Source organism: Sturnus vulgaris, chromosome 4 (genome assembly GCF_052056855.1).
Source record: "Sturnus vulgaris isolate bStuVul1 chromosome 4, bStuVul1.hap1, whole genome shotgun sequence".
In the NCBI taxonomy this organism is placed as follows: Eukaryota; Metazoa; Chordata; class Aves; order Passeriformes; family Sturnidae; genus Sturnus; species Sturnus vulgaris.
The window spans coordinates 15714492-16002849 of record NC_142246.1 but is presented as its reverse complement, the minus strand read 5'-3'; the positions used below and the strand labels follow the sequence as shown (position 1 = coordinate 16002849).

General features: G+C 35.6%; 1 long non-coding RNA gene across 12 annotated transcripts; it reads right to left on the bottom strand.

Annotated features, from left to right (window-relative positions):
• Positions 1–139847: 139847 nt before the first annotated feature.
• On the bottom strand, positions 139848–263662 carry LOC148223892 (uncharacterized). Of its 12 annotated transcripts, XR_015803045.1 has the most exons (11): positions 233997–234047; positions 221840–221904; positions 213148–215296; positions 212258–212407; positions 192332–192447; positions 192161–192254; positions 189972–190150; positions 184932–187895; positions 148562–148672; positions 148150–148246; positions 139848–141406 (listed from the first exon to the last, which is right to left on the bottom strand). It is a non-coding gene; the product is annotated as an uncharacterized LOC148223892 (long non-coding RNA). The 12 variants fall into 12 exon arrangements; XR_015803043.1 differs by lacking the exons at positions 212258–212407; positions 213148–215296 and having other exon boundaries at positions 139853–141406; positions 184932–184999; positions 187576–187895; XR_015803046.1 differs by lacking the exons at positions 139848–141406; positions 148150–148246; positions 148562–148672; positions 212258–212407; positions 213148–215296 and adding exons at positions 160877–162876; positions 165093–165197; positions 182117–182187 and having other exon boundaries at positions 184932–184999; positions 187576–187895.
• Between the last annotated feature and the right edge of the window lie 24696 nt (positions 263663–288358).

Sequence of the window (288358 nt, the reverse complement as noted above, 5' to 3'; positions counted from 1 at the left end):
CATTACTGAAGACTGCCTTTAACATTACACTGTTTGGGCATTCTTCCTTTGCTTTCTGTATCCTAGCCTTAATATAACTACTGAAATTTTTCATTCCTAATTTTTCCTTTCTTCATCTTAATTACACACTCCACCTGGCAATCTGCTCTGCCCCTGAAATCAGAACTCTTCTTGCCTCAGTGTGCACTTGGCTTAATCCTTTCCTATAACTAAAAGCACCTGCCATTCCTTTCCTGTGTTCTGGATATTGTTTTTTTAAGGTCTAAATACACTCTGCTTTGTCCCAAAGTGTTGCTTGCTATTCACATGATACCATTTCCTTCAAGACAAGTTGTAAGAGGACCCTGTTTAATAAAAGTCATTATCAAAAATGCTGTTTTAGAAGAACACCTAAGTTATTCTTCACATATCAGAAGAAGAAAAGGAATGAAAAGCCCCTTTTTTTCTCAAAATATTCAACCCCAGGCCACGTAACATTGAGCAGTGATCTGAATAGCCAGACTCAAGAGTATTTGATGTGTTCTTGTCATTGAGCTGATCAGTGCTGCAGCAGCTTCATGACTGTGTGCACTGGGGCAAGGTGTGCTGCTTTTGGCACAGGCAGGTGAGATGACAACCCAGAGGAGGGAACAGCGTGCACGACAGCACCAACAAATCTGTGAAAACTGTTGATGAAAGGCAAGTTTTCAACCCACTTGCCAGAGTATGGGTTTTAGTGAGTAGCTGAATAGTTAAACCTGCAGCACTGAGGGGGAGGTTACTTCTGGTTTAACCCAGAGCTGCTGTTGCCAGAATAATTTTCTCTGGCTATGCCCTAACTGAACACACAGGGAATAATATCTATGAGTCTCTAAACACTGAAACACAAAAATGCTCCCAGCATTTTGGAATTTCAGCCCTAATTTTTTTCTATCAATGTGAAAACCACATGCATCTATAAGTTGTAATTTTAGCATCCGAGTCTCTCTTCCCATGGTACTTCTGTGTTATAAAGTCTGAAGCTGTGTATGCTCTGTGTTGGAATAGTTTCATATGCTTAGATAAGTCATTTAAATGATAAAGATGAAGAAAAATGCCTATGGCAAGTAACAAAGGAACTCTCATGGTCAAAATTCATCTTCACTTAGGTAAAACTGCAATCACTCTTGACTGGAATTTAAACAGACAAGAAGACTGAAGTAGGCAAAAATTTATTAAATATATCCAAATGTGGTGTCATACACTCAAGTCTACTAAAAAATATTTACATTCTCCATCAGATAATAGGAATTTCAAATACGAATATATTAATGATAATATATTTTACTGTATTTTCCAGAAAGAGGCATAAAGATATGAAGGGAGTCTGGACCTCTATGTCACTATTATACATAGAAAATCCTACTTAGTTGAATAGTCTTGTAGGGTTAGATGCTAGTACATAGAATTGCCAGAAATATTGTTTATTTAAAGAGGTTTTTACTTCCTTTAATAACAGTCATGGGATATTGCTGTACCAAACATAATAATTTAATGTTCTATATTTCAAAAATATCTTCAAGTTATCTTCAGCTAATTTCTCCTCTGAGTGTATTGATTATATTTATTTATATGGCACAGATCCATTTGGATTCAACTATCTCTTTTCTGTGTTCGTAAAAGAGTTGAAGGGAGAACAAAAAAATTATTTAAAATACTTGAAAGTGTGATGCATTACAGATCATAAGTAATTTAACAGAAGTAGTGGGGTTTTTTTATAATCTGGGCTACAGGTATTTATTTTCCTACATAATAGACTTAAATCTTACAAATCAGAAATATTGGAAGGGCAATTATAAACATTTAATAAAATTATTTTGTTCTTAGACTCTCACATATAACAGCACTGTCTGGCCTACGTGTAGATCTGAACACAGAAAACACTTCTGCACACCTAGGTACAGTATTTTGTTTGGGACAATGTCTTCTTTTGTCATACTCATCACAAGATTATGAAAATACTAAGATAAGTCATCAGTCTGACAGACATAAAAGAACCACTTGTTTTTGTTAGTCTTTCCCTACATCAGTTCTAAGTGATATAAATACTAAATAAATGAGGAGATTGTCTGAAGAACTCTAGGGAAGCAACAAAGGAAAGAAAACTAAAACTGGTTTACAAAGAAACACAAAATGGGAAATATACATCCCAGTTTCTAACTATTCTAGAATAAAGACTTAACAGTGGAAGGGTCTACTAGGAAATTGCTGTTTACTCCTGTTTGTGTATTTTTTCCTCTTAATGATTATTTGCAAAAATTATTTAATGCTTCTTTTTGTCACTATTTATTCTTCTTGGGAGTCTTGATTCCTCCACCTGATTTAAATCTTGTTCTTTGGGTCTTTGAGTTTTCTGAAATTTTCCTTTTTTTTTTTTTTTGTTTTGTCTTCATTTTGGACTTTTTTTTTTTCTTTAAGAATTAGAAAGCAGCTGAGACCAGAGGAAAAGCTCTTTCTAAAAATTATGAAGACTTGGTAAAAGGGTAAATGGTTTTTCCAATAAGGTGCAGTTTGTGCTAAATCCAAATGGGTAGATATTATGAATCCTAAGAAGACATACATCACGTTGTTGAGTTCTCCTCTTCGAAGAAGTTTACATGTATTAATTTTAACACAAACCAAACTTCAAAAACTAACAAAAGTATGTTCCTAATCTTTCCTTCTCTAATGGTATGGTTAATTAAACATAAACTGGAATTAATATTCTAAAGCAAACAGTCAAAATATTCAATATCCTTTTTTTCCCCTCATAGTTATGTAGCTAGAAGACTTTAATATAGTTGATATTAGTCAGGTATTTTATTTTATCACTTCTGAAAGTTTTTCATAAACTTTGTATCTCAAACTGATCTTTCAAGTATAACCAAATCAATGTAGAATTTAATTTTAATCCAAGAAATAAGAAAAATAAATGTATTGACCAAGGATTTTTGCTGTTAATCACAAATATTGCAATTAATCACAAATCATAATTGAACTTGTGACTATTTTTGCAATTATTTGAAATTACAGGCACTTTATTAGGTCTTTGTATAGTTGGCATCTCTGGGTAGTTTCTTACAGATCCCATTATTGTATTGGAAATTTTATGAAGAGTTTCTGGTATATTAATGTACTCATATACATGTAAAAACATCAGCTTGATTCTCCAGTCCAGTGCAACAATGAAAGATCAATTTTCATACTGCCATCACTACTGGACTTGCTAAGCTAATGCCTAGGTTTGTTATAATAGAATTATTTGGTGGGTGGGTATGTACATATCCACTAATTATATGAGCTAGTTTATATTATATATGTACTAAAGAAACAACCATATCATAAAAATCACCTAGATGGTTAAAAGCATGAAGTGAAGAAAACTGGAAAAAAAATTATTTATAATAAGGGAAAGAAAATTGCCAGTGACCTTATACACAGTTATCTTTTTTCATTATCTCAATTTAGTAAGTTGGTAATATTAGAGATCATGAGCATAAGTGGAATATGTGTTGCTTACTTAACGTTTTGTTAATTTTCTACAGCTGATTTATAAGTAGAGAATTAAACAAATCAGACTGGATAGTGTTAGTTATCCCATGGACTGATTAAGGAACATTAGCTGCCTAAGGCATCAGGCACAGAGGAATTCTTCTAATACATTTACATATATTTTATGTATGTACCTACCAATTGATTAGATAAAATATCCCAAGGTACCTGTCTCCAAGCACAACCATCAAGACTATTTGGGTACAAGACAGACAAGCTGATTTGTGGTTACTGCATTGTTAGGTAGGAGGGAACCAGGATAATCCAGTGAACTGAGAGGATCAGGAGTGAGGCATCCAATGACAAGATGCCTTGTACTTCCTGAATATGTCACTAGCTCTTGAATTCAACATGTACTAAACAAAATTAGTGAAGTCCAGAACAGAAGAAGGTATTAGAAAAAGGGAATGCTGATTCAATTAGTGTGTCCCTAAGCATCTCAGGATCAGTCCCAGGAACTATCAGCAGACTCTTTTATGTTGTTTACTTTATGATTGCAGCTGTAGACCTCCTCTCCTCTTCCTTGAACAGGAGCTCATCACACCCTGGTGGGAGCCAGTTACACTGCCCAGGGAAAGTTTTTTCAATATATCTTCTGCTACTTTATTTTTCCCCCATCTGTACACCATACTTTCCAGATTCTCTTGTTATGTCCTGCTGAATAAACGTCTCTCATGTTTATGCTCCAGTCACCCTGGTGGAGACCTTCACAGTGATTTCAACATGCAATTCCTTTTTTCTGACAATTCTTCAACATACACTAAAAGAGAACGCATTCCATAAATCTAATAAAGCTGCATGGCTAAGAGCAGCCAGGCTTGCTGTGACTATGAAGTTGAACACAGTACACCGTAATTCCTTGATTGTGCCTGTACAGTTACTGACAGAGCAACAAAAATGTGAATGAGACAAAAGATGATTGTGTTTCTGAGCAAAATTGAGGTTTACAGGTCATTTGGGATTACAGCAACCAACCTCAGTGCAGGACAGCTTGCTGGAAGACAACAGACACTGCTAAACTGACACTAGTCAGTGAATACTGAAAAAAGTATTTCACTGATGTTTCCTCTACTTGGATTTTTAACACAATTTCTGTGATATGCTCAAACTTATTTATTTTGAAAGATGTTTATGTTTTTGATTTTTTTTTAAATTTACACAGAAAAGAGTGTGCCCAGGAAGCCTCATGACTAATTTGCACAAAGTTTCAGGCTAGTAAGTCCATGCTTGTCAATTTAGAGATACTCTTACTCTACATAAGAAGGAAAGGTTATAACACATGAATTTAAAAAAAAACCAAACAACAACAAAAAACCACAAGCCGGATTATAAAACCACATCAAACACACAAATTAAGAAAGCACTTTTTGACCAACAATGAAATGTCTACTGAACTGGTAAAAAGATAGGGATTGGTGGGAGAGAGGAGTACAGGAATGCAGACATTAAATATCAATCATGTAGGTTACTGTGGTGGGGAAGAGTCTTCATGTCAATCCAGTTGTCATATCTGACAAGCCAGAATCTTGCTTTTTTAACAAATACATTGAAGTTCAACTCCAATCAGATAATTTCTGGAGAAGAAAAGTCGTCTTATGGAGTTGAAGGTGTCCAGCCCCTAAGGGACATAATATTTAGTAGTTGGAATTAGGAAATGAAGTTTCACTACCATGTTCAGACTCATCAAGAGCCTCAAAACACTTCTTAAAATGGTGTCTATATTTCAAGAGCCTGAATTCCTCTGCTAAAATGGCTTCATGCCAGTGACCTTGAATCTTTCCATCAGCTAATATTTCTTACGTGGCTAACTCTTGTCCTACAATGTGTATAGAGCAGGAATTCCACACCCAGCTGTTTCTGCTGGGAAAAAAAAATGAAGGTAGGTGATTGATAAACCAAATCACAATCTTGATTTGCTGTCTAAATAAAGATTTAAGGTTAATGTTTTTCAGTTCTTAGGTCTGGAGATTTTACTAAAGGAGTTTTGAGTTTGGTTAATAATAATTGGGGTATTTATTCTAATAATATGTGAGCTTACAGCTTTTATGAAGAATTCTTATCTCTGCAAACTTCAGGGCAACATTTATTTGCCTGTCTGCACTTTTCAAAGTTGTTTAATTCTCCAAAGACAGTCATAGATTTAATTTTCTATCTGTTTGAAAGCTTTATTTATTTGTTTGGGGTTTTTTTTTCACAGATGGTCCATTTTTAAGCAGCACATCTCAGCTTGATAAGAGTGCAGAAAGCAAACTTACATGAATTAACCTACAGGGCATTAGTTAGGCTCAGATTATTTTAGTAAACATAAAAATTCCCTTCAATTTAGTTTGCCCTAAGCAAAACAGTTCAACATAGACCCACCTATCCAGGAGCATGTGAGAGAAGCATTCAGGACTGTTGAGCTGCTCTTTCCATTTCCTCTGCCTTTCTGCCTTAGTTGATAGCACTTGCAGGATATGCTAATGTCATCATTACACAGTCCCTGACTTTGCCTTCAGGGAAGAAAAAACGCAAGCCAGAGTGAAAGATTTGTCTCTGAAAGCCCATTTGAAAGGTCACCTGAGAGTAACAAACAGAACTTCACTGTATTTTCTGGCTTGGAGAATTTGCAAACTTATGAAAGGACCACGGACATGTACAGCAGGGTATTGCCAAGCCATAGCATTTCCATTAGAAAACATAGAGGGGTCTTGGGAGTTAAAATTCAAGGGCTGAGTAGACGTCGGTCAAAGCTGTGAGAAAAGAGCAAGGAAAGCAAAAGGCAGCTGGAGCTGGGCTGGCTTCCAGGGGCAAAGCAGTAGTGATTGATAATTATAAAGAAGACCTTACTGTATCCTTGTATTTGTCCGAGAATTTTTAATAGGATATTAATTAATTCTTTATTGGATATGGAGCCTACATGTTAAAAAAAAACTGGGAAGCATTGGGTTATTCACTGTGATTATTCATTACCCATCAGGCAACTTCCCAGATTATGATGACTCTTCAGCATTCTCCCAAACACCAGATGTACTCCTAAAAGGCAAGATGTCAGTAGCATTGACAAAATGCCCTGCACAGAAGTTGTCAGCACTGGGCAGTGGGGATCCCTCCTGCAGCACAACGTGCTGATGCCTGGGAGCCAGCTACCTGCCCTCTCGTTAGCACAAGGGCACTGGCCCGTGCTGTCAGCAGCCATGAACATGACAGGGACTGCCTGCAGGACACGGCCATGGCCAAGGTGCCCTTCCCTGCCAAACCGCCTGTGACCACGGGCTGATCGAATCCATGCGGTGGGGACAGCCACTGACTTCAGGCTGCCTGGAGCTGCTCCTCTTGTTTCTGTCTTGGAACACCCTGGGTGTGGGGTCTCAAGACATTGCCTTGCATATGCTGTGTCTTCTTACAAATGCAGCACTGTAGCTAAAACATTAATTAACTATCTCTCAGCAGTGATTAATGAAAGGCTCTGTCACAGCAACTCAATGTGTTCTATTCATTTTGTAGGCACATCATCTCCTTATATCTTCATTTGACATTTATGAAAGTGTATTTACTACAAGGCTTGTATTGCAAGCAACAGCACTTTTTCATTTAAATGCACATTTTGAGGCCCAAATGGAACTAATACAAAAGTATTCATAACATAATGTCATTGCAATGGATTTGTAAACACTCTCCAGCATTACAATGATGCCAGCTCAATAGATTTGTAAGGTATTGAAAAGTGAAATACCAGCTCAAAGGTTTAGGACATGCAGATAGGGTTCAAACAATTCAAATTTGAGACTCTGTCAGATTCTTTTCCACATTACCTGTACTCTCCTATTTTGGATTCAGCTACAAAAAGAGCCTCTGTATATTCTTGACATCCTCCTCTGCTTCAAAACAGGCATAGGCTAAAACATTTGTTGAATTTCTTCCAGTGTTTTGTGAAAGTTCTGTCACATGGTTACTCATCCCATCCAAAGCAGAGTTTTCAGTTTTTAGGCTTTCTTTTAAGTTTTATTCTGGGAGAATGAAAACAAACACAGAACGATATCCCATGTTTGTAATCTTGGCTTCGTCACCAACTCAATGTGTGGCCTTTTGCATATCACTTTGCAAAGAGCTACTGTGGTTTTCCTAAGCTCAGGGTGAGGGGCTGGCCCTGCAGGAATCTTGTTTTGGAAGACAGCTCTCTGCAAAGCACCTTTCCCAGGAAAATAAACCTTTAAGCAAATCACTCTATTTTACAGGATGAACTTTATATCCAAGTCTCAAGTGGATTTGGAATTTGCTTGAAGCAAACAGTTCAAAACATCAGGGTATAATTAAATGTCTTTGTTCAGGATGAATGTGGTCCCATGAAAATTCTCCTATTAATGAATTTTGCTAGCCCCTGAAGATCTTCACAGAGCTAGATGAGCTTATCTTGATGTGATGATTTCTTTTTACTTTTTTTCATATTTCTTCTGTCAGGTGTAAGACACTGTAGAGAAAACATATTATGCCTATTATTTTATAGAAATTGTTAAAATTCTGAACACTTTCAAAATTTAATCAATCTCTCAACAGATTTGTATTCATTCATAATGTCTTTTAAGGGTACTGTGTTCATAGCAGCACAAAATTGAAAACAACTCTTGTTGGTGTGGAATCATATCACACGATACACATCCAGAAAATACTCATTAGGAAAGGAAACAGCATGCTATGCTTTATGCATATGCTGTATGCTATGCTGTATCTTGCTTTCATGCTTGTTTATAGTCTTTTACTAAAAATCGTCTTTTCAATTAGGGGAAAACAAAGGAAAATGTTAGAAAGCCACTTTCATCTACAGATTCGCACTATGAAGCTGATCAAACACTAATAGACCACTGAGAGATGTGGTGCCAAAATGGTATGATGAAGTGAAGCATCTGGACTGAGGATGCATAGTAGGTCAATTGTAGATGTAAAAAGAGGACCCAATACAAACTGCAGTACCTGGCAGTTTCACAGTTGCCTTCTCTTTTCTATAATTTCACTTTAGCAATCTAAAATTAAAGTTTGACTTGGATGATTTAATTCCCTGCTAGTTTTCAGCAAGAGATAGTCAGAAAACCTAAAATTTCTGCCTTTGAGCACCAGCTGTCTTTTAGAGAATTGATTATAGAGGATAACCTGGAATGAGAATTTAATCCATAATCACACCTCCTGAGCCCTGTTATGTTCAGGGAGTTTTACACTGCTTCTGTGTGAACAGTGGCAACCCTCACGTAGAAAGCCTCCCACGTTCTTTGCATCTCAGGGAAGCCAAGTTCTACTTTGAGTCAGTTTATTTCTATTACCTCTCTTCTGCCAGGATGAGAACTTCCTGAACCTCTTAAACAGGGAAAATATAGTAATATAACTAGAAAGTTTTGGTAATATGTTTTTGTAATTTGTATATTTGTTTATTAGAACAACCGCATCTGGTTCTGTTCTTGGGTTGCTAAAAGGACAACGTGAATTAGTTTCATAAAATGATAACATATTTTTTTATATGCACAGATTTACACTTCAATTCTGTTTACTCATTGAAACTCATTTCCATGTTTTTGAGATACCCAAATTGGAAGTTTAGCTTCAGTCTTGGAGTGAACTTTCCAGCCTCCCTTGGAAATTTCTGGACAGTTTGACAAATATTTGTTTCCAAATTCTCCCCTTATGGCCAAGATTGGAGATTGCAGATCTTACCCAGTGTGCAGGACATTTGTAGTTGCCTGTCTAGTCTGGTTACATTCAGGTTTCTAGGATAAAAATTACATTCTTAACTGAAAGTAATTGATTTATGGAAACTGGAGAAGCCTTAAGAATGTATGCAATTTAGACCACTTCCTAAACTATCAAAAATGATCACATATTACTTTATGTAATGACTTGAAAAACTTTAATAATGATGCTTTCCCAAACGGCAGTGAGTATGTGTGTTGTATGAGCACCTGTGTGAGTACACATTGCACACTGACTGCATCGAATTCTTCTCGGAGATAAAGCAGGTGCAGCTTCACTAATTCATGTGATGCCATGCTTTTCCCATGCACATGGCAGCTCTACTGCTTCTTAGCTGCTGTAAGACTCAAGAGAAACTTTTTGTAGCAGAAGGAGGGGGAGGGTGTGTGTGTGTGTATGTTTGTATTTGTGTGTCAGCTTGTGTGGGTTTCTAACACAACGGAGGTTTAAGACAGTAGTGTAAAAATCAAGGACAGTGTACGTTATTAATTAGCAACATTTTTTTTTTTTAATTGACCACAAAGCATTTTGTTGTACACTGGAGGAGAAACTGGCCAATAATAGAGGACTGCTTTTTGTAGTGCCACAGAACAGGGCAGTTTGGGGACATCCAGGGAAATCCCTTGTGTGCTAACATGCAGGCACAAAGTACTGCCCATTCAGGGCTGAGCTGTGTTGTGGATGCACCCTTTGTTAGTATTGATATGAATGGTACTACAATTGAAAAATATAGAAAAATATCGTAAATAATAATTATTGTGTAATGTGTCATGACAGACTTAGAATTAAATAAAAACTGTACTTCTCCAAGTAAAAGTAAACTGATTATACCTTGTTTGACCATTGAGATTTTTTTCCCCCTTTTCTGAAATATTTGGGATTCTGAAAACAGTATTTTGTGAGAAAGGGCTCTAGTCTTACAGTAAGCTCTTTGATTTCATAGTTATTTAGTGAGATACCAAGCACAGTGAGATACTATTTCAAGCAGTATATCAGGTCCATTCAGAAATAAAGGCCTGTTGCTTTAGAAGACTCAGTTTAAGTTGTTGCTGTGTGACCTTAGATAAGTCACCAGTCCTCTGAGTCCTGTTTTCTCATCTCATAAAATAGCAATAAGTGGGTTTATTTTATTATTTACCCTGTCTCACAGGGTAATTGGGCAGCTAAATATATAGGAAATGGTTGAGAGGGATATAATAATAGAGGACAAGTAAGTCCATAATGCTTCAGTAAGGAAATAGAAATGCTAGCACTGAGAAGTACTTTGCTAAAGTAATGATTGTTTGGAGTTAATGTACCTACTTCATAGCTTTTTCGGTGAAGAAAGAACTGAATGTGTAATGTTATAGTGATGGAGTTCTGTTGTAAATTCCATATGCCCAAAGCTTAAACTGTGAAATTACTGTAGCCACATCTGTAGTGAATTTAATCTAAAAAAGTCACTGCATATCTGCTGATCTAATAGAACGTTTTAAGAATTTACATGGGTGTAAAAGGCCATTGATGTCCAATTTTTAATATCTAATTTTCATTTCACAAGCATTCATATACTCCTACTTTTGGTTTATTTAGACTAGATTAGATAGGACTGAAAAGTACTTGGTTGTGTGTATGTTAGTTTCAGGTGGTGTTTCTGGGCTTTGCTATTTGCTTCACCCTTTTTTAACCTTTCCCCAACTTTCAAAATTTTTAATATTTTTCTGAAGAACCCATTTTGTCAATTTTTATCATGTGAGAATCTGACCATTTTCTCATTGCCTCAGCTCTCTAAATCTTCCTACATCTTTCCAGATATTTTTCATCTTTTCCTACATCATCTCTGTTGATGTCAACCCTGAGTCCAGACGCATGTCTTATACTGGTTCCTGTTTTGCAAAGCTTTTAAATAAAGCTATGCTATCTAAAAGAAGCAGCCAGATTGAACATTAAAAATACTACATTAATCAAAATGAACAAAACAAGGTCATGTTTTTATGGACAAAACAAGCCATGGATTGTTCTTTTCTGTCACTCTTTAAGTACTATGAAAGCTGCATTTAAAAACCATTTTACTCTGGTACTACAGGTATATTTGAGGAAATGCAAATTTTATGGACAGAAAGTATTACAGACCTTGGATGGTCTAAAAATATATATCTGGAGAGCAATGTGTTAACAGGAACTATTCCTTTGCAACCTTTCTCTTAATATGTGACATAACACAGCTATTGCATGGAAAGTGACAAAATTTTTTATTTTCCCTATTTCTTTAGTTATGGAAGGTACCAAAAGTGCAATGAAGGTAAATAATTAGAAAATGCAGGATACTGACATGTTCTAATGCAAGTTATTTGGCAAATAAATGCCTTTCAATTCTTAATGGCATCTGTTGATTTTCCAAACAAAAGTTATTAAGAAGGTGAATCCTTAAAGAGAACTATTTTTATGAAGAAATATATTTTATTCTAAAAACAAAAAAGCTTAAAATGGATAAAAGCTTTTGTTTTTCTTTAAGAGTTTTAGTTCTCCTTTTGCCAAAAAGATGGAGAAAATATTTTCTGAAGTAAGAATTTAATTTTTTACTGCATTTTAACTTAGTTTTCATTGTCGATAAAAGAGAATATTAATATGGGAAGAGAGGCTTTCCACACTGTCCTGAAGTTGGGAGTAACCAATGTGGGGGCACAGAAAATTCTGTATTTGTACATAACCAGCAACACAAGAGATTGAAAACTAATTTTTATATGCAAAAACCTTTTAACAAGGCTATAGATTTGCCTTGCAAAGAAGTGGACCCATTATTCTGAAATATTGCAAGAAGATGAGAAAGGAAACAAATTATGTACAGATCAGTGCCTTCCTTTCCTCTGTGACAAGATGACCTAATATGCATCTCTAAATTTAATTACACTGACATAAACTGTCCTCCTAGAGTAGGTGACTGTCTCCCCATAGCAATTTTATATTTTCCAAATACATTCTCTGATACACCCTGGAAAGTTCTGAAAGCTTCTGAATCAAAGACATCAGGACTGCAAAGCCAACAAACTTTTGTTTTCTGGGTAGCAGCCAGATTTGATTCCTGGTAATTTTTCAGCCACTCTGGCTCTTGAGAATTGTTTTTTACCAAATCAACTTGTGTTGCTAACAGTTTCTGTTCTGTACCACAGTCAGCATGTTGTCTAAACAGAGCATTACCCCTAGCCCTTGCACACAGAAGGCTGCTGCCATGGAGCTGACAAGAGGCCAAATGGTAGGCTGGACATCTGCCAAAGTTCTCCTTCCCAGCAAAGCCTGGAGGAACCTTTGACATTTTTACACTAACAAGATAGTAAGACATCATTCAGGTCTAATCTCAACACGAAAATGATCAGGGCAGGGCTGGAGCACCTCTGAAGATGGGCTGAGACAATTAGGGTTGTTCAGGCTGGAGAAGAGGAGGTTCCAGAAGACTTTACAGCACCTTCCAGTACCTGAAGGTGTCCTGCAAGAGACCCATAGAGGAGCTTTTTACAAGGAATGTAATGATAGAACAAGGGGAGGTGGCTTTAAGCAGAAAGAGATTAGGTTTATATCACATATCAGGAAGAAATTATTCATTATGAGAGTGGCAAGACTCCAAAACAGGTTGCCCAGAGAAGTTGTGGAAGCTCCAGCCATGAAAGTATTCAAAGTCAGGTTGTATGGTGCTATGAGCAACCTGGTCTAAAGGATGGTGTCCTTGCCCATAGCTGAAGCTAGATGAAATTTAAGGTCTCTTTCAACATATGCAATTTTATGATTCTAGGAATCCAAAATTAGAAGGGCCATCTCACATTTAGACTACCTGCAAATTTCAAAAGTTAACAAAAGAAATTTCCTATGGTAACCAGAAAGCCCAGTGCTACATTGGCCAAAACATCAGATTTGTGAGCCTCTGATTTTGTCACAGAGGAGAATACTTGTCCTAGTGGCAAGAGACAGTGACCACCCTCTTAGGTAAAATCTTGTGCTATTCACTTCAATGAAAAATCTGCCTGTAGGCTTTTCACCTTACTGAAGCTGAAAGGATGAAAAGTAAAGGAGAAATTTAGGAAACCAATTTTCTATCCCATTTAAAAAAAAGTGTTTTACAGAAAAGTGTCCAAAATAAGGGTAAAATATTTATATGCAATATTTTGCAAGTGGTTATATTAAAAAAACACATTTGTTTGGGATAAGTTTGACTGTTTCATGTAAGCCTTGAGTGTGCTTGCTTTCTGTTATAAAAGTAGGTAGTCATATAATTTTTTTCGGTCAGGAAATTTGAAGGCAGTTCCAAAAAACAGTCTGAAATTTGTTTGATAGAAAGTATTAATCAGGAATCCTTTTCAAGGAGACATGGACTTTATAAAGGGTTTCTGTTAAATTTTGCTGTGAAGTGATTTGATAGATCCCATATTAGACTTAGTTATATCTGTAAGAGCTGAGCACATTTTCCATTTACATAGAATACTAAGCATTTTCATAAATTTTTGAATTTATAATTTATTAAGCTTGCTGGCTCTAGGGGTGTCACCATTCTCACTTCAAAATTTTTGCCCACCTTACATAAGGTGAGGTTCATGACACGGGGAAAATCCATCATTCTTTATTTCTGTTTTCCAGAGGGTCTGAACTGAGCTATCAATCTTGCATTAGGGTTATCTGAGAAAAACAATATTTTGCAGCTTGGTGTTACTATCTGTTGTTTTCCTTACTTCCCACACTTCAAATACAGACATACTTTCATATGTGTTATCCGTCCAGCTTTTAATTCCATGTGCCAGATGATACAGAAAATCATTTCCTCTCTCCTGTTCACTGAAATAACAGTGCAGGACTGCCATTTGCAGCAGCAATCTTTTGAACCTATTTCTCCCTTTTGCACAAAGTGGTTCTGATATAGTTTGAGCAATAATCAACAGCAAAAAATTTGATCATCTAATTGGAGTGCACAGCAAACACAAGTGCCTTACCATGCTAAGTATTTATATGTGTAGTTTATCTGTGTCTGAAATTGTACATCCAAACTTTTGCAAATTAGACTGAAGACATCCTGAAATGCATATGAATCTGACTAGACATAGTGTTTAATAACCGAAGATGATTTTTACTCCTGCTTTCAAATCCTGTTGTTGTTTCCTCTGATCACAGTGCGTTTGATGACTCCTCTGTTTTCTTTAACATCAGTCTGGAAATAAACATAATCTTTGCTTGATTTGTAGAATGGTTCGTGTTTTTTATCTGTCCAGTACATCTGCTTTCTCAGATATTTTTTTTTTCAGCTCTGGGAAAAAAAAAGATCATATTGTAATTTCTCCATTACTCCCTTCTCTAATGCATTGCTTGAACCACCATTTTTTATCACAGTTTCTATTCAATAAATCTACTGCATTAGCCATTCTCAAATCTGGATATTTTGGACATGGCTTGCATTCTTGTATATTTCCCGACAAAGAAAAATATGATAAGTTTACCTAATAGAATTGATTAGTCAGATGTCTGCTTTCTTAAACACAGCTGCAGTTATCAGTCCTGTCTGAAATGTAGTCCAACAATGGCAGAGCAAACCCTGAACTCAGTACGTGGTTACCACATGTGCAGAGATTCTGATCTCCATTGAGGAATTTCTGTTGATAAAATGGAGGATATTTTCATGTCCTTTGCACGATTTTACATTGTATTGACAGGACCAGCATTGTCTAGTTTGCAAAGGAAGTATATATTCATAAAGATTGAATAACACAAGGCTTAGATTATACCTTAAAAGCTGAGGTGTAAAATACTTGATCCCCCTGCAGATTCATGACTGGCAAATCAGTACACTTTGTGACAGCCAAACTTTATGAATAGAGTTAAAAAGGAACCACAAAGTGAGTCTGAAATTATGAATCCAACTCTAGAATTCACTTCAGGTTCTTTAAAAGTATTTGTCCTGTACTCTTTTTATTACACTAACACTACAATAATAATTTCCAGAAAAAATCCCACCTTGTTTTTACTAAAAGCAATGCGTTGGAAGGAGCAAGAAATGTTTTGTAGATATGATCAGAGAAGGGACTTCTGCATCCACCATAGTGTGGGAGCTATCAGAGGATGCTGAGTGTGGGGCTAAGCAGGCAGGAGAACCACTCTGATGTTTCTGTAGCACAGATCAGCTTAGGAGGAGAAGCTTGGGAATGAAAACAGAGGTGAGGGTAATAGGGAAGGAGAGAAGGTATTAAGGAGAAATGAAAATGTGGGGAAGGAAGTTCTGTTAATTTTTTATTCTCGTTATACTGATGCAAGGGCTCTTGAATATCTTGCAAAAAATAGATGGATATAGCAGCTGCCCTGAGGAGCTTAAACATATGGGAATAAAATATGTGAGACTGAAGACAGTGGTTTGAGACACAATAGCCTAAATGTGTGGGAATAGTAAAAGCTGTTTCATTGAGTTCAATAGCAGAGGAAGGCTGAGGTGTGTCATATATCAAATTCACATGTATCTGAAGTTCTGTGAACCACGATCTCTGCAAAGGTTTTCCTCACCTCAAAACTCCAGAAAGACCAAAGAGCACAGAGGGCAAAGAAAGGAATAATACTGAACTCTCCAATAAAAAAACCCTAGAAAACTGTGTCTATTTTAATTTCTCTTTTAGACTGCAAAGAACTCAGTCTCATAGTTAAGCTGGTGGTGTGAAACATGCCCTGCTTTATTGATTTAAAAATAGAAAACTGATTTACTTTCCATTCCAAAATTAATTTTCATTCCAAGTGAATGAGCAGTCTTGTCTCAACACAAATCTAACATAATATGTTCTCAGAAAGCATAATTTGGCAAATTAAACTAACTTGCTTGGGTTTTTTTCAGTGGTATTTGCACTACAACTACATTTTACGAGCACAGCTAGGGTACATATCAATTTCCTGATCAGTAACTAGTGAAGAAATTATTTGGGAGTGGGTTTTTTGGTTGTTTGTTGTTTTTTGGGGGTTTTTCTTTTTTTTCTCCTACAAAATCAATGGCAATTATCACTACAAAACTTTCACAGTAAAGCATTGTTTTTCTGAAAAACTTAGGACTTTCTAGTATTTAGCATTGTGTGGATATAGAGCATGAAAGAAGACTAATGTAGCAAAACATCAGGACTCTCAGATGTTTTATTAAAAAATGAAACTGTCTACACAAAGTGGTTTCATAACACATCTGCAAGTGTTTATGAAATTTCTTCGTCTTTTCAGATGCAATTGAGAATTTTTTTTTTATTCGTCCACATGCCTTTTCCTTTCCTGCAATCTGTTACGTTGCTATGTTTGATAGCATCTTGTGGTAAGGTGAATTATACATAAAGTTCTCTTTGATCAGTTTTATGTTTGCTCTCTTGCAGTTAGTTTTGTGTTCATTGTCTTTCAGTTCTATTCAGTGTACCCATTCCATAAAGCAAAATGAGGGAAATGTTAGAAACAAAATAGGTACTAGGAAGATTCTTTGTCAAAACCAGGTTAAATATATTGACATATATTGACATGAATATATATTTAATTGAATTTCCTAGTAGAATATAGCATGGAATCAATGAATGCAGAGTGTAGGAGTTTGTTCACTAAACTATAATTTATGAGACACAATGAATGAAATAAGTAAATTCTTCGTTAATAGCAAATAAGATATTTACTCTAAAAAGTACTAAAACATAGGTGGTTTATCACTCTGTTTAATTTCTAATTATTCTTCAAGACAAAAAGCATTCTAAGCAGAAACCTTAAGAATTAAAAGAGGGCCTAGTGTTGACTGCCTCTGTCCGGATATAGAAAATAATTGTATTTCACATGGCCACACTGTGTAGATTTCCTGTATTCTGTGACCCTGTAGCAATTTCATTTTTCCTATATGGATTAAGTTGAAAATATTTTTGCTCTACCTTAATAAGTAAATAAATACAATTTTTAAATATTTTCCTTCAGAAAAGTGCAAGTATGACTCAAATTATTTTTAATATAACAGCCTCTAAATGTGCTACATATATTTTTCTTTTAATCTGGAAAGGGAAAATGTTTCGCTGATGTACACAACAACTTGCAATTTGTTATTAATCTTATTTATCTATTTTATTTTTCCAGTTCATGTGGCATCCTGCAGAAGAATTCTCTGTGATTGTAATCTGATTACGATGCTTTTATCACAGCAGAAATGAATGGGCAAATGGTGAAGTTTAAAGAAAGGATTATGTCAAACCTGGATGAAGGCAAGGTCTTAGAATTATGAATCATAAAATCATAGAATAGCTTGGTTTGGAATGGACCTCAAGAATAATTTAGTTCCAACCTCTTTGCCATCATCAGGGACACCTTCCATTGGACCACGTTGCTCAAACTCCTTTCAACCTGGCATTAAACACTGACCAGGATATCCAGTGCTTAACCACCTCCACAGTAAAGAATTTCTTCCTAATATCTAATTTAAACCTTCTCTCTTTCAGCTTAAAGCCATTGCTCCTTGTCCTATCACCACATTGCCTTGTAAACAGTCTCTATGTTTCTTATAGGCAGCCTTCAGGTATTGGAAGACCAAAATTAAGTCATCCAAAACCATTTTTTCTCCGGGCTTAGCCATTGGATTAGGACACCTCTGGAGACCTGACATCTCCTCAGGTCACTCCTGGTCTCATGGTGAGAGACCAGAGCTCTATATCTGCCATGGAAGAGAGGTTTTGTCCTTAGAAAAAGGACATTCCAGGGCACAAGCTCTTTTTAGGGGTTCCTGGAGCATGTACTCTTTATGTTTCCAGCTCTGTGACAGATCTAGGAAATTAAAAGGTGGGATTTAGCTAATTGTTACAAAGATACAAACATAAAGAACAGATGCTTGGCCAGAGATCAGCCAGAAGAGGAGACTGAGGGGAGACCTCATCACAGTCTACAACTTCCTTGTGAAGGGAAGAGAAGGGGCAGACACTGATCTCTTCTCTGTAGGTACCGGGGACTGGACCTCAGGGAACGGTCTGAAGCTGAGGTTTATGTTGGATATTAGGAATTGTTTCTTCACACAGAGGGTGGCTGGGCACAGGAACAGGCTCCTGGTGGTCACAGCACCAGCCTGACAGAGTTCCAGAAGCATGGAAAATGCACTCCAGCCCATGGTGTGACTCCTGGGGCTGTCCTGTCTTGTGGGTCCCTTCCAACACAGCATATTCTGTAATTCTGTAATTCTGACATGGATTGAATAAAAAATTATATTTATATATGATTTAACAACAGTAAAAGTATTATGTTAAAGAAGACTGACAGATCCATGACCTTGCAGTTAAGTGACCTTTTCAAAACCATGGATCATTTCAATGTCATTCTCTAATGAAATCTGCAGAGACCATAAAGCCTGGATAGAAAGAGATGGTTCTGCCTCTTGATATGACAGTATTCACAAGTTATGTTGCCCTGCCCAGGAGAAGTTTTCAGAGGGCACACATTCACTTTTTTGATGATGTGTGTTTAGAAATATTCCTAATCGATTTCTGATGTCAACAGAATAACATTATATTCTATAGTGTAAAACAGTTCATAAGTAACATGAGCAATACAAAATGCTGCAGATAATATTCATATAGGAAGAGAAAGTGGCTGCAAATTTTTTCCAGTCATTGCTTTAAGAAGAAATTATTTAAATTATATATTTTAATGTCAAAAGAAATAATATGTTGAGTAGAGTTGGGATGTGTCAGTGTACAAAACCACTCCACAAAGGCAAATTTAAAATTTAACATATAGAACACTCCCTCTTAAGACTTTATTATATATCTGTGTGAACTTGGGTACCAGCACACAAGAAGAGGGATTGTCTTGCACCATTATTTTATTTTTCTATGGCTAATAAAACAAGGTGATAATACATATAAATATTTATTTCCATTAAATGTGTAAGAATTGCTTTTTCACAGAGTCTAGTATCTAGTATCAATTAATAGCCATGGACTAATAAAATTCCATTTCTGTTCTTCCAACCTGCCTGTTGTTTAGGGTTTTAGACAAATATAAAAGAAAATCTGTAGAGACAGCAGACAATCATATAGAAGCATGGCCTACAATGATGCTTCCATCTTTGAATGAGATTTACAGCATAGCCATAGTAATGCATGGTGTGACCAGCAGTGCAAAGCAAACATGTTGCTTTTGATTAGCCATTTTATTTTCTTTAATTATGGGCCATTGTGGTAATTTAAGATGAGGTCGTATGTCAGCAGTGAGTGAAAAGATATGTAACAACCATTACTATATCATATTTGGCAAATTCCCATTTTGTTCCTGTACCAATTTATACCACTCTAAGGGCTTCTCTGGAGTGCACTGGTGAATCTCTGCAGGAAGAGATCTCAAGTATGTACTAACCTTTTCACCCTTCAATCCCATTTCCAAGGTAACAGCCAGTACATGACAGAACAGTCTTTCTGGGTGCCAATTTCAGGCAATGAGGGTAGGGTAGAGAACAGTGTCACTCAACTAAAGAGTTTGAAAAGTCACATGGCAATATAAATTGATAATGAATGTGGGATTTAATTTGCCCTTTCTTGCAGTCATTGCTTTAAGAAATACCTTAAATCATATACTTTAATATAAAAAAAATAATGTGATGAGTAGAGTTGGGATGTGTCAGCATATAAAACCACTCCACAAACTCTTCTCAGCAAATTTTCATCGTTCGCAGTCCAAATCTGTCAGTATAGTCACATTTTCTTCCACCAGTAGCTTGTATCCCACAGAAAATAGGACTGCTTATGCATTTGAAATTAAGCACATAGGTATGATCATTATTTTTTCTTCATAATATGTGAAATAACTGGATATTATTTGCTCAGTTATTAAAGACCTCAGGATTACATAGCTGGAAACAAGTGTCCCTGCACTTGTTCCTGATGATAGGCTGATATCGACTTCATGGATGTGACCCCAAGTTCCAAGAGACACATAATGCCAGTGTCACAGCAGATCATAAATTCTTTCTAAATAGAAGAAACATTTGTTTGAAATAGAGTGTATGTAAACATGAGAGGTACAATTTTTCACATGGAAATGTATTCTGAGGGCTCATGTGCAGTGATGTATTTATTGTCAAAGGTGTTATCTGGATTCCAGAATTATTTCTACTTCTCTTTTTATAATAAATAGGTCCCCTGTGCTACTTAAAAAGGCGATGGCATTCATTTCATTTCATGGAGAATGAGCAGCTTGTTACTTGGATGGAGTAGAATTTATTCCCCAGTGCCAATTTTGAAATATTTTAAGATGCTTGAGAAAATATCTTTTATGCAAAATTTTAGATGAGTTTTAAATGGGCTGGACAAACATTTTCTAAAGCAAAAAAGAATTGTTAATAATTAACTCATTATTTCCAGATTTCTTTTTACTGTTATAAAAGACATGCTTTTTTTTTTTTTTTTCCCCTTGAGAAATGTTCTCCTCTGAGATCCTGATCTTTTGAAAGTATTTGGATGTATTTATTCAAACCTTGGAATGGGTCACACTCTAGTGCTGTAGAGAGGCATGGAAGACTGAATCTAGATGTCTCTTCTTTATCACTGGCAGCATATCCTTCAATCACTGGCACACCGTGAGCAAAAGATTGAATGTTTGTTCCAACATTTTCCTGTTTTTACCTTTCAATAATTTGCATAATTTCCCATATTTTGAATAGAAATTTAACAGGTTTCTCTAAGCCTGTCACTTGCAAAAGAAAAAATCTAGGCAAGTCATTATGTAGCTGAAGGTACTTGTCTGAGGCAGCCTAGAGCAGATACCTGCTTTCAGACCTGTGAAAGAAGCTGCAGACATGACAGGTTGAAGTAATCATGATAACAGGGAGATGAAGCTAAATCAAAACCAAAACTGCTTGACAAAGTACATCCACTTCTGCTAGTATTCTTACCACTTTTAATAATCTTAAAGGTAAAAAACAAAATACTTAGCAAAAATTGTTTTGAGCAATCAAATAAATCTACTATTGATAAGAGGTCATAGTTTGAAAAATTGCTGAATTCAGTACTGAAATACACCTCAGTAAATAAAGTCAGATGCTATTTGTTAGCAGTCATTTCTACAGGAGATAACATGTTTCTGGAAGTAAAGACATTTTTTAAAGAGTTTTTTGACTTCCTCATAACTGCATACAGGCAAACCAAAAATAAAGTGCTAAATGGCAAGCAATGATGCTTCTGAACTCATATAATAAGCTTGCAACTTCAGATTCTTAAGTACTCGACAGCCTTTCTTCAGGAAATATCTGTAAAATATGTACCAAAAAAGGCTATATTCTTCCATAATTTAACTAGGAATGTTTTATATTGTTGCCACTTAAAATCTTCAGACTCTGCTTGAACTAACAGGTGAAGAATAAAAGATATTTGTTATTTTACAAACACATGTTCGAGCCAAGATTGATCTTGACCTTTCATATAAATATGGATTTCGAACTTAATGTTCAAAACCAATGGATTTCCAACCCTCCAAAAAATGTGAGGCACATCATGGGTGCATATTTTCCTGAGGTAGCACAGCATGATACTGGCAGAGCAGAATCCCAGGTTGGTGGCTCTTCTTCAGCTGACTGAGCCTATCATGGCAGTAGATAATGCAAATCTTATCTTAATTTTAACTTCTTTGCATTATATATTTATGTATTTATTTATATAAATAAAACTTCTCAGGATCTTTTACTTATTAAATGTACTTAGCTTGACAGTCAGTGCAATCACACAGTTCTGAAGCTAAGAAATTAACAGGAAGCCTACAATAACCTAGGTTATTACAATATCCTTGAATAGTATGGAGTTTTCCCACTTCTGTAATTAGCAGGATGCTCAAGATTCAACACGTATTTTTGTGCATAGATTTAGGGTTGATGTGAGATGTTGATAAACCTACCACTACAAGAGTGAGAGAGAACACTGATGTTTGATAATTTACAGATGATATCTGTGAAACAGGAAGAAATCACTATTAAAGCTTTGCCTGTGTGCATGATGATAAAACACATCAGAAAAAAAAAATCCCTTTTCCACACCCAGCATTTTATAGATAGCTATAGCTAGGAAGTTTTGAAACAGATAAAGTGATATTTATTTTTCTCTTGGCTAATTGGTGGAAATATATCTGCAGTTTGTGGGGTTTTTTTTTCAAATCTCTGCTTTATACAAAGTAACTGTATGAGGTCCTACTAAATATTCATCTCTCCTATGGTAAGCAGTGAGAGATGCCTGGGGAAGAGCAATCAAAAGAGGATGAGCAGTCTGCAAGGCTTCACTGAGGTGATTCTAGAGCCTTCTTCCCCTGATGGTGATGCTACAGTGGCTGCACCATCAAGAGGCTGACCCTGAAGAATTAATATGTTCATTTGGTTTTATGAGCAATTCTAGAGTGAAATTTTAAGGGTACTATTTCTGAAAGTGCAAGAATTCAGTAGAAAATGCACACCTCTTTGGCCATGTGTTTGTCTTAAGAAAGAACTAGACTCTGTGGATGACCCCATGGAAGAAGAGGCTAAAGAATTGGATGGCAAGGACTAATCTAAATAATAGGTGTCAATTGAAACTCCATAACTTCATTTGCACCCTGTGTTCCACAGTGAGGACAAGTGACAGCAGCACAATAAGATGAAGCTGGCCAATGACATGGTGCAGTAGGGTGGTGCAGCTGAAAACCCACTTCCACACCCCAGCAGAGTGTGGAGGTCAGAGGTATTTCACATGGAAAATGGGAACTTGACAATGGCTTATCTTCACACCTGCAATGCCAATACTGTGGTGGCTTCACTTGCATGGAAAACTGAAGGTGGCATCTTTCCCAAATGCTTTTTCTATAGGAATGTGAATGGAATAGACCACAGCAAAAGAAAGCAGCCAATCTACAGCTGTTGGTGAGGTTTTAATGGGGAGACTGGGAAAAAGTTGGGTGGTTTGAAGGAATAGAATAAAACAGCAGTCTGAGATCCTCCTTGGGAGGACTTCAGTCAGTTGAGCACTGTGATTAGAAATGAAAGGAACATGTGGAAAAGAGTGTGAATGAGTCTCTTTCCCCATGTGAGTATTGTTTGAAGGGGAAAAGAAAAACGAAAGACTGGAGAGGTTAAACTGGCTGTTAAATAGAAGCACATTTCTTGCACATAAAGTTTTATTGTGAGGGTTGTGTTTATGGGCTTAGTGAGAAGGGCTGATTAAATGGCAGGTTAATAAAGGGACAGCATGTGGTTTCTGAACTAGGTGGAGAAAAGTTATAAGGTGGAAGAGAAAAAAGGCTGACTGAGAGCCAATATGGAAAGAGGAAATCTTACATTGACACAGCTCATAATCAGTACACCTTATTCAGTACAGAGGAAGCTGTTGAGGAGAGGAAAAATAAATGTGGCATGTTCCATTGCTTTACCACCAAGGCTGGTAAATTCATAGCTGGGATCTGTTACCCCTGGTGACTGCAACTTGTGTGACCCTAAGCTTCTAAATTTCTAGCCCAGCACAAAGTAAATGTGGTATGAGAGCATCAAAGTCAAATATAATAAAGGTATAAAGAACTGAAAGTTTTGTACATAACCTTGTATGTTACAACGGGTTCTTTTACATAGGTAAGAGACCAAAAATTGAAGAAAAAAAGAGTAAAAAATTTTGCTGTGATGCTTTTTGTATAAATCTACGCAATTATATAATTATAATGTTACTGATTAATAGAACAATAGATCATATGATCTGGATGTGATAGCCACTGTAGAATTTGGTCAAAAGACAGTTGCATCTTCAAGCATCTGAGCGTTGGCAGTTTATGTGTAATTGTCATACATCTAGACTTCCCAAAGCACAGGATAATTGATGTAATTGAAGTTATTTCTTATATTGCATTATCTCATCCTGCTGTCTTTTCTAGTTTGAAGCCCTTGCTATCAATCTCACTAAAGGTAAAATATACACGATTTATCAATAAAAAGAGGTAAAACCATTTCTTGTCTGTGCATGTAAGCATGGGTCCAGCTGTCTAACTTTTGTAACTGAATTTTGTCAAAGCTTCTACACATCTGTAAAGTCACATTGGTGCTTGCCAAGCAAATTCTATCTACTTGCATCTATGGTACTTATCCTTCTTTGTTGATTTAGCATTTCCTGAAACACACCCCACTTTAATCTATGGAAATGCCTATTTAGTGTGGCAAATTATAATTTCAAATGCTTGATCAGCACTTTTGTAAAATACCACTGTTTTGACAGAAATCCATTATTTTTATGAAAATTTAGATGTGAGTCTTTATAATGGAACATTATGACAGGATGCCCTCAAGTGGCAAAATATAGACTCCACCCAGTAAAAATTAAAGTGGTTAATATATAGACATTTCCTGCTAGAAGACACGCTGTTGGTTCAGATATTGACACTCTAGGTGAACCTAAATACCTCCTGGTTCTAAAAGAGTATCAGGAAATTAATTAAAATCAGATAATATAGGTTTTGTAAGATAAAAACTGGGAGAGAAAAGAAGTTGTCAAAGATAAAATATTGTCTAGCCTTTAGCCTATATGGATTGAATAATTTGTAGCCTACAATATTAGCTTCTACTTCTTACACTAGACGAGCAAAATGTTCATATAATTCCTGGTGTTGCTAGAGAGGAACTATCAACAGTCACTATAATTGCAAGAATTCTCATTTATTTGCATTAATTCAGGCGTGAGCCTTCTATTTCAAAGCCATACTGTACCCATAAAAATGAAGTACGTTCCTGCATTCATAAATAATCACAGATGATGTTTTATAGGTTCACTGTTCTTTGGCAATACAGCACACTTTGACACAAATAATTTTCAGAATTCATATGAAGTTGGCTTGCACTGAGTGACAAAACTGGCAAAAACAACAAAAAGAAATATTCAGCAGTTGGTATGAATTTATTTTTTAAAAATGCTTCAGCTCTTAGCAAGAATTTTCATTCTCTTTCCCTTAAAAATACCCAGAAAATTTGACTAACCCAATTTCTTTTTTTCCAGTATCTCAACAGACTTTTTGCAAGGAATACCATAACTACTTTGCTAATATAGTTAGTTTGTCTTATATGAGATATTAAAAAAGAAAAGTTTGAAATATGCATTAATAATTCAAATGCCACCATGATTACTCTGCTAAATAGAACAGAGCAGAACTTTAGTGTTTTTTGTTTCTTCCCCTTTAAAACTCTGCTTTTTAACTATACAGATCTCATCTAAAAAAATATTTGAAAATAAGTGGTAAGTGGTTAAGCTAATCCTAATGTCTTTCTCTTTAAAGTCACTGTTTTATCTAACATCTGAAGTTTCTCTTCATTAGGTCTGTAATCTTCTTAAAACCTCCCTTTTCCATGAGAGCCACAAGTATTTCCACATAAGTTTTTTTAAGTAGGTAATTCTACATACATTCATGAGCCCGATGTGACATCATCTGCACTGCTCAAGGACAAAGGACTTGCCTTTATTAAAACATCATGCTTTTCAGTCGTCTTTTACTAGGCTAAGACCTATATTATTTCTAAAAGTACTACATTGAAGATTTTGCATGAAGCCTGAGAGGATTTAAAACAATGCAGATAACCTTATTTTGATCTTAGGAAAAAAAACCAACAACCCAACCCCAAAACAAAACAATAAAACAAACAAACAAACAGAAAATCTGTGAAAAATCATTAATGTTACCACAGGTGTGGGAAATGATGCTAGAATAATTCCCTTTTTGCACAACACTCTTTCCCTGACTCTCCACTCAGGCAGCTACGTGCCCACATAATGTGGTCCTTGCCCTCTTACTCTCCCCTTCTGACTGCCTGGGTCAGTCTTTACATAAAAGAACCCAAGTTCCACCTACAAAGCCGTCTCTCTGTCTTTATTTTCATGGCAGACACTTTTATATCAGAGTACTTTCATCACAGTGGCACCCATACCAGAGCTACAATACTGTAGTTAAGGGTCTGTTCTTTGGCATTTCTATTCTAAAGCACTATTGTATGAGGTTGCTCAGCAGCTAAAATTCCTTCCATGCTGAGACTTGGCATACAAGTGCTTAGCTCAAAAGCAATTTAATTTTTTTAAAATTTTGTTTTTAACCCTCTAGTGTCCCTTTGCAAAATGTAAAGGTGGAAAACAATAAATGCTGACTATCTTTGAGTGGTTGCTGAGTTTGTGATGGTGTGAGTGTATTTTATAATGAAATGTTGCATGCTGTTAGAAATGTAGTTTTCAGGAACTATCTGAAATCCTTGAGTTCCCCTCTATGAAATAAGTAAAACAAGATCCAGTAGTAATTCTATCTCAATGGTGCTGCTTTTGCTAGAGTGTGAAGATGCTCTCCTATAATGATAATTTTAAAATATTATATTGATGTTTATTTTATAGGTATAGATAAAGATAAATATATTAAAATCAGGAGACTTAAAGTCAGTTTATCTTTAACTGGGAGATTTAGGAGATAAAACAGTTGCCACATGGACTGAAACAGAATTTCTGTCTTCTCATCCCCTTCATGAAACAGTCTATGGAGCAAGGTTCACTCTGAGGATTTCACACCATCCTTTGAAGCCATTGTTAGGGGTTGCTCATGGTGGCAAGGTGCCAGACTGATGGACTTTTGGTCTGTTCTCCTGTAGTTAAGAATGGAAAGGGTGCCGAGCAGCTTAATGTGGATTAATGGTGACACTTTAAATTATATCACTCTTACTTCAGAAAAAGCAAGAAAACACTGAACCGTGCTACATCAGCATATTGGTTTACAGGTCTTATACACCCACAGACATTACTAGTAATTGAAAGAAAATAATAATAATTTTAAAAAAAGATTAAATGCACAAAGGGTTTTGAGGTTGGTTTTTTAATCCTTTAAGTGACCAAAACCTGAGGTTTTTTTTCTTAAGAATTGCTGGCAGATTATATAGGTTTCCAGGAAGAGACACAGGCATTAGCTGACAATAATAACTTTCTATTTAAATAAATGATGAAACTTGAGCATTTATGTCCACATTAGAGGCAAGGTGAAGGTATAACATCCCAGCTGTAACACCCTTGTGTACAAAACAGTACTGAGGGCACAAATCACCCTCTGCAGGAAGGGGTAACGTGTTGAGCCAAATAATTTTGTTTGGACATTAGAGTGATGCTTGAAATCTGACAGTAGGGCATAATTTGCTACTAATAATAATTGGCCAGAGTCCTTTACTTATTCTAAAGTGTAAATGACAAAGGTAAATGATGTACATCTTTTCCACAAGTTACCTCACTAGTGTATCTGAACTATCTAAACTGGCTTTTAAGATGTCTGTTGGCCTGTTTGGATGAATGATATACAAGTGTATATGGCCCTCAATTCCTTAACCCTGCCTTGTAGGTTTCCCAGTAAACTAAGCAGTCCTCAAAAACCTAGTCATGCTCTGGAACTATTTTTCACACATTTTCTTCTGAATAATAATTTACTTTTCCTCACAGCTTCACTTATATATTTCAGCATACTTCTAAAGACAGAAAAATTACGTATCAAATGTTGTCTAGTCTGAAAAAATATTTGTATTTATGACATTTTTCTTTCCCATTTTTTCAGTAAAAACCCAAGAAATGTTTATATCTTTAAAGGCATCTACATCTCTTGCTGGAAATGGAAAACCAGACAAATTCAAATACCGTGTCCTCCTTGATGCTGCACAAGATGAAAATTGAAGAGTGGATTATTCCCAGAATCAGGTTGTTATTACTAACAAGCTAGTTCTTCTAACCTTCCCCTTTTGGTAATATCTAACATCAATAACACCCCCAAAAATGTGCAGACAAGGTACTGGTGGTCCAAGAAAAAACCCCAAATATATGACAGATAAAGTCCAAAACATATATCTCTATATTGGTGAAATAATACTCAGTTCTGTTACCTTCCATTTTACCGGAAAATCAAACAAAGAAATGTAACTAGAATAGCAGCAAAACTCTCATTGCAAATCAATTTTCTGCTGGAATAGTAAAATAAACCTTTTTTAAGTATTATCCAACTATGCTTTTCTTTCTGTCTAAATATCCTCTTTTTCAAGCTTAGTCAAGTGTAATAATCATCTCTCCCTTTTTTTTTTTTAACAAAACGTACAAAATATCTGAAGCAATTAGACTGCATTACTGTCTAATTACGACAAATGGTAATTTTCAAATCAGAGCTACTGTCTTTTCTGTAGCTATACAATCACAAATTAGTAAGCTCTTAGGTCAGTGGGCTTCTGCTGGCATCACTGGCAAGGACTTTCAGTACAGTACAGCAGTGTGAACACACTTCTTTAATACACCCAATTAGTAAATAATTCTGTTACTCATTACCCAATTAAAGATTGCTTTTCTTTTTTTACATGTTTTTACACGTGTGTGAATTTGGGTGTTTATGAATATGTATAGCTTACATAATTAAAACAAGATTAATAGAGTATTATTTATGAATTATCAAACTAAAAAGCTCTTCCTCATGGAGTGGCTATTTGGGAGGTTCTTAACTGATTTGCAAATGTAGATGATGGATGTGTTGAAATTAAAACCAGAAATCAGTCTGTTGATCTTTAAATTGTCAGTTAGTTGTACTTTTTTTTTTAACTAAGTCAGTTTACTAATTTCTTCTTTCAAAAGTATGTTCTGTGGTTTGCTTTAATAATGGACATTATTTCTTGCCTTGCAAGATGTGGAGATTGATGAGAAATTTTAAGAAATTAGAAAATAGATAAGGAATATTTTGATTAAACATCCTAATTTTTCAAAGAAAAGTGAATAAATTAATCACAAAATGACAGGATAGGGCCACTGTGTAAACAGCTGAAAAAACCCCCTCAGATTTTTGTAAAGAACTAATTACACTAACTGAATCACTAAATTATTTGAATTGTAGAGAAAAATAAAGAAGGGAATTCTTATGGCAAATTTGGTAAAATGCATGTTTTTAATCTCTGTATATGTTTCATGTGAATAAAACTGATTTCAATTTCAGCTTCAGTAACATTTCTATAAAGTCATAGCAAATCTATAGAATTCGCAGAACTAGATCTTGATTTATTTTCTTTACAAATAAAGAAATTATACTCTTTTGCATCAATTATATAATAATTATATACTAATTATTACTATTATTATCTTCCCATTCTAAAAATCGAACTTTTCTCTTTGAAATGTGTAAGCTGGTTTCTTCATGTTCTAGACATTTGAAACACATGCAAAAATGTGAAAGATATTATCAGATGACAACAGGGAGGAGTATTTGGGAATATGAATTCATTGTAAGACTATTTGTAACAGTAACTGGATCTTTCTGAAAAAAAAAAAAAATATATCTTAATCTTTGCAAGGATGCCTTCTGAAATACCATACAATAGTGGTGATTCCTCAGCTGGTTTTCTGTGGGCAGAGGCAGTAGATGTTACTTAACAGATGTAAATTCAAACCTGAGTGTATTCAGAAAACTGTAATTAGGATAACCATGTGAATAAACAATTTACTTTATGATAAGAGAAAAACTCTTAACCTAGCACCAGCTGCTTTGAGACCTCCTTTTTTTTTTCCCCAAAGAGTACGCCCATGAAGATGCTTCAGTTCTGCGTCCTCTATGGATAACTACTGTCTCAATTTCAAATAAAAGATCACCAAAATAGAGTATGTGTTCTCAAAAATTTTTGGTGTATAAATATGGACTGAAAAAATAATGAAAATATAGAATCTCTTTATTGGGCACATTCTCTTATTTTCTGCTTCTCCAGTCAGGTGCAGCCTCACTCCTACAGCACCAGGACTCCAAGGCTGATCTACTCACAGCCAAAGTGAGTATATAAAGAGCCAAACTAAGGTAGTGCAGGAGCTGAAACTGCTGGAGCTTTGCACATTCATCATACAGTGATCAGCAGAAGGTTTCTTTTGTGTTTGCATCCCAAGTTCAACTGTCATATACATATATGTATATGTATATGCACTATTCTTTTCCTTCTCTGAAATAAAGGGAAGACTATTTAATGATAATAACCAGGTTATTACCATTTACCTCTAGCATGGATGTATTCCTAATTCTTTTATCTCTGGTTCCTATACAAAGAAAAAAAATACCCTTTGCTGATGGATTTGAAATCTAAGGAGTCCCTTAAATGTGAGAAATCTAGATGAGAGTCATTACTTGAATTGTTCACAGCCCATGTACAATTTAACAGGCAACAGTAGGGATATAAGCGTGCCTGAATCTCCAGAGCATGACAAAGGAGTGGATGGATATCACCACATTCCTGAAATCTCACTCCAGATCAAAAAGTGAGTCTCTTGGCTAATGGTGTGTGTTGGGTTCATAAAAGATAATAAAGTGTTTGCACTTCTCTAAGTACATGTATGAGAAACAACTGCACACCTGAAGGTTGGGAGTGCTAGGTTTCAGACACGCAATTCTTTTTAGCATTTACAGCTAGGGCTCTTACCTGTTACAAGTTGCCTTGCAGCAGCTAACAAGCAGAAAGTTTTGTGTCACTTTTACAGTCAAGTCACCCACCTAATGTTTGGCAAGAAACCTCAGTAGGAAAGGACAATATTGAAAATATATATATGGAGATCACCTAATTGTTTATGCATCAAGATCACACTAGAAAATAAATAAGGATGTTTTGGGGGTTTTTTTATATGTCACCACAGCTTTTATGGGGTAAGTATTTAGTAGTTGAACTTTGGAACATTGGCAGAACAACAAGGGAAACCATGAGAAAAGGTTAGCCAAAAATATCAGCTTTAACTTTAGAGGAATAACTTGTTCACTCGTAACAGAAAATTCATAAAACAGATATAGGACTAAAATGAAACCAGCAGGACAGCAAGAAAACCTACACTGCGTATAGAGTGCATAAAATTGTTAATCATTCTGTATCCAAATTTTCCTGTTTCATGGTCACTTATTAACTAGAAATTGAAGGAAATTGATTTGCTTTCTGCAGATGCTGGATGGTGCTGAGAAATCAGGTCACCTCTTTAGCGGCCTGACCGTGAATAGGAGAGTTTTACTTTACATGCTTCTGTTATGCACATTTTGCCTGACTTAAGAAGTCACAAAACAATGGATGTAAAGGAACTGAGATGTTTTGTATCTGCTTATTCAAAGATGGGGTCAGAACAATAGGAAATATTAAGTATTTGGCAATTCAAATCAGGGACTGGGGCTGCAAATCTTGATGTATTCTGTCAGATGGACTTGCAAACTACTGAGCTGTGCAGACCCTGTGTTCTTCAAAGATGCTCCCCTTAAGGAAAACAACTGATTTTTTTTTAATATTAACACAATGAATCATGTTCAAGCATGTCAATTATATAAAACATATTTATTTTCCTCTCTTCTGTTATTTATATTGCTTTTCATAAGGTGAAGATTTGGATTCTTCTCAAGGAAGAATAAAAATTCTTTTTAAAATTTGCTTCTTATTCATACCCACTAATTTATATTAGAGAAGGATTCCTTCCTTTATAGTAAATTGCAACTATTCGTGTCATAGTCAGAGTACGAGGTATGATTAGACAAGTAATTTCAATAAAATAATACAATTATTGTATTATTTGATGCAATGTACAACTTTACTGTGACGTTACAATTCTCTAAGTTTGTGACTATGCTCTCTAACTATGTTGCTTTTGAGTTGGACACCAGAAATCTACTTTGTGTCAGTCTTTAATATCACAAGGGCTAAAGAGATGAGCAAAATCAATTTCATGTGTTTTCTTACAGCCTTGAAAGTGGCAGCAAGTCTAGGACAAAGAGTATGAGCTGACTTATCCAGTTCTGACACTAATAGAGCTTTCCTGTCTAGGTACAATGGGGTTTTCCTTTTCATTCAAGCTCTTCAAGGGTTCCTGCAGTGGCTGGAGATGGCAGAACCCAGGATTTCTGAACAGCTCTGTGATGCCCCACAAACTCAGTTCAGGTGGAACGTAAGTCTGGGATATTTGTAAGTATCACTCAGGAAAATAATAAAATGTTTGCTACCTCTCCTTTCCTGCCTCATCCAGGCAGGACTAGCGTGGTGCCCTGTCCCCCTGTCCTTGCTACAGCCCCGCCTGGAAATGTTCCAGATCAGGTTGGATGGGACTCTGAGCAGCCTGATCTAGTTGAAGATGTCCCTGCTCACTGCAGGGGGTTGAACTACATGACATTTAAAGGTCCCATCTAAACCAAGCTATTCTGTGACTCTATAAAGTATAAGATGAATTTTTCTTCAGTTTATAAGTGAAGTCTTACTAAATGGTACAGCAAACGCACAGTGAATGTCATTTCGGTATTTAAAAAAATTAGCATGTATCTATTGAGTAGAAACATTTTGATTTCCTGTTACTTTAGATCTTATTTTTAACGTAATTTTTGAAGTGTTTAAATAAGAAATAGTTATAACTCCAAACTTTTTCTAACAAGACTAGCATCAGTGCTATAGATTTCACCAAAAAATATCATAGATAACTAGTATGAAGTCTAAAATTGCAAGAGATTTCGTTTACAATAAATCTCAGCTCAAAATTAGTCACTGAAAAATAGTCAAAGAGTAGTCATTTCTGACATATAACTTTTTATTGAATTACTTTACTATTGCATGATGGTTTTGCAGCCATACATATTTTTTACATTTATTTTTAGTTCATTGTGAAAATTACTCAAAAATTGTAATATAAGATAGACTGCCGAGAAAGACAGGAAAGTGTACTAGCAAATAAATGAAAAGATGTAAAGTAAATAATAGGTTTTATTTCCTTCCACTGCACTCCTGGGGTTTACTTATTACTTATTTTTTGTCTGTAATCTCTATAAAGGTTGTTCTATCCTTTATGCAACCTCATCTGAAGTAAAATTGACAACAATATTAATCTCTGGCACTTCAATTACTTTCATGTTGGAGCTTTCAAGGTGGTGCCACGAAATAATTAGAACTTACTTCAGGTAGTCATCTTTCTTATTAGTGATTTTGGATTTTAAAATATTGTCAAATAATAATAGGGTAGAGGGGCATTCATTCAGAGAAGTGAAGATTGTGACATATGGAAATAGAAGATGACATTGCAATTTGGTGCTAAACTGAGTGATGCTTTATGGAGCAGACTTTGTTCTGCACTAACTAAAAAATTATGGACTCCTTTAACTTTTTGGAATATTTTTCCTGGTTTTTGATTTTTTTTTCATTTTATCTATAAGAATTATTCTAGAATTATCTTTATCTTTTGCAATTTCAGTAAGAAATTCATGAAGGGAGAAATGCTGGCTTTTAAGCTGATAGAGCCCAACAGTGATTGTATCCAACCATTTCAAGGATTGTTTGTTGAGCAAAGATTGCCTGTGTCCCCAAGGCTTCCCATGCTCCCAGGAGCTCTGAGGGATGTGGCAGAGGAGCAGGTGAATCTTTGCATTTTGGCCACTGTGAATATAAACAACTGTGGTGCAACAGCTTAACAATTATCATTCCAATTGCTTGTATGTAAATGTATCATTTTATAATAAAAATTATTATGGCCTGACTTAAACATGCTTGGGGAGAAGTGAAAGGGTATGGTCAGACCCAGCCATTCAAGCCAACATGAGACTTTCCAGTGCTACAAATCTGACAAATGTAATCTTTCTGAAAGATTCAGTTAAAACAATTATCGTTGAAGTGACAAATATAAGAAAACCCTTTCTTCTTAGTTTTTATTCATCTTGTTCTATTTACAGTCTCTGAGCACTTCAGATAATATTAAGACAGTGGATCAACTAATATTGCCATCACTGAGCAGCAGCAAGGATGGTACTTTATTAGCTAACTCTTAGCCATTTTCAATGGAAAGCATTGTCAAACATAAAGTTGGTTTTTTTGTTAAAGGTGAGACTTATGTGATTGCATCCCGACTGTTCAACAGAGGAAAGGCCTACTGGCATGATGTTAACTTTGAAGGTAAAGACAATTAGATGAAAGCCATCAGCCTTTGGTTTTCACAATGTAGGTTTCAAGCATTAGATGAAAGGTCTCCATGACAGCTGTGGGAATACTTCTGTTGTGTCAGAATTATTTTGCAGCAGTGCCTAAGGATACCAGAGCCATAAGCCAGGTGTAAGACTGCTATTGTGTTGGAACTACAGCCACAGCATCACAGTTTTGTTTGAGGAAAATAAATTAATTTTTGTGAAGCTCTTTCATTGGCTGGACTATGCCCAATTTCCACAGTAACTATACTACTATGTTGATTGTTCTCACAGACAACTTGCAGATAAAGGACAACAGACTGCAGTTTACCATGACTGGTAATCACCCTAGAAAACTTATATGAATCTCTCTGTCTTGAGTCCATTAACAGTTATCTTTAAGAAGGTCCTTGTGGAGACAGAAACTTGTAATGGCAAGAAAGATTATTGATTAGCTTAAGTTTAATTCCTGAAACAAATATTTAATCAAAATCCTTGTTTTGATAACCTAGAAGATAACATGGAAATAAGAACAGCTGGGAATTTGTTATAATCAGATGGCATCTATTCGTCTTTTGAGATATATAATGACCTTCTGTATAGTGTCATCTATATTGACTTCACTAAAATTTCTAACATCTTGCATGACTAGGTGAAACTGCCACAACATGAGCATACGGAAGAAGTTCACTGTCAACTTAAAAGAATGGTCTAAATAGGATTCCACAAAGATCTGGATGGAAGCTATTCAAGAACATTACTACTGGCAGTTTCATGGAACACAGACCCTGCTTACACAGTGGGAGTGACTGCAGACATACTTTGTAGTGCTGGGATTCAGTGTGATCCTAACATTGCAGAAACAGCCCTTGAAAAGACAGAATGCTGTCCAGCAAGTCTGACATGTAATTTTTTGCAGATCAAAGGCTGAGTGTGAACCTTAGTTGCACCACTGTTAAGGAAAGGCAGATAACACCAGTGGGCATAAATAGTGTAATAGCAATGCAAATTAAGTGGCTTTAAAAACTAGTGAGCAGTATTTTTCCTATTTTGGACATAAAGATTTGAAAAAGATTTTCACTAGCAGGGGAAAATCTAAAGGACAGCAAGAAAGGATTCAAAGTTCGCAGTGATGGCATTGTTTGAATCTTCGTATTGTCAGATAAGCTGCAAAGAGGAAAAAAATGAATCATTGTCAAGTCCACTACGGATGAAGTTAGACAGTATCACAGAACTGAAAGAAACTTTGACATGTTTTTGCAGGCAACATCACTCCTTCTAAATATATTCTTTGTTAACCTTGAGTCATTAGCCCAGGTAGAGAACTATTGTTAACAGCCACTACTCTGATATTTAGAAATCTCCTTCTCAATGAATCAAATTGCAGAAAACTCAAATGAAAAAAAATAAATTCATATTCAAAATGAGTATAACCTAAAGCCTGCTGTGTGAGAATAATTACCATTTCTTGTTTTGAAGACCTATTGTGTGTAATGTTTGGTACTTGGATATTGACAGGCTAAGAGCATAGGTCAATAAAATTTTCAAGAAAATTTCGAGAAATTAAATTTTTTCTTTCATTATTTCTCATAAAAAGACATGCATATAAGCACTGTCTCTATTATAAAAAGTATTTCACATTTTCTAGAATATTAATTTTCTTTCAATTTTAATTTTTTTTTAATCTTGACATTTATTAGAATTTACAACCTCCTAGGATTTTCCCCGTCCTCCTGAAACTTAGCTAGTTTAGCATCTTCTCAGAGGATAAATGCAGCAATATTTTAAGATTCAGTAATAAGTTTCATTTAAAAAGCAATGTGAGAAAACAAAAAAGAGCAAAAAGTAACATGCCTGGCAACCTAAACATATATTGTTAAATGTACTCTGTGCTCTTTTGAACTTTTATAAGAAGCGATCTTGAACTGAGAGCTACACTAAAGTTTTTCTTAAAGATCTGAACTGCAGAGAAGCAGTCCCTTTAGGAAAAAAAAATCTTTTGAACTTTATATATTTGAATCAGCTGTTTTAGATGGAAAACTTGTAAGAATGCTTTTGCTACATGAATTTAGAATAAAAATAGCATATTTAATTTAGTGCATATATATTGTTGGAGAAGGATTTCTGAAACTACTTTTCTTAAGCTCTCTCTAATCTTTCAAAGCTTATAGGACTTTAAAAGATGTTTCATGTTCCCACAATTTTAATTGAGCTGCATGTACAGTTTTATGGAAAAGGAGAATTTTGAGAAGATGTTCAACAGTTCAACATATCAAAGGTAGTTTGATAAAATTTAGCTTAAGGTTAACAAGCAATACCTCACGTTATCTGAACTAGAGAGAAGCCAGCAGATGACATTTCTGCTATTGAGAAAACGTTTCTCATCATGTTCAAATTTAAATGCCATTGGGACATTTCTTTGCATCTGTGCTATATCCAATGATTTTTAACAGACTGATTTTCAAATGATACACTGGGTCAAATTATTCAGCCAGAAAACACTCAGAGCATGTAGTTCACCTTCCTTCCTGTCTCTCCCTGAATTAATTATCATTTTAACAAGTGAATGACTTCTAGACTTAAAACATTCTAAGGGATGGACAACTCACAATTCTCCTGGTAGTCTGTTTCAATGACGACTAACTTTTATTACTTAAAATTCTTCATGTATTTGTGGTTTAAATTTTTCTAGCTGCAACTTCTATCATTTGCCTTTTGTCACATTTTTGTGTGAAATACTGAAGAGTTCTTTGTTGAGAAATTTTTCAGTCCCTTAAGATTCAATGTGATCAGATCTCTCCAGAAGCTTTTCTTCTCTAAAGTTATAGATTTTGAGTCTTTGACTAGAAGCCATGCTTTCTGATACTTTGATTATCCTCCTGGTTCCATTTTTAATAATTTTCCTTTGGTGTACTTAAATTTACTTTAGAGAACTGTATCTACTCTAAAACAAGTCTGATGCTTGTACTTGGACTAGAAATTGTGCCTATGATGACAATAGAGTGCTCTTCATCCTGGCTGCACTGCTGAATGTCATTTGTCAGTTTGATGGTAGTGCTAGTCTTGGGTTTAATGGAAAAAAGAATCTCCTGGTAATCTCTTTTCAGAGAATTTGTTCCAATATCCACTTTTCACTGTTTTTCTGTTCAGTCTTTCCCAATTAATTTCATCATTTCCCTTCCTTGACTAAAGTATATTCCAATGCTTCTGGTACATTCTTCAAAAGTATCACACCTTGATGTGTTGCTCATCTCCCATGCAAAGCAACGGTAAACTCCTATTGAATTCCAGGAGCAGAAAAGAGGAAGATTAATTTCTTACTTCTCAATATTTCATAATATATTTGTTGAAATCTTACTTTAAAACATGATGGCACCAAAGTATTGATATATTTTAGTCTGCAAAGCAGTTAAGCAGTTAAGACTAAGTTAATAGATCAGAAAGTAACAATAATATAGATATAGATTTTGATACAGATACAGATATAGATCTTTCTAGGGACAAATGAAGTCTCCAATTTGCCTCAGAAGCTTTTCAAGTTGTATCTATGGGAGATGGGATAATGTTAAGGATTTTACAATAGTGTTCAGATTTGCTATTAATTCAAAGCAGTTTTTCATAAGTTATATCAGTTATACCAAGTTCGTGGTTCTGCCTTTACATTTCCTCTTGCCTACTCATTAAATAGAGATATAATTATTCACCATGTAGAATGGAGAGAAGATATTTTCGTTTAATATTCTAAGCTCACATTAGGCATCAGGTCATTGTAAATCCACCTTTCTCATGGAAACAAGTAAAAGATTAAAATTTCTACAGAGGTTACCATGACTTCAATTTCAGTTTCTCTGGATGATGATTTACCAGGTTAGGGAACAGGAAATAAACATGTTATCTGAAAAGCCTAAAAGATTTTCCTGATCATATTATGAATTATAACTCTTCTGTATTTTGCAGGAAAAATATTCAGAGGATGTAATGATAATGAGGAACAATTTGTCATTTTGTTAATTGCCTTTCAAACAGATGTAGGCTGCTATTAGGCTGCCCTTAGCCTCCTCTTAATCCAGCTAAACAACCCCAGCTCTCCTATGATCTCTTCATCTGTCCTGGGCTGCAGGCTCCTGACCAGCTAGTAACATGCTGCTGGATGCTCTCGAGTTCCTTAACATCCTTCTTGATCTAGGGGCCCAAACAAAGGTGCAGTAATTTATTCCAGTGAGGACTGATTCAGTGTCTTATTCACAATGGAAACATAGCTGGTGTCCATCATAACCTCCAGGGACTCTCAGAAGGGCACATAGCAGCCAGGCTCTTGACTATTTCTTTCTATAAGTTTGAGATATTGATTTGACTTGCATGAATTGCAAATGTTTCTTTTTGATGCTCTCTTTTTCTAGTCATACATTCCAGCACTGAAATAATTAAAATAGAAATCCTAAACAACTCACTACCAGCAAGCAAATAAATAAATAAATGAATACATTAGTATTCCTTTGCCATTCATTGTTGAAAAAACTGCATTGACTGCAACGCTGCTAAGGGAGGGGGTGCCTGTGCGTAGCACAGGAAATAGCATTTCATGGAATTCTTCATCCTTTAATTTGGCATTGTATAGCAAGAAAAGAACTGAAGAGGGGAAAGGAATGATTGCAGGAGCTTCTAGGAAGTCAAAGACATAAGCAGGGATTGTTTTCTTGCAATATAAAGTCTCCATACTATGTGCAGGCACGGACATGCCTTACTAAGAGTATTGACTATAATGTTTTTTACCTAAGTAGCAAGTTTTAAGTGAGATTCCAGATTTCATAGCCGAACATGTTTAGTGTCTCTTGCAACACAGTTTAATATAATATACTATGTTTTTGGGACACCAGGGTAGATTTCCATTGCTAGTTTGGAGCTATCCTTATCCAGCCCTGTGATGAGGTCTAGACAAGTAGGGGAGCTGTGCCATTTAGTGAGTGAAGAAGCTTCTAAGAAGTCCAAGTGGACTCTGACATGAAGACTAGGGACAGGATAAAATAACTGTCTCTGGATTTGTATGTAATCCTTAGGAAAGTGACACCAGTAAGCCAGGTGAGGTCTCCAATATGCAACATGTACCTTTTACAGGCTGCAGCAGTGGAATCCCTTGGAATCCTTTTCTATCACCTATAAATGTACCCTAGCCAAAGATTCACAAAGTATGTGTTATGAATTTGAGGAGTATTGATTATATGAGGATTTTGATATGCAACTCACTAGATCAAAAACTATACTTTAGCATATATAATTTTCAGAGGAGGGAAAACCATTGGAACAGACATCAACAGGAAAGAGGATTTTGTCTTGTGGCAAATGGCCCCAATTTTATAGAGGTGATCTGAGAAAATGGTGGTCTTCTCTTGGTGTTTTGTGACCAATATTTTTTCTAGCAGACTCCTTTCCTTTTAATTTCTAAGACTCCTTGTTGTCAATTATGCAGGTTCCTATTTCTCTGCATCAGCAATGGTATCTGTCTGTTTTCTTCTGTATTTCAAGGCTTTCTGTTCTGACGTGTTACTTCTTCTTCTGTTACTGCAGCTAACTTCAGCACCGTAATTTAATTGATTATCCACAGGTGACTGTCTACATTTCACATTACACTTCTTTGGATTCTTGACCCAAACATTTTCAAGATATGTTTAACATTATATATTATAATAATTTTAACATCTACTTTTATTATTTCTGTGCGCTTGTTCTTTCTCTTTAAGTTGCAACATGTTATTAACAAAGAGTCAGGACACATACCAATTTGAATACATTTGAAATAGTCTCAGTTGAGAGCCAGTGTATCATAATTTATTATTATTCAGCTATCTCACATTCTCTCATGTAGCACTGCTCAGAACATTCATTCCAGCATTCTTCTTAGTTTATAGATTATGAAATTACTAAAAAATTTACAGACATCCAGAGCCAAAAACGACTGAAGCAGTCACATTCAAACCACAGGATTTAAACCTCCAGAGTTCCACCACTTTTATGTTGGCGTCACTTCATTTGAATCAATGGTGTGATATCCTGAAGAATCAGAACACAAAGGGTTAGTGCAGAATCCAGCTTTATTTAATCTTCATTAGTGATCTGGAGGTGGAAGCAAACAGCTCATTAACAGAATTTGCAGATGCTAATAAATTGAGAGAAGTTATGTACCCGAGGGAAGATTGCAAAATAATAAAAGGGCATCCAACAGGGGTTTAAAATGTGGACAGAAAAAAACACAATTTAACTCAGGAGAGCTTGTATTAATACAACTCAGAAAATAATTAAAAGCACAAATAAGAATGCAAATTAATTCCATACCTCACAGTAGAGAACGAGACATTGCATCAACAGAATATCTATTCTCTTAGGTATTTGGAAAGGAAAAGACAAAACTTGATTTAGAAATAGAGCCCATCAATGATGATAGGCAAAATAGGCAGGCAAAATGGATACTTAGTGGCATAATGCAAGATCCTTCTGCTTTAGAAGGCATCTTGCAGTGAACTGATGAAATTTTTAATTCACTATACATGATCAGTGAATTCCTGTGGGGGATTTTTCATACCTTTGGTTGTCCAAATATTCTCATTTTTTAATCAGTGTCTCAGGAATTTGACTAGATTTAAACACAATGAAAATTTATATGATAATATGAAGTTTGGAATTGAAAATATAAAGATTCTTTATGCCTTTTCACCTCTATTAACTTTTATGAATTAGTAAAGATTAAGAACTCTGTTAAAACAAGTAAATTAAGGAATTGCTGTTATTAAATAAAGAGTAAGTGTTACAAACCTTTGACCCGGCAAGAAATATTCACAAAGCTATATCAGTCATTTATTGTGTTCATTTACAGAGTTAAATAACAATGCTGTTATTGTTTAAACTATACATTATTGGATTTAACCATTAATTTAAATTTCTATCTTTGGACCTTTATAGCTGAAGACAGTGTCATGTTAAAAAAAAATCAGTAAAAGCAATAATTATAAGAAAATCATAGTGGTTTTACCTCTCTTTTATTCTTACATTAAATTCTGTGTTTCTTCACTGGGAAATAACATTTTAGATATACGGAGAAATAAAAATTCTGCTGCTTGCTTTGGCTAGCTTTAAAATTAGTCATGAGCTCATGAGAACATAATGCCATTCAGATGTGAGCCTGTGATTTTGCTAAACACTTCCAAGGATTTTGACAGCTAATCCCTATTTCTTTTTTATTTAGAAAGTTAAAAGTATAATTAGAAAATCCCACCCATAACACTTTTTTCTTTACCTTTTATCCTTATTTATTTGTTTAATGTTCATATCAAACCAGAAAATGTTCCTTTTCTATTCCCAATACAACCATTCTTCTTGCTCTTGTTCCTTCCTTTTATTAGAGTGATATTTACTGCAGTAGCACTTCCTCTGCTTTTCCTTTCCTCCTCTAATTGCCTTGCGGACCACTTGGTATGATTCTCTCTGTCTCTAAAGACTCTTTAAGATCAGATTAGTTGATCATCTCATCATTTTTGCAGTCTTTTAGTTGGTGGTGGCCTAGAGCTTCTCATTTTGAGCTTCACTTAATATGATGTTCTCTTGTCATTGCCACTCAAGCATATGTATCACAGCTGTGAAGCTGCAGAACATGCAAGCTTTGGCACTTATCACGCTTGCTTTGTGTTTGAAGCAGATGAGATAAAAAAGAGCTGTAGCATCCTGAGACACAAATGATCACATATGGGGAAGAAGGAAAGAAAATAAAGATTGTGTAGGCTTTGACCTCAAGTGCACATTTTTGTGTGACTAGTTGCCTAATGATACACATCTGTGAATCAGCATCGAATACTCTTTAAAAAAGGTCAGGTCGATTTGTTGATGTTATTGTGGACTGACAGAGCATTATCTGATCAGCATTTGTAATGTACAATTGAACTCAAGAAAAATGAGGAATACTGGAAATGCGTAGGCTTTGCAGATAGGCAGAGGAGGATGAGCAATAGAATGGAATTTCAGCTAATATGTGTGGTATGTCAGGAATTCCTATCTGAGATATAGTGTTAAAATTGAATTTCCCAGAAGAAATATAGGACTGTCAAACACCACTGGCAGCATTAAAAAAAAATAGTCATTGCTTTCATTCTGTTATTTATCTGCTTTACAAGCGTAAATCAGTCCTTATGCTTTAACACAAAATAGTTAACATGTCACTTTCCCCTGTGTAATTCCTCAGGTATCCAGTGAGACAATCTTCTTGGCTGTCAAACACACGTGCCTTGGAATTGCACACCCATACATTTAGGGCCAGGTTCGCTGTCTTTCACCAACTGGAGCCCTCTCATTCATCACACTAGGTCAGGTCACCAGGCTAGTGCTGGTGGGCTTGCTTGGCCAGCTTCCCTGCGTGGCAGCTGCAGAGTGCTGACTGTGATTAATCATGTTGCAGTTGCAGTGCTATATTAATTGTTTTGCTTCGCAGACAAAAAAAACTTTCAATTGTTAGGTCTGTAAACTTGCCACTTTAGCTTCTTCAAATCAGAGTTAAAACACTGATAAACAGTATTAATCTCTTATTTTCTCTTATGATTATGATTCAGACTGCTGAGCATCATGAAGTGCTTTCCAGTCAAATAAGCTAGCATTGTTTTGAATATTGTAAAATAAATTAATGATTAGGAAATAGTAAGATTTATTTTTCATTTAAGTTTTCATATTTTCTCTAAAAATGTTTCTCTTTTGAGCTCTTTTGATCAGTAGCTTTTGTTTGTACAAAACTTGAAGCCCAATTTTCTGAAAATGCTTTTCCCCCCACTCATTTGCATTTAATTGAAAAGAAAATCCATGATTTTTACATTTTTAAATAAAAATATAGTTTGGGGTTTAATTAGGAATCTACAGGTTTTATTTCCTTTTTGTCCGGGAGTGAAGTCCGATACTTATCAGCTAAACTCAGGGTTATATCTTTGGCAAGTTTATGGCCAGGGTACTTAGTACTATTCTGTTTTACCACATTCTATCTTGTTCATTCTTTTCAAAATCCATCCAAAAGCTTTAATTTGTGTTTTGAAATAAGAGTTTAGTAAGTCTAATCCATTTTCCCTACCAAAAATGTCAACAGTTTCTTGAATTCCCATCCTCAACCGCAGAGTAGTCATGTCTTCTGCACTGTTGTTCATCTGATACGTGGTAGGTGAGCTGGTGATCAGAAATTATCCACTTGGGTGCTGCAAGGAGGGAATGGTGTTTCTTTACTGATATCTTAATTAGTCCACTGCAGAGGAAAAGAAATGCCCCCATTGACAAAAAGCCAACAGACATGTATGGTGAAAAGGAGTTGTATAGGGGAGGACAGAAATCTGTTCTGACAGCATAAAGCATGAAACTCACCTTTCTGGACCACAGTTTGCTGTGTAAATAAAGTTGTTTCCGTTGGCTTGGAATCCCAGTAAATTCTGAATAATTTCTTGATTTCTGTATCCTCATAGTTTTTGTGTCCTCATAGTTTTACTTATAATACTCATAGCTGAGTGCTCAACATAGTTGTGAAAATCCAACAATACACTTTATTTTACTGCTTATTCTATTTTTAGTTCAGCATTGTCCAGGGAAATCATCACTGAATTCTTCTCTCATTCTTGCCTGTAAAATCATAAGTATGTCTGTTGAAGACAAGGAAATTATGGTGCTACAGAAGTGGACAAAGGAAAATATCAGAGTGATGGTTCTTGGCTGGATAATATCCCCCTTGGATCTAGCTGAGGATGGGGTGACATGGCAATGAAGACTATCCAGCTCCTTTTTCCTTACTGTTTGGAAGCTTCTAGACCAAACAAGTTTCCTGTAATCCAGAAAAGTTATTATCTACATAATGTCTCTATTCAAAACAAAAAGCCAAATAAACAAACCAAAAGAAAAAAATTCAATGCATATGCTGTCCTTTCTATCCACTGTAAAAGGCTATCTGTTCTTTGAGGAGCAAATTGCAGGGAAGCTAAAGGTTCCAGTAGATTTATCTGCACTGGTTTATGACATTGGTACCTTTGGCTGTGTGCCTTGCCTCTCTGCTCATACTGAATATATTATAATAGATGCATTTCCTTCATCAAAATTCCTTCAAAGTTATAGTTTTTATTATTATTCTGCTGCTTTTCATTACTTGAATTAACATGTTGATCCATGGACTTGAATGACTCAGGTAACAAAGCATGTTTCCTCCTATCCTTCCTGCTATAATCAAGTAAATTCTGATAAAACAGATAAAAAGTGGATATCATGTTTTATCCTGTAGACATTAAATCCATTGGTGAACATCTGAGTGTTAAGAAAAAGGACAAGAAGTCTCAGTATGATTTGGAGGAAAGAAGGAATTCTGAGACCAAATCTTAGTCTTAGAATGGTGAAAAAAGAAGCTATTTCAGATATTTTCTTACATCTCACTCTCCTCAAGGTTCTCCCAAACAATTTTTTTAAATTAAAAAAGCTACATATTGAAAATAAATCAGTCTGTTATCAACCTGTCTACATAAGGTCATGAACTTTAGCTTTTAGGTCAAAGACAGGAATCAAAACTTTGATCCCACAAAAGTCACCGTGACACGACCAGCCACACTGACAAAGGATTTATTTTTTATTCAGTACCAGCTCATTGTATGTGATGATACATATTTCAATGCATCATACAAAACCAAGCAGAATGAAAGTCTTATAGTGAGGAAATCATAATATAATGCAGTATCTTTTGTCATGCAAAATTCACTTTTTTTGTGCAGAAGGATCAGTACATGTGAAGAGTTGGAATGTTTTAACATGCCCTTTTAGAAACTGGGATAGATACAAAAGCTCCTCAGACAGATAAAAGTGATAAATAGAACACACTCAATTTTTCAATATTTTGGCCCTGAACTAGTACCTATCTGGTTTAAAGGATAAATAATTCAGGAGAAGTATCTAAGAGTGACCTAAGAGTAAGAGAGATTTCATGGTAGAAGTACATTTGTACAGTACTGCTGACAGGGGAAAATAAGGTGAAGATAAAAACGGGGTGTATGGCTGAAAAAGCAGCACTTTGATCTTAGACTGTGCTTTTAAACAGCTCTGCATCCTTCAGAGCTTGGCATATGTTAAATAAGCTCTTATGTTTCTCCTTCTACATGTGGGGAAAATGTTGGTACAGAGGAGAACAGGGCTAAAAAAACTCAACACTGAATCCCAAAATTTACATACAGAGCACCCTTTAACCCAGTCACGATACTTATCAAATATCTGCCTCTATATATCTTTACTGTTCTTAATGGGCAAGAGTTTCAACAATTACTGAGCTGTAAGTGCATTTTAAAGCCTCCCAACCCCCATCTATATATCTAAGATTAGTCAGAGAATTATACTAAAAGTTTCTGGTGTTTAAAATAATTTATTTAATTTTACAAATAATAGTTTGTGGGGTTTCTAAAACAACAATTTATAGATTTATAGTTTTCTTTTTTTTTTTTTTATGAGAGTTATATTTAACAGACACAGGAATAGGGTGCATCTCACAGGAAAAAACAGAAAATTTGTGAAAATATCTGTCATCTTGTCTTCGTTGAAACTTGCATTGGCAACATAACCCAGTGGTGGAAACATGTGAAATGGGGGTAACAATTGGTGATAAAGGCAATGAAGGACAAACTTTCCTACTTTTTTTGTTTGCTATGCTTGAAGACATTACAGTTACAAAGCTTTCTGCCAAGGCCCTCACCAGCTAAAATGTTAGAGCTGTCTTGATCCTTCAGTTTAATTTTCTAAATCCTTGTGTGGATGTGCCAGCTACTCTGCTTCACCTAGATCACAAGAGGTTTGTGGGTGACTATAACCAAAACAGTTCTCTAATTCTGGAGCCAATGTTATTTCAGCTTAGAGAAGCTGAGCTACATTCTCCAACTGAACTCATTCCTGACCTCTTGCACTGCAGCTAAGTTTTAGCATGGAGAAGCACTTTTCCCTTTGGCTTTTCCATATTTGACTACACTTAGAGTGTTCCAAGGAGATGGCATGGAAGAGGAAGCAGAAGCAGTTATTCCATCTCTGCCTGCTGGCTGCTCCTCTGCAGCTCCCAGCCTGACCCACGTTCCTCCCTGCCTCCTGTTTTCAGGAGGAAGGCAAAAACGCTCTCCCTGTAAACAATTGTTGAAGAACTGACATAGATTTCCCCCTTTGACACACTATGCATGCTTTCCTATGTATTTCCATTCTTATGTATTTTTTTAACTAAGAGATTGCCTGCATAAGGTGCGAGGCAATCACACTTTCTGTTAGGAAGGTCTGAAGTTTAATTCAAATGGCTGTTCTGGTTTTGCTATGTGTGTCTATTTTGGGAGAGCTAGGTGGCAGTCATGAAAGGAAACTAATCCACAACTGCCTGTCTTCCCCACTGAATGGTTTAATTTCACTGGTATCTCAATGCCTGTTCTCAATACTTCTGAAAAACACCACTATACAGCTTCAGGTATTCCATAAACCAGTATTATTTTAGGTTATCTTAGCTACAAAAGATTGATTTCAAAATACAACACTCCTTAACATCTTGTAACTTCTCCCTCTTCACTTACATATTATTTAGGTCAGCAGCTTTAGAATAACTACAGACTTGTTCGTAAATGTGTCTGTTGTCATTTTGACTACACTAAACTTGGCATTGAATTGCTCATAACATCTGAAAAGTTTGCTCTGGTGGTAGGAGAATAATCAAATTGCCAACAAAGATCAGTAAATTAATGTAAACATTTTGTGTTCAAATTCTCTAGTTCCTCAAACACTGTCATAGAACAAGGAGAAGGACTTAATGGCAAATGCATAAGATCCTGATTAGAAGTTATACATTGTAGCAGGCTTAGAAAAGTTGTTGCAAAACGGAATCCCTGAATGTGTTTTCATATTCATCTACCTACTAACTAACATGTTACCCAAGATTCAGCGACTCCCAAAAAAGTTTTCTGTCTCTCTGACATGTCTTATTTTTCTTGCCTTTCTTTGCCTTTTCTTGTTTTCTGAATAATTTTATGATTTTTATTTTAATATTTTTGTATACTTAGATACATTATTAATACACCTTTTCAGTGCTTTCTGTGCTTTGGTATCATGTCTCCAGATTAGTTATTCTTTTTTCCACTGTTGTATATTTTTGTGGGCATAGCAAAAAATAGAGGCAGTCCTTCTTGTGAAAATATTGAGGATAGGAGTTGTATAAAAAATATATTTCCTCCTATTTCTGATATGCCAAAGATTTTGATTTTTTTTATTCCCTCAGTATGCCCACTTTATGCCAGAATCTTTAAGTATATTTGGGCTGTATGTACCGCTTTTAAAACAGAGTACAAGACCAAAGGTCAGCTCAGCAGTCAAGGCAAAGATGCAGCTGTAATACAAGGTAACTATTTTACACAGGACTAATGTCTCAATCACATATATGGAAAATATTAACATCCACCCATAGTTTCTTTGTCTTCCATTTATCTCTATTGAAAAACTGCTACTCTTCTAAGTATGCATGCCCATGCCAGGAAGTATCATATGGAAGAGGTAAGGACAGTAAGTAGGAGCAAGACAGTTATTCATGACCCTCTTGAAAACAAGATTTTTTTAAAAAATTACTCAGATACAATTACACAGATCCCTATCAACTCTCCAGTCAGATGAGTGTTGTCATTACAAAAGTTCAAGAAACATCTAAAACATATCATCACATGGAAAGAAATGTCATAATTTTTTCAAAATACAGAAATAAATTCAGTTGTGGAGATGATTTCCATGACGAAGGTTAATTATTTTCCTTAATGTTGTTTTTTGTTTGGTGGCTTTTTGTTTGGGTTTTTGATTTGTTTGGGTTTTTTAAATTTTCTTTTTTTTTTTTTTTTTTTTAATAGTTGTTGTTGTTGTTGGTTGGGTTTTGGTTTTGTTTGTATGTTTTTGTTTTTGTTTTTTTGGAGGAGTTTGGATTTTTCTAGTGCTCTGCTTTCTGCGGGGGAGGAGATAGGGTCAGACAGTTGTTAACTACTCAGAGCAGAAGGAAATGTCATGCTGGTGTCCAAGAGCAGTCTGCAGGCTGCTGTAGGACCCCTGCAGGAGTTCAGCCTTGCTGGATGAGAGGAGCTGGTAAAGCAGAGATGGAGGCACCACTGCATTCGTGTTTGCAACCAATCCGAATCTGCTAGGGCTGAAGAACCTGTCATGCTGCATGCACAAGGTCTCTGGAGGTGTCTTCCCAGCATGAAACATGCTGGATGTACAATTGCCATCTCTGGAGATATGCTGTCAGAAGAAGGGTGGGGTGGATGGGAAGGCTGGCAGTGTGTCTTCTTACCAGGTATTTTTCTACCTGGTGAGGTATGGTTCTGATTATGCTTTACGACTGTCTTTACTTTAAAAGGAAATTCTGTCAGCTACATTTGGACTTTCAAGATTTCATGACTGTTTTTACTATTCTATGGATGGTATTTTCCCAAAGCTACCTCCATATGTGGAATGGAGGTATAGCGATTTTTGCATGCCAAGAAATTGTGTGGTTTGGGTTCATTTGTGCTGAATGGAAACCCACAAAACTCAATACTGTGACTATAACAGTTGCATTTTTTGCTTATTTAATTCAGGAAGAAGTCTGAACATCCTCTGAAAAAAAGAATATTCTAGAATTAGGGGTGAGCCTGCAAGGAAGGAAGAAGGAAGTAACAGGCATCTAAAGGTAGTATGGAAATAAATATCTGTTAGAGCTCAGTCTCAAGCAGAATTGTCTACAGAAAACCTGATGTTAGCAGAATCTCAACAGTTAATATTTAAGATACTTATTCATTAGAACTTCTGGAAGAATATAGTAAATGACCCATTTATAAAGCAGGGAGATATATTTTAAATTTTGCCCAGGGTTCTCTGTCAGACAATTCTGTCTAGACTGAAGTGCTGTGACCTTGAATTCTCATTCAAACATTGGGTGCATAATGCTTTTCTCAGATAGTAAGATGCTTAATGCCCAACTTGTTCAGTAAGATGATCAATTCTACTTCAGGTATATATTTTCTTTTTGTCAAACAGTATCCAGTGTATAATATTTTTTACAGAATTGGACAGAAAAGGTAGTTGGTGATCATCAAATTTCTGAATATCAGAGGTTTGGGAAAAACACTTGCATAAAAGTAGAGCATTAAATGTGGTACATCCCATATAAAACAAACAGTATTTTTATTATATTTGAAAAGTGGCTATAAGCTATAATAAACATACAAAAGCCTAATTGGAAAAGCAAAAAAAAAAAGGAATAGAGGAGTACCTGGTTTTCCACAGGTTTATTCCAGATTCATATCAACATAATTCATACCTAAACCTGATATAAAGTTAAAGGGAATTTGCCTGTTAAAAGCACATCAAGAAAAGTGAGAGGGGAAAGTGCTCTTTTGATAATATCCACACATTTTCAAATTTAGCTTTTTGAATGTGTGTTGACAATAGCAAATCATTATTTTAATCAAGTATTAATAAAAAAAATACGTGATGTTACTGGTAAGCATAGTAATATTTGGTATATTTAAATTCAGTAGATGTTGAGCTCAATTTTCAATCTATAAAGGACATGATGTATATTGCAAAGGGTATGAGTTTGTTTCTTTCACACTGTCCAGCATTCAGCAGAAATTCAGCAGGCCAATGTGAAGCATGTGATTCATAGATCCATGGGTCATAGCAGAATGTTTTCTTTCAGGTTAATGGCTTTTTTTAGTTGATACATTAATTGTTTTCTGTGTGATAGAAGATGTGTGCATATAGTACACAAAAACAGGTGAATAAGTAATTTGCTTACTTTCTAACCTGACAATGCATGTAAATTTCTAATTTAGAGAAATTCTGTAGGCAATATGGTAAACTGGTAAGAACCAGTTCTAGTTCCTCATTTGAGTAATTCAAAGTGTAAATGTAGAAGTATTGTTCTTAGCATACACACCTTTGAGTCAACAGCTAAGCAATGTTATACATGATTAAATACATTTATTGAAGGAAATATGAATTCTTGGATGAATACTATTCAAATTTCAAATTCCAACAGTCAGAGGGAAGGATGTGCTGTGATTTTAAGAAGATGTTGAGTTCACTCTGGCTAACTGCAAGGTTCAGTCTGACATTTCAATCAGTTTCTAATCTACTCCTGTTATCAAATGAAGGGTGAAAATATAGCTTTATTCAAACAACAGTTATTTCAATAGACTTAAATTAAAGACTTTGATGAATGTTATATAATTTACAGTCTTATTGTACATATACCTCCAATTTCTCTTTATTTCAAAAACAAAAAAATGAGGGGGTAGTTTTCAATCTATACAGAAAGACTGCGATGAGTCTTTAAAACCAGCAAGTTTTAAAGTATGTTTGTTTTACTTACTGTCAAAAAATGTAGTGATGTTAAGCGCAAGTGCTGTCTCCCAAGATGCCTGGGGTGAAATCTTGAACAGGAGACAAGATGAACAGGAATTTTGTCCTTCAGTGATTTAAGTTTATATATGTTTGTGTGTCAGAACAGTGACTAAAAGAAAAAAATATCAGTCCCACTTGGGAGCTATCTCTGATAGTACAAATCTAAGAAATTAGCTGAGAAAACAGAGGCAAGAAGTTCTTTACCACAAGTTTTGTAGCCACAAGACATAGAAATCTAAACACTAATAATTTTGCTTAGATATTTCCCATCCCTTCATCATATTCAAGTAGCAGAGATAGAATAAATTTATTTCTAAATATATCCAGTGAGAATATTAGTCACTTATAAGTGTGATTCCAGTATATTTTGATTGTCTGCATTGATACCATGCTAATATTTTCCTTGCAACCTTCAAAATATATTACAGTAATGTTAACCAAGGTCTCAACTTTTCATCACAGCCATTGTAAGAAACAGTAGATGAGTCCATGAAGACACAGGTTTCATTTACATAGGCATTGAAAGTTATGACTTGAACTTAGAATATCTAAACACCCCCAGTAGCAATGACTCCTAAATTCTGTGAGAATAAATATTTAATTAGGACTGTAAAGGTTTTTAAATTGAACATCTAGGTTATATTTTTTTCTGTTTAATGATTAATCTTCAAGTTCCATAAATGGAAAATAATGTTTAAAATTGGGGGAAAAAACCTGAGCTCCATGTGAAACACATTTTTCTGCAGCAATAGACATACCATAAGTAATGGATTTATGTCCGACGCCTTGCACTATGAAGCAATTCTTGACAGAGATAAATCAGCCTTGAGAAAACTGAAAAAAACATGAATCAAAAGAAAAAGGGGAAAAGAGAAGGTATTAAGACCAGACAAGTACAAAAATAACTAAGTTAACTGAATAAACATTATGAAAACAAAATATAGCCAAGGGAATAGTACGGAAGTAGCATAAATACTTCAAAGCAAGACTTATTTTCATAAAAAACAATATTATGATTAGTCTCAGTTTTCTAGCCTAAAGGTATTTTTCTAAAATTCTTTTGTACATTATTCATATTCTTAGTATAAAGAGCCATGTTGGCTCTGTGATGATTGGTAGCAGGATAACAACAGAAAGAGCTGCTTTGCTTTCTGCTTTGCTTTCTTATTTGGGCTCAAATGGTAAAGTGGCAATGGAATTTGGCACTCAAGTGTCTACCTTCAGTCTCACAGCTAGAATTTGATTCCCAGCATTCACAGCATCTTTTGAAAATGATGAGTCAGACAGATGCTGGCAGACTTCCAGATCTTGGTTGCATGTGTGAAAGGACACTGCTTTTCTTTTAAAGAAGGAAAAGAAGGGGCAAAAAAATCTAACATGAGAAGTCAAAGTTTTGTACCCAGAGAGAAGAAGGATGGACTGAATTTGCATTAGAAACCCCTGCACCCAATTAGGGAGTAGAGGAATGTACAGTATCCATAAGAATACATCTCCTACATTTCAAATTCTCAAGACAGGGAAGGAAACAAATGTTATGAATTTTTTGGTTTAAAGACATGTTCTGTATCATTCCTTTAAAGAAATGAATATAAAATAATAAATCTATATCACTTTTCACCTTTCACCAAGTATCAATTAACATAACAAAATTGATCTCAGATACATTTTTCTTCATTGAAACCGGCATGAGCTGGAGATGTTATGTGAATCTCGTCACAGGAAGGAAGAAGTGAAGTCCTTCAGTCAATGGTGGAGGTTGAAAATTACCTGTACCACCAGCAGAACCACCCTGCTCAGAAAACCAAAGATTGAGGAGTGGAACCTGGGTCCAATCTGGATTCCAAAACTTCCCCAAATTCGAGAAAAGCTGGATATGATATCTTTCATTTAAACGAAAGCCCTTAATTTCTAATGACCTAGAGAAAGGAGTGAAGAGGGCTCCGAGTCATTTATGCCGCACACAAGGGTGACCTCTTCTGGTCAAGGACAAAACTGTCGACCGTTCTCCACTGAATTTTCAACCTTTTTTTGGCCTAAGTGAAATTACTTCCCTCTGAAAGGAAGTACCCGAAACTTCTCTAACGCTGGGACTTTATTAATTAGAAAAAGGAAAATTTCAAATGTGCCTACTGTATCAATCTGAAGTTTGTGATGGTTTATAGGTATTTACGGTACATTCTAAGTTACCCCAACAATAGACTACCTGATTCTATGATTGCCTCTTTTAACTCTGCAAAGGTTCAGAGTGCAAATCTGCAAGAAAAAAAAATAAAAGATTAGTGCTGATTTGTCAACTGTATTTAAATATGGAATGGATGCGATTGCATACACAGATATAAATTCTCTGCTGTATTTCCAAAAGAGGTGGCTTTGTCAGTAACTGCTGCTGAATGTGGCTGGAAGGAACTTTAGGATCATCCTCAAAGGGCGCCATAGACCAAAATGTGTTAGATGAGAGCCCAGAAGACTAAAGTGAAATCCTGACCAGCAGATGTATTAATGAATGTTTTGTGATCAGGCTCAGCAAGACCACAGTGCATCCTTCAGTCTTAAAAAAATTATTCCAAATTTAAACTTTTATAAATGCATAATACTATATGCATTTATGAAGGCGTATGGAAAATTATTTAATTTAAACATTAAAATAATATTACGTATTATTTCAATAATAATAATTTACTGGGATTTTCTCCACAGAACTGTTTAAAATTTTCTGCAAAACAGTGACATGAATAAACTTGTAAATGATCAATTTCAAATCATGTTGAAAACCGACTGTCTTCTTTTGCCATTTGGCTGAAAATACAGACATTAAGTCTTTGTTATGGTTGGTGTTTACCATAAGACATACATAAAATATATGAAAGGCTGCTTAAATATTTTCAGTGCAATGACTGAGTCTTCTTAAATATTGTAGCTGTTACAACAGATGAAGTTCCATCTGTGGTTGGTAGGAATGCAAGTTTAATTCAATATTGTGTTAAAGTCATTCTCTTGTTGATGGAATTTCAATTTACCAGGCACTAAAAGAGCCCTTTTCCAAGAGAAGGTTAAAAATTTTTTTCTTGGGAGTGACGAAATCTGCGAATACTATTTCTGCCCTTTCAATAATGGATATTTTATGACATCAGTTCTCAAATTCTGAATTCTTGAGACACAAAAGCAGTAAAAAGCTAAATTGATTCTTTACTCTCAATTGCTTTTTGAAATATTCTTTGGAAAAGATATCTGTCCTTATCTCTGAAGAGCATCCAATCCAGCATCCATGAACTTTGTGTATAAACATCCTGATTATTTATAAAATTGTATTTAACCCCTCATTGATTTAGGCTTAAAAAATAATAGGAAATATGAATGCTGTGATGTTAATCGGGAGCCTAAAATTGTACTTGAAGAAAAATACTTGATCTTCCCCTCAGCTTAAAACTGCTTTTAGAAGTCACCAACAGATGAACATATCTGCATTTCCAAGAAGTACAAAGAGGACAGGTTTCAGTGTAGATCCCATCCAGGAAAAGGTTTGATCTTAACAAACATAGATTTTTCAGTCCTGTGAACTTCAGCCCAGCTTGGACCCAGATAACAGAATTGTATAACAGTAATTTTATTGATTTAATTCATCTAGGATTTTTCTTTGTGGTTGAAAAGGAGCTTTAAATGTATAAGGGAAGATTTGGTCACTGGAAGTTAAAATGCTTTACTTTATTGAGGAAACATCTGGAAAACTTAGATACTTTCATATACGATGTTGGCAACATCAAAGCAGAACTCCAAACATATTCAGATATAATTGGGAAGTCATTGAAAATCTTTCCATTATAACTTCTAAACTGCCCCAGCTGCAAAGAAAAACACTGTCACACTGCCACTGGCAGTCACACACAACCTGTTTGAGGGCTCTGACTCATACAATTCAAGTGGCTGGGAATCTCACTGCTGCCACAGGAAACAGGCAATTTCCAGGATACCTCTATTCAGGGCAAAAGCCTTTGTTAAACACTTGGCTTTTTGATTGAAAATATGGAGCATGATGGGATTAAAGAAAATCAATTCAGTCACCCAAATGAACTCTTGTAAATTTGTAGCTCATTGCCCAGTTCCTCCTATTTCTCCAGGGGGAAGAGAGACAGGGGAGCACTTCCATTGTTGTCAGCTTTTGGTTTAATTTTCTCACGTGAAATAATTCATCACATTTAACACTGAGAATTAACTAATGAGTGTATATGTGTGCGGCTGTGAAAAGAAAATAGTTTGAAATATTGCCTTGAAATACTGCTTTCTTTTTTGATACTCAACTGCAGAAATCTAAGGAGCAGTCTGAGAAATGCCTCTTCACACTGAAGGGCTAAATTTTTGTTATGTGCTATCAAAAACATGTATAAGTGCTATTGTAATGTCTCCTGTCTGGTTTTGATGTGTAGGTGCAGATCCACTTCTTATGAGGATTTCCACTTATTTTTGAAATTTCAATTGACCACTTGGCAATAGAAAATAGAAAAGCATGGACAAATTCTATGGAGTAAATATAATAATAAGTCTGAGATCCTGCGGAATTCATTAATACACTAGTAATCTTACTTTACTTCAAATCTTATTATCCTGCATCTGATTTTGTGTTAAGTAATGCAAGCAAAAGTTCCCAAAGAATATTTTTTGGCTAAAAACAAATACACACATAAAATGGGGCTGCATGAAAAAGTATTTTCAAAGATCAGTGTTTCTGTCAGAGTTGGATACCTTAACAATGATTAGTCTAAAAAAATTCACTGAGAGTTTTACAGGTTATCTTATACAAAAAAAAGGAGTCAGTCATTTTTCATCATATCAGACAATCATATTACTGGGGCCAGGGTTTCTGTTTCAGGCAAGGTGGGGCTGAAGAGCTTTGGAGCTCCTCCACTAACACACTGTTATATCATAACCTCAGTCTATCACATGGGTCAGTCAATGCTGTGCCTACCTACAGCAGCTTCCCGAAAACTGCGAGCTCTGCCTGAACCTTTCGAATTACTTATGTACTAGAATGAAGAGAACTGTGGGTTTAGTTCATCACCTGACATTTTGGGAAACAGATTTCAGGTCAGAAGCCAGGTCAGCATCCACTCCTCAGATTTACATTTCCACAGATAGATAGATATCACATGCCATAAATGAGATTAAAAAATGAAATTCTAATACAACAGGAAACCAAGAGTTATACTTAAAATCTTATGCCAACCTGACCAGGATTTCCCATACCAAAAGAAAGACTTAGCTTCTGACATCAAATCTGGAACCTACATCATCAGTTTAATATCTACAACTTCAGTGATCTGTTCATGCCTCAAAGTTACTTGCCACAGCCATTTTCAAGATATGTGGATGTACACATAGTCATCATCTGTCGAGATTATCCTCAAATATTCTTTTAGAAGTAAATCTTCTAGTCTGATACTCTTCCTTTGATTCTTACAAAGAATTTTGATCTTGCTTCTTTTTCTGCCTTTTGTTAACAAGGCCAGCCACAGACAGAATTTGCTGATACAGGTAGAAAACGGACCTCTTGAATGCCAAACTTCAGATATGGCAATAATCTAATTATAAAAGATCCATAATAACTGGTAGCTACTTCCCAAAGTTCAGATAGTGCTACTGTGTCATGGGAAGGGAGCCTCTCTCATCTACTGCCATCCCCAATCCTTGCCTTTATCAGTACTAAGCTGCTCCAATCCTCTCCCTCCCAGAGGAAAGGAAAAAACTTAAAGCCTTTCACAGTCACAAACATATACAGAAGTTTCTATGACTTTTGGGGCTGGAAACCTATCAGCCCTGGATGATTCCCAGCACCTGTGCATGATTTCTTTACAAAATGGGACCAGCTGCCTTTTTAAGGGCCCCAGAACTCCCATGCTCTGTAAGACTGGATTGGGGGAGAAAGAAATTTCTTATATTTTACTTAAGCGAGCACTGGAGTGGAAGATAAATTAGGGCTTATGGACTCATGACCAGGAGGTTAAGCTGAAGGCAGAAATAGAGTAAGGGCAAAGTTGGGAGGGAGTAAGGGTATCTGCTGTAAATCAGGAAAGAACAGTGAAAAAGAAAGAACAACAAGGCTGAAGAAAAACAAGTATTCTGGAGAAGATGTAATGCATAGGCAAGGAAGGAAAAAAAGACAAACTGCACTTGCATAAGGGAAGAGGCATGAGGTAGAGCAGAAAAATGAAGACTAGAATTAATATGAACATGGGCAAGGATATTAAGGTGAAAAAATAATTTCTGCTTATAAACAAGGAAAATAAAACCCCACCTGTTGAATTGCTATTTTATATTTATTGGTGTATAGTGAAAAATGGAAGATCTTACTTATAAGGAGGAGCCAACTTTAGAAATTATTTCAAAAGTAGGGTTTGGACATGGTAGACCAGAACAGCTGTTCTGAAACCATTATGTTTCATTGTGCAAATTTTTCTTAGTTCAGTGCTTATTGGCTTAATAGAGTGCTCAGCAGGAATCCTTATGGTCCTCTCTATTAATCTTGCTGTCAACTCTGCACAAATTCCATACTTAAAAAAATATCCCCACCCCTTAACCCCCCTATACTTACAGCATGACAAGAATGCAGAGGGAGTCAAACCCACTCTTCTAAAAACAGGAGGCTGCAAAATGAAGATACTGTGCATTACAGGGGTAACAGGGGAGAAAGAGACACATTGCTGTGCTTGGCTTCCTCTCGTTCCATTTCCCTTTGTCTAAACATCTTATTTTTTCTGACTCTGTTGTTTTTCACAGAACCAGAGTTTTTATCTCATCTATAGTATAAGACATCTGTCCCTCATCACATTCCAAAACACAAGGGACACAGTTCTCCTCTTCACTCATCCCTATCTGCATCTTCCACTCAAAATGATCACATAAGTAGAGCTTCTAGCCCAAGGACTGACAGATATCTTCTTGATGTTTGTTTGTATGAAAGGCATTTTTAAAAGGATTACTGCAGGAGGGGATATAATTTTTCCCTCTGCAGTCAAAGAAGAGTGTATTTACTTGTTTTTAAGCTTTTGGAATGATACTTCCTAGGCAATGTCCATCTACAAGGCAGTAAGTACAGTTGCCTCAAATAGCTAAAGGAAAGTTTGCATGGCAATTGCATAGGATTTTTTTATAAATATATCGTTTTTATATAGTATATGTAAAATAGGTCCTGAAACCTCATTAATTTTATGTTTTTCCCTTCATTCCTGTGCATGATAAATTGTCAGAGAGTTTTTCTCTTAAAAATTAAGTAAGCTTTGATTTATCTTTGAACTAGACACCAGGCTGGGGTCAATTTTTCCTAATTGAATTGTAGTCTCTAGAAAAACTGCAGAGAGGTGTTGACATAACCTTAATCACTGTGGTTCTGACAGTTTGTTTAGCAAAGTTGTTAGTTTTGGAATAGTGAATTCAGAGAAAAAAATCTGGGCATATGGCACTCCACAAAGCACCTGAAGGTCTGAAGGCTACATGCAGTAGTTATTGCAAAATACTTAAATTTCATCTGGACTCAATCAGTCCTCTGTATGTAATACATATTGAAGACTGCAATACAGCTCTTCCTTTTGTACAAGCAGAATTTTGGTACAACTGCAGAGCTTTCTCATGGATCCTGCCCTGAAGTTCATCCTGTTTTGAGATTACTCTGTGAAGAATGGTTGCAATTACATTAATTTTCTCTCTCTCTCTTTTGAAAATGTTTGTACTAACCAGAATCTTTCATAGTGCATCTAAGTTTTGCATCTAAAGATGAGTCTGAATTTTCCATGTTGTAAGCAGAGTGAATAAAGCAACAGACTACAGAAAGCTATGTAAATTATTCAAGGATTTAAGATGTTTGGTTCTGTCTTGAATTAATCGGTATGGTTTTAATTACACTTGTTACAAATGGAACGCATCTTTTACAAGAGGATCAAGGAGCCAAATTTGAAGATAACAGACTTTTCACATGTTTTGTACCTTCTGTCATGACAGATCAATCTATCATTCACTGCATGATGTGTATTACTCTTTTAACAGTAATGTTAGTTTTCTTCAGGGCAATGTCATAACAAATAAATATAAAGCATAAATGTGATGTCTTTATATCCTTAGCATCTGAGGTGTGAGATCGCCTACATTAGCAACTGCCCTTAAGCTAAACAAGATAGCCTGAAAAATCAGATTTCTAGAGGATTTTACTGTTGTTCTTATGGTTAAGAATTTATAGATAAACTGGTGCCAACTTTTACTATATACATAGCTTGAAATTTTTTTGGATTTTTTTCAGCTTCTAAAAGCCTGTTTTGACAGCACAGATTTGTCTATGGGTAAAATAGCTTAAAAACAGGCAGAATGCAGCTTCCCTTGTAGCTGAAAATAACCCAACAATTTGAAAGGAACTCTGAAAGAATTATGTAAGAAAGCATTAAGGGACAGACATGGAGTTACTTGGAGTAAATCAGTATAGCTCTTTGAAATTCAAAGAAGCCATACTGATTTATACCAGATGAGGATCTGCCCATAATAAAATAAGCTTAAAATTTAAATATTTACATGACTGAGGTATTACAGAAATTTAAAAAGTAAAATACTTTTCTTAATCTTTCCAGTCAAAGTTTCTTGACTTTTTGTGGTTACTGGGATGTTTCCACCATATTATATTTTTAACCAAATTACTGGCTCTTAATTTACTGCAGACCATCATATATCCATATCTGCAAGCAAATCTGATCTGAGAAAATTAAGTTGAATAAAAATAAAGCTATTTCTTTTTCTAAAAGAGCTTTACAATTAACAAAAGATAATTGCCCTTGAATTACAAATACAAGGTGATAATTAAAAAAGTGAGGTTTGCTAACATGCAACATCTGAGCAGTTGTCCTGGTTTCAGCTAGGGTAGAGTGAAAGAATTCTCCACAAAAAAAAAAAAACCTAAGGAAATTTCAATGCACTTATGTTCAGCTGAAGGCTCTCCATAAATCTGATCTTCTAGCCCTTGGAGTTCTCCCTCTGGATAGTGCTCAGATCTCAAGTCCTGTGGATTTCTTTTCCCAGACATGTTCTTGTATTTATCAGCAGCTCCCATGAAGGCAATGGCTTATTCTGGGTTGGAATCATTGCATGTAAACTGAAGATATTTTAATAAAAACCTCTGGATTAAAGGTGTTTTGTTGAGGATTTCTAAGTACAGTCTTGTGCTCTGGTCCAAGTATACCTCAAGGAACATGTGATCCAATAGTGTTAATGTTTTGTATAGTTCTTTGTGCTGATCCATAGTCCAGATGTTCCAGCAGAAGTTATCTGGAAGACACTACTCTGCTTGCGACTGTTTGTTTTTTGTTTTGTTTTTTTTTTAATACAAAAAAAGTGAGTCAAGTTATCCACCTGGAATAATGAAAAGAATTCCCTCTCCTCCAGGAAAACATCTCATATTAGTTCACCTATCTTGCAGAAAAAAATTTCAATCTTCTGAACTTTCATTATGCCTTTTGATTTTGGAAGCACGTAGTACATACTACCTGTTCAGTCAGTTGTCCAAGTGTTATTAGAAGTGTCTGGTGTTTCTTTATACAGGTAAGTACATTAGGGCTGAGTTTCAGAAAGTTAGAAGGTGGCTTACTATTGCTGGAATGTCAGCTGTTTAGTCTTTGCTTTTGCTTACCAGAAGCATCCATAAGGAATTCTCCATTGCAGACTCATTTCCAGCGCTCAGTTTTTCATACAAATATGCCTTTACATTAGCTGCACATCTGGAGCTGTTGATCTTTGATTTTTATATGAGTTGCATGAATAACTTAAATGAGCATGCACTTTTCAGTGGTCTTTTGGGTCAATATGTAAGCTAACCACCTTAGTTGCACAATAATTGAACCCTTCTACATTTTAGTTAAAATTTCCCTTTGTAATTCAAACTATGATTATTGCTGTTCTAAGTTTCCAGATGTTTTACTTGGCATACGTTTATTTTAAAACGTTTTTCAATACAAATATCACTAATTATCCAAATATGCTAAAGCAGAAATATATATATATGAAAAATTAAGGGTCGATCTATAAATATTAAAATTGAAATAGCTGTAGAAGCTCCCTACCCCCTAAAAATATAAGTATTTCTGTCCTCCTTAAATAGTAGCTTCAGAGTTATTATTCGGGGAAAGACACATGAGGAAATAAACTATGTCACTATGTTGACACTTTTATTATGTAAAACATTCCTTGAATACTCTAAAATGCAATAGAGTTCAAAATTGCTGTTACACATAGAATGAAAATGTTTGAAGTGTTGAGTACAGCAGCAGTTTTGGTGGAAATAGTTTGATCATATCCAAAGATTATGGACTGAAGTTTAAGACTTCGAGCATACAAGGCAAAAGTCTATTTTACATTAAATACATAGTTTGCCTCTCACACTTTTTGATATATTTGTTCTCACTTGCTATCAGGCATTACATTATCACTCTATTAATTTCTTTTACCTTATTAAGGAAAGAATAAGCAATGTGCTAATGGAATTCACAGATTATACCAAGTTGGGAGAAAATTATTTTAGATTACTCTGACAGTAGTATATTTTTTTTATGATTGCTTCTGTTTTACTCACCTGTGCCCAGAAAAGCCTAATCATATATACATATATGTACATATATATATATAAGTATTACTAATCTTATTATAGTGTTATTTAATTATTATTTTATTATATTATCATAAGACATTTTTGAACCACTACTCTGTAAGGGTTAACATCCCCCCTGTTGGAAAATAATGTAACATTGCTGCAATAAGGATGGATGGTAACTGCTAAGTTACCTTTATTGGTGCTGAGAGCCCCTAACACCTGAAGAAGAGACAAGAGAATAAATTAAAAAAGTTGAATGTGCCTCAACCAAATGACTTGGTAGCAGCTAATAGTGCCACATGCAGCCAGAACATACACAGTTAGGCAAACAACAAAAATTATGAATGAGAGACCAGGGCTTTCTCCTGAGAGATCCTGCAGCTAAACTTTGACAGCAAATATTTAGGAAAGAATATCGATGATGCTCAGCCCAAGATGAAAAGGCCTCACCAGCCAACCCCTCAGGGTTGTATTCCAGGGTACTCAATAACCCATTTTATTTACTCCAGCTGTCGTGATCAGAGACCAAGCAACAGGTGTCCCTCCCTGGAAGAAAGGGTCAGGGCTCATGGGAAAAGGGGAACAAGGAGATTTTATAAAGCACACACATGGAGTCCAGCTAACAGCTGATGAAGAGACATTGCAGGTAGGAAGAGCTCACGAGGAAGTGAATGGAAGACATAAGAATGTTTTCAAAAGAGTGATGTTAAATCTATAAGTGGTTAGAAAAGTATATCATTTTAAATATATCTCAATAGAATTATTTATGTGTCCTGCATATGAATAAGAGACTGTCATACAATGGGAAGGGAACCTGAGGGAAAAAAAGAAAATTATCCACTAGAATTTTTCTATCATAGAATGTTTCTATCTCAAACATTCAAGTTTAATCCAGGATTGTGGTGAGGCTATAATTAGAGAAAAAAGTCAAATTTTGCTAAAATTTACTACAAAATCTATGAACATTTGCAGCTCAAAATGTCTTTCCTAACAATTGCAGAACCATTATATCCTGGGAATTTTTATTCAGTTTTTTTTTTCTCTTTTTGAGATGAACTTTCGTGGTTTTAGTTTGGGTTGTTTTTTGTTGTTTTTTTTTTTATCATTATTTCCTTATCATCCATACTACTTGCCAACATTTATGACCTTAAATGTAGAATAGCTTCGGGCAGAATTAATTCAGTCATGATACTTCTATGCTGAAGCAAATCACCAGGAAAATTAACACTCATTAAAACCAAAAGTGTTTAAAATCTAATATCTCATTGCAAAACTGTCCATTTACTAAAACCCAATTAAAATGCAATTAGCTTTGTAAGTGATGTATATAATATCTAAGAAGGTCAATTGCTCTGCACTTTATAACTCCAATTCGTTTGCAGATTATCTAGTGCAAGAAAATTTAGAATGGCTTTTAAACTTTTCACTCTTAAGATATGTTACTAAACATTGCCTTTACATAAACATTTTTATTAAAAAGAAAAATATTAATAACTCGTTGTGAATAATTCTCCATTTATTTCTCTATTCTTTATGATAACCACTAGTGGTAGAATTTCTAGCAAGAAGCAACCCTCTTTCATGAAATCCCTTACTTTCAAAAATGCAAAAGAAGTTATTTTAATCTAAATAGGTCAGCATGTTCTAACTTTTAAAGACATGTAGTCAAACTGTAAATAGCTATCAATGGGAGGGTAGACACCTGTTTGATGGTATGATGAGTTACTTCTCTCTAGGTACCCTTTTCTCTTTATTGACCTGTGAAAGAGCTGGACACTTAGCTGAGATGGATGCCTACATTCCACATCTCTTACATGATCGGATCACATGAAGCACGACTAATTTTATAGAGTAGTTTGATTTGGAGAAAATTTGCTATATTATAAATCTTTAGTACTATATCCTGATAGCAAAAAGATTAATTTCAAACACTTGTTATGTTGTTAAAAATATGTAAGAAATCTGTATCTAAAGCCAGTGTAACCAATTTGCTTCACATATATATTATTTTAAAAATTATAAACCACCTTGAGGAGGAAACTAAATTCTCAGCTACCTCTTCAATGAGATTCCAGTGTAAAGTATTTAGCATCCTGCCCATGTTACCAGGGTTTGCTTTTTCCTCATGACTGGTGGGCTGAAAAGATATTCTCCCTGTATTTGTTATGCATATTTGGACTTGCTAGTTCTAAAGTATGCAAGAAAAAAAAGTTTCTATTCTTCTGCTTTTCTATGTCTGATAAAATGTCCACTTTTCCATCCACAAATAGTTCTATTGATTTAGAATTTGTCTTGCTCCTATTGTGTTTAAGCTACCTTAGCTGATTACCTATAAATCAATATCTCATCCATTCCATTCTCTTCTTTTCATTTGTGTGTAAACATTTCTATTGCTCTTCCCCCCCCATCAATTGCTTTTTTTTTTCCTTATCAATTTTCTTATCAAGTGAGCAAAGTTTTAGCAAAAGTAGTCTCTGTTTTTGAATTAAGCTAGGTTTTGGGTTGGGGGGTTTTAAAGTGGGTTTTGGCTATTCTAGTGATTTAAAAAATGAATCAAAAATAATTCTTTTTCGTACTAAGTTTTCTTGTTTCTTAGGCAATGATTGTAGATATGATATTTTATTTACACTCAGAAATTCCATTAAGGTTATGGTTCCTAGCAGGTAACTATGTTTTTCAGTTTTTTAATAAAGTGAAAATTGGCATATTTTCTGATTTCACTGCTCATTTTTGTCAGGGAAACATCAGGGAAAAATTACCCTCTGGCCTTTTTTCTGCTAAATTATAGCTACAGAGCAAGCTGTAGTTGTCAGGCTTGGAAGGATTTAAATTCATCTCTTTTTCAAGAGAGCTTTTTTTTCTCTAAAAATATTGGACGAGTTACTTGGTAGTTTCAGAGATAAGTATGACTTTTAATGTGAATGCATTTTGTTATGGAATGATCAAACCAGTGTAAAACCATTTTAGATGCTTGGGTTTTTGATGTTTGAATACCCTTATGATGATCAAGATAAAAGCGTGCTAGGAAGTGGGATTATGTAGTTATATATATATATATATATATATATATATATATCTAATTTTTACCTAAGTCATACACTTGAGACTAGACTTGTCCTATATCCAACACACCTGGATGTGCCACGGGTTCTGGATGAGCAGGATGGAGGAGGCAGCGTGGACCCTCCTGCCCTGGGCAGCAGGAACATGTGCAAGAAGGGAGCAGCAGCTGCTCGGGGAATGTTCTCCATCACCTCTCAGAGCAGTCACTCATCTGCCACCCCACTGCTCAGTGCACAGGCAGCCTCTGCCTCCAGGACGTGTAACCTGAGCACAGGGCAAGCCAGATTTGTGTCATTCCAGGGTAGGTTTGGGGCGCTGTTCCTTCTTCTTACTCTTCCTCAGACACAACATATTCGTATTCTATCTACATTCCATGAAATGGAAAACATTGCTGAAAAACAGAACTTGTTTCTCTTTAATAACTTCGATTTTCTAATGAAATAGTTGATTTTTTTTTCTTTTTTCTTTTTTCTTTTTTTTTATTTCCTCCCACCCCAATTTCTCATGGAAAAGTTTAGGGGAAAAAAAAAAGAGAGAGACAAAATCAGAGCTTCATTTAAAAGTGGATATATTAAAATTAATTAATACCTTTGTTCTTAGTCTTTTAACCAGAAAAAGTTTCACAAGTATTGGTTGTGAAAAATACCCAGCATTACCCAATCAGCAAATTACGAAATAAGCAAGCAAAAAAATCCTATAAGTGATTATTACCTTCTAATCTGCATAGATAGCTGTAAGTACTCTCATGGAGAGTCTCAAATAATTAATAACTTCAAGATTATTTTTCTAGTCTTTTATTTATTTTGTTGTTAATATTTTTAATGGTCTGGACAAATAGAAGTAGATATCAAATACATTTTTGTAGTCTTTAATTAGTATCAAAGCAAGCCCAGGGTATAAAGAGTTTTTAAGGGAAAAACCCATTATAAGTAAGTCTAGATCTATTTGTGCACTTGTGACTGGAGTCAAAGTTGACAGTTTATTGCAGTGGTGGTATGTACATAAAATTTAAATTCACAACACCAGAAGAAGAGTTTGGCTTAAACAGATCAGAAGTTCATTTTTTTATTTCAGTTGACTAATACCCTTGGAAGATAGCTTCATGGTTGTTTCATTTGATGATAAATTTGTAAGAGTCATTGCCTGTAGGAATGTGGTAGATGAGAGGAATATGGACAGAAATAAAATCCAAGCAGAACAAAAGGTCCACAGAGGGACCTCTCTGACAGTTAAACTCCCTTATTGATTGATGTAGCTTTCAGTATCTTCTGTTAGGAGACTTGTACTTGGACACTGTTTTTACTGTTATCTTGTTACACCAACCTCTTAAAGTAGTGAAAAAGAAATAATCTCCTTACTTGGTAACTTCAGCAAGAGAAAGGAAATGGTTAAAGACATGTGCTCACAATATCTGCATGAAAATTCCAGTGATTTTCAGGAAGAGTGAATCTTACATCTTCACAGTACTTTTCTAAGAATAAGGTACATTATATGGTAGATAAATATGAGAAGATCTCACATGTTTTTCTATTATTATTATTATTATTATTATTATTATTATTATTATTATTATTATTATTATTATTATTATTATTATTACTATTGTGATTGATGATTATCACACATTAATATAGAAATGGGGTTTGGATGTCATTGCAGACAGAATGTCTTTTCAGAAAGAAAAAGCTTTTCAAACAATAAGCTGTATGACCTTTGGATTTTACATAAGTGGGAATAGAGAACTTATCATATTTCTTCTGTAATTGTATATTTGATAGAAAATATGCATGGAATTAAAAAGCACATCAGCTAAAAATGTATTCACATGCTCATGAAGGGTAATTAAAACTGATAATATGACCTGACTGGAAAAGGGAGGACAGGGTACATGCATGAAAATTTAATGGAATATTTAAGTAGGGATTTTTAAAGTGCTGAAATAGATTTTATTTTTTAATAATTTTAAATCTATTCCATAAAATTCTCTACTGGTACTAAACTCATTCTATGATTTTTTTTTATTTTTTTTTTAAGCTGGGTTGGTCCTGAGTAGCAGGAGTATGATTTCAAAACTATTTTTATTTTTCTATTATTTTAATTTAGTATTTAAGGGCCACAGAATATTTGAATAAAGGAAAACGGGCATTCAGTCTGAGGCATGAATGCTGAGGGGACAGAGGGCATCTGAACCTTTAAACATCAGAAATGTTGGAGAAGTTGGAAGAAACTATGTAAAGTGTCTTCATTATTTCCATTTTTTTCATTTAGGGAGTATTTTGTAGAATCAAAGACTGTCAAGAAATGATGTGTGTGTACTGTGCTGAAGGACACCACAAATGAGAAAGGGCAGTGAGAGTCAATGTGCTAAATCAAAACAGACATTTGGAATAAAACAAGTTTGCTCAAACATAAAACATTGTCATGTCTTTGGATACAAACAGGTAATTCTAAGAACTCTTACTAATACTCTAATAGTAACTAACTCTTACTAATACTCTTTATACCCTTGCAAGGTAAACCTAGAAAAAAGTTAAAAGGAGATTCCATGATCTCCCAGAGCTCATGGCAATTTCCAACTCAGGTGAAGACACAAGAAACATAAAGGAAGAAAGGCACCTTACAATTTTAAAAAAGCATTTAAGCCTTTAACAGGTTTTTTTATTATTGTTCTTTTTTTTATACAAGGGAAAGGATAGCAAGATATGGGTACCCTAAAGATATGTATAAATACACAATGAATATCCATTTTATTACTTTTGAAACATTTTGACCTAGGAAATCAAGATAGTAGTTGAATCAAAGAGAAATATACACAATCTAAAATGAAATTTTGAATTCACTAATAATGTTCCTCCTAATTATAGAGTCTAAAATCCCTGAGAATAAAAGAAAAAACCTGATCAAAAATAAAATTTAATTTACTCACAATCTTCTTTGTTTCATGAGAGTGACTGCAAGGCAGACAATGCCCTTTCAAAGAATAATGCCCCTTTGAGGCTTATTTTGTGCCAAAATTTTAAAAGCTTCCTTTATTCCTTTTTGTGCTTTACTGTTGGATTTCTTCCATTCTGTCAAAGCTCTTTCCTTACAGTTTCAGGGCTTTAGAGCCTCATAATGACCTTTCCAGTTGACCCTGACCTATTATTTATGTTACCATGATGTAGAGTCATAATGCTTCCATGAAGTACAGTCCCTGAAGGGGTTAATGCTCCCCTGCCATTCAGCTGTTAGTTTCTCTTGAATTTCTCCCTGGACTGTCAGAAAGGATAACAGAGATGTAATAAAAAGGTCACGCAGGTGCTCCCACAGAATCTGTTATCAAGTCCTAGCAGTGAAGGAATGTGAGCAGGCCTATTTGAATGAACAATGAACACACAATAAAGGGAAGCCGAATTACAGGCAGCAGGCAGGTTTGCACTAAAAGAGTAAACAGGATTTACTGTATTCAAGGATCCTGAAAAATTACACTCATTAGCCATGTGTCAAGTAAATCGATAATACCATTATGTGTTACAATGAGAATTAGCTTTAACAGCTATTTCATAAAACTCAGCAGGGTCTCATGGCTAATTCAATTTTTACCGCATTGTATTCACACAAATATTCCTTCAAAACGGTATTATTTTTGGATTGTCATTCATCTATCTCCTCACCTTACACAATACATCCAAGAAAATAAAATACAGCCCTCAAGAGGTGTAGTTGCAACACAAGGTCCATTGCTCCTGCACCTTGTGTCAAAACACTGAAGACCAAACCCTTGTCTTGCATGTACTGCCACGAATGCCTTCATTAGCCAGTGAGCTTCCTATTCCACAACAGATCAATGCCAGCTCCCAGTGATTCCTTAAAACAGGTCATCCATGAGGACTGCTGCAGTAAGGATCCTTCTGTCTACCTCTCTCCTTGATTTTCCTTTACCAGAGGTTTCCTGGATGGCTATTATTGTCAAGTGCAGCAGCTGCATGCTTAATTGGGAGCCAGCAAATGAAAACAATTTGCTTTTCACACCTTTACTGTGCTGTATGGCTTAATTTATTAAATAAAGGCACGAAGGGGAGAGATACAAATGAGTGCTTTATTAAAAGGTATCCAATAAATACAGCTGATGTGGACAGAAGATTCACATCCTACAGACAAAGCAGAATAAAATGTAAATAGTGAATTGTGGCAAGGTAATACAAATATGACATTTAAGAATTTCAGTGTGCAAAGGCTTGTGGCAGAAGTCTTAACCTTTATGTGAGAGAAATCAGGACAAGTATTCAATAGAACATAATCAAAGGAGTCTGTAATAACATGCCAACAGTCTTCCACAGGGTCATTTTCCTTGGTAAAAGTATCATAATTGATTTAATTTATGATCTAATTCTGCTTCTTTTACTCCGTGAAGATCTTTTTAATAGAAAGTGATAGACACACCAAGGTTTTTTCTGTTGAAAAAACCTCAAATGATTTCCAGAGAGAAAATGAGGAAACTAGAGAGATTAAGGGAAGAGAATCATATATAATTTGTTGCATCACAACTGTTGCTCTTCCAAACTTTTCCCTATATCTGACCATCTATTCCTGTAGACAAGGTACTAAATCCTGAGATATATGAGATTACTAAGTCTTATACAATAGTCATTGAAATTCACATCCTCATGTCATTTCCAGCATCCTAATATATGCTGCAAATGAGACACACATGCCAAACTTGCAGCCTAGATTGAAAACCTTGCTTCATAATGTATTTAACCTGTGACAATGCTGATGAACCCTAGTGAGTTACTTCTTTTTCTAAAATTTGAGGTTCCCTTCATTCCTTGTGGGATTTTTATCTAAAATGCACTTTTATACCAATCTAACTAAATTGAAAAACCTGATATTTCCTATTTGACCCCAAGTGGAAGTCTGTAATGGATCAAAATGATCAATGTTTTAAATTTACCATTAGAGTTTATTTATTGAACTTTTTATTTCTGTCAAATAACAAGCTGATTGAGGAAACTATTCCCATTCGAGAACAGAAACAGGATAATAACTGCTGGTGATTATTTGGTCATTACTGTGCATTGCAAAATAATCCTTTTTTTCATCCTTAAAAAAATAGTCAAATAATTACTTGTCATGTGCCATACAGAGCACATAGGTTTTATTTGGAACTCAGTTGTCCTCTGTTTTTCACCTATACAGTTATGCTTGGGGATCCAGGCAAACACCTGGATTCTAAAGTTGCCTCTTGCAGATTCTTTGCACATGATTGTGTGTTTAAAGTTTGACTGAATAATAATAAAGTAGTTATTAGGTAGTATTGGGTAGTTAAAATATAGGAACACATGTGCAGTTTTTAATGGTTTTTTTTGTTGTGGGTTTGGGTGTTTTTTTCCCCTGAGGGAATGCCTAACTTGATGGGGAGGCACTTGATTGCATGCTTGAACTGGTGATTGTTTCAATTGAAAACAAAGTTGCAGAAGGTCAGAATGGGTCACTTGTACGATATTGAGTGTTTCTAAACAGGCTGTTTTCTTGGTGGTTTATTAAGAGCTTGGTTTAATGTTTGCCAGTCTTCTCCATGTAGCATGTTGCTGTAAGGGACACAATATCAAAATGTGCAAGAAACTGTTCTACCTAGGCAAGGCCCAGAGTTGTTGTTTATATTTTGTTTTCAACTTTTACTGAAAAATATTGCTTGTTATCAGAAGACTGGGTAGATCATCAAATACAATTTATTTCATTTTTGAGAACTGATGACATCTGTACAAGTTACAGGTCACTTCAACTGGCAGTGCTAATAAAATTAAATAAAGTTTTTTAAAGTAGACAGAAATTGTAAGAAAGTTATTTTGACTGGAGTCATGAAGCAAAAGCCTAGAAGCAGATGAACAGAAAGAAGGAGGAAGAAAGAAAACAACAAAATCAGAGTTTTCAATATGTATTGTGAACGAGCTCTTCTGTAACCTTGCTTTTTAACATCCAAAGCTGCCTTTTGGGACCTCATCCTCCCACGTACAGAGGGAAGAGTGTTATTTGACCAAGACACAAAAACAGAAACCCACAAGATGGTAACATGCAGATTCCACTTGTGTCTGCATCACTCTCTAGTTTCATGCCTTCATTCATCTGCAGCTGCCTTCTCTCATCTCTGAGGCTACATCAAGGCATCCTGCTGCCAGGCTGTGGCCAGACGTCTGGGCTCAGACGTCCTGGAGGCAGAATGAAGGCACCCATGAGTGATTGAAGGTAACAGATAGATGGACTAAGTGCTCATTAACAATATGTGTGCCTATGAAAAAGCTGGTGCCCCAGGCCAACTGTCCATTTGGCCCAACCCCAGCATTTAACAGTTGCTCAAAAATACATGTATTTCATTATAGTTAATTTTACCCACATATTTACTGCAAAGGATTGCCGTAATGAGTTCCAGCTTTTGAACTAGACTGACCTATCTTGTCAAAATCAGAGCCATGTTAGTAGAAGCTGGAGACTTGTGAAAACTACATGTGAAGGCTGCTGCACAAGATGTATTTCAATGCAACATGTTTCTCTCTCCATGTAGCCAAACCCATGCCTGGTGAACTCAGGATATTCTGAGGAATGTGTGTGCAGTGAACAGCAACAGAACATGAGGATGGCATGCTGAGATACAAACCATTGATTTTCTATTAAAATATGCCTTTTCCTACCTTTACCAGGTACACATACAGTGCTATAGAGAAGAGTATCTAAATTCTTGACCTATTCATCTTTCTTACACCTTGTTTGTGGGAGAAATAGTGAGTCATGCTATTGTCCTATTTCTTTAAGATGTTATTTGCTAGAGAATAACTAGCAAATAACAAAAGACCAGGGGCTGGCTTGCCAGCTAGCAAAGTTAATTACATGAAATGATATGACTAAGATCCTAAGACTATTATAGCTTCAGAAAATACAAGCAATGAGCAATTATATGTAAATTTTCAAGCATTTTTGATAGATCTGCACAGAATACATGAGTATAATTCTGTCAGACTTCCATCTCTCAAACCACATTTTTTTTCTCTCAGGCTCTGGGAATAGATTTTGTCATGTGGAAACTTAAGAAATTCATTGTAAAGGCATGTCCTTCAGACAGCATTTGTTTCATCCTACCTATTCTGGGCACTGGTGAAAAGCAGTGGCCTTGTTGTCAGTTGCTCAGAGGGCTGTTCCCCTCCAGGTCATGGATGTATGGTCCCTATACTCCCCGTCCATGCATGTTGATCTCTGTCATCCTCCCTGCAGGAGGAGACAAGGTAAACCTTCCAGTTTTATTTTCTGTGATTATGCTGGGAAAAGCAAGCTGAACAAGGGAGGGTTGTGATGTTTGAGGTACTTCTTATTTTGTGTAGGTGCTCAGAGTCTCCAACAGCAGTTTCTGGTGATCCTCACAGCCCTGTTTCACACTTAGTCTGGCTTCCTGCTGATGGAGAAACCGGGAAGTGACTCCTCAACCAAAATATTCCTCCGGAAGCTTTGGGCAATTTTCTTATTTGCTTGCACTCGGTATTAACAGACTGTAAGTAAATATTTAGCAGAAAACAGTGCAAGGAGCAGAGTTTGATGTTCTTTTAATATTTCATAATATTCTAATTAGCATAAAGAAGATGATAAAGCTCACAGATGAAATTTGACTTCAGACACAGGTTTTTAATCTCTAACAAATTCTGCTTGGGTCCATTTTATGGTACCAGATGTCAATACAAGGGAAAATATTAGACTTCTATTGAAGATACATTGATAGCTTTAGTAACTTCCTCAAGTTGTGGCCCCTTGCTCCTTAGGTGAGGGAACTGAGTTGCTCCAGCACCTGCTTTCCAGGGTGAGTCACTCTAAAGCCAGCAGGTTATTTCCATGTGTCATAGCAGTCCAGGTCTCATGTGAGCTGTTTTTGATGCCCTTGCAGCCTTAAAGCCTAGGGTCTTTTTGTTTGAGAAGCCATTCCTTAGATAGCTTGAAGACTGTTACATTATAGTGTCACCCTGAGGTTGCAGGCTATGTCCAGCAGGGCCACTAAAGGAATTTTGGGTATCTGCAACAGAAGGGCTGCTGAGATGGCATCTTAATGCTGGAAAGGTGGAAATAGCCCAGCCAGGTGTAGCTTCATTCTTTTACCCATGGCACCTGCAGCGAGGGGACTCTGAACCAATTTAGCCCCAGAACCACACATAGGTTTCATCTCAGAGGGGAATGTGGAGAGCATGGAAAGCCAGAACATGAGTTATCTACAGTTATCTTACAGGCTAAGCTTGTCCCAGGTCATCTGCATGCTACCCAAGAGCCAAAAAAATCACAGAAATTTGGATTTAAAGAAGAGAGGCAAATTAAAAGTTCAAATTTAGAGCATTGATATTATTTTCAGGTATAGTGCTATATTTCTACATTTTCTCATCTATTCACAAGCCTTCATGTACAATATTAGTTGTGTTGGGTTTTATGATGGTACCAGCTTACTATAAATATTGTGTATAAGCAAGTGTTAATGTCATTTTATAATTCCTTTATTTTGAACAATTTTTTCTGATTTGACCCAAAATGATTTATAATGTATTTTATAACAAACTTTAATTAAAGCTCCACAAAAAAGATACTTTGATTCCAGGTTGACACTTTCAAGGCCCTATAATATTATAGGAAATAGTAAATATTAAAATACTGTCTAGTATGAAGGGTTTTCTCCAGAAACTTTATTTTTTGTGCATGATCAACGACTCTGAAGCTGATTTCTACCACTTTTTCAAAACAATTGCATTCTTTTCCTGCTTATCTTTCCTTTTATTCCAGTCCCATTTTTCCTATATGTACAATAAATGCTAACATCTGATATGAAATAAAACATATGACAATTGCTTAAACTAAAAATCTGTCCATAGCAGTCAACCAACAAATTATAAAGCAGACAAAAACATAATTTTGTATTTATCTTATTGCTGTAAAATAAAAAAAGAATCCAGAATCACCTCTATCATCCCACCTGCACACATCCTGGAGGACACCACCCCTGTCAGCCACCTCCTTCCTTGCCATGTCTCATGAGTGTGCCACCGTGCAGCCAAGCCTAATCCCTGCTGCTTAATGTTAGGTCAGCCTTTGGCTCTTCAGTGACAGCTGAGGTCAAGGGGGCAGCTAGAATGGGCACTCTGAAATTTCCACTTCAGAGGCAAAATGTGGGTAGGCTTTTTTTTTGAGTGGGGCAGTTTAGGTACGTTAATTTTAAATACATAAATATGTAATTATGTAGCTCTCCTTACTTTTGCAAATTGTCAGCTACTATGGGAACTCAGCATGCAAGGTTTTGCATCTTACTTCAGAACTCTCTCCATATATCCTGCTATCACAGGCCTTAGGCAACTAGAAGAAACAGAACAGAAATTAAAGTAAATAATCAGAAGACTGTATGACACTAATGACATTAATTTTTATTTAAAATACACTTTGTAGATATATCTTAGAGAGCTCTCCAGAGTGTCTTGTCATATTGTGAGAGTTTCTAATCACTGATAGATATCTAATGACTGATAGAGAGTAGTATTACTTTCCAAGTGATCAGTATGGTTTCCTTTCATCTTTGAGTTTCTAGGAAAGAAGCCCCTAATTTGAAGTCTAATATCTTTCTTCTGTTCCCATACGCAGCAGATGGCACATGGAACTACATCCTACTTTCTAATTCCTATGTGACATTTATTATTCATCAGAAAGGAAGCTAAAAAATATTATCTTTGCAGCTTCTGGTTTGGTCATATAAATTAGACAAATTATTGCTTAAAAGAAATTATACTTGAAAGCATAAAAAACTATTAAAAGCATAAAGTATTAATAGTATGGAGGCCACCACTCAGTGGGGCAGCAGCTGCCAAAATGTAGTTCAAGGAAGAAAGCACAGTTGTTGGCACCTCTTGACAACATTGCCCACCATGTATTTTTACGTTCATCAATGTAATTTCTTCATCTAGTAATAAGGAAATTGGAGAAATCTCAAGTACCAATGATCATATATTCAAATATACCAAACTTTTCTTTTATTTGAGGCTTCAGGATCATTTTATGGGGCTTTTGAGTAGTGCTTATTAGTGCCTCTTTCCAAACTTCAGGCGAGGTTTTAATTTACATGTACAGGTATCATAATTTAAAGGAAAATATTATTCAATTAAGTGAAAATCATTGCATGACTTAACAGATTCAACATTCTTGAATTCAAGGCATATATGTACCAGTTAATCTTGAAATTACTCTTCACTGTACACCAATCCTTTGTGCAATCATAGATCCAAATTTCTTAATTATTACTTTGATGTTGATAATTAAATTCCATTGGCTATAAAGTTAGATGTGTTTAGCAGAGATTACTCCAATGTGGCATTTTAATCTGAATTACCTTGTAGAAAGTCATCCTGATAATAGCAAAAGAATAGAAGAGAATCTAAAAATTTGCATTACTTCCTAATCAAATAACATCTACTTTTATACATTTTCCCCTCTTTTTAACTTTGAAAAGATGCAGTTCCTGATTATTTAATATCTTTTGTGATACTTTTCAACTTTTAAAGTGATCTGGATGCAGATGAATCCAGGATCTTCAGGTCCTGGAGTCTTACTATTCTCCAAGAGGCTATTGACTTTGTTAAGCCTTGAAAATTTGCTGCCAGAATATAATTCTTCAAAAATAATCTGAGTTAGGGATAAAGTTTAAATATGACACCTTATAACCTTGAAAGTTTTTATACAAATGTGTGGAATTTTGGGACAGCTTTCCAAAAGACGTGTCTCTGCACAAGTAAACTTGAAACAGTCAGAGTTATCCTTATGAGTTTGTTTCTTTTTTTGAAAGAAAAGACAATCAGGATGATCACATTGACCTAAGTAATTCTGATGCTACCCAGTTCTTCACTCACCCTATCTTCACAGAAAATGAAAAGGACCACTTATTTTATTTAAGCTTACAAGACTTTCATCCCTTGATTGATGAAATTTGAATTAATTTTCATGAGGATTGTGAAAGCTATTATTAGAATTTTTTTGAATATTTTTGAAATTGAGAACTATCTTAATAGTATAGTGTTTGGGTGTTTTTTTGATTTTCAAAGTAATGTTAACCAGTAAGAATGCAGAGTTTCAAACTTTAAAAATATACACCTTGCATGTAGTCCTTTCAAAGTTTATGTAGTAATAACCCATTATTAATACATTTTTATAAAAGATAGTATGTGTTTTCAATTTGAATAACTTGTTTTTTCTACCTCTGTTTCCTTCCAGTTCCTAACTAGTTATTGAAGTAACTGAAATTTATTTTCTTCAATATTAAAAACCTACTGACAGATGGATTAATAGGATCATACTCTTCAAAGCTCCTGAAAGCAATTTGCCTTGGAGAGATGGAAAATAAAACAGCAATTATTAGTCCAAGGATTTTGTATGTTAATCTAATTAAGAATCCAGACTTGTTTTGTCTTGGTTGGAGTCCTACCCCAGTACCAAAGGAATTTATAGTTCATTTCAGTAGATTTTTTTTTTGCCATCTGCCTATAGAAAAAAAAAGTAATAAGATTTCTACAGCACCTACAGCTTGCATCACACTTCCACTATGCATCGTATTTTTGCTACTACATCCAGATGGGCTGCTCATTTGGTATGTAGTTAGTAATATTCTTCAGGCTTGATCACAATGAGGGGAAAATATTTGCAGTATATCTTGCAATTTTTAATTAAATTGTTTTGATTTATACAGAGTGAGCTTCTTCCTTTCCCTCTTGAACTTTTCCTAACTTTCCCTAAATCACTCTCTAATACTGTACCTCAGGTACTACAGTCATTCATTATCTGATAGAAGTCATGATAGATATTAATGGGATAATGCAATCTTTCTTGTCTTCATTTCCAAAATATTAAAATTCTTAGTTCTATTGGTGTGTATGTAGATAATTTCCTTACTAAATTTGATTGTTATATAATTTCAAGATTATTTAGGTTACTTCTGGTCAACCGTAGTACTTCCAAAAAATTTTCACCTGTTTGATGACAATTGACATCATATTTATTATTTCCAAATACTTGGTTATGAAAATTTAAGATAAAAATAGATTTATTCATTTTCTGTACAGCCTACACTATGAATATTATTCAGAGATAGGGGTCAAATAACCCATTTTTAATTTGGTTCCATTTGTTTTAGATCATAGCTTTCATTAAAAAATATTCAGTAAATCTTTTGGTAAAAGAAATATTTCCCATGCATATATGTTTGGATTTTTTTGTCTCTTAGCTTTTCTATGCTTTTTCTACTCATCAGATTTCATTCTACTGAATGGAGGAGTCTAAATATTGTTCTTTCTTCTACTGATGATAGGCTGAGAATTAAACATGCTAATAAAAATTTCCTCATCCATTTCTGAAGCCTTAAAAAGCTCTAATTAACCAGGCTAAACAGAACATAGGCAAAATATCTGCATTTGATTATATGAAATCTGTCTTTTCATCTCCTTCAGTATGATCCCATAGTCCTTTTAGTCCTATCAAAAGGAAAGGAAAAGCCTTGTCTAACTCTCCCAAAGTAACTATTACCACCAAGTAACAAATGAAGATTTAAAGCTTGAAAGATAGACAAAATCTAAATTCTTGGTATTTCGCAGCTCCTGCAGAACAGTTCTTTGTTTAAACAAAGCTTAGTCAGATCAACGGACCCACTTTTTCTACAAATACTGGAATTTAGTCATGGGTAGCAGTGACCTACCAGAGGTTTATGGTCCTTTTCATTTTACCCTTCGTTCTTCCCATCTAAATTTTATACTAAATATTTGAGCCATAGAGACCCTTCAAGAGCTCCTTAGCCCCTAAATTCATTGGCATGTAGGCACAACAAAATCAAGGCAAAATTGATATTATCATTCAAACACAGATGATCTTCAATTTACAATTATTGTAAATTCCATTTCCCAGAAAGTATTCACTTTAAAAAACATGTGTTCAAAATTGGATTGGATTGCTTTATATGTTCTGTATTTCTAGAAATACAGCTCTTTGAAAAATGTTAATTAAATTGGAAAAGGCTTTCTGAAGCACATGTACACTAGGTACCTTTTAATCCTAATCAGAGTGCAATTGCTCAAAGCAATATCCTTCCTATGTTGGTGCAAGTGCTCGGCATCCATGGGTCCAGATCTGTGCTCAGGCAGATGGAGCTCTGAAGACAAACTGGTTTTTGTCTCCTTAATAAATATTCGCGGAGAGGAAAAATCTCTTGAAATAAAATTAAATTGTTTCACAGGATTTTGTGTTTTTATCCCAGTACTAATTTGGCTTTTTTGCTGAGACTTTATTACTCTCAAACATAATTCTATATGATTCTCATGCAGATGAAACACTAACACAGATGATAATTTAAAACTCTCCTTATTATTCCTCATAAGAACTTCAATAAATCATTATAGTGTTATCATTATTCCGACTTGTTTTGACAAGGCTACAACCTTCATGTTTCGAAATGAATTAGGTTTGAATTTATCTAAGCCCAGGGTACTTTATGTGTTCTGAAAATGTCATGAAATTTTCACTGCCATATATCTTCATAGTGCTAATTTACCGCCAGAACCATATGTTTCTAATCTTAGATTACAGCTGTATAAAACACTCAAAATTGTATTCATTAAAAGTATGCCTGTGGTTAGGTCAGCCTATCTATATTTATTTTAGGTATGAGGTAGAGTTTTTTATTCTATTGCTAGTCATTTGGTAGGGACTGTGGGGACACATAGGAATGGCACAGAGGAACTGAGAAGAAAAGGAAGTGTGAGTACAAGATATTGTTTTTTCCATTAAAGGAAAGTTCATATTTTTATTCAGAAGGTTGTGTATATATTAAACATTTACTTAATCCCAAAATATAAGTTCAATATTGGCATGGAAAGAAAATGCCAAAAATGATGCTTCGAAGTGTACATTGCTATTCATAAATATTCAGGGTTAAAGTATTGGTTCTTTTCAGGAAGTTGGAGAAAATACTGTCAAGTACACTATAGCAAAGGAGTATAAAAAAGAAAAACATCTGGGAAAAATGGGCATTTTGAACCTGTGAGCTTTTTGTTGTCAGTCCTACTCCTACTCTCGAAATGGTGTGTGAAGTAGAAAGATGCTGGCATATATATTGTTATATGCAAGAACCTTATTTGGAGGGCATTCCAGTGCATTGTGTGTTACGAGAAATGCCATGCAGTAATGTTAATTTATTTTTGGTGTTGTTGTTTAAGTTAAATAAAACTTACATGAGTTGTTGGCACGCAAGTTATTGCTTCCTGGGGACTGCAGCAAGTTACTGAAACCTTTTTGAAATGATGTCATGATTTTTTGTAATTGAATATGCATATTTTACATGTTGGAGGCTGAAACACACTTTTTTTGGCAGGCTCTTTCAACAGATGCACATGCTGGGGCCCTATTCTAGGAGGTCTTACAGCATACGTAAGTCAATATTTGTGTATAATTTATAAAACTGAGCAGTGGAACATGGCTTTTCCATCAAATTTACACAATCATATTTGCCTCACTTTGTTTTTTGCTTAACAGGATGTTGAAGCCTCAAAGACATAGAGAAAAAAAATTATAATGTAGGATGAGAAACTACACATTATTAGTTAATTCTAGTAGAAATTGACTTTTTTTCTGAAGGAAAAGTACAAATGAAAAACAGAAACAAAGGGGACTATTGAAAAACTTGTAATTAGTCTTTCAATCTATACTCTCAAGTCTCTGAATGTTTCTCTTTAATTAGCCTGTCTTTCAATTTCTTTCAGGTTTTGATGAAAGAGATAAGCATAGGCAAGGCTGTACTGAACAGAAACCATTTTCAAAACATGTCTGAAGTGTTCATAATATTAGTTAGAATTGTCTGTGTATCTTGTAGTTTTTTTTATTGCCTTTGTTAATTTCAGCTAAAAGAAAGGGAAGACAATAAACATGCTTGTGCAGAAAGTGAATTGCTGTGTCTCAAACATGATGATATGGTCACTGAATTCAACCCACTAATTTCTGCTACTGCTGTATTGATTAGAAATCCATTGAAAAAAAATCATGTGCTTAATATATCATCAACAATTTTCTATATAGAGCAAAACTTAAATAGATATTAAGGTAAACATTGATTGAATCTTTTGACTTATTGCCAAATTATCAATAATGAAAATATACGGTACAAAGTAAATAAAAGAGAATAAAGATCTCAGAGGATAGTGGTGTTTTGTTTTATTTCCTATGTTTTTTAAGACAAGAATAAGAGCCATATGCTGCTGGTCAATATATATTATAGTGAATATCATCTCTATCCAGTATTTCATGTATATCCAATAAACACCTGGTACAGAATAGTTTACATATTCCTGATTTCCAGGTTAAGAGGTAAGCAATTATTATTGTAAAAGATAAACCTGAACAGTAATTGCTGTAATTAGAATATATTTTATTAATGACTTAATGACAAATTATACCAAGTGTCTCATCAGAACCATTTTGAAATATTAAAATAGTAAAAAAAAACCTCTTATAAGAATCCCTCATTTTAATGTTTTTTTAAAGCATGTATTCTTCCATTAGGTCAAATTTAAAAGACAGGTATCAGATCAGAAGAATTTCTGGCATGACTCTGTGAATGTACACACTCATGGATTTTAATGTGTTGTCTTCTGCCTATGCTTTATCTTTTTATCTTGCTTCTTTTTTTTCCTTTTTAAATTTTCTTTTTGGCAAGTCTTTTCATTATAGACAAATATGATGTCCCATCACTGATTTTTTGCTGCTTCCTTACCATTGGATCTGAGTATATATTTCATCTTGCACAACTTCAAGGTATATGACAAAATTTTAACGAATCTTCTAGAATGTACTGGTTTGTTTTCAATGATGATGACAGTATGTAATTGATTATTTACTAGTTAGAAAAGTACATTGAGGGGGAAAAATTAAAATCCAATCCTAATCTGCCATTAGATACTCTCAGATGGCTTGAATTTATTTCCCATCAAGAAACAATGACAGAATGACGACCAAGTTCTGGAATTTCTCATTCCAGGAAAAATATTAGTCAATATATTAGCTACAGCTTTTTTGTTACAGAAATCTGAGAATTGGATTATTCATTTATTTCTAGAACAATAAAAATCTTGCACTAAGTGTCCTATATTTTATATTTTATTACTTTTGCTTTTGGAACCATAAAACACTAAATTTTTTTTTTTTTAAATATGAAAAAAAAAATCAATTTTTAGAGATTCAGAAAATGTCTTTCTTAGATACTGTTATATTACCAAAAATTTTGGAATTAGGAAGTAGCTTTTCTTTGCAGTGAAAGTAAAATAGATCTATTACTGCTACTATTGAGTCCTACTCTAAATATCAAGCCATTTAGAAGTCAATGAAAACCATAAAACTGAAGTGAACCTAAGAGTCTTTCATGCAAAATTGAATGGATATCCAGATCTTGTATTATGCAACCTAAGTTAATTGTTTAACTGAAAACTGAGAGAAAAAATTATTTGATTTCGAATTAGATATACTTTTACTGTGCAGATTCATTTATGTAGTTCTAGTTTTAGTTTAGCCTTCACTTTATACAGTGTGCAGGAAAAAACAGTAGGAAAAAAGATTTATTATTCCACAGTTAACAAATTAACAAATTAATAACTATGACACTATCCCAAGAAGTTCTTGCTACTGCATGCTGATGAAAAGCTGCCAATTAGAGTAACTGTTTTCAGTGACAGTTTAAATTAAGGCATGAATTTTCTAAAGAATATGAAATAATAAGTCTTTAAGATTTGTCTCCTCTTACAGAAACCAAATTGTCTTAACATAAGGAAGTAGAGGGTTTTTCTAAAATACACAGGTATTGTGCTACTGTGTACATTTTACCTATAGGTAAGCTGCTGTAAATAATGACCCCACATCACACTGCAAAAATCTGTGAGTGTCAAGAATATAAACTAGCTGTTGTCACTAATTATAGCCACCAGACCTCATTCCTATTAGTCAGAAGATTTCATTTCAGGAAAGATGTCTTCAGGTTGACACTAACAAATTGTTGTTTTCAAATAATCCTGTCTTGAAATAGCTGAAAGAATAACTGGGAAAATAGGCCAAGAATTAAGTACAGCTTTCACATTCCTGGCAACTTTTACTGGCATTCTACTTCAGACATCACTTTTAACATCTTGCTTTCATAAATTTCAAATAAAAAGATAATGATGTCAAAAATATGGTGTTAGATCTGGCATCAAGAATATAGTTTACATATACAGTGATAAAATCCTTTATATAATAGAAAGAAAGAGCTAAGAATAAGAGTTTTATCAAGCATATCAGAGTACAACTAGAGTAATGAGTCTAAGGACAATTTCTCAATATGCAGATGTGATTAAATTGGGTGGAACATCAAGTAATGAGGAGTAATAAACTAGGACTTGAATCACCGAAGAAATATGCCTGAGCTCATTTATAGTAAATAGGTTTTGACAAAGATGGATGTGTTGTAAGGTGCTAAAAGGAAAGAACCTCATCTGTGGGAATGAAATTGTGCAGAAGTCTTCTGATTTCAGACAGATAATCCACACCTCTGCCAATACAGTATACTTTACACATAAACAGCACTTTATGTTTAAATATTGTTCCACAGCAACAGTAACATGACATGAAAAGACTGTGAAGCATCAAAACTAATCCAATGGAAAGGGAAGAAGAAAGAAAAAAAATTGGAAAGAGTGGGGGGAAAATAGAAGTACAAAGTATTTCAAATTCTGTTGAAACCTTCAAAGCCAGATTCAAAGACAGATTGAAGAGAAGAATCCTGCTTTAATAGGAAGAGTCAATAGGTGGAATACTCCATTCTTTTCTGTATTTAAATCCTTTTTAGTCTTTGTAAGATTACTGAGTTCTGGTTTCTTTTTCAAGTTGAAACATTTGCTAAATATTACCTTTGAAAATGCAGAAGATTTTCCCCTCATTTTCTCTTTTTTTCTTCACTTCCTTTATTGAAAATTTAAGTCTCAACAGATAGATTTTGTAAGTTTAGTAAAGATAGGTGTTTCAAACTTTAGCTGCTTGCCCAAAACTTAAACCAAAGTAGCCTAGAAAACTCATTGAAATAAACATCCCATACACACACACACACCACAATATACTGGATTATTGATTCTGTGTGCAATTGGTGACTGCTAGCCTATATGCCCTTTTTATTCACTCCAGGCTCTTCAGTCACTCTAGAAGGCCTTTTTGTCCCTTTTTAATTACCCAGACTGTTTCTAACTGCAGTCTAATTCTCTCTCTTTATTTACCACACTCACTACCCTTGACCTGAATCCAACCCCAGTTTAACAATTAGTTTTATCTTCAGAGTAAGCTATTTTAATCAGTTTCTCTCTCTCTCATCTCTTCAGCCTGATGTCTGAGCAATAACCACAAATGAAATCTAATGTTAAATCTGTGCCAATGCATCCTTTTCCTATACAGTACACAGAAAGGCAACCAGATTCAGAAAAGGAGAGCTCTCATTTTGTCACATTCAGTGTTTTCTTCAAGGTTCTGAAACAGACATTCACATATCTAGAAATGAAGTAACCAAGGGCTAGCTGCAATCTTAATCTGGTCAATGTGCATAATCCCCAAAATTATTGAAACATTACGTGAAGCAGAAAAGTTAAATTTGTTTTCACACTCTGCTTTTAATTTCTTGATACTTGAATGCATCTGCTGCTTGTTTCAGCTATCAATATATCTGTGCACTGAGAAAGTGAGCATTAGAGCCTCGCTTTTCTTGACTATTGCAGCTGGTCATTGATGGAGTCAACTACAAACCGGATGTTTTTGGAATTTTCTATTTACATCCATTCCTAGAATAAGTCTGATGATACATTAAGATGAAATACAACCAGCAGAAAAGAGCTGATCTTTGTATCACATATTGACCATAAAATGAATTAAATGTCTGACATAATAGAACTTATGCTATCTTATTTCTTGTTCTTTCTATGCTGAATTTAAATGACAGTCCTTTATATTTCAGGTTTCCATTGTTAGAAAGTGGCTGCTCTGTATGAAGTAATAGAGGGCACACAAAGCCTGCCTGTCTCATTTTCTCTGTGTCTTTCAAAATAACCTAATCTAGAAGGAGACTAATTTCTGTTTTGTCTCTGTCTCTGAAGTATATCAGTTCCCAAGGGAGGGAGAAGAATCAGTATAATTTTCAAGATAAAAAAAATACTGAAAAATAGTTTATGATCTTATAAGTTAATATTTATATAATCATTGAAATTAAAGTTTACTTGAATGAAGAATAGCTTATACAAAGTATAGAAACGTTGTCTATTGGTTTTTACCTTATTTTCTTTTATATATATTCTCTGTATTATTTGCACATATATTTGGATCTCTGCAGCTTATTATTGCATTTGTAGCTAGTTTTCCCAGTAGTTTACCATGGCCTTTCCTAGGCAGGACGATAAAATAAATTCCAGAGCTCCAAGCCCTGAGGGATACAAGGCCCCAGTGGTTCTGGTTCTTGGTCCTTCCTGGGAGCCAAGGCCAAGAACAACTCTTGGAGATACATTTCATGGACAAAGTACAACTGGTGCTGAAGGGGAGGCTCCAGAGAAGAGCTTGACTTGAGGGGGAATTGTATCACCACTTGTTCTCCTAATCAGTGCTTTTTATCAATTATGTTAATTTCCTAAAACTTATAAAAAAGTACTCATGCCTGTGGGGGTGGGCTTTTGTGGACATTCTTCCATAACGGCCCCAGGAGCTCCAATAAAGATCCACTTTTATATTACCTCCTATACAAAAATTATCTCAAGTTTCATTCTAGTTTGAAAAAGTCATCATAATCACCAGATTTCATAGTAGTACAATACTCCTAAAACTATAATAAATTAAATTAAATGTAATTTAATAAAGACAAGACAACTTTTATTTTCAGGAGTAAAACCTCATTTGAAGTGAATATTATAAAATATGCATGTATCTCACCACTATCTTCATAGTAATAAAATATTTCTTTCAGCTTTCTGGCATGTTGTCTCCGGAAGATAAATACACTTCTAGAAAGGCAGTGTGAAGCAAATATGACCAATCACATTCTACTGTGATTGTATATGCCCTTTCCTTCAGGAAATATTATACTTATTGGGTTTCAGCAGGGATATTTTGCTATCTGACAAAAATAAAATCTCCATTTTAGAATTAATATAAAGTTGAACAAATAGTTCTTGAAAGACACATGACCCCCCCAAAAAAGCTGTTGCTATTTTAAGGCTGTGCTAATGCCTTTGCCAAGTCTTTGTTTCCCTTTTTTTCTTTACCCACCATCTTTGTATCTCTTGGCTAACCTGATAACACTTAGACTATTGAGATTGTCTTTTTGCTGTTTTACATAGGTCTTGTCTCCTTTGATGTATAGACACATATTTCTAACAGTAATTATCATTAGAAGCATTGGTGATTAACCACATGTTGTGGTATTTTCAAATATCTCAGTCTTTTCTAATAAGCAAATGTTTACAGTCAGAAGGACCAGAAGACTACAATAATTCAAAATCATATTATTTGAGTCAGAAATAGTGCCAGTGACTCACTCTGTGTTGCCCTTACTTGTTTATGTTTGGGGCTCAGGTAAATTAGTGATGGCGGTGTGAGCCAAAAGAAGCTATAAGATCTCTTCATTAAGAATCCCTTCCTCTCCTCCAAATAAACAAAATTTCATCATTCTGTAAGATCAAAGAAATTAGTTCCAAAGAGTTCTATTTTGAGCCATTGAACAACTGAAAGTCATAGAGACACTGATTTCTGCCAGCCAAAGAGACACAACCAAGGAAGGTTCATCAGCTGCAGAAAAGAAAGGAAGTGATACAAGTGGCCACACTTTGGTTTCTTGAGTGCAGCCCTCTGGCCATCCTGTACCCATGGTCACTGAAGATAATAATTCAGAAATTATTTATAAACCTGAAGATACCCATAGTGTTCAGTTAGAAAATTAAATTGATCTTCCCCTGCCATACCTTCATTTTCTGCCTTTAAGGCATCAATTTTAAACCCTCTGACAGAAATACAGATGTGCCTTCGAGCACCAAGAGCAGAATTTGCTGTGATCCTTGTTTGAACTTCATGGTTAACCACTCACTTAACACATCACTACTACTAGCTCTAAACCTTCCCTGTGTAACTAATGAAACCATTATCGATGTCAGTACCACAGGCAGATAATCCTTTCCTTAAAGTAGTATATGTGGGGGAAAGAGGGTTGACAAACATAAGAATGGTGAGGAGAGAAAAAATGAGTTAGTTTGAGAGTTGTTTTCACTCAAAGATCAACCTTGCACCTGGGAGAAGTTAGAAAATACTCATTGTGAGACAATTCACATATTTGTGTTTCTTTTGGGTTGTTTTCATCTGCTGAAAAAGAAATTGAATTTTTTCAGAGTAGATAACAGGATGTTGTTAAAGACTTGAGAGGCTTTTCCAGAGACTGGGGCCTCCTTATAAAAGGGAGAAGGGAGGTAACAGAGTTTGGAGATGGTAAAACACCAGCTGGTGAAAGATTGCATATGCTTCAGGCCCTTTGATATGTCATGCAGGGATAAGGCCCCACTGGTTTTGCCCCTGCTAAAATAAGCTTTGCAGTGTGTGGGTCTTGGTCAGTGTTTTGGAATCCTCCAGTCAGAGACATAATGGAATAAATGTACTCTTTGCACTTCAGGCATGGGTTGTTGTCGTCTTGGTGGGACTTGCATATATTTGGTTCACACAATATAAGAATATAATGTACAGCACAGATGTTCAAAGGGATTTGCCAACTGAGATATCTCAACCTGTTGGTGTTTTTTACTTGTTATTGTTAATAGTAATTATCATCATTGTCATCATGATCAACATCATCATCATTTCTATGCTAGTGCTATTAAATAAATTCAAATAAATTCTCTTTTCAGATGCACATCTCCCTGAACATTTGAAGTAAATACTTAAGCAATTCTGCTTCGCTGTCTATACAGAAAAGAGTGCAGTCCAAAGTGTATCCAAGGCTGTCCATGTTCTAATCTCAGTATTCGTCCATTTTAAAGCACTTCAAAAGGTGTTTGAGCTCAGATAGGAGTGAGTAAAGAGGTTACTTCCTTTTGGAAAGTGCATCACATTTATTTTCCTCTTCAGACACTTGGCACAATACCAAGTTTTGTGAGTGGGTTTTTAGGTTGGGAGGGTTTTTTTGTTGTTTTTTTTGGTCGAGTTTCAGGGTTTTTTGCATAATAAATGTTGTTTTATTTTTATAATAGCTGGAGGGTATTTGTCAGTTTGTAGCATGATCCTGGAAAGACCACATCTACTATCTTGCAAAACTGAAAATAAATCTCTGCTAAATTTATGAAGCTCTCCAAGGTGCTGGCATTGAATATTCAAGTAAATTTAGAAAGTCCTGAACTAAAAGAGCTTTAAATGTACCTTCAAAAGGTACAGTCCTTGCTCCTAAATGCTATTTGCTGACTGTAGCAAAAATATTTCTCATGTTGCTCCCATGAGACTCCAGGAAAATGAAAAAATTGAAACCCCAAAATTAAAAAACAAAGCACATAAAAACTCATTATAGCATTCTTGTCCATGAAGATGTGAGAGGCTGGAAAGATTGATGTCTTGAGATATTTGTGGTCTGTGTGGGGAGAGGAAGGGGAAGGTCAGGCCTTGCTCTGGTGAAATGATGCCCAGCCCTGCACTCCCCTTCCCTAGGGGCTGTATCCCAGCCTGGCAGTTGCCAATCCCAAGAATACAGGAGCCCTAATCCAGCCCCAGAGAGACCAAAAGACCAGAATCCCACCTGGGGGAAGGGCCCAGGGAGTTCAAGGGGTATTTGAGGCCAAACAGGAGGTGACCACATGTCTTGAACCTTCCTCCTCTTGGAATTTCTATCAGCTGAGCACTGCTGGAACCCATGAGTTGGTATCTACATGTATTTTTTCTATATTTTTGCTGTCTTTCTCTCTTTCTTCTTCCTCTAATTCCCTCTTTTCAGAATTTTTGAGTCATTTAAAATCTAGGGGTCTTAGAGTTTGCTAAGCTGAATGGGCTAAGTTAATGCTTTGAGAAGTGTTTTATGCTGATGGAGTCTTGCCAAAATATTTTCTGATTGTCTAAAGTTGCCAGTAAAGTCTATTTTTGTTACTTTGACCTTTTGAGAATATCTTCTCAGTATTTCTCCATGTCTAACTTAGAGTACATGAACAACTGTAAGCTCTTTTAAAAGCTTTGTCAAGAAAGTTTTTTGGCACCTTACAGAAGATAAAAGCAATTTTACTACTTGATGATGGCAAGATGAGTAATAAGGATGTTGCAAAATTGAAAATAATGAAAGTTGCTAATTAGTATACTTCCAGTGTATTTAATGTTGGTAATCAGAAGTATGTTGTGCTGGGATCCTCCATAAGCATTGACATGTTTATAAATTTTGATTGACATAGATAAGAACAATGGAATCACATTTATTATTGTCTTCTTTTTAATGACAATTTTTCACTGATCAGAGATTTCCAGTAACATGGAAAATATTTTTCAGTACTGTTGACTTTGGGGAATTTCAAGAAATAGAGGCTTATACGTTTTATTTTCTGATTCTTCTTTAACTGCCTGCTTGATGCCAAAGTTTTTTGCAATCTCTAGCACAAAAATCTGGAGTATTAATAGCCTAAAACTACTTTGGGTCTTAGTCAGTCCTTATGGAGATAAAGTTCAGGCAAATTTTCTCCTCCCACCTACGCCTTAGTTTTATAATCAGCCAGTAGGGTAATAAGGAATTTGACCAAAACACTGACTCAGTTAGGATCTTCATGTATGAAAACTCTAATATTAATAATTTTGTAAAATATGAATATAAAGGACTTGTAGCTGAAAAATCAATCATTAATCAGGAAGTAATTAAAGATTTACTGAGGCCTGAGTACAATGGGAGGAAAAGTGAAACATCTAAATCTTCAATGAAATAATGAATTTTTCCATAATTTGCAACCTAATGTTTCCACATATTAAGACCCACAGCTCTCTAGGCAACACTTAGAGAATCATACTTTATCTCATTACAGTTGAAGTTTACCTTCATAAGACACGAGAAAGTATGCCCCTGGCTCCCAAAACAAACTGGAAAACCTGAAGTTATACAATAATTCAGAAGATTATTGATGCTAATGTGCCATTTCTGCAGTAACAGTTTCTTTTTTTGTGTGCATGTGTAGAGTTCTCAGCAATTGCAATATAGTGTGGCGCCATTCACTAAAATAGAGTTTTCCTACTGAAAATGCAACACCTGTTTTGACTACAATTACAATTTTTTGGGTCTAACACTGATCTGTTCCAACATGTCTGGAGTTATCTCTTGTGAGACATGAACTTATTCTAGATACATCATACTATCAGGACTCACTGGAGGATGACTTAAGAGCACCTAGCCTACTGAGGTCACTGCTGTAGAAAGTGTTATTTATTGCTCTTCTTGCCATTCTCCACAGTGGCAGAGTCACTCTCCCGAGAAACACCGGAGGTAGATACTCAAGAGACTCAAGCAGCCACACCTAGAAAGAGCTGCAATTGAGTATAGCTGTGGTAAGAAGCAGGTCAAGGTTGCCACTGCTATGACCACTGTGCTATGTACAGTGATCTGTACACTTTAATATCATGCCCACTGCAGTGCAAAGACTAAGGGATGCAGATATGGAAACCCTGTGTGTCTTATCATTCGAACTGCATTCTTTTGTCTTTCCAGACTACCAAGACACTCTGGCCAGAGGCAGTGGAGGTGCCACCTGCCAACCCAGATGTGGAAGACAGCTAGTGCTGTTAGTAGACTGCATCCTTGGATCCTTCTGGCTCTGTCATAATACCCCTCTCTGGAGTTTCTATGCCTTCCTCTAAAAGCTCTCTGAAACCACCTCCTCGTCCTCCTCCCCTCTCTGCCACACTAAGGTGGCTGGGGATACACTGCCATCACACCACCTGCAGCTCATGCTAAGCTGTGTGCTACATAGCCACATGTGTGTGGTGCACGCAGGCCAGGTCACAGCATCAGAATCAGGTCAGGCATCCCAAAAATTTGGTAAATGAGAATATTTCTTGATAATGCTGTCTGTGATATACTTCACATGCGCAAATCAGGCACTTGAACCTAAAGTTCCTTCCCCGGAGTAACTTCCAAAAGTGAACAAGCCAATGAAAAATTGGTCTCCCTATTTAAAAAACCACATACACTAGACAGCCACAGACACAATACAGAACACATGAATTCCACAAATTACCTATCTATGTTGTTGTGAATAATTTGTATCTACTGCATTTAAAGGCTATTTTCTGGACTTATGTCTGCTAAGTGTCTTTAGGACTAGTAAAAACCCAGACAGACTGGAAAGATGATATGGGATTTTAGTCTAAGGATGGAGCTGAATGCTCCGTGTACAGTATGAGTCCTTAAACAGCAGCAGGTGACCAGTATTTTGAGCTGAATACTATTTATTTATCTTTTAAATATTGTGTAAGTTAAATTGGAATGACTGAACTGCTGCAAAGATTATATGGTTACTCTTTTTATTATCAATTTTATACTTTTTTAATGTTTAATTTCTTAATTGAATACTATATATAGGAAAAATTTATCCTGTATGTGCTATTTACTGATCTGTCTTCACTGAATGAACTATGTATATGACTTCTATAATGTTAATTGTTCACTTCTCTTTTGTTTCAGGGACTCAAAATTATTTTCTGTACTTCTCTTCATTGTTTCCAGATATTTTACTGTATGCTTACACTATTTTATGTAGGTTTTGTGCAGTGAAGTATGAATGCTTATTTATCTGCAAGAGACACATGGAGGGAGAAGTCTCATCAGGCACTCAGGGAAGAAAGCACACTTTTCACAAAGGAGCTGTTAATTTCTTTCCCATTTCGGCACCCATGTACTCAGGGATATTGGAGCAGCTGCAGTGAGGATGATGGATGTTCCAAACTGGTTGCCATTGAACTCCTGCAATTTTAAAAGGTCACAGAGTGAAGAAAATGAAAAACCTCTGTTTTGGCAGAGACAAAGTTACCTTGGTATAGCAATCAAATCAACAAATAGTTTTGTGCTCATATCTCACACAAAATCCTAAAACACTTTTTCGTCATCTTTATAAGTCTGTTTTCTCTTTAACTCTTTGTTTGATTTCTTATAATTGTGCTTTCATTAATCTCGAAATTTGATCTCAATATATTTGTGTATATCTATCTATCTATCTATCTATCTATCTATCTATATCTATATCTATATCTATATCTATATCTATATCTTATTTATACATATTATGCATCCCTCAACTATCCAGGTAGCACAAGTATTCCCACACAGTCAAAAGATTCATTCTGTTTTTACCACTCTTTTTTCTGCATCAGTTCTGTACCTATGATCATAGGAAACATAATTAGATTAAGATTTTGGGTTTTTTTCTGTTGTAGTTACCTGTAAATTCTTGTTTCTTTTCAGCACTAATCTTTATTTTCTCCTAATTGTCAATCATATTTCTGAGCACATGTTTAAAGAAAATAATACATTCAGCTAGTATGAAGATTTTCTTCTCTTTATCTTTTATTTTGATTATGCAGTCACAGAGCCACGAAGGTAATTATTTCCCTAACTCATGTTTAAGTCTGATTTGCTGATTAAAAATTATCAGAACACAGACCCCTGATGAATAAGATTCAGGTACACAAATATCCTTATGAATTTTCAACAGTGAAACAGAAATATCTTCACTGCGCAAATTCTCCGGTTCATGTGGGATTCTAAGAACTTTCCAGTGAGAATATAAGTTATCTAGTAAGTGGTGATAGAGGATCAAGGTTAGAGACCTAAAATTACAAAGAATTAATTTTTCTCTTAGACCCCAGTTACATCTTTGTTATTTTTAATCCTTAATGAGTTGCAGCTGTTTCAAGGCTCTTTGTTCCCCATATTTACACTTGCAGAACTCCTAAAGAATCCTAGATACCCCCCACCTTTGATACAGGCAACATTACTTAGCACATACTTAATTCTTCCCCTTGCACACAGGACAGCTTTTCTCCTCTTGAACATTATAGGTTTGGTTTTTTCTAAGGTCCTTAGAGTTAACTTTTACTGAATAAGGTGATGAGAACTTTACAAAGTATTAAATGAAGATTCACTAATATTCATCTCACAGGTTGAGTTCTCATATTTACTGGAAATCTTCTTAGAGATGCATGATGAAATTGAATTTTCTATGGATGTAAAACCAAATATTTTCTTGTCATTATGTAGCCAACTAATATATCTTGATTTTTGAATTAAATGTAAATATCCAATATTTGTAATGAGTCTCGTATCAGTTCAATTCATCGGAAGAGCATGTTGTGGAAAAATATTGCAATGTTCTAAATTAGGAGATGGTGACCTACCAACCTCAGTATTCTCCACACAGATTGTAAGACATGATATGGGCATGGCAATAAGTGAATAGATACCAAAAAACCCTGAAACTAGCTGTTCTTATCATAAGAACTCTTGTGAGATGCTAAATGAGACACAAATGCTAACAGCATTGTCTCCCACACTTGCTAACTTGGTTGCACTAAACCAAAGGGAATGTAAGGAAGAAACATTCTTCAGTGACCACTGCTATTCAGAATTAAGCACTCATAAGGTGCAAAAAAAAAAAAAAAAAAAAAAAGAGGAAGGAATTCCTTGAAGGTTTATGATTGAATTTCATCAAAAAAGAGACAAGACCTCTTCCCACTGTCTGAGACAAAAATAAGATAAGAATATTTCTCTTGTTTATTTTCACTAAACATCTGCTGTGGGTAACTGTCAGAGCCTTGGGATAGATGAAAACTTCATGTGACCTCATGTAGCTGCTGTGCACATGCTCTGTGTAAATCAGGGAGGCTGACCTCATGGCCCAGCAAGATACTTCATCAGTTCATTTCCTTCAGGTCCACTGAGCAGACTTAGAAAGTACTCAGTTTCCATGGCACCTCATTTCAACAGTACCAAAATTAATCATTATGATTCAGTGGAAAATACTCAGCTCATAGAAGTCCTTTCCTTCACATGTCGGTATGCAAAAAATCAGTTAAGAAATTTGTCGTTTAGTTTAAATGCTTTCAGATATACAAGAAAATGGTTTAGTACATGATAAATTATCATGTTTCGGTAAACTGTGATCATCAAATCACCATCAAGTGCTTCTGATTTAGGTTTTTCCCTACAGCTTTGCTAATCTTAAGGTTTCTGCAATAAATGCTCAAGAGGTTTTACAGGAAGCTGTATTTGCTTCCCTGCTCCCTGTCTTGTGCATTCCTTTTGGGACTGAGAGGAAATAGGATAATCTCAGAAACAGTTTCATGTAGATGAGGAATTTACCTCTGATTTTTTGAGACTCAGAGATGAGTAGATTTTATTACCAAGTTTTTTGTATTTGTTGAAAGGTTTTGCTAGTAGCTCATTTTACCAGTACAAAATTAGGTATGCTTAGACTTCAGAAATTAATTTAATATGAAACTTTTCAAAAGAAACAATGTCTTCCTATTTCCAACCTTTTTTGCAACTAGATCTCTACAAACCTGTATTGACTTTCTGAAATAGAGTTTGTACCTGAAAGAGCCCAATTTTCCCAAGGTCAGATTGCTCTGCGAACTCAGATATGATTTATGCATGGTAACATAGATCAAAAGTGTGTCTGAAGAAGGACATAATTATATGAGACAAAATATGAAAAAATAATGAGGTCGTTTTCTATTCAGGTATCTATATACAGGTCTTAATAATTTCCAGGGAAAGGAAGATCAAAACCACTAGTGTCACAGAGTATTTCAGATCCAATTTTGTGTCTTGTCCCCTTGATTCTGAAACAAGGCTTCAAAAATAAATAATTTAATTAATTAATTTTGGACTACACTGACCTTTTCTGTCTAAGAAATAATAGGATATAAATTAAGCCATATATACACACTTAAATATAAAAGTATAGTTCTATTTCAGATGTAAATACAGGCTGAAGACGATATAGCATCTGGATGAGCACAATCTTAAATGCAGTAATAATTGGTGAAATTTATGAAAATCTCAATCCTGTGTAACTATATGAGATTAAATAAGTACATAGGATTTTGCTACTACATCTGAAAAACATACACTTTTTCATTCGTGATTCAGACAATTCTTAAAATCTTATAAAGTACATCGTAACTTTTAAATTAAACATTAAGACCACACTAAACATTTAAAGAGGGCAAATCAAAGTCAGATGCAATTTATAGTAAGGCAAACATAACTTTCTAGTAAGAAAATTTGAATGATTCTCAAATTCGAGAAAAAGAAGGTGAGATTAAGTTATCCCATATTGGATTTGGATAACAGAATTTAAAAACCTGAAATATTCCTACATCTGACTCAGTTACTTGCATACCTGCTCACTGTCTCTCCCCACCACATCATGTTCCCTGCATCTGCAGTTCCCAGATAGGAGGTGATGCTCACCCAGGAAAGCTGAGCAGAATGTTGCACTGGTACACACCATACTAGGGAATCACCAGCATGAGTCCATGCATCTCTGGGACCTTTCCCTACTTTCCAGCTTTATTCTCCAGCTTTAATCTTCACCTTCTACTTCCTGTAATTCCTTCCCTCCCTGCCCTCCCTTCTTCCTCCCTCCTTCCCCCCTAGTATTTTCCCCAAGACCACCTCTTCCTTTTGGGAATCTCTCTTCCATGAAGCACCTCTCCTTTCCAGGATGTTACACCCCTGTCTAGACAGTCTAGGTAAGGAAATATAACACATGACTTACCATCTCTCTTAAATATTTATTTTTTTCAATTCATAGGCTGAGAATGTGACACTTTTGTTTAGTCCAGGTGTTATAAAAATGTACAGCCAACCCATACCAGCTGCAGCTGCACTCTTCCCAAACACATACAGCCAATTATCTTCTGCCTGGTATTATTCACAATTTGAGTCACAGGTTTACCTACTTTCCTGCTGAACTTGAACAGCTAGTGCTATTCAAATTAGAAGAAAGAGCTGGCAGGGACAATAATATTTTATATTGCAAGTGTCTACTATCATAACTGAATATATGGCACAGCTAAGATTTTGACAGAGAATAAATTAATCACATAAGATAATATAAAATATATAGTCACAGAACATTAAACTCAAAAAGATGGCTCATTTCCTTACTTCATCCTCATGGAAAGAAGAACTAAACCATATATTCTCTTGAACTTTATCCAGACATGTTTTCAAATCATATGTCTGCAATTATGAGATTTCCCTTACTCTTCCTGAAAGATCTTTGTAATCTAGTGTCTTGGAATACAACTCTGACACTGATGAATTTTTTTTCACATAAATGCAGTTGGAGCTATTGATAGTTGATGTCACACAGTAATCCACTTCTTCAAGCTTGGTTGGTTTTGGCTGGTAAAATTTATGATATTGAAAACATAAAGGTCTTTTTTAAGCAGATGCTCATTTCGCAGTCAGGCACAGCACAGATGATTAGAATTGTCCTTTACGGGCTAAAGACTACAGCAATCTGTGAAAAAAATGTAGCAGTGATCCAGTACACTGAAGAGATAAGAAACAATAGTGAATATTTTGTGCATAAATCACTCTTCAGTGGACTGAAATCAAACACAAAAGTCTGACACCATAATTCTATCCCATCTGGTTAGTACTGTTAATTTTAAATACTAAAAATCTCATAAAATATTAATCAATATAAACTAATCAATGCAAATACTTCCCAGTAAACCTTTCTTCTCAAGACCTTGAAATCCATTGAATTTTTCATTTTATCTCTTACTGGTATAGATTCAACATTTTAACATCTAAAAATTAGTTATCCAGGAGACTCAGCATGCAAGCTAACTACTGCACAATAAAAAGGTAACTATCTACACACAGGGGGAAAAAGGTAATTGCAGAGGAATTCGTCTGAAATTTTAACCCAAACTTCAGCCCTTTGGAAATTCAAAGCAGCATCCACTTCCAGGAGTCTATATGTAGCAAAAGAGGAAATTGCTTTTTTCACAATATATACATATGTAGTTAAAGAAAGGAAGAACTTTCTTCCAGGCTGCCTTTTCCTTCTAGAGATGTGGACCTGTAATTTATACTCTTCCAAAGTATTTCTTACTGATTAGACTATGAAAACTAGCTTGAACCAAGACTGAGATCCTGTCCATCCAATGAAAAATGTACAACTATAAAAATTTAAAAAAAAACCACAAGGGAGAATGGCTCTGTATCCTTCTCTAAAACACAGAGCTGTGAGTTAAAGTGAGGGTATTGTGCAGTTAGTGCATGATAGTGGCACTCTGCAGTGGTATAGAATAGGACAAGAGATCGTGGCTTTTAACTGGAAGATCAGGTATTAGGAAGAAATTCTTCCCTGTGAGGGTGGTGAGGCACTGGCACAGGCTACCCAGAGAAACTGTGGCTGCCCCATCCCTGGAAGTGTTCAAGGCCAGGTTGGATGGATGATGGGGCCCAGAGCAATCTGGTCTAGTGGAAGGAGAGAGGTTGTACCATAAAATCTGTAGGGGTTTTGGTAATTTTCTTTCTAACAGAATGTAACAGTATGTCATGTTGTCAGTATGTCATAGATGAGACATCTTTTGACATGTTATCTAAAATGTGTGCTATCTTTTAATTCCTTCTCCAATGACTTAGGCTATCTGCCTGGAGCTGTGATCATCACTTGGGATGGAAAACTAAGGAAAAACTATAAAATCCAAGTATCAAAATATCAAGATCATAATATCAATACTGATAAATATAGGACATTTCACAAGACATCAACATAATTTATTCAGAATAGAGATATCCAGGTGACACTCAGTAAACTAATTTAAGGAAATATAAGGCTCAGTATAGGAAAAAGAAATACTGAAAAATCTAATAGAAGAATGAATTAAAAAGCCAAATATGTATTCATTTAGTAGGGGCATTAAAATGGGTATATTATGGAAAAGAGGTATAGCAACTAATTTATTATGTATTGAAGACAATTTAAGAAAAAAAATACTAGAAGGGATTTACAGATTAAAAAAAAAATAGGGTCAACTTGTTTTAAAAATATTTTAGCTCTTAAATCCAGGAAATCCACTTTAGAGAAATGTTCCCTGATCAATTTGAAACTTTTTGAAGAATCATCATAATTACTAAACAAAGTTGACAGCCTGCATCTTAAACCCTTCTGGAACTTCAAAATACCTAGTATGTTTGTAAAACAAGAACATATTGGCAAGGATCTTTTTTAAAATCAAACATATCTATGCAATTTCTCTGCCACAGCAAATCACAGCTGATTATATCATATTACAGTAAGTGTTGATGTAACCGTAGCAATAATTAAATTCCTGGAAATTGTAGGACATATGGATTCTTCAGAAGGTTCAAATATTTCCTTTTTAAAACTTAACTATTTTTAAAGACAATTCAGAGCTTTTATATAATGTTCAGACACAAAAGGAGTTGTTGTTCATATAGAGTCTGGTTTAATGCTCTTTCATGCTCACATTTCTCATTTGCCCTTAATCAATTGAATTAAGCACCAACTATTGTGCCCGCTATGCTTGATGCCTGGCATTTATCAATTCACTACACACTTACATACAGCCTGAAAACTTGATCTGGAAGACATGAGCAGTGACTCCCCATGGAGTGAAGAGTCAAGGACCCTCAGAAATATAACAGTAAGTGACAGATTAGATTGTTTAATTATAAACATGAGCGTAGGTTATTTGTAACTTCAATAACTCTTGAAATAGTGTCTACATCAGGTAGAATTCTAATTCACCCTTTCAAGGAAGAGCCCTGACCTATAATTTGCCATTACTGGACACATAAAGAAAAGATCAGATGATAAGGCTGAAGAGAGAACACTCAGATGTTAAGTCTTTTATTTCACTTTTCTATGAGAATTTTTGATGACAATATTTATTATAAGCTGAACTTTTATACTAGTACATAGCATTATCATTGCTGAAAGGAATATAAAAATAAGTATATAGGTACTTGTTAAATAATTCTCAGAACCCTGAAGAGTGGAAGGCAAGATAACCGTGAGATCTTTGGAAATGGAAATGGCTTAGCTTCTTAGAACAAGCTTTAATTTGGTGTGATGAACAAAAGAGAAGTCACAAGGATTTTGGAGCCAATTCTCATTTAATTTTGTGATCACTGCAAGTATCTGGAGCCCAAATACTGCATCTAATGATAAAAGTTTTTATAAGCTTCCATATGATAAATAGCTGAATAAAAATACTCATTTTACAAGGAATAATGCAAAAAAAAATAAAAAAGGGGGGGTATTATGTATTCTATATATAAGTTTACATATACATTTATATATAAGTTTACATGTGATTTATTACTTTCAAACACAGCATAAGGTAGGGAACAATTCAGAGTGAGAGTGTACACAAGTTCTTTTCATCTTTTTGGTTTGTTGACTAGACTGTCCATCAATTTTAAAAAACACTCTGGCCAGAATTTTCATATTTGTTTTCTCAAGATGGACTACTAAAAGAATGGCTTAATTTTGACTTTTCATAAATGTTCTAAAATTTGCAACATTTCTCCCTGAAGTTTAAATGCTATTGATTCGTTTTAACTACATTTTAAACTGAAAAAACTCTGGAAACTGAGCCTGCATTGTATAGTAGTGCTAGTAAGGACAGTCTCACTCTCCAAAGAAGCAGTTTAAAATTCACAAGAGTTACATTCTTACACTAAATATTGGAGACCGGGCCTCCATGTTATTAATTGTTTAAATGGTTAAAAAGTAGTTATTTGGGAGGGTGTAAAAAATAAATGAATCAGTATTCTATAGTTAGTGCATCTTACAAGGCTAAGTAAAGGAGTGGTCTGTATCCATCACAAATGACATTATAAATCTTTGTACCTAGCAAGGCAATGACGTGAAAAATTATACTGAGCAAGGCAGAGATGCACTATTTGTAAGCCTCAAAGGAAAGGTTAATGCAAGTTAAATATTGACATGTCAGCAATAAGGATTATAGCAATTATAAATTTGCACTAATGCCAGCTGCTGTTTAATTATTATGTGACACTGACAGGTCAGTTTGGAAGATTGACAGCTGAAGGCATTTGCCTTATAGGAATTATTCAAGATCTCTGGAACAGGCTCTGATCTCAGTTACACCAGTTCAATTCTACAAACAAATCTCCTAGAGTCAGGAGAGTTAATTTATATTTCGAGTGGCAAGAGCAGAACCTGCTGTGTCACATATTATATTCCTTTTATCTAGAGTCAGGAAAGTGAATAATTAGTTATGCTGTAAACACACTTCTGTCTTCTTTCCTTCAAGTCACTTTTTTAAGAATTACGCTAGAACATAAGTAAATACTGTTAGCTTCTGCCTGATAAAAGGGTGGGGAAGAAGTAAAGAATGTGCATTTCTACTCTAAATGGGAATGCTTTCATTTATCTTGGTAATCATAGATTACCAGTCATAGATCTTGAACTTTTGGGGCCTGCCCAGAAATAATTAATACGTAGATTGAAGGAGAATTTAACTCTTTTATAACTAACAAAAAAAAACAAAACAAAACAAACAAACAAACAAACAAAACAAAAAAACCCACAGATATTAAAACAGAGTGGTTTTACAGGGAAAATACTAGATTGAATTTCTCTGTTGAAATATAATTGGTCTGATTAAATTATTTATCTGCTAAAATTAATTTAATGGCTGCTATTTTGCTGCACTTACATTCTTCACTAAGCAATCTTGATATCGAAAAGCACACTGAAATTGTGGCAGTAGATGTCTGCAAATGATCAACACAAAGCCTATGAATCAATTAAATTCTAATTAAATGTTACCAGACTGAATGAATGAACAGCATTTAACTTGTGGAGAGGTTTTATCTTAGTCCCTCCACACACTGGTGCATTTCTAAAAGACTCTTTCAAATCGAAAGTTGTGACAATCATATCTTTTCTCCCTGAAATTGCACGAAAAATAAACAAAAAAAACCAACTTAGTGATTTAAATGGGAGAAGACTAAAACAAGTCTTGTCACTTTTGAACTTTCTAGATAATTCCTTTTCTATTTTCAGTATCTAAATAAATCAGAAAACCCATCCCAAATCCCCATGGGATTCCTGATAAAGCTGCCAATTTTTGCCAGACCTTTCTGTGGTTTTGGGCAGTTATTAATCTGTTTACCTATAGTAAGATATGTTTAATTTTAGATACAGGAAATATGTTGAAGTTCAACATCCTCATAAATACTTTACTTCAGCTGTCTCAGACTATTGGAAGGAGCTGCTAGCTGAGTCTCAGCTGGTAAGTGGAATGACATTTCAGTTCTCAACAATTTTAGTTCCAATCCCACAGTTAAAGTTATATAGAAAATTACAAGGGACTCCATTTTTTGCTGTTTGTTTTTTTTTTTTTTAAACTGAACATTATAAATTTTATGGAAAATTATTGCTAGAGGCTTCTATATGCTTCTATTTCCATGTTTCCTATTTTCTTACTCCCAGTCTTATGCATTCACTAGTGTCATGGAATCAATCATGGTTTTAACCTTCTATACCTTTCACTACATCTCTACTTGAATTCTAATTGTCAAGTTTAATTCAAATGTTAAGTTTAATTTCTGGTAAAATGAAACACATAAACTCAGTATTACATGAATAAAGCGTAAAATATCTGACTTTAAGCAAGAATTGTTCTTGCTACTTCAAAAATTAGATCTTTCACTTAAAAAACAAATTTAAAAGTAACCTCCAAGACACTTCACATCCAAAAATATTTCATGTCGAAAATTTAGAATTACAAAATTAAACCCACAACAGCACAAGGACCTCTAAACTTTAGACGTAGGCCAGACTTCTGTTTTGGCTTCCCTGGGAGGCAATGCACATGGTTTTTATCGTGAGGAAACAAGTTTACATCAAGTTCATAAAAGAAGGTTGTTGTTCCATGCCCTGAACAAAAGCAGAATGAATGGTAACAACCAGTGGATTATTTTTTTTAAAAATGCTCTCCTAATCCTAATGTAGACATACCCTGTAGTGTCATTCACACTACAGGATTCTCATTTACATGCTCTTCACAATAAATGAAGATATTCACTGAGATTTCTTTATGGCAACGTACTGTGGCAGCAATACCACCCTGCACAACCCCAAAGACCAAGGAGGTGACTGAGTCAGGCTCTTTTAGCCAGACCTTTCTTGAGCTTTGCAGAAGAAATACTGGCGACCCCTACACTGCAATAGTTAAACAGATTATTTTAAGAGCTTTCAGTGATCAAAATGTAACCTGGCTCTTGTATTGTCAGATAAGTTTCAATGTTAGTAATTAGCCTAATATTTGCAAGTATGTTGATGGAATGAAGTCAGAGCCCTCTTCTATCAGATCAAAAATAGATTAATCAGATGTCTCTGCCAGTTCTTTTTGTCCTGCACCAAAACTAACAGCATCATAATTTGATTTAAAACAAATATAAGAGTGCTTTAAATTAAATGGAGCAGACTGTATCTCTATTTTGTTTTTTGAATTTGAATATACAAATCCAATTTGTACAGAAAACTAAAGACATTTCTCCAGTTTGAGAAGTTCTAAGGGAATTATGGCGCACATTTCAAGGACACAAACTTTTAAAAGACTGACTGATCCCAATTATGTTGTTAATTCCTGAGTGTGCTCATATGAAAAAAGTCGTAACGAGATCCAAGGGGTTTGGCAACTGAGTGCTTCAGCACCTGGCATTGTACATGGTCTGCATCACAAGCAGGCAGAAAAGTAGAACTCTGCATTTTTTGTATACTGTAGATGTGTGTGTATATATATATATATATATATATATAACAGGAGGAGTAAGTGCCATTATGAACTTTCCAGGGCAGGGAAGAAATTTCACTAATTTCCACCTTGGAAACAAATGTAAACAAAACTGGTTCCAGCAAAAAAATTTGTTTGTTTTTGATGTAAAGGCCATTAATCTCAAGCAACTATAAGCTATTGTTCTTCCAATCTTCATTTGGTTCCCCAAGTTCCAAATACTTTTTTGCTTGTTTAAAAAGCAAGTAGACCTCTGCTATTTGGTATTTATAAGAGTAACACCACTTTCCAAATCTACTTAAATAAATTGACCTAGAAACAAAACAAAAGTGTTGCTTTGTGGTTTTAATGCCAAGAAAAAATTTTCTTTTGTAGAAGGATATAACATTTTAGCTTTTAAAAACTAATAAAAGAACTATGAATTTATTTATATATTTCTATAAACAAAATGGGCTCCAAAGGGACTAGATATATTCCTTGAGATAGTTCTTTCCTCTAGAAAAAATGCTGTACAGAAAGCTGGGAACTGCTAGGCTGGCTCAGACTTACCATGTCTCTAATCATGCATGCTTTCTGAAATAGAGTCCAACACCAGTTTGCAGATGTCGCATTATCTACCCCACTGCTATTTTCCTAAGCAGATTGAATCTTCTCCTTTTCATCAAGACATGCCAAGTCTGCGAGCATCTGAGGTTGTGTCTCAGAGTCAGGATGATGAGAAACTCCCAGGAATCATTCCTGAATTGATGTACTACACGTGTAATATGAATAGGAAATTCAAATAATCTACTGTGGATTGATTAGTATTGTTTTAGTTCTATTTGACATTATGCTACCACATTACTAGTCACATGATTCTCTAATATTTTCTTGTGGCTTTCTCTGGATTTGACTATTCATAAAATAATTTCTGAACTTCAGAATTACAATGTGAATATTCACTGAATATTTATAAATATATTAACACTGGACTTTCATGGAGATTTGAAACTCTGTTGTATTAATCTGTTGTGTCACAACTCACTATTTACCATTAGTTTTTTAACTCCTGCCTTGTGGGAGACTTCTGAGTAAAGATTTGTTCCAATACATAATTACTACTTTAAAACAATGTCCAAAGGATTCCAACCACTTCTCAAACTTGGGTCCCAACAAAGTGGACAGCAAAAAGTTTTTAATCCCAGACAGCTTTTCAGCTTTATTGTGAGAAAGTAAGAAAAAAAAAAAATAAAAGAGGAATGTATCCCTGAAAGTCTTTTGTGGTATGGAATGAGGTTAGAAAATCATTTAACTTCTAAGCAATTTTATTAACTTCTTCCAGTGTTTCCTCAGTCACACTTAAATATACGAAAAAAGGCCCTGAACAATTTGGTCTGACATTTATTGTGCAGTTAGAATAATTGTTATGCACATGGCACTGAAATGATGAATAGAAGAGTTTTATTATAATTTACAACTTTGAACACAGCAGAGTTTAGTAATGTCAAAGATAAGAGCTGAGCCTGACAGGTACCTGAAATCAATGAAAGGCAGAGGCAAATCATGAGGTGAAACAGCTTTTCAAGCTTTTCATGTCTCTTTATGTGTGAAACTCACTCTCACACATTATGGGTTTGCAAATTACACAACCCATAATATTTCTAGGATCACTGTAGAAAAATGGGTAATGAGAGGAAGAGAACAGAATGAGCAAATTTTCACCTTTATTGCATGACATTCAGACTATTTATAGAAGTCAGGGTAAGGAGTCTGCATATTTTTCTGCTTTCTCTCTAGCCAGAAAAGACTAGAGAGAAAATATTTTAAATGTATATATATTTTTTGTTTTGTTTTGTTTTCAATTTATAAACATTATATTACTATTAGTTCTGTTTTCCCTGAAGGCAAGCATTACCAGAAATATATTCTTACCACAACGGTGCTTATGCAAAACCATCTTTTAGCCTTCTTCCATTAGAGGTCCCACCAACACAGGGTGGTTGGTGACACCTAAGATATTTAGCCTTTTATATATATTTCATATATTTGAAACTCTGTAGACTATTAATACATAGTAAAAACTTCTAGTGTGTTTTCTGTCCTCTCCCATAGTTTAACTAATCCTTACTAATAAATTCTTGAAATTCTGCTTAGTCTTGCCATTAGTCTAGCAAGGACACTTTGTTTTGCACCATATATCATAGAAAGTGTAGGGCTAAAGAAAGTGTAGAGCTAAAAGACTGGGGGGAGGGGGAGGGCTTCAATGGGACAGAACTTGGGGGAAAATTGCCTAACCAACTGCCCTTCTAATTGAACAGTATTTTTGAATGAAATGCTAATCAGATAACCTTATAAAATTATAGAAATATTATATCATGTGTGCATACTGCTATATTATGCACCTTGAAGGCTTTCAATTAAACATTTGCTTTTATATTATCATTTTAATACTGTGTGGAAAAGTTTTGTATATTATTCCAGGCAACAGGGAGTGGGAATTGCCACCACCCAGTTATTAAGTGAGTATTTTTTCTTTATTCCCCTATTCATTCCTATCTGTTGGCTTTCACTGGTCATATGCTGTGATTGTGAAGAGAGTTTTATTCCATGAAAACCCAAACATCTGGATCACCAAAAGGTCTGTGTGGAGTATTTATTATCTGTTTGATATTTATTCTCCGTTTATCCTAAATAAAATGGGATTCAGATTGTATATCTATAATTCCTCCACGCTATCACAATTCTGATGATCACTGTTGCAATCTCCAATTAAACTAACAATAAAATTATGTTTGCTGAACAATATATATATTCGTTTTCCCATTAATTCATGTTAGTTAGCATGAATTGTTCTCCTTTATGTACCCAAGAATGAAAGTATATCCAATTTTTCATAATTAAAGATAAGTGCTCTAGACCTATAAATATCATACTCCTCATACTTCTATTTCTGAGTATTGGCACAATATGAACTGCCCTTCAGTCTTCTGAATCCTTTTCTGCAATCCCTGAGATTTATTACAAATCGACACTATCAAGCCAGAGATGTCATCAACCAACTCCTTTTTGTGCAGCTCTCCCAGACGTATGATTTCAAATGTTTATCACCTCCAGATGTTACTTCACATCTTTTTTGAGTTACAAATAGATTATATATATCCACCTAAACAATAGACATATTAATTCTTTCCAAATGTAGGTGTTTCTAAACTCTTTGGCTTTCTTATTTCTTCAAACATCTTAATCTTCTCCATGTAGTGAATGACCTCTCTTTCCTAAGACTTCTATTGCTTTAACGAACTTAATATATATTATTTTATAGATATTTTAGCACAGAATATTTTATTATTAATATTGAAAGATCTATTTTTATTGGTTGGAAAATTATTCTGCTTTTAACATTTTTATGTATTGATTTTACCTTTTGACTTCTGGTTTAATTTCACTACCATTATTAGGCAAGCAGCCAATTTGGCCCCTCTGTCATTTTCAGTATTATATTTTTCATTAAATAAACTTTTTTAACCATTCTTAATTTTATTCACATGGTGTTTTTTGTTCTACCTGCAGACATAATTCCCATGGAGAATTCATTTTCTGTTCTGGTTAGACACTAGTAGAGCAGTAAATACTAATGGGTTAACAACTCTAAAGAGAAACAACACGTTATTTAAATAAATTTAGAAGGGAAATGATTGACATGATGTATAAAGGAAAGTCACAGAGATGTGAAGGAAGGCAGTATCACCTGTCAATCTTGACAATTATAATTCCCTAGTCTAAGTCAAACCTCATATATTATTTGAATAAATTCTTTTCTGTATGGATATCCTAATTTTTTTCTGCCCAAGGCTAATGATTCAGCAAATGCTGGAACTGGTCCATCTCTAGCATTCTGATGCTGCTACTCCACATTAGACTGTAAACTTCTGAGTTTTACAGTGTGGGGTGAAAAGCAACACATTCTATGTGGCATAATTATCAAAATACGTATAGAGTGGCTGTAGTGGTTACATGCTTTCCAAACTGTTTAAAACTTAAAATGATCTGTCGCAGAGGGTCTGTATTTTGCTTTGATATCTTTAATCTATTTTCCTGATCCTTAAAAGCATGCTGAACGTATGCTGTTCCTAAAGACACGTGTGCATAATCATAAAGATCTGCTGAAGCACTTCTGCAAGTTTTCTAATTTGTAAATTACTGACTCATTCCAGCAGATACTTCTGAGGATATTTAGTTTACAGTAAGTAAATAAACACACTAAGTCTAATGGGCCCCATTGCTAGTTCTATTCACGGTTTACATGTTGAAACATATGTAATGTAATAATTTTTCATAAAGGAATTATTACTGCTAACAGTTTGCCTTTCTATTAGCCTTTCACACACAAGCATTTGTTAATAACTCCTTCCAAAATCTGACTGGCTAGGACATGCCTTTCAGAGAGATGCAGCCTCAATTTGTCTTCTCTTGGCTAGAAACATGACAAAATATACATGGGAGTGAATTTGGAAATATGCAACAAAATGTACTTGGAAATTCAAAAGGGTGCAGGTGTTTAACATGAAAATTGAACACCTGAGCTGCAATCAGCATATCAATTCTTTCCACAGATCTTCAAGATAAGCCTTAGGCTTATCTTCCTAAGAAAGTTGGAGGTGATATTACTGCCCAGAATGAGAGAAATAAATGACAGCTCTGCTTACTAAGCAAAGTGGAATGGTTTTTCCAATCAGGATGGAAAGAATCTTCTCCAGTCTGATTCAAGGATGCAGGAAATCGCATAGAGTGTAAACCCCATTTCAAACCCATTTTCTACAAAATATAAAGTTTGTCCAAAAATAAAGTTGCAAAATATTGCTGGCACTGAGGAAGTAAAATAAAATAAAACAAAATTCAAAAATTCTCTTTTTCTCTTAGAATACATTTTAAGATGATTTAAAAGGCATTATTTTTACAGTGTCTAATCATATTCTAATCAGATTTGCCAATGGAAATATCACAATAGCAAAATAAGCAAATGTTATACACGACTTGGTAGCCTACATCCCACTTTTAAAATCTCTAATAGTAATTAATTAATGTTTTTACAAAAATCAATCTCTCCTAACAAAGGAGTCTGTCTTAAATTAATTCTATTAAAAATAACTATAAAGAGTGTAAAGCAGTACCAAGAGTAATCCAGATAAGTAATCCACTTCTGATCCTGGATATTAGCTGGGAGAAAAAACAAAAGAAAAAAAGAAGGAATTATTCATACCTGCTAGCATTATTAGGAAACTAAAATAATAATTTAGGTCTTTTTCATTGTGCATATCCAAAATCTGTGACAATTCTTAGTTTTTAAACAGATAATACATAAAAAAATAGGAAGCTGAGAAGTTCCTTATGGAATGTACAAATAAGCCTTTAACAGCCTGTAAGCTAATAAATTATTAGAGCAAATTGCCCTGCTTTGAATGGGCTCTCCCTAAGGCTAGCGATGGAATGGTTTCCGAGATGTTCTCTCCCATAACACAGATGTCCATGGAAAGGCTCAGGGACAGCAGTGTACAAACCAGGAGCCTGCTGTCACAGCGTGCACAGCCGTGGGGGATTTCCAATGCAGCCCCCAGTTCCTTGGCAGTGCCAAACAGGGCAGCCCTGCAGATGTTTAGGGAGGCGTATCCTGGTACCAGTTCCCAAGCACTGAGAGTGATTTTTAGCAGTGGCTCCAGAGCCAAACTGTGTTGCAGGAATTCCAGATTTTCTGAGTGGCTTTCTGAATGGCATTTTAGTTTGAGAAGGAAAGTTTTACCTCAAAATAACTTCTTTTCTAGTAAAAAAAATACATTGTTATTCTGAGATTTGTACTTTGTGTTAGTACAGAAGCTTGTTCAGACCTTTTCACTTCTCTATAAATGAGCTTTGAGACTCTAAATGAATCTCATTGTGCCAAGGAACAGAGATGATCCTCTCAGTTACACAGGTCCACACCTCAGCTGAGGTCTCCAAACCTTACATGGGTTAGTGTTACCTCGAGTGTGAGAAGGTGCAAAGATAAGAAACCCATGAGCTCCATCCACCACTAGCCAGTTGATCTGGAGGTGAAGGTGTATATGTTTCCTTCATCTTTATCATTGTATACAATATGGGTTTTAAAATAAAAGTAACACCCAAATCTTTCAGACAACTTCCTTATTGAGAAGCTTGGCAACACAAATTAGTGCATATGGCATATGAACAGATGTAAACACACATTTAGAAATGTGCAGCAAAATGCAATTTTCACTGTAATATACCTGTTGATATAAAAAGTTGTATATTTTAAATGTCTGGATAATGCTTTATTGTTTTAATTTCAGATCTACTTTAATATCTGTAACATAATCTTAGCCATTTCATTCAATTTTGAAAATGCTAGTGAGGCTTTTTAAAGAAGATAACTTAGACAATTTTACTTTTAACAAAGTGAGAATCTAAGAGATTGTATTTTCATCGGTTTTTATAAGATAACTTTAATTTTCTTTGTAAAGCACCTTTTGACTAGGTAGAATGTACATGGAAACTTCATTATCCTACAATGAAAACTTTTTTTTTTTATGGGAATGCAGTGGTTCTTCTATTTCCCCAATGGGATTTGAATTAGTTTAACAAAATCAAGTTTACTCATAACAGCTGCAGCTCGCACCTGTGCAGTATTTCAGAAAATCATTAGGAATTGTATATTACTTTTTCATTGCTATGTTTTGGGGGACCCAAATGGGTAGAAAGTGGTTATGGAGACCTAATGAAAAAGAAACTAATGCAATATCAGTTTGAAGAGGTATTTATTTTTTGAGGTATGTAACTAAATGTACAAAAGAATCAAGTTTAAGGAACAAAATTGCAGTATTTCCACACCATTTTCAAAACTGAAACAGCAGCTAAGCTAGATACAGAATTTTTGATGCTCCTAATTTCTTTCAAAGTGAAGTTTCAACCTTTTTTGATATTTTTCTTTTCAGAATCATTGACAAGTGTTCATTCCAGATTTTAAAGGTATGAACATAGAGAAGCCTGATGTGTGGTGAACCAGTCAGTGGGTGAATTAAATTCTCATTATGCTGTGGATATCAGCCCTCAGGGAACCTGACAAGGGAGAGTGTTATTTTCAGAGTTTACTCATGTCAGATGTTGATCTTCTCAACATACACTGAAGTCATGGTGAGCTACAAGCACCCACTGAACTCAGGGAAGGGCATTTGTTGTATCCAACCCTGGTCTGAGGGATGAGGCTGCCTTAGCATGGACCACACGAGCCCAGAAAGCAAAACATGGGGTGCACATTGTGGCAAATGGAAGGGGACAAGGAACACAGAAAGCCAAAAAGCCACCCCTAACCCCCCCCACAAACACATCTATATTTTTCTCCTCTCTAATATCTTTTGCTAACTGACAATGTCAGGTGGCACAAGCCATGCCAAGGAAATCCAATCCTTTCCCTCAATTCCCAATATCCTTATTGGTGACAAAAACATGAGACGATGAACATAATTTCTAACAGTATTCTTGTAACACTATTTGTAGCATTTTAACATTTACTCAAGATAGAAAATAAATAAAAAGTATGTAAAATGTATGCACTTCCATCCATTTCTTAAAGAGATCTGTGGCAAGCTGCCTTAAAATTAACATAAGTGCTTTCCAGCTTCAAAAAAAAAAAAAAAAAAGAGAGAGAGAAAGAAATGGACAGAATGGTTCCCTATTAAATGCAGATAGAGTAACAATCTTATTTTGGGTTTTCAAATGGCTACAAAAAAATCACTTAAAATAAAACATAGAAAGAATGAATGCTATTAAAGACTGTCAGTGGGCTTGACAAGTTAATGAGGGTTAGATTATGAGAGTATTATTGTTTTAGCAGAGTATTATATTCCACTCAGATTCTCCTCCTGACTTCATAGACAAAACTTGCTCAGAAATCTGTGCCAACTATTACATTAGGTTAATGGGACCCTGACACGCAAAACAAGGCAATATAGTCCTGCTGACCTACCGCATGGGAAAGGGTTACTGTAACTAAAAATTCAGAAGGGCACTAGAGAGTTTTATTTTTTCTTTTGAAATGTGAGAATGAGATAAAGTGATTAAAAATGTATAATACAATGAACACCAGTTAATGAATTGTTATTCTCCAGAAATATACATCTGTGTTCCTAAGTGAAATAGGCTTCACCTTCTCTCCCCGTTTCTACTTTTCTCATATCTTTAAAAGAGGCAGAATACTTCCTATAAGACCCAACACCTGAGAAAATCTCCTAAAGACTCTGTTTTCACTAGTACTTCCTTGAGGATCTGAAAATATGTGTACCTCTGTTTTTTTTTCTTACCTTAAGAGAAAAATAAATGCTTTTGAGCCCAGGCATGTGAAAAGCACTTCTATAACCCACTAATTTCATTAAGGTCTGGACAAAACAACCACAATTGCTTGAGCTTTTGTTCAAAACCACAGCTGTGGCATTGTTGCAATTTCATTTCATATAATCATTCCGTGGCTAATGCATTCCTCTTGAATGCAGTAATTTACATTGAAATGTTTTCAGCCTGACAGGGTTTATAGCCACAATCTGAATTCCAGGAACTGAAAATCTGAGCTGTCTAGTCCAAGCCCCACAGAACAGGCTTAGCAAGTAATTCAGAACCAGGTATGTAGAAGGTATGCAAGACATCCAGGGAAGTGGTACCAGACACCAGAGGACAGCACTGCCAGCCATATTCCTGTGGCAGGCATGGGCTGCACTGGGCATGCAGATGAGTTAAATGGGAACTAATTAAATAATTGGTATCTCTGCTCTCCTTCTGCAGCTGTGGTGAATTCAGACCTCTCTTTGGTTATGTGATCCATGTCCTATCTAGCTCAGATTTTTAATCCCTTCTTGGACTTAGATTCACCTGAAGAATTTCATTCTGATAAGGTTTTTTTGGTTTTTCAGGAGGAGAAAAGATTATAATAAAGTCAACCCCACTCCCACCTCCTTCATTCCTCCCCAGAAGAATGGCTGCAGGATCTTTACCCGTCCTATTTAGGCTTTGCTAAGGTTCACTGGCCCAGAAAGGGAGAATTACTCCCCTGCACTGTCATTATGTCATTTTCATAGAAGAGGAAGATGGCTTTAAGAGTTTTTTCTGTATTTTATCATGTTTCTATTTTGATTGTGACCTGTGTCCGGGGTTATTGTTAGTGGGATGTTCTGGGGGCTTTTTACTGGCTGCTTATAGACTCTGTCTTTTTATGCCTTCCCTATATGGCTGCTTTTCTGCACAACTAAGTTCTAATACAATTCATGCCCTTCAGTTTGGGCTTTATCTGATTTAACCCCTTAATCATTAACCAACTTTACCTCTCTTTGGCACACAGCTTGCTTTACTTCTGTCTTGACTTCTGCACCTTTGAGTATTTGAAAAGCTCAACCCTACCCTCTTTTTTGCCTGGTTACACTCCTCGTCTCTCCTTTCCCTCAGACACAAATGGACCTTTGTTCTCTTGTCATAGTTGAAATCAAGGGACTTCAGCCAATTTCTGCAATCCTTAATCAATGACTTACAGGACAGTCACTTGATTAAGTAGTGTGAACTTAGGATCTATAATGTGTGACAGTACCCATGAAGCTTCTTTACATCCAGAAAAAAGGTTACATTATTCTTACTCCAGTTTCTTTTACAATTATTTTTTTACTGTGTTTTTTTCTTACATTCACAGGATAAGAATAACTAATCTCTGGAAAAAGGATTAGTTTTATGAATGTATAAATATTAAAATAGATTAGAGAGAGAAAAAAACAGTTAGAATTGCAGAAAAAAAAAACTTTGGTAAGTGAGTATCATATAACTTTTCAGGTAAAGACAATTACTAATGGAAAAAATTGAACTATAGTGAACAAAGATTTATGAATGGAACTGTACGTGTGGCAAAATGAATTTCACCTGCTTTTGTGGGAGAGTTTGGACTTTCAAGCTGTGTCTGGGCAAAGAGCCATTTTGAAAGGCTTTTAAATCATGTCAACAGAATGCAAATCAAGCAAAATGTGAAATACTGGTATACTAGGTATAGAAAATGTTTAGGCTTCATGCAACATTCCATTTTATCACAACACTGTAATATTTTTCACTTACCCATAGTATTTCAGAATGATAACACGCGTGCATGTGAACTTTTCCAATAAACTGTAGGGTAATCAGCTTTGCCTTGAGAGCAGCATTTGTTTAATCAGCCTGTACTGACATTTTGTGAAAGACTCTTGTGCCACAATGTCCCGAGAGTGTGATCTCTCAGGATTTTATTCTTGTTTGATCATTGCTCAAATGTGCCCCCCATCCCATTGCTCCTTAAGCTATGCTCTGTGTTTTTTAACTGATGGTATTTAAGCTGACATAGCAGCTGAAATGACAGGCAAACAAAGCCACAGAAGCCCCTCTGCTTACAGCCTGCTTCATCCTTGACAGTTGCCCTTGTCCTGCTAATTTTAACTGTCATGCCAATTGGATTTGAGAACCAAAGCACAGATGAAATCAGTAATACAGAAATACTCTTCACATTTTATGTCCACATTCCTGTTTACCAGGAGAAAAGGTAGAAAGAAATGCATGTTGCCCAAGCAGGTTTGAGGATATGGAGGTCATTTTACCAGTAGATATATTCACATGGAAAGAATATCATTGTTTCTGTCTGTGGAATAAACTGATCAGATTACAAAGATCAAGGCTTTCTGTAGTAGAAAATTATAACTGTACTCCTATCAGCAGAAACAGCTTCTACAAACCTCTCTGGTGACTGAAAAAATGCATGTTAATTTTCTTCTGATAAACAATGTAGCAACTGTTTCTTCACTACCTCTTTCTTCTAAAGTTTCTTATATGGAATTTGAAAGTTGGCTTGGATATAATAATTCTTATTATTTTTCAGCAGTGCTTCTCAAAGGCTTCATTTATTCTGCAAATATTTGTACTCTTTAAATATACATGTATTATATACTTATATATATGTGTCTACTTAAAATTCGGTAACTTTTAACTTTTATCTTTGTATTTGCTGAAAGCTGTAAGCACAGTCTATTTTTTAAATAACTGTTCAAATTATTTGAAATAACTGTTTAAATAACTTTAAGAAGAGTGATATAAATCTAATCCTGTGTTTCAGGTAGGCAGATGAATAATACAATTTCTTTCTTGTTAAGCTGACTGTACTCAGGGAATTCAATAACTCTGTGCCATCTGACATGAAAGTATCACTTGAGATCCTCTGAAGAAACAGGAAAATCACTATTGCCACAAATGAAATTAGATGGGAAGTAAAAAAAAATTAACATGAAAAACCAAGTAATCACATTTCTGTATATTCTGTTCTGTCTCAGACATAAATTTCTTCTAATTAACCTGTTGAGTGAAGTGGTATTTATTCATGACATGAACTCGTGCAAAAAATAATCTGGCTTATATCATTGGGGATTTCCATAGGAAATTTCCTGATTTTGCAGGAACTAGAAAACCTCTTGTATCTGTTAGGCTTAGAAATTTTCACTAGGAATTAGAAAATTAGGATTTTTTTTTTTAACATTTCATTGTAATAGAAAGACCACTAAGCAACTCTAATACATCTTCCTCTGTGTTGTACACCAAATGGGTTTGTGTTTATACATGGTCTTTTGCTCTTCAATAAAATATACAAAAGAAACAAAACAAGTCCTGAACAGTTCCTTCCCCATCTGTCCACAGAACTGTCATCTCAATCAGTGACTGACACATTCATGTGTTTTTGACAGTCCAAGAAACAGGCAGATCACAATTGCAGGCATGCTGGGTAAAAGAGAGATTCAGCTTTTTTCTACATTACAGTAACAATATCCAATTCAGATGTTAGTTTATAGTAAAAGTGTTATCATTCTATTATTTGTTTGTATGGTTTTCTGATCCCTGTTAGACTCTCCTGAATGAGATCACAATAGAAAATAGAAATAATGATTTAACCAAAAGAAAGGTGCTTTGTTCTTCTTCATGCTTTTTAAAGGTATCCTCATGTGCCTGGATTTAGTTTCATGGCAGAGGTCTATAGAGAAAGCTATGTTATGGATAATGGATTTTGGAGAAGTGGCAAAGATACAAGGTCAGAAAAAATGTGACAAATTATCATTACAAAGAAGAGTTATAAAGAAACTATGACTTATATGAGCAAGTTCTAGTATAGTAATGGTGCTGGCTGATTCTGTTCTTACAATATGCCAGATTAGGAGTCTGTCTCTCTAACTCTATGGTTTTCATAGTAGTAACAGCTTAAACCTTTTCTTTTAGCATTTTTGTAAGTAGAAGACAACAAAACACAAAGAATAATGAAAATCCTGAGTCTTTCCTATTAAGATTCGTTTTTCTGCAGAGTACCACATTTTCAAATAAAGAAATTTTTTACCAACATGACCAAAATACACCCACTTAAACCATATATGTATTTTTGTTTTAGAGACAAAAACATGCAAATTGAGTGATCATGGAAGTTTCTAGCAGCTCAGATATCTGATTTAACATGAAAAAAGAATAAAAGGGTTTTTTTCACTTATTTCCTTCATCTTGTTTTAAATGCTGTCCAGTCCTTGAGAACCTGATTAATTTTCTTTTAAACTCATAATGACTGGGTTAGACCAGATATAACAGAACTGCTGCCTTGAGCTCCAGTTATAAGTAGGGTTACAATATGTATAATTACCATGCCCTTCTAGTACACAATTCATCTACCTGAAAGTCCAGTAGTGTCAGAGATATCTAATACAACAGTGTCTTAAACCAAGGGAAAGGAGAAGAAGTCTCACATTTTTTTAAAAGTACTCATCATAAAAAATTATAGGATATCTCAAGTTGGAAGGGATCAATAAAGATCATCGAGTTCAAATCTCTGCTCCTCACAGGAGCACCTAAAACTGAACCCAATGATTAGGAGTGTCACCCTGACATTCCCTGAACTCAGACTGGTGACGTGTCCACTTCACTGTGGATGTTGTTCCAAGGCCTGACCATCCTCTCATGAGAGTGAAGAGTTGTTTCCTAATGACCAGCCTGAACTTCCCATGACACAACTTCATCCTATTTTCTCTGTCACTGGTTGCCAGTAAGAGATCAGCCCCTGCCTCGGCACTGACCTCTTGACAAAGCTGTGATGAAGGCACCCCCAGCCTTCTCTTCTCCAGGCTGAACAAACCAAGTGACCTCAGCTGCTCTTCATGAGTCTTGCCCTCCTCACTTGTCTTCTTTTGGATACTCTTTAGTAGCTTTTTCTCTTCTATTGTGATGCCCAAAATTGTCCCAGCACTCGAGGTGAGGTTGCCCCAGTTCAGAGCAGGACAATCTCCTCCCTTGCCTGGCTGGTGATGCTGTCCCTGATGCTTCCAGGACAGGACTGGCCCTCCTGGCTACCAGGGCACTGCTGGCTCGTGTTCAACTTTCCTTTTTTTTTTTTTTTCTTTTTTTTTGGGCATATAATCACCCTCTTATACACTGCTGCTATTAGCATTGTTGCTGTCTCTGTATGTTTTCCTTAGTGCTGTTTTTTACAGTAAATTATTATCTCAACCTATATTCTCTGCCTTTTTGTCCCTTTCTTACTGGAGTGGGTGGGAAGAAGAGGAACAGCTGCTTTAAGCTTAATTTCCAGCTAGTTTAAAGCCACAGCATATGCATATATAAATCTGTAGCCATTTTGGCCAAAAATCATCCTATTTCATTACTGACTTTACAGCACAAAAAACAAATCATCCCCTGACAAAATTCCTAGTGCTGCTCATGGATATATTTGGATACAGGAAAATATGTGTATGAAAGACAAAATGCACAAAATGTAACTATCAGGCATTGCAGTGTTGAGAATCAGTAACTTGCTAGCAAGATGGAAAGGAATCGGGAAGTGATAAACCCCAAGTTCCTAGTGCAGAAATAATCACATATTTTCTAACAGCCCTTGCTTTTTAAGAATAAATATATCAGATTCTCAGCTGGTGCTAATATCCATATTTCAGATTACAATGGTGGAACTATAGGGACATATGATAGAGAAAAAAAATCTTTTATGCAGATTACACTGCTAAGTAGATTATACAGTTATCTAAATTATAACCCTTTCCTATAATTTTATTTGTAACTAGCAATGTTCAGTCATCCTAAGACCTGTGGAATTTAAAATATATTATTATTTCTTCTCCAAAATACTCCAAAACTAGTGTGTTTTCTGAAAATATGATTTAATAGAATGCCTTTAATCATCATCATGTAAACACGTTGTTTGTGATATGACTGCAGTAATGACTACAGCGAGATTTTCATGTGCAAATACAGAGTTAAATTACATGGATTCTATAAAACCATAACAGATTCTCTTTTATTGGCTCTGCTGACTTGGGTATATTTGCAACCACTGGGGATTGGTTTACTTAAACCTTAGTAGGATGATATTAATTTGACTTCAGTGAAGACATATTTGCTTGTAAAAGGCATCTTTCCTTGAAAAAAATAGAAAAAAAAATTAAAATAAATAAATATATCCACTTAACCTGAAAAATCGAGGCTAGGATGACTTAAGCATGAACATTTGCTGTCTATTGTCAATTGTGCAGTTTCTACTATAGTAGCCAAAAAAATATTCTACCTACAGCAAGTATTGCAGCACTTTAGTTTTAGTTCCAAAACTTCTGGGGTTTTCTTTTTTCTTTTTGTGTTTTTACTCTACAGGAACTTATATCCTAGCATTTACTTCAATGTCTTCACAGTCACTTTATTCTCTTTCAGGTTTTAAAGTGGGAGGAGTCATTAGAGCAGTACTGAGGCAATTTGGAAGTACATATTAAGTATTTAATAGAATATAACAATCTATCATATCATGTCAATTGATGGTGTTAAAACACTAAAATATTGAGACAGGAAAGCACTGATTTCTTATACTCAGCAGTCAGCTTTCAAACATACACAGGCTCAAGGGAGAGAAATTTAAAGACATACTTAAAACACCTGCAGGTTTTCAAAAATATGCCTTTTTGTTTGTTTGTTTTTTGCTCCATAAGCATCACCATTCAGTGATGTTACATGCTGAATTAAGATTTCCATTGGCAGAGACTGTTACTTTAATAGCTTTGTTGGTGCATTGCCTATGTCAGAGTAAATTAAAAGGGAAGTTCCATGATATGGAGCAGAATAGTTTTGTTTGATACGTACACATTTGGGGTAGATAAGAAAGCATGACTGAAGGAAAGAACTAGATGTTAAAATTTAGGAGATCAATTCTAGATTTGAGTTTTGCCATTGCATTTCCAAACTTGGACTTGTGAATGTCCAGTCCAAATGAGTCAGTAGAACTACTAAAGTGATCTGAATGTATATCAGTGGGCAAGTTTTGTGCTTTTTGCATTCTTAGGTAAAATGTGCTTTGCAAAATTACAGTATTTTGAAAATGGAGGACCATAGGCTATATAAGGACTTTAAAATATGTTTCCATTGTCCTGACTCACAGGCTGGGCCCAGGGAACTATTGCAGCCTCCTTTTTACACTTTAAACCAGTTGTGAGCCATCTAGCTGTACTGATTTCAATTCACTTACCAGGAAAATCTGAGTCCAGAACTCTAAACCAGTAAAGAATGGTTTACAAGCGAGACAATTACTTTCAGTGACACCAGTTGCTAAGAGGGTTTTATTTTAATGTGTATTCTTGTAAATGACCATTAGTTCCTTTCCCTAAAGCAAGAGGGTAATCCAACCACAGCCCTGCCAGATGTTCAGGCTTGGAGCATTCATTTCATGGACAGTGGCCCACTCCTCCAAGCCTGTTTCAGGGAGCCATTCAGCATTTCCTTTTCTTTGAAAATAGCCTAGTGGAGACAGATTTTGCACTTATATAATGAGCTACCCTTCCTTAGACAAAATTGTCATAAGCATCTGAATAGTGCAGAAATCCAAAGTCCCTATTACATAGTCTTTTTAAAACAAATCTGCAAGAGCAAAGAGAGAAATATGAATTTAAAATTACCGGAACAAAAGCCTATATAACTTATAATAAGAAATCACTAATTAAAAGGGATCATGAATCCATTCTTTTGATCTGCTTTACAGAAGTACTTCACACATGAATGTTTTAATTGTTGGAATCCTTCTGGCCAATTTTATTTCAGTAAAAAAATATCAGTCTGTTTTATTACCATTATTTTTTTCATAACAGCATTTTCAATCTGTCAAATAGGTTTATGTACATATATTTTATAATAGATGACTCAACACAGTATAGCTTTTTAATAGCCTCATCCATGTACTAGCAAGATTTTATCTACTGTGTAGCCTGAGGTAACAGCTAAAAAAGCAGGGATGGTAGTCCTAAGACAGGTTTTAGCTGGGTAACACTCATAACCCTTCTAAAATAATTTTAATATTTAAAGGACTAATCCCCTTTTGTTGTTTCTACAGCCTCAAGTGTGGAAAGGTTTTTTAATCACAAATGCTGCAAGCCATAAACTGCATGTACTGTAAAGTACAGTGATCAAATAGAGCAATCTTTAAATAGAAACCTCTATGCTAAAACTGTAAAAATACTTTTTTAAAAATCAGTTTAAATCTCGGAAATAAATGGGCAGCTAAATAAAAATACTGACCGAAGCTTTAAACATAAAATACAGACAGGTCCAGAATTAAGACAGAATTTTTGAAATGTCAATAAATTTAGTTTCAATACTCTGTTTTGAAAATCTTGGACATTCTTATTTTATTCCTATATATAGGTCCAAATTGACATTTACTTCTATGACGACATCTATAATGTAAGTCATTAAGAAAAAATTAGTAGCACTTTATATGTTATCTTTATATAATCTCTCTCTTTGACATGTCACATTAACTTCCTCTGGAAAGCAACACTTTAAAAACCCAAGTGACTAAGTACCAAATGACCAAGGACTTAAAGCAGTACAAGTGTCAAGACCAAAGAAATTTAAAGCCTAGGAATAATCTTTCTACAAATATTTTTATTTTTTTCATGGCCAGGGAATTACTGGTTGAACTTTTTGGCTAGCTCTTCACTTTTCTTCCACTTGAAATTAAAATTGGAAATCTTCCCCAACTCTGCCTGCTCAATACTTGCAATGTAGAAGAAAGAAAGAAAGAGGGGGAGGAAAAAGGCAAAATAAACATGAGCAGTCACCTCCGTTCTTTGGCAGGACACATAAAATTTAAGTTATCACGTTAATGATACCATATCAGGGAAGGTAAGAGGTATTCCCTAGAGGGAAAAAAAACACAGGCGTTTTCATCAAGCCAGTGTAACTCAGGGCGTTTCTTAAAGATGTTACCCCAGAGGCACCACTGGCTTGGCTGATGAGGTGAGCTGTGCCCTGTGATGGGTCTGCTGTAGCTGGCTGCAGCCAGCTGGAACTGTGTGTCTCCTCACAGAGACCTCTGCAGCTCTCTGCTCTGGTTTCAGCACCTGGACATGACCTACAGCCAGCACAGCCCATCTCCTGCAAGCCAAGGATGGTCCCTTACCACTGCAGTCACACAGCTTGCACAGCTTTGGACACTAGCCATGATGAAGAAATGGAATCCATGAACCATAGAATAGTCTAGATTACAAAAAACCTGTAAGATCATTAACTTAGCACTGCCAAATGCACCACTAAACTATGTCCTTCAGTGCAATATCTATATATTTTGATATACCTTCAGGGATGGTGGTTCAACAATTTCCCTGGGCAGCCTGTGCCAGTGCTTCTCGAACCTTTTGGTGAAGAATTGTTTTTTCTAACATCCAATCTAAACCTTTCCTGGAGCAACTTGACACCATTTCCCATTGTCCTGTTACATGTTACCTGGGAGGAGAGGCTGACCCACACCTGGCTACAGCCTCCTTTCATGCAGTGGTTGAGTGAAAGTGGTTGTCCTCTGAGCCTCCTTTGCTCCAGGCTAAACTACCCCAGGTCCCTCAGCTGCTCCTTGTAAGCTGTGCTCTGGAGCCTTGGCCACTTCATTGCCCTTCCTTGGACATGCTTCAGCACCACATAATGATAAGCATTATTTATCCAAGATGGAGCCAACAAAATAAAGAGATGCTGAAATTCCTTTTCTCACCTGTTCTATTTCTAATTTAACAAGAACACAATCCATATCTGATTCACATGGCAAGAACAATTTCCAAATGCCTTATTCCTCATCAGAGCTGGAAAAGTGTGATCAGGTTATTCTTGAGATACATATATTTTTATATAATATATTTTGAAGCTAAACCAAAATACCTAATCAGCAAAACCATGATTTACTAGTATCTCTTTTGAGATTATTCTGAGCTTTATGAGGTAATATTTTTTAAAGAAACCAAAATAGAAAAAAAAAATCACTCAATTTAAGTAAAACAGAATGCAATTAGAGATGTAGCAAATGAAAAAGTACCTTAGCAGTAGGAACCATGATCTAATTAAGGTTCATAATTAAAAATAAATTGAGATTGAAAAGGGAAAAATACATCAGTATGCTTAATGTCAGAAGGAAATAGTTGTCAGATTAGTTAATATATTCTCAGGGGTAAACAGGCTACCAAGCAACAAAGATAGAGTAAGATAACGATGATGCAGATTAATATTGTATTAAATACAACTAAAGGCATAAAAGAGAGGAATACCCTGCAGCTGCATAATATCAAATATAGAAATTAATTAAAGACCATGGAACATAATGAGGGGAAACAGGAAGTGAAAGAAAATAGCTCAGAAACTAGCAGAAGACAAAATCAGAAATTTCAGTCTAAGAACACAGGACACATAATGACGAAATTTCAATGGTGAGTAGCAGTAGAAAATTAAAAGCTTTCTAAAAGATTTCTGATGCACTCAGTGATCTACTTTTATGCTAAATTAAAACAATGGTCCTACTTCACTAGTTTGCTAACTAATGCTTGGATTCTGAGAATGCTAGTCTAGATTTTCATACTTTCAATTTAGCTTTAAATTTCACAATGCTCTTATCTCTGTTTAACTCTACCTTGAAATTTGAATTATACACCAATTAAAAATATTTAGAGAAAAATATGTCAGAAAAGGCCATTTATTCATATACTGTATAGAGCTTGGTTATGATTTTTAAAAATTTTTTCCTCGTTTCTTGGAATAAATGTTCTCTTGATGATGCCCAGATAATGATGATGAATGCACAGATTTCACTGAAATTATCAGGAAACCAGGTAGATCATCTTGGCCAGGCTGATGGTGTTGGCTAACTTCGGACTTTTGAGACCCATGGAGTCCAACTCCTATGCTGTGCAGCAGAATCACATTTCTTGCACAGATAGCTGTGTTTATGCTTATTATTTGTTTATCAAGTAGACAACAAAGATCCATCTAGTACACTAAGCATCAGAAAAACTGTGGATATATATATAAAACTTATGTTTTAAAGTTATTGTAAGGAAAGACAAATCTGATTCCCTCATGGAAACTGTCTCAGAAAAACAACCAAGATCTATAAAGACATAATACAGTGGGAAGAAAATGTGGCTAATACTAAATGAGTGTGTCTAAGGCTTGGTCCTAAATGTGAATGTAGGTGTTCTGCAAAACTGTCCTGCAAGCCAGCAGATGAAAAAGTATTAGGTGGTCTTGCCTATGAGGTAAGATATCAAAAATTGAAAAATAGTGTGAATGCTTATAATTTTTGTAAGTTTAAGGGTATTTAGTCCCTTATCCACTTGAGAAATATGTGATCCAAAAAAATTGCACTGTTAGCAGTTCTCCTCTTTAGCACCAAAATGCATTTCTCCTGATAATTTATTCTACACATATCATTCCAGATTCTGGAGTCTTCAGTTCCAGCATGTCCTGTTTCTAGAACAAAAGAATATATATATGTATATTCTTCAAGGAGTTCACTGAAAATGAAATTTTAATATAACAAATGATGGCATAACCAATAAGGAATCGTGTAGAGGAAAGGTCTAAGGGATGAAGAGGATGACAAATGTGATGAAACTTGAGGAAGTGAAAAAGCATTGGTTAAATGTTCATGTGAGGCACATTAATTGATCAGAAAATACAGTCCCCAAAATGTGCTCAATATAAGTAGTTTTAACTTAAGATTTAGTCATTTATATGACTGTACAGAAGATGCATAAACTTATAACTAGATATATAGAACAAACTGACCTAATAGCATAAATTGCTGGAGATTGTTCTTTCATATTTAGGAAAAGTTAACATTTGCAGTCAAATATTCCTAACATCTTCAGAAATACCACTCATCCAGGAGTATGTTTTCTTCTCCCTTGTATTTAGTACATTTTTTCTTAAAGGAGTGTCTGCAAAGATCACAGTTTGTCATAAATCACTAGAAACTGGATTCAGACCTTCAGACACTAGACAAGATTTGAAATAAGGCTAATAACCACCTCCATGAACCAAGAGGAAAAAAAATCAAACCAATTTAAATATATCTATTTTAACCTGCTACTAATGAAAATTAGTTTGGGTCTTAATAAAAGTAATAATAGCACCTTGAATATCAAAATCTAACTCAATTTTCAGTTTGTTTCAGTTAAAACCAAGAACAGCAAGTTTATGGAACTGCTGGGTGAGTTCATCTGTCCTTCCTTCTCTTATTTCTAACATACTTATTAAGTATTTTTATAATAGTATCCATGTTTTAAAATTATCAGATATTTGAAACAAATGCGAGGACCAATGGATATAAAGGATTCCATCCTAAGGCAGTGGCATATGCATGACATGTCCATCCATCATGGTGATTGAGCAGGATGTCCTTGCAACTAAGAAAACCTATGGATCTTTCTGGGTAACGCTTAAATTTAGCTAATGTGGAAAGACTTGCTCATGTTCAAGTGTGTACAGCATGCTTATTGGAGCTGGGATGCAGCTGGGCTGCAGCAGATTACTTGTACATCCTAGACCAGTCCCTGTCCCTCTGATGATGAAGTCTGGACAGTGTTCCTCATTATGATGAAAAGTGTTTCTTTGATTGATTAGCCTTACTGGGCTTTGTTCTCTCCTAATGAGAATCTAAGTGCAGACAATTCTATTCAAAATAAATATTCTCCAGATGTACAGTGAAGGTAGAGTAAGAGTACACTCAGTTTACATAATCATTGTTTAGTGGACAATAATATCACAGCATAAGGCATAATCAAAGAACAAAAATGATAAGCATAATCAAAGAACAAAACAAATCATTAAGTAGATGCATACCCTGTCAAACAGCATCTATGCTGATACAACACAAAATCCCATTCTTTTTCACCTAAAATTTACTTTTTATTTCTTTTCTTTTTATTTTAAAAGGAATTACACATACCCAGGATGGGAAAAAAACTATACTCGTGACAAATGTTACGCTATCATACTGATATTTAAGTCATCATCCTGAATTATCTGTAGCAGGACTAAAATTCTAGCTAATATAAACTGAGTAGAACTTCAGAAAGTTGAAACAAACTAAGCATAGTCAGGGTAGTCTTCTCTGAGTAGTATTTGGAGGTTGTCCAAGAACCTGAGGTCATGCCTGTGACTTTTTCTTTAGAGTGGTACTGCTGTCAGTGTTTAACCTCTCATCTCTCATGAGTCTTAAGGAAATCAAACTTAATCTAACAGTTTCACTTTAAGTGTATTAATTGCAGGTTTAAGTCATGAATTGAAATTCTCTAGAGAGGCATCTTCATAATCACAGAATTTAAGGCCAGGCAAGACCATGACAGTAATTTAATTTGACCATGTACATAGCCCAGGCCATTACTTTCACTTCATGAAGTTTCTGGTCAGCTTGGAGCATATATATTTAAAACATTTAAAACTTGACTTGAAAATACAAGAAAATGCAAGCATATCTTTTAAAAGTTACATTAGCTAAAACGTGCACTTTATCTCCACCTTGGGCTTTTTTTATCTTTCAGTTTCTCTCTCCTGGCTGTCATTATGCTTTTCCTCCATTAAGGGGTCTCTATGGACAGAAATTTTGTGCTCATGTAAATGCTGTCAAGCATTCTTGTTATACAGAGTGCTGGAACTCTGGTACCTTTAAGACAACATTATCTTTTTCACTCATAAGAGCCTGCTTATGTTTACTTCCATCCTTGCCAAAAGTTCCCCCTTTTGCCTACTGTATGTTTGACTTTAGATCGAAATTTTAAGGAAAGTTCAGGCTTTCCTGAAAAAGACTGCAAGAAAATTAATGATTTTTCACTTGGTAAAAAGTCTGGCTTCTTGCTTCACACTCTAGGAGTTTTCTGGATTATGATGTTAACATTAGATGAGGTAAGTTGAAAGGAGAGACTAAAGACTAAGATAAATTATAGGATCACAAAATACTGGTATTGGCAGGGATCTCTGTAGCTCATCTAGCCTAGCCTTCCTTCTCAACCAAGGTCATCTAGAGCAAGTTACTCAGGCCCACGTCCAGCTGAGTTTTCCATATCTCCACAGGAGGAATTGTTCCACAAATGCCTGTTAGCTGTACTGAAACTCAGTGTCCTGAATGAAGAAATGTTCAATATTTTTCAGCACAGTCAAGAGTAGTAATTTGAACATATGATGTTATACGTAAACACCAACATCCTAAAAACATGACACTGGACAATTTGAATCCTAACTTATATTTTGAGCTTCATTCATGTATCAAAAAGGGGGTTGTACCATCCAACTGTGGTTTTACAGGGTTGTAAAATTCAAGTAACTTTGTCAAGTGCTCATACATTGTTGTGATGAGTTAAACAGAACTACCTGCCATTAATGGCCATTAATTAAACTTTGAGTATAGAATTTGATTAATATGTGTAATAACTACATTGTAAAGCCACAACGTAGATAAATAAAAATTTTCCTCTGTGTGTGAAGCAAGGACTACTTAGCCTGCACAATGAGTCAGACAATTCTGAGGGGGAAAAAAATGCAACTGTACAATTTAAACTATACTATGACTTTGTAGACGGGAACTGAACTAAATTAGCCGAGAATATTCTCTATATCAATATCTCCCATCAACTATTTTGGGGTAAAGGATAGTTTTATGAATTTCGGGGTTTTAATGTTAGACATCTTTAGAGAAGACAAAGATTTTCTTTAAGTATTTTCTGAAGTATTTCCAAATCTGCAACAACCTTTTGAAGTCTGGACACAGAACCTAGATAAAACATTGGAGAAATATGACCATACTAAATCGATGTTATTATCCTTTTATACATGAGAAATGAAAGACAACTTTCTAAGTTCTGTGGAGTGCATGAACACACGTGCTCTGATATTATACGCACTTTAATTTGTTCTGTTTATAAATCATCCTTAAAGCAACTTTAAACACGACACAACAAACACTGCATTAAATATATGGGCTGACTAAAAAGCATAATTAACGGAACCTCTGAAATAAGCTTTTTCTTTGTAATGCTTGGAATTTCTGTTTGGAATGCTCTAGACTGATTTTTCAAACTATGTCCAAGAAACGTGGAAAGAATTTTAAGTATACAAGAAGGCTTCAGGCAATTCTTTAAAAAAAGTATTAATTTTTTTGAGAGTATACATTTCAGAAGATATAGAACAAAATAGAAAGTTGGTGAAATCTGATGAGAGAAAGCAGCTTTGTTGGAGTAACAAAATGTCATCTCTTCCTGGTATCCCTAATGGGTCCTAAAATTCTGTTTTGCAAACAGACTTGCATAAATGATATCTTCCCTTTCTCTGCATTAGCCTTACAGAACATTTTTTTTATAAAACATGTTTGTTTCTCAAGCTTCTTTTTCTGCCTTTTTCAGTGATGACCTTAGAAAAAGGTGATGGATGGTGCCAACATGGACTTGAGTTTACAAATATGAAGAAACAGTTACTCACTAAGGATAAGGTTTAATAACAGCAAATAATCTCAGAATGTTTTGAGGAGGTAAAAATATAATAGAAAAGTATTTCTATTTTTATCTTTCTACCACTTATTTTCCAACCACTTGTATCCCTTAGCATATTTTCTCTCTTCTCAAAAAATTCTTTTTCTCACTTGACTCCCCTAATTGGCCACAAAGTGCAAGGGAGCATTGTTATCAAATGACATGAGATACCAGTTTTCTCAGTTTCTCTACAATTAACATGTAGTGTAGAAGGTTTGGCATGCAGAAAGACCTGGATAGACCTATACCTATAAAGGCCATCGATCAGTCTAGAAAATAAAGCTGTCCCAAGAAGGAACTAGTCACATAAATTGTGAATAGTGAAGACCTTTTGAGTCAGCAATACTAGTATGTGTATTAATTTATGAAAGAGATTTCTCACATATTTATGTGAAAGAAGATAGATAATTATTCAATTAACAATATAATAGATTCTCTTGTGCTTATAATAAATATGTTTTCTTTCAACATTGTAGAATTATCCCGTTAAAATTTCCAGAATACTAAAAATATTGATATCCCCCGCTTTTTCTCTATTCTGTTTAAAATTAACACAAAATTCATATTACATATGAATAATGCATAATCACATAGGCTACTTTCCATTATCAGTAAAACATCAATGACTGAACCATTGCCCTTTTTAGGTACTCCACAGAGAAGAAATATTTTAGTGGCTATCTATTTTAGTGACTAATTAGTAAAGAAATCCTACAATATCACTGTCTGTTCCCTACATTTTCTAGGGCTCAGTCTAAAAGCTATTCAGGTCAACACAATTCATGTCAACTTAATAAAATTCAGGGCCCAGTGGAAAAAAAAATATAAAATAAATAAAACACAAGTTTTAATGTGCATTTGGCAATGCACCCAGGAATTGAACCAAAAAAACACAGCCAGCAAACAGTAAGCTTGTAAGTAATGACATATTGTTGTACTTCAACACCAATTTTTTTTCATTTGAAGTATCTTCGAACAAAAAGCAGCTATTTCTGAAATAATAGTATTTGGTTTGCCCTTCAGTTTTTAAAATATATTTTATGCACTCTATTTATTGAAAGAATGAATTTGATTAAACACTATTCTAATTTACCCAAGTGACAAGTCTTTACTGCCAGAGGCAAATTAAAAAAATACACTGTCAAGAGTACTTACATGAGATTTCAGAATCCTCCAGATCAATTTTTCAGTACTTGAGAAAGCCTCTATGGTGCAAGGGTTATTTAGGATATTTGACCAATTCTTGTGTTAGGAATGGCTTTTTCAGTATCTCTATTTTGATACCTTTGCCATATCTGAATATTTCCATACATCTTGGGATGGTAATAAAATTAGAAAAAGAGATTTGGTCTGCATGCTCATCTTCCTGCAGGCCTACAGGATATTTCTGACTGATGTATCTGGACTAGATTTAAATTATTCAAGAAATTGAGCTAATTATCAGCCTAAATATTTCCTTTGCATACTATATCACATCACTCTCAGTTGTGTCCCACTGGACTACCCTAAAGAGTTCTTTTTCATCTCTGATTCTTATGCTCTCCAATATTCCTGATTGATTGTTGGAGTCCCTCTTAAATAATCTCAGTAAAAGTGAAGTGTCTTCAGAATGTTGCCTCTCATCACAGAAGCAATGAATGAAATCATTAATAACATAGCTAAGGACAATTTTTCTTTCCATGAATTTTATATAGCTGTGTTATTTTAATCATGGACTGAGCAACAAATCTATATATTATGAAGATCACATTTTCCTTCTCTCTTTTGTCTTGGAAACCTTAATGGGAGTATAATAGAACACTTTAAATACCTTTGAGGAGCTTATTTAAAAGACCTAGCCAGAACCTTCATAGTGGTGTCTGGCAGGAGCATGATAACAAGCTGAAACAAGAAGTTCTGACTTGGTATCAGTGAAAGCATTTTCCCCATAAAGGAAGTCCAGCAGCAAAGAAGGTTTCCCAGAGAGTTGGTATCATCTTCACTCTTGAGGGTTCTTGTGGCCCAGACATATAAAGTCCTGAGCAAACATGTTTGATCTCATAATCGACCCTGCTTTGAGCTAGAGGTTGAACTAAAGCAACCTTCTGACATCACTTCCAGTTACAGAATTACCATGCCATTCTACATGAAAGAATGAGGAAGTAACCAAGGAGGGAAAAAAGAAGCAGAGGAAAGCAGAAAAATAAATAATTTGCCTAGTCACATTTTCTGGGGATACTGTTGTCTTTTTATCATATACATACATTCAAGAAGTAAAGACATGGAAATAAGCTTTCATTCTCTAAAGTAACATCTCATTATTATCACCATTGTCTCATTTATTATCATCATTTAATACAAGTTTAAAATCATATTTAGGTATTGGGGGAGAGCTTAGGATTTTTCTCATAATTAACAACCATGTAAGCTTTCTTAGTAAGACTCTCTCAGAAAGTCATCTGTAGAAAAAAATAAGGATGCAGGTAACATATACATCAAGATGGCTCATTGGAGCATGCAACTCTCTTAGCCCTACCTATTGATGAAACTTGTTTCAAGGATGGCAGTGCTGAGCTATTAGGAGCTCCATGTAAGTCATCATCATCCCTAAACTTTGTATTCTAAAATATGCAACATACATTCCTGGTTATGTGTTGGGCATTTTAATCCCGTCTGTTCCTGTGCTTGATCAACTATTTAAACAATACAAATCACTACAGGAATTCAAGGAATGGAACGTTATTCCTAGAAGGAATTGGTTTATTTCTTTCCAGTTAAGTTTCACTGCAATAAATGTTTAACTTTTAATTTCAGTGATAAAAGTGTTAAAGATCCATAACAACTTTAATAATTTAGGGAGTTATTTCACATAAACATTCACTATTTTGTCAACAATAAATACAAATACAAACAAATTTATAACATACGCAATTACACAGATTAAAAGTATAAAATTGCTTATGAATGTGAAAAAAAAACTTCCTGTAGTGCCTTGTTTCTGGTTACATGGACATTTCCGTATCTTCTTTGATACCAAACAAACTATGTGATTATAAAGGTCAGGCTGTTTTTTTCTCTCATATTTAATGTTCAGTCACATACATGACAGCTGTCCGAGTCATGGATAAAACTGGGATGATACTCCTGCTGCTACACCAGCAAAGAAAGAATTTCCAGGTCATAGACAAGGAACACTGAAAACTCATTTTCCGTTAGATAACACAACTCTGAATATACCTGTGTAACAGCCCCATGGAGCAACTATTTTTAGAAGGGAAAATATGCTATTTCTGCACGCATATATATATATGCACACATATGTACACCACTGAAGGTCAACAATAGCTCTTCTGGCAACTGTTGGTTCAACAGTTTCCAAAAGGCTTTGTATGTCAAATGTATTAACTGATTGTCATGAAAAAGAAATATACAGAATAATACATCTGTCATTACACCACATAGTTTCTTAACTCACTGATAAACTAAGAGTCAGACTGAGAAACAGTCACACTGATTGCTGGCTCATTCTAAAGCAGTGTTCTGAGCAATCTGCCATGGCACCCAAAGAGTGAATGCCAGGAATGTGCAAGGATTTTTACCAGTGCCATCCTCAGTTTGTGCTATGGCAATGGTTCTTTAGGGAACTGGTCATTGCAAGGTGCAGAGGAAACTGCTCTGAGTGTGTAGTTTCTGCAATTTACATTCACTCAGAAGGGAATTAAGAAAGAACATTAAGTCCTTGGAAGGCAAATTCCCACTCAGGGATGTTGCAGATTTGAGAGCTAATGCGTGCATTAAAAGTATTGTTTCTGAATCTTTTATAGATTTAAAGATAAATGCTTTTAGCTCTGAGCTGATGACATATGATTATCTCTAAGGAGAAGAAGAGAAACTGTGATTATTTCAAACTTATCACAACACGAATTCACTGAGGAAAAATTGTTGATGTGCTTTTTCAATTCTAAACTAAAAATATATTGCTAAAAAAGATAAAAATTGGACTAGCTGCAGTAAGTAATCTTTCCTACGTCTAACTCATGCAAAGATTTATATGCTTTGATAATGCAATTACCCACTCTGAAGGATCTGCATAGAGATTAGAATATTTGCTTCATTTTGTGTTTCAGTTGGGACTTGAAATCTGAATACGTCAAAGGCCAAGGCTATCTCCTACTAGCCCCTCTACCCCTCCCTCTCTAGTCTACTTGAAAGTGTCATAAATTTATACAATAGATCTCATTTATTATGAATTTATTATTTTCTGCCATGAATACCTACAGGTGTAGTGCAAAAATGTTTGATTGCTGAATTGCAATTTAATAAGCAACATTTAAAATCTATTATAAAACATTACTTACTAGCCAGACACACGTAAATATTTAATCAAGAGTCAAGACTTCCCTACACTTGCACTTAAATGAACAGCTTCTTAAAGAAAGAGAAATGGAGACTTTGAAAGTGTGTGTTTTAAAACACGACATACCTTTTTTGCTTTAAAAGGATTTGCATACATATAACTATATATATATATAATATACAAGTATTATTTGTGAAAAGAAAACAAAGGTGTAAATAATTTTAAACTATTCAGTTGAGGTTTAAACTATAAGGTGAGTCATCTCATTAAAAAAAATTATAATAAGGCAATTATGAGTATACCAGACAGCAATTTGATTATATTTCCTTAAGGAAAAGCTAGTGTGATCCTAGTGAAAGTGTGCTGTCTCATGCTATCCAAACACCACTGTTAAGCCACATAAAGCCCAAGGCTCTTCAGGGACATGGACCTATAAAACCAAAGCAGTTGTTATAGTGTCATGGGCTGTGAAAGAGAAATCACCTCTCTAATTTACTTGCAGTAAAAGGGAATCAAAAATTTGTGACAGAAGAGGGGGAAATATAACCTTGATAAAATGTATGTTGAATAGAAAAATATAGACATTGTCAACAGCCTCTGATTCTATTTAGTAATATTTGGTTTTGTTCTCAACTGAAGTGCTATATGAATCTCAGGACACTTCAAGCAGAAAGAACTAGGTGTAGTCTTTCAACACCTATTTCTTTTATTATAGAATGTGAGTTAGTTAGGTAGTATAAACAAGCTCTAAATCTCATTAATCTTGCTGCCCATTCTGTTCCCAGCTGTGTAGTCTGCAGTATGGCAATCATATTTTGCACTTAGGCAGCCACCATTTGCTCAGAGAGTGATGTCTAATTTGCCCAAACAGTAGCAAATATAATATTGCCCTTACCATCCAGCATCTAAAATTACTAGGAGTCATGCTTGCTTTATTTTTTCCACATATAATAAGGTAGGGGGAAGAATGTATGGTATATCAGTTTCCCTGTTTCTAGATATCAAGTATATTTCCAATTGATTTCTTTTAGCCTAAATTAGAGAGCAGGCAAATGGAACCTCCCACACAACTGTTCCAAATGTCAGCAAGAAGTTGCTGAACTAATGTATCTCCATGGCTATGACTGGAAAGGATCTGTGCTTCCCTTCAGTACTTTGAACGTGACAGTAATCATGTGAGAAGAATCATACTAACAGGATTTCAGACCAAACTGGCAGTCACTTCATAAGAAACACTAATCTCCAGAGATTTCCCACCAGTTAAGCCAAGAAACAGTGAGAAATATTTGCAAGCTTCCAGCTAACACGTGTGAGTCTAAATCTGCATCCTGGCCTGAATAAGAGCACTGCTTCCCTGGCCAGTATTCTTCTGTATATGCTCATGCCATGGCTGTTTCATGGCACCAAGATAAAAAAGTAAAATAAAAAAGAATGGTAAAAATGTCATCAAAGTTTAAAGTAACTACTATTAGCTTTCTTTGGCACTTCAGAACAAGTTTCTGAAATATAATGGAAAAGTGCTGTTGAATAAATAAGTAATAGTAGGTACTGCAATAATGAAAGAAAATGAATGTATAACAAATTATAGAGTAGGCGTGAAAATATTGTGTTGGCTTTATATGTACTTGTAGACTGGTGAACATTAACAATAAATTGATTTTTAATTCTTCTTAGATAAAGTTATCTTAAAAATTTGTGTCATCTGCAATATGTGAGGTGATATAGAGTCAGATAAATAACACACATTGTTATTGTCAAAAAGGAACTTATAAATTATTGGATGGAAATATATGACTAAGAATCTTAATTAGAAACTGGCTTAGCTCCATGAAAATATAGAAAAATAAAGAGAAAATAATTCCTAAGAAATATCTATCATTCCTCAGGCTGATATGTTCAAGGTAGTTGTCACAGGACTTTCTCAATCTTTCTTGTTATAAATACTGATCTCCAGCCTGTCAGGTCATAAGTACAGCCCTGCTCCTCTGTAACCCTTGAGCTTATTCTGTTTGACTTGCTTGACTTGAATCAGATGGGTGAAAGGTTTTGTTTACTTTAAAGAAGCAACAAGAAAGAAAAGCACCCACCAGCAAGCAAAAGGGCTGTACAAGAATTATGTGACCTAATTGAAGTGTCTTTGTTTTCCAAGAGAGTCATAAGCAAATCAAGCTTAAATGTTGTTCAACTGACACCCAGTCTAGGTGTGATATAAAACCTTCTAGGACTGTTTATTGACATGTAATAGGTCAACATAAAAGATACTTTTCTCTGGAAGAGTATATGTGAGAAGAATGGGGATAGAAAATTGAACTATGCATATACTAAAAGTAAACAGTTGTCAGAATAAAAAATTGGTTCATTTTCCTATGGCTTGTAAGGAGTGAACACACAGACCCCACCACTCAGAGTGCAGGCTGGTTTCATCAACAACAGGCAGCTTGGTTGGGACACCATTCAGCTGTCACACTAGTTTGTTCTTTACCAGGCAATGAAAATAAATCTGTATCAGTATTGTAGTATCTATGCAGACCAAACTCTCTTGTTCCAGATTGGCATGTTTCTCATGCGAAAAATAATTTTAATATGTAAAATTAGTTCTATTAAATTAGGCATACAAAGACACTTGAATAAATTTCAGTAGTTAATAATCATCAGAATTAGATCATGCCACACTACAACTCTCTCTGCTCTGCAGTTAATACCACAGTTACAAACAGGAGATGTGGGCTCATCTGTTTAGGATTAACACATTACATTGTTGCCACAAGAAGAGAAGCAGCTAAGCTGTGAGCAGAATATTTACATAAACTGCTGACTCTTTAGTAATATAAATGCCTTGCTGTAATGTAAGATTACCTGGCTTCGCCCAGTTATTGAAATCTCTCTGGGAAAAAATGTGAAATATGCAATGTAATCCATAATTTGGAACACAAGTATGACATAACCAAATAGTCATTCTTAAGTAATTTAACCTTGCTTACCCTGATGGAATCAAAACATTTCATCTGCAAAATTCAGCAGCTACTATTATGTATGCATTGTAGAAAAGTTAAATGTGTATGTTCTAGCCAATATGAATAAAACCAATCAACCTAAGCATTCCTTAGTTTTAGGTAAAGGTAGCGTTAGAAGACATTCTAAGTCAACTATCTGAAACCCAAAAAAGCAATCAAAAATAGTACCTTCTCTTAGGGCATGTTGCTGCAAAAATTACAGTCTTCCACTAAGTTTTTCTACTCAAGGCTCACAGTTGCTCTAACATATCTAACATATCCACTCCATGATGTGTCAGCTGTGTCTCATTGGAAACAAAACACACCAGTTAAACTGAGGGGTTTTCCTTTCTCTTTTTTTAGTCCTGCCTTTAATTCTCAAATTCTATGCTATTTTTTTTCACAGTCATTGCTTGTTATGTATTTGTAGACATATCCAGTGAAATATTTAAAAGGAACAATAGCTAATATTATATACCTTGCAATAAATAATTGAATACTATTTTCCTGCTACTCTATACAGCATAGCTAAGTATCTGGATTTCTTTAAAAGGTGGTAAAATTTAGATCTTCCCAGCATCCTGAGTTAGGGAATGCTGTGAGTCACGTGTAGTTATGTAAAGTGCTAAGATGGCAAAAGCTACCAGATGAATGATGAAGGAGGGGGAGGAGGTGCTCCAGGTGCAGGATTCCCCTGCAGCCCCTGGTGCAGACCATGGTGAAGCTGTGCCCCTGCAGCCCATGGACGATCACAGGCATTCAGAGATCCGCCTGCAGTCGCCTGGAGGAGCCTCAAGGCAGAGCAGCTGGATATCTGAGACAGAGCCCTGGGAAACTCGTGCTGGAGCAGGCTCCTGGCAAGGACCTGTGGAGAGAGGAGCCCATGCTGGAGCAGATTTCCTGGTAGGACTTGTGACCCTGTGGGAGACCCAAGCTGGACCAGGCTGTGCCTGAAGGACTGCACCCTATGGAAGAGTGACCCACACTGCAGCAGTTCGTGAAGATCTGCCTATAGGATAGACTCACACTAGAGAAGTTAATGAAAAACTGTCTGTACCTTGTGGGGAGGACATGGAGTTTGGGAAGGAGGGAATGATGGAAGAACGGTGGGTTTTTTTCATATTTATTTTAATTTTCATTATCCTGATTTTGTTAACAATAAATTATTTTAATATCCTCAACCTGAGTCTGCTTTGCCTATGACAGTATTTGGTGAGGGACCTGTCCTGGATCTTATTTCAACCCATGAACCTGTGTTGTATTTTCTTTTCCCTGTCCCACTGTAGAGGGAAGTGATAAACAGTCTCTAGTAGATGTCTGCCATCCAACCAGTGTCAACCCACTATACCTTTAATGAAAGGATAAATCTTTTTCTTTGAAATACATTGTGAAAAGGAAGGAAAAAGAAGAGAAAGACAAACACTTTTCTATGCCAGGGGAAGGAAGCTCACATTCAGTTCCCTTTCCTGCCCGAGGAGTCCAGCATCTTCCTTACTCAGTCTCCCTTCCTGATGAAGAGAGACTGAAATACTAAGGCATGCTGTGCTTAAGTACTTGCCACCACTGTTTATTCTGTGCAGAAGAATGTCCAGAAACCATTGAATTATATGTAGGCAATAATTAACACCTGATTTTATAAGTTCCTATTTACAGAACCACATGAAATTTTTAGCTTTGAGTTTTGGCCACTGTTCCCTGAAAATTTCCTGCATTTTACATTCAGCAATCATTGAATAAAAGTTGTGAATGTATCTCAAAATTCAAGATGGAGCACGAATTCCTTTTTCCCTCAATGAGGAATTTAAGTTGAGAGAAGTGCTCAAGTTTTGCTTCCACTGTCAAGCAGAGGCACAGATACACATGTGTAAAGTACTTGTGGCTGAATTTGGGGCAATGTAAGCTAAAAATATATAGAATATGGGTGGCGTGGGCAACATCAGCATTAGGAGTTGCAAGCTATCAGAATGGTAAGTTTAGTTTTAAGCATCTAACAGATGCTTGCATTTCTTGTTGGATCTGGTCCATAGTTTTGTCAAAGAAACTTGTAGAGGCTTGACTGTAGCTTTTATTTGAAGACAAATCCTGTGAGAGACCTCTAATTCTTAACTAAGTTCTAACCTTTTCCTGTGTAAGCAAGTGTGCTTCATTCTTAAATGTATTTCTATTCATGCACTGTGTGAATCTCCTACTGTAGGGTATTAATGTCAACAAAAGGTTAATAAAAAGATAAGGTTTTGAGGCCTTTTTTTATGCTCGTCTTCTCCCACCTGATTTGTTTTATTACTGAAGCTGATGTTTTTCAATAGCACTTACGGCAGCAGCAGTGTTTAAGTCTCACTTCTTATTGAGAAAGCCAAATCAAGAACTAAGTATAATTTGTTACTTATCTGTTCATTTAAAATAAAAAGCAAAAGTTAAAAGCCAACAAGGTCATGGGTAAGTGCTATCGACAGTCACAGCCAGCAAGGAGTTTGCAGCTGGAAGAAAAAAATTCTTTCCCTTCCTTTTCTGTAGTCAGTCATGATATTGCTATTCTTCAGAGGTTTTTTTCATTTCTTCCCACGCCCTTTAACCAGCTCTGATGGTCTGTCTTGAAATAAAGTTCACCTCTCTTATTTTTAGATAAAAGGTAGCACGATCTAAAGTTTTTTCTTAGACCAAAGAATTCCCCAATCTGGATTTTAAAACTTGTATTTCTACAAATCACCATGCCACTCATTTTTTAATTCCCTCGCCTCTTTGTTTTGGTTTAGAACAAGAAATAAAGGATAACAATTCTATGATAAAGTACTTTGGTATCTATGAATGGAGAGGTCCAAATATGATTTCTTCAAGGCATATACCACTATTGCAGTCCATAGGGAAGATAGAAGACAGACTTTGAGCGCGGAACACTTGGGACTTATAGATCATTAAAAAAATTGAAATCTATTTTATAATAAAGAAAATTAACCAAATCTAAAATATGTAAGATTAGCTCTGACAAAAATGCTTTCCCTCACTCTTACTGCTACTGGAGTGTTAATTTTAACATAACTAAGCATCACAAAGGATATTCACAAATGAAAGAAATAATTTGTAGAGTTCATAAGAAAATAGAAAGACAGACATTCAAATACTGAGAAAATACATACATTTCCCTTTCAGCAAATTGGAATGCTTTAGCAAAATGTTGTCCAAATGATTTAATGTAACAATAGGTACATTTTCAACTGGTACATAAAAGATTGTTATCTGATCTTAATTTTTAGCTATTTCCCCAAGATCATCAATGAAAAATCTTTCTGACTTATAACTGCAGGAGATCCTAAATTTTAGTTGTATGCAAGGCTTTGACAAACCAATACTGCATTGGTGAATGCCAACTCACCATCTCCAGTGCATTAGGTGGAATTATATATGTCATGAAAAGCTTATCTAGGAAAAAATTTAGGTCTATAATGGAATGGATGGACAAAATGAAATATAACCTCCAAACAGCCAGCTGATAACAATGAAATCTAACTAGTCATTTAAGGTACTTTTCATGACACAAACCAGACCAAGATTCAGAAGGAATTTACAGTTTTGCTTTCCCTCGTTCCAGGAAAGTGAGTTGGCCAAATAAAATATGGTAAAGGCAGAATTTTACTCTGAAGTCTGGTTTCACTGAAGAAACAGTACAAGAACATATTTTCATTGTGCAATGGAAAAAGATATTACTTTTGCTTCTTTTTTGAGATCTAAGAAATTTTCTGATAATCAAAAAGCCACTTTCTGTCCTGCATTTAGACCTTCTTAACTACATCAGTGTTAGAAATAGAGTTTGTCTTTAATCAGTTATTTTTTCACATACTGAGTATTGAAATGTGCAAACTCTAGTACTGGCAAAACATGAAAATGGAATATTGATATTTTATTCACAATTCTTTACTGATCATGTTACATGTGCTCAGCATCCTTCACTTTGATTGCAAAGTACAGTTCTTTTAAAAAGAACCATGCTGTTTCCTTCACAACTTTCTGCTTAACAAGGTTGCAAAGCATAATGTTACACTTTGTTACCCTCTTGACAGATAGAACTGCCAAAAAGCCATCCTCTCTTAAGATGCATTGGTGTGTCAGTCTTTATCCTCAGTTGTTCTTCTTCCATTTACATTACAAAATGAAATTATATTTACAGAAGAGAAATTATTGTTCACATTACAATTTAATTGCTGTCAAATTAACAGGTAATTTTATTAACAAGCTTTGAATCAACATGTCTGTTGTGCCCTCATGGAAATCCTCCAGAATTGATTAAAGAAAGCTAAGGATTAAGCTGGTGATTTATTGACAAGAAGAATGTCACCTTTATCTACAAGCAGGGATGTTTGTCTCAGCTGAAGTGTTCTCACTGCATTTCACATCTTTTTTGCCCACTACCTTTCATTTCTCCCATTCTGATACATAAAAGAAAAGGGTATTCTTAAATCTGGGTATTATCTGGGGTAATCATAGGAATGGAAGCTGCATCTATCTGCAGGGTCACACATTTTCTTGGGCTGATGGAAACAAAGTTTAAAACAAACAACGACCCAACCAACAACAACAACAAAATATATCTATAAAGGAAAGGGCCTTTTAAAACACTTTTTTTTCTCTTTTCCATGATGTGTGGCTCAAAAGCCAGTGGTACAAAGAAAAGTTTATTCCACCAGAAAACTTGACACAGAAAAAGTTGATGCCATCTAGCTTCATTCAATTAATAATTGTTATATTGGTTTATAAAGCTCTGGTGGACCATTGCTCTTGAAAGAGGTGCTTAATCATATGTGTTCCTACATCACTTAAAACACAGCAGTGGTGATTCATCAAAATGCAAATCAGTCAGAAGGCTGTAATAACAGCATAAAGGAAAGTGATTACAAGCTCATATGAATCACAGCACTGGGTATGTTTCATGTGATTTTTTTTTGCAATAATCTGTTTGACTGCACTTTGCACTAGGCTAGCTGATTTCCCATAGGCTGTGTTTCATGGCAATATCCAATATAACCTACACAAAACAGAAAGCAGATATGAAGGTCATTTCAAGGAGAGTGAGGAGAACTTGCAATAATCTGCCAGCTGAGCAAGCTAACTTTTCTTTAAAATTCATAAAATAAAGTTTCCTCAGCTGATGAGCATAACTAAATTATACTTTTAAATTTTTCTATAATGAAGATGAATTAGTATCTATGAACATGAAAATTTATCTTAACATCCAAAAAAGTTCTTTCTACAATCAAAATACTGAAAAAAATACAGACAGAATTTTAAATGTCCTACTTCCATTCACTTTTCATTCACAGATTTACTAGAAATCCATATTTCATGGCTATCCTAAAGGAATGTTATACATGTTGCTTGTTATTAAGAACAGGTCTAGACTCATTATTTTAGTCAACAATCTATTTGCAATGACCAGATATGTACAGTAGGAACCAGCAGATGCTTCTGGTCTCCACAGTGTCACACGCTAAAAATTAAATTCTAGTTTCAACCATACAACTGCTGAGATGGTGAAGCAATGCTATTGATTTCACAGAACCTTCCTCAAAATAATTCTGGTCCTATACTGCAGTGTAGTCTGGCATCAAAATTACACTTTGGTGAGCCTTTTATAAATTTTATTTGAAATATCAGATAAGCAAAATATGGTATAGCTGATTTCTGAAATCCAGAGATCTTTCAGAGGGGTACCAGACATCTAGAAATAATATTGCTCTGAGGTTTGCAATCAAGAGCTGCTCATGAACATAACATCCTAGTAGTGATAAAATATGACAGCAGGGAAGAAGGATTCCAAATGGTTTCACACTTCCTGTCTTAACTATTATGCTTTGGAAACAAGACTACAACAGTTTTTTCCTCAGAGGATGTCTAAAGCATTCAGTCAGGAAAAATCAGATGGACAAGCAGACTCTCACTCCAGGGAGCTGTAACAATGAATTACTTCTGAAATCTTTTGACAGATAGAAAAATGTAGGCTTGGGCTTTGTTTTAGACCACTGAGTCCTCTACACGGTTCATTTCTGTGGTGAAGGGTGTGAAGGGTTTGATCCTTGCTGTTTGTAAATCCAAACTCTGCAGCAATGGCAATAGTTACCACCCACCGATCTCTGGTCCAAGTTAATTGTCCCTTTTCCACAGTGATACTATTCGCAATAACTCATCCTTCAAAGGATGTACCCAAAATTTTAACAAATACAGATTCTGTTTGACCTAGTTTACTGCATACAGAAGTCAGGTTTTGTGTGTGAGTTTTGTGAGCGCCATTTGTTCAGTAAAACTGAAAACAAAAAAAAGGAAAAGGAAAAGAGGAAAAATAAATATCATGAAAAGGAGCGAAAAAGGGAAAGTGGAAGGGGAAAAAGAAAAAGGAAAAAGGAAAAAAAATTCTTCTGTTTGTTTCATAAGTATCAGAATAAAAAGGTTGAATTCTGCAAAGAATCTATGACATAAAAGAACTGTCAGCAATTATCATATTTTTTAAAAATTAAATATATTAAAATCCTTAATCACTCACTCACTTGTACTTTCTAAAATAAATTTGCTTTGGTCTTTGTGTTCCTGTTTACACCATAGAGCATTCTGGTCTTCCTGACAATCAGGACTTTTTCACTTCCTTAAACTGTTTGGAAACTGATAGTTTGTACTTTATGCAAATGCAGTGTAAAAAATTATGCCTCAGGAAACAGTTTAAAGCGCTTAATTTCAGGCATAGAAGCACAAGGCCATCCAAGCTTGCAAAGGAATAGCAAGTTATATTACAGCTTTCTCATTCAGTTGGACTTCAGGGCACATTTAATCATTTCCCTTACAGATTTTGCCTACACTGCAACAAAAATATGTACAGTATGTCAGAGGTATTTTATTCCCTGCATTGGACTGACAGTCCTGGCTCCCTAAGGTGATTTCTGCTTGCCATGTCAGGGCCTGGACCACATCCTATATCTCATATGTTTAAGACTGATCAAACAGTCACAAAAAAGGAAAAGTGGTCTGAGGTAGGAAGAGAACGGAAGAGTGACCACGAGTGTAGGCTCATCCCATTTTCTGGTCAGATAGAATGTCCTTAATTTGCATTTTAATTCACATTTCTCAATAAAAGTAAAACGCTGGTAGGTACTACATTTCCCTGCTTTTCTAAGAAATGTGCTTCTGTTCTCACCATTTTTAAGACCACTGATAAGGATTAGCATAAAAGGTTTGGGGTGTGGGGAATAGAAAGGACATTCATTTCTTTCTAGCTACCTACTCAAAATATTTGAGTTCTTCCTGAACAATCATGACATGTGAGAACACATAAACCAAATGCAAAATACTTGAAGTCTTCACTGGGAGAGTTTAGCAGATGTCAGCATCATTATCGTCCTTAAGATTGCATGATTTAAAGGCATATTCCTAAGTTATAGCTGTAGTGGAAGACTGAGAAATCTATGACTACAAAAGATGGAACTCTGGCAAAATATGGGATTTATGGCACATTAATCCTTCAGTATTTGGCACAAAATGTCTTCAAATGGCACGAAAATACTTCAGAATTTTTAAGTTTTTCAAAGAATAAGCCATTTTATTTCTTTCTCTGTAGTTACATATGCTTCTGCTTGAAACATTTCCCATGTGCCTCCTGAAGAAAAGACATTATACAGTGATTTAAATTTAGTCATGCAACTAGATCCAAAAAGACTTGAAAGTTTTCCTAATTACAAGTATTTTCATCTTTTTTTTTCCAACACAGTAAAAAAAAAAAAAAATCACATTTTTGGATTTCTAACAAAAAAAAAAAATTCGTATCAGACAGACACTTCAGCAAAGACAAGAACTATGTGACAATTACTGAGCTAATACACTACACTTTTACTTTGCTAATTAAAACAATAACAATGCAAGAGTTAGATTAAGGTCTCTACTAAAATTGAATCAATATACCAATAGATTAAGTCATCACATTAAAAGCAAGTAATCAAATCAAAATAACAGATTGGCACCACAGTGATTTATTATATATTGGTATTTTCTGTGAAGATTTAAAGAAACATACCCCCTTAGTGAAAATCAGATTTTTTTTTCCCCAAAAAAGCTGAGAAAAAAAGATCGTGACTTGTAGGAATTTTTGCCAAGAAATTTTCCTCAAACTCTAAGTTGAGGTAAAAGCTATTAAAATGACAATCAACAAAACCACTCTTTTATAAGTCATATAATGACAAAACAGACATATTCTTTTTCCTACTTGCATTGTTAAGGGCAATTATCACATTGCTCTCAGCATTTTAAAAATATCATGGACTTTTTAATGTTGAAGAATTGGAGGATCAGTATGAGCTCATAATTCATACTAATGTCTACTGATAAAACATGAGCTGCTTTTACATTTATCAGAATTCTGCTCAGAATTAAGCAATCTTCCCAGCTGTACTCAAATTTCTGCTTCATACTTCAAATGATTAAGCACCTTAGTTCTTCAAATGTTGTATCATTTATTAATTCCAAGTAAGTAATCCCAGGAGTTCCAGTTTGTTTTAAAAACCCAGTTGTCTAGTTTTCTAATTCAGAGACATTGTTTATTTCAAATCACTTCCTCTGTAAGTAGTTATTTTCTTCAGCCAATTCGTGCCATGAGAAGCCCTGCTGCTCTTGCTGCCTGAAGGTCAAAGGGTTGTGTGGGAGAGAATTTACCATGGAAGAAACAAGCCATCTTTACCTGGGTGACAGCAATTATGCAGAATAACAAAAGGAGAAGTTAAGTTACAAGATGAGAACTCTAATACATTCTCCCCAGGGTCTGCCACTCACTCAGCCATGAGAAAAACAATGCCAGACTTCATTTTAGCAGTTACGTCTCTATATCGCTGAGATAGCAAAGCCTGTATGATACACACAGCATACTTTGTTGCTTTACTTCCCGGGTGTCTGCTCCTCAGGTTGCCTCCTCTTAGGTTGTCATTCCTTGGAAGAATCAATTTTTAATTTAAGTGTCCCCATGAATAGATAGTGAAGTCATAACTTTCTTCAAAAGGCCAAACCTGGGCACACCTTTAACCTGCAGTGAAAGAGAAATGTGGGAAAGTGTATGGAACAACATTCACAGTATATTAACATCCAGATCAAGACATTGAAATGTTACTGGGGAGAGGCTTGTGGAGGGCATGGACTCTTCAACCCTCACAATAGGAGAGGTACAGTAGGGGGGACAACACATTGTCTTGATTTGGGTAGGCACTTCATGAGGAAATACTTGGAAGAGGTACTCACCCACACACATTCCCCACAGCCATTCCCATTAGGTCCTGAATCTAACTGAAAAGTGAACTACAAATGAAAAATAAATGTACCTCCTGTGTACATGAAAATACCTCCTGTGTTTCATGTATGAAAGGTATCCAAGGGTGGAATTTATTTATTTTCTTAGGTTGTTGTTTGCATTTTTTATTACACTCAGACATTTTTGACCATTTAAAAAGTAGGCAATTTTTGCCACTTATCTCAAGTTGCAATTCATTCCTGTTCCTGAGTTTATATTTTAATCACTCCAGAAATGTAAATTAAAATCACATGCAAGAATATTAACAATAATAGGCACTATTTCCAAGCTTGAAAAAGTGAGACTCAGAAAGGTCAAGATGTTGCCCAAAAAATGTGCTGGTTTCACGAAATAAATTTCAGTGGCCCATGAGAGAAACCACAGTATTCTGATGTGTAATCTTGTCTCTAAACAACAACAAAAGACAAATCATTCTCTGAAGACCCCATTACACAATTACTCAGACTGTTACTTTATCCCTTTATCAACAATTACTGACTGAGACACAAGCTAAAGGCAATGGAAAATCTAAGGAAAAGAACTTTCAGACATTTATTTAGCAATTAAACATTGTTTCATTTTATAAAGCAATGATTATAATAATTATTTCATCAAATCAAGAAGAATAGGTAAATATGGATATAAATTCCCTGTTGCAGCATATGCTTAGATGCTAAATCATGTATTGAAGGCTTCCACAAAATACACTCTGGATAAAAATATTTTTCCTTAGTGAATGATTAAGTAATAATGCATAGTAAATAACATCAATACTTTGGATAAGTTTAGTTTGCCTTTGTTTTGCAAAGTCTTTCTCTATGCACATTAATATGCATAGAAATAAACACGTTAGTCTTGAATTTCAAAGGGGAAATGCTCTGTAACTGAGAAATTTTATTAGTTTTTACTGTTGTTTTGTGGGGCTTTCACATTCTATTTAAATTCATTTAAAGGACAAAAATAATGCAGTGGAAATTCCATATTTTAGTCCAGATTTTCACATTTTGGGCATCTTCTTTTGAGGAATACCCCTGAAACATGTGTTTGACTTATTAATTTTTGCCAATGAGAAGCATGTCTTTTTCTAAGGGACATTTGGCCTGTGTTGTTGTACGTGATAAATCAAAGTACCAGAAATGTGTGGCCTTATCTAAGGTCTGTTCAAAAGACAATGAAGATTTCAGTGGGCTTCCTCCAAGTTTAGCAAGAAACTCTTGGGAAAAACCATGTTCCCAGTGATTATGCTGGAACAACTCTCTTCAATAGCATCTTATGTCTTAGTTAAATTTCATCGTTCTGCTAAACTTTGTTCTTTTATTTTAGTAATGTTATCAATATTTTACAAAGCTATGAAATATTTTAATTTTGCTTTTCTTATTCTTCTTGGTTCCACTACTTATTTTCAGCAAATAGAATGGCATACTTTATGTGGATACTTCCTTTCTCTATTTTTTTGCTTGTTTTTGCTCCTTAGGTGGTTAAAAAAGGAGATTGAAAACTTTTCATGTTTTCATTCTCAACTAGAATCTTTTCTTAATGACATTTGCACCTGTGTCATGAGTCATTAGAAAAATCCTGACCACAAACATCGATAATCTGAAAGGCAAGCAGAAAACATCTGAGGTAAAGCTGCATTCTCAGCTTTCACAAAAAACTTATGCTTAGACTTTTCACTAAATGCTTCAGAGGGAATAAAAAAAGTTTTCCTGATGTTTTGCAATACACATTGCATTTAAGAATTAAATTTATGCATGTATTGTATGAATATGTATGTCCACATATTTAGAATTATGTTGTAAATATAAAGGTACCATACCCATGGCTTATAAAAACATACTAATCACCAAATACCCTGGGAGTTGTACAAGTTCCTGGCAGGTAGAACTGTATTATTATTCACATCCTGACATCCAGTGTCATCCTCAAGTCCAAGCCTGCTGATGGAACAAGCTGTACTCAAGAAGACACAGTCACATGGTCTTAGTAGCTACTGCCCTGGAAATCAGTGAACATATCATGACCAAGTTAATTTGGAATCTCTGGAAGTGGGATAGGTGAGCTGGGACTCAAACAGTGCCATTAAGCTGTTTAAGTTACCTATGAGCATTTTAATCACATGCCCAGTAGAAACCTGCTTTCTGGAGCCCATATGGTGGTGAACACAACACAATTAAGTTATTGGGCTTTTCCTAAAGCAGCTGCTTTGCACTACTAATGCTGCCACTTTACCCTCTAAGCAGTGTAAAACAACGGGTCATTTCTTCATGTGATATAAACTGCTGTTTACCACTGATTTAACAAAGATGGTGTAAAGCAGTGGAACCACACAGGTGTGCACCAAAGACCTGGTGTATGTCCTGTTGTTAAAGTCATCATACCACAGAAACAGTCACTCATGCCAATCTCAATGAAGAATTGTTGTATTTTATTCAAAGTTATTCTATTTGCTGTGCAAAATATATGAATGCTCAGCTCAGAGAGAAGCAATCTCTCAAAATTTGTCATGTTTGGGAGAAAACCTTTGTGCTTTGGAAAAAATCCTTTTCAGCTGCTGTTTTCTCAAAGGGTTTTCTAGGGTTATAGGAAAACTTGTATTATTGACTGTAAGGATCCAGTATAGGACACTCATCCCTCTGCTGTTCCTAAACATTTAGTAGAGCAAGAGACATATTTCTCCAAGGACAAATAACTTCTAAACTGAGCTGCTGTTCTCAATCATCGTCTGGAAGACACATCAGTGCACATATATTTTTGGCCTCTAGCATTTCCCCTTATACAACTATAATAATTAATAAGTAAGAGAAATATTCTCCTAAATAAGACTTCTGAACAAGGTGGCTAAAGAGAAAAGTAGCTGGAATATCTTTTACTGTTTCTATACCTGGAATATCAAAAAATATTGTAAAATTTAACATGGAAGTTTAAAAATAACCATGCAGCTAAATAATTTTAGGACTTTTATAAAAGTGAGTTTTTTCTTGCTGCAACTTTTAAGAATTTCTCTATGTGCAAATGAGTGAAAAAGAGGTGACAAGTCAAAAGCCATTACTTGAAAATGAGGAGGAGAATATTTTAACTTGTATTATATATTGTTCTTATTTTGCGATTTGCTGTTTTTAAGATAGCATTTTCCACTCCCTTTTCTTTGAAGCTGCATTTATATAATTATTATCTTTGCAAGAAACATATGCACAGCAAGCACTTTCAGTGATATATTGAATAGGATAAAATCATCTTTGAAAGGATATTTGCTTTCCTGGAAACAGCTAAGACTGTGTAAATATTTAACTGTAATTATCCTAAAGCACCATTCTTTTATGCCACAGTCACTCACAAAATACAATCCTATAAATGCCTTTCTCAAGATTTGTTACATGCTGGCTTTCAGTCTTATGGGAACAAGTCTCTCTCACTGCTATTGATCTGTCTTAAATTATTCTCCCATGAGGCTTTCAACTAAGAGCATCTTTTCCTTGAATCTCTTTGTATTTTTAATTGGCTTATGTTTGTTTAAACAAAATCACACCAGTGCCTTAGGCTGCAGCCATCAACTCATTGCATTCAAAACCAGACACACTGTACTCTAGCAGCCTTCACTTCTGTCCTCTACTGGACTCATCTCTTTGGGGATGAAATCTGTCACAAGGACAAAAAAAAAAAAAAGGAGGCATACAAAATTGCCTTTGGATTGGGTTGCCAGGGACATCGCTGGGATTTGCATAATGCTGTTAGAGTCCTAAAGATGAAAGGAAGGGTAGATTGTGCCATTTGTCTGCAAGTCTTGGCTAGCAGGTGGTGAGGAGACACTGCCCCAGGAGGAGCACTGGAGAGATGGTGCCTCAGGCAGCCCCAGACCTTCCTTCCCACATCGTGTCCGGGTGTGGGGAGAGGTTTTATGCCCTCTCCTCTGACACCATGGCACCATGCCTTTCACCCGCCCTGCTCTCCCAGGTGAAGTGAGGCTGTCAGTGCTGCAGACTCAGCTTTTCCCTGAACCCTGTTCATCAGTGGATGAGTGAGTGGTTCCCAAGCTCCCCTCACTGAAGGCAGCACAGGAACTGCTATTGTGTGCTGTCCGTGTGCCACTGTGAAAAGAGAAAGAAGTTCTTATTTCCACTCTACTCCTCCTTGGCTGAGTAAAGAGGGTTAAGAGCCAGAACACAAAATAGAATAGAGAGTATGGGTGGCGAAAGCAATACCAAAAAGCATTTCTTGTCATTCTAGTTTATGCTTATATACTTTGATCCCAGATTATTTCTGAATAGCGTGAAGTGAGGCATTTTCAAGGATTTTTAATTTTATTCCATTCTTTTAAGTATTTCCAGTCAATTACCAGCTGCTAAAGCACTTTCTTCTTCTGTGGCATAAGTACAAGAGGAAGGAAATAAAGCTTTGCTCATATTCTATTTTAGTTGAAATTGTTATAAAGCCAAGTCTTTACAGGTCACATGGGCATGCTAACTATACAGCCTGACTTGGGCTTTATAGCCCACAGCCCAGTACAGCCTTACACAGCATTGTCTTCATGTCACAGTCCAAGAATTAGCCCCTAAAAACCTTTGTTCCTGGGTGCAAGACTGCTGTGCAGATGCTCTTCCTCTCTCCTCATGACCTTATCCCTTCTCTGCAGCAGGGCAGGTATTGTAGATGGGACACCTTCTCCCACATGTCCCCTTATCAAGCCTTATGTGTGTCTTTTTATGCTCACTCAGGTACTTATAAACAGACTGAGATACAACTAGGGATAGTAATGTTTTTCAAGACGAATAAAAGTGGACCTGGCATGCACTTCCAGAAGACACAGACTTCTTGCTCTGTAGGCAAGCACTGAAACATATCACTGATTACTGATGTTACCTGAACTAACAACATTTGTGGCACCAACTGAGGTACCAGACTTTTGGTTAGCTCCATTCAACTCAAGCTTAAGAGTAACCAAACTACTCATTCTTATACTAACTAACCACTAAAGTTTTCTATTAAATTATTCATCTTGAATAGGTAAATTCATGTAGTGGAATGAAAGGTATTGAGCCACTAGATTGGAGGACAAGACATTGCTGGGCTCTGCGAGTGCTCCATCGTGGTTTCCCACAATCAGCATCATGCCATAGAATCAGAGAATCAGAATGGCTAGAGTTGGAGGGACCTTACAGATCATCTAGTTCCAACCCCACCTGCCATAGACAGGGACACCTTCCACTAGACCAGGTGTCATCACACATTAAATTAGTAGAAAATTAGTAGAAAATAAGGCAAATTACTCACAGCCATAGGATTAGAATTAAGCAGCATTCAGTCAAGCTGATTAATTTAGAATAGCTAAAGGAATGTATTTGCTTGTGCAGCCACTGCACGTTGGGGAAGGAGTTCAAACCAGATCAGTGACAGAGAGAAACTAAAGCAGACAACAGAAGGTCCTCTACAGTCCTGAACCCACTGGCTGTGCATTCTGGTGCAGAAGGGCAGAGTGCACTGCAGAGAGCAGACTCACAGGCTCCCCCAGCGCTGCTCCAGCCTAGCAGGGCAACTACTCTCATATCCTTTGGTTATGCCTGAAAGGAGCAATTAATGTTCATATTTTCCCTTCAATCTTGCCTAAAATATTCAAATAGGTCTTACTGGATACATAAGTGTGAAACTCCCCATGCAAGCCAGGGAATGTACAGACTAAATACTGAAACATTGCCATGACCCAAATCATTCACAGGAAATTCTAAATCTTTGGAATGCTCGCAGATCAGTCCAGTTTTCAGGTATGCAGGGATGAACCAAAGTACTTTTCACAAATAACAGAAACTACAAGTGGCGATGCAAATTCACCATCAAAAGTGAGATCAATTGGAACAGGTTGGTAGACATGTAAGTATAAGAAGAAAAATTTAACTGTCTTCATGAAATATTTTGCAAGTTACGAGATTTTAACTAAATCATGCAAATAAACAATATACTTGGGGACTTACACTCACAGGTACTTCTTGAGGTTTTTTATGAGATATGGTAATATGAACAATTAATAATTTTGTATTTCCTATTAAAAAAAAACAGGATAAGCAGAAGATCACTAATACTTTTCAAATAACAGTAGAATGCAGCATAAAACAAATTTTCAGACCCCTCTTCATTATTATCCTGATTTCAGATCTCTTGTCATCCTTCTTCATATGCTATCATCTAAATAAAATAATTCTAAACTTTTCTGCTGAAAATAGGGTTGATAAAAACATTTTTAGTGTCATGCATTGAAACTTAAAAGTGAAGACTTAATTGAACTTTGCATCTTAAATGAAATACTTGGAATTTGTTTTCCCAATGGTAGAGTCAGTGTCTCCCAAGATCCAAAACTCTTATATAATACTTGAAAGACGCAGACAGGATGAAGACCATTCCATAGTTAAATTTACAGGGGAAGTGGCAAATATGACTACTTTTTGTAAAGTCTCAATTAAGGTAAACTTTTGTATTTCACATCGTCAACTTACACTGTCTCGAGCACTTGCCAGTTTCACAATTCTGTAATTCTGTAAAACTGGTTACCAATTAAAGCGTGAATTCTTCCCATAAAGAAAAGTAACCATCCTAGTGACACAAAGGAAAAAAAAAATTGGAAAAGATTATGAGAAATATTTAGTGTTGTTATCTTGAAAATACACAGATGGCATTGAAAATGTCTATACCTCTGAAACATTTGGACTACAACTATTGCTTCAGTCGTATTTTTTTCTAGTTTATTCATTAATAAAATGGCTTCTAATTCACCTATTAAAAAATCCAGCTCCTAAGGATGCGTTTTACATATAGTAATAAAAGTGAGATAGACAGAGAAAAAGTATTTTATAGAAGTGTGAGCTTAGGAAGTGTTTTAGTTAAGGTTTAAAGAGCAGTGCTGCTTACCAGTTGATGACTACTGAGCTGGGTGCAGACGGTTCAAGTGACAAGAGGCTGCCCAGGGTTATTGTTGCCTCCCAGACAAGTGACACAGAGGGCATACCACAAGAAGCAGCACTAATGCAAGAAGGAAAAAAAACACACCCTCTGGTAAATCTGTCACTGACCATTGTCATGTCCTGTGCATTTCAGTCTTCTCTATCCAATTTTATTTCCTTTTCCAGTTTCTGTTCTTATCTATACTGATGTTTACCCTTGGAATTTTGATCTATTACATCAACGGGAGCTGATTTAAGAGGTCATATCATTGTGATAAAAGTGTGCCTTAGCATTTTTGGCAGCCCTAAAAATCAAATGCCCAATATTATGGGTCATACTGGAAATGCAGTGGGCTATCCAACTCAGCTGAGATGTGGTATAAGGAAAGGAGCTAAAGCTTTGAACTGACTTTATCATTACGATGTGCATATGTTTAACATTATCTAAACAACTGACTGATTCAAGAGCAGGGTATTTTTAATACACTGAGCTCCAGGGAGCTCAGCATCTAGCTGAAACAAAGGCAAAGGATTAAGAATCTAAGCTGAGGGATCAGACCAGCAGATTACTTTCACACCCTTTACTATTACTTCAGTGTCAACCAAGGAAGAACATGTATTGCAACTTTTATTCAATTTTCTCTTCCATAACTCTTTGCACTTGCTCCTTTACTAGATTATGTGTCCATCTTGCATAGGCCAAGTGGATTTTTGAGGAAACATTTGGCTACTAAATGTGTACGCATGTTAGAAAACGATTAAACAAACCCCAAACCGATTGCTGGATGATGTTTGCAGCAAAGGTGTCCTGGTCAAGGTTTCCACATACACAGCCTCCACTAATCAGTACTGTTTTCACATCTAATATAATTTTAACATGGATAGCAGATAAAATTGGTCTAATTCCAAATGTACATGTGCTGATTTTGGCGGGACTAATTTTCTTCACACTGGCTGGTATGGGGCAATATCTTGAATTTGAGATGAACATAGGGTTGATAATGTAGAGATGTTTTTGTTATTGCTGAGCAAGGCTCACACAGAGCCAAGGTCTTTCCTGCTTTCATACTGCCGCAGTGGTGAGGACATTGACAGTACCTGAGAAGCCGGGAGGAGGCACAGCCAGGACAGGTGACACAAAGTGACAAAAGGGATATTCCAGACCATGTGACATCGTGCTCAGTGTATAAAGTAGGGGAAGAAAGAGGAAGGGTGGAGCATTTGGTGGTTATTTTCCCAAGTCAATGTTATGGATGATGGAGCCCTGCTTCAGCTTTCCTGGGGATGGCTGAACACCTTCCTGCCTGCAGGGAGCAGAATTAATTCCTTCTTTTGCCTTGCTTGTTTGCCCTGCTTTTGCTTTCCCTATTAAACTGTCCTATCTCCACCCAGGAGCTTCCCAGCTTTTACCCCTCTGGTTCTTCCCCTTTCCTGCTGGTGGGGGAGTGAGTGAGAGGCTGTAGGGGCCTTGGCTGCTGGTTGAGGTTAAACCACAATCATAGAGAAAAATCTTTCTCTCCCCAAGATCCAGTTTTTCCATCTTTTCTGTTCATAGGCAATACTTTTAAATAAATACCACCACAGTAACATAAACAAAGACCTCAATTTTAACCCGAATTAATTGTAAAAATTAATTGGTACAAAATAAGAATAGAAGGTAGACAGAAGCCCCACAGAAAATTGAGATTGCATAAACATAGTGAAAATTCAAACTAAAGACAGAGCCACTACTGGAGGAAATGATATAAAAATATATTCCATTGAAGCTAATGCAACCAAAACCTCTGTTTACTGCTTCAAATTGCTGTTCAGTTGTAAATATATTCAATATTTTTTTCTCAATCAAATAGTATTCTTCATTAGATTAGTGTTTGTATTTTCATTGGTAACAATGGTAGCAATTGAGTAGACACAACCCACAGTACCAGAATCTTATGCCTACAAATATCATGGACATTTAGAAAAATACTTCATCAAATCTGTTCTTGTGAAAATTATTACCTTGTGAACAAAAGCATCTATGGAAAGCAAGAAATCTGAGATAAACTCAGTAAGAGTTTAAAAGAAAAACAAAATAAAATCTTTTGCTTGAGTTGAATACTGTCCGTTCAAGATGTATAACAAGTTTTTCAACTCAAATGAAATTATAATCAATGGTAATCATCTACTTTATATTTTCCTAACTCTCAGTTTGAAGTGGTTTCAATTACGTACTCTCAATAAAAGCAAGTTTTAAGCACCTTCTTGTTATGTCTGCTATAAAAGAAAAGCAGATGGAAACAGAATGTTTTAAGGTAACTGAATAGGAATATTTATTTAGAAAATTATTTTTTCTTCATGGTAAATCAAACCTATCAAAAGTGCTAAGGAAGACAAATGTCATTCTTGGGTTAATATTCATTTGTCTTTGTTGCTTACAATTTCTAAAGTCTGATTACTGCATTTGGTCGCTGAAAACAGAATTCACTAACGGTGATGAAGGATGCTGCTCACTCAAATCTTGCAAGGGGTTTACACCCTCTGCAGAGGGAGGAGGTGGGAAAGATTGTGAGGGGGATGCTGAAGAAGGTGGCAGAGTGCTGAGGGCAGAAAATTTTAGAGTAAACTATAAAGTAGAGAGCAGATAGGCAATTTGCAGCTTAAGAATCTGCTCAGGAAGAGAAGTAAAAATTCTTAGACAAGCTCAGAGAAGAGAATTATGTTTAAGTTGAGGAAATGAGTTTATTCCAGATGTGTTTGACAGCATGAGAACAGAAATGGAAGTAGTGCTTTTGGTAAGGAGCCAGTACTGGGGATTAGTCAGGTGGAGAGCACTGAGAGGGGAGTGAGGAGCTGAGAGCACAAGGGTGGGAAGAATTGAAAATACAGGCTCTGGCATCAAGCAAAGGGAATGAAAACAAAGAGAGAAGGAAAGGAATTAGAGAAACAGAGAAATCAAAGGGAGGTTTAAGAGCAAAGCCAGCTTTGGTAGAGATCATAAGGAACAAATAAAACCAAGAAGGAAGGGAGAATAAGAGCTACTGAGAGAGTGATGCTGGTGGTTGTGGGGAGGGAATAAAGCGACTGGAGAAGATTTGGGGCTAGGTTTCAATAAATGAAGACGAATCTCTCAGACTTTCCCACGTTATGCCCTACAGAAAGGTTTTTATGATCGTTGTTGGTCCTATATATGTGCAGTTAGTTCTGTCAGTCTATCTGAATTAGGATTTGTTTTTCCTTATTTTGTTTTTTTTGTTTTTTTCCTCAAACCTACCATCTAAGGACTTTATAACAGTATCATTTTCTCAGGTACAGTTTTTCTTGTTCCTACTTTTTAGCATAAGGTCAGTACATGCAAACTATATTGTTTGCTGTCAGCCTACTTCAACCCAGGTGGCTCTGAGAGGCATTTAAAGGATTGGCAAGCTGTCTGCCATGGAAGAACATTGGAATCAGAATTATTTCTTAAGGCAGAGGTGGCTGATCTGGGCAATAAAATACGTAGGCAGAGGTGAATAGCTTTTTTAGAAAGTTCTTTAACGTAGGCAACTCACATACCTACACCCACGTCTGTCTCTGCATAGATTACAGAACTGCACTCTAGGTGTCTGTCCATCACCTTGCATGCATGCACATGTGATCTATAGGCTACAAACCAATGTCGAGGGTATTACACCTCAGGCACTTCTAAGCTTTAAACAGCAATTGCTTTTCTACAGAGAAGTAAACTCTCTGGGCTTAGAGTGAACTCTTTTACCAAGCAGAAAAATTATAGTAATAAAGTAATACAATATTGAAATGAGATTCTGGTGTCAGAAGTAGGGATAATGCACCCTCACCTTGGTATCTGGACACTTAGGTGTCTTCACAGAAATATTAAAAATGTGTGAGATTTAATTACGGGCAAAGTGTAAGGCTCAGTGTTCATTGGTTTAGACAGCTGTTGACATCAAAAATAAAATAGCTTGTGAGCCCTCTGGTGGTATTTATTTCTTTATTTCTCAGATATTAGCAGCACCCTGCCATAACAACAACATGTAAATGTACTTGGATATATATCTGCAGTGGTGTATATTGTTATGCATACTTACATATAAATATATATCTACACATAAATACACAAGATTAATTGATGTGAGACAAGAGTGTCTTGGTGCATTTTATGAGTCACTGCTAGAGCAAGGGAAAGAAGGAATCACTTGCCATCATGATCTGAGTATTTATGTATAAATCTCCTATCTACCTGAGAGATGGAATACGATCATATACTAATAACAGTATTATAGGAAATTTAGAAAGATCTTTGCTTTTCCACATCATGAGTTCTATCTATGCTATTGTTACACCTGTTAAAAGAAAAAGAAGTCACTACTATGATCCAAAGGAACAAAATGTAAAATAATTCCCTATAAGGTTCTGAAGGGATTTGATAAATATACATACCTACAAATACAACAAATTAGAAATACTTTAAAATTCCTCTAAATCACAGGAAGTTTCTGCTTAATATAGTAACAATAACAGCTTTCTAGTTAGAAGCAATAAACAGTTTGCATTTTTCCTTACAACTGCAAAACTGGAATGTACAAAAATTTTTTTCCTATGCTGAAGAATTTTTTAATATCACCATGCTAAAGACATACACACATTATAACCTTAAGACTAAGAAACAAAGAAAAACCTAATAGAATGACATGTTATTCTGAAATTGGTTCTCAGCAAATTTCAATTAATATATAAATAAAACTCCAAGCTTACTTCAGTAATTCATTATTCGCTTGTCATTATCATCCCTTTAGCTATCTTGTGGGATAAAATTTACATTTTAGGTGTTATTCTCTGACAAGGATAATAACCAAGTTTCATTTTCACAAAATTCTTTGTTGTTATAAATGATAGAAGATTCCTAGTTTAAATTTAAATGTTGAATGGTAATACTTCAACAATTACTATTGACAGTCGAGAGAGGAACTCAGTCTTAAGGGAATTTTCATAATATCTCTCTTTTGGATGTATTTAAGTATCATTTGTCTTTAGGAGGAGCTTTAAATGGTATAAGTTTTCAAATTCTTTCATATTTTCACCTCATTAAAAAACCCTCAACATATTAATCAAAAAAACAGGTGACCAAAGAGTATAACTAAGTTGTTACACACACATAGGGTTTGGAGGGATTTTCACTGCCACAGTCTTTCATTTATGGCTTTCATTTGTAGGATCTGGCGTAAAGCATTACGCTTCAAAATTGACAAATTTGCTTGACTCTAATCATCCATTTCCTATTGTCCAGTGCAGGTGTTCCATTTTCTGGCACAAGGAAGGTTTGAAATATCAGTGCTATGTATTTCATTTAATGCTCCACTATGTTTCGTGTCAGCTGGGAGTCAAGAGTGGTGAGTAGTTACACCTCCCCAAAGAGCTCTAGGAAAAAGCAACATCTCATGAGGATGCCCCTGAACTTCTGGACTGCACTGTCGTGCAGCTGTGCTTTTTCTTTTCCTTTGGACGGGAAGAAAATAAATGTATTCCTGGAACTGCAGTGCCTTTGGAGCTCCCGTTCTGTTCCAAGAGGGAATATTTGGTATCAGACCATCACTAGAGGCAGCCCCCTTTCCTATCTATGCTCTACACTGTTTAAGGTCTGCCATTGCTCCTGAATACAGTGGGTAGGACATGCTGAACTAATCCAAATAAGGTTTACTACTGGAACATGTAATGCTGAAATGAACATTTCTAGATGCCCTTTTACCCTCAATATTCTTATGGCTGTTTTTGGGAAATCATTAGCTGCTAGTCTAAAGGCTTCAGTGAATTTGGTTTCATGGTCTTTACTCTCTGTGCATTAATCACTGAATCTGCAAAATGAATTAATATTCCTGGATTATATCCCAAAAAGAATCCCCAAAAGTTTAGATCTTTCAGAGTACCAAGTTCTTTTTCAGTGTGGAGGTTTAACCCCAGCCAGCCACTGAGCCCTAAGCAGCCACTCACTAACTCTTCCACCTGTGAGATCAAGGAAGCAAAAGGAAGGGTAAAAGATGAAAAATTCGTGGGCTGAGATAAAGACAGTTCAAAGGGAAAACAAAAGCATGAACACAAGCAAAGCAAAACAATTAGTAGACAATAATTCACTTCTACCCATGGGCAGGCAGGTGTTCAGCCATGCCCAGGAGAGCAGGACTCCATCAGACATAACATTACTTGGGAAGACAAATGCCATCACTCCAAACATTCCTCCCTTCCTCATTCTTCCCCCCTTCTTTATATACTCAGTATGATGTCACATGGTCTGGAATATTCCTTTGGTCAGTTTGGGTCACCTGACTGTGATTTATGTTCTGACTGTGCCTCTTCTCAGCCTCCCATGTACCTCAATCATCTCATCAGTGTGGCAGTACAAGAAGCACCAAAGGCCTTGTCTCTGTGTAAGCCCTGCTCAGAAAAAACAGAAACATCAAGGTATTATCAACCCTGCTGTCACCATAAATCCAAGACACAGCCCCACATCAGCCACTGTGAAGAAAATTAACTCTACCACAGCCAAAACTAGTACAGTTAGTCAAGTATTAAGCAGAAAAGTAAAACATGGATGCATTCATGACAGTTTGCACAGAAAGCAAAAATGTTGAGCCATAAAGTTAGATTCCTAGAACAGTAGTGATAGCCCTGACCTTTTTATTTGAAATTTTGACAGATGATTTTGCTGAGCTCATGTGTCCACCACTCTTAGTGCAAGGATAATTCTATTTGTTTCAGAAAAATAGCACACCTATCTTCTCACATTTATCTCATACCACCAAAATATTTAAGTATTAAAAATATGTTAAAAGCTATATTGAAAACATTGACCAAACTTCATTGAAATACTATCTACATGACCAGTGTACTGTATGTGATTTCCTTACAAATGATTTAGAGTTATTTTGGAATACCATTTGTGAAATAAATAGACGTGGGCTTAATTTAGTAAAGTAGTCATTTGTCTCCCACAACTCCAAACTGGAAATCAAAATACAATAAAATATAAAATGGTTATTAAATCCAGATGGTTCTTCATATGAAAGCAAGACTCATGGTAATGACAGTACCCTATAAAGGGTACTGTCAACTTAAAACAACTGAAACTTTTTAATATATTTTTGTTGCAAGTAATCATTTATTAAATTCAAAAATACAGAAAAATTGAGTTTTCTTAATTTTCCTATTATTTTGTGGTGATTACACTTTTTGACTGTCATTTTTACAGTTACTTCTCTGTAGCAACTTACCATGATCATATTTTATTTCCCTAATTTCAAGTTCTACCTGCTAAGATCCAATGAGACTTACATAAAATTACATAAATATATTAAGACGTACATCCTACTATATGTACAGAGATGCCTAGCAGGATTTCAAATTTTACCAAATAACTTTATTTATCCCTCTATACTCACAGAGTTGCAGCAGTATTCTCTACAACCTTTAAAGATAGATTGCAGGTATTAATTCCTGCCTGGGAATGCAAGATACTTTAATCCATTATTAAGTTCTGCCAAAAGTGCTATCTAATAACTTTTTTAAGACACAATATCGTTAGGCTTATTTATTGAGTGAGCTGTGTGCTGCTGGAGGTGTCAGGAGTCTATCCAACAATTTGCTATGATGTGACACCACATTTGCATCCATAAAGGACTTTGACAGAAAGAAAACGGGGGACAGTGGCCTGGCTTCAGATGACACAATGTATACATCTTTTGAACTCATGTAAAATTTCATCTTTGTGCATTTACTTTCACAATGAAAACATTTGTGTTAGGAATGGGTCACTATAAAATCATCATAACTGTCAGAGGCACGTCCTCCATAGCAAAGGGTTTAGAACCACTGAAAATCAAGTCACCTCTGCACACAAAGAAACCATCAAGATCTTTCCTTTGATAGCCTTAGAACTGCCCAGGTTTCTCCTGAGCTGCAGTACTAGGTTTGCTTGTCATTTCAGGAACTTTAGAGGTGCATATGATTATCACAAACAGATGGCAGCCAGTGAGACACATCACATCAAACCTTCCTTCTTATTTCTTGGAATAGGAGTTCAATAAAGAAGTCACAACTCGGCACTTCCTAGGAAATGATATACATTATCCTCAAATAAAATTTCAGAAGCCAAAAACGAAAGGCACATCAAGATCAGGGAGATTGAACTTTCCCCCTGCTGCATCACTCTACAAAAATCCTTCTTTCTTTGTGTACATATTTACATTGTTAGGAGCAGAGGAACATATTAGTTACCCAGAACATCCATTTCAGCTCCTACCTTGTCTAGCTGAGGAAGTGTTTGAGCCACATGTGGTAGACCACATCCTTTCTCTTATGCTAACAGATGATGAAGGAGCACATCTGGATTCAAAATTTCATTTTCACCCTCAACATTTTTGTATTAACACACTGTCATACTTAATATAAATTGGAAAACACTTAGTCCCATAGCACTTGATTTTCTGGAAGAAGACAAAGCATGACATTGTGGAGTCCATAAACAGCAGGGGGTATAATTCATAGTAAAGCTATATAATATGTTCCATATACATTGCAGCTGTTGATAGATTTTATTACATTTCAGTTAAGGGCCTTATTACATTTGCAGGCAAGATTTATTATATTTGGTTGTATTACTTCTAAAGTTCAGGATATTTTCACGTTTGTAGCTGGCTTATTTCATCTGTGATCACTGAGTTTTTACATCACAACCTTGTTATAACTGTAGGTTATGAATAATGTCACCTGTTGTTATGACGCTTGCAGTCAGTTTTCATTACAACTGCTCCTAATACTTCACAATATTTTGCAGGTGCTGGATATTAAATTGCGGTTTTTAAAAATATATTTTGAAGTTAACGGAACTTAACAGAGAAATGTCTGAAGTAAAGTCTCCTGCAAGACAGAAATGACTCAGCTTTTCTACACTTTCTAATTTCATCTATGCTAAGATGAAAATATGCTTGATACAAAAGGAGGAAACAAATATCACCTCAATTTCATTAAAAATCGTCAGTGATTTACCATGATAGTAAATGTGTAGTTTCAAGAAACACTAATTCAAACTAATGAAATCACTGAGTTTCAATTGTGGAAAAGATAACCATCTGTTGTTAACCGTTCTTAGGAAACACATTAAACTGCCTAAGACATTCCATTGTGCATTCACATATTGAAAGTTGTTCCCATCTTGTGTGAGTAGATAACATGAAACAGCTCTAATCCTTTGCAAATTCCTCCTTTCATTTTCCATGCTGAATCGGGTGTGTCCTTGGTATAGGAGCTATTTTCTGCCTGATGGTCGGGGCAGAATATGTTCACCAGGGTATGTACTTAAATGCAGCTTTCAAAGAAATATATAAGAACTCCTCTTGCATGAGTTTAAGTCCTGTCTTGTATGGTACAGAAAATCAGAAGAGGCATTGTAAACACCAAATTAGCAAAACTCTTTACAGTTCATATCCATGAGATAGTGCAATAATGATAATCTCTTTATATTAGTCCCACATACAGCCCTTTGACCAAAGTGCTTGAGAACAGAACCTATATGCCAAAGTGCTTGAGAGTAGAACCTGAATGTATCTTCAGGGGTTTTAATGATCTGATTAGAGTTCAACTGAGATAAAAGAAATGAAAATGTCTTTTTTTTTAACATAGAGTTTTTTAATTGTCTTATTCCTTTAGTTATCTAAACATGGTAAAAAACATAGCCCCAACTATAATCTAGTGACACTTTGCAGAAAATAGTGCTTCTCTTGAAACCTTATCAAAGAAACAGGATGTCAATGCTCATAAAGATAAAAGACATTAGAGTGAGAAAGTGAAAATCAAAGGCAAAGGGAGGTTGTGATTAGGAAAGAGGTTTTGGAACTCTGAAATTACGCTGATACAAATCCTGTAGGACACCGAGAAGCAAGGAAACAGTGAGAGAAACAGAGAAATGTTTTATTGATTTATCTAGTGTCTCTTCTTGTGCTGAGGAAAATATAATTTTGGTGCTATTCTTGAAATATGTTAATATGTGATCTAGCAGTTACCTGTGGAGGTATTTACTAGAGTTTAGAATGTCCCTGTCCTGACATTAAACTGAAAGGCTGTACCCAGAAATATTGAAGAACATCAGGAAAGAGAAACTACATCGGTCTGAGAAAACTTAAAAACATTTGGGTCTGGTGCGATATGACATGCACAAAAATCATCATGGAACTCTTCAGAATTGAAAGTTCAGCAAATGCCATGAAATACTTTTATATTATCAGCATATTACCTTTTAAATAAAAAGCATTACTGTTGTGATCTGCCCACCCCCAAGCCTCAAGGTGAAGCAATTAAAGCCAACTCCCATGAAATGAATACGGTTGCTTTTCTTAGTTTTCATCAGCAGACTTTTTTCTCCTTTTTTTCTTTGTTTTCCTTTCACGAAACTTAAATAATCCTGATTGTGAGCACAAGTTGCAATGCTTATACTTAGGGAAACAGGCTTCACTGAGAGCCACTGAGTAGAAGCCCTTCAGAGTGTTACAACCAAAGCAACTTTGCAGACCCAGGCCCTTTGCAGATTAATTTCATTCAACTAATTAGTGATGCTTCTTTAAAGAATCCTTTTTTTGTCCTTTTGCATTCATGGTTTAGCTTGGAACAGGCTTATGTTTTCCAGTTACATGTTCTCCAACAAGCTGAACAATAGAATTTACATCTGAAAAGTTCACAAAGCACTGTGTTGTAGAGTGAATTAATCAGTGACCTTTCACTACGAGAAGTGTGCATGTCCTGATAATGCTGAAAGCCCTTCTGGAGGCAGCAGGGGGGAAATAAAGAACATTGTAAATTAAAGGAGATTGGGACTGGGAGTCTCATTTTCTGTCTTCTGAGTTCAGAGATGACTATATCTCACCTAAAAGACTAGTCTTAGCAGGCAATTTTTCACCATGCCCAACATATTTAAATGACATAATTGACAACATTTGTTGAAAAGACTGAAGCAACTGGGATGATAAAAGACTTTCTTGCATGACTAGTGTTTGGTCATTCTAGGTCAAGGTTCAGGTGACACGACAGAGAGTCTGGCACCCAAACTGTGAATAAATGTAACATATTTCAGCTGGAGTGTCTGGTCTTTGAAAAAGACTCTGTCATTTTCCCAGTATTCTATGTATGATAGCATACATCTAAGGTGAAGGTAAAGTTGCATATTTCCAAGCAATAAAGAAAATAATTGATGTTAATTATAATAAATCAAGATTAAATTATCATGCATAATCTACAGACTACATCAATGCTAGTAGGCCAAGTGGTTGGAAAAAAATTTACTAAGTGCTGCAGCAAATGTGGGGCTTCATGCCTCAGCTGTAGTGCTATTAACATTCTACGTCTGTTCCTTGAAAATTATAAGTGGATGCATTTATTGTATCTCAGTGCTTAAACTTTTCAGATACACAGAAGCTTATGGATTTTAATTCACATAATTCAGTCATAACTGAAGGTGAGGGGAGGAATCAAGGTGGAATGTTTCCCCTCTTCAGCCTCATCTTTGTAATTTGAATTTGCTTAGAAACAGAAAATAACAAAAGACTCAAGGAACTTGCTAAATCCATTTCTCAGCTGTAGTGAGACAATTACTTTCCAAGAAAGATCACATCTCACAAAATTCAGGATTGCCAGGCAAAATGTACCAGCATACACTTTCTATATTCATCTTCATAAAATGCCTAAAAAAATATAAAGTAGATTTTCTTTTCTCTGTAGGGTCAATATATGTAACACAGCCTGCTGAGATTACCTTCCAAGATATATGTACAAGCCATTTATACCACATTTCCCATTAATACCGTAAAACACAGAACCATAGAACCGAATTGGAAGGGACCTCAAGGAACATCCAGTACAATCTTTTTTGGTAAAAGCATGGTCCAGACAAGATAGCCCAATAGCCTAATATTAAAAGTGTGCAACTCTGGGGTATCCACCACTTCCCTGGGAAGATTATTCCAATAGCTGATTGTTTTCATTGTGAAAAATTTTTATTTTTCTGTCCAATCAGAACCTCCCCAGGAGTAACTTATACCCATTACCTCTTGTCTGTCCCATGTGATTTCTTGTACAAAAAAGGAAGTCTCCATCTTCCTGGTAGCCACCCTATAAATGGTGGAAGATGATGATAAGGTCTCCCTTTTCTTTCTCAACACTGAACAAACACAGATCTCTCAGCCTGCCCCCATAATTTTTACATAGCAGTTTTCGTATGCTACCCAACATCCCATAGGCATGCTTTGCTGCAGCAGCCACTGTTCACTAACACTGGGTCCTTCCCCCGTGTCCAGAGGTGCAAATCTCCATCTTATTCTTTAACAGTAATAGTATCACTATTATTTTATTATTCAAGGATTTGATTTCAGAATACAGATTCCATTCAGAACTAAGTGGAACACCAGTGGTGGAATCAAAGCCTACATTAATAATTTATTTGTATTTCCTGTATTTGATTTATTGCTATATTTCCAATTTACAAACCCCTTCAGCTCTTCTCAAATTATTTTCTATATGGACTCCCAACTACTTGTCCCAACTACTTGTCTTTTTCCTTGTCTGTCAAGGTGATTAAAGAAACTAGATCATCTTAAAATTATTTCTACTTGCTTTACACCTCTGCACTATGCATGTATGGCCACATCAAATGTTCCATAGAGGTCCAGACAACCCAGGTCTATTGTATTTTCTCTGTTTACATCACTATCTTATCCAACACAAAAATATTTTCTTTTCCTTTGGGCACAAATTGTGCTTTTGATTTCATAATCAGTTTCTTTTTTTTTTCTTTTTTCTTTTTCTTTTATCCATGTGTCCATAAAACACCTCAATGGTAGTTTTATATCCTTATGCAAAGCCTAGCTCAGTTTGAGTTCTTTTCACTTTATCTCCAAACACCTAAAATATATGTTTTTGCTCATCAATCCCTTCTTTTTCCATTCATTATAGTGTCAATATCCTTTATGAGACTATTAGGTGTTCCAAGCAGATCTGTATCTCATAGTCTTTTATCTCCCTTTCTTTGGAGTCCATGTTTGAAGCAATTTATGCACTTCTACATTGAGAAACTGACAAAGTTTTCAGTCAGCTTTTGCCCCAAGCTTCTCAAATGAATTGATTTCAGGAACTATCTTACACTGTCAAATTTATTTTTATGATATTGTGAAGGAGCGTTAGAGGAACTACTTTTAGATTTTATTTAATTTCAGCTGAATTGGCCTAAGATTGTTCTGTCCAAGAGAGATTTATATGAAGAGATTTAGAATTTTCCTCAGTATTTACATAACCCAACAAAGTTTGCAGATTTGACAGTTATTTCATAACATTATAGCAGTCACCCCTAAGAATAAGTAGGAACAAGTATTATTCCTACCAATTTTCCAATCCATATTCAGTAACTTTTGAAATATGCCAAATAATACTGCATGATAAATATTGCTGTCATGGCCATCAATAAAAGTTCCCATACTACCCACACATCACCACAGTGGGATGGGAAGAAGAACCAGGAAAAAGGTAAAAACCATTGGCTGACATAATAAGAGTTGATTAATTAAAAAATTAAATAATAATGAAAAAGGAAGAGAAAAGAAGAAGAAATAAAACTCAAGAGAAACAATTGATGCAGAATACAATAATTCACCAATGCCCATCCGATCTCCATGCAGCAACTGGCCCATCCTGGTCAATTCCCCCATTTTATATACTGGGCATGACACTCTATGGTGTGGGATATTCTTTTGGTCAGTTTGGGTCAGCTCTCCTGGCCATGATCCCTCACAGCTTCTTGTGCTCCTGCTTTCTGGCAGAGCATGAGACACTCAAAAGTCCTTGATCTGGGGTAAGCACTGCTCATTAAAAAGCAGCATAATTCTCATATTGCATCCAAAACACAGCCTATACCGATGAAGAAAATTGAGCCTATTCCAGCTGGAACCACAGTAATATCATCCCTTATTCTATACAATTTACACCATGCCACAATTTACACCGACCACTATACCATCACCTCTCCTTTCCTTTTAGATATACACACAGACATTCCCTAATCTATGGACCACCCTATAAAAGTCTGCTGAGTTCGTTAAGTCCATGACTTTGGGCTCCATCTTTCATCAGTCTTTCGGGGTAGGAAAAATGATGTGTGGTGCTGGATGGTTGCATGCTGAAGAGAGTTCTCAGATGATCACCCCTGTGCCTGCTCAGTTTCATTAAAGTTCATTCTTCAGTCAAAAGTAAGTCAGTGTCAAATCTCCAAATCTGAAAAGGCAAAGAGGTGCTATGAGGCAGCAAGTGTCATGATGGGCATTAGCCAGCAGTTAACATTAAAAAGCAATGTCCTTTTTCATTGCAAAATCCAAGCAGTCCAACTAGTTATCCTTCTTCTAGCCTGAACTCAACATTTTTAACCTGATAGCTCATTGAACATAGAGAAAAAATAATGTAACTAACCATTATCAGTTATATCTATTTTTAATAATTCATGAAATGTTATTGCACTCAGTTCCATGGATGGCTGGCCTGCTCAGGGAGAAGGTCAGCCATACTGAAGAGATTTTCATTCTCTAAGTGGATCAGGGTTCTGATGAACCTCTAGGGAAAGTGAAGGCCAAGTTACTCCTCTCATGTATCTTTAACTTCGCTTTAAATCCAACACTCATAAAAGGCACAAAAAAGCTTCTACTTTCATTTTCTGTTTTCTCTTTGTTTTCCTAACGAATCATCTTTGAATTCTCTGTCAACGACATTTACAAGGAGTTTAAACTTTTCACGTGTCTTTCACAGAATCATTATTAATCCAAGGGTGCATGCACCAAATTCTAATTGCCGGAAAATATTACAGAATGTTTAAAAATATTCTGCCCACTCTGACACTGAGGTAGATACATCAGACTTCTACAAGCAATATAATGGAAAACCTCAGGATAGCACACAAGCCTAAATGAGGACTGATTTCATTTCTGATCCTAAAATGTATACTTGCTAAGTTAATGTTTATTAAATAAATAGAGAACCTACAGTTGGAACCCTCATTTGCCAATTTTATGATCAGAAATGAATATTACATTTTTATAGAGATTTCTTCTGTTTAAAAACATCAGAAGTCTATCTACTGCAAGTAAAAAGTAATTTATTTCAGTTTTCTCCAGTGACAGATTTTTTAATTCATAGGCTCAAGGGTAGTTTTTAACATTCTAATTCAGACAAATTATTTTTTCCAGTGATCAGAATACATCTCCTGTTCAATATTCAACTACTAGAAGAAATCTGAGAAGAAAGCAGAAGGGCAATTTTGGTATGAAATGAAGCCATAATTATCCACTGTTATTTTTAAGGTAGCTTTAGGCTCTTTCTTAACATAACAGGTGGAAACATGTCTTTATATTTTTTATTATCAGCATTATGAGCTCCATTCAACTTACCTGGTCTATCTACCTCAAACAAAGTCATATTAATATACTAATATAGGGATTTATTAACCTAATTTACCATCAGCTCTTGGGCATGAAACCCCTCATTACCTTAAGATTAAAAATGCAATAGTAGTTTGCAGGATGCAGTTAAAATATTTCTTTGGTAATTGAAAAGATTAGGAAGAGTGGCATGACTGAATTTATTTATCTGATTTAGCCTAAACAAGACTTTGCCTCTCTCAGACCCACAACACAAGTTGTGATGTAGGACCTCTCGCTGGGGACAGCTATCATGAGCTCATTTACTTCACATTCCTCTCCTGCAGGAGACAAGGGCTGTCACTACGGATGTTTAATGCTCTAAACTGTCATACAGAGGAGTAAGGAAAAGGAGAATGGGAAGGAATAATTACAGGATGAGAAATAATAGGATTAACTAAGAACCAATGTGAAAATAAAAACAGAACCTTTTATATGAAATATAAAAGTGGCAAGGTATAACAAAGAGAGTTTGAAACGCAAGCATTTTTTAAAAGGGTTATAAGAAATAGAGGTGTTGAAGAAATAGAAGAGAAAATTAGAAATATAACCAGAAATTTCAGGTACAATAAATCAATGAATTCTATGTTTTGCAAACTTCTAGAAAAATGTTGAGTTTTGTTCAAAATTCAAATTCCAAAAAACTAAATATTTTGGCAACAGTGAGAGGGTTCTTAGAATGCGAATTTATCTAGACATTCAAAACTCAAAAACTGAACTAAAAAGAGTATTTAGCAAGATACAAAGAAAGCAGCATAGATCAATTTTCTATACCAACAGTGAAATTATATATAGGAAATCTGTATTTTAGATTAAAATATTCAGAATAGTTGTTTTTAAAATGTCTAAAGTTCGCTAAAATTTTTCCTCAAACAAAATTACAATTCTGAATGGTTTAGAAACGTAATAGTTTTTAAAAACAGAGATTATTAAGATGACTTCTAGGGAAAAATTCTCTTCCCTCAATAAAATGCATGAGAATTTTTAAGCATTAGCTTAAAATATATAGCACTAGTGACTTACCAGGTGCTTTACCTTCAATAGATAGGAATAAAGTAACTTTGGGTTCTAAGTTCCACTTCAAATATTTTTACATCTGAAAATCACATTTTCCAATGCTTTTAAGTGCTGAAAGATATGAATAAGTATCTATTAGGATTGTCAAAAGCTTTTATTTGGGTTAGACAACTAAAACTTATTGATTTTAAGACATTTTTCTCTTTGAAGATCTCAAGAGATCTATATTCTGATCATAACTGCCTATAAAACCTATTAAAATCTTTTTGAACTACTGTACTTTCAAATTTTTATTTATCCGCTTCGAAAAATCTACTCCCAGAGCAAATTCTAGACACTCATCTAATGGTGAGGAAAATAAAACACATATTTATCGTAAAAATGTTACAATTCTAATTTTATGCTTGATTTTTCCAAGTTTTTCACCACAGAAAAGTTTATTTCAACAAAGAAAAATAGGATGTTTACTTAATCAAATAAGCCCTTTATTTAAGCTATAATATATATTTGACATCAGAATATATATATATTTGTATATATAATAATAATATTTGAATAAGAGTATTTGACATTCTTCTTTCTTTCTTTCTTTCTTTCTTTCTTTCTTTCTTTCTTTCTTTCTTTCTTTCTTTCTTTCTTTCTTTCTTTCTTTCTTTCTTTCTTTCTTTCTTTCTTTCTTTCTTTCTTTCCTTTTTTTTTCAGAGTTTATTTTGGTATAACTGTCATGTCACAGCTGTAAAAGGGCAAGTCCTGAGTCCTGGAGGCAAGCTCTTTGCAGGCAGAGCAGGTACATTCTCTTTCGGATGGCAGGTAAGACTTCATACTCCTAAAGACTATCAAGCTCCATTTTGTCATATTGCAACCACTTGTGCCCAGTTATGTAAATGAAAATGTTTTAGACAGGCTCAGAGAGCCATGGGAAGGACTGTCCTGTGCAGAAAGCAGTGTCATTGCTAACCTCTAGTATCCGTGTCAGATAACAGTGTGCTGATAAGTAGATCAAAAGTATTACTTTATTATTATATGAACAAATGATAGTTTTATCTGAATAACTTTTACATTAGTTGTATTTTCCCCTTTTCTTTCTGAAGCATTCTTCCTTCAAATCAACCAAGAATACTAGGGAGAAAAGAGAAACATTTTTTTTACTGTTGTATGAACTGGTAAAATCAATCTCTCTTTTTATGCAGGATGCAAGGTGGAAATTAATTGTATATATGCTGATGTAATGGAATGCACTAAAACAGTATTGTGCATTTATTGAATTTAATCTAGGATTAATTTACTATTAAATAAAAATAGAAAATCCTGTTATAAATTATAGATATTTTATTCCCTTCCAGTCCTCCTATTCCTTGCACCAGGTGAAATCTCAAATGCATCCTTGAAAATATAGGAGAGTACATGCTATGTGGTAAATGTTCAAAACAGTATTCTGGAAATTATTTTTCTGGCTTCTGGTACCATTAGAAAAACTTGCCATCCTAATTCGCAATAATTTTTCCTACAACATTATATCCATTTATAGTAAAGGCTAAATGTGTAGAATTGTATCTTAGTAGATTTACTACAATTATTTCTGCATTATGTAATGTTATGGCATACATTTCTCCTGTAATTAGGGTAGGATAAAACACACTATGTGAGCACTTTATTGTGATATATCTGGGCTATGGAGGTATTTACCACCTAAATGAAACCTCCTGAAGGCAACAATCACATAGAAAAGCATTGTCAGGGAAGCAGAAAAGAAGGAAAATAAAATTTCATATACACCAAAAGATAAACATATGCTAAAGAGTACAAGAGTTTGAAATACACACATTGAAATCTTAAGTGTTCTTTCATCTGATATAAGTGAATTTGGCCCATGTTCAAGAGAAGTTACATCTCTAACTAGTAAAGTTGAGACAAAAGACTAATGCAGAGTGATTTTAATCAGACATCTCATAAATTTATCCTGACTGAAGTTTTTATGGCACCAGAACACACACTCAGGTATCATGGATGCATTAACAACCAAAGGCACAGTGACAGAATTTTTATCTCTTCTCTTCCAGACAAAAGGAAAACATCTGCTTTTTTCTGGTGGCCATTGCTTCCTCTAGATCTATATTCTGTCATGATGCAAGCTTGTGTCAGGAAACTTGACTAAATGTAAACTCCAAAGCAGTTTCTACAGAACACTAATCAAAAGAAAAAAAATATTTTTTCTACTTCTTATTAGTTTGAAACAAGATTATTACTTGATGGAAAATGAGAAACAATGATAAAGTATTTAAGGGGACTCACTGTGGTTCCACAGACTGATGAGAATATGTCTGGTTCTACCTACCTGCCCAGGCTAACACAGACTATCCACAGAGATGTAGGTGGACACCTGGGCCCTATAGGTCAAGCATCAAAAATAGTCACAAATTATGGTAGTCACATTACTTATATGATATTTCTTCTGGAAAAAGGATTCTTTAGCCATCTTTTCTTAATTTGCCAACCAGCTTCAAGTAGATCTCTCTCTTCCTTATTTCCCTGCAGTAGAGGTACAGACCTGTGCATTTTCTTCATATATAGGTTCTTACCTCAAACACTGTAATATCTCCTTCCTGTACTTTCATATTTTTAACCTAATTTCAAATTAATCTTGATTTAATAAGCATGTCTTTCTGTTTTCCCCTATCTAATTTACCTCAAAAGAAAGATTTCTCTTCCCATGTACTCTTGCTCTAGAGTTCTATAGAAGAGGCATGATCAATGCAGGAAGGCAAGTACATGGAATGAAAGCCCTAACAGAACACCTCCTTTTCATTTTAGTGAGGACTGAACTTCAGAAACCTCAAGATGAAATATAAAAACTTAAGTTCCAAAGATTCCTGTCTTTGACCTAAGGCTAGAACGGAGAAACCAGCATATTTTAAATATTTTTGCCATACTCATTCTCAGGTCAGCATCTCAGAATTGTTTGTATTTTGGGTCCTGGGGCCCCTTATGGGTCCTGCACAGTTGCCAAAAACCAGAAAGGAGGATAGCCTGCCCCACCCCATCTACAATACATTCCTTTTTTCCCCAATCATTCTGGAGAGCAGAAATTTTCCAACTGGATATATTTATCAACTCCATACTCCAGTTCAGCCAGGGAATACCTTTGTGCAGTAAGCAGGCAGTAGGTGTTTTTCTCATCTCATAAAGGTCCCTTATCTTCCTGGGAAGAGTAGTACTGCATAAATATATATTTTTTTCTGCCTAAAACAAATGCATGAGGTCTGACTTTACTATTTGTGTGACTTCATGTGTATTTCATGAGTCAGTTTCTAGGGAGATGAAAGGGACAAAGGTGATGAATGCTTGTGAAAAATACTCATTCCTACCACAGTTAATTAGCTTCATTACTCTTCTGATTATTTCCAATGATAAAGCATTTTTGCCTACACAGCACGAGTCTTCTATTTCCAAATAAATTAAGGTTATTTATTTATTTATTTATTGGACTTTATTCACTAAATTTCCTCAGAGCTCTAATAAAACAAGTAACCTGTTTCTTCTAAAACGGTCTTTGCTCTTTGGTCACTGGGAAATGTATCCTGAATTTCCTTTGATGAGGGTGAGGAAATAATTGTCTTTGAGACTTAGTTTTCTGACATCTTATCATAGTTTAAACTTTTCACCAATACATCAATACTAAGGAAAACACAGTAAACACACAAAAGCATCATTTCTGTAAAATCCAACTAGGAGAAAGAAAACTTATGCATTATGAAGGACAAACTGCATGAGATATTTTTTCCTAAATTTTTTTTTTACACAGACACAAAATCGTTAAGGTTGGAAGGGACCCCTGGAGCTAACCCTGTCCAGTCCTGTCACCTAAAGAAGGTGACACAGGAACTTATCCAAGTGGGTTTTGAACGTCTCCAGAGAAGGGGACTCCACAGCCTCCCTGAACAGCCTCTTCCAGTGCTCTGCCACCCTCATTTTGTTGGAGTGGAACTTTTTGTTTATGGCCATTGCTGGCACCCATTAACTATCTATCCAGTCCTTTGAGGAAGTGACTAAAGAAAACATCAGTTTCTCAGAATCTGGTATAGCAAAGACCTAAGGAAATGGACACAAGACACCAAGGGGGGGTTTAGATTGTGGGAAGAAAACAGCTCACAATAAACAGATCTTCCAAAACTTAGAGGATCTCCTCTGCTTTCCAGAAAGTCATGTTCTAAACAAGTATTGATTCAAAATAGTATACAGGATAATGAACCAAGCCAATATATAAAAACAAAAATATTTTTAAAAAAAACAGTGATCATTGCTATATATATATATATATTTGTATCGGTCTTTAAAGTATAGGGTTTACTGTTTCCAAAATTCAATTCCAATATATAAAAACAAAAATATTTTTAAAAAAAACAGTGATCATTGCTATATATATATATATATTTGTATCGGTCTTTAAAGTATAGGGTTTACTGTTTCCAAAATTCAATTCCATAGAATCACAGTTTGTGGCCGAAATACGAGCACCATAGATGACAATAATAAAACCATTGCTGTGACCTTCCCTGCAATGAATGGAGGCCTCATTTCATTGTAAAAGCTCTGCATGGGTTAACAGGAGTGTAGGTGGCTGGGCTGATCTCAAGCCTTTACTGCCTTATGTGGCCTATTATACTGGGTGAAAGCTGTGAGAAAACTTCAAGATTTGCAGAAATATTTTAGTGCAGTTTCATTATGACTATACAAAGTGACAACTTTGGTAACATGAAGTCTTTTAACTCTGACAGTTAAGATAAAGCACAATGTAATCTTAGTAAACTCTATTGCTAGGAAGAAAGGAAAATGAAGCAATGCTTATCATCATAACTTCTCCCAATTAATGAAACCTGTCTGGAGTCAAGTTTCATTTTGTGAGCTATAGTTCTTAAATACTCACTGCACACATTTCATTCTCAAGGGTCCTTTTCAAAGACTTAAAGTATGAATTTAGTCAAGCTATTCAAAGTTTTCAGATCAAGGTTTTTTACATCGGTATTTCCTGTCTGGGTGCTGTGGTGAAAAGGATTTGATAAAAGAGTTTCACTTTAGGACAATTTCCAAACATCAGTACTTGGAAGAAGACATACTTCTAGTCTAGACAATTGAGGAATGTTGCAAGAGCCAAAACACAAGCATAGTACCAAAATTTTCCCTTATAATCCAGGAAACATAAATCTAGGAAAAATTCATCATTTTGCCATATCATTCTGGTTATTGTTTTATTAAATACCTTACCAGAAATTTATATATTCCCCATCTGATGGAAAAAAGGAGTAAAATCTAATATACCATATGAAACAAAATCCATACTATTGCAATCATAATCCTAAACACTGCTGTTTCTCAGCTACATTTATGTTATCAGAATATTAAGAAGGTCAATGAGCATCACTGGACGACTGCACACAAACATCCTTGTAGATGCAGATATGTAAATAAGCAGTACATCTCACTGTTTAAGCCACCTGCTGCCTAAGAATGTCGAAGGTGTCTACAATAATTAACTCTACCCCACCATAATTTGTGGGTTGAGGGGCTTTTGGGGCTTTTTGGTTTTTTTCTGTTTGGTTTGGTTTTCAGTTTTCAGGTTTTGGGGTTTTGGTTTGGTTTTTTGCTTTTGTTTTTTTTTAATCAAATGCTGTTAGCCTTCCTTTATACAGTCAGGAAATTAAATACAAATTAAGGACTTAACCAGAAAATCTTTGGTATCACCCAGAACAGAGTCAATTTTTTAAACTCTTTTTAAGTGGAAAACTTGACCTATAAATTTATCCAGCCTATTTATATTAATTCCATGACCTTTTTTTTCCTATTATAAAATTAACTGGATGTAGCATCTATGGCATATAAGATATATGTAAAGGATGAAAGAAAAGGCAATAATGACAAAATGAGAGATGCTCTCATTGCAAGGTTCTGAAATCATGTGTCAGTATTATCTTCCTCAAAATTCAGATATTTTTGGACTCAAGTGTTCACTGATCTTTGAAAAGCAGACTTAACTTGATTCTGCACAAAGACAAAAAGAAAATCTAAAGAATTACAAGAAAGTGCATATCAACTATACATTCTCCAGTATATAATTCTTGATGTCTCATCTTTAGTGTTAGTACTTACCACCTATCTCTCAAATTGCCGTTTTCCTTTGTACTGCCTTTTTCATAAATCACTTAGATTTAAATGTTTTGAGTGGATCATAGTTTCAGAATTAATTTTTACTCTAGAAGAATATGGAGGGCTAAGAGCACAATACATTTGTTGTCGTCTATTCTCAGTCATGGATTTCCATGGAGATGCAGCATAGCATTAGCAGTTAAAACACTTTTTCTAAACAGTTACATTTCGTTATTTTCATATTTAGAAAAAGCCATTTCATAGCAATAAGGGTTTACAACTGATACTAAGCCCAATTAGTGTATTCATGAGCAGAAGATAATTCAGGTCTTGGTACTATTTATAAGGACAAGACACAGAAGGAATAAAAGTAGAAAGAATACAGGGAAGTTAAGTGGCTTTCTCAGGATCTCATGGTGCCAAGTTCAATGCTGTTTAAGGTGGACAACATGACAGCTCAGGGACTGCATTTCAGCATTTTCATGGTGTGTATTTGGGCTTACAGATTTCTTGTCTCATTTCTAAAGGCCAGCTCCTGAAATGTGTAGAAAACTTTCTGTGGGTTGAGGTCATTCAGCACCTTGTGAGACTGACCCTGATGTTCAGAGGTGCTGAGCACACACAGCTCCTGTCGACTAAGAGTTCACTGTACCCCTGAAAATCAATTCATGTCTAATGGCCTTTTCACCTGTCAGAAATAATTGCTGTTTCACAGAGGCATACTAACTCAGTCCCCATTTTGTTTTCAAAGGAGACTATTTATTTTTAGCCTCTTCGGAAACAGATCCACTAAGGAGGAAGATCAGGAATAAATTTTGTCCCAAAAGGAAAATATGTTTTATATGAAACACTCATTCTTCTTGTTGTCAGTCATAAAAAATACATCTTTTAATAGTTCTTTCCCTTGCAGAAAAATCTGTTTAACTAATCTGATCATATAAAAAAAAAATTATTTCTAATGTTAGATGCTCGGTTGGATATTCCCTGCTGGGATATACATTTTTACAGTCTAAGAAAATCCTTGATACCAGCAGAAGCAGCATTACATGTAACAGGGGATGTCCTTTCTTCAGCTGGATCAGTGCCCACGTGTTGGAGAGCCTTTCACTAAAAGGTATTATCCTCAGACATACTCGTGATGCCTTCACTGCTTCAATGTTTCAGAGGAGAACATCTTAATGTAGTTTTCTGTTGTTATAAGACAGGTTTGGAAATTAAAGAAAAGTTTTTACACAAGTAAATTGTAGACGTCTGAAAGGATGGTACAGCAGGGCCACATCAGAAAGTGCAAGTCCATTCAACGGAAATTAAAATGCACTTTAGGAAATAGTGAGCTGCATGCCTTGGCTGCAATAGCAGAACAGCTCTACTGGGATGTGTACAAACGCAACAAAAACTTCTAGATTTCATGTTCCTGCAAATCTTTCCTCACAAGGTTAAGTGTCTGCATGATGAGGGGCCTGTCTTTTCAAATGCAGGACAAAGCAGGCATTTGTCTTGTCTCCAGATCAGATCTTCAGTTCCCTTTTCTGCTAAACCTATTGGCTATTACAAAATGAAATTTCACTTTGAGAATTTAACAAAGGCAAAGAGTTAAAAACACTTGATTTTTCTTAAAAGCTTTTTTTGTCCAATATGTCCTTGTATCTATTCATTTATATACAAGTTTTGAGAAAATCTGAGTGATTTAGAAAAAGTATGCAATGCAAAAGCCCTGAGTACATGGTTTTGATGCACAGAAAATATTTCCATATGGACCTGCTTAACATGTATCCCTGGTTAAATGCTATTGGTATTCAGATTCTAAAAGCTAGCATGGTAAATCAGTAGTGTGCATATATCATAAGACTTATTAGCCCCTAATGTCTTCTAGCTGCCCAGGGATGTACTATGGCTCAATCCTATTTTCAGGAAAGTCAGTGACTAAATGATATCAAAGAGCAGAGCTCCCTCCCTCATGCAGGTGTTGGAGATTGAAATTAAAAATTACTACACTTTGTACCCTAGAGGCTGGATGCCCCAGAGCCATAGGGCTGTATCCCAAGGAAAACAGCTGGAGGCTATTGTGATGAACACTGCAAGGGTAAAAGAGAAAACAACTTCTGTTGTTAGTGAAATAGTTTTTCTTGTGATTGCTTTGACATGGCATATCACCAACATTCTGCATAAGCATCTTTTCTAATTTAAGAGTCTGAATGCTTCTGAACAATGAATACCTTGCTCTTTTAATTTCTCACTTTGGCAAAAGTAATAAAAGATCGCTTAATCCCTGTAGCTCATCCTTTGCCCCAGTTCAAAATGGGAAAACTGAACTTAAGTCTGGCCATGCATTTAATATGAGTTGTACATAGGTATTTCCCTTGGCATATTTTTAAAATATTTTTATTTTATTTACAACCCGTTGTAGTGGCTTTTTTGGGTCTTTTTAAATTTCAGCCTACATAATATTGTAGCATGTAGCTTGCTTTCTTTCTTTCTGCCCCACAGCTTGTCAATATAATTCCCTTTTTTTCTTTCGTTTTGGAAAGGAAAATTACACATTACTGTGGAATCATGCTATCTTTTTTTTCCTGACCTGTGCTCTTCATCTCTCACTGGCTTGGGGCCATTACTTTAATAGAATAGTTCTTCAAATGAATTAGATTACCTTTTTCATTGCTATTCTGTCTGGATGTCATTCTCATTGAAAATATTCATCTGCTTAGAAATTAACATTGAAAATGGCATTGACTAAGTAATTCTATTATGGACAAAACTGTATGTCAACAGATGTCACTTCAGTTTGTGATTTAAACTGATGAACTTCTTGATACAGCAAAAAAAACCTGTTCATAAAGCTCTCCTCCACATGCATGGACTGCATTGCCACTTTGCCAGGTATGTTTATATCACTTTTGCAGGTATGTTTATATACCTTATGTATCTCTCTAGTATATATTATGAGAAATGTATTAAAATATACATTTGTTGGTTATAAAATCTAATTTCTTTCTTCCTTTATTTTCTTGTAAAACAAAGCTTAGCTATATAAGGAACAAGTTAATAACCATGGCAGACAGGTGTGATGAAAAGGAAAAGCAGTTGGTGTAATTATATTTTTTCTTAGTTTTGCTCAGCTGCACTCCTTCAGCTTATTAACTTCCTCTTTGGGACTTGTAAGGTGTGTCAATTTGTGTGATATGATAAGCCTATGTAGTAAGGCTAAGTATTCTTTGGTGATATACCCTACCTTTTCATGTTACTTCAGAGCTGTAATGCTAGTCCACATAAAAGTCTCTTACATATAAAAATTCCCTGTATGTATATGGGAAATGTAAGACTACAATATACTTCCAAACTTCAATCAAGTAAGAGCAATTATACAAAGGATGGAAAAAAAATTAAACATTCCCAGTAATTATTCTTTGTCTTGTGGTTCTCAAATATACTGATAAAAGCAAGTATTTATCCCATGATTTCCATCATAGCTTTTCAATAGAAGGTTAAAAACAGTTTTACAAGTAAATACTTATAACCATTTCCTTACATGCTCCCCAAAATCCGCTTGCAACTCTATGGTAAATAAGATTAACAGCAAACTGACTTCTACTGAAGATGCAGTGATCAGGAAATAATCTATGTTTCAGTTCACTGGAAGCACCATGTAGAAGAAGTATTGCAGATTTTTGCTGGATTATGTGAAGCTGAGAGTGTCTCACTCCAGATCAGAATTTACTGAAATCCATCCATCAAGAGAGACAAATCACTATAGCTGGGGAAGGTCTTCCCCTGCCAACAATGTATTGTGGATGTCAGTTGATTAGTCATCATTTCAATTTAATGTATTTGTAACTAATCTTGTATCTTGGAAAAATAATGTTTTAGAAAATTAATTTCTTAAGAAAAATGTGTTCTATTTTTACAGGTTTTGCTGACTATCTTTTGGCCAACCTCATATAAAAAGAGACAATGCCATTCCAACTTAGTGTCTGTTCTTACCTTGATAAAGCCATGGAATATTGACTTTACAGGGATTTAAGGTTGTATCAAAGCTATGCTAGAAATGCAGCATGTGTTAGAGAAGAAGGCTGTCCTGGATTTGGCTGGGATAGCATTAATTTTCTTCCTAGTAACTGGTATAGTGCTGTGGTTTGGATTCAGTGTGAGAATGATGTTCTGGATGTTGCTCAGCACTCTTTAAATCAAGAACTTTGCCATTTTTCATGCTCTGTCACAAAGCAGGTGCACGAGAAGCTGCGAGAGAGCATGACCAGGAGAGCTGACCCAAACTAGGCAAAGGTGAATTCTATTCCATAGGATGTCATGCCTAGTATATATAAACTGGAGAGAGTTGGCCAAAAGAGGCTACTCACTACTTGCGGACAGGCTGTGTATTGGTCAGTGGGTGGTGAGAAATTTGTTTCTCTTAGGTTTGTTCTTTTTCTTTTTATTTTTCATCATCATGATCATGTTCATCATCATCATCATCACCAGCAGCAGCAGCAGCAGCAGAGGCAGCATATTTTACTTTATTTATTTAACTATTATATTGTTCTTATCTCAGCACATGAGTTTTACCTTTTCCTGATTCTCCTCCCCATCACAGTGGGGGTTGGGGTCCGAACCCTGTTTCACCGAGTTGCCAGCTCGGGTTAAACCACAACAAAGGGTTGTGACTTATCCTTCAATAGAGGCATTGTCTGATAAATAAAATTAATTGAGATGGAATTATAATGCTAAAGGTGGCTTATATTTTGGTGAAGGTCAAACACTGTAGACTTCAGATTACAAGAGGCAAAAAGATTCCAAAGCCCCAAAAGTAATGCACTCAAAGATAAATCTCTGCAGACCTGGAGAAAGAAAGAAGGAAGGAAGGAAGGAAGGAAGGAAGGAAGGAAGGAAGGAAGGAAGGAAGGAAGGAAGGAAGGAAGGAAGGAAGGAAGGAAGGAAGGAAGGAAGGAAGGAAGGAAGGAAGAAAGGAAGGAAGGAAGGAAGGAAGGAAGAGAGAGAGAGAGAGAGAAAGAAAGAAAGAAAGAAAGAAAGAAAGAAAGAAAGAAAGAAAGAAAGAAAGAAAGAAAGAAAGAAAGAAAGAAAGAAAGAAAGAAAGAAAGAAAGAAAGAAAGAAAGAAAGAAAGAAAGAAAGAAAGAAAGAAAGAAAGAAAGAAAGAAAGAAAGAAAGAAAGAAAGAAAGAAAGAAAGAAAGAAAGAAAGAAAGAAAGAAAGAAAGAAAGAAAGAAAGAAAGAAAGAAAGAAAGAAAGAAAGAAAGAAAGAAAGAAAGAAAGAAAGAAAGAAAGAAGAAAGAAAGAAAGAAAGAAAGAAGCTTTTAGTAAAAAAAGCCTTCAGATATTCACCTCAAATTATTGTTACCTACCAGGGGCCTTAAGGTCAATTGGCTTTGTTTAAACTGTTTGTAAGGAATGCAACTCACCCAGGAGAGGTTGCAAGAGAAAAGACCTTTTTTAAGGAGACTTTTCAAGTGCAGTGTTCACTGAAGTTCAGCTCAGCACATAGAGGGAAGAAGGGAGGGAGAAACATTCCCTGAGAAGCCTGGAGTCATTTTTCCATGTTTTAAGGGTATAGCACAGACAAGGAAGGAGCTTCTTGACGGCACTGCTAATCTGCTCCAGGGTACGGACATTACAAAGCTCTCGACCTTTTGTTGTCTTAGCCCTGAGTACGGATGCCATTCCCTGCACTGCAATGTAGAGCTGTAGTGTCACCTAATAACTGATACAATTTTATTGCACCATATTGTCCTCCAGCAGTGAACTTCGCCCTCAAAGGAGACATAGGTTCAAATCCCATTCCTGAAAGATGCTCCAGAGTTTATTTAGATTCCTTTAAGCTATGGAATACAGAGGGCAGTACAAACCATGCACTCCTTGGAGCCTCGAATACAACTCTGCTGAGCTCACTGTGGAAGCATTTTCTCAAACCATTCCCACTGTCTTTTCAATGGAAGTCAGTTGTCTGTAACTACACACACACATGTGGGGGTGCTATAAATATCACAGGATTTGGATCCCCATGATGAAAATAGTAGGTGGAGATCTGTAGAGACCAAATCACCTGAGATCCTCACAAATTTTCAGTCTGTACTTTGAAAGAAAACAGAAAAGTGATCTAGTGCGTGAAGATCATTTGTCATTTGCCTCAGGATTGAAATGAGCAACATATGTAAAGATTTCATGCAAAAAGCATAGCAGCACAATGCAGTCCAAGGCTCCCTTTATCCCAAAATTAAACTTTCCTATAAAAATCCACAAAATCTACTGATACAGAACTGTTTATTCCTTTATAAATTTCTGACTTATGTCAGAAACTAAATGAAAATGTCAGTGACTAAATTCCTGAGAAAGGAAATCAGTGTAACTGGTAGTTATCTGTCCCCAGGTGTTATTTACAAAGATTATACCTGTTCTTAGTAAGTGCCTATCTAAGTGTGAATTTAAATGTCACATGTATAATTCCATCTCTTCATTTTTTGGTGATCCTTGAAAGTCAAAAGATTGAAAGACAAAGGCTGAAATAAAATAAAGATTTAAAGTTTTCATTTTCAGAAGTATTCAGGAATATTTTTACTTATAGAAAGGATCCATTCAGATGTTGCTATGTAATTCTGAATATAGACTTCATCATGGTAACTGGGAATAGATTTAGGTGCACATGATTATAGCAATTTGACTTTGGACACAAACCTTGATTTTTATTTTATTTTATCTCCAAGCTATGTAGTGTTTCACAAAAAGTCTTCCAATGACTCAATTTATCCAACCTCATCCTAAAATGTATTTTTACTTTGCATAACATTCAAAAACTTTGACATTTCTTAAGTCAAAGATAATTTCATGTTTCATTGCTCAGGTACCTTTCTTATATTATTCTAATCTTTTTGCTGAGATATATATATATATAGCAAGTGGGCAATTCCTTTTAAAAATAAGGAGTCACAGGATATGCCCTGGGCCTGTGCCCTTCTTGGGTTGGAACTGCTGCATTCACTTTCATGTACAACATTATTATTCATTGTTATTCAGGTGCAGTGATTCATTTCTCATGATACAAAAGATAAATCCACCCTCACTTCAAATTTAGCAACACTGAACAGTTACAATCCTCATTGAAATTAATGGTACTTGGGAACACCCTGCCCACATAAAAGCTGATATTCTACCTGTGAAATCTCAATCTGCCATATAAAAATTAAAACTATGAATTTGTTTGAGTCTTTCCTATCTGTACATATGCACTTAGGCACAAATGTGTATTTCTGACAGACATTAAAATGGTCATTAAATCAAAGGCTTGTGAAAATAGAAACGCAAGAAACAAGACTAGTATGATTTCACAAACAATAAATCCAGAATGTCTGTTACACTCCCCCAGTGTGATGTCTTGAATACTGGGCTTTTTAAAACTAGTTCTTGTGAAGAAGAAGACAATTCTTAAAAATATCCAAATCGGTTGGCCGGGGGCAGGGGGAGGTAACAAAAAGACTTGAAATAAGGGAAAATTCACATCAAGATCTGGTGAATTATTTCACTGGGCTACCCTCCAATATCTCATTTCAGGTCTGAATTGATAGTTGCAATGCCTACGAAGTTCTTCTCAACAACCAATTTCTTTCCATCTTTATTTTTAGACCGTACAGCTCCTTCTATCAAGCTTGTGCTCTTCTTTACTGGATAAGCTGTACAACTTTATCTCTGACATTACCACTGCAGATAAGATGCACAGATTCATCTCCTGCAGTGTGGTTTTGTCCATGCACCTCCTGCACTTGGAGTGCAGAAACCCCTACCCCAATTACCATGAGGGTCTGACTTAACTGTCACTGTTTCTCAGTTCTCACTATCAGGTACATATTTTATTTCTTATGTCATTTCTGTAGATCTTATCTAAAGGCTCTCTACTTTCAGAAGATATTTATTGGTTTCTTATAAAGTGGGACAATAATTTTGGGAGATGTCATACCTCAGTGTGAATATAGAAACAATATAACCCTACTTCATATCTTTCTTTTGAAAAAAATTGAATTCACATAGTAGTTTTAAACAATAGCAAGTAGTAGTTTGAACTAAATTGTTTGGTTAAATCATTTAAGCTAATAAACCTCTTCCAAGGAAGAAGAACCCCTTCCTTAGCTGTCATGTTGTACTAGAAACCTGTATTTCACTGTAGTCCTGAAATCACACAGTTGCTTTTGAATCCCCAGCAATAACTGCATTCAAAGACTTATCTGTTAATTTGTAATCTGTTCAGTGTCTGACATATTAATTTTGATCAAGTGAGTTGAACTACACTGAGTAATGTGTGAAAGTTTTTGGGAAAACTTCATTATGTTTTTATTCCAATAGGTCTTATTGATGAAGACTAGCTTCTTTCTTCTGGCTCCTGTAGTCTTTTCCACTTAAGTTCCTTGTTTCAATGTACTTATTCCTGTAAGTGGGCCTTATTACCTACAAAGAATCCTTAAAAAATTCCCAGATTCTTCTCAAGAAAGATACAATATATGAACAAAATAAGTGAATAGACATTACAGAGTGAGGAAAGAATGGCTATGTGTTTGAAAGGCATGCCAAAAACCCACGTGATGATCCTTAGAGAAAATTCAGTAAAAGTAACAATTCATGAATGGCATTCCTATGGACTTACAGTTAACTTTCAGGCTGGAGTTAACCTACAACCTGGTTTTAACTGTCAGGAGAATTTTAATATTTTCAAATATTTCCCAATTATTCCATAAATGTATAATTCAAATCCAATGACAAAATAAAGAGATTTGGCTTGAAAACAGAGGGACAGAGTTTCTGTCTGACATTTGCATCGTAAATCCAGCCAGGAATCAGAATGCACTAGCCCACTGAAAGCTGGGGAAGTCAACGATAAACAAGCACACTGGGAGGCACAGCATTATTGCTAAATGGATTATTTATGCTAGTTCTCAAAACAAGGAAGGGAGGTGAATAATCCTCTTCATATCTCAAGGCTGCTGATCAAATAAAAATCTCCAAGTACAATAAAAACTTTGGCTCCTAGAAATATATTGGAACTCCCTGAGTTTTTTGTTCCCTCAGTTCAGAAGAAAAAATTGTTCCACAGCTGCAAAGAATCAATTTTTGTTACTCCTGAATTAGGATTTAAGTTCCCTGTGGGACTGCTTAAGCTTTCCATCCCCTTCAGCTCTCTGTGGGAGGCACCCATGGTTCTGAGGAAAAACACTCCTGAGGCCAGGCCAAGTTTGGAGCTAGAAAACAGAGCCAGGTGTTGAAGCCAAGTCTGTGAACCTCCATGGCACAGTGGTCCTCTAGACTCAGAAGTGAGGCAGGGCAGGGGGAAGATTCACATCCTGCTTTTCTTCCCACTTAGTGCTGGATTTGGCAGGATTTTGCTTCAGGTACACAGGGGAAACATGTTTTTCACTTAACTTTTGGTTATGTATAACCTTGAAAAATTAGCCTGGTCACAAACTTGGTTTGCACAAGATTTAGAGGCGAAATTAGCATCACATGTGCAGGAGGTGATCAAAAGCCCAGTGGAATTGGTGGACAATTTTCCACTGAGATCAATGGGCTCTGGATTACACCCATAAAGCCTGACTAACGAGGAGTTATGTGGATTAAAGCACAGGTTAAACTAGAAAATACAGTACTGCTGTGCCAATGGGATTCTGGATCTCTTTGGCTTCCCATAGATATAGCAATGAATAACACAAAGGGAACAGAAAGTCCCAAGTAAACTGTTGTGTGCAGTCAAACTCCAAGCTCTCACAGAGCCCAGGGGCTCCAGGCCTGCAGGAATAAGGACTTAGCTTGCAAGATCACAGAGAGTGCTTCAGTGTCAAATAAATTTCCAGTGCTTCATGAACTATAACATTAATAGTGTGTATTTCCTTTTTTCCTCCTATGTATTTTCATCTTTTGTGCATGGGAAGGAGAAGTTATATCCCTTGTAAAACATCTATGTAGGTCTAAGGCAGGAAGAGAGAGAAATCAGCTAGACATTTTGAAAAGACAAGTCCATTATCAGAAAGTTTTGCAGAATGTACTTAAGACCAGGCTGTTTTCAACAGCCAAGTGTCTTGTAAAAGGCACATAATGCAATGACATGTGATAACCTACAGTAAAATGAATCTTACTGCTCTATATTTAAATTAATTTCTCATATTAAAAAGGAATGCCACACTCTTTTTCTACAGATTTTCTATAGATTTTCAACAGCACTGCAAAGAGGCATTAGTGGCTAAAATATTTATATACTTCTCTTTCTCACTCTATCTCTGCAAATTTATGATTTGGGTCAGTCAGAGAACAAAACAGATATTATGTTGTCTGGGAGCTGTAAGCTCTTTATACTGATCATCAGAAAATATTTCAGTCATGTTAATGCAGGCAGAAACAATGATTAGGCATCCAAAAGTATCTCAATTCACAGAGATAAAAAATACAACTTGTAGTGCAGACCATGAAGAGGAAGGTGGGCACTCCCGCCAGCTACAGAGGAAAAATATTGTCTTTCAGCTGTTCCCACCAAAGCCAGTACGGTCAGCATGAATCACAATCTTGCAAGAAGCAGATGATTTTCCTTTCCTGTGTAGGAGGTAGTAAATCCCACACTGGCCTGCAGGGACTCAGAATTCTCACTTTAAAAAGTGAGTGACAGTAAGTTGCTGTTTTATATACTGTCCTAGACAGACTGCTGGTGCTGAGTCAGTTCTCATAATCTCCTTCCTGTCTTTCTTAACACCAAGCAGTTTGAATAGCTGCTACTTCACTCAAACTGATAAACCAAAGCCTTAAATTTTGTGCCAAAAAATTATTCAATTAAGTAAAAAATAGAATATCTCTCAGCTAGGCAAGTTTGAGACTGTGATTCTTAATATTTCAGGGTTTATAGAGCCGTTGCATACCTTTGATGCCATACTGTGCATTAAAGCAGCAATCATCCCCTGTCAGCTTCATAACATCATATGGAACATTGCTGAAAAGAAGATGTGACAAAAGCACAAATGATTGCACAAACCATAGAGTCATTATGTAGAACTAAGGACTGCATCTAAATTGATGGTTTGCATTTAAAGTATCTTGTGAAGTTTGTACGTATTTTCAGACCAGTCACAAAGCCAAAACAACAACAACAAAAAGGCTGTAAGCACAAAACATCACAGAGATAAATGTAGCAGAACTCCTTTGTTTATTCAAGCTGCATTTCTGCTCTAAACAATATGAAATTTGTCTAGCTTCAATATTCTTGTACATCTAAGCAACACAAGTCTATAGTGTAAAGAGAAATGCTGGTCAAAACACTATGATTTTGTGGGCAGCAACTTAAATATATCAGACTGAAGAGGACTATAACTGCATTTCTGAATCTAGACAAAGCTATTAAAATCCTATTATATTCAAAAAGTGTTTGCAAATATTGCAGCATGAATTCAATGAAGACATTAGTAAGCAACCCTGTAGCAAGTGTTCTCAAAATAAATTACTCAAGGGAGATAATTTATTTATAACATTGAACTTGGCTTTTCTAATTTCGTCACAGTCACTGGTCACTTGTAATCAATACTGTGGAAAACCTGCAGAGAAAACCACTATTCGCAATGTGCCTTGGCCTCTTTTCTACCAAGCAATGCGCCCCTGACAGTGCTCAGCATGGAGCATGGGAAAGCGTGGGCGTGCAATTCTCAGCCCTGAATTAGGAGCTACCGCCAAACTTGGCAGGGACTGGGATCCAGCAGCAGCTGCTTCCCACGAAGGTCAAACAATCCCTCCGTGAGAGGCAAGACAACCTGCTTCTCCAGTCCTGCTGGGTGCTCAGTGAAGCAGCACCTGAGGGATCCCAATGAGCGCACAAAGAAAGCCCCGCATCCCTGGATGGGCAGATGCTGCCCATGCTGGGGCCGGAGCTGTGGTACAGGTCCTGCTGCTCCTCTGAGCAGGCAGCACTCCCGGCATGCCTGAAGAAGCTCAAGGGCTGGTGCCAGACACTCCAGTGGAAATGGACATGTGACTCAGCTGAACAAGCTGAACAGTCAATACCGACTTTCTTGTAGGCAGGGCTGACTCTCACCTGGGGAACAGAGGGTTCCATTCCCACCAGAGCTTTACAAAATCACTCACTCAAATCTTTATTTATTCATCTCTTAACAGTTTCATGCAGTTACAGTAAAAGGTATCAGAGGTGTAAGAGAACAAAATAAGAGCCATTGTAAGGAACTCATTACAATAAAACTGTACAAAGATGAGCCTGCTAATTCTTTAAACATTGAAAACCAGGAAAAAAGTTATTATTCCATGTAAAAAGTTTCCCCACCCATTTGCTTTCACAAGTGCTTCAACACCTTACAGAGTTTCTGCACTGTGCAGTAGCCTCTCAGTGGGTTCATTGGTTGTTCACCGGTTTGCAAAAGCAGGAGTATGGCAACTCAGAGTACAAAAAGGACAATCCTGAGGAAGTTATAAGCTTTTTTACAAAGTAGTCATCCCTTTATCTGTAGCCCGTGTTCTCAGTTTGAGCACTGTATAAGCTCTACTCAACCATAAGCAAGGATTTCTACTTCAAAATAAGACTATGAGAAGGGAGGAGTGTGGCTAGGGTCATGCCTAGCACAGATAGGACCCCCAAGTAAGCATCACTTCAAAGCTTAGTTCTGGGTAAACTTCTTCAAGGTTCCTGCTTGCTTTAAACCAGAATGAACTCCAGGCCCAGAGCAGTTTAATGGTTCTAATATATCTATACCAACTGGTTTAAAATGTTTAGCATTCTGTAGACTTTCACATTAAATTACCATTGTCCACAACAAACTTCTATTCCTGGGGCATTAAAAAAAAATAGCAGATGTATCTGCTCAAGCAGATTGCAATTCCTGTTCTGAAAATATAATTCTCTTTTTATTATTGTTATTATTTAAACAACCTCCATGCATTCTCTAAGAAAAACATACTTAAGTAGTTTCTTTTAAAAAAAGTTAAAGCTTTGATGTGATGGATGCATTGAACATGTCAGGAAGAGTATTATCAAAAGGAGAAGTTTAAAGCCATTCCCTGGGGTATATATGTTTTGATGTCCTACTGTCCTTGTCATACATGAAAGTATTTGGCCTATCTAGAAATTCACTTGAACCAGAAAAACAAATTGTTCAGAGTTAACAGGGAAAAAACCGTCCACATAGAACAAGGGCTGGGACTATGATATCCTCACTATTGCACTTCACTCTGTTTGAAGTAGATTAAGAAAAAACAGTAACAAGTAATTAAATGTGTCCCATTGGGTCTGTACTATTGTCCAAACACTTCTGTAACGAAAAAAACCCCAAACCCACAGCAAATTACTCCGACTCACAGATGTTTTGAATTAGTTTCTTCAGGTGTCTACCTGAAGTTTTATTCATATGGCACAACCTTCCCAGGTGACAGTACGCCTGGAAAACTATTTTCAATGGAACATAAAAGTGGTCTAAGGGAAGGATCAGCCTATATTTCTTTGGTATGAAAATATAGCCTCTAACACATGATTCAGATAATAGAAAAAAAAAGGTTGCACCAAATGCAATGATACTACCTTCCCTAAGCTTATATGATACTATATCAATTCTCTGATGTTAAATAAAATCTATTTGTACTTTAAATAAAATAAAATTTTAAATTATTCTTATGTCTTTGGCTGAGGTGTTTACTCCAAAGACTTCTTATAAAATGCAAGCTGAGAAGTGCTTCTCTCACCTTCGGAGTATTTGTTGAAAACACAGACAGACCAAAAACAAACTTGAGAGCAGCTTCCAGGACAGCTTCTGTGTCGAACAGAGGGTAAGAAGAAGAGTTATTTGCCATATGTTTCTGGAAGTCCTTGTTAAGTTCTTCTTATAGCTAGCAGACAATCCTCCACCGACTTCATCATAAGTTGGGTTACAATTTTATTTAGAAATGACACTTGCTGAGTGCCATAAATTTCTTCAGGAATGAAAAAGCATGAATATTATAGCATAGTGCAGCAAAACTCAGAAACTTAGGGACAAAACTGGCAGCAACTAGATTCATAGCAGGGAGCTAGCAATAAACTTTTCAGAAAAATAGTTTGGCTATGCAAGAGTGAACAGCATTTTTGGCAAACCAGCAATTAGTCAAGGCTAAGAAGTATTACCAGTTCAGTGATTCCAGAATAATTTTCTTAAAATAGCATAACAGCAAAAGGAGATCCAAATTGTCTCTTGGGCTTCAGCAAGCTCTCCAATTTTGTCTTTTGGCAGAATGATGGTACAAGTGAAGCAAACTTGGAACTGAAGTAAATAACGGAGATGCCCCTAGATCTGATACATCACATGTCCAAGGAATGATGAATTACAGCCTTTTGGAAAGGTTCACTTAATGAAAAAAAAGTGACCTTGAACAGTGGTGATGACAATCCACCCAGGATTGACTACTCTGGTCCAACAATGAGAGTCAGTCAGTTGTAACTTTTATCACCCTGAAATTCATGGCTCACTGCTGGGAAGAATTTGAAAGAGACAGACCTGCAAACTTTAAACTAGTTCCAAATCTGTCCCCTGGCTCTGGGTTCCCTGAGCACTTGCGCATTCTCACATGCTAAAACACAATTTCAGAGAAGTGGAACCTGGCTGTTTCAAAGAGCTCTTGCTTTTGGGATAAAAAGCATGAATGAATGCACATAGAAAATTCCACAAGACCATCACAGATGTGTCCTACTTTGTGCAAAATAAACACTGACACCTTAGACAGAGCCTTTCCCACACTGTAAATGTTTTTGTATTATACAGAGTAGTCCTAAAATACAGATTTATTAGCATATGTACAAAACCAACACTCACATAAAAGTAACATTTTAAATGTATGAAATCTTGCCTTAGTAAAGTAATTAATTGTTACTACCATTTTGTGTTTATGTACAGATCACGGTTTAGGCAAAGACTTGGACATGATGTGCATGGCTAAATGTTGAAAATTGTGATAAAATAAGAATGTATTTCTGATGATAAAATGTTCTGACAAAGTATAAAATGCAAATCGTGTGTTATTGCCTTAAATCGTTCCAGTTCATTTACCTTGCTATGAGCATTCATTACAGCTAATTATTGAAACAGATTTTTATTATTCATAATTACTTTTCACATTGTGATAATCATAAATTTTTTAAAATTCTGGTCATCATCTGTCACCATTCATGCTTGTCAGATCTTTTTTTTTTTGTGCAGAAAATTTTGCATACTCGTTATCATTAATACATTTGTAGAATGTTATTATTCAAAACTAGTAAGGATCTTTTAAAGGAAATGCAATACTGTTGCTTAAATACATTCTTTTAGTCCTAATGACAGACAGATGCTGAACCTAACTTAGAAAATGAAATGAAATGCCATTAATTAAAGGTACAGTTTATTCCTTGCACTCACTTTGCCAGGTTCATGAATTCACCTACAGTTAGACAGAAATTATTTCCCTGTTATTATCCAGGCAGCTAGGCATTTTAGAAACCAATTTGTAAAATGAAAAGGTTGAAAACATAAAGCATTCCTTCCCAGCAAAAATGGAGAATGAGAGAAACAGCAAAAAAGACAACTGCTACACAGCTGTAAACAACAAAATGTTCACAGAACCGAGAAATACTGAATAACTTAAGCTCATCAATCTGGTCCCATTTTATGAGGTAGCTGTAGATGTCAGATAGCTGTTTCATCAGACAAAATAAATACAGAGGTTTTACTGTTGAGACTACCACTGTTATGCAGTTTCTCTTGCTTTTCTACTTCTGAATAGACCAAAATACAAAGTGAATATTTCCCTCAGAAGGGACTCTGATTTACTCCTTCCAGAACAGCAGATAATATTGGATAATTTCATAAAATATCCAAAAAAATTTCAGTGACCTGAACTGGCAGATGAAGCAAGTGCACAGAAATAGAAGAAATAAATCCAACTGATGAGAGAGACATCTTGATTCACAGCATCATTCAGTGTCATCAGAACTTTTGAACTTATCTATTCCTAACAATGACACAGTAATAATGGTAGCTTGATAACATACACTATGGTTGATAGAAAAAAAGGAAAAAATATGTTGAATATGAAAACCTAGGTGGATCTTTTGTTAATATTTCTCAGGTCCCTGAAGCTCTATAAATATGGTTACTATTCATTATTACTAGATTAAATGACAGGAAAAAGAAAGCAATTACAAATTTCACTTTTTCCTTCAGCCTCTACATAACATATGATGCCATCACAGTCAGGGTAAATCTTTCAAAATCATTTGGACAGAACACAGTCTGGGAACTTTAAAACAAAATAACTGCACATGTGTTGATAAAACTATTGTACCTCTGACACAAAAAGAAGAAGATAAGGAGGTTACCAGTCATGGTTGACTAAATAAAGCCTTCGACAGAACTTGACATTCGATGATCCAACTTGAAAGGTTATGGAACACATTCCAGGCTGATTAAATGGGTCAGAGCTTTTCCTATGGTCCATAGCCAGCAGGTTAAAGTCAATTGTGTCCCCTCCAATTGGCAAGCGATTAATGGAGATGTCTCCCCCGGGCACTCAATTGAGACCTTTGCTCTTTCTACTAATGATTAACGACCTGGTATTATTTGATGCGGCAATAAAGAATGAGCACATGACTCTTCCTTCACACAGTCTTTTCTAAATCACTTCATTGCAGGTCTCAAACTTCAAGAAAAAATAAAACACAATAAATAGCTGTGCATGATTTTATGAGTTACTAACCAATGAGATCTGTACACTGAGGAATACAAACACAGAATTAAACTACTAATTGCATTAATTTATTTGCTTTACATAGTACAGTTGAGATAATTTTCTGCACTTTTTCCTCATATTTCTAGAAGGACTATATTGGAACATTTATGCAAAAAGAATTAGGAATAGGTGAAAATACTCTTAAAAAATACCCTATTAAAAAAATCTTGGAAAAGTCAAGCTAAATCTCTGTCACTAAATAACTTAAGTCATCTTTAAGGAGAAACTTCATCACTTAATAAAATTGTGGTACACTCAGGACCATTTTTTGAAAATTCACCACCCATGATTTGGACACACTTCAAAAGGTAAAGTGATAAACAGAAAGCTTTCCATTACAGTGAAGAAAGGAGAGCTGGAGACAACGAGATTATATGCTTCAAATGGCAACTAACAGCAGTGTTTCAGGAGAAAGTCAAATATGAATTAAAAGAAGGCAGAAGAATCTCATTCACACAATTATCTGAAGGCAGTTTGTTTAGCTGGTTCTTCACTAATTTTATTCATAGCTAACTGTATCTTAATTTCTCATAATGCCAGTGAAATTTGTCTATTTCTTTACATTTCCTTCAAACTTCTGTATAGTTTTTAAACCCATATACTGGATGAGAAGGAAGAGATTTGGTCTCTTTTTTGTTGGTAGAAATAGAATTTGAATTATCTATTTTAGATATCATGAGATATATTGAAAAAGCTTCAGAAAAAATTAGTCTGAGGTTTAATGCGTGTTCAAAGGACATCAGACTTAACAATGTTCATCAGTCTGGGGAGACATGAGAAGATGAGTTCATGGCTGACCCTGAGCTAATATCCCTACTTTTTTAAGAAGATGAAAAAGAAATCCCCATATATAAAATTTGTGGGAAGCCTCACCAAAGGAAAGAAAAGGGAAAAAGATACATGGAAAAACTGATTGCTGTTTTTTAAACTGAGATGTGAAAAGGAATCCCTTAACTAAGTAAAAAAAAAAAAAAAAATCAAACACTAACATTTTAAAAGATTGGTGAATAGGTCTGCACAGAGATGTGAGCAGTGAATAATTATCAAAATATTATTTTCCTATTGATAAATGTATGGTAAGGCCTCTCAGATTTATCTTGATTGATATCTTTATCAATGAACAATAAAGAGAAACATCACATCACTGTTAATAACGTCTGGAAAAAATAATGAGTGAGAAAATGCAAAGACTGAGGAGACATAGGCACTGTTGCGATTACCAGGCTTACAAGTTCACTGGAAATGTCATATCGCATTTGGAAGGTTTTTTTTCCTAAATGATGTGTCTAGTTACACAAGTAATAACTTGGAAAGGCCCTGCAGTCAGGAGGTTAGATTAGGTGCTGACAGTTGTCCTTTGCAGAATCACAATCAATTAATTTCTTAATCTAATACATTTATTTCTTCTCATTTGTAGAGCTGCAGTTGACAACAAATGAGACATTTTCTCCTTATATTATGACATTACTATGTGGAATGCTGAGAGGATAAGAAACTTGTCATCAGTATGTTAAAGCTCAGATTTTTAATACAGCCATCTGGTAAAATACAAGAAGGTAAAACTGTATTTAATTAAAATTTGTAATGATTAATTTAGTATCATTCATTTTCTCTTCTTAGAAGCCAGAAACAATAGTCAGAAGTGACCTATGGTAGCCCTCTTTGTCACAAGAAGGCAACCTAAATGTCTCAAAGTGCAGTCTGCAGCTGTTGCCCTTTATGTCACCTGGTGCTACCGAGAGGAATCTGACTGTGTCAGCTTTCTGACTGCTTTTTAAGCAGCTGTGAGCTCTCAGATCAGCCTTTAGCCTCCTCAATATCTAGTCTTATCACTACTTAGATATCTGTCAAACTCTAAAGACAATGCTGTCAAATACTGCAATTCATGTACCACTGAAAAAGGGGACTTTTATTCTTTTTCTTGGAACAAAGAAAATAATTAGCTGGCAAATTTCCTATTCTAAGGTGCATGCCAAGACACCATACCTCTCAAGCCTTTTCAAAAATAAAAAAGCATCCCTCCAAAGTTGCCATGGCAAACCTTTCTGATTCCATTCCTTGGAACCATCACGCTGCTCTGAGGAAAATACTTTTCTTGTTTGCTGCTTCCTGGTTTAAATACCCAGTAATTTGGGGATTTATTTAAGCTGTTAGATGTCCATTAGCTGCAAGAGAACAATACAAATGTTATATATACATAAAATATGCATTGAAGATATGAAGATATGAAAGGAAATATTTAATAGACTTTGATGTTCTTTCAGACTTTTAGCAGCTCACTTAAAATTATCTTGACAACCTTTTATGACACATTCTGCTTCAGAATGGTGCAAGTGGGAAAATGTCTGGCAAAAAAGCCCACAATATAATTAAACTTATCCAGTATCCTTTTTTATTGTCAGAGTACTGAATAAATAATGAAAAGGTACATATAGAATATTCTTCAAACAAAGACTATCACTTCACAGGGTGTCTGATATTAACCATCATCTGTCTTAGAAGATCTCTTGAAGGCTAGAAATCCAGGAAATGCCAGCTGACTATTTTAATAAATGGTAGGAAAGGCAAAAACCAAATAACCTAGGGAGTGGCTTATCTCTTTCATCACTGTTGCTGACAGGTATATTATGTGGAACTAAGATAACTTCTTTGAATGGACATTGTTTTATACCTAATATGCATATTCAGCTACGATGAATTGCATAGCATTTTGAGTATCTAGCCATAATGTCTACCTTGAAGGCAAGTCTAAATTATTGTTATTCCAGATCACTCCATGGCTGAACTGTAGGGAAAAGCATGTTATCTAAGACAATGACCCAAAGACTTAAAGTATCATTGTCCAATATCTTAAACCTCTCAGGTAAAGAATTAAAGAGTTGTGAACTGTGTGAGGCACAAATGAACACATGAGACAAACCCTAGTTTTCTGCACTAAGACTGCAATATGAAATGAAGCTAGATGATTACTTATACCAAACATACAGTAACTTTTTTCTCTATAAGTTATTAAATTTTCCTATTTTAAAATATTGTTGTTTCTCATGTGCTGTTGGATCAAGAAGGGTAAAATAACACAGAGCTCTCTTAAAATATCTAATACAGCCTTGAAAGATGATCATTATTAATCTTTAAGATGCTAAATTGTTTGTCTAATAATGCAAACACATGTATTTTTGCCAATACTGCAAGCTATGCACTGCATAAATGAATATCAGTTTTATCTTGCTGTCAGTTTGCGCCCACAATGACCAGGATTTATAGGAGAATTCAATAAAAACACACAAGAAAACACATAGATTGGCAAGTAGAGTGTGCAAGGTGCTGTAGACAAAAGAGACCTCATAATCAAGAAAGCAGGGCTGAAAGAAGGGTATCCCTAAAAGAATGCACTCAAATGAGGGCCTGATGGGGAATGTGCTCACACTTTCCCTGGGAAATCACCATCTGAAGTGCTTGTACAATAATGCACTCACAGAATGGTGAGTGAACAGGAGGAATCAGAGGTCTGCTTGTTCTTGCAGAGCTACAGGCTCATTAGGATCACAGACACAGCTTACACAGCTGGAGTGTGATAAGGATAAACAGGCCAGAATGGCCAGGATGGGCACTTGCCTGTGTGGAGACAATGAGGATCCAGAAAGAATTTAGACTGGAGTTAGGCAGTGGGCCAGCAACAGTGGTGCTGTGATGAGTGCTACTATAAATAAATCAGCTGACTTAATACAAGATAATAGTTCTGACAAACCTTTCCCCATGTATATCTTTAGACCATGTAACTGTTTTGAGTCTCCAATATATTTTCAGAATACTGCTAGGCATTAACACCCTGGAATGGTTCATTTTCTCAAGAAATCCAGTTTTTGTCTGGATAATGAAAAAACCAATTCTTGAAATCTTACTTTTCTTGAGGAACAAAATTCTCATTTCTGAACATGTACCAATAAATCTGAAATAGTCAGAAAACAAAACCAATTTTTGTTGATTGTTGGAGTGGAAAATTAACAAGACAACTTGCAAAGCCACCAAAATGAAAAGCTAAAAGGTACAAGGAGTTACATGCTGAAGATGATTAATTAGAAGTCTATTAAACATGTGCACTGAGAAAGGAAAGCAGGAATTTATTTCTTAGTTTAGGTTAAAAAGCATGAGAAGATTTAATGAATGATGTTTACCCTCAAAGTTAAGCTTATGACCAAATCTGGAGTTTAAGTCCACTTGAACCCACGGAAGTCTTCCTGCCCCCTCTAGAGTAAATGACATGACATGCTGAGATTGAGATTGAGCCTATGTGCAGTGAGAATGTAATTGAATTAACTAACCTTGGATACTCTAGTTTATCTCACCTCTGTGAAGTATTGGAAGAATGCATGATTCTTGACTTGCTGTGCTCCACAATGACACAATGCACCTTCTGGTTTACCTGGCTTTGTTTGCCATTTAACATGCCTTTGCATATCACCTAAGCACAAAACAGACAAAAATATTCATAATTAAGTTAAATTTTGAGCAGTTTTTCTCAACTTGCACTCATTTTAAATTTGCTGCTTCTGTTGCAGATGTGAAGTACCTGTGTCATAATTGTGGGGATGCATTCTCCTCTTCCCACAGGCCACACTGTGATGTGTGAAATATTCTAACAATTATTCTAACAGATTATTCGTTTTTCTCACTATTAATGGCTTGTTTGCCATTATTTGCTTTAAAAAGCAAAAGGAAAAGAAAATAGAACAAAACCTGCAAAGAATTCTAAATGTTAGGAGACAGATGAAAATGAGCAGTATTATATCCAACCATTGACTTCATTGTATATTCCTATATTCTCCCTAGATGTGGCCAGCAATAGCTATACAGCATTTTGCTTTGCACCTGAATTTCCCTTTTTAAGAGCAAACTGGAGATACAGTTTCAGAGATCAAATATTGGTGTCTAACTCACACAGCCAGAGTTCAAGATTTTAGCCTGCTTCTTGAAAGATGTTGCCCCTATACATAAAGAGGCTTCATGTGTGACTTTTGTCCTTCCTGCATAGTATATACAGAGACTAAATACTTGACTCATTTTATGCAGGGAACACAACTTTGCTTGGAAACAGCCTGAAGCAAAATTTGGAGTCTTTTTTATGATTTCAAGGAAGATAAGATGTTTCAAACACTCTGGAGAAACAATCGAGGAAAAAAATGTGACTAAGTGCTTAACCAAGCTAAATGAATAAAAGCAACTGCAAGGTGAGCAGAGCATCCAGAGCATTGCACCTGGAAGGCTGAAGTTATTGCAGTAACCAGTTTTTGACAGTTGAGATTGTGGTCTCCATTCTCTAAGCTGCTGAGCAGGAGACTTTGTTGACTGCCACTTTATTAACAGCCATGATGTCAACTGATCCCCTACCACCTCATTAAATCATCATTAGATAACCAGTGTAGCAGTTCAAACAAAGCCAAGGTGCCTTGAAATATTGTAAAGGAAGGAAACAAGAAAAGACACCTGTTTTCTTCAGCAGAATATTTCATGTAAGAACCTCAGGCATCTGTATCTTGACTTTTACTAAGTTCAATCAAAGATGCTGAGAATTTTTCCTTTTACTGTCCCACATTCTGGCGGGTCCCATCAGGCATTGACATGGCACAGCTCCATCTATCACGTCTGATGGCACGAAACTCTGTGTGACACGATGTAACTGGACAGCGGGTTGACATTGTCAGTGGGCCTGACAGTGTTGCAAATACACTGACAGTCCTTTCAAACCAATGAAAGGTCAACACTAAAATTTTAGTTGAACTTTGAGTTCACATGCTTGTCCAAAGCTACTTAAAAGTCATATAAATGTGATTTTGGTCTTGTTCTCCTCCAGAACACAGGCCAGCAATATTTCATTTAATTTAGTCTTCAAAATAGTCAAATTCTTATGCTGAAGCGATAGAAATAATTTGTAAATAATTTCTGTGAAATAAAAAAAGGTTTGAATCTTCACCTATTTTTTCCTTTCACAAGACATTTTTTCTTCTCTGAGCCACAGCTTGCTGGTACACTCCTCTGCTCTGTCCTCAAGAGTGTAAACCAGCTACTGTGCTCATATCTTTGGGGTCTGCTTAGCTCAGGGATGTGTTTTTCAGACACTGCTACAACCATCAACCTCTCACTGATTCAGAGAAAATTCAAAATCACATTTTTGTGAAACTCAGTAATGACTAATTACCTTAGTCATTGCTAAGTTTCTGATTTAGATTTCCATCCTCTTGACCATTCTAACTTCTATCCCTGCTCTCATTCTACTGCCCCAATGAACTTTAACTCTTTGAAACACAGAGGAGCAGGAATACAACCCAGGATCCAAAATGAGTGGCATATTGTGTAAACATAGAGCATAGAACTGCCTAACAACAAATCTAAATAACTGCATATTTGTAAAGGGTAGCCAGCCGAGTGACCCACAGAGAACACATACAATATAATTCTGGTTCTGCCTACAGCAAAATGTCAGCTGTTCTAATTGTGGCACATCCCAGTAAATATTGAAGGTGAGATGATAAATACAGATCAGCTTGACATCAGCTGTCACAAGGAAAACAAATGAACTCACAGTGAGGGAAAAGCTGGAGAATACCAATAGCACAGACAAATTGAAAGGAAATAACAGATTCGGATCTTGCCTGGCTGTTTTAATTGATAATTAGACAGAAATAGCATGTTTAAAGAAGGACGTATAAGGCATTCAGGAACAACTATAACATAGAAACCTGTCTCTGAAAACAGAGTAAATATACAATAATATCTCTCCAGCATCTAACATCCAACATACGCTTAAATTATATGTAATGTAATTAAAACACATGGCGTCTTCGTTTCCAGCCCCTGCTAGCATTTATAAAGCACCAGTTCTTCAGCCTGTTTCAATAGAGGCTCCTCTGATGTTACCCACTCCTCTCTGTGCACCATATTAGCCTTTCAGTTCTTACAGCAAAACCACTTTTATACCTCTGCTGAGAGCAAATCTGGGCAATTGCTCTGCCTTAAAGTATACTTGGGGGGAAAGAGAAGAGGGAGAGAGAGAAAAGTGTTTCAGAGCCAAATCAGTTCACTGAAAGCTGACTGTGGGTGCACAGACCTTTGTGCCAGCACAGCTAAGAGACTCATTCATCACGGCATGATGAACTAGCAATTGAGAATGTTTCTACCTCTTGTGATTGTTTACAAAACCTTGACAATGGAGGGAAAGAGGCTCAAGTTTGTTATTTTTTAAATCTTTCCCTTACAGATGAGGAGATGCCAGCTAACTCACAGGACAGGGGCTGTTGCAGGAACTGGAAGTGCCAGTGAAGGAGACAGTTTCAAAAGCCAAGGGAATTCTTAAAACAAAAGCTGCTGAAATAATTCCTTGCTGAAAATTGGAATGAGCACTTGTAACTGTGGACCCTTCTCATAGCAGCTGGTCTGGAACCACTTTTCTTACTTTTTATCAAACTTTTCAGGCCATCTTTACCATGTCTTTCCCTCACAATTGCTGAATACTGCCTCAGTCATAAAACAGACACAAAGCAGGTATACTGCACCACTCAAGCTGTGCCTGTTTTCAGTCTGTAGTTTTCAATTTTTCATACAATAAGTGAGTACCCCTTCCTACTGAGATACTTTCAGTTATAAATGCCTCCATTGTAGATGGTGCTCTGGAGGGAACTGGTTCAGATAATGCAATGCTGAAAGGCAGGGGAACATTTTTCCTAATTGGACTCTTGAGTTTGGAAAATCTTTCTTTACTGGCTGGAGGAAATACTTCAGACTCAATGTCAGGACAAGAGATGATATATAAGAAAGGGAGACAGAAGGAATCTAAGGTAGAGACTAATTTATGACTCTTGAATAAATCTTTTTTGATTGATTGCATTCAGTCTGTTTCTGTGCTCAGTTGAAACTCCCTTAAACAGCAATCCTGTATCTTTCATTTGCAAAGAATTTAGAAATATGCTTCTCTCTCTCTCTTATCTTTGGTGTTCAAATGACTGTAAGCATTTTTTCAGTCTAAGAGTACTGGTCCATATTAATTCCTAGTTTAATACTGTGGCTCTGTGCCCAAGATCATTTTGAGCCATTATATATATCATAACAAAAGGAGCACTGTAGAAGGAAAAGAGATTTAAACTGCGTATTGAAGACTTTTAGCAGTAGCAAAGGATAAAAATAGGTGAAAAACAAAAAGAGAGAAAAAAGATCTTAAAACAATGTGAAGAAAACTGCAGTGCAATACCACCCAGCCCCCCCCACCACCCCCCACCGCCCTGAGATTTTAACATTCTGACCAAAGAAAGATGAAGTAGTCCTAATAAGTTAACTTGGAAGAGAGAATGGCAAAAGTAAAGTACACTGACAGAGATTAACTAGTGAATGATCCAGTACAGATAATAAGACATAATATTGACTCTGTGTTTCTTGCATTAAAAGCACGATGGACCACTTGGGTGAGAATATTGTCTGTGTATCAATCAAATCTAAAATTCATGTAGTTCAGTTGTAGAATTATTAATAATTGGAATCACCCTTGTTGTCACATAGGAGAAGTTTTTTTTAACATATATCATGCCTGTAGACATTAAATACAATGCATGTAATGAATTTCTTATTCACTAATTTTATATTAACCATATTCCTCATGTTTTTCATTATAACTTGGTGAAACTTTATGAAAATTAGCATCTTTATTTTCCAGCTAATTATTCACATGCAAATTATGTATTTGCGGCAAGAATAGAGTCTTTTAAAGGTATTAGCTTTACTGTGTCACACAATATTATAATTATTCAGGTTCCATAAACACACAATAGTTAACAGTGCACGTGGCTTTATTATATTTCAGGGACCTTAAAAAGCATGTCGTTCCAACCCCCATCCATGAGCACAAACATCTTTCACTACCCCATGTTGCTCAGGGCTGCATTCAAACTGGTCTTGAACCCCTGCAGGGATGAGTCAGCCACAGCTTCTCTGGGCAGCCTTTTCCAGCACCTCACCACCCTCACAGTAAAGAATTTCTTCCTAATATCTGATGCAAACCTACTTTCTTTGGGTTTAAAGCCATTCCCCCTTGTCTTGTCACTACATGCCTTTGTACGTCCCTGTCCAGTTTTTCCCACTTTGCCACTGACATGGATGTCAAACAGTGCTGGTCCCAGTAATAAGCACAGAGGAACAGTGCTGGTCACTGGTCTTCCCTTGGAGCCTGTGCTGACAGCCACAGGATGTGTGAGTTTGGTCCTTGAGTACGTACCCAGCAGCCAATTCCACGTCCACTGGCTGGTCAATCTATCAAACCCCTGTCTCCTCAGCTTAGAGACAAGGAAGTCATGCAGGACAGTGTCAGATGCTGAGAAAGCAGTGACATATGGGTCACTGTGGATAATTACATCAGCAGAACTGTCAGCAGTCGGCAGCAAAGAAAGCTCTTTACAAGCATAACTTACAAGCATAACCTGAAGAACATCAAGTAGAATCAGGGGAAATTTTGTCCCTGACACAATTTAGCAAACCAGACCACCTTTATGCTTAATTTTGTGGTCCACATTTGAATAAGGATGTGGAAAACTCCAGTGAAAGGTCAGTGAGGAGGAGAGGCCAGGAAAATGAAGAGAAAAAAAGCATTCCATAGCAGGGTTTATGAAGTTAATGTAACATGATAGGAGGCAAAATGGCATTCTAGACTTATTCCTAAAAATACAGAAGGAAAATGTTGAGTATTTAATATTCACAGTGTTAGCTAAATTAGGTTGGTGATAACTTGACCAAAGTTACTGAAGTTTTCTGAGAATTAAATTTCCCTAGTTCTTTGGACACAGACAGACATCAGACAGATATTTCACAGAGATCAATATTTCACAAATATTTAAGACTATAAAAATATGCACATTTTGGACTCTAAGCTGTGGGCAGTCAGAAATGGACTGACACGATCACTCTCTAATGGACAGGAAAATGTACTCAGGAGCTAAGATATGGAGACAACCCATATTTTAATGTGATATGCACCTACTGAGAATGATACCAGGAGAAAAAAAAAAGGGAAAAGGAAAAAAATTTCAAAAAGGAGACAACTAGAAAGAAGAGGAGAAACCAACCACTGCAGAATGTCTGGTTTGGGAATTCTGCTGTGCTCCTGGTGAAATAGTAACCTTATTGACAAGAGATCTAGAAAATTAAAATACACATTAATCCTATCTTTTGCAAAAATATGTGAGTGTCTAGAATGGCAAAATAAAGATGAAATTTAGTATAATGTGTGGTGATAATGTCTCTCACTGCATTTTTTAATTCCTGCAGAAATCATGATAGCACCTAGAAAATCATGGTTCATATTAGTGAATATTTGCAGTAAGTAGACAAGTCTCTAGATCTGACGGGTGAAGTAGGGAAACAGAATGTCAAACAGAGCATAAAAAAATTTATCTAAACGCAGGCTAGAGAATAAAGAACCTAAAATTATAACAAAGGTGAAATTGCATGGCAGTTGTCTAATTCCCTATAATCATGGCAAAACTAAAACAAAACAAAAGGACCATTTTTAGAGGTGCTCTGCCTCCTATTTACTTCAATAGGACACAACTAAGGCAGGCAACATTCCCCCTTCTCTCAGTATTGACCTAGAGTTGTCACTTGTCAGTACTTGTACTGAATAAGTCATTTTTAACGTAAACCCACCTAACAGTGTCCAGAAAATTGGTAAAAATATATTATTCTATACAGTTGACTTGTCACAGTGAAGTGCTACTCCTAGAAATCCAAACTGCAGGCATGCCTCACAACCTCTGGCTTGACTGAGCAGCAGAGCATCTTTAGCATCAATGAGAACAGAGTGGAACTACAGATGCTGAGAGCAAAGGGTTCAAAGCTACATTTTCTTCTTTTTTAAACACATCTTTTGCAAATGTACATCTATCATATGTGCATTTATACATCTTAAACCTGCAGCTGTGGCATAAATGGCCTGTTTCATCTTCTAATTTTGTGCATTTCACAGGCTTCTGGTTAAATTCTCTGTACTGCCATGAGCAATGCAGAGCTTTGTGAGTTTACTAACTGGCAAAGGAGAAATATCAATATACCTTATGAACTTAATCTTTTAGGCCTTGTATCTTTCAAAATCAAAGCTTAGCACTCTAAAAGAGGTATTACAATCGTTAGCAGGGTGCCGCACTGGCTGTTGAAATACGTACACTGATACTGAGCCATCAGTGCAAGTGGAATTTAATATTTTAAAATATTTCTTCCTGACCTTTTCTTTGATCAAATGGCTTAAAATAATCCACATGCATTACTTTACATTCTTTTGGACAATATGATATTTTTGTTTAAAGCACTGTACTCTCTGATGCGACATGAACACTGTAACAAAATTGTTTGCATAGGAATGCTACGAAACAGAAGATGAATTTGGGAAGTTTTATTGTCTTAGACAATCAGTTTTGAGATTCAATGTTATCTCAAGAGAAATTTGAATCAAAAGAACTGCAAGGAAAGGAGTTAGTCCAGCAAAGTCATAACCACACACCAATTCAAGAGATTTGTCTGTTTGCTCTAATGCGGCAACATTGATATAGGTGAAGTTTTTTGAAAGAAAACTCTCTAATGGTGTTTGAAGACCGCATCTACTCACAGAAATAGCACTCATTGGCATTATGTAAGTTCAAATATAAAATTTACTCTGATCAGTCTTCTTGATTTTCCATGAGAGCTGAGTTCAAATTACATTTGAAAATCCCCCACTGAGGCTGGAAACTGCACCATTTTAGTAATGCAAAACAGGCCTGTAGCTGCACTATCTTAGGCTGTGATCCTGTCAGATTTCATAAGGTGAGCAATACCAGGCATTGGAGAGGAGACTTCTTCAAAGCAAAACCAGACAGTACAGGAGGTGGTGCTGGTGACCTAGTAATTGATGTGCTTGCCTCCAAGTCACAGCTGAGCTGAAGATTCCATTGCCCAACGTGGTGCCAGGGGTGCTGTCAAGAATCCTGTCTTTCAGATTCAATGGGAATCAGGATCTGTGGCTAGCCCCCCTCCCTAAAGGTACAGCTTTAAAATATCCGAGGACTGTCAGCAGAGTACAGGAACTAGTTTTTAACATTTTCCACATTAGGGAACTGATTTCATGGGTGGATATTTGTCTATATTTGATGGGACTCCATACATAACGTGCAAGTCTGAAGGCACAGGGATCTTGCAGAAAATGTAGTGTTAGTTTCCTTAAATAGAATAATCTGGTGCTACCAGTAACCGTTCTCTAGTAGAATTACTATATTTCTATTCAAGTTATTCCATTCCATTTCCAATGCCCCTTTGTCTTACTTACATCACACATCTTCAGTCTGATGCCACTTTAAAAGTGGTTTAAACAACTCGTCATTAGGAATTCACTAGCATAGCCATATCCATTCATTGACAGTGCATTCATCTGTTAAAGGCATATGTATATACTGGAAATGTTTTCCTATGTGATCTATCATTGTTTTGTAACTACTGCTAAAGGTAGTTAGCCAGGCAAAGCAATGATGAGTCTGGCTTGCAGAACATTGGTAATAAAGTCTTTCCTTTTCAGCTTCCTAAAGTGCGCTTTTCCTGAACCACAAAGAAGCAGCATGAATGAAATAGTGGTGATAGATGCACTACAATTTCCTCAGGAATTGTCAGACCCCTTTTTTTTCTACTATCCCTTCTTTGCATAAGTGTCCCAACAGTGTATTGAGCAGAAAATTATTCCTACCTAGAGAGCTAGTCCTATTAGATTCCTAAATTGTTTGTTACAACAGTTTGTTTTCTTTCCTCTATCCTCACAAAAGCCTAACAAGCCATGCACTCTAATCACACGGTAATTATAATAGTATATGACTGGAAATGCAGGATGAGTAATGCATCATGTTCTGTGTTAAACAAATATTCTATTGAAAACTAAAAGAAAAATATTATCCTAAATATTAAAAATAAGGAAAATCTTAGGAGGTTAATTTATGGCAGTTTAAGTCTCACCTGCTGTTAGCTGATTCATTCCTGGTTCTTATCTTATGAAAGGCACACACTCTTTTATTCAACAATTTTTAGTCTGACACAGTGATGTTTCTGGTTTCCATGGGCTTTCATTTTATTAGAAACACAAGGAAACAAATGCTGCCTGAATGATAAAGAGATGGAAAAAAATGCCAACAAAGTATTCAATCTGAAAACACGTTTTGTAAATTTCTCCTCTGAATATCAAGATTTGGAACAGGGATGAGTTTTTTATCTTTTGAATTGCTCTTTCAGCATCACTGCTTTTGGACTACACATGGGTAGTACACTACATGTCAGTGTATGTGGCATTCATGGGGTTTTGCTCTTTCTTACAGTCATTCCTTAATTTTCCTTTGTTCTCTCCTCTGTGGCCATTGATGGAACATTGCCTTTGTGTTATACATGATTTCTTAAACTTCAAAAGGAGGACAGATGGAGTAGAAGTAATTTGAAATTAAGTCTTTAACATCTTTAATACTTTCTACCTCTGATTTACAAGTCAAACATATTAATGCTTTCCTTGTGCTATAATTGAGAAATGATCCTCACATCAAAATATGACCTGTCAATAAACTCTCCAGATACTGATAAAAATCTTTTTCTATTCTCCCCATATAAATCCACTAATCTCCACAATTTGGAGGTTAATTCTCATTAAAAAGACAAATAAAACCATGACCAATTTAGGTCCACAGACATTTCAAGAGAAAGTTAACATAACATGAATGAAAGAAAAATTAGGCCTTTCATTTTCAATTACAAACAATTAATTTTTGAATTTCATAGAAAATGTGCCATTTATCCATGATTTTTATTTATCTGTTCATTTTGCTAATACATTAGAGGAGGAAAAATAGGAATTTATTTCCAATAAATCTCTCCATTCAACAAATATTTTGTCTCACTGGTTGACTACTCAGCATGCCTGCCTTTTGTTAACATCATTGACAAAGGAATAGACACACGTCTGGGGTACCCAACTGTGTATTATCTACACTACAAATCACCCGTCCTCACTCGTTAGCTCCTGCATTGAAACACACAAGGGAGCTCAGGTGTTCACGTTACCAAGGCATGAATTCTTAAAACTGTTTTTGCTTAAACTGACTGGTGAACCATCACGGGTGAATGAGAAAGCAAAAATAAGAACTGGTGCATTTGAAACAAAAGTTGACACTTTTATAAAAACAGAGACTGAAAGCCTAGCCACAGTGCTATTGTTCTGTATCTGGAGTTATAGCACAGGCAGAATGTGAGCTGACATCTTCACTCCATTTATGCTTAAGGGCAGAGGACACCCCCTTCTTTTTTTTGATCCCATCATCTTAGGGAAGCTCTGTAGAACTTTGGCTATATCTCTATCTACAATGCATATATGTTTTCATTTTTAGCTATGCTGCATTGAAAATCCATCCTGTAATTCCATTCCCTCCTAAGAGTTAAGGAACACATGAACAAAGCAAAATTTTCTCTTTCAATTCTAACAATGTTTTGTGTGTCTTTTCTGTCTAGTGTATGCAGAAGGCAAATAACAAAATAAGGTTCATGATAATCTTAAAGCCTTGACTTCACACATGTCATTCAAACTAGGTTATATGTACTGAATTACTCAAATGACTACTATTAGGCAATTGCCTTCCTCACAAAACCTATATCCTATCATTTCTCAAATAATTGTAAATGGTCAATAATAATAGAGCTCCTATCACTCCCCATAGTAGTCAATTAAGGATTGTATTAGATACAGTTGCACAACATACACCATAACTGCATCTGATGTATCCTATCTGATGCTTTGTAATCTTGATATTTGGAAGCTTTTCTATCAAAATCAATGACAAAAAAAATCAAGTCCAATATTTTTAAAATATAATATTGTTAAATGCTGAAAAATAGTAATATCAGCTCACACATACACCTGATTACTTGTAGATCACATATTAACTTAATGAATAAATTAATTACTCCAATGCCTTGTATATTTGTGTCTTTTGTTTTAAAAAGATATACATAGATGTGTGTGAAATCCAAGTGATTTTTCCCGGGCTGCAATTGAAATTGAAAGGAAGTTTATGGCATTGCACAAGCAAATTAATCCTGTTTGGGAACTTCTTTAGTCCACCTGTGCAATGCAGCTCTCACAAACAGAGTAATAGGCTCTTTTCCTTCATAAAAGCCATAGACAGAAACTCACACCACTTTGCAGAATACCTTATTAGCTTAAATCATTCTTTGTCTGAGCATATGGGTTTTTCTGGATGTCATCTACAGGGCAATAGTAAACCACAAAAAAAAAATCTTTAACCTTAAACATGCATGTGGTTCTGATTAAGCCTTCTAAACCACTCACATTTAAACTTAACTAACTGTCTAACAGCTTCATTTGTGGGAAGCCAAAAGAATTCATTTTCTTTTTTATATCTGATAGTCTTCCACACAGATACAAAAGAAAACAAAACAAAAGAATCAAAACAAAACAAAAACAAGCCAAAAAATAAAAGGCAGAAAGTAATCATCATATAACCACAGAAATCCGGGAATCATAGAAATTCAGTTTGGGTATGTTTGTGTTTTTGGGTTTTTTTTCCATTCACAGTTTGTTACTGAAACTATTTCAGTTGGTTTCTGCCTTTCTAGCTCTAAAAGTTCAAAGTTTCTGCTTCTTTCTTTGCTTGTTTTCAAAAAATTCTTTGAACTGGTAATACAGCTACTATGAGTTTACGTTGCCACATAAACTCATCCATACAGATCCTAGCTTGAAAGTTCCAAATCCACCGTGTTGTATATGGATTGAAATCACCTACTGTAATTTTTCTCAGAAGGAGAGGGAGACAATTGTTGCTTGACATGCAGCTTTTCAATACTTTTTCTGTGCTTTTGAATATGTATCTATGGGCCTAATTTATTGGACAGTATTCAAAACCTCCTTGTGGGCCCAATCACTCATTTTCTCAGGGGCTCTTCAGTCAGAGACTCAGTATTCTAGAATCTGAATACTTTCCAAACCTTAATTAATGTATTGTTGCAGAGTCCTGTGAGAAAAGAGGATTATACTGTCCAATTAACAAATAGGGAAATGAGAAAATGTAAGGTGAAAGCCTCCATTACACCAAATGGCTATTCTAGTATACTTATATCTGTTTTTCTCACAGTACTGAACTTTAGATAGCATTATATACTTTCAAGGTAGAAGTTTCTTGGATTTAGCTGTAGTTAAGAGTACAAGATTAAATGTTTTCAAAACAAAAGTGGTGTGTTCTAGAAAAAGAAAATTCATATGGATTAATTGGTTCACTTGCCATTGTAAAAATTCAGAGATAGTTAGAATTAATTTTTTTCACAGCAGCATATTCATTTTCTTCAACTGTGAAGGTTTCCTTTCTGTTCCAGGATTTCTCCTTCAGCCATGACAAATCCCCATTTCTGCAACAAATCAGACAGACAGTATACAAGCAACAGCTCCTCTCTTACTAAGCTGCAGAGAATCTTTATCCAGTGAAGCAGGAGGAAAATAATGAAGTCAATTGATGATGAGACAAAGTGTGTAACATATGTAAGTCTGGACAGTGAGAGAACTATATGATAGGCACTGTAATGGCATAGATTTTAATTTCAGTTCCATCAAAAGGTGTCTCATTAGCTCTAAAGATTGATTTCCAAAATAGTCGATGCTAATCAGTTGTCCTGACACAAGATTTCATCAGAGAAATGCAATTAAATGACTTTATCAAGCACTAAGGCAATATAGGTCAAGTGTAGGGGTTGTAATTTATTACAGTCTAATTTCTTGAATTCATTGCTGTTTGACTTTGCACAGGTTACAGTGTCTACACAGATAGTAAGATAGGTGGGCAGGGAGGAAACTGTGGGTTGTGTCTGTTCATTTCCTAGATAAATTAGTAACAGAAATCACTACCAGTAAATATGCAGGGGTTGTATGAGATGATTTTTCTGGATGTCTTTTATGTGTTCTTTTTGCTGCATGGAAAGGTTTTCTCTTTGGGAGCAGTGAAGAAGATGAAAGAATTGTTCTCTCAACTAGGAGAATAGAGACATTGATGTAGGAAGAGAATAAATTTATAAACCAATACAAAATCCAGCCCAACTTCAAATCTTGTGGCTCCAGCTGTGTTATACTAGATGCACTGTTATAAACTACATCTTAGGAATATTATAATTCTTAGATTAGCAGAAAACAAAGATATTCTAATCTCATATACCTGGAAAATGGCTCACAAAGAAAATATAGCTACATGTGTGAGCTAAGTCTCATCACTCAGACAGCCCCTGGATTCAGAGCTCCCCAAAACTGAGGCTTTTTTTCCTTCCTTCTTTTCTAAACTTGTTAAATTTTTTGGCATATCAACAACCACTGAAACATAGTAAAAATGGGAATATTGATAGAATATTTCATCTCTTACTCTCATACTGGCAACTTTACCAAAAATCTTGATATTTCTCAGGCTGAACCAGAAAACAAAAGGTAATTTATATGGTCTCTACTAGAATGTATTCCAAACTTAGTTCATTTGAATCACAAAAATTATTTGCATACTAAACAAAAAAAAATAGTGTTAATTTCCTCTGAATTGCTGTTTTGTAAATAAGAGAATTCTCATTATATTGACAGGGTGGGAAGGATGTGTATATTTATACTCTATGTGGTATACAAGTACAATATTTTAAACACATATAGTTCGCTTATCTCTGTCTATTGACCTTGTCATTCTGATTCCACCGAGAAAGTAGGAATTGTACTTTCGCATCTTTTATTTATTCACAGGCTGAAATTATTTCTGTGGCCTATGGGTTCCCTGAAGCTACTTCTGTGATTCACTGAATTGCTTCTGCTGGGTTAGTGCACATTAGAAATGAAATAACTGCCAGCAGCAGTCGCTTTCTGACTGATACTGCAGGCCAAATATCCATATATTAAAACATGTTACAAGAGGTGTCTTCAGGAGAAAATGAGTATTACAATGTTTAACTAGCCATTATGGATGAATGTTTAACTAGCCGTTGTGGATGAGAGCAAACTACACTTGAGCTGTACCAGGAGAAGGTTCCAACATAGGTTTAGAACTGCTTTTTGTTTACTCTGTCAGCATTATTTGCCTGTATCTTGCTTGAACAGTAAACCACTTTAACTTGAAGTAATTTTAAACCATGCTTAAATAAAAATGTAATTCACAGCTGCCCTGAAGAATATATTTTAAAATCAAAGTGATCAAAAATGTAGCAAATTATACCATACCAATCCTACAGGATTCCAGATCTTTACAAAGGTTCCAGCCAAGGTGCACACTCAGCCATATCCTTGTCCTGGTTTAGGATGAGACCAGAGCAGGAAAGCCAGAAGAGGAGCACAGCTGAACAGACTCCTGAGCAGGAGACCATGCAATTAGCATTGTACATACATGTCTTTGCACAAAACTGCAGAAATCCTCCTAAAGATAACCTCTCAATAGAGGTAAATCAGAAAAATATTTAAATATTTTGTGTGCATAAAAAGGCTCTTCTAGATGAGGAATTCCATTGGTATTTACTAAAAATTCTCTAATAAATCTAAATAAGAGAAGTATGTTTTGACTTCTTCATTGCCATGCACTTAGCAATGTCAGGGCATTGTTCATTTCTATGTAGATATGATGCAAGTCTTATCTGGTTTTGTATTGGTTTATAGTAGATATTGATTCAAGCTTTGTATGCTTTCTATTATAAGCGTGCCTGTAGCAATTATCATAAAAGTTACTTGGATAAATTAATTTTTAGCTCTCTGGAGCTCCTAGTATCTTATGTGACACACAGATAGATAAAATACCACAGGGTGCATTCACTATTTTTAATAATCATGTATAAGCACTCATATATTAAAAAAATTGGAAAAACATTAAGTGAACTTCACCTCTTTGCAATGCTATTTTCACTCTAATCAATGTTTTCACAAGTCCCAGAGCACCAAGAAATGCACAGACATTCAAGACTGTAATCTTTGGAGCCAGATACTCTTCTGCTTGTGCCCACACTTGCAGTGGTTGCATGCTGTTCTGAACAATTTGAAGTGGAATGCTAGCAAAATATATTTAAGTAATTTCAAATTGAGAAAGATAATACAGCTTTCTAAAGCAGTGTGGCAATCTTCCAATGTTAATAAAATTCTCATTTCTATAACACATAACCCTGAGCCACACAGCCCCTTAAGTTCCAAATTATTTCATGACAAATTTGACATACTGGGTTTTATAGGCCTAACACAATTTTAAACACAAAAAAAATAACAGTGCACTACGCACTGTGACCATTTTTAGAAACATTTAACACAGTCACAGCTGTTTAGGTCTTATTCTGCTTGGAAAGAGCTTTATTTTTCAAATTTAATCCAACAATCATGGAAAATATCAATAGACAGTAATATTAGTAAATGCATTATGCTAGTATATAATAACTTTATGTCACATTTGCTTCTCAGAGATAGTAAATCCACCAACACCACCAAAATGAAACAATATTCAGATATGATCAGTTTACAGACCTTAAAAGTTTAAAACAGAAAACCCTGAAAGAAAAGAGTTACCATTAAAAATCTAATGAGCATTAAAAGTTAGTTACACACACTATAAACTCAAAAATCATGTCTGTGAGATGCTACTGCATAATCAGATATCAAAACTAAAAGTTTTAGAAAAACTATATTCTGAAGGGTGGGTAGGGGTCTCCAAAGTTCTAAATTAGTTTGTCTTCTATAGATACTTGTTACTTTAACTGTACATGGAAGAAGGGGAAAGGTTATGTTTCCAACACATAATAAATATTCAGTATCCTAAAGAAAACCTACTTGTGGCATCTTTGGCAAAACCACAGGCACATTCTATAGCATTGAATCAAAGATCCTATCATATGCTTTACTAAAAATGTGAATTAAAAAACACTATATTTAGAAAAATACAGAAGTTTATATATTCCCAAGATTTCAGTAGCAATAAACGTCTTCTGTATTTAAGAAATGCTTTGTGTAAATAAAATATTGAAGGTGTCAATCTTTGCAGGAATCTATCAGATCTTACTCTCAATTCATTAAGTGAAAGACTGATTACAGTTATTTTATGACTGATTATGCATGACTTCCCTTTATGACCAAAAAACAGCACTCTGAAGACATATTGGTTAATGCACGGGCCCAGACCTTCCAGCATTCCTGGTCATTGTATAGCTCAGAATTATCTATAGAGCTGCTCTTTTGTGCTCCAGGTCTTCTGCTTTTCTCCTGTGTCTAAAAGACACTGAATATTTGAAGGATCAATTCATTTCCCTCAAGACCTTCTATAAAGACCTTAAACACCCTTTTTCTCCTGTTTGTCAGTGTATTCTGGGAAGTGTGCACACTCAGCTCTCTTCATTTGTCACCCCACAAACTGCAAGTCACCTCCAAGCCTATGTTCACGATCTCCAAATAAGACTGGAGAAAATATGTTTACATGGTTCTTGGTCAGGACAATCCAATAGCCTGTATAAAGTATAAAGTTTGCAGTGTTATCAGAGAACCTGAATATTGTACTGAAATTTATATCAATAGAAGGCATTGTTAGGCCTTATAAGTAAATAAATTAAATACAATTTTTTCCAAAGAGGATTTCCTCATTATCTCACTGATCGATGAAACTATAAATAAAAAGACAAACTTTCAAGGCAGGTTATAAACCTCTGATCTGATATTTTAAACATACCCACTACTATTAGGCCTACCCCAAAATCTCTTCTATTGCTTACTCACAACATCTTACTAAGCTGACAGAAGTGAAAGAGAAATGCTATGGTATGGAAGAGGTCTTTCCAAGCTTCCAGTGAAACAACACAAGAAAGAATGCCTTAAGGACACATTGGAATGTGATCATTTCTAGTCAGTCTGGAGGAAAGGTCAATCCAAAAGGGCATAAGGACAAAAGAAACTGAATATTTCAGTAAAAGGTTGTAATGGCCCCAAGGATCTTCATCAAAAGTTTGATGAAAAGTTCAAGAGAAGTACCAAATTTTTAAACTAGCAGCTGCTTTGTTAGTCAGTTCAGGTTTTCCTGAATAAATCCTCACTGTATTTTCCTGCATATGGAAGAAAACAGTTCTCCTGGTAAGGAGCAGTAGTAGGAGGGTTGATAATTTGGAAAAAGCAGAAAATATAGAACTCACAGAACTCAGATTCTAAAGCCCAGAAAAATAAGCTTGAGTCACACTTCAGAGTCTGGATTGAACAACTTGCATAGAGCCTCATTACAGATATGCCAACAACCTGAACTCCTCTGAGTCATGGTTAGGAATGTTTATTGTTCATGCAAATAGAAAATACTTCATTTCTGGTTATCCACAAACATCTCATTTTCCTTTTCTTCTTACTGAACTAAATGTCTCCAGGGCCCATAACTGTAATGACATAGTTATGATAAAATAATGACAGATACAGATGCTTTAAATATTTTTTTAGAAATTTATGGTACACTTTAAATAATAATGTTGCTGCATTGACTGTTTGATTTAAGCACCACTATATATCTTTCTCTCCAAGACTGAAGAAACCCAGGTAGGTTAGGCAGATTGGAAATAATATGGGAGGGACCTGAAATACCTCCAAAGTGGATCATTAATAGTCAGGTTTTAGATTCATTATCATCTGATCTCAAGCTCAAAATCCATTTTCTTTTCAAATTGTCCAAGATATTTAGGTAAGACAACTAAAAATATCCTCTTCTTTTTTAAATTGGATGGAAAGAGAGCTAGAATAAGGCAGCATAGCCCCCTCCTCCCAGTGAAAATTCCACTCAACATTTCAACTAATAAAAGAATTGGTATTCTCTTATCTGAATAGAAGGGATCTCCTATAAAAAAAGGCAGAGGCTGATAATAAGTGTAAGAATAGGCAGGTAGGAAACTGAAATTCCATGGACAAATGCAGAGAGCAATAAAGAGAAAAGAAAGGAATATGCCCCAGCAAGTATCAATGATTTGGATATACAAAGCAGATCATATTTTGTGCTGTGCAGCTACCACAGTAGACACTCTGAAAGCAGACAAATGCTAGTTTAGTCTGTAGTAATAGCCCTGTTAACACTGGCCTTGGGAACAAAGACCCTGGGACCCTGAGAACAAATGGCACTGGCACGTTCCTTTTTTAATTGCCCTATGCCTGCCATTTGAATGATTCAACCTTTTGTTCTTCAAAGCCACCCCGGCTTTCAGTACATTGTATGCAGGAAAGCAGGGGAGAGTAAAGATGGAAGAGAGTTTTGCAGTAGGTAGACAGCACTCTGGAGTTTAAGCATCTAGCTGCATGCTCACGTCCTAGATTTGGGTACACAGATAAATTCTCCACATCTCAAATTGGATTTAGTTCTGCAGATTGAAAATAGATGCCCATGTAAATTCCAGTGAACTATGTTCTTATCAAACAAATTCTGCTATTTTTCTGAGTTATGCTACTAAAATGCAGCATGAATAATTGCCTTTGTCCTAGTTCATGGTAATAAAAAGGTTTGCACACGTCTTTGTGCACTGCCTTCATCCCCCTGGGCAATGCTTGACACTTAAATCATCACAGATTTCTCTGAAATTGAATGATGATTTCAATACCAAAAAGTGAGGTTTTCTCCATCTCCAGGAGGTGGGAGACTATTCAGATGTTCCAGACTTGGTCTATGGGAAGTCTCCAATAATGTAATTGGAAAAGTACCTGCAGTCAGTAATGACTGTTGGAGAATGATTATCTGTGGCTGGGTGAGGTGGCTGTGATGGTATTGAAAAACACTCTGAGCATCAGTGGAACAACAGCTCCATGATATAAATATGATTAATTTAAATAATGAATAGGAAATTAAGCAGAACATTTGAAGATATTCATCAGTAAGGCAGTGGCAAAGTCCTCTCTATTCCATGTTACCAGATATTTCATTAATAACACCTGACAGATTAGCAAGCAGAAAACTTTGTCAAAATCCTGAATTCTTTAAAATGTTTTTCTCAAGGAGAGAAACAAAATCGCATAAGAAACTCAGTCACATATAGTATCTGCACGATTCCTAGCAAATTAAGTAAATAACTGTGGAGAAAAAAATAAAAACAAAAAGCCATTCTATCTTTGTCAAAACTGGGAAAAAGATTTCTCAAACACATAATTACTCAACATAAGACACGTGGTTTGCTCCTTGAAGTCCTAGAAATACTGGAATATACTGAGGTTTGCCATATTACATCAGAATATTTAGTTTCTCTGTGTACTGTGTTGACTTGCTTATGTTAGTACTAATCTTTCCCATAGGATAAGGGAACAGAGTACAGGATAGAAACAGGTCTCCAAATCATTTAAATTATATGCTTGATTTTATTTCATTGGACTAAAATGGCACCCTAAAATGAAGAATATTCACTTGGCACATGGTTAAATAGAAAAACTTAGAAGCACATTTCCTATAAAATAAATCTAGCCTTTAGTAGTATTGCAATAATTATTATAAAATTGGGTTGTATCTCTAAATCAACAGTTCTAGCATCATACCTCAGATATTAATTTTATGCCTCTAAAGACTTGGAGAAAATGCAGAAATAACAGTCTGTAGTTCCAGCAGAAGCAAAATAAAACTTAAATTCAAATACACTGATATTGATGTTAAGGGCTGTTGGCACAACTGTATGTACACCGTGAGTATATTTGTAATAAGATTTTCTATGACACAAATGAATGCCTTTTGTCATAAGAAAGTGAAATTAGATAAACAATGTGTTCATACAAACAACAGAAGACAACAATTAAAAAAAAAAAATCCACAAAAACAAGACAAACCAGGTTTCAAAAGCTGTTCTCTGACATTGCTGCTAGTATAAAGGAAACTTTCAGAAATTTAAATTTTTTTTTTAAATGTGGAAAGTAGAAAGAATGTAAGTCCAGAAAATGAAATATAAAATCATAAAACATCTAAAAAATATTTAAGGAACTCTTTATTAATGTACAAAAATAAGCAATCTGACAAAGACTCTATAGGACCAACAGGAGATTGAGGAGCTGTAAAAGAAGATAAGGCCAAAGCTGAAAGGTTAAATTAATTCTTTGCATTGATGTTCTTTATAGATGATGTTTCCACAGGGGAAACTTTTTTGCAGAGGGAGAATTATAGAAATTATTTGCAATTGGACTCTCAGTGAAAAAAATCATAGAACAAATCAATAAAATTAATAGTAACAAATAGCCACAAAATGATATTCACCTATGAGCTAGAAATATCAGATATGAAATTGTCAGGTGATACTACTGAAAGTGATCTCCGTGCTGAGACAATTAATGGTTGAAGAAGTAAGTCAGTTCTACTGATAGGTTTCAGTTGGAGTAGAAGAAAATATGCATGAGTCAATCAGACCTGTTGAAAAAGAAGGAAACTAAATGTAAAAAAAAGAGTAGACAAATAAATATGATATAATGAGAAGAATTAACTCAGCTTTTGTAGTGTGTTATGGTGCCTCATAAATTTACTGGAGCTGTTTGAGAAATTGAAGAGCATGGGAGCATGGGAGAAGGGGCTGACATTATTTACTTGAATTTTCCAAAAGGTTTTAACAAAATTCCTCAGCAAGGATTCTTACAGACATTATGGTACTTGGAAAAATAGAAAATATATTTAGTAAGATACTTGATTTCTCAAGGAAAGTAAGGGCATAAAGGATACCAAGCTTTAAAAAAATTATTCTGTGAAGGGAGTTTTCTAGAAACATCAACAAGCGTATGGATATTTGTTTTATTCAGAGTTTGTAGCAGGCTCTGGCAATACTGATGAAAAGATGACCAATTTCAGTGAAAATGCTAAATTATTTAGCATTATCAAAACAAAAGCCAGCTGCAACAAGCTACAGAAGGTTATCATAAAGACTGTTTGGACTTGGAAAATATCCAAGAACTATCAACAGCCATTAGTACAAATCAGCTATTACTGTGATGAGTCTAAATTAGCCGTGTTCACTCAAAACAGTTTTGGGAGTCTTTAACACATCTATACAAGCTTCAGCTCAATACTCATGAGAGATCATGAAAGCAGCAGAATGGCAGACATAGTTGGATAAGGAATCTAAAATAAATGCTGTTGAATATTGAACGTAATCATACCTCTCCACATCTGAAAATGGACTCTGGAGAACTAAAGATGATACAGAAAAGTGTACCTAGGAGGATAAAAAATTGTTATTTAAAGCAGAGAGATGAAGACTACTAGATAGAAAAGAAGCACCCATGAGATTAATATGATGAATGCTTATAAAATATTGACTTGAATAAAGTATACAAGAACTGTTCCCTGGTTCCCATCATGACGGAACTTAGGTGACTTAGTTATCAAGTGTCAGGCTTAAAGCAAACAAAAGGAAACACTTTTCACACAGCACATAATTAAACTGTAGAAGTCATAGTTACAGGATGTTGGAAATGTCAAAAGCTTAGGTGAGTTAGGAAATAATTAGAAAAAAATCTTATGGAAGAAAAAATTTAGCCAAGGCTATTCTGTAATACACATCAAAAAAACCTGTTTCTCACTCAAAAAGTCATGGAGGTATGGTTTGACAAAAGTCAGAAACAGTTGCAGGAAAATATTACTTTCTGCTTGGCTTGTTCTGTTATTCTCTCTCAAAGCTTTACCTATTGGCCACTGCCAGAATACTGGTCTACTTAAATCTTTGTATTTGTTTCTATATTTATGTTCATCACTTTGTTTCACAAAGGTCTTTCCTTTGGTCTTTGAGATGACTTGATAAAAAGTAAACTCACTAAAATAAGAGCAATGATTACTCTGCAAAAGTATTTTTGCTAGAGATACTTGGTGAAGCCATCTCCTACCCGAATTAAATATCTATCCTAATTCACAGGGAACACCCTTATCATTTGTGGCAGTCTCAAGGCAGATTTATCTAGCAATCTGTACCAAATAAGGGTCATTGCTCATGCATTCTGTGACCTATGCTTTTCTGCAATCTGTTTCTAAGTGCATCTCCAGGCACTGATTCTGTTTTACAACAAAGTAGTTTGATCTGTCTAGGAACTTCAACTGGCAAGCTTGAGTTTAAATTAATACAGCTGCTCTGAGGGATCAGCTCCTGAAGAACTTCCATGAATACTGGGTTCATGTGCTGAGATGACAGTAAATAGTTGAGAATTATCACGATCTTATTAGGCATTTCTCTCTGGAGCACAATGAATTATCATTTTGGCATTAAAACCTAAAGCCATAAAGCTCTACGTGGCCTTTAAGAAATCAGTTCATGTCACCTGGTATAGTTAGGCTTACACAGGTTTCCTGAGAGAGGTTATAGCTAATGAAATTTCCATGCATTTCACAAAAATACACATTTGATATGAATTTCTAGACATTTTACCAGTACTTGTTTAGCAACAAACATGGTGAAAAAGTGCAATTTTAAGGTTTTTCCCAGATGTTAGACCAGAGTTATCTTATATCAGAGTCACATTACACAATGTGGGCCAATATTCAGTTGCTACAGGAATAATCCACATTATAGAACTACACCATTGGCACTTAGAGAGGATGTAATTCAGTCATTAGCCTTACAATTACTGTTAGAAATCATACTTTTATATTCAGTCACATGATTAATAGAGGCATTTATATCCAGATGCTTTGAGGCTATTTCTTCCCAGAAGAATAATAGAAAATGCCTTGCTTGAGTAACACCCAGAGCTCCTAAATGTTGGACTGTGCTGAAACCTCCAGTGAAGTTATGCAAAATCTGAACTATGAAATGTGGGTCATGTTGAAGATATCCAGGAATATTAAGGTAGCCAAGCTAGCAAGGAGATGAAAAGTTCATGAGCAGTGCACAAATGCACAAAAACACAAACATAAAAATAGCTGTGTTCTTAGCAGAGTGATTATACAGAGCTCATTTGTAGGCTGCAGACAGATGTTCGTCTAGCAAAGAACAGTGACAATTGAAATTATGAACAAGCCTAAGAGTTTCCTCCTGTCTGTTCCTGAGAGCCTGCCAGTTCTGCAGCTTCTGGGCATAATGGATCATATGAGAGCCCCATAAGGAGTCACAGTAGTAATAAACAGCTGATGAAGGCAGTCTGAAAAGAGAACTGACTTTGCTTGAAGTGGATAAGGCAAAGCTCTCAGACTCCTTTGTCCAGCAGAGAATGGGAATGGCAATGTGGGAATGGCAACTTCCAGCTGGCAGATTATAGGTATGGAAAGCTGAGTACAATAACATCCTCATACTTCACTGGAAGACATCTTCTCATGACCCTAGGGAGATTAGACGTTCAAAATTATTTAGAAGCTTAGGTTATTTTTCACCACCAAGACACAGGAAGAGACAGGAGAAAGAGATGTTTGGATTTACACCTTTATGTCCATTCATGATATGAAAAGAAAGCTTGAAAATTTTTTCTTTTCTTTCTTCTTTTAAAATGAGAAAATTCAGTCTTTGCCTGAAGGATAGAAGGAAAAGAATCGTTTCACAGAAGTCAGAAATGTGACCAGAGAACATAAAATATTATTAATGCAAAATCTAGTATCTAAAAATTTGGTGAGATTTTTCCATATTACCACTAAATGTATACAAGATTACAAAGAGTAATTAAAATTAAAAAAAAAAAAAAGAAGACATATCTGTTTTCACTAATTCTTTCTAAATCACTCAGACTTAATCCCTTGTGTTTATCCCAGATCTCCTTCATTATCCGGTCTCTACAATAAATGCTGAAACATTCTGAGGAAGTTGCTTAACGTCATTTGGCCAGCGCCTGTTATCACATTATAAAACTGAAGCATCTCAGGAAAACACAGCCTCTTTTACAGTAGTACAAGTCGTACTTGTCCTACAGTTATTTTATACTTAACCTTCAAGCCACCATGCTCTAGGATATAAACCAATCATCACTGACAGAGATTAACAAGAAATTTCCTCTACAGGCAGAGCATTTCATAAGTGCTCACTGCAGGGATTCTTGCACTTCCCTCTAAAGCATCTGGTAACGGCCATTGTCAGATGGAATAAAAGCATAAGCAAGCTGTTAGTCTGATCTGGAATGGCTTCTCTTGTACACTAAAGCTTTTGTTCCTGATCTGCCTGTACATTTTCCCTGCATTTTGAAAGGGGCAATACAGATAATTTGGCACTTATTGCCAGTTAATTAGCAAAATCCTTCTCTTATCCTTGCATAATTTGATTGAAAAACAGTAACAGCTATTGCAGAGAATCATCATTCCTCTTAGATGTCACATGAAAACTCCAGGTATTCCTCCTGACTTTTGGAAATAGTGTATTAAATAATGAAATTGAATTTAACATTCATCTTCCAAGTGTTCCTGGAATTTTTACTGCTCCAAGAAAGAAGACATTATGTAAATATTTCTTCCATTGAGAGCATAATAGTAAGTAAACAAGATCAACAAGAGTTACCTACACACAGCCTCATAAACTTTTGATTTTCACATGTCAAGTTAAATAAAGCACAAATTTCCTCAGCAGATACCTGAATCAAGAATTAATATTCTTTTAAAGCAGTTTTCCATACCATTAGTTTCCTTAGGAATGACCTAGTTCCTTGAGGAAAGTCTCACATCAGCATGCAGAAAAAGAGACGCTCATTTAAAATCGCATCATGTAAAAGATGAGAAAGATATTTGTGTATGTCTAAGAGTCACACTCCTATTCTACACCGATTCTGATTTAATTGGAAATACTGAGAAGTATAGTGAAGAAAACTACAATTCAAAAGTATCCTGTACACATACATAAACACATAGATAGAGAGATATACATTAATACTTATGACTGTTTCTGAATGAAGTTTCATATTTCTGTGATTGAAAGAAATATCACAGAAAATCACATTTGATAACAGATATTAAGCCAAACTATTTTCTTACCTGTTGCAGTTCAGTTCCTAGCTTAATGAGGATTCTTACCATACATGTCAATCACTGAAATGAGCCTATGGTAAATATTCCAGCAATACAGTTTTTAAAAACCATGAAAAATTTTGAAGATTAATTAATCAGTCACAGCCCAATGAGTTTGTTGTTCTGATTGTACCCAGACACTGAGGGACTTTTTATGAGACCTGTCTGGGAAAAATAACTTATTTTGCTTTTTTTTTTGTACTGTGAAAAAAACGGTATCTTAGATACTACTGTGGTAAACAGTGGCATCTGTACAGGAACTAACACTGCCTCTGACAAGCAATGGAAACTAATGATGATTTTACAGTGCGGGTACAAAGATTACTCAGCAGTGGCTACAAGGAAGCTCAGCTGTGTGTTTTGCTCCTTGGCACTCATTTGGAACCAAAGTGTTATGGAAAATCCATTTTAATGGGAACAAGTAAAGGACAAAATTAAAACATTTGTTTACTGAAATTTGGAGTCCAGTATCACTGCCTGGCTCAAAATCTGAGCCAAAATTCAAGTATAGTTCGGGTTGGATTCTTCTTCCAATGACCGATCAGAACCCTGAAGGTGGTGGTAGAGCACAGCTCGTTTCTAAGTTGCTTTTTGCATCTTTACAAATGCAGCAAGTTTTGCACATGTGAGGCATAAAATAAAATTACCTGGAAAAGGCAATGCCTAAAGGAGATATTGCCATCTTCCTTACAATTGTATTCAATTATATTGATTGTATTAAATTAAATATTCAGCTTGAATAATTTGCACTAGGGGATTTGTCTTTATAAAAGTATTGGTGTGTCATTTATCCTAATCAACCTGGCATTTAACTCTCTTTCACTGTAGTTTGTTAAAATGTATTGGTATTATGCAATAACCACTCACATTAAAACAATGTATCAAGATATTAACTTGGAATATCTCAGAGTTCTGCTTTACATGGTATGAATGATATTAAAGACAGTCAAGCACTGCTCAGAGAACTCAAATTTCTTATTATTATAGTTATTACCTATGGTAATATAAATGTCCACAATCTAAAAAAATAAAGAAAGAAAAAATTACATCAACACTTTCATTTCATAAGTTAAAAATTTAGTGTAAATTTTTAAAGTTCATTATTTGAGATCTCTCCACACAATGGATTTTCAAAGTAATTTTATCTGCATTTTTTATTGTGTAATTTAGTGAATTTTCTCCTTTTAAGAGGAATATACTTATATTCACATCAATAAGGATTTTTCTTCTCCCCATAATCAATGCATTAGCATTTGTAGTTCTTTTTGAAGTGTAGCTGTTTTTAAATATAAGGCAGAAAAATTTCTGTATGTCCTAAAAATGTACTTGGAAATGTTTTTAAAACCCCCAGCTTTGGCCTAAACTCATTGGATATCACTGATAAAATTCGCTGATGTCTATAACAGCCTATGGTAAAGGCTTATGAGTCAGGCTACAAAAAAAATTGACTGAATTTAGAATAAATACTTTTTTTAATCAAAAATATGTGAATCATTTTGGTTTGTCCCTTAGGTCGTTTATCAATCTATTTTCCAAGTGTTTTCCATCATAGTTCTCGGGCCTAGAAAAAATTACTTTAAATGAAAATTGAGATATCTGGATATTTGTATCAAACATCGATGTGAGTCACAACAGAAAGACACAATACTATAATTCTCATACCAAAATTCTATGGAATTTTCATATTTGTTTCCCTGGGTGGAGAGGTCAGCCAACACCAAACCTTAAAAATCCCACCTTGGTGGACTATGCTTTAAAAGAGATGTTTTGAAAAGTGTCAAACAAAAGTGAATTCTCCAGTGGAGAGAAGAAAAAGTCTGCCCGTGGAAATGGAGGTTCTTAAATACTGACCAAACTGTCTGCAGCACAGCACTTGTGGAAATATTTTGATAATATTTTCTGCAAATTTCAGGAAATTTATATGCCTTCCCGTTATTTTTCAGTCTACTGAAACAACATGGACTGATACCACTTATTTTGAAGAACCAAATTCATTTTTTAAAACATGATCTCCAGTAGGGTAACTCATATAATAGAAAAATAGCACTGTAACCCATGAGAGAGAGTAACATGGCTCAAAAACATATAAAAAAGGTGATACACAAACCCAGACTTCTCATAAGTTCCTATGTTTTGCAGAATTAAAGGAAATTTGGAGCAGGGGTGCCATATTATAGCTACAGAAATAAACAAAGTTCACAGTGAACTTTTACAATTCCCTGCGCAGTTCGGTGGTCAGGTTTGAATGGGAATTCTGCCATCTTGTGGTCACGGATTTCTCTGCAAGACTCCGTTCGTCAAATTAATGCTGAATGTGAATACACACAGCTTCTGCAAAGACTCATTAAAAACAAATTTATGCTTTAGCAACTTCAGGATTGTTGATAAGATTTAAATATTACCTACTCATACTAGTGCCGTTTATCTCAGTGAAATTTTGCGCAGCATGTTACCTATAAAGATAATTTTATCATTCTTGAGTGTTTATTCTATATATTTAGATGATATATGTAATTTTTATCTATTTCATGTTCACTAATTGAGAGTCTTTTTCCATGATACTTGCCTTGCTTTTATGTATATTTGGCTGTTATATATAATTTGCTATCATGCACGATGCAATCTTCCAAGCCAGGTTCGCTGAGAAGATTTTTAAGATGCAATAAGTGATGGTGATTATAGATTATGAGCTCAAATTGCAGTAAGATTTGTAAATCATCATTCATTGCTGTGATGTAGAATAACACTAGTTTCTGTTCCACTCCAAGGGAACATCCACTCATAAATAACCTCTACATGGGATGATGAACAGGATGGTGCCTCTCCTGGTATGCCCCATGGCTGTCTTGTGGCAGTTTTCTAAAAATGGCCACTTTAAAAGTTCAGAGATAAAAGCCAGAATTCAACAATTATTAAAATAAAGGCCTTTGAGTTTGCTCAGTTCACACAGAGATCACACATCAAGGTCATATAAGAGAAGACTGAATTTCTTGAGAACAGCAATTTTTCACACCATCTATCTGTTCTCCAAAGCTCTCCACCATCTGTTCCCCCACAAACACTCACCCAAATAGTAACAGCTTTCCTGACACCCCGAGAATTCCTCAATCCCGACTTCCTTTTCTGTCTCTTTGACCATCACTTTCTCAGCAGTTCACTTCCACACTTTTACAGCCTGGATCTTTCTTCTTGCTATTTATGCCTACTTTTTACATTTACTCTTTTTGAATTTCCACCAGATTCCTAAAATGGACTGAATGAGTAACTGCAAGTGTGAGGCAGAATGAGGCATGAATTAATGGGTGGCCGAGTAGAATAGGAAGGAGACAGAATGGTGAATGAAATAAAACTATGTATGTGGGTGACTGTGAGCTTGAGGAGAAAAGTAAATCAAGCAAGTGTGTGGATGAGAAATGAACAATCATAGCTAAGCTGAGGAAGAGCAAAGAACAGTTAAGGAGCACTGTGAGGAAAAAGAACAGAGAAACAAACCTACTCAGAATTGTTTTGATGAAAAACTTGGAAAAAGGAGGAGAGAGAATTCAAAGTAACTGGAATAAAAACTGGAAAAAAAGCCACTGATCCCAAATAAAAATAAAAGCAAAGGGTTTGAACTAGGAAATACTACAGGAACAGGAGTCAAATAAATAGAAGATTAAAACAAAACAAAACAAAAAAAAAGGAAGTAGAAAATATATTGCATGTTCACTCCTTTCATTGTTCCAATATTAAACTGAAGGGAAACTGAAGGGAAGTGGGGACTTGGCTGGGGAAGGTGATGAGAGAAACCTTTAAATTCCTCATGTCATAACTCATCTTCTTATACCCCTCCACATTAGCCTATCTATCTACCTCCAGATAAACTCTGCACCACAGACCAAATCCATTCTTGGCAAGTATCCTCATTACTCCTTTGAAAACCTGGTCACTTAATGTTTGGTACTGATTTTTTAACCCACTAAATGGTGCAAACACCATTTTTTTCAGGAAATTCCTTGGCAATAGATCATTCTCATATTTTAGAAAAAATAATCACTTTTCTGTCAGGTAGGTGTTGTTCTCAAATCTTTATTTTCATGTTGTTTTTATACTGTTCTTAAGGCCATTGTGAAAGGGATAATTTATCACATGCTTTAAATTGACACAAAAAGAAACTGATGGGTTCTATTTCATTTTTTACACCTTTATCTGTGAAAAGAAGCAGCAAACACTAAAAAGTTAGCACTATTTTTTTCTCACTAAAGAGTTATGATCTATGGGATAGATTCGCATGCATATCCAGAGACTCACATACACATAGAGAAAATCTGGTGACTTTCTCTTCTTTGTTACCGTAGATTATGACCAGTTATCTCCAATAATGGTATAATGATAACAAAGTGGTGCAGTCTGCACAATTCTGCCCGTGACCTTTGGGTAATTATTTAATATCTGTGTAGCTATTCTGCCATCATTTCTCACACTAGCTATGAATAAGCAAATTTGGACATATTTTGCACATACTGCAACTACTGTATGCCTAGGACAAGGACACGATTTCTAGGTTTCTTTAAAAGCAAAATCCCTTTTAAGAAAGGCAAAGAATTTAATCAAATTATTTTTTCAACTGTATGCTAAGACAAATACTGAATTAACAAGCTTTGATTACAGTACTCCTAGCCTTCTACATGTCATGATGGATTTCTAATCAATTAACATATTGATAGACAAACTATTCCATGAGAGCCCTGTATTGGCAGTGGGTGAAGTGGCAGGAATTTCTACCTCTGAACCAAATTTAAAGAATAAACTGGGTAAAGCAACATTTTGCCTATGTGTAAGTGAAGATCAATCCATAGTGCAATGTAGTCATAAAATAATTTGTGGAAAACTTTTACTTACTTTCTCAGTTTGACTACTTAGACCACTTTGAGAGCTGTGTTCTACTGGAGATTGATGGGATCCCTCTGTAAGAGAAGGGAAAGAGCATCTTGAGTCACAGGCTTGCCAAGCTGGCAAAGAGGGCTTTAACCTGAAGTTGAAGGACAAGAAGCAGTAAGAAATGGGGTAAGAGCTTCAAACTGATATAGGGTAGGTTTAGATTAATGTTGGTAAGAAATCCTTTTCTGTCAGGGTGGTGAGTCACTGGAACAAGCTACCCAGGGAAGCTGTGGATGCAGCATCCCTGGAAGTGTACAAGGCCAGGCAGGATGGTTCTTTAAGCAATCTGGTCTAGTGGAAGGTGTCTCTACCCATTGTAGAGAGGTTGGAAAAAGCTGCTTTCCAAGATCACTTCCAACGCAAAACATTCTATGATTCTATGACAAAATCAATTTTCGAAAACTAAAATTTATAGAACTCTTTCCATAAGGATTATAAGACATTCCAAGCAGCCTAATCTTAGGGTTAGCTTTAGTACATATGCAGAGCAATTCAGACTAAATAATTTTACTTTTTTACTGTGTCCGATTATTAAAGAATAGTATTAGCATTTGTAGAAAAAAACCAGCTAAATTATGAATATATGTTCAACTGGTGTAAAAATGTTGCTTTTAATTTGTGTCTCATGAGGTCATGTTGTTGAATAACCAACTCTGAACATTTTCTACTTAAGGACATCGTGTCAAGCCTATTATCTGCTAAAATTGCCAATTAGAGTAAATGTATTCACTTATATGCTTTAGATGTTGCAGTGGGGTGAAGATTTAAAACTAACTGTAAAGGTATATCAGTCATATGACTTCAGGAACCTTGGAAGATGTTTTAAAAGCAAACGGAGAGCTAGTAGAATCTATAAGCTTAAACACTGAATCTATAATTTGCTTAATATTAAATCGAGCCAGATACATACTGGATTAAGAATTATTAAGAGAATACGATTTTTTTTTTTAACCACCTCTTTACTACAATAATTTTTTTAAAAGAAGACTTGTCCCTTCTCTCCATTATGAAGCATTCATGAGTGTTTAATATCTGTACACTTTCAATCATCTTTGTGGGTAAAAGTGCAACTAGCTATTTATGCAATAGTATCTAATGACAGGACATGTTAGAGAATCTGATCTAATTTAGACTGAGTAATCTTGTTCAATACCGTCTGTTTAATAACAAAGATTGAAGCTAAGTCAGAGGTTATTACGTGTAGTTCACTGAAGAGAGAAGTGCTATTAAAACTAAGAAACATTATTTTCTTGGCTTTGCTACTGATTCAATTTAGGATTTTGAGCAAATACCTATGTATATGTATATGTATATGTATATGTATATGTATATGTATATGTATATGTATATGTATATGTATATGTATATGTAATGTATATGTATATGTATAGTGCAGATTCATACCCATATATTTATGCATACACAAAAAGTATATACAAAATGTGTAAAATGAGAATTCTTTAGAATGCTGAATGATCTTTTTAAACCTTTTCAACATAGATCCCAAAGGACGAAGTATTTCAAGGAATAGAAGACACTACTTACCAATTGAATTCTGAAAGGGCCTCAAAGAAATTAATTTATCTGATTCTCAAATATTTCATTAATCCAGAATATGCTTAGGCAACAAGTCAAGAATACATTGGCTGTAAACTGAAGACAACACAGCTAGATTTCCTCACAAGGAAATGAAAGACATACCTCACAAAGATGAAAGCTCCCACATTTCTTGATTTTTTTATACAAAAGTTATAGATATGAACAAATTTAAGCTCAGGTCACTTTTGGCTACTCTTTCTTTTCAAACATAGTTTGAAAATTCGGTCTTTTATTTTCAGTTTAGAAAGTATCATATCTATGTTTGTGCATTTCCAGAAGACGTGAAGAAACCTTACTTTGAAATCAATGTTTCTTCAAAACATAGTGATTTGTTGCTTATATTTTTAGTAAACAAATAATGACACTGATTTGCATCTGAACAGGAGGAACATGGGAATGCTAACTAAATGGGACATGCAAGTAGAAAGGTTTTACGTTCTTTTCTTTTTTTCCCCCCACTTATGTTTTTGTGGCCTTCCCAGGAGTCTATAAATAAAACAGAACAGTGGTTCTGCTTTGGCAAGTGAAAAATCAGATTTCAAGAAGGACTCAAGATCAATAGACTGCTATTTTGTAGATGAATCCTGGAATATTAGTCCCAGAAGGCCAATATATATCTTTAGATGGAACTCCCAGGTTTTACTTTCTTCATACTTAAAATATTTATGCATATACATGATACTGCCAGCTTTAAAAGCATTAATTTATATCTGTATGGATTAGGAAAATGTCAGTTATGCTCTTCAGTGAAATAATACAGATGGTTTCACATACCTAGAAAATAAAATTCCATAAAAATATAAATTGCCATGAATATACACTGCATCAAAACAGGGAGTAGTATAGCATCCATTAAACAACTGACACACGGAGCAGAAGAGAAATAACCATGATTCAGCCAGCTTTCATGTCCATAGATAAAACAGAATTAGAATCTGCCAATTCCAGATGCAAGCTGCAAATTCTGCCTGCCACACAGCACTTCTTTGTGAGAGAAGTCTCCAGATAAGCCTTCTTTCCAGGGCACCACAGGCCAAAAAACCTTCTCTATTAAAAAGGAGATAAATTTCCCAATCTGTATAACGTGGCCAGTGTACAAGGACTTCCATGAGATCTAGTCCTAATGCAAAGCTTTCCACTGTGAACTCCTTAGAGCATAGCACATGGTGAGGGAAGGTGACATAATACTTTTATATTACTGTACTAGTTGATTTTGCCTCTAAATGTCTTAACCTTAGTGGGAGGTGGTGAATGGCTCCCTCAGTGAAAAGCAAGAAATAAGAGAATTTAAATCTTTATTAGGGCTGCTTAAAGCTACTAGAAAATCAAGAAAATAATAAAAAGGCATCTATGACTGCCATGAATTGGCAAGTGTTTTAAAGCACACTTAGCATCTCAAAATTTCAAGTTTCTGATGGCTATGACAGTATCCCTGTTCTAGTTACAGTATGTAAGTGAAGGGGCATAAGGTAAATAGGTTGAAAGATTACTAATAAGCTAGAAAAACACACTTTTCTATCTAGAAAATGTGTACTCACTTCCCATCCACATCTTTACCTACTTGAAATTTGTTATTACCATACAGAAGCAGATGATCTAATGTTAGTTTTGGGATCAACCAGAAAACTAAAAATAATGGCAAATATTCTTTCACTTAGGTACAACTGTAATTCATTGGTCTCAGTAAAGACTTCATCCAGGGGTTCTCCCCCAGTTCTGATATATCAGGTGTATTATCTGTTGCCATTGGTATATAAGGCATTATTTTTTAATGCACAAGAAATTCTGGACAGGTATCTTGAGGCTTTCTTTTAATTAAAACATGTAGACAATTCTGTGAGCCATCTTTCATGTTCACACTAGTATTGACATTGTAATGGTGCAGCACTGTGGGCCTTTTTAGCATATACAGATGGGTCAGGCACATTTATTGACAGAGTTCTTAAGTATTCTATGCAAACACAGGAAGTGACTGGCAAAGAACACAAATTATAAGACAAAGTTTAGATTTTTTGCCATTATGAATGATGTTCTGGAGTTATTCTATTACGAAGACACACATTCTAATATGACAATCTCCATCATCATCATCATTTGAATGTAAGCTAAATGACCAGAGAAAATGAACCTCAGGGTTTATACAGACCACATGATACAAGATGTTAAAGTTTACTTTATAACCAGTACCACCAAGCAGCAAAGCAAGGACTATGACATCACGTGATGCAAGACATGCTAGAAGCAGACCAAGGTCAAAATTATCTCAATTATCTGTGATCTTCTCTTATGGCTTAAGCTCAGATGGCAATCAAGCCCCACACAGCCACTTGCACTCTTTACCTCTTGGGATTGAGAAGAGAATCAAAAGGTCAAAAGTAAGAAAATTCATGGGTTGAGATACAGACATTTTAACAGGTAAGGCAAAATCCATGTGCAGAAGCAAAGCAAAAAAAGGAGTTCATTCACCACATTCCATGGGCAGGCAGCTGCTCAGACAGCTCTAGGAGACCAGGGCTTCATCACATGTAACAGTGACATGGGAACACAAACGCCATCACTCTGAACACGTCCTTCCTCTTCTTCTTCACCCAGCTGAGCATGATGCCACAGGATAGGAATATCCCCTGGGACAGTCAAGGTGAGCTTCCCCAGCTGTGTCCCCTCCCAACTCATTGTGCATCCCAGCCTACTTACAAAAATCAGAAAAGGCCTTGGGGCTGTGCAAGAACTGCTCAGCACTAAGAAGAACTCTGTATTATCAACACTGTTTTCAGTGCAATTCCAAAACCTGGCCTCGTGGCAGCTACTAAGAAGAAAATTAACTCTACCCCAGCTAAAACAAACACACCTTTTCCTTAAGAAAGGGCATTGTGAAAATTTTTCTCATTCTCATGTCAGATGGATCTGTAATTCTTTACAGTAAATTCCTTGTTCTTATATTCCTGCATATTAAATAAAGTGAGTAAAGGCCTTGTCCATTTTATTCAGTTACTGAGCCAGCCTTTTGTCATAAGTTCTACTTGCATTATTTATTATAATTAATTGTTACACTTGATTGATTATTGAGAATTTTTCTCTAAGGACATGCATAATCCTTGAGATTCATATATCTTGATATTACAAGGATCATAAACCTTAAATTAAGAAAGGATGGACTAATGCACATAAATTGCTCTCGTGTACTTTCAGAAAATCTTTAATTGTTTCTACCAGAGTGATGGTGTATTTCTGATGTCTATCTATCTGCTACTGATGCCTTTACTCTTAGCATAAATTAAAAAGAACTGTTTATTCCCATAGTTGTTATGATTATGAATTAGCCCATGCAATGAATCATGTCAGCATATTTTTTACTCAAAAATTGGAGAACTCAAGAAGGCTGGGTACAGCAATGATTCTAATCAAGTTCCTGCTCTTAAGACAGGAAATTATTTTCTTTAGTCTTTATTTAGTAGAATCATTTGAGGAATACAAAATGAACAATTCTTCTCCACTGTTCTATTGCTATATTCTCACTGTAAAATCTTCTCAGTTTCAGCAGAAAACAGAGAAATGGCAGAAAAATAAACAGAAAATACAGAAGTTTTGAGTTCTTCGTTTTTTTCCATTTAGTATTTTCAGTCTTAACCACACAGCACAGTTTACACTGTGCAATAAACACAACAGGAGACACAATGTTGCTGAAATAATTTAAAACACTACTCATTTATGGTTGGGCTTCAGCTGAGCCTTCAGCTGCCTGCCAGCTTCTTGGAGGATTTGCACCTGAGAAGTGAGCTGGACCGGCAGGAAACACATAGATTTTTAGGGATGTGATAGTGAAGGATGATACTTTTAAACACACATTATTCCTGTCAATTCACTTTTAAACTTTCTTGTCTGAGATAATATTAACTAAGCTTTTTAAGCAGGATCCTCTTTGGCTCCAATACTACTAGGCAAAGTGCTACATTCTTTTTATGTTTTCAGTCGAAAACAAATTTCTCCCTAGCCTCTGAGTCCATTTCAAAATATGTGAGGCAGACACCCTAAGGAAAGTAAAGAAATACCTTTCCCAGTATTCCACTAGATGATAAAGTAGCCAAGAGGCATACAGATCAATTTCAAACACTATTGCATGCCAGTAGAGCTCTTATTGGAATATTAAGTATGCATAATGATTTTCAGAAATTTGTTTTTACTTAGAATAAAGTATTTTTTAAAAAAATCATTGTAGCTGCCTATTGATTTCATTAAATTTACAAATCTCAATTTCCCTATGAAAAGTTAATTGATTCAACAATTTGCAAACTATCACCTCAAGAATTCTCTTCCAAATTAAACAGCTAATTACACCACTTCCTTCAAATAAATCTGACTATTGAAGGCTGTCAGTGCACTTTACATGTTAGAACACTATTGCTTTCTCCCAACAGGACACAGCAGGGGTTGGTTAGTGGGTCACCTGCAAATGCCCTGCTGCACTCCCTACAGTTTGTTACCCAAGGACTACCTCTATTGAACAGGTCCTAATTGATCTCAACTGCAGGGCTAGAGAAATTCACCAGGACCTTTATCAAATCCATCTCCTAAGTGGACAGACTCAAGCCTTCACCCCATGGAGCCCCAAGTGGAATAAGATACCTGTGGGGCCCTTTGGCTCACCCTTGTACCAGAGGCATGGTGGCAGCTTTCTGCCAGAGCTAACTTGGCAGGAGTTGCTCTTTCTTCGCTGTGTTAATCCACATACTGGTCAGTATGTTCCTGAAAAACAGGTCTTTTCAACAGTGCAGACAGGAGGAAAGAATAATTCCAGCCAAAAGAACTTTTCCCCTGTATTTTGAGATTTATTTTCTCTTTGAAAAACATTTATCTGGGCAAAAAGAATTATTTTTTTGCAGTAGTGATTTTAATTTGCTATTTTCTCTCTCTCACTTATATAAACACACTACTGTAAAACACTGTCTTCTGACAGCAGAAATCAATAGACTATTCATATCTTAAAAACCATCAGGTAACACTTCAGTGATTAGGGGATTGATTCTGTTGTGCTGTTGTCATCTGGGACAACTGAACTGAAACCAATGAATTTATATTACTGTAGATCACAATCCAGCCCCCTACCTAAGATTTTTTTCCTTTGCTTCAAAATCCTATGATAAGAAAAAGGGGAAAAACACTTCAACAACATTGCAGATGTTTTATTTATAGTTTGTACACCAAAAGACCATATCTTTTCACAGAACAAAGGGCTTCAGCAAAATACTCACACCTCTTTCTCTTTCAGCACATGTATATACATTTCTACACATATGCAGATACATCTACACACAGTCACAGAACACAAATATACATCTCCATGAGCATATATCCATAGATAAAAAAACACTTAAATATAAATATCTGTCATAGAAGACAATTAATATGTAGTAATTATTTTTTTCTTTCCTTCCATCTTTTAAAATTTTTTTGCCCTGTTCTGGAGCTCCATGAAAAGTTTAAAATTTTCTCCCTACACAGGACTTTTCTCCTTCACTATTTACAAGAAAGAATTTTGTAGTTAAGCAAATCCCATATTTTCCTGGACTTTCAGATATCTTTTAATAAAAAAATTGTCTAAAGGGGGATTTCTGGGTAATACCCAATTATCAAATATTAAATGTTAAATGTATAACTGCAGATTTTTTGGTTTAGACATTCCAAAGAAAAATAAGTTTATGAGTCAGAAGGGAGAAGACATACTGTCTGGTTAGCTAAGCACTGAAGAAATAGAAATTAGATTTCATATTATCTAAGGCAAGTCAGCTCTTTAGCCCTTTGAGTGTCTTTTTAGCATCCAACCACCTCATAATTTTTACTTGCAACTTTGCTTACAGCTCTTTTTCATCACTATTGATTACAAAAAAAAGGAAATCCAACACATTCTGCCAAATCTTCAAGCTTTCACCATGCTGTCTTCAATAATCTATTCTTTGCCTAGAATAGTTTGCTCTGGTGCAGTTCAAAACAAAGATAGAAAAGTTGTTGATCACTTTATTCCAAAAGGGCTTATATTTGGTCACTCAGATGTAGAACCTCTGTCTCCCCAATCAGTCTCAACTTGCAATATGGATAACAAGGTAAAATGCACTCTGAAAAAATACCTGCTTCCACCCCTTTCCCCCCACACACAGAGTTTCAGTTGATTTGCCCAAAAGTCAGTGAATAGAACATGTGAAATGTAAGGATGTTTCCATGGGGCAGCCATCTGTTTTATTCTTTTCAGAATACAATTTTACATTTCAGCTTTATGTGCATTGGTTGAGATTTATGACATTTTATGTAACCGTGACCCATCGTGATGAATATTACAGATGATGATAGGCTCGTTAAGCACATCTCATTTTAGTCAAACTGCAAGTGGCATTTTGTTTATATGGTTCATTTCACCAACAAATTAGATTCCAAATTGATTGCTTTCTGGAATGACTTTGTTCATCAATTTCTAGACTAGGCAATTACAAAGACTATACTCGCAATTAATAAGCCTCTGTATCAACAATGGTTTTAAACTGCTTGACGGTAGTAGTGAAGTTTACTGGAATTCAGATGTTAATCTTCAGAGTCTATTTGAGCTTCCAGAATTTTATAAAATAATATCTCACAGACATATCTTTTTATAGTGCAAAATTAAAAGCCTAACACCTAATATTGAGAAAATATTCTCTTTTCCTCTTAGCTCTATTAGAAGGGGAAAAAACCCACATTGTACTTAATTTGTGAACTATTCAAATATGAAACTCAGCGTTGTTTTTTTCAGTAATAAGTGAGAAGAATGATGAGGCTTAGAATTAATTTTGATTTGCCAGGGAATTGGTGAATGACATTGGTCAAAAGTCTAGGATTTGTTTGCATATCAAAACCAAACTCAGAAAGAACAAGATCAAGCTTGAAATGGGCTTGAGTTCCCTGGGGCACAATCCCACAGTGAAGTCAGCACTTTGCCTCTGATCCCTAAGTGAGGAAAAAACACCTCTGAATGTGCCTTGCAGAATACCACATTAGTGACTTGCCCACAGCCAGCTACAAACATCACATCAGAGTGAACTCTAACTGATGTTTCTGTTCTTAGTATGTTAAATAAGGAAAAGAGCATTTCCTCTCTTACAAGGTTGATGTGTGTCAAGTAAATGGTTGTGAGGCTATCAGACACCATGGCCACATCCTCCATGTAATTAATTTAAAATTCATGTTAAGTCTTCTAATGATTGCTTGTACTGGTCTTGGCTGGGACAGAGGTAATTTTCTTCTCAGTAACTCATATAGAGCTATGGTTTGGATTTTGTAACAGAGAGATGTTTTTGCTGTTCCTGAGCAGCACTCACACAACATCAAGGCATTTTCTGCTTCTCACATCACTCCACCAGCAATAAGACTTGGGGTGTCCAAGAAGCTGTGAGAGGGCACAGCCAAGAGAGCTGACCCCATTGATCTGCTGTTGGATACTACATTCCATATGGTGTAATACTCAGCATATAAACCTGGAGGAAAAAGGAGAGGGGCATCACGTTCAGAGTGGTAGAGTTTGTCTTTCAAAGCCATTGTTTCTCATGATGAAGCCCTGTTTTCCTGGGGACAACTGAACATCTGCCTTCCCATGGGAAGTGGTGAATGAATTTCTTGGTTTGGTTGTTTGTGGGTGCAGCTTTTGTTTTATATATTAAGCTATCCTTATATGAACACATGAGTTTTCCCATTTTTAACCTCTATTTCTCTTTCCCCTCCCACCAGGGCTGTGTGAAGCTTAACTAGCAACCAGGGTTTGTCTACAACCGAGGTTGAACCTACCCTGTGCCCCAGGTATTTTTTTCTCTACCTTCACAAAGCTGAAATGTTACCTGATGTGCCTCAAGATTTCAAAAACATCTTCATGGGAGTCTCCATATTTAAGACTATCTCCTATTCCTTCATTTGTGCTGACCGAGATCACCTTCCCAATTTTGGGGCCAGGCTGACTGTCTTGCAGGATGTCTCTAGAGAAGGTATTTCTCCACATGCCACCTCAGAATGAATTATACCTGCTTTCTGTCCAAATGCCCAGAAGATTTCTAAATTAAAATTTTGAAGGGCTATTAACCCAAAACATAAATCAGAGCCTTTGGGATTCAAGATAAAAATTAGGAAGGGAAATGTAACCTCAACTTTCTCACCATTTAACAGAAGAGCACATATAAAGCATCAGCATTTGATAAAAATTAATGTAAACAGTTCATGCCCTTGCAAGCTCTGAATATCAGGCTGTGGCAGAAACTCTTAAGCTGACTCACAGTATGCATCCCTGAATAGCTAAAGTGCCAGAGTATGGAGAAGAGCCAGCACCTGATGAAAACAGAAATAAAATTTTAAAATACTCTAAGGATTGCAAAGGCCTTAGGTGAGCAATGAGGTGAAAGAGTAAACGAGCAATAACTCTAGCCTAATACACACTTTAAAAAGCAATAAAAATAAACAAGACAGAAGAAAATGGAAGCGTCAGATGTCCAGAAACTGCAAAAAGTAAAGACAACAGAAATGCACACACTTGTATCCCTAATGCTATTGAAGGGGTTCAAGTCTGGACATTGAAGACTACATTCTCAGCAACACAGTCAAATCCTGCTTAAAATGGATGATTTAATATAAACAAATACTATTAAGCTCAGTTTATTATGCCTTATTTTCTCTCTGGACTAGAATTTTCCATTGTATTTAACAACAATGGAATGGCACATACACTGGAATTATCTTCTGATTTTTCAAACTCCTTTTGGCTAAAATTTGGAGTTTAGCCCACTTTAAATCCAGGCAAATAATATCCAGGCAACCAATATCCAGGCAACCCAAGCCCCTTTTGCAGCTGCTTTTCCAGGAAAAGGAATATCAGTTATCTGACCATTGTTCTGACTTCTATATTTTTCAGCATCATTGAGAAAGTCAGTCAGTCCCAGTATGCAGTAATGTAAGTACCTGAGATATCTGTCTAGCATTCAAATTTTGTTTTTTTCCAGGAAACATATTTTAATTCCTCCCTAAATAACTAATCAAAAGCTAACCAATGGATTTTTCACTGATAGCCTCCTTCAAATTTTGTTCCAGGTTTGGCCTTTGAGTAGATTTGCACCTTATACTAGATATTATCTCTAGGCTAATAAACTATAATAAACTACATCATCTTTGTCAGCCATACATATGATCCCTAATGTTTAATGTATGAAACATCCTGACTAACAAGAAAAACTAAGATTAGTTGCTATCATTATGCAAGAATTGTTACCGTTTCTTCAACCTTAACATAAAAGGACAATTTCTGCTTAAAAACAAAATCCTTTTTCTTCATTAGTAATGGCATTTCAGGTTTATACAAACTAAACCCATGACTATTACAGCAAGTATTATTAAAAGATATATTCCACTTGGCCTTAATCACTTGGGTCATGTGGAAGACATAAACCAGATTATGAAATGAGTTCAGCTTTCACTTAGATGAGAATGTATTTCCTACATCAGAAAAGTTTATTTTACATGCTGTATTAGCTGTTTAAATAGACTCAGTGCATATACTGTAATGAATCCACATATAATACACTGAGGAATTAAAGGCTCAGAGTACTGGAATTAAAGGTTCCATTATTTTTCAGGTAATTTATTTTGCATCACTGTATTATAAGATTGAGGACAGATGCTTTGGCCCTTTGCCTCAACTTTGCAGACGGTTCACCTTATTTATGTGAATACTTCCTATAAATCCAACAAGTCCCAAGGGTATAGTTAAACATGCACATAATATTGCCGGATCAGGGCCCTCGTTCTGATTTGCTATGGGTTTTTTTTCCTGTTTCTGTCCGACTCCTTGTTTTTTAATTATCTTTCCAGATGATTACTCCCACCTTCCAAGTCCATCTCTGTGTGGGGCACATATACACCTAGCAGGTTACTCCTACCTATTTCTGTCTGATTCCATAAACTTGCTGCTTCAAAGCATCCAAAACAGTTCCCTACCTGGAACTCACCTTTCCTGAAACCTGCATTTTGTTTGATTTTTCCTAGTCCTATATAAAATATAGACAATTATTTTAATTTGATAATACTTTATTTTAAAAGAGAGATTTCTATGAATACATTAAGATTCCATTAACAAGGATTTCTGCAGATGTTAAATACACTGGTATCCTTGTTTACTTCAGCAAAATTTCTCAAAGCCCTTTTAATTACCCTTCAAACCTATTACATATCTTGTTGTGGTGTCTGGTGACTCTGGATAGTAGGAAATAAAAGAGAAGTAAAAGAGTTTTATGCTATTTCCAATCCAATTTCCTCATACAAATTGTCCATCCCTCCATTTCCATGCTTGATAGGTTTTCTAGCCACTTTTGAGGACAATATTACCACAAATAAGAGGCAAATGTATTGTGCATATTGTCTCCACACTATAAACATTTTTTGCATCATTTAATTGTTACAAAGACTCAACAAGGTCAGTGTATTTTTTATTAAAGCTAAGAAACTGATTTTTTTTTCTTACCCTGGTAGATGATTCCATAGTGTTTGCAAAGTAGTCCACTGGCAGCAGGAAACTGTCACAGATTTGATTTTTATTGCACTGCATTAGCATCAAAGTCACATACTTTTCACTTAGTAAATGAATAGGAAAGAACTAAATTTGGTTTAGCCTTGGCAATGTCTGTAGTATTTCTGGCTAAGTAAATTAGCCACTGCCAGCCATCTTTCAATGCAATATTTAACTGAGGCCAGGAATATTTAGAGGCATTTAATTTTCCAAATACCTCTCCTCACAAACATATTGCAATAATCCCTCTGTCCTGGCCAAATTCAAATACAGTTATTTCCTTTTTTTAACTAATTACAACCATCTATGTTGTTGCCCATGGATATATTTTGCCCAAGATAAAAACATTTTATCTATAAATTGTGTCACTGCTGTAACATCAATTAACAAATAACACACTTAATATTTACTCAGGTAAAATTAATAAGCTACTTGCAGGGAAATAACTAGTTAGCAGTATTATCCAAACTTATTTGCCCCCAGAAAAGTGTGAAGATATGGAAAATAAACAATTTTGGTCAATAAGGCTTAGGAGTATGAACATTTTGAATATCTTTATGCTTTTGGAACACAAGATGAAAAAGAAATTTAATTCATAGCGTAGCCACGTGGCATTCCTGGGTTAAAGTAAGCCATGTTGAAGGATAAAAGGAAGCTAGCTGATAAGTGGGGTTTTTTCTTGCTTTACCATAAGAGAAGAATCAAGAAAGAAGCAGCTTAGACTGTGGGTCTGTTCTGAAAGTCATTGGCAAGCAACCTTAGATTTGTTTGTGCGCCCTCTTTCCAAAAGAGCATTTATATATATATAATATATTAATTGCCTATTGATGCATAAAAAGGTGAATGTTCTAGGCCACTATTATCCTTAAGAGCTGTCAAACAAATACTCTAGTTGTCAGCTCAGAATTCAGCTTTCACACCACTTAAGGCATTGGATGCTTAGACTTACAGTATTAATACTGCCTCAGGAAAATAAAAAATTCCAAGATCACCAAAACCAACCAAACATTAAACTAACCCAAAAACGAAGTAATGGTCTTATTTTCAGAAAAGCTGGAGGGTATGTATTTGTTCTGGACTGGGTATTACTTCTGAAAATATTCTATAACTTTCACAGAAAGTAAATCAGCACTTAAGAGGCGACATGGAATCACCTCTTAATCAGAAGTTTAGACTTCTAGATCTTTTGATTTATGTTTCTTTTCCAATCTCCAGGCAAAAGAAGTGTTTCTTCTGTCCATATCTTACAGCTGTATTCACTCTAGTAAAATATTTAATCTTCATAATTAATTTCAGAAAATCTTTTTTTATTTATCATTATAAGGATTTTGTAGATCCTATTAAACACACTAAATGTATCTTCAAGACAGATTGGCAACAAATCCCTTAAAATTACAATGACATATCAAAATCTTCCCCATAGCTAGAGAACTTACAGCTGAATTTACAGATCCTTTAAGGATGTAAATCTGCCTTCATAAGATAACAAGTAGACATCAACTCTGTTCAGAAGCTAGGTTTGATAGGTACATAGTACATATGAGCTGGAACACTTCAATAATGAAAACAAAAGCATCAGCATTTCAACTGAGACAAAGCTGATAGATTCCAGAAGTAAACATCCCAGTGGTTTTTTTTCATCATGCAGCTCTAATATTCCATGAAGGAACAAATTAGTGTTCTTAAGTCATTCGTCCCCAATGAATACTAAATGCAATGTTCAGGATTTATGGATTGCTAACATTCCACAGGGCAAGTATGCTGTTCAGTGTGCCCAGAAGTCTTAGTTTTGATTGATCCAGTCTGGGGGATGTATTGAAGCACACTGTAGATTTCTCTTTGGCTATACACCCAACTTTCCTTTTTGTATTTGGAACATAGCCTAAATGCAGAAAGTACTTGCTTGACAGTCTAGACAGAGCCAGTATCAGCACTTTCTGAAAATAAACATAATTTTTTTATTTCCACTTAAATTTGCAAAGCTTAGCAAAGAATTCCAAAGCATATGTACCAGGAGGAGATCACAGCAATCAGCTTTGATCTTGTAGGACAAGGTATATTGGAAGTGTATTTAAAGTGTATGTTTTTTTGACATTACCAGTGGTATTTATTCTTTGGAATGGGTTACACAGCAAAGTGATAATTTCTTTATCACCTGACAGCCTTTTCTCAATTATAAATCGCTTTCCCAAAGATAAACTGATATAGTTTGCATTTGATGTTTACTGGGTGAGTTTAAATCAAGACAGTGTTATTGCACAAGCCCCTTTGGCTCCAGGTTTACAATGGTGTGAAGAATGTCTCCCAAGAACTCTGTACACCCAGTAGTGGTAGTGGTCAAAATTTCAGTTTCTCTCATTTTCCATGACACTCAACTCTGCAGAATGAAATGTGATCCAAGAACTTTGATCGCACAAGCAGCCCTTAAACATTGTGCTTTTTGGAACCTGAAATAACTATTAACTGACTGAGATAAAAATTATCTTTTTTGAACATCACACTTAACAAACCAAGCTGTTGTGATCATTGCTCAAGGCATATGTGGCACATTCAAGACTCTTCTCTGCTACTTACATATTTTGAACCTGCAGATGGAAAGAAAAGAATCCTCAGGAAATATCTACACTACAAACTTTTCCTCTCCCCTTTCCATTTCCTGCATTTTAGTTTATTAATATGGTGGGAGTGCTTATCACAGTGTTGTTATGAATTAGATTATAAACATCATCTCACATCCTACATATTTTCTGTTCCAACCTCACCACTAAGGAGTTTGGAATTGCACAATAAGCTGGGAAGGGACACAGCTGGGACAATTGACCCCAAATGACCCAAGATATCCAGGAATTCCAGCTCCAGCCCTGCATAGGACAGCTCCAAGAGTCACACCAATGTGCCTGAGAGCATTGTCCAAACGCTTCTTGAACTCTGCCAGGCTTGGTGCTGTGATCCCTTCCCCAGGGATCCTCCACTGTGCCAGTGCAGAACCACCCTCCTGATGAAAAACCTTTTCTTAATATCCAGCCTAAACTTCCCTGACACAACTGCAGGTCATTCCTTCAGGTCCTGTCACAGTCATGACAGGAAAGAGATCAGTGCCTGCCCCTCCACTTCCCCTCATGAGAAAGTTGTAACTGCAATGAGGTCTCCCCTCAGTCTCCTCCAGGCTGGAGGGACCAGGTGACCTCAGCTGCTCCTCATATGGCTTCTCCTCCAGAGGCTTCACCTCCTCGTGGTCCTCCTTTGGGCAATCTCTAATTGGTTTATACCCTTCTTATATCATTGTGCCCCAAACTGTACACAGGACTCAAGATAGGCCACACTACTGCAGAGCAGAGCAGTCATGTGTATTTAAAGGAGAAAGTCTTGAACAAGAAGGGAAAACAGTTTTAGAAAAAACTGTTAGCATTCAAGGGAGAGGAATGTGCCTCATCTAGAATGAGATACAAAGGGAAGGAAACCAAAAGAACAACACCAGTGACTGGACAATATGAAATGGAATGAATATCAAATTGTCAGCCTTGTACCTTCCCAAAAGATCAGAATTGGTCGTGTACAGTGTAAAAAAAGTCAACTGCATTAGAAGATACTTGATTTCAGATCATTGATTTCTATATTAATACAGCCTACTGAATTTCAAATGTGATTCTGATCTTTTCAATCTTTTGTTCTTGAGTTTTTTTCCATTTTCCAAAAGGGGACTGTGTCTTTAATCCAACTTCTTTCCCAGTGCTTATTGCCAGGCACCCCAAAGCTATAAAAAGTGCTTTTCCAATCAAAGTTTTGCCTCTCTGGTGAAACAGAAAAACATTAGCAAATTATCTTCAGGAATGAAAAACTACATGGAGAAATAAAATAAAGCAAAGCTGTCATGTTAAAAATTTACCGTGGCACTGGACCATTCTCTGTCTGACCATGAAAAGCTCTGCAGAGGACAATGAATGGGCTCAGTGTTCACGCGAGAGTATTTTTCACTAAATCACACATTATTGTATAGATCTTAGGTTTCATGAAGAAGCATTTTATCCAAATGTTTTCTTGGTCCTGTCTTTTTTAATGTATTTAATCGAAATAATTTGTGGTACAAGAGAAATACAGAACATTAGTCATGTTTCCTTTTAGTTTTCTTTGCAATTATATGAAGCTTGCTTTTACTCTCACACACCACTGTAAATCAGAAATAAATTCACTGAATTAGGTGGAATTCACTGGAACAAGCTTGTATAAGTAAGTGAAGAATCAGATTCTTTCTACTTTAATTCATTGTTCCTGCTTTCTTTCCTTTCCTGCATCCCATCATTATTTTAGCCCAGGGGTAACTAAGGTCAGCATATTTTGTTTGCAGCCTTGATCGTGGTTACATCTTCTCTATATTTATAGTGAATGAGACAGATCAAAGAACTCTAAATCAGCTGCAGAAATAGCTAAAACTTGCTTAAACAACAGCTGAAAAACACTTTGCACGCACTGTTTGGCCTAACCTCAACTCTGCCCTCATGATAGATGAAGAAATGCAGCTTTCTGGCTGAACAACAAAAGTAATGGGAAACATTTACCAGCACAAAATATAATGGTAGATGTTGTACCACGTTAATTTATGAAACATCAGACTTCAAAAACATTATCTTTCAACCAGAAAACAAACATGAAAATTTTCAACTTGAAAAGAAACTTTTTTTTTCCCACACAAATGCAGATTACAACTGAAAATTGCTGTTTCATTTATTTAGAACCACTACCATAACTCCAGAAATTCTGAAGTACTTGTAGACAATAATGCCTTAAGCTCACCTTCTGTCTCAAGAACTGCTCTTATAAACACACATAAGAAAACAAAACAACCATTCAGAGGAAATGTTTCCCTGAAATTTTGGACACAGTGAAACCAGTACATGGGGCAAATGGTGGGGTCAGATCACAGCATGCTCATACATTGCATGTCAATAAGGTAATTTTCTAGTGCAGGCTGAGCTATGGTTCATTTTTTCTTGTTTCTTTAAAAATTTTATTATTTAAATTTTTACTATTAATGCAATTACATATAGAAAGGGTTGGCTAGTCTCCATTTCCAGCACATGTGTGAGTAACCCCACAACCAAATATTTGATTCATGTCACATTCAAGTACTTCAGAAACTGCCCCCTCATGCACTGTCATAAGTCAAAGTATGGAGCCTTTGGAGGGCCTTGAGTCTACTGCAAATACACAACCAAATTTCCTGGGGAGTATTATTGGCTTTTAGAAATATTTCTGCAGGGTATATCTCACAGGATATGCTTAGTATCTTACATAGACATTCTTCTCAAACCTTACTTATCCTTCTGCAGAGTATAATAATGCAAGGATGAGATTACAGTCTTAATCATGGATTTCCCTTATTTTTTCAGGCTGATATTATTTTAGATTTTTTTAAGAAATATCTGCTGCAGAGTAGAACATCTATAGTCTGTAAATCAAATCTAGATTTGTAATGAGGGTCTGAGAAGTGCAAGAGCCAGATACTCCTTCCCAAAGAGATGTTCCAGGTGGTCAGATCCAAGTACATCTGCTGTTTAAAGTAGTGAGTTGACACTGTTAAATCTACATCAAAGACAAATCAAAGACATTCTCCAGTGGTGAAAGCATTTGGCACTTTTCATATGGGTAGTTGAAATTCAGTGATTAAAGTGGGATTATTTTTTCTGTGTGTTTCATTACACATCTTCAGCACACAGAAAAGTAAGCTGAAAGCATCTCTAGTGATCTCGGATTTACCACGTGCAGGAACTTCACTATTAGAACTTTCATTGCCAGCAAAATCACACTGTTGGATATATACCACACGCCTTTGCCTTGGGATCTGGGAAACAAGTTTAGGGAGTTTTCAAATGCAATACAAAGGACTTAAAGTCTGTTTGCTTAGCATCTGAATATAATCATGTAGTTAGATTTCTCATTCAATTTGCAACTTTACCTATAACATTATGAAGAGAAACAGTTTCTGTTTCTTATCTAGTTTACTTGTCTTCTGCGCAATGTTTTATATTCAGAGACCAGCCATCTGATGATAAAATATTAATTGCTCTTTTTTTGTAAGAGTTTTTAGGATACACATGAATATGACACAAGATCGAAAAAGTGGAAAATTAAAATAGTTTTAAATGAAAACAAACCTAATTTATAAGACAAAGCTTGTTAGAAACACAGAAATCTTAACTCTCACTTTCAGGCCTTGAATCTTATTTCATTGCAGTAGAGCACCCAAATTTGTTTGATTATAGTTAGCTTAGTTTTATGGATCAGAAAGGAAATGTCAGGCAAGTACTATAAACAAAATAAGAAATTTCCTAGGTTTGGATTGGCTTGTTTTGGTGGGATTTTTTGGTTGGTTGGTTGGTTGGCTATATGGTTTTGGTGGGGTTTTTTGCCAAAGTAAAGCTCTTTCTTCACAGATTCACTTAAAAAGAGAATCATGAAACCTTTATTTTTGCCCAAAATGTCTTAATTCCCTGTCAGATTCTTATACTCAATTTAAACTCTATTTGCATTTGTCCCTTAGCAAAAGTATGATTATTTTGTGTGAACAATCAGCGAACTTATAAAGTGTGATAGGCCTACATATTCATCCATCATCAAAAATGTATAAATCACATTCTTACTGTCAAAACTGTAAAGAAACAATTGCGTTTTGTAAGAGTCAAGTCCTTAAAATCTAGTGCCTCCTAAAAGAGGTAAGTTTCTGTTTATTATTATCAGTTTAACATCTAGAATGGGAAGAAGTGGCAGGAGACACAGATTATTTTTTTTTCTCATCTTCAAACATTGCTATACCACTCTAGGTGTGAAGCCACATCAGAACTGGCCTGCTTTATCAGGGAAAGTCTTCAGGGAAAAATGCCTTTATCATGAGATACTCTGCATGTTGATCATATTAATATATGAGGACACTTGAATCTGCCAAACACCCCAAAATATTTCAATAATTAGTTAAAATCAATAGATTTTAAAATTTACAATTTAGATCCTGAAAAATATTATCAAGTGACAGCAAAAAACTGCCATTGATTAGGATTTTCAACAATAGTGGCATCCCATTCTGAAAAGTACCAAGAATCAAAGAAAATATTCTCATTCAATTCACATTTTGGATGCAAACAATGAGTACAACTTTATAGTCTGCTATGTAATAAGACAGACTGAACAAGTAAAATGCCTTTGAAGGGTTCAGAAATTATGTAGATTTGCACTGACTCCCTTCTACAATTGAGTACTCCCTCATACACACACCCATTCATGAGTTAAGTATGGCCTGGTATATACAGAAATTCAGGAAAATTGAGAGAGCACATTAAAACACTTAATTTTCACAATACAGGCCATCATTGGTCAGTCTATTCTCAATTTTAAGCACCCATTTAAAACAGAAATATTTCGGCACAAAAAATGGAAGATAACTCTATCTGTGCTACAAATTTTGCCCAAAATTTATGCAGTATTCTTCTACAAAAACATACTTAGGTTCAGCTTTTCACAGAATATCAATTTCTATATTGTTTTTCTTTCTTTGTGCTGGGCTGCATCCAAAGCAGAGTGGCCAGCAGGATAAGGGAGGTGATTGTATCTCTGCTCTGGTGAGACCCCACCTGTACTGCTGCATCTCACTCCGGGGTCCCCAGCACAAGCAAGACACAGACCTGCTGAAGTGACTTCAGAAGACAGACATGAAGATGACCAGAGAGATGGAGGATCTCTCCTATGAGGAAAGGCTGGGAGAATTAGGATTGTTCAGCCTGGAGAAGTAAAGTCCTTGAGGTGGCCTAATTGTGGCCTGCCAATACCTGAAGGGAGATTGGAAGAGTAATTTTACAAGACCATGTAATGACAGGACAAGGGAAAATGGATTTAAACTGAAAGAGAGTAGGTTTAGCTATCAGGAAGAAATGTTTTATTGCAAGGGTGGTAAGGCACTGGAAAAGGTCACCCAGAGAAACTGTGGATTCTCCATCCCTGGAAGTGTTCAAGAGCATGCTGAATGAGGCTCAGGGCAATCTGGTCTAGTGTGTCCTTGCCCACAGCATGGAGGTTGGAACTAGATGATCTTTGAGGACCCTTCTAATCCAAGCCATTATATGGTTCTTATTCTGTGATTCTATTACAGTCTTGTTTTCCTTTCTTTAGGGAACTATAAATGTTCAGTGAATGAATTCAATAACTGTAAGAAATCTCTAAAGAAAAAAATTCCTCAGTTTTCTCTTGCTGGCATCTTGCAGTGTGGTTGGATGCTACATTGCATAAGTAACATATTACCCTGAGACTGCCAGAAGCCACAGAGATATCTTCCATTTTTTGTGCCTGCAAACTATTGCAACTATTGACTATAGACTGCAACTATTTCCTGCTGGTGTAGATGTATAATTTCTCACTCTTTCATTTGTTAAAAGAAATTCATGTATGTGCAAGCTCACTACCTCTTCTACCTCCTGTAGTAGGATTTAGTTCTACCATATCACCCTTGTGACTTGAATTTTCCAGGTTTCTGACAAAGTATTTTTAATGGCAGATGTTTTGTGGCTGGCCAAGGCTTCTGCCAGCAGTCCATAAGAGCATCATTAAAAAGGGTATAAACCTATCTGATTTGAAACATTTGAAACTTACCTTTCCTCATGGGAAACTAGAAATAATATTTTACACACAGAGGGTCTACAGGTTTCAGGTAGTTTGTTCATAGTTTGTTTTTCAGACATACAGTAAGTACTGCAGTGTAAATGTGCCAAAGTAAATTACTAAATAACTTCAATGTACTTTAGTCTGCATGTTTGTTTAAAAAGAAACTGTACACCTTTCCCAAAAGACACACCAACTGCTTGGTGTCTGACAGCAAGTAAAACAGATTATATGCAAATCCAGAAATGTGCTACTCTGGCTTTTATCCTCTGCAGCTGCAGTTTTAGGCAATATGATGCAGAAAATGGGCCATTCCAGGTTTGGTTACAACAATAAAATGTTTGAAAAATATTTATGGTAAATTATTCAAATGTTCTTCTACCATCATATGTTCAGAACATTAACATATTTCAAATAGTAAATAGTGCTTGGGATGTAAAATCATTCATTAAAGTGACTGAGGTAATGTGAATGTTATTAATTATGGGATGGATATAGTGAAATGCATCTTCACATGATTATTCTTCAGTTATTGGCCATAACCCTGGAGTTGTTTGCAGAAGGAGAGTCTGTTCTGGTTAGACCACATTTTCTCTAGACTTGCCTGCACATGAACCTATTCAATATTGCTTGCAAGAATGTCAGAAATACTGAAATAAACTCAATTGCAACATTTTTCACAAATTACATTTGGAATACTATGTGTTCTCACGATAAGTGATCTTCACATATGGATCTATAAAGACAACTTAAAACAATTGCTACATATAAAGATCTTGTTTCTCAGGTCTCCACTTTATAAAAGATGTATGGCCAAGACCGGAGCAGCAGGTCGGACAAGGTCCACCCTAACAGACTGTACCCAGAGAAGGTTCATTCCTGCCTGTCTCTTCCAGCATTTGCATCCTTCCTGCAGACCGGGCTAAGCATCTGGTAAACAGTTCCAAATGAAGCCTCCTAAGGTTTCTCAGTCCATCTGATGGCCAGCATAGGAGGTTCTGCTCCTTCCACACTGCCATTCATTCCACCAGCTTGCAGTATGAAGCAAGCAGCAGCCATCCACCTGCACAGGCAGGGGGAAGAACTGACCCAAATGGGACAGAGGACATGACCTCTCAGAATTTTGATCTGTCCTTGCTCCTTCCTGAGGTTTAACCACAAGGAAGAGGAATGGTCCTTCCATCTCTCCAGAAAAAATTTCTGGGATGGAGGTTAAATTCTGAGGTCGTTGCTAGTTGATGGAGGCCACTGGAACTTTCTCCTTTAACATTTCTGTTGCTTCCTATCTTGCATTTATCTTGCTTTCAATATTTAAAATGGGACTGTCAGACTTTTACTCGTTTGAGGGAGGGACTGTATGTTTCTTTTCCTTCCCTTAATCCATTTACTTATTCAATTTTCTCAGTTATTACTAAGTTTGTCTGTGAGTTTCTGCTGTTACTTCCTCCTACAGAAAACTGTAGGACTGCAGACTGAAGTAAAATGGGACAACCCCTCCACTACCAAAAAAAAAAAAAAATGCCTCAGAGGCATTATTTGTCGAATTTCAAGACTTTTCAAAAAGTTTAGTAATTTCAGATTCAATTACATTAACCCACTCTTTGCACATGGTGGTAGTCATATAGTAAAGAAAGACACTGAAAGGCTCTGAAGTGTTCCTGAAAGACCTTAAAGGCCATGCAGTCCACCTTCACAAGTGGTTGGGTATCAGTTCTGCAGATACATATGCATGAGCCAGCAGAAGCATTGAGCTCATCTTTGACTGTAAGAAACAGTTGACATCTTTAGTATCAATTTGGATGGCTGACTTGCACTGAGCATCCAACTGCTCCATCCTATACTGTCATGTTTATCCCAGCAGATAATGTAAAGCTTCTTTGGGAAATGTTGAGTTGTAGCCACTGTAATATAGGAATAACTATAAAAGGTAGCATTCTTCATAAAATTCATATTGTTGCAAAGAGAAAGAAATCCATACTCCTCACTCTGTCACATAAAATGAGATACTATTGGAGCACCAGCTTCTCTCTAATGAAATAACAGTGTGTTGACAACTATCATTATTGTAAGTAAATAAGTACTTACACAGTATGTAAGGATCATCAATTCTCATAACTCACTGGCAGCATGACTATATTTTGGAGGGACAACGCAAGCACAGAATGGATAAAAAGTTAAGGGGTTTTAAGGGCACAATTAAAAAACAATAAAATACAATAATAATCATAAATCCTACAAGCGTGTTCAATGCAAAACAAACACAGTATAGCAGAATTTTCCTTTCCAACAATACTATGAAAAGTGTAAGTGCTCACTTCAGTATTCATTAAAATTAGACATAAATATTTATGTGTCAATTAAGGAAAATCTTGTATTGAGCCTAAATTTAGCAATTGTGAAGATTTGTTTAGGTTTGTACGTTTGCTTTTCAGACAAGAAGAATCCAGAGACAGATGGAAGTGGCATTTCCTGAGCTGTGTGGCACCAGAAAGAATGCAGCAGACAAATGTAGAAACCAAATATCAAAGTTCTCACATGGATGAAAGAATGGAAAAAAGAGCAGAACCATATTAGCATCTTTTCTGGCAGTCAGGGGAAGGGCAAGGCAGTAGGAGAAATACTCTTTGTGTTGGTTCATTCAGAGCTGATTTTCAGACACAAGACTGGTGAGATTTGATCCTGCGGAACTGTGACACTCAGTATGAGTATAATGATGTGTTTCATAATATTAGCAGCATAATAACTAAATGTAGTAAAGTTTAAATGACAAATCAAAACCCATATGCCAAAAAGCACAAATATAGTAGAATACTAAATAAAATAGTCTTTAATGGGATAGGAAAATATAATACTACGAAAAAGGGCTGTAGAGAGAACTATACCTGACACATAGCCAGGGGTGTATAAATAATTCCTTGATATAATACTTTTGTACCTTCCTACTTCTCAAGGATTTATTGTGATATTTCTGAATTGCATTTGTTAAATAACTATTTTATATACCTCAAAATTTCCACTCACCATCCCTATTTGGGAAGAAAATAAAGTTTTAGAACCTTATAACCATTCACAAATTTAAGGCAAGTCACACGAAGTCCTATCTTAGTCTGATTAGTGAAGATGGTAAACTGTAACAGTATCTAACTGCATTTAATGAACCATTCTGGACTGTGGAAGTGTTAGTGCAGCTCATCCTCACAGTCTAGGTAAAGATTTCCTGATGACAAGGTTTCCTGTGTATGAGAGGAATTGGAAAGAAACATTGTAATTGAATCAATGTCTTGTACTGATGCTGAATTACTAAAATGGCAATGGAACAATGAATTGTGAGGGGGTTTGTCTTGCACTTTTATTAAGAGTTTGAGTACAAACTCTTGGGCGTATCTGTAAATAATGAAATAACTTCCAGTTTTATTTCAGGAAGAAAATCTGCAGAGAAAGTGTCACATATGGCAGTGAGAAAATACAGCAGGAGCAGGATATTTACATTTTGTTCTCATGTGGAGGACACCTGATGCAAGCCAATCTACACTGTCTTTTTTAAAAGTTACCAATCCATAATATATCTCCAGACAAATCCATTGCACATTTCTTATATCTTGCTGCTTGTTCATCAGTTATGGAAACACATGGGCTTCTCTTTTGCATGCAGCTGTTGTGGGGCACTCTGCTCCTAAGTTTTGTCTTGAGTCTTGGTATGGGTAATGAAATAAGATATTCAAATATTAATTAATATTTACTAAGAACTCCAAAATGCTTTGTATGAAAATTGTGAAAACCCCTGAAATACAGAAAACAAGACTTTCATGGAGAAAATTTTGGCAGTAGTAATGACATCGTTGCTTTTTTCTTCATTGAAGTACTTAATGAAAAACTTCCAATGAAATTCAGGTAACACTTCATATCTTCCAAACTACCCTCATGGTTCAGTTGAGAAAATCATGATTATCCGACCAGAAACATAGGCCATGTACAAATGAACTAAGAATGCTGGAAACTGAATCTGGTACAGATGTAGTGTCTGAATTGCAGCAACAGAGCTGAGCATACAGTGAAGCTGTATTCTGTGCTTTATGTAGTCATGAGAGGAGCAAGGAGTTGAACTCCTTATGATTCTTATGGGTCCCCTCCAACTTGAGGTATTCTATGAGCCTGGAATCATTAAAAGCTTCATAAGTTCCCAAACATTAATTAAAGAAGATTGTTTTGAAGCTTGATGGATATTTTAACTTAGTTTTATTTCATATAATAGATTAGGTCCTCCCAAAATGTAATGTCTAATTTCCTCTCAGCAAAGGTGGAGTTGGAAAAAGAGTCTCTGAGTGCACAGGCAGTGGGTGTGGATAGAGATCTCATGTACAGGTGATAGGACCATAAGGATCATTAGCGCCCTCAGGGTATTCACAACAACTATATGTCATTCAGCCTCACAATATCAATTACACTATACAAATAAAAAAATAAAAAAATAAAAAACATTAAAAAAAATAAAAAAAAAAAATAAAAAACCAAAAAGCCCCAACAAAACAAAAAAAAAACCAAACCAAAACAAAAAAGCCAAAGAAAACCAACACAAAGAGAAAGAGCAATCCACTCAATGCTACCAGCACTGCACAGTCACATGAGGTCTATTAAAACCAGACAAATTCACATTCAGATGACTACAACCAAGCAGTTGCTCAGTTGCTTTATATGTCCAAACTGTTTGTACAAACCTTTAATGAACTTTGCTTCTTCTGTTACAGAACATCTGCTAACATTATACAGGCACTGTTTATAGAATTCTTTAAAGGTCAAGTGTGATTCTGCTGAAATGCATTGTGTCCTCATGTGATGTTGACCAGAACACACTAACCCATTCATTTTGGGTTATTCTCCATGGTTTGCCCCATGACTGCAAGGGGCATAAGAGTACTGAAGGAGCTATTTTCTTGAGTTCTTCCAAAATGAGGGTTCTTTTGGTGGGTATATTGGATGGAAAATTCCTAGAGGAAAAACCTGTGCAAAATTCCACTTCTGTTAGATTCCAGCAGGCAGCAATCTAGTACTATATTACCTTCAGCAATTTCCTTAGTTCCTGGGAACTGGCTCATTATTTTACAATTTGGCACACAAATATAGACTGGAATATTTCTTAGAGATAATTCTTGCACCAGAGTAGTTGGCTATTCTCTGTACTCCTGGCAAAGGTCTAAACACTGCAGTAATTCCCTGAAGTACTGAAATACCCATTTAAGTGTGACTTTAAGAACTAGCTCACATAAGCATGATAACCCGGTCTACAAGGCTCAATATATCTCTCTAAAATCAGAAATCTGTTATGACATCACCCAGATACTCTGACCAACTTCCTCTTCCAGCAAGCCAACTGAAAATGTCATTAGCTAATCAAGCTTGAACCTTACTTAAAAACTTGAAGATATTTCATGATAGGATTTGATTAGAGGAGAAATGGAATTCCTTAAAATATCTTTTTTCTTAAACTTCATGACAAATGAATCTACATATTTCATGACCACTGATGCCAGATAGCATTCACAAAAGATTTTCAGATTTTTTTTCTTTTCTAGGTATTTTACAGCCAAAATCTAAAACTGCTTAGGGAATTAATCCTGTCAAATCCAAAGTACTGACTCATTTTCTAATACAGCATGAATAACAATTTATTGCTGGCCAAACAAAATCTCATCAGGCCAACTCCAGTTTGCATTTCAACATTACTGGATGGTCTGTTGACTACTGACAAAAATGAAATCAGAAAGGATCATGCTTTTTAGAAAAATAAACAAATTAAGAGTACAGTAAAAGCATGTGATAGCTGGGAATTTCTTTGCTGTTTACTCATAACACAGAATATGAAAAGAGGTATAGGGAATATGACAGAACTGTTGGCAAAACACTAGTTATATCGATAAACAGTCAGAGACAGAGGACTTTCTTTGTTAATTTCCATTTTTTATGAATATAAACTGGGCTAAACATATGGATCTTCACATAGTAGATGTACACTAACAGGCAAATTCCTCCATTTTCCAGTTTTATAGCAGAGAAGAAACAAAATCATGAGTTATTATTACTTCTTGGCAAAGATTTCGAGCCTCTTCTACTGGAAAATATTATATGCCAGAAATTTCTAGTGTAACTTCAGTCTGTATTGTAGGCCAGAGGTTTTTCCCTTAGATAAAGTCAATGAAGAATAGATTAGTAAAGGGTCAAAGTCAAGACATGGAAGGCACTGAAAGCACTTGATAGTTTCTACCAGTACCTTTCCCCAGCTACTTTGAAACAAAAGATCTTCAGCCCTGTGAAACAATGATAGGCTATAATATCAGAATACTGTCAGCAGAGAATACATCAGGAGTTTGGTTACTGCAGACTCTGAAATGGTGCCTAGCCCCAGGAAATAGTCTAAAGGGAAAGGAATTACCTACCACATAAAAGTATATACAGGTTAAAATTAAAATATCTAGCATTTCAAAAAGCTGACCAATGTCATAATTCCAGAAAAACCCCAAACATATAGCACACATCATCAGACATGAACAGCAAGTAGCAAAACTTGCAGCTGTTTGAGAAATGGTATTCATGGCAAGGAACCAGAATCTCCATTACTATGACAAGAGTTGCAACAAAGCTAGTGTACATTAAAATCAAATCAATCTAGCACAACTATTGTAAGACCAAATACAGATTTCTGTGGTCTTTAGATATAATTCCTAGGACATCCTTTCCACTCCTGCTGCATTTTTCCATTGTGATGAGATTTCCTCAGCTGCTGTTTTAATGGGGTTAATGTTAAGCTTCCTTTCATCACTTATCTATAATTAGGATGGCTGTTATTCTATGGTTTCTGTAGAGCCATATGGTTATCTAATGCTAACAAGACCTGCAGTGCTTCAGTTTCTGTATATTGCTTCCTGTCTGGCTCCTGGTTTCCTCATTTTCTACAGCATTTCTTGGGTTGTCTATAAAAGGAAGGAAAAGGAAATCAAAGTCTGTGTTTATTGTGCTTCCTGGAGATTAATATTCCCATATGAATAGGTTTGAAAATATTTCAGCCATGCTTGTCTTGTTTTTTTCTGCAAAATATGCCCTCAGAGCTACAAGGAAAACTGTCCAAACTCGCTTCTGTGTATTTCTCAAAACATTAATTGTTTTATTTTACTGAATTGCACCAAGGGAGTACCACTTAACATTCCTCAACTGATACTGCCACTACAACAACAGAATTTTTCCTTTTTTTATGTCAAAACATTTTTCGCTATTGGTTTCTAGTACGACCCAGAACAAGCTGGGCATCAGAGATGTGCAAAAAGAAAATATACTTCCTAATCTAAAAAGGAAAAGACAAACCTGAGGTAAGAAAGGAGGTACAGAGTGGTCTTGGAGGTGACAGGGCCTGTAGTGGTAATTCAGTGTCTAGAAATGCAGTGGTTTGACTTTTAGAGAAGGGAAACTCACCACACATTTTGAGGTTCTGTTCTCAGCCAAGGTTGGCAAGGCTTTCCACTGAGACAACAGTTTCATATAAGGCTTTCTTCCCCCTTAAAAGTCACAACTGTAGACATTTTATTACAAATTCTCTGTTTCTTAGAAACAAGTTTTTCTCATTTTGCTCTAAAACTCGATTTTACTTCCTGTTTCCTTTGGGTCCAGTTTTTATTGTTTCAGTGAAGCAGTTTCAGTGCCAATGTCAACACAAAGACAGGAACATTTCCAGTTTATGACAGGTCTGACAGTCATGTTTCCAGTGCTTCTAGCTAGAAGCTAAACTAGTGGGCCAGCCCAGATGTTTTTGCAATGAAAACATTGATTGAAGAAAGAAAACAGACATCTTGGACACTAACAGAAGCCTGGAAAGCAAACACCTCATATGAGAAATAACCCGGAAAACGACACCATTACAGAACATGGTGATTCATGGTATCTCAGAGGACAAAGAACTGGCATTAACCATGCAGAAGGTTAAATCATTCTGAATTTGGTAGCCATCTAAAATTGTGCAATGAAGCTGAAGATTGTGTGGAATATTAAAACGGAAAGGGAAATGGGATAGTCTTAAGTAGAAAGTAGGACAGCCAGAAAAACTATTGTAACTCATTAGACTGGATGCACAGTTGTATAAGTAGCCATCAGTATTCCAATACAGATTTCATCAAGATTTCTTTTCACTGATTACATTAAATACGTTTTTGAAAATATAAAAATATAGGAATGCATAAAATCAAATTCTGATTACCAGGGGTTTTGCTGATTCTTTATATGTTCAGAGAATTTTCAAAGGAGAGTAGCAGGATTTAGTTCCCACTGAATTTCAGTAAACTATGACTTTGTATAGTCTCTTTCAAAAAAACCTCTTATAGTAGAGAAAAACTTGATATTTTTGTCTGTATTTTTTTTTGTTTTAGGGAGACTGATTAGAATACACATAGAAGAGCAATCATTGTGCTTTACAGAACAGAGCTTCCCTCCATCACCAGTCCCCCAAATGGATTGAGTTAAATATCAATTTTAGGTACTTTGCTCTGCCTCCTACCCCTCAGTACAGTAACAGCTGTACTATGTTACATTTATCCTTGCAAGTAGAGCTGTCTTAGCTTTTCCATTTTACAAATGGAGGATTTAGGCACAGAGGGATTAAGGTACATGTCTTCAGAACAGGCTGAGATGTCTGGACATTGGTACTGCACTCTCTGAGTATTTAAAAGTTATCCAAGGCCACACAAGACATTTTTAAGGGCAGAAAGGAACTGAACTTGAACTTAAAGTCTAGGCTGGAATCCTTAATTTTAGTCCATCTTCCCTCTTAAGACTTAATTACTTTAGGCTCAGAATTCTATATCTAGATTTGTAAAGCAGAGTAGCTCCTAATCCTCCATCTCAAAAAAGGGAATTTCTCTACAGGACCACACTAGACCATAGGTGAGAATTCTTTTGTCACTGGAAAATACTGGGAAAGATAGATTTCATCTCCCCTAATTTCATTTTATAGAGACAGCCCTAATAATACAGCCCGAATTATAGCTATAATCTAAATTATAGATTTATCAGTGGAAACTTATTTTTAACAAGGATTTTTTTTTTAATCTTAAAATTATTGTTTCCACATAAAACACAATAAGTCAAAATTAGATACCATTTTGTAGTCAAACCAAATATTTTACCTCTTTAGAAAAATTTAGTAGTTGAGGCTATCATGGTTGTTGGTAACAAAACCAAAGAACAGTAAGTAATTCCAAAGCTGAACAAATTAACAAACAAAAATATAAGTGAGGATGTTTTACAGTAAACTGACAAATGTACTTTTCAACAGCATCTGCACTGTGCAAAAAAAGAAAAATTCACAGTTTGAGTGGGCTTCTAATCTCTAGTCAGCCTGGTACTTGTATAGCAGACCCCTTCACTGAATATTAGAATTAGGTAATTTAGAGCACTGATGCCACTAAATTTACCCTTATTTTTATTTGAAGAGAACAGGTTTTACGTTTCTAAAATGTGATTTAAAATTCTACATATTATTGAGTGCCATCTACTGTTTCATTACTTCTTCATACATTAAATGTGCTTTGGAGCTTCCCAGTCAAATAAAAATTCCATTCAGCAACTAAAGCAGAAATTCAGACTTTGAGATTTATTTTTAAATTTCCTTGTATTGACCCAAAGTGCAGTGCTTTCTTTTTTCAATAATAGAATAAATTTTACAAACACAAAGCCATTAATTAAAGATAAAAATAGTTAAATCTTAAGGTTAGCATCAGTCTTTTCTTTAGCTCAAATATTTTAGTACAGAGATAATATAGGTCCTTAATTATTTTCACATCAATATATAAATAGAAATATTTGGTACTTGGGAAAAAAATTAAAAGGGAAAAAAAGAGAAAAATAGAAAAATAACCCACCAGATATTAATCTAACAATTGTTGTATTCTAATGATTATGAACATCTTGGAATTTTTTTTTAAGAAACAACAGCTTAAGTACCTAAGCATATTGCAATATCACGTATATCAGATAGGCTTCTACCTTCCTGAATAATTTATTTATAAGTAATTTTTCTTCAAGTTGTAGTGAATTTGAATAAAGAAAGAGATCAAACAAATGTCAAGACCAATGACCTATATGGATCAATTCTTCATGCTCTCTTGCACCAATAGTTTTCCTTTTTGCCTTCACACTTGCAAATTGCTCATAGAGTTGCTGTCTCTACTCATGAAACAAGGAGGAACATAAGAGATAAAAAAACCCCAAACCAAGATAAAACACAAGAAATTCCACTAGGCTTACTGGATATTCAAGTTGATATTTGTTCATTTGCCTACCTATTTTAGCAGTTCAATATCACTTTAATGATCTACATGTCTAGGAAACAATCTGCTGTGGGCATCATTCACAGTTTTGCACTCTTTAGCTCACAGCTCTTGTACCAAAGTTGAGACAGTTACAGCTAGTAGTCTTACCTCAGAAGTTAATAAAGAGAGGTGGGTGTTTCTAAAAGGCACTCTGTCTCATACTAAGAAAGTGTTAAAGATAAACCAACTTTTGCTCATGCATGTTTTTAATTGAGTAAATTCACAAACACTATAGTTAAATACCTTTGAGTATATTTAAGAGTGTAGGTGGAGCAATTCTTGAAAAGGCTAACAAGAAGAAGGCATATTGTCTTAAGCTCTAGTGCTCTATCACTTCGAGCCAAAAGGGTGAAGAGCAACAATAGATATGGCAAAACATCAAGATCTCATGTCCAGCTGTAAAGATGAGAATGAGTTTTGGAAATGGTGAAATGCATCATCAGAGCAGTTCTTTCAGGCTCCCATGGAGAGGTCCTGGAAATGATGTCAGCCTCTCACTGTTCCAGATTTCAGCAATTCTGAGACACCTTTGTGTTTAAATGGCACCATATTGCAAATTGTGGACAGCCTCAGGTATGTACACTGATACCAAGAAAGCTCAAGAGGCAACTGAAAGATGTTCAAATCAGGAAAACTGGTGTCTGAAAGCTCAGTTCTTTCCACACATCCTCACACTGGAAGATTTCAGTAGCAGCTTTGGAGGGGAGAGTCTTCATACACCAGTATTGTGCAATGGAGGACAGTGTGGGTATGGTGAGCACTGCAAAGGTCACACAGGTAATACAGAAGGGGCAGTGTGGTAAGGCCGAGAGCCAGTTTTTGGCAGCTCAAAGTCACACAAACAGGTTCACCTAGCCTATGCAGGTTTAACAGCACTACTTACACCTGGTATTACAGTGCTGACTTGTATCCCTCTGGTCCATTCACTGTACACGACAGCCACTCCCCTTTGCAGTCTCATAGCAGCCCACTCTGTCCCCCACTCTGGAGAAATCTTAGATGGGAACTACAGAGATTAACCAGATTGTCATGTTCTGAACAGGGAAATAGCTGAGTTTATGTTACCCTGTAATCTCTAACACTTCATTTAAAGGCATAAGACAATTGCCAGTGTTCAATATGAGCTTTCAACTGTGACTCTGAATTTGGATTTCAAGCTGGAAAACTTTTCAATTATTGCTTTGCATGAATACAAGTTTTAAGTATGAAATAGAAAGCACACTGCAGTATTATCATCCCCAAACTTTAAGTGTTCATGAGTCAGACCTCCCATGAGCAATGACTAATCTAGAAACCAGTGCTTTATTCTTTTATATATATATAAGTAATTTGGTGTTTTCATCTACCTTTTGAATTATCAGGAGATCAGTCAGGACACAAAATGTTTCCACCTTTGGCTTTTACACTGGGCAAAAATTCCCACATGGGTTCTGCACTGGCTGAGATCCCAGACAGCTGGGACCTGAGAGGCTCTAAAGACTCAGTAAGGGTAATTTGAACATCTATGCTGACCTCCTGATTTTTCAGTTTTGTCTAGCCAGATGGCTTGGATGTGGACAGGCAAGAGGGGTCCACAACAGCTTGTACCTCTTTTAACTCCGTGTCATCATGAGACACAGTGGTGCATGCTGGCCAGTCACTGTTCAGGTTGGGGTGCAGGAAGAAAGCCACTACAGCTCCTGAACTCTACATGGACAGAACTTGGCAGTTTTCAGGTGAAGAATGAGTCACAGTGGGACCTGAAGAACCATTTCAAATTTCAAAATCTCAGTGGAGGTAACCTGAAAACCAAACTATTGATTTCCTGTGGAAGCCTATCCTATAAGAAGCATTCATATACCAGGGTGGAGAATAAAAATTATTCCAATACAGCTGGGCAGCCCTCACTCTTCAAGTTTATGTTGAATAGCTATTACTTACAGTGGACATTACTGCCACTAAAAATGCCAGCACAGTCAAATAGACAGATAATGATAAATATATATTTTCATTTGTGGACAAGCTTAATTTAGAACAAGAATGCTTTTTCCTATTTGAAAGTCTGAAAATGCAAAGTAAGAGGAAACTAAAGCAGTACTTTATACTGATACAGAACCCGACTGCTTCACTAGGGACCAAATCTCCTTTTAGGTGAAGATTCAATCCTAGAGATAGTCCAAATAATAGAGAAAATGTTCTACTCATAAACTCCACTCATATACTCAAATATAGACACCTCAAAAAACATATAAAAAAATACCCCCACTTTCTTCTGAAAACTTCATCTGAAAGACACAGGGAAGGGGATTAAAGAGTAAGTGCTCTATAAATCCACCATAGATGTTTAATTGTTTCACTAACTGCAGAGTTAAAGCCTTATCATGATAAAGAACAGTCAGAGAGAGTGTTCACACTAATGCCAGCACAAGTTTTAGGGGACAATCAAGGTTTAGAATTTTTAAGGAAACAGTTTATCCAAAATGGCAAATCTATTTTGCAGCAATGCTTGGCTGTGTCATCAGTCAACTTTAATAATGGAAGAAATTGAAACTAAAACATCAGTCTTAAAGATACTCAGAATTTGAAAGCTCTGCTCTGAAGTTTCTTAGATTTATTATCTTAGTCAAAGATTAGGCCAAATGTACTGTAATATATTTTTCTCTGAATTGCATTTTCAATTCTAAGTAAATCTTTCAATCTAACCATCTTCCCTTTCCTTTTTCCCATATTCTGCCTGAAAGCTTATGGAAATAAAATATTTGAAAGATCAGGGGTCATCTTCTTCCATGTCTTCTATCTGAAGTGTACATACCCATACAATTTCAATAGTAGGCCTGTTATTTAAATAAACCTTTCTTCAGAAGTTAAAGATAAATGGATATGAAAGTAAATAATGCTTACTGACACAAACCTGAAGAATGGACTAAGGAAATAACCCTGAAAGCATAAACAGCCATAGAAAAAGTTTGTTATGGTGAACATTTTTTCCTGGTGACAAGCTTTTATTCCAGTTAGGTTCCTCATACATTTTCTGCAATTTCTATTATGACTTCCTCCCCTAGTTCATGTTCTGTTTCATGCTTTCTTTGATTTCCTTTTCACTGTGACAGAAGATCTTTGACATTACTGCAACGTTTTGCAGCTAGTATATTAATCCAAGGTGCCCTTATTTGTATTAGTTTAATCAAATCCAAGCATGACAATGAAGCAGCAGGAAACTTAAGACATTTCTTTAAAAACAATTGGCACACAAAGAATCTCCCTAGTATGAAACCAACTTCCTGGCTAGGAAAAATACAATAGATTTTTTTTTCCTATCAGAATTCTTTTTCCCATACAAGGCAATGTTTCTTCCATACAGATTTTAATTCCAGTACATTTCTGGTGGAGCTATCCAACTTCTACATGGCAGGAACTAACAAAGTATTAAGGAAGCATTTGTAAAATGCTATAACTACAGTGCAGAATGTTTCCACCACCAGAATAAATTGTCTTAATTGCTATTCAGTTTTAGTTATTTTAACTGCAGCTTTTGACAAGACAATAAATATTCTTAGGAGTATTGTTCCATGTGCTAACACACAGGAATACCCAGAGTATTGAAGTATGTCCCAGCATTTGAGCTGCATGTGGAAACAACATCTCTTACTATTCTATAGTAGGGTTTGCTGTTGTTTAAACGCGTCCCTTACAAATTAGTTGGTTAAAGATATAATGACCACTACAAAATGTCTAAAAGATGTTGTGTATTTTATACATATGCACATTCAAAAGCACACACAAAATAATATAATATAGTCAAAATATATTCAAGCTGTGAATAATTCTTGTGCACTTTCACAAAAGTTAGGCCTGGTCATTAAACATATTAAATAACTTACACAAACTCTGCAAAGCAATCCACAGTATGCCTGTCACCCTGGCATTTTCCTTCCCAGTGCCCATCCCACTGCACCAGCAGGAATCTGGGCAGCCTGGGGGCTGTGACTTGGCCCTTGGACAAGCCCATGGTGATGGCACTTGGATTCAGCAGGACTCATGGGCAGGCAGGGCTGGGAGGGGCTGGACACCAACCCTCCCCTAGAGTCACTGGGCAGGGACTGCCAGATTCCAGGGATTGAAATGGAATCCTGGGCTGTGGGCAGACTGTGGAAAGTCCTGGCCAGGGCCTGCAGAGGATTGCTAAAACCAGGCACACACTCAAACATATTCACAAAAACATGCCAGTTTTTGAAATGTGGGACTACAGGTGAAACTATGAACCATGTCATTATTTTGAAACATGCTAAACTAAAGCTTTCTAAATAACACCTTACTTTCTCTCTCAGCCACAGTACACCTCTGGAGAGCCATACCTCCCCTCAGCTGGATGACAGGAGAGTGTAGCAGTGGCAAGCCATGCATGATTGAGTGATTAAATTCCAGGTGCTGTTGCTGAACAGACTGACACAAAAACGGTTTTACAGAGGTTACAGCTGTTCAAAAGTTATAAACACAGTTCCATTTATACACTACTAGGAGGAACTACATACTCCTTGACTGGAACTTGACTGAATGATGCCAGTTGCTCCTCAGTTCAAATCTGCATGTCTGGCAGTAAATATTGAGGGGTGCAAAACCTGCTTAGCTTATTTGCAATTCATATTTCATATTTTATATTTTGTTTAAAAATGGCATAAGAGAACAGCAAGAAAGAAGTCACTCTGATCACTTCATTGATGGCAGACCCTCAAGAAGAGTCTAGCCCCACAAACTACTAAACACGCTAAAGGTGAGAAACTTCTCTGTTGGCAGACAGAAAATAGGCTGAGGGTAAAACTGTAGTTTCTCTGAGAGAACCAGGGAACCTTTAAAGAGAGGAAACCCAAAGTCAAAAGAAGATAGAAGGGAGGAAATTTTCCCAAAATCAGAGACTCTATGTAGTTTGCTGCAACCACGGAAGTCAGAGAAAGTTCCTCATCTATGAATTCAGACATGAGGGAAAAGCATACTCTACCAGGAGTGGGCAGAGCAGAGAAGGGATCTGTTTTCAAAACCTTCATTTGAAACTTTTCCAATCTGTCTTTCATATATGATATTTCACCCTTGAAGTTCAGATACCTGTATTGATGTCTTTTAACATACTTACTTTTAATTAAAACTGCAACAGACTTCTGGCTAGTGCCAAAGTCCTACATCAGGATACTGGACAAGTGAATATTGAGCAAGCAAGACAAACATAAGCTGTCTACAAACAGATGATTTTGCTAAGTGCATATACAGCTAGGGAATTCTGAACACAGGTGTGCTAGTAACAGAATCTCACCAGTCCATGGTCTGAAAGTGCTGGTCTCTTCAGAGGCCATGAAGAATCTGTTCCTTTAAGCCCAAAGTGTTAGAAGTTCAAAGCAATCATTGAACTTTTGTTCTTGTATTCTTTTATAGTTTTGGCTGTTCTTGATACAAATCTGTCATCACATCCACTGAGTACTTGTCATCCTCTAGGTGCAGTTTCCATATACTGAGGTCTTTATGAACTTGCACCTCTGAACTAAGATGTGTGCCTTAGTTTCTAAATTTCACCTTAGGGTATATAACATATGCATTTACTGAAGATTTTTAAATGCAGCAATAACCCTTACTGAACAAAATGGGTAACTCAAATCATATATAGTGTTTTAAAATAATTTGACATGTGCTGCTTAAGTCTTTTATGGTTTTCCTAGCAGGTATAAATAATGACTTCAGATCCCAGTTCTTTACTGCCCAGAAGTCACTGTTCTTTTTCAAAACTTGTTTTGGGGAGATAAAATTATGCAGCTACATAGTAGTTAACCCACTGAATATTTATTAGAATCTACTGGGCTATAACCTAAATACCAATTAGAAGATTAAAAATATGATCAAAGGTGGGGATGAAACTTAAAATAAGTCATGAAATTCCCTGAGATTGCATGACTCCTTCAGATCCCTAAAACTTCCACAAGCTAAAAATTATGTAGCTACTAAATTTTTATGTGAATAGAACAATTTGTTTTCAGAGCTAGTTTAACATATAATACTGATCCATCAAATATATAAATCCTCTGAAACCTTAAATATTGTCTGATATATTAATCTGTATCAATTAAGATATTTAAATTATTTAATTTTCTCTTATGCAACAAGATTAAATAAGAGTTCACCTTTCTTAGTACTGTTTACTGCTTATCTATCATTTCTGTTCACATTGTATCTGTAGAATAAGATTGCACTCAAAACAATTAAAACAGACTGAAATATGATACCAAATCTCTCCATGAATATGGAATTGTTAAATTCTTCTCCAGCAAGTGTCTGGAGTAGAACAAAGAGAAAAAAATATAAACCAAAGCAGTTTACTGAAGCATTCCTCTGCAAAGGAGCCAGGTTTCATCTATTTTTCCAGCCATGTTTCTTCTCATCTGAAATCTGAAAATGTGCCCAATCCTGCAGCTGCAGTCACAATGGTAAATGCTTTTGTATAGGACGCATTCTGCTCATCTGTAACTTATGCATAGCATATATGTAATTTAATTCTCTTTTATTAATGTTTATATGTAAAGATTGAACTCAAGAAAGGTAGTCACAGAGGCCCAAACTCCATTTACTTCATAAAAAATGCATGTCTTTTGATTTGCATTTTTGGTGTTTCCCATCAAACTATCAGCTGACTCTGTCCACACTAAAACATTTATGTCTGTTATGGCAGGCTGAGATCCTTAAATAACCTAGTCATAATCCTCAAGGCTATCTACAGTTGCAGACACCATAGGAAAAATGAATTACAAGAGGAATCTAACCCTCCTGAACTTTTATCTATAGACCCATCAGCTGTTAGACTCCCTGAAAAATGGGAATTCAAATGGCCCCTGTGTGACATTATGACTTCTCTGACTCCTGGCTTCCATGTAGCAGTTACAGGAACCAGAGAAAACTTGAAGTGTACCTTCATTGCACAGTCTGAGATGAAAGGGGTATTACATTGTCCTTTTATCTAACACCAGGACTATTTAATAGACATATTATATTGCATTGGCGAAAGACATAGATTTTCATAGGTTTTATCTGCCAAACCACAGACTTTAATCCATATGGCTTATTCTAGCCACAGAGAAGAGAAACACTGTGCAGAGCCAGCATGGATACAGCCAAAGTATGGATGAGAAAAAATTGCCAGACATGCAGCAATCACAGTATCACAAAAATCAGAAAATACACACACCAGAGCAGAAAGTGTAAATGGAGAGTGGTAGACCTTTTAAATCTTTTTCTAGGTCTGCACAAGCAACAAGTAAAATTTTGCAACAGTATTTTAACAAAGAGTTTTTTATGCCTTAGGTATGTCAGTTACGTGCCACTCTCTCTCTGTAGCTGGGTGAGCAGAGATCTGTTGAAAACTGAATGTTGATTATACAAAGCTCCAAGAATAATACAAAACTTCTTCAATAAAGACCTTATTACATCTTTGGCCAAAATATGGCTCGTACTGTTTCCAGCATTCCTGTCCTGCCCTCATGAAGTATTTCAGACATTTAAACTCTTGGATTTTACCATGTACCTTACGAAATTAATTGAATTTTTAAAATAAATATTTCATTTCAAATGAGAAAATTTAAGTGCTTTGAAAGCATTCCCTTATCTTCTCCAGTCTCTCATTTGGACAGGATGCTAAGTGTGAAGAGTAAAGGAGAAGAACTTAAGAATATTAAACTGCAGAAGATCACCCAATCCTTTAAGGTTAGTCTTTAAAAAAAAGAACACCTCAACTTCTGTTTCAATTTCCCATTCAAACTGCAAAAAAGAAATTTCATTACAATAAATTTTTCCATCCTTCCCCAAACATCTGAGTCAATTTATTCTCTGTCCTTCAACATAGTTCATAGGAAAAGAAAACGGGGGGGAAACCCTGCTGTAATTTTTTCTTTTATTAACAGCTATACAAGCATAGAATTCAGTGTCTTCAACTTTAAAAAGTATTCATTTTCCTTATTGACAATATGTGAAGATAGCGTGCAGCCTACTATTTAGAATTTTCAGTTCTCTGAGCAGCAGCAGTAGCCCCTATAGGATTCCTTAGCCTTCTGGATATATGGCTTTAAGCCCACTTTCAAAAACCCAAGGTGTCAACATAAGCCAAATTTTCAGGATTTTGATGTTCTCCAGCATGCCTATGGCCTCATTAAACACTGTCCTCAAGCCCAAAAAGTCATTCTTCCTTAAAACGACAACAAAACAAAAATAAACAAAAATAATTTTAAAATCCTCACAAAACAAAAGAACCCCACACAACAAATATCACCTAACAAAACAAAAAACAATTCCTTTCTGATTTTAAATATCATAGCAGTTCCTCCCAACGAATCTTTTTTCAGAAGAAATTTGCCCTGCTTCTGTAGTCTGCTTTATCCTAATAGATTACAACAGATTTGCAGAGAGTCTTCTTCAATGAAAGCTCAGCAAATTCAGTAGTTCAAATGAGATATACTTTCCAATTAAGGATTAGCATACTTAACATGAGGTTGTCAATTTCAATTGGCATGACTCAAACTGAAATGTCAACCCACTTGCCATCTGCTTTATACAGATCTAGTCTGGAAAGCAGCAATGAAACAGCTGAGAGGCTGCTACCATAGAAACTGTACCACAGTCAGTAAATATTACCAAGAGATCTCTTAAATTTTTACAAAGTATTGTACCAGTGACTTGGTCCTTTCAGTTTGCTCCTTTGGACAGACAAGATTAGACAAGACTTAATCTGAAATGCAGTATATTGAGGGAGTTAAGCTTTAGAAGATAGAGGCCTGAAATAAAAACTTTCTACCTAAGGAGTACAGAGACAAAAAAGTAATATATTATTCATCTATTTTACAAAGATTAAACAGGCCAAGAGAATACATTGGACTATTTTAAAGGGCGAATTCAACCCTTAGTAAGTTCTATCTTATATGACTTCAATTGAAATAAAGTACAAGAATAATTCACAAAAAAGAAGTGCCAACGCTTCTGTCAGGAAAGGAAGCTTGTACCCATTGTGATATATAAACACGATGTGTGATGAACATAGTTCATAATCATAGAATCATTAAGGGTGGAAAACACCCCTAAGATCATCTGGTCCAACTGTAAACCCAACACTACATCATATCCTGAAGTGCCACATCCACATGCCAAGTGCACTAACCTTGGCCAAAATTTGTCATTAAAACATTTTGCTCACCATGGCTGACTCGAGCCCCACTGTTGAGCCATCCATGTCACAATATCCAGCACCCGGGATGACCAGTGCTTTGAAAAGGTCTGAAGAATTAAGGGATATGAAAGAAATTAAGATTGGGAGATAAAGTTTAGTATACTTTAGATACTGGGGAATGAGGTATAAAGCAAAGCAGTAGGATAACTTTTAAATAAGCAGACAAAAATTCAACCAAGAGCTCTGCAGTGCAGTAGTAGAGTACAGGACGTGTGCACAGTTAGTCCTAAGGGCCCAGGGTGCTCTCCAGCATACATGAAGAATTGCTGCAGCTAAAAAAGTGCAATTGATTTTGTGGTTTTGAGAGAGAATGCCATTCATTGCTAACACAGGTGTCAAATTCTGAGATGACAAAATGTGGAGCTGGAGGGAATCAAAATGAAGAAATGTACATGAACAGAAGGGGTCCTTCAGCCTCGAGTAAAAGTCTTCCAATCCACTCCTGACCTATTTACAAGCAAAATTCAGTTGCCAGAACTCCTATCCTATCTCCAATAACATTATAGCACATGGCCACATGCTTTCCTGTTTCTTCTATTAGTTTTTCTTTCCGTCTGTATCTGAGGATCACAGCAATTTTTCAGCCATACAACACTAAGAATCTCATGCAATTAACCTTGCCAACATAAATTCTGTCAAATTATCCCATGCTGAAGGATTTAATGCAAAGCAGGCACTCCTTACTCCCTGGTATACTATGTCCTTTCTGGCAATGCCATCTCTGTTTTGTTTTTTTTTTTTACTTGATATTATCAACATTCTGAGAATAATATTTTAAGTTTAGTGTTGGAGCTTTAAAGTTTGATCTGTGCTCTTGGAGTCGAAAGCTTTAATGCTAGATGACTTGAATTCTTGTCCCATTAATGCTGTATTTTGTGGATTAGTGTGACCAGTATAAGGAATGAATCAACAGTTGTCTTATTTGATGTGAGAATTGTTATATCTAGGGGGGGAAAAAAGGTATGTCAGATATATGGGAAGAAAAAAATATATATCTTTAAATGTTAGGTACTTCAACATGACAGTGAGAGTACTCCCAAACAAATTATGATGATATTAGTAAATTAGAATACTTTATTTTGGAAGGTATCACTGTCCCAGAAATCTCTATTTTTCTCTTGAGACCAAGATATTAATGAACTAAGCAAGTGTTTTTGTGAATTGAAGGCTTTACTGGGATTCAGACAGAGAATATATTATCAGTCATAGAAGACAGATATTACAGAGAGAAACAATAGGTATAATTACAACAGAATCATTCTTTACTTAAAAAGATATTCCTTACCTTAGGTAAATTCTTTACTGTTAAGGTGGTGGGGCACTCAAACAGGTTTTCCCACACCTGGAAGTATTCAAGGCCAGATTGGATGGAACTCTGGGCAATGTGGTCTGGTGAAAGACGCCCCAGCCTACAGCAGGGAAGTTAGAAATTAGATGACCTGTAAGGTCCTTTCCAACCCAAACCATTCCAGGATCTAAGAAATAAAATTCATAGCTAACACTGGATAGAATATATAGAAATATATTGCACATTTTTCCTTGATAGGAGATTGTTCCGGTAATTAACAAACAAAATTAACACCTACACTGTTGGATTCTACCAAACTGCACCAGATTCCACTGAAGTCAGTTGAAAAGCATCACAAAAACCTCTGCCAAGTATTATTACAGTCAGTTGAAGTTACATTTTCAAGCAGATACAAGATCAGTCGGCAGGAGATCACAGGATGTATGAGAGACAAAAGTTGTCGGCTAAGACCAAAGAAGATAATCTGGTCCCTCAGCACTAAAAATCTGACACTGAAGGCCTGAACTTTCTAAAATAAAGTGCAAAGAAGTTCTAAAAACCTAAAGTGCCTGTTTGTCTTAGCTAAAATCTGCAATGAACTAGCATTCACAAATATTCTCAGGAAATTCCAAATAACTTATCCCAGTGGCATTGCTTGTGTCCACTCAGCATGTTCAAACTGTATAAGGCCAGGTGGGGATTTAAACTCCAAATCCAAAATCTTGACAGTGTTATTTTGAATTCAGGATTGCAACATAAAAGTCACACCCAGAGGAAAACTCAGTTTATCTGGAGAAGCTTTTCAGTCATCCCAGGTCCAATGAGATTTTTTTAAATTCCCATTATTCTAAGATCCCAGTTTTCATGCAAGATATCTCCATTAGTATTTTTGACACAAACCCTGACCTAACGGGCAGGTGAGGAAATAAGCCTTTTCCAGTTGTTGTTCGCCCTTTGGCCACAAGATAGCGACGTTTTCCAACTATTCCCGAAACTCCTCAGCGGGACAAAGCAATTGTCTTCGAGAACTGCCGGGTTCTTCAGAGGGAATGGCTATGGGAGGTGATGTTATTCATACAATCTCTGCCTTGGTCTAACCCCCTAAATATGCTTTGGTATCTATCGTAGCACTTCATTCGCAGTTCACTGTAGCAGGTAAGTAGTTAAAAATGAAAGCCTTTCCTTAAATACTTTAAAAGTAATGTCAGAGAAACATGCTCACTGTTAAATATTTTTGTCCTCTCCGGTGTTCTTACTGCTCTTTTTCAGTCTTATGTTCATGATTTCTCTGAAAATTTCAGTCACGGAATCTAGTTTAACAAAGACCATAGAAATAAAAATACCAGAAAGATTTAACTGTAACCGTGAGGTCGAAGTTATCAGTAAATAGCCCTGTGGATTTCCAATACTGGCAGACTCAGGAATATAGAAAGGTGATCTCTCTCCTTCTGTCCCTTCTTTCTCTGTCTCTTTTTTTTTTTTTTTTTGCACTGTTGTTGTTGGGTGGGGTTTTTGTTTTTTCTGTCAGGAGTTTTTTAAAGTATTCATGCAAAGAGAAGTTAAAGATTTTCTTAGGGCAAGGAGGGAAAAGAGCTTAATAGGAGATACTTTACAAAAGTGTGGAAGAATCCTGTCCATACTATATGTGCCCATTTATTCTGCTCAGTTCTTAGGGAGGGAAATATGCAACGCCTTCCCACGCCGTAGTTGTGCATTGGAAAGGTTGGTTGGCACAATAGCAGGGCATTCATACTGCCTAACTTGAGGCACAAATTCTCAACAATCAAATCGATATTTAATAAAGACAGTTAGAGCCAATGAGAAAAATCAGTGCATCTGCTTCAGATTCTCATTTGAGATAATTTTAGAGTAAGTATCTCTTACTCTCCTTTACTATGAAAAAAAGAACAAAACAAAACAAAAGAGAGAGGGGACAGCTATGTCACATAGTGCACAAGCATAAGCAGCATAAACTCTTTGCTCCTCTTAAGTCAAGACTGAAGAGCTTCAGTAACTGTGTATGAATTTCTGGAGAACTTCTCATAGCTCTAGAGACCTGATTTTCAGAAGTAAATTGTACTTGAAGCTGCCACACAAAATGTCCATACAAAGCTATTTGTACACTAGGGAACCTGAAGCTACAAAGCCCCTTCAATGGTCTTCTTCAGTATTTTGTCTAGAAACTCTTCCCTTTGCATAAGTTATTAAACATTTTTCATACCAGGGACTGGAACCATATGTCTTAACCCACAGGTCAAAGTGTTATTCACATCTCACACTGTTTTAATGAACATGAAAATATTGTGTGCAATAAACCAAAGTACAATACAGAAGAGGCTTGAGGAATCACGCTGTTGATATACTGTAGCCCAGCAACTACAGCACTTACATGAGAAAACATATTCAAATTTGCTTCTAGTTTACCCTTACTTTCTCTAATTCATCGAGATGCTAAATGGGAATAACCGATATAACCTGTGTTAACTGGAGTTTAATTTTTTATTTATTTTTCTTAGCAGATTATCTAACAAGGTATTACATTTTGACAAATATACATTTCATACAAAAAGAAATTCCAGTCTTTTTATTTAAATGTGTAGAAGGATATACCACGGAGTATGTGTGCTTTTTCAGTCATGACCACTCAAATAAATAGAAATAGTCTGATCTGAGTACAATAATTTCACAGAAAATCTTTACACCATATTTAATTACTGGTACAAAATAATTTCATCATATATTCTTTTACATAAATATTCCTATAATATAGAAAGAAATTCAGATATATTAAAGCAAATTAAATTATGGTTGAACTGATATTTAAATTAAATTACTATTTAAATTAAAATATAACTGCTTATTAAAGAAAGCCTTACTGAATATGAAAAAAAAAAAAAAAAACCACAGTGAAAGGATGTTTTCTACTCATTCCAAAACTGAAGTTACGCTGAAATAAGAAAAGAGAGCTCAGATTTTCATTTGTAATGTTTATACATTGCTAAGGAAACCACATACAACAAACTACACAAACAACATTTCCAAGATTAAGTTCATGATTATAGAAATACATATAGCTATTTTGATATTTACAAAGCACTCTAAAATGCTTCTATTTGCATTAATCTAATCCAGCTGATTGCTTCAATTTACAACAAAGAAATCCATTCATTCTGTAACCACATTTAAAAACAATATTTCACAGGCCTTTTCTTTCACATTTCTAATTTAAAAGTCTTTTATTATGTATCTCAAGTCTTAAAGTGTTAGTTGACCCTACTGGAGAGGAAAAAGGCAGCACATGGAGAGTTAATCCATTTTCCATTTGAGACACAAGTAACTGCATAATTAGTTACACCCGTGCTTTCACTGGTGCATGTGCTTGGAAACAACTGGCTCTCCCATTTCACCAATGAAAGGCTTCCTCATTAATTTATAATGCGAACAAGTATGTGTGAAAGTGTGTGTGAGAGTATGATCAGTCATTTCTCCATGCTAGATTTGTTACATATGCAATAATAAATAGAGATTTGCTATTTGCTATCCTTTCTTTTCATGTTCACGCTTTACATTAAAATACATTTTAGGATATTTGATTCCTTTTGTTTTATGTTGCAGCTTACGATTTTTTAAGTTTAGGTTAGCAATAGAAATAATGCCATTCAGAAATCTACTCAGGCTTTCATTTTTTTTCCAAACATTGTATTTTGTGATTCTAAGTGGTTCATAATAGCAAACTAAAGACAGAACCAAGCTAAGACAACTACTGAAAACAACAGCTTAATAATATTTTGAAGATGCAATTTCCTAAGTTAGTAGCACGATAGCTTTTAAGCAGTTGCTGTCTTGAAACAGTTTATTTAAAATAAGGGCAAAATGTCATAGCTAGGAAAGTCACAAGCACAAAAGTACCAACACATTCCAGGGAAGAAGCAAATAATAAATATTCTTTAAATTTCTGCCACATAATAGCTGTTGATTGTTTATAGTTATTTCTTACTCTGTAAATGTCAGTTTTTTGGGAAGAGCTACAGCTACCACAATAGAGCTAGACCTGTCATGGAGTACCATTATCAATTCTTAATAAACAACAACTGCTAAGCAAACTAAGCATGAACTCCCTCTCCCCAGTTATATTAATCAAACTGACAGCAGAGAGGTATGAGAAATTCTGCCTCTCTGTCTGCAAGGAAAGAGAACAGGTACTAATTTCCAAGGATTCCCTTACCTGATGTTTATCAGCAGCAATGGAATATTTAAATGGATATTCTTTGTTCCTCAAAAGTTAGTTACAAATTGTCACTGATCCCTGTAACCAACTTTCACCAAGATGATAATGCTTTACAGAGAAAGATGATACAATATATTTTAGCTACTACCATGCCATTTTTGCTTTTCTTCTTAAAAGCCAACTGCAGTGTGTGGGAACGTTTTTCTTCTGTCTTTTCATTTTCTTTCTAATATCCTTTAGTTCCACAAAACACTTAAAATCACATTCACTTTTTCTCTTCTACTTATTTACATTTTAAAGTTATTTTATTAAAAGTAAAAAATAATTTATTATTACTTGATAACCTGCTCTGGGTTCAGATATTAATCATTTTTACCTGAACCAATTTATTTTCTCTTTTGGCATTGCATGCTCTGCTACTATTGTTTTATTAAAAACTTGCCTCCAACAAAATGTAGGAGCTCTTCTGCTTTCCATTTCCCAGTGGGCGACCTTGGTATGACCTGATGATGTCATCAGTGGGTGTTAAACATTACAGTCCTAACCATCCAACTCTGACCTTTGTAAGACTTGAGGCTCTTCACCAAACATTAGATTATCACCCCTGGGTTCGGGCCCCTTAAAAGATAGCCATGGTGAAACTAAAGCCGTGTTTTGTGTAATGGAGAAGCTGTGGTTGCACTTTTGTCTTAAGGAGTTCCCACCATATCTATGTTATGCCAGTACAGCTGTTTGTAGAGAGAAATATTTACTGAGTCTAAATAAATAAATAAATAGATCCATACATCTGTCTATTAATTTTTATTTCTAGAGAGACAGAGAGATCCCATGCATATGCATACACTGATGTGATGTAGAGAGACAGATCTTCCCTAGAAGAGCATTGTTTCCAAAGCAAATATCACTACATCTTAAATCATTTAGGATGTGGATCATTGTAACATTCAGACAACCAGACCTGTGGAGCCTTCGATGTACAGTGTGGCACATACCTATTCCAAATTTAGGCTGAAGTTTAGAGTCTTAGAACAATATGTTTAGAAATATGGTTCTTTATATCACCTTATCTGATAAATACTTCTTGGATAAATTAGACCCACTCCCATCCTTATTGTGCCAATATATATTCAAAAATAATTCTACTAGGAAAGTGCTAATCTTGCAAAATTTTACAAGCTTTTGCATCTGAGAGTCCCATTGGAATCAATAGGAGTATTCATAGTAAAATTAAATGCATGCAAAAAGTGCTTTACTACAGAAAAATGGCATTCCAAAGTAGATTTAAGCTATTTTGCTTAATTCATGAACCAAGTGCTGTGGTTACACTGTTTCTGTCATTTTTCTAATAACTGTGTGGACAGACAAGGCCTCTATTTTGTAACTTTTGGTGTGCAGCACTTAGCCACTGCACAATGGGGAAGCTTTCTGCAAGCATGTGGTCCAGCTGCCCACTACACTTTTTGTGAGCTAGTCGTGATATTCTGTTATATTCCATTACACAGCCCTGGCTCAGCCAAACTCATTTCTGTCAATATTAAAACCCCAAAAAGATCCAGAGAAATTACATGCATTTCAGCAGACAAATCACTGTGCCTCATGGAAGCCTCTTCCTACCAGAAAAAACTGTGATTCCCAAACAAAACTACTATGGTTAATGCCACTTAGGTATTTCTTCATTTTCTTTTTAAGACAAAATTGAAGAGAAAAAAAATTGCCTTTCAGATATGTTTATTTACTCATGGAATATTTTACAGCTCTGTCAGCTATCAGCACATGTAGAACTATTTTGTCAGCCTGTTTATTGACAGTCAAAGTCTCGCACTGATAACTATCCAATAATTATCACACCAGTAACTGAGTCAAAAAATTGAAATACTGTTCCTTTTCATTTTTATCCTTTGAAAAGTATGTTCTCAGAAAGCTTTCTTTTAAGTCAAGTGATAGAAATAAGAAGCATCCCAGTGGTAATTTCATTCCACTTTTGAGGGAAAAATGTTTTAGGAAGTAGGATGCTGTCAGTAAGATGCAACATAGCAAGGTCTGTCATCCCAGAGTCTGCTCCTGCCCTGATCTGAGGAGCCCCCAGGAAAACTTTTTGCCACTGGTAGAGCCTACACTGGTAGGGGAGTCTGCTCTTGGCTGCTCCTGCATGCATGTGAGGAGCACCTCGGAGAAGTGGCTGGTCAGGCTGTCCATGTAATAATCTGCAGATTCATAAATCAGCTGTAAATCAAATGCCTCAAGGACAAATCATGGTGCCGAGAGGAAGAATTTCCTCTGTCACAGGAGCAAGGTTAAGAGGAAATACAAGATTTCAGAGATTTTCTCCTTCCTGAAAGGTAGCTTAGCCAAGTTCCACCAGTTTTAATCAAACTGTCCTTAGCAGCAGCAGTATTATTTCCAGTGGAAGGCAGATGGGTAGTTTGCACAGGGATGGCTGCTGAGGCTGAAGCACTGGAAGCCTGAAGTCCCTGCTCAGGCATACACACACACACATGCACACACGCACAAAAAACATACAGAGGTAAGCAGTGTTGACCATTAAATACTTTGCAGGACAAAAGGAAATTAATTTAACACTCTTTACATATCTTTCTAAATAATTGGCTTAATTTGCATTACACATTGTACTTAAAAAGGAGAAAATACCCCTTATGAAAAGCTGGTCTCAGCTTTGCAGAGCTTTTTTCTTCTGCTGTTCCCCACTCATATCTTCCAGTTATTTCAATGATACTAAACTGGTGAAGTTGCATTTAATGTGCCATAATAATAATGTATATATTTTTCTCCTCCATTTGTGATAAGAAAGTTTAAAAAATAATCAAATAGAAGTTGTCCATTTTTGTTGTCATTCTCTATTTCTCTAGCAGTTTGTACTGGTAAAGGATAGAATACAAAAAACTGAATAAAAAAACTCAATATAACAAAAATCTTTTCTTCATTAATATTCTGAATTTCTCTTTCCACAGCTGCAACCAGAAATTTTAATCCCAGAGAGCTATTTCAGTACAAAGTGCAGTAATTAGCTCATAAATGATCAGAATCAGATCCATGTCTGGTGTTTTAGCCTTTAAAATAACAGGGAAGAAGTGAGGTTTTTAAGTAACATTTTTGCAAGCCTGCTGAGAAAAGATTTTTTGCTTATTTTTAAGGGCAAAATTCCCTTACTGTGTGGCTTGTCTGTTTATACTATTTTTAAAAGTTCAGGGGAACAGTAATGTGTGAAATAAACCTTACTAGGAAAGCTATTCCACTAAAATGTATATTTAAATTTGATCTGTTTACTATCTTTTAATCCCCTTCAATTGAAATCAGGCAGTCAACCCAGCTCTGGTGTAATTTAAATTTAAAACAATTTAAAGTAATCTTTCCATATATTGAAAAATAATTCACATGAGACATGCACATAAAATATGTCAAAAGAAAAACAAAGCTTTGGCATTGAGCAAAATAGAAATTGCAGAATTAGATTAATTTTTAAAAAATCATTTCACCCCCCTTTTTAATAGGCATTAATAGAGAGTTTGAAATACTTGATACTATACTATTCCTCCCTAGTTCTTCCTCAGCATGCCACGCTGTGGGGACCAGAAAAGCATGTCACTCTCTCTTCTCCCCAGACTGTTCCAGCTCCCACTGGCAGCTAATTGATTTTCAGGCTTGCTCTTATTTTAGACTCTCCTTCAAAGTGTCATTAAGCTTCTTGCGCTCATCACCTTTTACCATCAGGTCTTTTATCTCAAAGAAGTAAAAATCAAGGAGCTACCCTGAACTGTTTGACAGCAGACACAGAAAGCTCCCAGTTCCAGTGTCTGGACTCAGCTGACCATTCCAAATCATTGCCTGAGCCAATTTTGTAGTTTGACCGGATTTGGCAGGGATCTACTTTTTCCATTCATATTTCATTTCCTTTGAGATCTGTTCATTTCAATTTGTTCAAGAAACTGAGTTAAAATGCAAGAGTTTGAAATGTAATAAGAAGGTATTAATGTATCAACTAGACTGTGTGCATAGTTGCTTTTATAGTTGCTTTCAGTATAAATTAAAGGTATTTTTATCTTCAGACTGCAAAAGGAAAAACAATTCCTATCATTTAAGTAGTCATGCAGAGTATTTAGATTTTTTTTCCACACCTCAAGTCTGACTTTGATGTCTAAAATCAGAGAATTACATTTACTCCTACATCCATTTCAGCAACAGCACTTTGGGCGCCGAAATATTTTGAGAATTATTTTTCTGGGACTGTCTAGCAAATCATTCCTCTTGTACTTTGTAAGAGATTCTCAGTTGAATAAATTATTTTTAAAATAGTCTACATAGAAAAAGTAAGAAAAAGCAGTAAACAGTAAAAAAGTTCCCTAAAGAATCAAGCATAATGTAAAATATTAAATAAATATAGCATTAGAAACTTAGATATTGAAGCCTGTTTTGGCTTTTACTGATCTGTGATTTCATTTATGTCTTTTAAAAAGGTTGACACAATTTGAATTATTTTTTTTTCAAGGTCAATCTCAGATTGTGAACCCTCCCTAAGACCATGTTGTAATATGTTCTTAATTATTTCACAAAGTTGTCATCTTCTGAATTTCATTCTTCAATTCACATATTGCCACATGGCCTTATTTCTTTGTGATGATACTACAATTATTCATGTTTTTAAAATCACAGATTTCTCATAAAATCTTCTGATATTTACCTCTTATATGGCATTTCTGAAATTAAACCTATTTAGCAGAAATTACTCTGAAAAATATATAGACCTAAATATAGCCTATTCCACTGTTATCTCCTAGGAAGTATATTCATAATTGGCAACATAACATCACTGTGATAGGAAAATTTTAAAAGCCACATTGCACAGCATCAGAGAAAGGTGGAGAAGGGAGAGGATATGCTCTTTATTCTTCCAAGTCACACCACAATATTCTGAGCAACCATAGCATGCCAGCTGATTCCACAGACAGTTCAGAAAAGAACATACAAAGAGGCAATGCAGAAAATGTTATGCATTGAACTGTCCCATTACTTACTAGTTCAAATTAGATGTTTTGGTGGTTAGAATTACATGGCATACAGAGCTGTTCCACAAAGTTAGACTATGACCCTGATTCCTCAGTGATTATCATAATATCCCCTATCCTCAAAGCTATCTCTATTCCAGAAAGTTTCCATCTATTCAAGAACACCGAATTTTATGTAATATTTATTATCCCAAGCTTCTATTGACATCACTGCAAAGGTGGACCTTTGTTTTAGCATGTAATATATGCAAGAACATAGATTCTTCCCCTATTCCAAGAACCAAGAACCTAATCCTACATAGATATGGGATTATATTAACTGTATCTCAGCAAGTAGAAACTGTATTATTATCACCATTTTTAAGGTTAAATCTATTCAAGTTGTATTTGCAAAGTGCTGAAAACGTGTAAAGTCACTTCAATACAGAGATGTATCACCATTCCAGCAATGCACAAGCCTCAAGGAACTGAAGCATGTGCACAGTCTTCAAGTCCATAGGAAGTCTCATTGCAGTTCTGAGAAGAAAGACATCTGAAATCAAAATTGCTATAATGATGCCTGTCACAGCAAAGCACCCTGTGGAAACAGGACCTGGTACAGCCATTCATCCCATTCCCATTCATCACATAGCTTTTCATTTTAGGAAGTGTGAGTGAAATGGAGCCCAGTGCTCCAGTGACAGGTAAACCTCATGTCCTCCCTCAGTCATCACAGTCTTGTGCATCAGCCCCAGCACATATGTGCATTCCATAGTGACTCTCTGGCCTTAGCATAGAAATAGAGAGATTAAGACCCTAGACATAAATACCATTAAAATAAAAGATGAAAAGGCAATTATATTATGCCAAGGATGAATTAGACTGCTAACTTGCTCTCCTGTGTTAACTGTGGAAAACTATTACCAGTTTTGACTTTTCCCATCTGTTCTACTCCAAGCTTGCCGAAAGGCTGATATTCTGACAGCAATCTGAAGCACAGTTTTGCCAACTGTTTCTTTTTGAAAGTCCGTGTTCCATATGTTCCTATTATGCTTCTTTTTATTGCTGTGAAAGTACACAACTAACTAGGAAGGAAAAAAGTTTTCTGTTTTTCACAATTATATTAAATATATCTTTTTTTAAAAAAGTTTACAGATGAGATCATTCAGATACTCTTTTTTCCATGAGATACATCCTTGTGTTATTATAGTGTATATTTTTGCCGCTTATAATGACTGCCTGCTGAACTTAACATACATGTGTCTCATATGTATTGACATACAGTCTCTAAAAAACAATATAATTATTTAGAACAGGTATTCAGTAGAACAAGAGCACAGAGTGAGAGCTCGTCTTCTCTTTCAAACAAGAGTTCTAAATATATGTTGACTGTCCAAATTTAAGAAATATATTTATTGCTAACACGGGGAAACTATTTCCACCAGCATTCCTAAAATAGCAGTTGGTCTTTATCACAAGGGTATTAAAAGCAAAAATCTTGAATTCTGACCTCAGGATGACCATGCAATCCTATGTAATAGAAAGCATGATCAGGAAATCTACACAGCAATTGACACATTAGTACTTATTTTATATCCACTGAGTTCTCATCAACATGGGCTAATCTCTACAGTTATCATCTACATCAGTATAAACCAGAAGCACCTGAATAAACCACCAGAGGAAACCACTAGAGTTTCATAGCCATTTATAACATTCTGACAGACTTGAGGTCCAAAAGAAGACAGTAATCAAAAATAAAACTGTTAGAAGAGTCCTATGCGATACTGATGATAGCAGGCACAAGCTAAGCTTTATCATTAAAGGAAAGAGTATGGAATTTGTATGTTACATTTGCTCACCTGACTGGTTAAGAAACAAAGTTCTACAGCTCACAACTCCTTTAAGTCTGAAATAGAAGTACCAGCCTCCAAATCTGAGAAACACAGAACTATCTTGGTGGGAAGGGACTCTGTTTATCATCTAATATAACATCCTGCTTTAAGCAGAACTACAAGCCAGCACTTGATCAGATAGGCTTGGTGTAGCCAAACCTCAAATATATCCAGAGAGGGAGGTCCCATAACTGGTCTGGTAAACACGTTCCAGCTCTTCATCTCCCTGCTAGTGAAAACTTCATAATGTCTGAGATACCTGTGGCCACTGCTCTTGCTACATAATCTGTCCAACCAAGAAGAACCTGGCTCTGTCATCTTCATACCTTCACCCTTGGAATAGTTGTAAGCAGATGTTAGATCATTCCTCATTCTCCATTCCACCAGAGTAATAAGCCCAGGTCCTTCAGACTCTTTGGAGATGCTCTGCAGCACCAGAGCATCCTGCTAGCCCAGATGGATCCTCTCCTATTTCTTTATGTATGTTTTGAATCTCAGGGCCCCAGATTGAATGAACTTTTCCTGCATGGCCTTGCCAGTGACAAGTAAAGAGGATAGCAAGTTTTTGGACTGGGGTCCATCTCCTCAAAATTCAGCCTGGTGTACAGCACAATTTATTCCCAGTGGGAGCATATTTGCTTGTTCAGCCTGACATCACCTGTAATATCCCTGCCCTATTCTGCAGATCTCTCAGCCAGTCACTTCCCAGTCTGCACAGAGTAATTCTGCAGAGGGAAAAAGAACTTCCTACTTTTCTATGTTGAATCTTGCAAGATTTCTGCAGGCACAATCCTCAGATAAATTCAAGTGTCTTCAGACTAAGGTATTGCTACCTCAGTCAGCTGCTTTCCCACTACTGACATGCTAAGGGTAGACTGTGTCATCACTTGTAACACCACTGAAGGTCATTGAACAATATGAGTCCCATATCAAGCCCAGGCTATTACAGTCATTGCTAACTACCCACCAGATCTCAAACCATGGATTACTGCACTTCAAACTTGTCGATCCAGTTAATATTCTTTTAACAGTCCCATTATTGAAAACAAACTTCTCAGCTTAGAAAGAAAAATGCTGTGGGACATGGTGTCCAAAACCTCACAAAAGTCAAGCTGTATCACATTCACCACTCTCCTCTCATGCAAGAAGCAGTCATTTCAATAGAGAAGACAGTTAACTTAGTCAAGCATAACATGTCCTGGCAAATCTGTGTTAAGTTTCTTGATTATGTTTCTGTCCTTTAGGTGCTTGGGACTGAATTTCAACAGCTGCATGATTTTCAGAGAGAATGATTTTTTTAGGCCTTCAGAATTGCTCTAACATAATAGTCACCTTGACCAATTAGGTTATTGTCCTATTTCAGCCAATAGTCTTATCACTTCTCTGCTTGAAAATACAACCCCTCGCTGTACAGGTACCAATCCAATCATTTTTTCTCTCAGATGGTCTAATTATTTAATGAAATTATATTAAATTAATACAATTATTCTCCAACTATATTTAGCTTGAGCAGTTTTGCTTCAAAGAAAGACTTTGAAGAAAGATTTACATGACTAATAAAGTCTCTTACAGCTGTATCAAGTGGGTCTAATAAAGACATATGACGTTTTTCTAAAATTAATGTCTTTTTTTTATTATCACAAGTATAAAAACAATACTACTGATATATAAATACAAAGAAGCTCTAATTCACATTTTGAAGCTAAGAGAATTAGTTTCCAGATTGTTACCAAGTCTTTAGGTTATTAGTTATAAATAAGCAAACTCTGTCATCATTTTAATTATTATATCAATGATATTTTATTTATTTGTAAGAAAAAAGCATTTGGAGTTCCAAGCATTACAATCTTTACACTCGTAACTGAAAGCTCTCAGAGAAACTACCTGCATTTATTTCCATTCAAAGCTCATTGTTTTCTGAGGCTTTGGTGCAAGTCAGAATGACCACCTTCATAGTTTCCAGGTTTGCTTAAACTGCCCTAAACCTCTGGCCCCACCTTCTTTCCCTGTCTGGGTGCACTGCTTGGGCTGTTATGGTTCTGGCATTAACCAGTTCAGCTGATTTGTCCAAAGGAAAATATTTTGCTGTTAAGATCAGCTTCCAGTCAGATCAAAACACAAAAAAAAACCCTCCTGAAGGCAATGCCAAGGAAAAAGTAGGCAAGTGTGTCCACACTTATCTTAGGAGTAATACAGGCTTACAAGTCGTCTCTAACACATAGGTCTCTCAAGATATTTGTGAAAATATTCTGTTAACAGTAAGCTTGAAAATGACCTCACAGATAACTCTTTTTATGCTAACGGAAATCTGTGCAGTTGAATACAGCTTTCCTGAAGGGAAAGAAATAAGCAGTGTCAATAGCCTTTATTTTTACTCTTTACATTTTCCTCATTTTGATTAATTCAGAGTGGCTGACTTGTTTCTCACTTTCCTTTATCCATCTGACATGTATTACTCAAACTGCATACAAAACTCAAAAAAAATAGTAGACAGAGGAAATCAGAAGCTCAGAAAACAAGGATTTCGAGATAAAGACATATGTATGCAACCTGGAACTATAGATTAGCTGAAGGGCACTGTCTTGTTCTTAAACCAGATAATCTATTTCTTTTATGATTGGTAATAATGCTGATTACGATCTGATTAATGGACAATTTCATTATGAGAACATTATTCAAATTTATAGTCATTTGTTACTAATGTGGGCTATCAGAAAGCTTTGCTCTTAATTATGCTGCTGCTTTAATTGTATAGTTCTACAGTGCTGATTGGAATTGTCAGTTTGTGAATGTGATTATTGCACATTAGCACTAAGTATATAGTAATGTTCTTCTGGTAAGATATGAACAAGTTGTGTTCTCTCTCTTGATTCTACTGTATTTAATTATTGTTAGTATATTCTTCATTAGAAGCAGATGGGCTGTTCAATAGAAGCATCTTTGTACTGTGTCCCTGCACAGTCTGCACTGTGTCACTGCTACCCAGACTGTGACAATGAGTTAGGACTGCATTGTTGAGTCTCTGCACGTAGTTACTGATTTAAATCCAATGTAATGTAGCTGGCTGCAGTGGGGGAATTCTGGATTTGCAGGAATGTTCCAAGAACTGAAGAGCAAACAAGAAATTACCTTATTGATGCACTTATTGGTATATGTTCAGCAGATTAAAAGTTAAACAGCAACTACAGTAAGACCTTCTGCTCCAATCTAACATTATAATATCAGTGTTTTTTATGGAGCCAATTTCATCTGACCTTACTTTCAAAACATGTATTTAACCTGTGCACTTAAGTTCATTGTCTCCTTATCTGTACTGTGCCAAAATGAAAGACTGTTCAGATATAGTTCCTGTGACTGCCAGGTGCCAGTGCTCATACCAACCACTGCAAATACTTGCTGGAACTATTCACTGCCAGTGCTACAGTGCAGGTCCCATTTTACTTGAAAAACAACTGGCATATAAGGAACCCAAACTAACTACTGAGAGTACTTAATTTGTTAACAAATATCAGGTAGATGTTTCCCTCCAACAGTAAAGATTAGCCATCATGACTGACTGAAGTATAACTAGGAGGACTGGCTTTCCCCATCTCATGTTTGCACCTGCTATATATTAACATCACCATGAGACAGGTATACTTATGAAGTCAACAGCAGTGGCCTCTCCAATGCCACAAGGAACCGGCCCACCAGTGCTGCTGAATCACTTTTAGGTAAGATCCTGGTCTAAGGCTCAGAATATAAAGGATGTGACACAATACTCTTCATAATTTAAATATCTGATAAATCTCGTCAATGAGAGAAAATAGTTTCCAGCTGCTCATCTTCCAAAGATCTTTCTTGCAGAAAGTCATGGAGAAAACATGATAACACGTACTGTTTTTTTGACAGCTTCAGCCTTATGGGGTGTTTCACTCTCTGAAACACTGGGTTTTATCTCCAGGAGCAGTTTTACCCGCTTTCATCAGCCCCAGATGGCAGGTAGCCACGTTCCTATGCTAGCACAAATATTTCAGCAGAATTTAATCTTTCCCAAACACATTAAGTTGGTTTTTATAAATAACCGATCAGCTCAGTGTGTGCTTATGCTGTTGGATGCGGAAAGCCGTGGGCTGGCCCCACACCCGCACTCCAAATCGTCTGGAAGAGAGCCACTGCCTGTCCAAAAGCCATTAGCTACATTAATGCAGGACTATGCCTGAGCTAATAAGGCCTGCTCAGAGCCCCAGTATTGGTACAATTATGTTTTCACAGCAGCTTGTTTTTCTTTTAGTGAAATATCAGATCACATGGGCTGACAATTTCATTTACTTCGGAACCAAAGTAAAGTTTAATATGTATAGGGAGAGTTTATCCCAAACAGAAGCTTAAATAGCCAATATAAACCTTCTTCAAAATAGTAATAATGGATTCAGCAGCTATGTGGTAAACAGAATTAAGGATTTCATTCCACAAGTCTTTTATTTGTCTTTAAGCTGACAAACAACATAATATTGCTGTTCCCAATAACAAACCTTAATTGATAGAATTCTTCCTAGTATTCCATCGTAAAAAATTAATGTTTGCATTTAATATCATGCTGTCATTATCTTGTTTCCTCCACAGTGAGGAGAGTCGTCTGCTTTCTGCAGGTGCAGAGGACCAGCTAAATACACAACGGTCCCCCCCCTTATCCTTCCTATCAGCATAGACAATGATCACTAGTTGTTATGCATAATTACATGGTTGCATGTATTAAATGTTGTTATATTGCATGACAGCATGTTTTAACAGTTAGGAACTTACATCTCAAAACTCTTAGTTATTTTAGTCACATTTTGAAAAGCAGCATCTTTTTCCTGGAACAAAATGTGGGTTTAGCAGAAGTTAACTTAGCTAATGAACTATATGAAACATAATTAAATAAGTGGAGGAAAAGACATGGTTTTCTATTTTTTTTACTTTTCTATGTGTTACCATCTGGTTCACTGGTAACCTAGAAACTAGATTTATCAGCTGCTAGCTACCTGAAGCCTTGGGAGGAGCTGAGGGGGAAAGGAAGGTTAGCACTCGGTATTTGTTTTAACACAGTATGTTATAGGCTTTGCAGAGCTAGTACTGTAAAGCTGTATACAAAACCAGAAATTCAAAAGAGCATAAACAGAATTATATTTCATTAATATTACCAACTCAATATTGATTTTAGAAGGTATTACTACTCTGAGACCCAAGCAGTACAAAACTTGAGATGCAACTTGATTTCTCCATCTATATAAAATGGAAGGTTGCTTCCCACATCCATTTGCTGATATTAGGAGAATCTGAGTTAAGAGTGCACTTAAAAGAAGATCATACATTTGAAAATGTGTAGTCATCTAGACAAGATATCCTAAGAATTAAACCTAAGAAAACTACAACTAAGATTTTTTTTTAATCTATTAAGTATCCCAGAATTTCAACCATTATTTGAAGTTGAAAGCTCTTCCCTGGTTTTAATCACCGTGTCCCAGGCCATGGATCTCTGAGGAGGGAGCGAGTGGTACGACTACTGTTGAGCTGCATTACAGCACAAGCCCTACAACCATCTCCTAATCGCATTGGTGTTTATTATACTACATAGTATATTAGGGTATTAGGGTAAAATAATCCAATCAGAATTTCCTGAATGCATTCTCAAAAATACAGTTTATTACAATAGGTACTACCAAGAGACTTTTCAAAACAAGATGAGAGAAAATATAGAAAAGGCAACAACTGAAAATTACAGCTTTGAACAGTACTTCTGTTTAATATAATCAGATATTTGCATGTTCTTATATTCCAACATTTCATTTTAAGCTAACTATTTCTAAATATAACAACACACATTTAAAACCAAAATAATCTCTCTTGCACACATATATTAGCTATTGATTAAAAACACATTTGTCCTTTTCTTTTTTCAGTTTTTTATGTCCCTAGCCTTGGAACAGATTGTACAGGGTTCAGATAAGATTACGTTACAATGTAGCTGTAAACTGACACCTTAAAAAATGGGAACATTTCCAGGTTACTCACAATTAATATAACCAAGGGTTCAAACGTTTTCCTTTAAATTGAGAAAAGTATCAAATTATATCCCAGTTCTATTATCTACAAATATTTATACAAGATTAACTGTTCGGTTTTATATTTCAGTAAGCAAAGACTTCAAAGAGCCAACTGCAGAAAATATCTCTCAGAATACAGAGCAAAGTGGTTGTAGAAGAGCATTTACAAGAGCCTCCAGTGACACCACAAGGCAAAATGGCTTCAAACTGAAAGTGAGTAGGTTTTGATTAGATATTAGGCAGAAATTCTTTACTATGAGGATGGTAGGGCCCTGGATTGTCCAGAGAAGTTGTGGAAGCCCCATCCATCGAAGTGTTCAATTTGGAATGTAGCTCCGAGCAACCTGGTCTTGTGAAAGGTGTTCTTGCTCACATCAGGAGGGTTGGAACGAGATGATTTTTGAGGTCCCTTCCAACCTAAACCATTCTATGACTATGATTATAAGAGTTTGTAAACTTTGAATAGTGAGTTCCCCAAATAGAGAAGAATCATCTATTATAAGGTGAGTATTAAGGTGAGTTCAAAATAGAATAAAACCCTGAAAACTAATCTATATTCAGTTCCTTGATATATATATATATTTACATATTTTTGTAGATACACAGAAATACAAGAAATCTTGAATCTGTTCATTTAAGTTATTTTAACACAATTATATTTGGTAGTTGGCATTAAGTATTCATTTAAACTACATTTAAACTTGGCATTAACATGTTAAATCACCAGAGTTCTGCTCCGAGGTATGTTACCAACTTGCTGCTAAAAGCAAAGGAATCTTTTAATTGATGTCTTAGATTATTTGTCTCAAATACATTTTAATTTCTTATGGGTTTGCTTTCAAAAATTTCCATGAGTTCTCAGTATAAATTCTCAATAATGATGAATTTTCATTCAATGTATTCGCAAAGATGTAAAATAAATGTACCATTCTTTTATTACGAACTTACTCAGCATGAAGTGGACTATAAGATTTACATCTATCTCACCAGAAATCTAAAGAAATAAATTGACTGTCATGACCAGTTCTGTAATAAAAAAAACAGACCTTGAATTTCTATCAGTAAGCCAAACTTACTGAAACTGTGAGACATAATTATTAAATGTTTACATATTTTTTTAATGGGAGATCAAATCCTATGTGTAATGGCATACTTGTTCACATCACAAATTTGTCTGCAGGAACATTTTAAATCTAGAAAATTTGTATTAAAATAAGTTCTCCTTCTAAACATAAAGACAACCATATATATCTAAATGAAAGCATCCAAAATGTGGGTTCAATTGTGTGTTCAAATACTTCACAAATTTTAAAATGTAGTAATTTGGATGTCATCTTCATTTGGTAATTATTTAATTACAAAACTATATTGTCCCACTCATTTCAGAGAGACCTGTGAAGCATCTTTCATTTGTATTTGGCCTTCCACTGCCAGTAAAGACATCACTGGTCAAGGGAAACATATCTGACTCACTATCAAGAGTGTATGTTACAGCTAACTCAATGGAAGACCTGTTATTAACTTCAGTTACCTCATCTAATCAGTGAAATATCAGAAAGAACCTTATTAATTATAGAAAACAGCAACAATACTGGTAAAGTTTTCCTAAATACACCGACTCATATCAGAATTTTAACTTCTTATAATTCCCAATAATTCTAGCAGTTCAGACTTCAGAACAAAACAAATACTCTGGGCATGATGTGAAAGTGTTAAGAGATGCTCTGGAAATGCTAAGATCAGCAAGAACTGCAAATTTCATGTGCAACAAGGTCTTTGCTAGCTGAAGGAAAAGACATTCAGATAGTTTTTCAGATAGCAAATCACAGAGAAGTTCTTGATCGAAAATAAGCTCATATATATGACCTCTAAATAATTTCATATTTAGACAAAAATCTAGGCCTTCTGTATTTTCACTAATTTCTGTGGTTTCCTCACTCAATTCTTTTGCTTTTTTTTTCCCCTCACTGTTAGTTTGAGTGGATGATTCATTGCAAATGACATGAGCTATTCATATTCCTGCTGCATGCTGGTATGCACCAACATATTGTAATTTATTTGTCATTTTAAAATAACCATGTTTTTGCAAGTTGCATTTTTCTGTTTTCAGGGATTTTTTTACTATACAAGTAGATCATAAAAATGTAAGCATTAGACCCTTAACATTTCAAAATTCAAACTGTGTTGCTATGCCACAGAAAAGAAAAAAGAAGTCTTTTGTTTCTATTCTTGGATCTTAAAAGTATAAAAATGCACTGGCTTGAAGAATCAGACTTTTTGGAAAAAGAAGTGTTTAGAGAAAGATTGGAAAAAAATTAGGATACAGGGAACATTACAAAGAAAATTGACTGATATCTTTCCAGGTTACATTGGCCTATTACATGCAGTTCAAATAATCTTAATAAATATGAATGGAAGAGATCGCAGATCTTCATTATCTACTTCAGTTCTATTAATCTTAGGTTTGAAAAGGTTTTATCACCTTCATATTTCTCTTTAAATAGATTGTGAAAAGCAAAAGAAGAAATGAAAATCAGCTGTTATTATGCTTAGATTTGCTTTGTAGGGATGTGAAAAGATCAAAAACCATATACAAACTTTTTATAAGCAGGTCCACAATTCCTTCTGGACACTTTCACAGAAAAATATATAAATTTATATATATGCAATAGCTATATAAACACATGTGAAATACACATAATAATATAAAAAATCATCTCATAGTTCAGTTTTAAAAAGGCATCTCATAGTTCAGTTTAAGCCCATTACTTGTTGCCTGCCCATGGTGGCTGACCTGAAAACAGAAAGTCCAAAGTCAAGACACAGACCTCGCCTTCCCATGGAACTCCTCTATAAATGCCAGTTCCATTAGGCAGCTGTAGGGTCAATGGGAAATGTGTGGTTTTGGAAACACAGTATGTCAGTGTTTCCAAAACATTTTCCTGGAATTTTTTTTTCTGAAGAAATTTTTCTTAAAAAAATGGATTTGTTCCAATTTGAAACTAAGCCAAATTAAAAAGAAAAACATCCACAAATCTGTGAACTGTGAAGCCAGTTATTTAGCCAGTCCTAGTGCTGTGGAGAACTGCTTTTTTCCAAACATTCTGGTGACACCATGGTCTGATTCCTATTCTTACTTTACCTTGAGTCTTCCTGTTTCATTCAATAAGACTTCCCCCCCCACCCTTAATGCTCTTGAAGTTTTCTATTAAGCAGTTTTCTAATCCCTTAACCACCCCCTCCTGCCCTTATTCTTTGTTGATGCCATGTATTTTGTAAATCAACCTCAACTTCACTGGGCAGTAGAGGACTGCAAGATCATTAATGAGGATTGCTTTATTTTTATCTGTCATCCTTTCCCTGTAGAGAAAAGCAGCCCACACCACCCTTTATTAAAGTGTCACAGAAGCCCTTACTCACTTGTCAAAAGTTTATTACTATTATACAGGATTTCGTGCTCTCAGCATTTCGTAGGTTTTGTTGAGCTTTTTTAAATCCCTGTATCTACCTGAGGACATATTAAGTCCCAATGACAGTAATAATGTGGTAGATGTTTTAGACATGACATTATATCTGACTTCAGAATTGCTAATAAATTTGCTTAAACTTTGCAAATCCTTCAATAAAATAATGATAAATGCTAATACTGTTATTTTTCCTGAAACATTTATACTGATACTTATGTCTGTGATTTTATCCTGAAATGAAGTCACCAGAACAATGCTGCAGCCTGAGATGGGTGTGCTTAATAGAAATAGAATATAAAACTTTAATAGAATACTTTAATAGAATAAAGGCAAAGAGATGTTTCTGGGTAAGCAGACAGACAAAAAGAGAGATGGTTGAATTATTGAACCTCACTGTCATCTGAATTCACAAAGGTAGGATTTTTTTTTTCTATTTCAAGTATATTACAGGGGAGTTTTAGTGGCAAGTAGGTACATTGGTTCCTTCAGTTGCTTTCAAAAGTCCACTTTTCTCTTTATATCTCAAACAAAAAGCTACAGAATACAGAGTGGAGGGCATCTGAAAATAACAGTCTAAGGAGAAGATAATGGTGGGGACTGTTTAACATGATATATGCCCATAGACAGATTTTAGCTTGTGGACAGGCAAGTACATTCCAATGTGAAATTACCTGTTGAAAATGACAGTACACATTATTTCAGACAGCATTTTATGTATTTTATTGTACTCCATAATGCAGTCAAATAAAAGCCATCATTCAGCTTTCAGCTAAAAGTCACATTGCCCAAAACACTAGAAATCAGCAACAGATGTTAAGTTTCTGCCCATGTCTTGCTCCTCTGGCTGCAATTCCTGTAGTCAGATGGCTCTCTTTCAACTCCATTCATACATTCCAGCAGGTCATACTTTGTGAAGCCTCTAACAACGAATTAAGGTTTTATTTCAGACCTCTAATAGCTCAATGAATAATTTAGGGAGAAAAGAAAACATTTTCTGGGAAAGCATTAGCATAAGATTCAGTGAAGCTGTATCACTCCTTCTGGCCATATTCAATTTTAGGAAGATGAAAGAAGCAAAAACACAGTATAACTTGCTGCCATACTGGCAGTTGCAGAGTCAGTTTTGTATCTCAGAACACGTCTAAATAGCTTTTCTGCTAAAGAAATAATCAATTAGTATTGAGGCACATCTGTAGCACAACAAGATATTCTGCTTGGAACCGGATCAAAATTACATTTTGCAAATGTTATCTCATTCCTGTATTACTTTCATTTGAATCTACAATTAAAGAATTTTAAAAATTCAATTCCAAATTCCAATGGATCAGCAATATGAAGTTAGAAAATTTTGAAATAGTAATGTCCATAAGGAATCTTAGACTTCCAAACTGGCTTAATTTAACTTATGTGTCCTTAATACCTCTGGGTTAAAGAAACCTTTGTATTGGTATCTTTGTTCTGATTGGTTTCTTGGTTCTGATTGCCAGGAAATTGTTTGAAATTTTTTTTTTCCTGAAGGAAAAACCTATTTAAGCATTCCAAACTACACCTGACTGTGGACAATAGAAAAAAAAAATTAGTCAAATGAATTGTAAAACAAACACAGGGAAAAAGTGAGTAAGAAATGGACACAGATAGTTTTTAGCTGGAAAAAGTGCACAAAAAAGACTGTCTGAGATAGCTTCTATGTTACCATAATATATAAGTCTAAAATTGATAACCACAACAGAAATCTATAAGCAGCTGGTTAAAATACAAAATTTAATTTCATTAGCTCACCCAGTGGGAAAGGCATCACCTTTCAGTCTTCAAAAAGGTGTGAGAGATCCTCTCAACCCAAACCACTCATCAACAGTTGAGGTAGAAAATCTCTGGTCTTCTCTCCCATTGTACCAGCAATAATAAAGGGGTTGGCACTTGATAAGGAGATGAATATCTACACTTTAAGAAACCATCTGTGTGGCCCCAGTCCTGCCTATGGAGCAAAGTTCTTTCAGATCTGCCTGTGCCTGGCAGCAGTCTGCTGTGTTTTGGACAGTGTTGGAAGTTAAGACTGTGAGCTCATCTGATTGTGGTGTACTGAACAGGCTGGCCTTGCAGAATTTCTAATTGGCAAAGGGGAGAATCTCAAGGAAAACTCTCCTGTAAAACTAAATTTACTGATCTTAGAGGCCTCATATATCCAAGGACTTTAGCTGTCTGCAAGTTATCTACCATATGTTTGGGTACATGGAAGGAATAAGTTATAACGTACTCAAAATTGTATAAACAACTGAAGCTTTTTGTGTTTGAGGGTTTTAAAAACGGATTCCAAAATTTCTTTCTTCTCCTGCTTTCCTTCCAAGATTCTAGTTCCCTGGATCCATTTTTCTTCTGGGCAAAGGAAACAGACTGTTGGATCTAGCAATTCCTTAGATAACCATATAATCTGGAATGCACAACATCCTACTGAGGATTATGCAGGAGATATTAATTACATAGGTCTTAAACTAATTTCTGAATATTTTTTTTCTTTATAGACTGAAGACTTCTGCCATTATTTATGATTATTTGGCATTGCTGCTGGAAAGAAATGGGATGTTGGAAGATCCTATATATATAAACAGATGTTTCTAGCACAATGACACTTGAAATACTGATTTACTCAAGAGAATAATCAATTCTTAAAGCAGCTTCCATGTGAATAAAAGGTCCCCAGAGTTTAAGATTTGTATGTCACCATCATTTGGAATTTTAATGCAACACAAAGAAGAAACTAAAGCAAATAAAGACAAGCACAGTATTCACAGCATGGTTTCTATGTATATATTAAGAAATTCCCAAACAACTAATTGTATAAACTTTATGTAGGTGGTCAGTATACTGAGGTTAGTTTCAGTAATAACATTGCAAGACACAGTGCAAGGAACAGTTATTAAATTCCATATAAAAAGCTGAACTCTGTTAATCCAAATTGAGCCAGTTTTTTCCAAGAACATTATCAAAATGTGCTTCTTTCAATGTGCTGATTTTTGAAAATGTTTAGAAATCTTTAAACCCTCCTGTCCAGTAATTTATTTCCCTGTACTTCCTGAAGAATAGTCTGACTTCATATTTCTGCAGGTACCTTTGATATGAAGATCCAAAAGCTATCAGTAACAATGTGTTTAACCTATTTTACCATAGATATTTGACTGACATAATACAAACATTAATCTAAAGCACACATCCTGTAACTTGATAGATTTATGTTTCTTCCTTTAAATAAAAAACAAACAACAACAACAAAAATTTAAATCTTTTAACAGTCATCATCAAATTTCCCCTAGGAAAAGAACTAAATCAGGAATACTTAGTAGTTTCTGCTTCAGTAGCAGTTATTTATAGTTGCATCTTTATTGAGGCATACCAAGTGTGAAGCAACACTCTATAGATATTTTTGGCCCTTGACCTCAGCAATTTAGAGCATGTTTAAAACTTGCTGAAAATTTTTCAAGTAGGGATCCTAACTTAACTGTTGTTATAAATCACACAGTATTTCTTTGGGACAAGTAGTATAAACCAATCCATGCATCCTTAAAGTACACAAAAAGTGTTGTTTCACATATGCAAAATTAAAAATACCAACAGTAAAACTGCTGATGTCAAAGACAACTTTCTTATTAATTTATTTTGTAACCAGTGTACTTGAGAAGCACGTATTTTGTTCAATTTAAGGGCAAATAATAATGATTTTTGCTGGCTAGTTCTTGACTTCCAGTTATTTCCTCGTTTAGGCAGAAGATAGAGGTCATCAAAAACCTACACACAATGTCAGTCATGGAAATCTTTCCTTCTTTACCATGATGGCCCAGGCTTTGGATAATGGTTTCTTCTGGTTTGTCTCTCAATAAACAAAAAGTCATTCAATCTGCCTAATGGCTCTAAGCATATAAAGCAGTTTCTCAAAGGTCTCTGGCTAAAGCCACAACAAAATCCTTTTGTTTAGCAATATTAGCCTATGTGGCAAACATGACTTGAACATTTAGATCTTCTCTATGCCAGAAAATTTAAGAGTATTGTTAGTGTGCACTTAAATTCAGTAGGCACTCTCGATATTTCTGTCAGCAAACACTAATCTTCTGGGACCAGGCCCTTCATTCTAATTAGTTTAATTCTCTGAAAGATATTT